A 288358-nucleotide genomic window follows, 5' to 3' on the forward strand; every position below is an offset into this window, starting at 1 on the left:
AATAATCTACCCCAATATTTGAGATTACAATTACGGTTAAATCGTCGATAGACATTGGCAATATAATTTGTAAAAAATTTTAAGCAAGCAGTATATTACATATTATTTGATAATTTAAATTTATTTTGTGTGCTCTCGCTGCGTTTTAGGTCAGAAATTCTGTCTTCAAATATTAAATGTAATCTTATAGCAAGTCTTTCCCAAAACCAATTTGATATAGTAATGGATAATATGACCAGGAATTTGTGTGTGGACTACATTGGTCATACTACATATTACATGAGGTATACCTAATTACTTTAACAAGATATGTAACCCATTTTGATAACTGTTATATTATTGATGATGATGATTATGATCGCTGAACAATGAACTCTGACCTGACCCAATCGGTACCCATTGAAACGTGATCTTTGATCTAATCGGTGCTCATTGAATGGGGATCAAGCATTCAATGAACGGTGATTTATGACCTGATCGGTGCTCAATGAATAATGGTGATCGTGATCAGATCGTTGCTCAATGACAGCTGATAAGTGATGGTGGTGATTATTTGTCAGTGTTATGTACCCTAACACCCTAACCAGTGTTATGCACCCAGTGTTATCTACCCTAATATTTGTTGTGTATTTGAGATTACAATAATGGTTAAATTGTCGATAGATATTGCCAATAAATTTTGTAAAAGTAAGCAGTGTATTATATATTAGTTGATAATTTAAAATTATTTTATGTACTCTCGCCGCTTATTAGGTCTGCATATCAAATTTCGTCATCATATATTAAATGTAATATAGCAAGTCTTTCCCAAAACCAATTTGATATAATAATGGATAATATGACCAGGAATTTGTGTGTGGAATACATTGGTCATACTACATGTTACATGAGGTGTACCCTAATTATTTTAACAAGATGTGTAACCCATTTTGATAACTGTTATATTATTGATGATGATGATTATGATCGCTGAACAATGAACTCTGACCTGACCCAATCGGTACCCATTGAAACGTGATCTGTGATCTAATCGGTGCTCATTGAATGGGGATCAAGCATTCAATGAACGGTGATTTATGACCTGACCGGTGCTCAATGAATAATGGTGATCGTGATCCGATCGTTGTTCAATGACAGCTGATAAGTGATGGTGGTGATTATTTGTCAATGTTAAGTTAATGTACTAAATAATGTACCCTAATATTTGTTGTGTATTTGAGATTACAATAATGGTTAAATTGTCGATAGAAATTGCCAATAAAATTTGTAAATTAGTTGATGATAAAAAATTATTTTACATGCTCTCGTCGCTTTTTAGGTCTGCATATCAAATTTGTCATCCAATTTTAAATGTAATCTTATAGCAAGTCTTTCCCAAAACCCATTTGATATAATAATGGATAATTTGAACAGGAATTTGCATGTGGACTATATTGGTCATACTGCTATTTTAAATGAGGGGTACCTAATTATTTTAACAAAATTTGTTTCCGATTTAAATAACTGTTGTATAATGTTTGACTTTTTAGTAAGCGGTATGTTATATTTTATTTGATAATTTAAATTAATTCTATGAATAAATTTACTTCAAACAACTGTTCAAATACACATACAATTGGGAGTGAACAGATGCTATAAGTATGCAAGATATATGACTAACACTGTAGTAGTGGTAAGAATAATATTCTGCTTTTTATAGATTTTCTTTAAACATTAAGGGACTTTAGTAAACTAAACAATATGACTTCGTGCCCAACTTTCTCATCTCGACTCTTAGTGAACCAAAAGTAATCAAAGAATGTTATTGAGAAAATCTATTAATTCTCTGTGAAATTTTAAAAAATCTTAGGGAATTTCACGTATGGAATTAATAATAACTGTTCTTACCTTTATATTTTTCCAGATATTGATTTTTATGAAAATTTACTAATTAATTAAATTTTTTATGTACCTGGGCATTTTATTTTAATCTCTGTTGGTGCATCACTTCTGTCTGAAAAATATACAAATAAAAACTTACTATAATTAAAAAACAATAGATTAATGTTAAAGCCTGACTGAAAATTATGATGTTAATTGTATTTTAATCCTAGCAATTTTCAAGAAAATTAGAATTTATGACTAAAGTATATATTTTATAAAGAATAATAATCTGCCGATTGGTGTGTTCTCAATCCAATATTTATAGGCACCCAATATGGTACAAAGCTAAAATTGATGTTTACGTTGCCACTGATTGTAATAATTACAAAAATTAAAAAAATATTAAGTTTTTTCAATAGGAAAAGAGCAGTAAACATTTTTCCAAAATTCTTACTTTAAATTTATGACTAGTGAAACGATAATACCTTCAAATGTAAAGGGTATACCCACACTCAACAGGTAGAAATAAAGTGGGAGGAGAGGTTTCAATGAAGTGTTGCACCTAAAATATTCACAAACAAATGTTTCCTCGGGTATCTTTAGCCGCAGTAGTAGAGTAAAGCAGTTCAGACAATTTTGATGCAATAAATTAAATATTAATTTATTGCATAGATATTATATTTATTAATAATATAAAATATAGTATATTTCCTCCTCTATGAATCATGAGACCTTGCCGTTGGTGAGGGGGCTTGAGTGCTCAGGGATACAGAGTAGCTGGACCGAAGGTGCAACCATATCGGAGAGGTATCTGTTGAGAGCCAGACTAAGGAATGATTCCTGAAAGAAGGCAGCAGCTCTTTCAGTAGTTGTTAGGGATGTGAGTCAGGACGACATAAACGGCCGTATCAACATCACTCAGTCTTCTGAGTACTGCGCAGCTGAAAGCAATGGAAAACTACAGCTGCTTTTTTTCCAAGAAAATGTGGCTCTCTGCATTTTCACATAGCAATAATGGAGGCGCCTTCCTTGGTAAAATATTCCGGAGGTAAAATAGTCCCCCGTTCGGATCTCCGGGTGGGGACTACTAAGGAAGGGGTCATCAGAAAATTAAAAAATAACACTCTACGAGTCGGAGCGTGGAATGTTAGAAGCTTGAAAAAGGTTGGTAGGCTAGAAAATTTAAAAAGGGAAATGGGTAGGACAAATGTGGATATAGTAGGAATTAGTGAGGTTCGGTGGGAAGAGGAAGGCGACTTTTGGTCAGGTGATTTTAGAGTAATTAACTCAGCGTCAAATAATGGGCAGGCAGGAGTAGGTTTCGTGATGAACAAGAAGATAGGGAGGAGAGTGGAGTATTTCAAAACGCATAGCGATAGAATCATTGTAATAAGGATAAAATCAAAACCTAAACCGATAACGATTGTTAACGTCTATATGCCTACAAGCGCCCATGATGATGATGAGGTAGAGTGTGTATACGAAGAGATTGATGAAGCAATTAAACACGTAAAAGGAGATGAAAATTTAATAATAGTTGGAGATTGGAATGCAAGCATTGGAAAAGGCAAGGAAGGAAATATAGTGGGTGAATACGGGCTGGGCAAAAGGAATGAAAGAGGGGACCGACTTATAGAATTTTGCACGAAGTATAAATTAGTAATTGCCAACACCCAATTTAAAAATCATAATAGAAGAATATATTCTTGGAAAAAGCCAGGCAATACTGGAAGGTATCAGATAGATTATATCATGGTTAAGCAAAGATTTAGAAATCAACTCGTTGACTGCAAAACTTACCCTGGAGCAGACATTGATAGCGGCCATAATTTGGTGATAATGAAATGTAGATTGGGGTTTAAAAACCTGAAGAAAAGGTGTCAGATGAATCGGTGGAATTTAGAGAAGATTGAGGAAGAGGAGGTAAAGAAGATTTTTGAGGAGGACATCGCAAGAGGTCTGAGTAAAAAAGATAAGGTAGAAAATGTAGAAGAAGAATGGGAGAATGTTAAAAAGGAAATTCTTAAATCAGCAGAAGCAAACTTAGGCGGAATAAAGAGAACCGGTAGAAAACCTTGGGTTTCAGACGATATATTGCAGCTGATGGATGAACGTAGAAAATATAAGAATGCTAGTGATGAAGAAAGTAAAAGGAACTATTGGAAATTAAGAAATGCTATAAACAGGAAGTGCAAACTGGTGAAAGAAGAGTGGATTAAAGAAAAGTGTTCAGAAGTGGAAAGAAAAATGAACATTGGTAAAATAGACGGAGCATACAGGAAAGTTAAGGAAAATTTTGGGGTACATAAATTAAAATCTAATAATGTGTTAAACAAAGATGGTACACCAATATATAATACGAAAGGTAAAGTCGATAGATGGGTGGAATATATTGAAGAGTTATACGGAGGAAATGAATTAGAAAATGGTGTTATAGAGGAAGAAGAGGAAGTTGAGGAGGATGAAATGGGAGAAACAATACTGAGATCTGAATTTAAGAGAGCATTAAAAGATTTAAATGGCAGAAAGGCTCCTGGAATAGACGGAATACCTGTAGAATTACTGCGCAGTGCAGGTGAGGAAGCGATTGATAGATTATACAAACTGGTGTGTAATATTTATGATAATGGGGAATTACCATCAGACTTCAAAAAAAGTGTTATAGTTATGATACCAAAGAAAGCAGGGGCAGATAAATGTGAAGAATACAGAACAATTAGTTTAACTAGTCATGCATCAAAAATCTTAACTAGAATTTTATACAGAAGAATTGAGAGGAGAGTGGAAGAAGTGTTAGGAGAAGACCAATTTGGAAGGACCAAGGGAGTCCGACAAGGATGTTCCCTATCTCCGTTACTTTTTAATCTTTACATGGAACTAGCAGTTAATGATGTTAAAGAACAATTTAGATTCGGAGTAACAGTACAAGGTGAAAAGATAAAGATGCTACGATTTGCTGATGATATAGTAATTCTAGCCGAGAGTAAAAAGGATTTAGAAGAAACAATGAACGGCATAGATGAAGTCCTACGCAAAAACTATCGCATGAAAATAAACAAGAACAAAACAAAAGTAATGAAATGTAGTAGAAATAACAAAGATGGACCGCTGAATGTGAAAATAGGAGGAAAAAAGATTATGGAGGTAGAAGAATTTTGTTATTTGGGAAGTAAAATTACTAAAGATGGACGAAGCAGGAGCGATATAAAATGCCGAATAGCACAAGCTAAACGAGCCTTCAGTAAGAAATATAATTTGTTTACATCAAAAATTAATTTAAATGTCAGGAAAAGATTTTTGAAAGTGTATGTTTGGAGTGTCGCTTTATATAGAAGTGAAACTTGGACGATCGGAGTATATGAGAAGAAAAGATTAGAAGCTTTTGAAATGTGGTGCTATAGGAGAATGTTAAAAATCAGATGGGTGGATAAAGTGACAAATGAAGAGGTATTGCGGCAAATAGATGAAGAAAGAAGCATTTGGAAAAATATAGTTAAAAGAAGAGGCAGACTTATAGGCCACATACTAAGGCATCCTGGAATAGTCGCTTTAATATTGGAAGGACAGGTAGAAGGGAAAAATTGTGTAGGCAGGCCACGTTTGGAGTATGTAAAACAAATTGTTGGGGATGTAGGATGTAGAGGGTATACTGAAATGAAACGACTAGCACTAGATAGGGAATCTTGGAGAGCTGCATCAAACCAGTCAAATGACTGAAGACAAAAAAAAAAAAAAATAGTATATTTATTAATACGCCAATAAAAAATAATTCCACATCAGTAATAACGACTGGTCTTATCTATAAATAAAAAAAAAGCTGACTTTCCCAAGGGAGAAAAAATACCTTGAATTATTCTCAGCAGGGCCTTGTTGTGATCACTACAACCCAAAATTAAATTTAAATACAATTGGACCCCACAAAAATTCATAGTCTCACGCAACTGGTAATTTTACCCTTCCTAAAACTAATAAAATGATGGTGAAAATTATAATGAAACGGGAAATATTGGCAATGCTTTATCCTGATTATTTCTAAAATCAAATGAATGCATCTCCAACAATACTCATGCGCATACTCTATTAGTATAAATATTAAAACCATTATAAGTATGTCATCATTAAATCATGTAAAAAATTAGCAATTACAAAAGCAAAATTAATTTAACAAAATCTCAAGGATAAGCAAAATTGAAAAAAAATATATATATAACAAATAAATTGGACTAATATGTGTTTAAAGTGTATCAGTGGTGATTCATTCCACTGATAACTTAACAATTTTTTTTTGCCCACACACTCACACACACAATGCAGTCTATGAAACCATGCCTTAAGAAGGAAAAATCTTTTTCTGGTTTCCACCGTTGCTGACAGAACACAAAATTATATAATTGTTGACGGTAAAATCTACCTTCTATCATAAATATGGAATTGATTTTTCAAAGCTGTTATTCTGAAATGTTATTAAATAAATAATAAGAGTTCTTACCTTTAACGTTATTCCAGATGTTGATTCTTTTTTATGATCATTTACTAATTACTTAAATTCTTTATATACCTGGGCATGTTATTTTAATCTCTGTTGGTGCATCACTTCTGTCTGGAAAATATAAAAATAAAAATTTACTATAATTAAAAAACAATAGAACAATGTTAAAGCATGAAGGAAAATTATGATGTTAATTATATTTTAAACTTAACAATTTTCAATAAAATTAGAGTTTACAACTAAAGTATGTACTAATAAACAATAATAATCTGCCGATTGGTGTGTTCTCAATCCACTATTTATAGGCACCCAATATGATATAAAATATGAATATGATATAAAATTGATGTTTACATTCCACCTGATCGTAATGGTTACAAAAATTAAAAAAAAAATATTGAGTTTTTTCAATAGGAAAAGAGTTGTATACGTTTTTCCAAAACTCTTTATTTATCAATTAGTCTGAATAATTCAAAATTAATTTTTATTTATTTATTATAATTGAAATACTAATTGCAATATAGTTAATCAGAATGTATTTGCTTTAAAAAATTAGTCTAAAAAAAATTCTTGAAAATTACATAGCCATTTATTTACAAAAATGATTGTTTACATCAGATTGTAAAAATTTGAAAAACTTAATCTTTTCCTTACATTTAAAAAAAAAAAAAGTAATTCACTTGTTATTCAAGTTGAATTAATTTAAAAATATCAGCTGGTTTGAGAGAGTTGAGCTTAGAAAAGATTCACATATTTCCACCATAGATGGTTTGAAAATAATGATAATATAAAAATCACAAACAATTGGTATTGATAAAAAAAAACAGTAATTATATAATTATAAAAGTACAAAAAGATTACAAATCTGGAATTAATAGTTTATTTTTGTAAACTTTCCTAAAGGCGATAAAACTTCCTAACTGTCAATAATAGACACTAAACATACTCAAAATTTTAATTTTTGAGAGGAATTTCCGAACCCTTTGAAACAAAATCTATAGTGAGGCAACGTGATGGTCTCTTCACTAATATTGTTCAACTGCACTCTGGAAAAGTTTACTGAGAAATAGAATAGGATAATACAAATACTTAATAAAAATGGGGCACAACATCTATATGTTTAAATGTAAACATTTTAGCATCTGCTGATGATTTGGTAACTTTGGCAATAGACATTAAAGAATTCAAGAATTAGAAAAATGTGCAAACAAAATCAAGCTGCAAATTTCATATAATTGATTCCAATAATAAAAGTAGAATCCAAACCATGAAAATTTCAGAATAAGAATCAATCAAATAGGTACAAAAATTTAAACATTTAGGTGAAATAATTATGCTGAGTGTTTTTAAAAAGAAGAAGTAAAAGCCAGACACAAAAAATGAAAGTGGCTTTCAAAAAAATAAAAAATTCTTATTCAAAAACCCATAATTAAGACACTAAGAAACATAGTTTTAGAGAAGTGTTGTGTGGTATGTAAGGTCTACAAAATTTTTAAGGAAAAATCTAGTACAGTTAAAAAAATAATTTTAAGAAAACTCTACGGTCTAAACTCAAGGATAATTCTTATAAATTAAGCAAATTAGAAGAAATTTACAGAAATTTTGAAATGTTATAATTTAGAAAAAGAACTCAAACTTTATAGTTACTTAAATTGAATGGATGATACTAAATTAACAATTTTTTTTATAAAAGGAAATCCTAAATAATTATGTTTAATGTTTTTAAACTAGTCTGTTTCAGATTAATAAAAATCTTTCTTCCAAATGTCTTATGCAGCTAATTAATTAATTTATTAACAGCACATAACAATTCACAAAAATACAATATATATATATATATTTTACCTCATTCCTACAAGAAGAAGCAGATTTAAAATGGAGCTTCAAAAGTCTTTTGCAAGAAAAATTTTATCAATTTGAATATAATTTAATAACATATGTATTATTTCTTTTTTTTTGTTATGCTGTTAAATGAATAAATATATACTGAACTATGCTTTTCACATTTGTATGACAAATTTGAGTTTATTAATAAAAAATTTTGAAGGTGTAATTTAAATCATTTGTCTCAGGTAGTAAATGTTTACGTGTTTCTTTATGTACAAATGTTAAACACTTTAAGCAAACCATTAAAATAGACAGCTAGAATGGAGAAATCATTAATTAGCTACTTAATATTCAGCAGGAATAACCAATATGCAACTGATCATTTTGAATAAAATCTTTAATTTTGTGATTAGAACTGATAACAAGAAAATAATGCAAAGTAACTTAGTTGATGAACACAAAAAAAATAATATTAAAACAGTAAAAAAAGTTTCCAAAAATTTAGGTCTAAATTACAGTTTGGTTCAAATTAACTATAAATGTTAACGTCATAATCACTTATATTTTTAATTTACCTAGTATACCTCTTTATTTATCACAATTTATCAAGTACACCTCTACAAATACTTAATGTGTAAAGCCGCCTTCAAAAACTCACTTTAATATTATATACAGTAATTCAACAAAATTAATTAAATGCCATTACTTACATTTTTCATCCACTTATTTAGAACAGATTAAATATGTATAAATCATTACACACTTTTAGTACGTGGAGCAAGGGTAAAAAATGTTATTTCACTATTCACAGAAACCAATCAGTAGATCTATAAAATAATTTTTCGTAGTAAGCATTGGCGACCTAAACCAACAGACAAACCGACGCCACTAAATTACTTAAATAACAGCTACTAACGTAGCGTTTGAAAGGACGCTATCTTTGCATCAATATTAAACCAATCCTTTACTGCCGACATTTTGATTTTTAAAGTCTACGCGGGAAACAAGTCAATTGTAAATCTTTTGAATGTAACGTTAACTAAATGTATTAAAACCAATATTATTTTGTAACTTATAAAACACCAAATAAAAAATAAAAAATAAATTAAAATACTATCTATATTTATAATATATTATTAATTCACACGAATTCATAATTTTTTTTTTTAATACACTTCTTAATTTAAGTAAAGGAAGCAATGTGTTCGTGAAAAATTTCGGTTTTCAGATTTAAGCGGAAATATCCATTTTAACCATCTTTGAATTCATTTTGACTACTTTCGGCGTGAAGTCAGTATGTACGTTTGTATCTCGCATAATTCAAAACTGATTAGCCGTATCATGATGAAAGTAACAAGATGTAGCATTGCGCACAGTATTCGGCGCGCATGCGTATACGCTCGTCCCAAAATCTCATTTCTACCGGGTTATTTGAACATATAAGTAAGGGATTTTGGGACAAAAGTTTTTAGTTGTACAAAAATTTTGCAAAATTTTAAATACATGATAATGATTAAACGAGCTAACAATCGAATATTTATGAATGATTATTCACTTTCAATATGAATTAGTATTATTTGGTACTGATAAAGTTGTAATATTATTAAAAATAATAAAAATATTATCGCAAAACAATTTTTAAAAGAAATTGCTTTTAATAATCTAATTTACACGGGAAAATGAGATATTACTTATTTTTTTTACGGATACCAAAATGAATATTACTTTATAATACTGAAATAAAAATAAAATAAAAAGTTGTTGTTTAGTGAAAAATAATTTTATATTCAATAAACATATTTTTCTAATGAGTCAAATGAAATGCAAGGGATTTTCTAGGTAAACCATTTTAAACCACGTGCAATAAAGACAACAATTACAAAAGGGTCGGTTTTGGTTTTTATGTTAATAAAAACTATTTTATTTTCTGTTTCATATAAAATGTTTCCATTATATTTTCATTTTGAATTAAAATAATTAAAGTTAATTATTTTCTGAACCGCTTTGTATCTAATAGTACATTAATAATTAATTCAAGGTAAATTGTTTATTAAGAAAAATTATTAGAAATTATTATATTGTTAAGAAATAAACGAAATTAATCATTCAGATCATAATTCTCGACTCCAAATACAATCAATTAAATTTTATATAAAATAAACAAAAAAGCCTACACTCCACATTTATTTAGAAGTGCGTGCACACGCACACGTGAGTACGGCACTTCCTATTTATAAATATTAGAGTAAAAATCCACATTTCGACGCCAATTTTCATATACGTCAATAAATTTTATTCTTTTATGTTTCAAAAGTTTGTTTATTTTTGATAATTCTGCCTTTAATCACATTGATGTCTTGCTTCTGTTTGTGCGCCAACCGCATAAACGAATTTAAACATCATGGCGGGAAAAGGATTTTGGGACGAGCCACTGCGCAACGCTGGATAGAATTTAAAATTCCTTAGTCTGGCTCTCAACAGATACCTCTCCAATATGGTTGCAGCTATTCTGTATCACTGAGCACTCAAGCCCCCTCACCAACGGCAAGGTCTCATAATTCAGAGAGTAGGAGGAGTAAACCAGTATCACAAAGTAAAAAATATTATTTGCTTACATCAGTAACCACTTAACAGCCATAATAAAAAAATAAATAAATGCATTGTCAGACGATCAGCTCTGTGAATCTGACAACGTTGATTTTGTTGTCCTTGGATGGGATTGCAAGAAAATAAACAGTAATATAAAATTCAACTAACATGTTTTCAAACACTTGCTGAAGATCACATATTGCTCGATGAAAACCGGCATACACACTACCTAAATTAGTTTCACGTACAAACTGCTGACACATCATAATTTGTAATAACAAATGATGTGATGTGAAATGGTATGCTGAAGATGGGTCATCTGAATGATGCTGAAGATGGCAGCTGAAGATAGCATCTTCAGCATCAACTGGTAACAAACGAAGTGTCCCTGGGGCACTGTTTTTGGAGGTGCAATTGTGTGCTATTATATAATATCTCTCCAGACAATTTTATGATTTTTAAAATCCAAACTGGGTATTGTAACTATGTTGAAGGCTAACTTTTGCATACTACAGGTACAATCTCGATTTAAGAGCTCATGAATTTTTCGTCACCAATTGTGTATGCATCCACATTAGTTACTATTATTCTATCTTTTGTAATTTAGTTTCTTTTTCAGGTTTCTGTACAGCCTGAATACTATAATTTTTATTTACCGGTATTACTCTCACAACCATGAAGATAATGTACACTGTAGAATCCAGGGAGTGGAGCTCTCTGGGTAGATGGGAATAGCTACTGAAGCAAGCTTTGCGGCCACAGGGTAGGCCTCATAGCCCCAGGAAGCTCGAGGAGCCCCTGAGTTGGCTCTGGGATTTGCCTGGGCTGAACTGAGCCTCAAGGGTCCAGGTTCTGGCTAAATGGCTAGTTACTTTATACTTTACATACTCATATAATTAAATATAAGCTGTTTTTTCTTTTAATATGGACTCATTTTAAATTCTCTGGTTTTCTTTTTCAGTTGGATCGACTTATTTTTCCCTGAATTATAACTTCAAAAAGCTTTTTACTGTTCAGATATTATCTATTAAAGATTATGTTTATTAACAGAAATAACAGAAGAAGTAAAAGTAATACTGATTATCAGTATTCTTTATGCCTGATTTAGTTAAAATGAATGAGTGTCAACTGCAGACCACAGTTATTTCAGCTGGAACTTGTCATTCGTACATTTTGAAAATCTATTCACAAAAAAAATGTCTCTAGAATAAACAAAATAACCTAGGAAAATGACTCTGAATATCCTAGGTAACATCCTAGGAAAATGGGCTGCAAAATTATGCAGTCTGACAATTTTGTGCTTGTTTTTTCTTCCTTTACTAATTGTGAATTTAAAATAATTAATTATTATTTCTATTTTTAGTAACACAAGTGCAAAATCTTAAGATTATATCATTTTACGATCCACTTAAACAATTTTACCTGTTACAGATGAAATTGTTTAAGTGAATCTAAACACATGTAAGTAAAAATGTTTGTCGATTAATCTGAACAAATAATTCTGTTCATAATAAGAGGCTTAATTTAAATTTAATAAAACAAATATCTATTATAGTATTAGGGGCTATTAATGATAAGAAGTTAGAAGGCTGTTCTTTTGGATTTTCAAAGTTAATTATTTAGTAGAAGGTGTTATTGAGTACACATATACCAAATTTTATTAAATTATTCCAATCATTCTTAAGATATAAATTTTTATTGAAAAAAAAAAATTGTAGAAAGAGGGAAAATTAAGTGATTTGGATTATTTTTCCACATGAACTTTTTTAAATTTTGATGTGAATCAGTCCCTTAAATTTTTCTGATACCACCCACAACACTCTTCATAAAAGAATAACTGTTTATGCATGAAATAAAAGTAAGACAAATTTATGAAGATGCTAAATATATCAAATAAATACAGAATACCAATTTAGGTCCACAAAAATTCATCTGGTTTCAATAGCGAAGAACTAAAATGTTGGCTTGACTTTGCATATCAATCTAGGCAGATAATGTTTTAATTATATTATGACAATTTTATTATATTACATAGCAATATGATAATAATAATTAATAGTGTAATGATTACATATTTGAATAAATGCAACACAAAAAATATACTACTTTTCTTTTGCTTTTTACCATTCTGAATGGGAAGTTTTCTAAATAAAATAAGTGAAATTTGATTGCTTTCTTGTGCTGTGAGTAGATGTCAAAAATGTAAAGTTGAATGGAGCATTTTTTTTTGATTGGCCAACTTTACTTTTTTGACATCCACTCACAGAACAGTCAATCAAAAATTAACCAATCAATTCTCACTTTTTTTTCGGAAGCTGTTAGTTCGTGGAACTCATGGAAAACGTGGAATGTGGAAAAGGCAAGGAAGGAAATATAGTGGGTGAATACGGGCTGGGCAAAAGGAATGAAAGAGGAGATTAACTTATAGAGTCTATCAAAGACTCTATCTAAAATTATACTTTGTTGCCCCAAAATATAATTTAGTAATTGCAAACACCCAATTTAAAAATCATAATAGAAGAATATACACTTGGAAAAAGCCAGGCGATACTGCAAGGTATCAGAAAGATTATATCATGGTTAAGCAAAGATTAAGAAATCAACTCGTTAACTGCAAAACTTACCCTAGAGCAGACATTGATAGTGACCATAATTTGGTGATAATGAAATGTAGATTGGGGTTAAAAAACCTGTAGAAAAGGTGTCAGATGAATCGGTGGAATTTAGAAAAGCTTGAGGAAGAGGAAGTAAAGAAGATTTCAAGGATGACATCGCAAGAGGTCGTAGAGAAAAAAGTTAAAGTAGAAAATGTAGAAGAAGAATGGGAGAATGTTGAAAAGGAAATTCTTAAATCAGCAGAAGTGAACTTAGGCAGAACAAATAGAACTGGTAGAAAACCTTGGGTTTCAGACGATATATTGCAGCTGATGGATGAACATAGAAAATATAAGAATGCTAGTGATGAAGAAAGTAAAAGAAACTATCGGAAATTAAGAAATACTATAAACAGGAAGTGAAAACTAGCGAAAGAAGAGTGGATTAAAGAAAAGTGTTCAGAAGTGGAAAGAGAAATGAACATTGGTAAAATAGACAGAGCATACAGGAAATTTAAGGAAAATTTTGGGGTACATTAATTAAAATCTAATAATGTGTTAAACAAAAATGGTACACCGATTTATAATACGATAGGTAAGTCAATAGGTGGGTGGAATATATTGAAGAGTTATATGGAGGAAATGAATTAGAAAATGGTGTTATAGAGGAAGTTGATGATGAAATGGGAGAAACAATACTGAGACCTGAAGTTAAGAGAGCATCAAAAGATTTGAATGGCAGAAAGGCTCCTGAAATAGACGGAATAACTGTAGAATTACTGCGCAGTGCAGGTGAGGAAGTGACTAATAGATTATACAAACTGGTGTGTAATATTTATGAAAAAGGGGAAGTTGTGTCAGACTTCAAAAAAAGTGTTGTAGTCATGATACTAAAGAAAGCAGGGACAGATAAATGTGAATACAGAACAATTAATTTAACTAGTCATGCATAAAAAATTTTAACTAGAATTCTATACAGAAGAAGTGAGAGGAGAGTGGAAGAAGTATTAGGAGAACACCAATTTGGTTTTAGAAAAAGTATAGGGACAAGGGAAGCAATTTTAAGGCTCAGTTTAATAGTAGAAGGAAGATTAAAGAAAAACAAACCAACATACTTGGCATTTTAAAAAAATTAGGGTTCAAATACAGAGATAGAAGACAAATTGCTATCATTTACATGAACCAAACAGCAACAGTAATAACTGAAGAACATAAGAAAGAAGTCGTAATAAGAAAGGGAGTCTGACAAGGATGTTCCCTATCCCCATTACTTTTTAATCTTTACATGGAACTAGCAGTTAATGATGTTAAAGAACAATTTAGATTCGGAGTAACAGTAAAAGGTGAAAAGAAAAAGATGCTACGATTTTCTGTTTTCTAAACTATAACTTAAATTAAAACTTTTTTTTAAACTATAACAGAAAGTGGCTTCTTCAAAACAAAAAAAATATAGTACATTTAATAACTAATTCAGGGTTGTATCTTACTGTGACAATGTCTTATCTGTTCAAGCAGCGTCTTCATGAAAAGAATTCACATTAACTGAAGCCAATTAAGTAACAGAACCACCTATGACCTCACCCATTTATGTTCCATTTACTTCTGCTGGATTATGTAATTCTATGATAGTTTATGATAAAACCATCATGATGTATCATTTATAAATATTATATTCAATCAAAAAGCGAAATTAACACAATAAAAAACAGTAGTTTTGCCTGAAGTCTTATACTGTTCGAAAGGCCTACGGAATTTCTTAGGAAAAAATAATAAAAGTTGTAAATATACAAATATGTAAATAGAGCAAATAACACACTTTTAGGCAGTAAAATAAGATAAGAAATCCAGAAAGAAAAACAACAGAAAGTTTAGAAATTGAATTACAATGTTACAAATTAAAGTTGATGATTTTGTACCTAACTAAAAAAAATTGGTTTAAAATATTCGTTCTCAAAGTGGGTAATAATGCTCCCTTGTAAGCACTGGAGGCAATCTGGGGGCTTACAGAAAATTGGGGGTGTTCAGGCAGTCTACAAAGGCGATGACCGATTAAAAAAAAGGCAAAAATTATGTTTTCCTGATATTTCAAACTAAATACCTACCTACTACACTAGTAGAAAAAATTTTCAATTGAAGGCTTTGTTTAAATATTGTATTGTTATCACTATTTAATTATTGTTAATATGCTATCACTATTGTTATATAACTATACACAATTAAAATTTTTCTGAAAGCAATTTTAATAAAAATACTTCTAAATATGATTAAATATGTGTTTTCATTGCTCATTTAAAATGTTAAGTTTCAACTCAGAAATAAGATATGCCACATTTAAAAACTAATTGCAATTTGTTTTTAAGAGAGTATCTTAAAAACACTAATTGCAATTATTATTTTTAATAGATGGTAAGTTTAAAAATATTGGGGGCACTAGAAAAGTTTTGATTTTCAATATGGGCGGTGGGTGAAAATTTTGAGAATCAATGGTTTAAAAACACATTACTATAAGATTACTACACCATATAAAGGAAGAATCATGAATATTTTCACTGTACAAATGGGCTAGCCAGGGGTTTGTTAAGACCTTCATCATTTGGCCACTAGCATTTTACTTTATAATCTTCAATTTCCAGGATCTTACTCTGCACAATGTTGTGGAATAATCAAACTGTAAGGAGTTGTAGTAGGGTATCATCTTACCCAAACCTCCCACCCACTGCTGAGTTGGTTATAATTTAGTAACGAAAAGAATGATCTAGTATAAAAAATATGACAAGATATAATGTTAAGAATTAATTAACATGTAATACTAATTAAACACACTGAGATCAAAAGATAAGTAGAATTTTGGAGAAGTTTTTAAACATAACTTTAGCTTATTATCACAAATAAAAATACATTTTGAATTGTTTTGTAAAAGAGAAAAATTAAAATTTGTTTTAAATCAATTTAAGAAAATTATTTTCCTTGCAGAAAAACTGATTCATTAACTTCTTCCATTTTCCTTTAAAAATCTGAATTCTAGTTTTAATTCTCTAAATACATTTGTTTTTCATTTACTTTTAATTGAGTCCATGTTAGGTTTAAAGTTTGATTACCAGTATCAGATTAATGAAAGAAACTCTTTCTTCCAAAATGCCTTATGCATCTAATTATTATGTCATTCCTATTTACTCCAGGAAGGTGCCAATAATTAGCTACACATGACTTGGGAGAAAAATTACATTAATCTGAAACTCAATTATTAATAATTTTAGTTTTATGTCATTTTTTGTCATGCTGTTCAATGAATAAATCCACTATGCATTTCGCAATAGCATTATTACAAATTTGAGTTTATAAACAAAAGTTTTTGAGGCTTACAATATCATTAGTGTGAGGAAGTAAATGTTTAATCAAACCATTGGAATAGATAGCTAGGATGGGTAAATCATTACTTTTTATTCAACAGCAATGTACCAGTATGCCTTAACAACATTGAAACTAATTAGCATGGAAATTAGAACTAACAAGCGTGAATAATAAAATGTAACTTTGTTCACGAGCACAAAAAATATTATAACATTAAAAAAGTTTCAGATAAGATACACAAATGTTAGGTCTAAATTAACTATAACCATAACATCCTAAAAATTACTCATAGTTTTAACACAATTAGTATAAAGTACAACTGTATATAATTAATGTAAAACGAGTTCAGAAACTCACATTCATATTATGTACAATTAAGAAAATTAACTATACGTCACTACTTACTTTTTTTAGTAGAGGACAAAGGTGCAAAATAGCATCATTTCATTATTCGCAGAAACCAATTGGTAGAACTATCAAAATAATTCTCTTAATAAGTATTCAAGTAAGATTATCTAGACTAAAAAATTAATCTACATCGTTAAATTGAATAATAATCGTTAAAGGTACCACTAGAAAAGACGCTACACAACCATGTCGGATGATGTATTAACGCGTTCTCACGTTGCTTACGAGATGTAAAAAACAACCTTAATCTGCCGACATTTTTGATGGGCATTTTAAAATCTACGCGGGAAACAGATCAGGTAAAAGTTATAAATGTATTATAAACAATATTATTCTGGAACTTATCAAAACCTAATAAAGAAGATAGATTAAATTAAAATACTATACTTACATTATTTATTCACACGAATATATTATTATTATTTTTTTTTATCCACTATCAGAGTTTAGATTACTATTACACTGATAAACATAATTTTTGTTTCCTAATGTTTGATACATGATTTTAAAATGTTTTTTGATGCTGAAAACTAATATTAACTCAGAATCTATCAGCCACATTGTTTTTTAAATTTTAATTTTAATTAAAGGATTTTTTTTCATTTTTCAACAAATAGTTGTAAGCATATTACAACTAATACTGGACAAAGAATTAAATCATATTATAGTCACACATTACTACATATATATACCTATGGTTTGATGTGAACCAAAGGATCATGTAACCAACTATTACTTCTGTTTAACAAGTGTGGAATTTCTAAAAAATCTAAATATACTGTAAAATAAGCTTCATTGCAATCTGCAATCAGGCCTGTACCTCACAGTGAAATTATTCCAGTTACTGAGCCACCTGTGAATGTATGTTTCGAAAGCAGTGATGAAGAACCAGGTTACACTGCAGAAGACAACAATAATATTGATTTGAGTTATCTTCCAATAAGCCACATCTTGTATCACAAGGTAAATTAAATGATTTGATTAGGGATTTAAATTTATCAAAAGATCAAGCTGAACTGTTAGGTTCAAGACTGCAAGGTTGGAATTTACTTTAAAAAAATACAAAAATTTTAGGTTTTGACTTTAGGCTATACTAAAACTATACTACTAAAAAATTTTAGGCTATATTAAGTACATGTGTTTTCTTTGCGAATGGGATAACCGAGCTACAGATAAACAATATGTTACCAAAGAGTGGAAGAAATGAGACAACTAAACTCCAAATGGAAAAAATATTATAACTTCCTCTTCATATCAAGCTAGGAGTCATGAAAAATTTTGTAAAAGCACTGAAGAAGGCTAGAACTGGATTTTTGTACATCAGGCAAAAATTTCCAAATGTAAGTGAAGGAAAATTTGTTGGTCCTCAAATAAGAGAGTCGGTTAAAGATGATGTATTTAAGTCTATATTAAATAATGTAGAAAGTGCAGCTTGGGCTTCATTTAAAGATATTTGCAAAAATTTTCTCGACAAACAAAAATTCAAGAATTACCACAATATTGTTAATCAACTTCTTACTTCATACAGAGCTATGGGATGTAATACGTCTTTGAAGATACATTTCCTCCATTCACATCTGGATTTTTTCCTGGACAACCTCGGAGATGTAAGTGACGAACACAGTGAATGTTTTCACAAAGACATTTAGGTGAAGGAAAGTATAAAGGGAAATGGAATACTAACATGCTAGCTGATTACTATTGGACATTAATCCAGGATGTGTCTGAGGCTATTTATACAAGAAAAAGCATCAGCGAAATTATTCTAACACAGGTATGGCCATGCAAAATTATAAATTTTACACAGTTTAACAAAATGTATTTATAACAAAGGTATTCATTATGTAATTTCACAGCCGATGGTATCTAATGACATAATGCGCTAGCATTTCACATCTTTTTACGAAGTAAAGGAAGTAAAAAATTACGGTTTTCAGATTTCAACAGAAATATCCATTTCCACCATCCCTGAATTCATTTTGATTAGTTTCGGCATGACATCTGTATGTACATATGTATATATCTCGCATAACTCGAAAACAGACATAGAATGATGAAATTTTGGATTAAGGACTGTTGTAACATCTAGTTGTGCACCTTGCCTTTTGATTGCAATAGACTGAACCAAGTGTCCAAAAAAAATCCCAAATTCCAAAGAAATTTGGATTTTTTCTTAACTGCAGTAATAAGTCCTCATTGAGAGTTTTTCAATGATATATCATTGGTACTTATTTTCATTGGTTCCAGAATTATACCTAAATAAAATTTTGATTAATGAAGTATGTGGATCTTATAGAGGAAGGCACATCGATCGGTTCAATCAGACTTCATCTCTCTTTTTTTTTAACTTTTTTTTGTAATTTTTTTAAAATTAAAAAAAAATATATTAATAATCTGTTAACCTCTGAATATAAAAAAAAATTATGATAAATAATTATTCAATAATAATAATAAAAAATATGAAAAAATATCAGAATTTATTAATGAAATAAAATTTTATGTACTTTCTATTAAAAAGAAAATATGTATATGTAATTTAATACAAGGAAATCATGTGTTGTCCACATCAGATTTTTTATATTATAACAATACTTTTAAAAACTATTTTCAATATAATTTATTTAAAAATGTATTTTTAATGTAATTAATTTTTTTTCACAAAAAATGTTTTAATTTTGCTTTGATTAGAACTGCATTATCTTAAATGAATTTCAATGGTTTTCTGAGAAAAATAAATTACGACTGTAAAAGGTAAACAGGTATACTACTATAACTGGCCTCTGTGGTAGCGTCTCTGCATTTCATCTGGAGGTCCCAGTTCGAATCCCGATCAGGCATGACATTTTCACACATGCTAAAATCATTCATCCATTCTTCTGAAGCAATACCTAACATGGTTAAAAAAAAAGTATGTTGCTTTCCAAGCTGTTAACTGCAACTTGTGAATGGAAATGATTTTACAGCCTAGGAACTCTTTATAACCGTATTTGAAAATATATAAAGTTTCATATCATAAGTAAATATCCTCAATGAATCGGGAGCTAAAAAAAAAATTAGATGTTCTGAAACTTTTTCAAAATTTTGTAATTCAAAAACAAATTTAAATTTCTCAGTGAACAAAACCTATCCATATTTAATTTATTTTGTAGTAAAAACATTACTTAAATGATGACAATCTCTCATCGTTTAAAACTCGTATATAATCGTGTATCTTAAACATACCTAATTCAAGGCGTTCTGAACGATTAAATAATACTTGGACAACCGCACATGGTTATTCATTCCAAAATTGCTATACCTATTTTGGAGAAACTATTTGAAAGTTATTTTGCACAAAATTTGTTTTTTTTTAACAATTTTTTTTTATAAATCTTATTGTGCGCAATATTTTATTAACCCTGCCCTTTGAAACTACTAAGTGCGATATTACACCCGAAAACAGTCTTTATTCTGTCATTGTATAGTCACTAAATTAGTGATTATTCAAATATTCCATTTTAACTAATACAATTGTTAAATTTTAAAACGCTAACCAGATTGATAAATAAATTACAGTGTTGATTCTTGTGTTAAAAAAAAAGTTTCAAAATAATGGTATGTTGCAAAAGGGCTTTGAATCCCAATCAGGTTCAATATTTTTACATCTTAAAAATTTATTTCATAATTAAAGAGAAAAAGATAACTGGATATTAATATGTTGTCAATTCAAATAGATTATGAATATTTGTTTTAATAATGCGTGATGACAATAAAAGTTCCTTGGTGCACTACCTGGCCAGCATCTCGTTGCTAGACATGGTTGTTATGTAACGCTTCCTCACTCCAACCAACTCTCTTTTTCTGTTTAGCCTCCATAACCACCATAGGCATTACTTCAGAGGATGATATGTATGAATGCAAGTGAAGTGTAGTCTTGTACAATCTCAGGTCGACCATTGCTGCGATGTGTGGTTAATTGAAATCCAACCACCAAAGAATACTACCGGCATCCATGATCTAGTATTCAAATCTGTATATATAAGTAACAAACTGCCTTTACTAGGATTTGAACCTTAGAACTCTTGACTTTGAAATCAGCTGACTTAAACCATCTACAAATGTTCAAGGTTAAGACAGTCTACCGCTGTAACATTGTTAGGTAACTTTAATGTGGCAGGTTTTGTACAGGAAAATCTAGGAAATGTTTCTTTTCTAAATGTTATCATACATATAAATGTTAAAAATGCTGCTGCTCACCTTACAAATTGTAAGGCGGTATTGTTTTCTACAGATTGTGATCTTTTACAATCAAGTAATTTGTTAAACTGTTGCGGTAATTCTCACAATTTAGGTTTTTCTAATCTTACAAATATTAGTATTAATATTGTTTATGGTGAAATTTTTCATAGTGATAAGTATAACTTACCTTCAGAGATAACGTTACCTAAAATTTTGAATTCTAATCTTATATCTGATCAATACATACCAGATTATAAAAAGATACATTTTTTAAGATTCAACATATAATAAATGTGGGTTTGATTGTAAATAATATTTATTTTTTACATCATCACATAAGTATGAAGCTTGTGTGTGGAACATGGAAATGGAATTTTATGGTGTATAAAAATGTCACGCCTGACTGGGATTTGATATTGATCATGATACAGAAATTTTTACTGAGGAATTGCGACTATGTATTAATAATATTGTTTACTGTCATGTACCAAAAGTACATATACAAAAAATATTTTCAAAGCGGTCCTCTAGTGAACATATTATAGCAATTATTAATAAAAAATAGTTCCTTAATCTTCAAAAACAATATAAATCTACTTTAAAATTAAATAAAAATAAAATTCTTTCAGTATGTGATAAGGTGGGTAAAATGAGGGTGTTGAAGTGGCAAGATAAACGAGATGTCTTGTGTTTGACAACAAAATTAGAATGCGTAAAAGTAGTACAGAAAGGAAAGAAGACAATGGTCCCAAACATTGTCAATGATTATATTTTTAGACAGAGTTGATAGGGTGTATGAAATGCTGAGCGTATACACACTTGAAAGAAAAAGATAAAAAGGGAGAATAAAAGCAGTTCTACCAACTTTTAAATTTATATAGACTATTTTCAACAACAATTGTATTAATTATACAAGGGCTTTTGGGTTATTCCTCCATCATCAGGGATTATTGATTAATTATGAATTTTATAGTTGTGAATATAAATTTTTATAATTAATTAAATCAAAGATAAAAATTAAAGTGATTATGTTCATAACTGTTATGAAATATACATTGAATCACTTAGCCAATCCAATGGTTATTAATTATTGTATAATTTGCTTAAATAGTATATTGTTATAAAATCTGATTTGTTCCTTTATTAGTTTATTATTACTCAGATATATATATGAAATTTCGCTAATATACTAGTGTTATGAAAATTATTGGTGTATTCCAATATTTCAGTAAATACATTTGGGTTGTAATTTTGTTCATTGGGTTGTAATGTTCCAGTTTTTAAAATTTTTCTATTAGCCTCATATTGTGAGGAACAGCCTGTATTTTAATGGAGTTGAATATAATACTGTGTATCTATTTATTTTAATGTTATTATTTTACAGCATTAGGACCATCATGTGGTCAAAGGTTATGTGAATGCGATCGTAAATTAGCTGAATGTCTTAGAAGGCTTCCATGTCCACGTAGTAAATTTGTTTGTACTTCTTCACCACGGAGATTGTTACAGAATATATTAATGTTATAGCACTGGTATAATTCGGTGAGTTCTGCAATTTACTATTATCAGTATTTATTGATAAACTAATTAGTACTGTGCATTTTAAGAATAGTTTTTTAAAAATTTATTTTGGTAGATATCATTTTTAGATTTACATGGAAGACTTACATTTTTATTCATGATTTACTTTCAAATTTACTTGAACATTTTCGCATATCCATGTGTATATTCATGCATTTGGAGTTACATGCATGTAACCATGTATATTTACATGTACATATATGTATATTGTGAATTTTATCCATTTTTTATTTCTTTGTACAAAGTAAAGGAAAAATGTAATTGTGAAAAATTTTGGTTTTCAGATTTCAATGGAAATAACCATTTTGACCATCCCTAAATCCATTTTGGCTAATTTAGCGTGACGTCTGTATATATGTTTGTATCTCCCATAACTCCAAAACGATTAGCTGTAGAATGTTGAAATTTTGTATTTAGGACTTGCAACATCTAGTTGTGCACCTCCCCTTTTGATTGCAATCAACTGAATCAAAAGCAACAACCAAAAATGTTCAAAAAATCCTAAAATCAAAAATATTTGGATTTTGGACTTTTTCTTAACTGCAGTAATAAGCCCTCATTGAGAGGTTTTCAACAATACATCATAAGTAGTACATATTTTCATTGGTTCCAGAGTTTAGCCAAATAAAATTTTAATTAATGAAATATTTGGATCTTACAAGGGGAAGGCACATTGGTTCGAATCCAACTTAATATACAAATATTTTTTAAACTTTTTTTTCTTTTAATTTTATTGATTCGTTAATAATTATTAACTTCTGATTATAAAAAAAATTTAACAATAAATAATAGTTCAATAATAACAATAAAAAAAAATATGAAAAAAAATCAGATGTTATTAGCAAAATAAAAGTTTCTGTACTATTCATTTTAATTAAAAAATTTTTCAATAGACGTTAATAATTAGTAAATCAATATTTTTAATTTAAAAAAAAAATAAAATAAAAATAAACGTATACGAAGTCGGATTCGAACATTGTGCACATGGTTACGGATTCAACACGTTCTCACTTACACTACATATCTACTTGAGCGATGTGAAACAAAATTAATATATAAAATAACATAAAATGGTGATATGGATACCACAAAAAATGTGATGTAATGTGATATCCACCACAATGAAATTGTGTAACTATCCACTTTATTAAAGAATTGGAAGATCATATCTCACTTTCAAATGAAATAAGTTTAAACAAGGAGCAGAAAAAAATGTGTATATGTAATTTAAAAGGCGTACTAGGAAGTCAAGTTTCTTGTCCATATCAGATTTTTTTGTTTTGTAGGGCATAAGTTAGGATTTCAACCAAATGGTGTTGTGTACGGTATGTGAAATGGCCTGTTTTCCAAAAAAATGTTTATTCTCTCCTTTAATGTAATCTGTGCAATAGCAGTGTTGTTTTTGGGAAGTTAGGCGATAACTTTTCAGATTGTTCATCATAACCCACCATGTTGGTCTGGTGGTGGATGCGTCTTCCCAAATCAGCTGATTTGGAAGTCGAGAGTTCCAGCGTTCAAGTTCTTGTAAAGGCAGTTACTTTTATACGGATTTGAATACTAGATTGTGGATACCGGTGTTCTTTGGTGATTGGATTTCAATTAAGCACACACCTCAGGAATGGTCAAACTGAGACTGTACAAGACTACACTTCATTTACACTCATACTTATTATCCTTATTCATCTTTTGAAGTAGTACCTGAACGGTAATTCCTGGAGGCTAACCAGAAAAAGAAAGGAAGTTGTTCATCATAAAAAAATAGTTGTGTGCATCTGGCATTATGTAACATAGTAGTACATAATACTCTAATAAAAAACTTCAATGGTATTAATTTTATTCTTTCTATTGATTTTATGCTGCTGTTTTAACTGCTTAATTTTCCCCATGTTTTCCATAACAATTGCTTGCATAAAAGAAGGAAAAAAATTGCTTTTGATAAAAAAAGTCTTCCTAATTTTTTTTGCATCTCAACATCTGAAATCTTAGTACAAGATTAATATCATTTTGATAATTTTTTATCTACTTTTTTGTATTATCACAAATACATTGAAGTAATCAAATATAATGTTTAAACTCCTGGAAAATGTGATAGATTGTATTTCTTCAACCTGATGTTTCTGCTATACCTTCTACATCTTAGGGAGTAGGATGTTGAAAATGAGATGTGTGAAAGGTAAAATCTCACATTTAACAAACTGGTTTCTGTAGATCACCAAAGTTAAAGTATGGTAGTTACAGTACCGTAAAATTCCATAAACAATTATATGCATTTTTAAAAAAAATTGATTTTTATTTATTTGTGTAACCCTTGGCTATATATCATATTGATTTTTAATTTTTCTATTTCATTTGGTAAGGAGTAGTATATCACAAAAATCGTAAATCAAGAAAATGTTTCAATCTTATGAAACTTGAATATATTTTCTAAATGATGCATCGTTTTCAATCTTTATGTCTTTGAACCGTTTGATTTGTTCAAATTTGCCAGAAAGCAAATTTTATCAACTAATGATTTCCATTCTAATTGCTTGAAACACTCCAATAGCCAATCATTACCTAACATAAGGATGCTTACTATTACATGTTGCTTTTATCAACTCAAGTTTCTGGAGAATTTTTTTTGAAGATATATAGAAAATTTTATAAATTCTCTCTTTTCCAGCACAAAATAAAAAATTCAAGTCAAAATTCTTACTTCTCAAGTACCACTCTTAGTGAGTGATCTAACTATTATGTAGTTCTGCCATTTGTTGATAGATAGTGTCACTTGTCTAAAACAAGAAACTTTTTAGATACACTGTGCCTATTTCAATTATTGTAATATTAAATTTGAGAATAGTGAGAAAATTTATTCAAAGTATTTTTCTTTATGGTATTACATCCTTCATAGCTCTGTCTATGTTTTATGCTTTTCTTTTTCTTTTCCTTTAAGTACTTGCTGTCTAAACTAGTGGTGGGAAATAAATATCATTGCTTACATATTATACGCTCTTCTGGTACAACTTGAGTTGATTTTACATCAGATACCTGATATAAAATCAGGTATCTGATTAATATTACTCAAAATTATTACTTTGTTTTGTTTTTATTTTTAATGATAATTAGTCACTTTTATTTGTTTCAGATAACACTTTAAAATTATTAATAATAAAAAAAATATTGACTATGATATTATATAATAATACATTGTGTGTTACTGATTTAAAAAAAATAGTTTTGTAGTAAACATATCATCAATGATACCACCTATCAAGTCATTTTAATTTTTAATCAAATAAGTTTTAGAAAATAAAGAAAAAAATTTCAGCCAATGGATGGATGATTATAAGCTAAAATGAACAAGCTGATAAACAGTGTATGGTTATTTGAATGTTTTACGAACTTTGTTAATAATGTGATGAATGCTTGTCCAAAAGGTTAGTATTTAATTAGATTAAATTAATTAATTAATTTAGTATTTAGTTAGTGAATTTTTTAATTATTTCTATTAATGCAATAAGAATGAATTATTAATCTTTAAATTGAAAATTGTTTCAGAATTTTATGTTTATTTACTGAAAACTTAAAATTGCTTTTATTTTCGACCTGATTTCAGTTTTTATTTTAACTTCTAAGAAAATAAGGGAGTATTGCATGGATTTTGTTATTGAAATTATTATATTATTTTAGGAGGGTTAATCTATACATTCCTGTATTTTTATGAAGTGCAAAATTTTGATGATATGAGTTTAATTTTAAGCAGCAGTGTATTATTTAGGCAGAGTTCTTGGTTAAGTTTATTTAGTTTGATTTTTACTCAGTTGCCATCATTGTTTCATCATGTTGAATACTCATAAAAATGAATACATCGAAGTGGTTATTTTCATTAAATGTATATGTTAATTGGCATATCAACTTAGAACTTTGCAACACATACCGATTTTGATTATGTTTTCTAAGAAAGTCCTTAGATTAAACTATGTTACATAAACAGGGTAAAATGATAAAATTGGTATACTGAAATTTTATCTAGTTTTATCACCCTTCATAATTTTCCTCAGTAGTTATTTCTGGAGCTTGGTATTCTCAGTTAGCATCCTAAGACCACTAACTAATATCTCCTGATTTATTTTGGCAATCATTAATCAAGTTTTTAATCTGCTTAGAGCCATTCTAGTATTACGTATCTTAGGTGGAGAGAGGTTCATGCTTTGCTTACTTTTGCTGACAAGGTTCAGGGGCAGCGGTTACTCAAATTCTTATGTAGAATAAAAAAAGAAAGCAGAATCAACAAAATATTAATAATTTTTATTACATTTAGTGGAGGAAATTAAAACAGGCAAAAAATTATCAGCTTGCATTACAGCTTGCCCAAGCGTACTGCCGGGTTAATTGTCTGCAGTAACTCAATTGTATATCAATAGATTTTTATGAATAAGGTGTACTTTTGTTCAAAATAAAATTTTGTAAAAGTAAAAATTTGATCAAACAAATAATTACAAAGCTATTGAAGATTAAAGAATTAAGATGGCGGCCATTTTGAAATCTTTGAAGTTGACGTTTTCAAAATTTTTTATTTTGTAGAACAAGACACTATTCTTAGATTTGCCAAATTTAATTGAAGTAGATTTTTTGCTCATTTTGGTGCTCAGAATCACTTCCTGAAGTTTGGAAAATATGTCCCAGTACACTCCATATATAATTATATGTTGCTTATATATAAACAATCAAACAATTGAAAAGATCACATCAATGCTTAAATTATATTTTATTTTGTAGAAATAATTGGTATTGCATTATCAATTTGTATTTAAAAATACCAGTTTTGCTCCAGTCTATATTTCATTTTGTAGAAATAATTGGTATAGTCTGCTTTATCAATTTTTATTTAAAAATACCAGTTTTGCTCCAGTCTTTTGGGTAGAAATTATTTTAAGAAAAATATTGTACTTCATCATTTGATATCACCAGAGATATTCCAATAAAATATATAACTTATAACAATGATCAAAGATATTAAGATGCAATTAATAAAAGTAGTTGTTATTTAATTTATAATAATGATTCTTTGATTATATTGTTAGATAAAACATTAAATATTACAACCTAAAAATTTATGTTCCATTATATCAATTATGTTACAATATAAGTAACATAATATGAACAATAGAAAGATCAATATTTTGGGAGGACCACTTGATAAAAAAGATTTTTGTTAGGAATTAATTATAATTTTTATCTGTGCATAAGCTTTAAGGTTAATACAGATAAAATTATTTTTTTTAATCTGCTTGTTAAATATTTACTAATTCTTTTCTGTGTTAGATATGGTTTGTCATCGTAGTTAGAAACTGTAAACATTTCTGTTATCCATAGGGTTTGTGTGAAACTATTCACAATGTTAAATTAGTTAATATATATTTCCCAATTTTTATGATACCGATCTGTGCTAATCAACTGCAAAATATTTCATGAGTTACTTGATGTAAGCGTAGTGGTAATTCACAGATCTGACTTTTTATAAGTAGTTTATTTTTGAAAGTAGTTAATGCAATCTGTGAAATTGTATCAGATTTTAGTGTTAGTTTTGGTTGTAGTAAGTTGATCATTGTTAGTCTACAAAATATTTGTAAATGGTTTCTGCAAAATGTTATTTAGACTGTTGTGTTGTCTCCTATTATGTAGCCATAATTTGTAGCCTATTTTGTAGCCATAACTGAATCTCAGAGGAACAATAATGAAGTGCTAAATCTTACTAATTTAAGTTTGTTTCTCAACTACTAATTGAAAATACAACTTTTCTACTAAAATTTTTATATAATTTTCTTCTTAATAAGAGAGGCTACAAGTATATATATTTGTTCTATATGGGTGGGAAGTCCCCCACCCATACTAAGACTAATAAATACAGCTTAATTGGGCTCTCTACTGCTGCCAATTCTCAATGTTGATATTGCTCAGTGCTGCTGGAAAAGGTGGGGAGGATAAGCCATGGTGGGGGTCATCCAATGTGTTCATTCATGGTGGGATGACCTTAGTAGTAGTTGACTGTGGAATGATGGCATATGCAGTATGTGCACTGTTGAAGAGCATTTATTAGGTTGTGTGTGGGTTCATGAACGTCCACACACTTGGAGAATATTATGAATAACTTCTTTGTGCATTTTGGGAAATCATCACCATCACAGCAAATGTTACTGACATAGGAGAAGAAGGCTTTTGCATTGGAAAGTGTTCTTGATGCACCACGTAATGGGATGTCGAGTACTTGAGCTGAGACATGTTGCTGTGGAGACATCGATTCAACAATCTCCGATGAAATCAATGCCCAGACGTTCTGGAGAATTAAGCATTACAAGATGGACAGTGCGAGACTGTATGCAGAAGGACTTAAAAGTTAAATGTTTTCATCCAGTTACAGTTAATGAATTGAGGGGCAATGGCCTTGATCAATGTGTTTATGCATGTTAGTTATTGACTGAATGCTTTCTGAGAGCAAATATTAAAAAGAACGTCATGTTCTCTGACAAGTTTGCGATTTATTGAAGCTCCCGTAACTGAAATGTTTATTCTGTGCAAAAGACAGTATTTTTATTATCATTTTATAAAAATAAACATTTTTTCATATATTTGAATTAACATGCTGAGGTGAAAAAATATTTATTATTGGATTTTTTTATTTATTTCTGTGCTTCTTAAATAAGCAAATAAAAAATTCTATTAGTTATTTAGATAAAAATGAATTATTGGCATGTTTTGAAAGATGTGATAGAACGAATGTTACTATAACGTCACTGTAATACTAGACTGAAACATCCTAGGGGAAAAGAGAACATTTTCATAAAGTGGCTCTTAAAAAAAAAAAAAAACAATATTTATGGCAACTAAACAAAGCTGTATTATTTAACCACTAGTCTTTAAATAAATTTATATTTGTAACTTTTACTTTGAATAATACAGAGTGAGCAACATAAAACTGAACCCATAACATAATCGCTGCAGAATCAGTAGGTTATGTTGGAATGAAATTTTATGATTGATACGCATAAATTAAATAAGAAAAACATAAAATATAATTTAAATGTTGCATTTATTTACCTTATTGTTACAAAAGATGTTCAAAATGACCACCCTGGACATCGATGCACTTTTGTCCTCAACTGATCATATTGAAAGTCGTCACACAAAATGTTGTCAATTGCATTGATTTCTCATTAATGTTCACCTTCAGTTCATTAATATTGTGAGGGATTAGATGCATAAACTTCCTTAGATTAGATGCAAAAATCACAAGTAGACCACTCTGGGGAACATAGAAGCTACCGTCCTCTGCTGACAGCTTGTTGTCTGTCTCCTTCAGTTGAAGCACAGTTGTAACACGATATGGTTTGAATCTTAATTCATGAAGAATATGACAAGATGTGTATTTAACACCAGGTTGTTGGGATAAATTGTGTAGAGTTTTTTTTGGCCTGGCAGTAATTCTCTTTTCAATATCAGCAATGGCCTGTGGAGTCCTAATGAAAGTTGCCCATTTCGTTTTGCATTTGAAACTGAACCTGTTGTACACCATTATTTAACTAAATCATGTATGCTATTCTTCGCTGGAATTCAGGCATTTGGAAATTTTTCTACATGTACTTGATGTGATTCTTCATACAACCCAGAACGAATGTAGGCCTCAACTGTAGCTATCCTCTCCTGGATTGAATAAGGTGTTTTACACAAACACAACTGCACTCACAATACTGCACCGCAACAAAATGTATACTACACTGACATGTAACCACCTGACAAACAGAAACAACAATTAGTAGTAACATATATGTACATCCACTAGTCATACTAGTTGTGTGAGAGTCTTTCATAAATAATGTTGGGTAGTGGTTTCACTATGCGTTCGGTTTTATGTTGCTCACTCTGTACAATTTAATATGTATATATCTTAAAAATATTATTCTTTTTTTACAGTTTATCAGCTCTATTTCAAGAAGCAGTATAACATATTTTGGACTGAATGTTGTTTATTTGATTAAACTTATTTAATGTTTTTAATGAGTAATGCACTGAAAATTAATTTTTAAATTTGATTCATATGTTGAAATTTACCATTTTAGTTTATTTTATTTTATATATAGTTTTAGAGAGAGGTTGTGAAGACTGATAGTTATATTAATTAATATAAGTTGATATCGATAGTAATATTATTAAATGTAAAGGATAGAATAACTGGATTCCTTATTCTGATTGAAGAATTGAATATTTTTCAGATCTATTACAAATTTTAATGGGTCTGTGGTAAGAAGAAAACTGCTGGTCCTTTGTTAAGAAGGTTGACTATGCTCCATATGTTTAATGTTATAATTTAAATCTTGTCAGCTACTACATCAGTCATTACATCATTACATCAGTCAAGTTATGCCTGCTTATGAGGGGGAGTACTGTAGCCATGGTTCCTTTCTAATAATTTTTATCTAGGCTTCTTATAGCAGCTGATTTTAGCACTGGATAGGCTAAATTAGAATTAAGTCTGTTAGTGTTACATAATATTAAACCTTATTTATGACAGAATCCTAATCCATTATTCAGCTACAATGCATACTAATGTTCATTGGTCAGGAGTTGGAAAAAATCAATCTGCTGTCTGTATTGCAATATCTGTTAGTGAATGAAAAAACAACAAATTTATCTATCTGTTTTATATGTAATTGTAAGTGTAATATTTCAAGGATACTTGATAATAATACAAAATTTTTATAACATGATATCATGTCAGAAATTATTTGCTATATAAGAATTATTCTTTCTTTATGGTGCTATTACTGCTTGCTTAAACCAAATGAGTACTGTCAGCTTATATGATCTATTTAGTACAAGTAATAATAGATCTCTGTTACTTTTGTTTTGTCAGTTCATTTTAATTCATTTTTCTTTGCAAGGAAATGTTTTGTGTGGATAGGAGGGATTTAAATGCTGAAATTTTTCAAAGGTTCTGCATGTAATATAGTTTTAGTGTTTTACTTTATCATAATGAATATGATTGAATAGAACATTTAAAAAATGTTTCAGTTTCGCTGGGGAACAAAAAATAATTTTTTTTTGTCTCTGGAAGAAAAATGTGTGATTTTGATATTATTCTTTCTTCTGAAATCAAATATGATATCGGTTTTTCCTCATCATGCAAGGTTTCCGAGAGCAGGTATTTATAATTTCAAACATTTTAATACTTTCTACATTCTTAACTACACAATATTCAAACATCTGACTCACTCAAAGTAAGAAGTTACGATTTTCTGCTATATTTTGCCTGTGGAGCAACCCTCTTGATAGTCCAACAATTATCGGCTAGCATATTAGGATTCCATTTGACCTGATACTTCAGGGCAAATACTTTTCCATAACTGAAATTTCCTAATGAAAGTGCTCCCCATACTAATTACTAACTGTACCAAGATTTTCCATGAAGAAATCTAGGTGCAAGTGCAGGAAGTGTACTTTTAAGGACATATTACAACCCAAATTTTTATAGATGTTATAAAATTGTTGACAATATCACGATAATTTTCCGCCTTTCAATTTCCCCAAAAACTCTGAGTAAAATTTTTGAATGCTTGCCAAGCTGGTTTCTCCAGTGGATTCAATAAATAGTTCCTCAAACTTTTCATCATGTATTAGTGATCGTATATGTGGACTCACAAATATTCCTTCTTTAATTTTTACATCACTAATTTTAGGAAACTTCTGTTTTAAGCATATGAAACCAGTAGTGTTGTCCATGGCCTTGACAAAATTCTTCATTAATCCTAATTTGATGTATAACAGAAGTAGATACACATTTTTAGGATTACACAATGGGTCATGTTTCACATTTTTCTGTTCAGCATTGAGCGATACACATTTAGACCATTCTTTTCTAATGAAATGGTTTTTTCTGTCCCTACTATCCCAATCACACAAAAAACAACAGTACTTTGTTTAACAAAGCTGCATACCAAGAATAAGTGCAATTACCTTCATATCACTACAAATATTCCATTCATACATTGCACATTGGCTTTTCCAATATAAATTAAAAGTTTTATATGTTTATTTTATACTAGCAGAGTGAGCCACAGGTACTGATAGGAATTTATTGCCATTATGCAGAAGCACAGCTTTTAAACTAACTTTCGAGGAATCAATGAACAAGTGCCATTCTGTTGGTTTATCTTCATTACAAAGTGTCTCCATAAGAGAAGAAATGTCGTTACAAAACACGAAGCCATTTTCTTCAAAAAACAGTCTTTAAATTCAAAATGATGATTACAATACATACATATCTTTGTACTCTTTTGAAGAAGATTCCATCCTTTTAGCCGGGAAGCAAGCATTTCAGACTGTTTTTTGGATAAATTTAAATCTTGTATGAGATTAAGATTTTCTTGAGTCAGTAAATGAGGCTCAGATAAACTGTCCTTTGTTCAAAAGTTGTGTTAACAGAATCTGTTTCTTTTTCTTCCTTGCTTCCATTAGACTCTGAGCTCTCTTTATTTATTGTCACACGTTCTGGAGGCAGCTCTTGGTATGGGCAGCTCTTCACAGTGTGGAACTGGTCTCATTACAGATTGCAAGTTAGGGTACACCACTGTATGTGTTAATTTTGAGTAACCTTTTTAATGTTTGTTAAGCAGAAATAACAGTCAGAAGAGTGATCTTTGGGTTCCCTCCAAATCACAGAGATAGAAAATGGTGTGTGGCGTGTGCCATTTTTCCATGCAGTGAGAAGCCTAGAACATGACAAAAAGCAGATATGTGGGGCCCAGGTCCTTGTTTGGTCCCTGACTTTACACCCAAAATAAAATTCATAACATTTTTTACTAAAGGAGTAAGGTTTCACCTTTGGGACTTGAGCATCACTTCACCACGTACATAAGAAAAATTGTTAGAATGATTTGAACAAACTCTAGGCATTTTGTAACTAAAGACTAATTAAAAGAAATAAAGTTATAAATATGCAATATACAATAATTCAGACACACAAAGCAGTTACAATGACGTGTTTACTGGTTCACTAATACCTTACAACTGGCATCGTTCTGATGAGTGTGCAACACTAGGTCACATTGTACATGTCTATACACATCTGAACCTGCACAACAGTAGCAACACTACCCTTTGCGTTAGCTCATTTGGTCCCATCATAATTACAATGCTCTAATAGCTTTTACTTTACAGTGGACAAATGGATGAAAAAACGTTTTAAAATATTTAAAAGAATTAAAATAATAAAAAAACTGTGGGTGATGGAGAAATTCTGAATACATATTTGAAAAATATAAAAAACTGCATTAAATACACCTATTGGTACTCGTGTGACACAAATCATATTGATCAGTGTTATTATTAATTAATCAACTCTCAACTCTACACTGCCAGTTAGTCAGTGGATTTCATTATAGATAGAGACTTTATTATAGCTAATTCTATTGCAAATAGATTTTGCAAAGTCTGTTGCGAGTGGTTTTTTTTATGCAGATAAGTTTTATATAGCTGAAACTTTGGTTAACAGTAATTTTATCACCATTATCTTCTCTATCCTGCAAAATTACCTCATGAACACATTTAAAATTATGAACAGAAGTAGATATTTACCCAACTTCTTAATGCTTGGGGAGCCATTACTGAATTTTTCATTAAAATCATGCTTAATTTAATTTCAATTATGCCTTCATAATTTCTTTATTTTTAAAGTATTAATATTATATGAAATGAACAGCATATGAATTTCAGCGGAACTCCTTTTGTCTATAGAAAACACTTCATGATCATGTTCCCTCAGGTCAACCATTTCTGAGATGTGTGGTTAATTGAAACCCAACCACCAACCACCGGTATCCACGATCTAGTGTTCAAGTCCGTATAAAAGTAACTGCCTTTAATAGAATTTGAATGTTAGAACTCTCGACTTCGAAATCAGCTGATTTACAAAGACGCGTTCACCACTGGTCTTTTTAACTGTGATTGTAGTAATGTTTTTCTGTAGTTTCACCTGATTTACGAAGTCAGAGTAAGTACATCGTGTATAATGTTTGTTACTTTCAACATTTAAAAACTAGCTAGGTCAGTAATTTACTAAATTTATAACAGTTATTTAGAATTCTTAGTTTATATTTTGAATAGGCCTATAAGAAATAAAGTTGATTAATGTTTTCTTATCGTAACTGCTTTCCAGGACGCTGGTTTATAGTTCACGCTATGAAAAAAATTACTTTTGTATCTTTTGCAATCCTACAGTATAATTATCCCTACAGTAGTATTTATCAATAACTTACATGGAATAATGTAGTACCACCAAAACTAAAAAACAAGTTCATAATTAATTTAGTTCAGTAGAAAAATAAACATCAAAAATTATTATTGCAAGGATAAAAATAATAATGATTATTTTATTTAGATTAGATTATTTTATTCTAATATGCGTTCGTGTAAAATACACACATTTTAGCCTTTTCTTAATCCTTATAAGACTTTACAAGGACAATAATTAGTTTTGAAATGTGTGAATTTTGGGCTGACGAATGTTTCAGTTTCTCCTTTATTAGGAGCCCATATTGTAGAGGATTGGAGTTTTGTTTCACAATTTGGTCTTGTTAACAGCAACAGCAGAAAAGATACCTCCTGCTGCAGCAGAATAGGAATGTGGTAAGCAGATCATTGCCTTAAAAAATTTTGTAAAATTTGAGATGATGTATCACCAACAGTATTTTTCATTTCAAAAGTAGTGTTCCAAAATTTCATAAATTCTTGATTCCTTTTCAATAACTCTGTGGACTTGGCTAACTCTCATTCCCCGCCTACATCATAACACTTTTTGCAATTACATTAGGGAAATGTACAGTTAATAGCATGATACTAACACTTCTTTTGCAATTTTCTGGAATCAGCACAGACATATTTCTTAAAAGGGGATTGAAAAAATCCACCCTCTTCAAAACTTGTTTGCAGAATCCAAAATAAAAGGATAGACACTTGACTTAAAATTCCTTATGGTTTTTTCAATTTATTCCATGTTCTTCAGCTGCTGTATAAGAGCCTCTATAGGCAGTATAAGAATCTCTATTGTCTGCAAGATTTAAGAGCAACTGATGAAACCTATATGAAGTCTCCTGATACACTTTAAGTTTAGGTGTGTTACAAGTGGTAGGAAAATGGCCACAAATAAAAAAATACACCTTTATGACAGGGTCTTGAAGAGAATTTAAAATTGACTGGGCTTGCTCTATTCCATCTTCAACACAAAAATTAAAATAAGACAGTAAAACATTCCACTGTTCTACAATCCTTTGAACTACATAATTTATAAACAACCATCATATTTCACCTAATTTAAGTTATGAGCTTTAATGTTGAATCACCTTAAATTCTTCTAATCTTTCTGGTTTCTTTAGAATAAAATTGGATATGTCACTATAGAGCTCTTCAACAGCATGTGGAAGGTATTTGCAGTACAAGCTTGTGAAGTCTACACACTAACGCTGTGCCAAATGCATCTAGATATATATATAAATGTTCATTCAACTCTTTAAGCTTATTCCTGTTTGCTGCCCCATCATTATAGAGGCATTATTCTCTGTGGAGTGGTAAATCCTAACAAGTTTGTAAGTGGTACTTCTAATTCTTCAATCTTTTGAACAAAGATGAACTACTGACTTGTCAGTGATGCTTAAGAATGAGTCTTCATTTTTGACTCATAGCAACAGCTAATGATTTTGTAAAAGAAATGTTTACTGATTTATCAGCAATCAAAGAGAAAGAGTTTTCTGATAAGATATCTCTAGCATCAACCGCTAAAGCATTATTTATTAAATATAAAGTATCAGTGCAACCACATTTAATATTTTAATTATTGCACTATCAGGAGCGATTGCTTTTATTATATTAATGATGGTAATGTACCCATTAATTCTAAAGGAAGATTATTCTCTGCAATTTTGCTTCAGTAACTTTATTATGTAATGAGGAAAAGATGCTGTTAATAGACTGGTGGCTACACTAAAGATGGTGATTTGTATATTCTACATTTGCTTTATACTAAGGGGTATTTGCAAGTATATGCATAAGGCTCTTGCTACTGTTAATTTCAATATTACAGTATTTATAGTACGGCATTTGTTTTTTATCATCACTAACTGTATAGTTTTTTCTGTGTTTTTTCATCCTGATAATTATACTGTATATGAATTTTTTAGACTTACACAATACAACACTTACCACTAAAAATAATTATTAATACTATAGAAGTATAGTAGTAGTCCATCACACTACATATGCAACCCAAACACAGAACAAAATGAACTGAGTTTGTGATCGTGATCATGAAACATTTTAAGTACACTGATTTCTCTGGCAGGGCATTCACACAATGATGATTAAAATTTACATGTTAGTCAAGTTGAAAGGTAATACATTTGCTAATTAAAGGTCTTTGCACTGGCTGTCAAGGTCTCAGTGACCACAGGTAGAGGTAGAGCATCTGACTGGCATTCACATAACTCATCATCAAGTGAATGGGAAAAGAGATAAATAGTAAGTATGGGCAATCTACCAATAAAGAAAATGGTAAGAGGGGCAGTAAAAGTTACTTCCAGGCAGCACGTGCTCATTCCACCCACAACTCATTGGTTTATAGTAATTTTGCCCAGGATGGAAACAGCAAAAGCATTTTTTGTTTTTTGTCATATTTAACTAAATTACTTCATAAAGTTAGAGGCCAAGAGGTCAAATAACTATATTTTTATCACTTTCCTTCTGCTTTGAAAGTTACTTAAGTAAAAGAGAGGGAGAAGTGATCTTTTTGTTCCAGCAAACACATATGCATACCAAAACTATTTTATCTGTGAAGACCTCTAGATGTAATAAATTATGTAATATTTACATTTCTATCAATAATGATTTTCTAACTTTAATCAGAATTCAAATAGATGTGATATCTTGATTACATGGTAGCTGAAGTGGAGGTTAGTTTGTACTTCTAAAATTCATTTTAACGAGATAATTTCTGCATATACTTTCTAAATATAATAATATTATAACAAATATTGTTATAACAATATTAAATTTCACACATAGCTTTTACTTTTTAAATAAGATTTTAATAAAATCAATGAGAAAGAAAAATAATAATATTGAAAAATATAGTACTATACAAAACTTTTTTATATTTGTAAAGTGTACATTGCAATATGTTCAACTTGTGAACAATAAGCAACCCCACATCGATTCAACAATCTCCGATGAAATCAATGCCCAGACGTTCTGGAGAATTAAGCATTACAAGATGGACAGTGCGAGACTGTATGCAGAAGGACTTAAAAGTTAAATGTTTTCATCCAGTTACAGTTAATGAATTGAGGGGCAATGGCCTTGATCAATGTGTTTATGCATGTTAGTTATTGACTGAATGCTTTCTGAGAGCAAATATTAAAAAGAACGTCATGATCTCTGACAAGTTTGCGATTTATTGAAGCTCCCGTAACTGAAATGTTTATTCTGTGCAAAAGACAGTATTTTTATTATCATTTTATAAAAATAAACATTTTTTCATATATTTGAATTAACATGCTGAGGTGAAAAAATATTTATTATTGGATTTTTTTTTTTATTTCTGTGCTTCTTAAATAAGCAAATAAAAAATTCTATTAGTTATTTAGATAAAAATGAATTATTGGCATGTTTTGAAAGATGTGATAGAACGAATGTTACTATAACGTCACTGTAATACTAGACTGAAACATCCTAGGGGAAAAGAGAACATTTTCATAAAGTGGCTCTTAAAAAAAAAAAAAAACAATATTTATGGCAACTAAACAAAGCTGTATTATTTAACCACTAGTCTTTAAATAAATTTATATTTGTAACTTTTACTTTGAATAATACAGAGTGAGCAACATAAAACTGAACCCATAACATAATCGCTGCAGAATCAGTAGGTTATGTTGGAATGAAATTTTATGATTGATACGCATAAATTAAATAAGAAAAACATAAAATATAATTTAAATGTTGCATTTATTTACCTTATTGTTACAAAAGATGTTCAAAATGACCACCCTGGACATCGATGCACTTTTGTCCTCAACTGATCATATTGAAAGTCGTCACACAAAATGTTGTCAATTGCATTGATTTCTCATTAATGTTCACCTTCAGTTCATTAATATTGTGAGGGATTAGATGCATAAACTTCCTTAGATTAGATGCAAAAATCACAAGTAGACCACTCTGGGGAACATAGAAGCTACCGTCCTCTGCTGACAGCTTGTTGTCTGTCTCCTTCAGTTGAAGCACAGTTGTAACACGATATGGTTTGAATCTTAATTCATGAAGAATATGACAAGATGTGTATTTAACACCAGGTTGTTGGGATAAATTGTGTAGAGTTTTTTTTGGCCTGGCAGTAATTCTCTTTTCAATATCAGCAATGGCCTGTGGAGTCCTAATGAAAGTTGCCCATTTCGTTTTGCATTTGAAACTGAACCTGTTGTACACCATTATTTAACTAAATCATGTATGCTATTCTTCACTGGAATTCAGGCATTTGGAAATTTTTCTACATGTACTTGATGTGATTCTTCATACAACCCAGAACGAATGTAGGCCTCAACTGTAGCTATCCTCTCCTGGATTGAATAAGGTGTTTTACACAAACACAACTGCACTCACAATACTGCACCGCAACAAAATGTATACTACACTGACATGTAACCACCTGACAAACAGAAACAACAATTAGTAGTAACATATATGTACATCCACTAGTCATACTAGTTGTGTGAGAGTCTTTCATAAATAATGTTGGGTAGTGGTTTCACTATGCGTTCGGTTTTATGTTGCTCACTCTGTACAATTTAATATGTATATATCTTAAAAATATTATTCTTTTTTTACAGTTTATCAGCTCTATTTCAAGAAGCAGTATAACATATTTTGGACTGAATGTTGTTTATTTGATTAAACTTATTTAATGTTTTTAATGAGTAATGCACTGAAAATTAATTTTTAAATTTGATTCATATGTTGAAATTTACCATTTTAGTTTATTTTATTTTATATATAGTTTTAGAGAGAGGTTGTGAAGACTGATAGTTATATTAATTAATATAAGTTGATATCGATAGTAATATTATTAAATGTAAAGGATAGAATAACTGGATTCCTTATTCTGATTGAAGAATTGAATATTTTTCAGATCTATTACAAATTTTAATGGGTCTGTGGTAAGAAGAAAACTGCTGGTCCTTTGTTAAGAAGGTTGACTATGCTCCATATGTTTAATGTTATAATTTAAATCTTGTCAGCTACTACATCAGTCATTACATCATTACATCAGTCAAGTTATGCCTGCTTATGAGGGGGAGTACTGTAGCCATGGTTCCTTTCTAATAATTTTTATCTAGGCTTCTTATAGCAGCTGATTTTAGCACTGGATAGGCTAAATTAGAATTAAGTCTGTTAGTGTTACATAATATTAAACCTTATTTATGACAGAATCCTAATCCATTATTCAGCTACAATGCATACTAATGTTCATTGGTCAGGAGTTGGAAAAAATCAATCTGCTGTCTGTATTGCAATATCTGTTAGTGAATGAAAAAACAACAAATTTATCTATCTGTTTTATATGTAATTGTAAGTGTAATATTTCAAGGATACTTGATAATAATACAAAATTTTTATAACATGATATCATGTCAGAAATTATTTGCTATATAAGAATTATTCTTTCTTTATGGTGCTATTACTGCTTGCTTAAACCAAATGAGTACTGTCAGCTTATATGATCTATTTAGTACAAGTAATAATAGATCTCTGTTACTTTTGTTTTGTCAGTTCATTTTAATTCATTTTTCTTTGCAAGGAAATGTTTTGTGTGGATAGGAGGGATTTAAATGCTGAAATTTTTCAAAGGTTCTGCATGTAATATAGTTTTAGTGTTTTACTTTATCATAATGAATATGATTGAATAGAACATTTAAAAAATGTTTCAGTTTCGCTGGGGAACAAAAAATAATTTTTTTTTTGTCTCTGGAAGAAAAATGTGTGATTTTGATATTATTCTTTCTTCTGAAATCAAATATGATATCGGTTTTTCCTCATCATGCAAGGTTTCCGAGAGCAGGTATTTATAATTTCAAACATTTTAATACTTTCTACATTCTTAACTACACAATATTCAAACATCTGACTCACTCAAAGTAAGAAGTTACGATTTTCTGCTATATTTTGCCTGTGGAGCAACCCTCTTGATAGTCCAACAATTATCGGCTAGCATATTAGGATTCCATTTGACCTGATACTTCAGGGCAAATACTTTTCCATAACTGAAATTTCCTAATGAAAGTGCTCCCCATACTAATTACTAACTGTACCAAGATTTTCCATGAAGAAATCTAGGTGCAAGTGCAGGAAGTGTACTTTTAAGGACATATTACAACCCAAATTTTTATAGATGTTATAAAATTGTTGACAATATCACGATAATTTTCCGCCTTTCAATTTCCCCAAAAACTCTGAGTAAAATTTTTGAATGCTTGCCAAGCTGGTTTCTCCAGTGGATTCAATAAATAGTTCCTCAAACTTTTCATCATGTATTAGTGATCGTATATGTGGACTCACAAATATTCCTTCTTTAATTTTTACATCACTAATTTTAGGAAACTTCTGTTTTAAGCATATGAAACCAGTAGTGTTGTCCATGGCCTTGACAAAATTCTTCATTAATCCTAATTTGATGTATAACAGAAGTAGATACACATTTTTAGGATTACACAATGGGTCATGTTTCACATTTTTCTGTTCAGCATTGAGCGATACACATTTAGACCATTCTTTTCTAATGAAATGGTTTTTTCTGTCCCTACTATCCCAATCACACAAAAAACAACAGTACTTTGTTTAACAAAGCTGCATACCAAGAATAAGTGCAATTACCTTCATATCACTACAAATATTCCATTCATACATTGCACATTGGCTTTTCCAATATAAATTAAAAGTTTTATATGTTTATTTTATACTAGCAGAGTGAGCCACAGGTACTGATAGGAATTTATTGCCATTATGCAGAAGCACAGCTTTTAAACTAACTTTCGAGGAATCAATGAACAAGTGCCATTCTGTTGGTTTATCTTCATTACAAAGTGTCTCCATAAGAGAAGAAATGTCGTTACAAAACACGAAGCCATTTTCTTCAAAAAACAGTCTTTAAATTCAAAATGATGATTACAATACATACATATCTTTGTACTCTTTTGAAGAAGATTCCATCCTTTTAGCCGGGAAGCAAGCATTTCAGACTGTTTTTTGGATAAATTTAAATCTTGTATGAGATTAAGATTTTCTTGAGTCAGTAAATGAGGCTCAGATAAACTGTCCTTTGTTCAAAAGTTGTGTTAACAGAATCTGTTTCTTTTTCTTCCTTGCTTCCATTAGACTCTGAGCTCTCTTTATTTATTGTCACACGTTCTGGAGGCAGCTCTTGGTATGGGCAGCTCTTCACAGTGTGGAACTGGTCTCATTACAGATTGCAAGTTAGGGTACACCACTGTATGTGTTAATTTTGAGTAACCTTTTTAATGTTTGTTAAGCAGAAATAACAGTCAGAAGAGTGATCTTTGGGTTCCCTCCAAATCACAGAGATAGAAAATGGTGTGTGGCGTGTGCCATTTTTCCATGCAGTGAGAAGCCTAGAACATGACAAAAAGCAGATATGTGGGGCCCAGGTCCTTGTTTGGTCCCTGACTTTACACCCAAAATAAAATTCATAACATTTTTTACTAAAGGAGTAAGGTTTCACCTTTGGGACTTGAGCATCACTTCACCACGTACATAAGAAAAATTGTTAGAATGATTTGAACAAACTCTAGGCATTTTGTAACTAAAGACTAATTAAAAGAAATAAAGTTATAAATATGCAATATACAATAATTCAGACACACAAAGCAGTTACAATGACGTGTTTACTGGTTCACTAATACCTTACAACTGGCATCGTTCTGATGAGTGTGCAACACTAGGTCACATTGTACATGTCTATACACATCTGAACCTGCACAACAGTAGCAACACTACCCTTTGCGTTAGCTCATTTGGTCCCATCATAATTACAATGCTCTAATAGCTTTTACTTTACAGTGGACAAATGGATGAAAAAACGTTTTAAAATATTTAAAAGAATTAAAATAATAAAAAAACTGTGGGTGGTGGAGAAATTCTGAATACATATTTGAAAAATATAAAAAACTGCATTAAATACACCTATTGGTACTCGTGCGACACAAATCATATTGATCAGTGTTATTATTAATTAATCAACTCTCAACTCTACACTGCCAGTTAGTCAGTGGATTTCATTATAGATAGAGACTTTATTATAGCTAATTCTATTGCAAATAGATTTTGCAAAGTCTGTTGCGAGTGGTTTTTTTTATGCAGATAAGTTTTATATAGCTGAAACTTTGGTTAACAGTAATTTTATCACCATTATCTTCTCTATCCTGCAAAATTACCTCATGAACACATTTAAAATTATGAACAGAAGTAGATATTTACCCAACTTCTTAATGCTTGGGGAGCCATTACTGAATTTTTCATTAAAATCATGCTTAATTTAATTTCAATTATGCCTTCATAATTTCTTTATTTTTAAAGTATTAATATTATATGAAATGAACAGCATATGAATTTCAGCGGAACTCCTTTTGTCTATAGAAAACACTTCATGATCATGTTCCCTCAGGTCGACCATTTCTGAGATGTGTGGTTAATTGAAACCCAACCACCAACCACCGGTATCCACGATCTAGTGTTCAAGTCCGTATAAAAGTAACTGCCTTTAATAGAATTTGAATGTTAGAACTCTCGACTTCGAAATCAGCTGATTTACAAAGACGCGTTCACCACTGGTCTTTTTAACTGTGATTGTAGTAATGTTTTTCTGTAGTTTCACCTGATTTACGAAGTCAGAGTAAGTACATCGTGTATAATGTTTGTTACTTTCAACATTTAAAAACTAGCTAGGTCAGTAATTTACTAAATTTATAACAGTTATTTAGAATTCTTAGTTTATATTTTGAATAGGCCTATAAGAAATAAAGTTGATTAATGTTTTCTTATCGTAACTGCTTTCCAGGACGCTGGTTTATAGTTCACGCTATGAAAAAAATTACTTTTGTATCTTTTGCAATCCTACAGTATAATTATCCCTACAGTAGTATTTATCAATAACTTACATGGAATAATGTAGTACCACCAAAACTAAAAAACAAGTTCATAATTAATTTAGTTCAGTAGAAAAATAAACATCAAAAATTATTATTGCAAGGATAAAAATAATAATGATTATTTTATTTAGATTAGATTATTTTATTCTAATATGCGTTCGTGTAAAATACACACATTTTAGCCTTTTCTTAATCCTTATAAGACTTTACAAGGACAATAATTAGTTTTGAAATGTGTGAATTTTGGGCTGACGAATGTTTCAGTTTCTCCTTTATTAGGAGCCCATATTGTAGAGGATTGGAGTTTTGTTTCACAATTTGGTCTTGTTAACAGCAACAGCAGAAAAGATACCTCCTGCTGCAGCAGAATAGGAATGTGGTAAGCAGATCATTGCCTTAAAAAATTTTGTAAAATTTGAGATGATGTATCACCAACAGTATTTTTCATTTCAAAAGTAGTGTTCCAAAATTTCATAAATTCTTGATTCCTTTTCAATAACTCTGTGGACTTGGCTAACTCTCATTCCCCGCCTACATCATAACACTTTTTGCAATTACATTAGGGAAATGTACAGTTAATAGCATGATACTAACACTTCTTTTGCAATTTTCTGGAATCAGCACAGACATATTTCTTAAAAGGGGATTGAAAAAATCCACCCTCTTCAAAACTTGTTTGCAGAATCCAAAATAAAAGGATAGACACTTGACTTAAAATTCCTTATGGTTTTTTCAATTTATTCCATGTTCTTCAGCTGCTGTATAAGAGCCTCTATAGGCAGTATAAGAATCTCTATTGTCTGCAAGATTTAAGAGCAACTGATGAAACCTATATGAAGTCTCCTGATACACTTTAAGTTTAGGTGTGTTACAAGTGGTAGGAAAATGGCCACAAATAAAAAAATACACCTTTATGACAGGGTCTTGAAGAGAATTTAAAATTGACTGGGCTTGCTCTATTCCATCTTCAACACAAAAATTAAAATAAGACAGTAAAACATTCCACTGTTCTACAATCCTTTGAACTACATAATTTATAAACAACCATCATATTTCACCTAATTTAAGTTATGAGCTTTAATGTTGAATCACCTTAAATTCTTCTAATCTTTCTGGTTTCTTTAGAATAAAATTGGATATGTCACTATAGAGCTCTTCAACAGCATGTGGAAGGTATTTGCAGTACAAGCTTGTGAAGTCTACACACTAACGCTGTGCCAAATGCATCTAGATATATATATAAATGTTCATTCAACTCTTTAAGCTTATTCCTGTTTGCTGCCCCATCATTATAGAGGCATTATTCTCTGTGGAGTGGTAAATCCTAACAAGTTTGTAAGTGGTACTTCTAATTCTTCAATCTTTTGAACAAAGATGAACTACTGACTTGTCAGTGATGCTTAAGAATGAGTCTTCATTTTTGACTCATAGCAACAGCTAATGATTTTGTAAAAGAAATGTTTACTGATTTATCAGCAATCAAAGAGAAAGAGTTTTCTGATAAGATATCTCTAGCATCAACCGCTAAAGCATTATTTATTAAATATAAAGTATCAGTGCAACCACATTTAATATTTTAATTATTGCACTATCAGGAGCGATTGCTTTTATTATATTAATGATGGTAATGTACCCATTAATTCTAAAGGAAGATTATTCTCTGCAATTTTGCTTCAGTAACTTTATTATGTAATGAGGAAAAGATGCTGTTAATAGACTGGTGGCTACACTAAAGATGGTGATTTGTATATTCTACATTTGCTTTATACTAAGGGGTATTTGCAAGTATATGCATAAGGCTCTTGCTACTGTTAATTTCAATATTACAGTATTTATAGTACGGCATTTGTTTTTTATCATCACTAACTGTATAGTTTTTTCTGTGTTTTTTCATCCTGATAATTATACTGTATATGAATTTTTTAGACTTACACAATACAACACTTACCACTAAAAATAATTATTAATACTATAGAAGTATAGTAGTAGTCCATCACACTACATATGCAACCCAAACACAGAACAAAATGAACTGAGTTTGTGATCGTGATCATGAAACATTTTAAGTACACTGATTTCTCTGGCAGGGCATTCACACAATGATGATTAAAATTTACATGTTAGTCAAGTTGAAAGGTAATACATTTGCTAATTAAAGGTCTTTGCACTGGCTGTCAAGGTCTCAGTGACCACAGGTAGAGGTAGAGCATCTGACTGGCATTCACATAACTCATCATCAAGTGAATGGGAAAAGAGATAAATAGTAAGTATGGGCAATCTACCAATAAAGAAAGTGGTAAGAGGGGCAGTAAAAGTTACTTCCAGGCAGCACGTGCTCATTCCACCCACAACTCATTGGTTTATAGTAATTTTGCCCAGGATGGAAACAGCAAAAGCATTTTTTGTTTTTTGTCATATTTAACTAAATTACTTCATAAAGTTAGAGGCCAAGAGGTCAAATAACTATATTTTTATCACTTTCCTTCTGCTTTGAAAGTTACTTAAGTAAAAGAGAGGGAGAAGTGATCTTTTTGTTCCAGCAAACACATATGCATACCAAAACTATTTTATCTGTGAAGACCTCTAGATGTAATAAATTATGTAATATTTACATTTCTATCAATAATGATTTTCTAACTTTAATCAGAATTCAAATAGATGTGATATCTTGATTACATGGTAGCTGAAGTGGAGGTTAGTTTGTACTTCTAAAATTCATTTTAACGAGATAATTTCTGCATATACTTTCTAAATATAATAATATTATAACAAATATTGTTATAACAATATTAAATTTCACACATAGCTTTTACTTTTTAAATAAGATTTTAATAAAATCAATGAGAAAGAAAAATAATAATATTGAAAAATATAGTACTATACAAAACTTTTTTATATTTGTAAAGTGTACATTGCAATATGTTCAACTTGTGAACAATAAGCAACCCCTATGGCCCAATTATATGAGGATGATATAAGTGACAAGCAAATGAAATGTAGTCTCGTACCAGACCCAGACCTACCAATCCTGAAATGTGTAGTTAATTGAACCCCAACCACCAAAGTACACCGGTTTTACTAAGATTAAATAGCTTTTACTAAGATTCTAATCGCAGAACCCTCAACTTCAAAAATCAGCTGTTGCAACAACTTAACCACAAGACCAGTCAGGTGTAATACAAAAATATAATGATAAAATTAAATCTAAGTAATTTTAAATTATTATATTACAGTATGCATCTAAGCTAATTTCTGGCTTATTATGCAACTACTAGTAAGGAAACAATGTTTCCATATACTACCGCAGGTAGAGGTTACGTCCCACTTAGTACCAATAAAGAAGCAGCTGGCTATTTAAGGATACTACCACCGTGGCACAATAAATGGGGATCTTGTTGGAAATTATATTGCCCACATAACTGTTTGTGAGTGATACAATTTTCATGGTTCCTATCTCTTCAAGGAAGTAGGCAGTGCAAGAGAAGAAGCAGATTGAAGTAGTTAAAAGTCTTACCCAAGACCAATTAATTAGATCAATGTCAAATATAATTTGCAAATAACAAAACATAATATACTTATAAAATTAAAACCTATAGTATTATATAATATGATTCATAACCCTTTTCACTACCCAATTTCACCCTTGGTATCCCTTCATTCTAATATCATTCATTACTAACTCGTAAGTACAAAAAAAAACCTGACTGTAAGAAAATATACCATTAAATTGGATATTTGATTCTATGAGATCAACCCATCACTAGAATTGAAAACTTTTTTAATTTTTTTAAGAGGAGGTAATATAGGCTATATCATTAATGTAAATTTTACATTTTTAGAAGTATTTACGATACCTTTTTGATTCAAAAACAAAGTTATTTAACTCATAATTTTCACTTTTTACTGACTTTTGTATAGTTAAATAACTTTAAACAAAACTTTTTTAATTTACCCAATTTTTCTGTTTTTGCTATAAAAAAATAATGAACAAATTTTTCTGTTGTGTAATTAATAGCTACAAAGAGCACATTTAAAACATTCTAATAAGGTTCTAGCATAAATTTCATCATCCTAGCTCAACAAGTTTTTGAGAAAATTATACTTAAGAATTAAAGAATAAGAATTTTCAGAAATAGAACTGCATGAAGTAGTCCCTTACTAATTCTTGCTCTGTCAGTTTCTTCGAAGATATTTAGTGCACTATGACCAGGTTAAAATACTAAGTGTTTATTTAAACATAATTTCCTAAGCAACTTCATTGAAAGACAAGACAGCACCATATACTTCAACTTTGAATGCATAAAATCCAATGAAAACATTTTGGGAAGTCTGTTTCAGATGACTATAAAAAGATTCCATGGGATTTTGGGTAATTACATGTAAATATTTCCATAACAGGTTTCTATCTGATAGGCTTTCAAAGATTGATTTGATAACTTGAGCTACATCTGGTGGTAAAGAATGTTTATGAGTACACTGCTCACCTGTGATTTTGCATCTATTGAATTTGCACCAGAAATTTTTCCCCAACAGGAATTTTTGGGCGGTCTTTGATAAATGTATATTTTATGAAAAACATTTCTTCTCATTTTCTAAACTGTTTAGGTTTCATCAAATAGCAAGACAAGACCAAAATAATTCTGCAAGCTGTTTATTTCCCTATCAGTCAATCTTCCAGTACCAAATAGGAATTTACATCAAGTTTTTTCCTTTGTAATCTTCAAGTACCTAAACGAAGGCTTTGCAATCACTATCACCCAGGTACTTTGAATTATTATTACTATTACTCGCAGATCATCAAATATGAAGTTGCTACACCTGCAACTTCCTCCAGAATAGTTCATCCTAAAGCAGTACTTTCCACTTTTTCTTGAGCATTTTTTAAATTTTCAATCATATGGCAGTATTTTCTAAGTATTTCAACATCTATAACCTTATCTGTGTCAACACTGGTAGTATTTATTGAAAATTAACTTTTTATTAAGTAAAATTTTTAACAGAATTAATAATTCATAAATTTCAAATGACATCAAGAACAAGTTCTGGTACAAAAGAGAAAAAGGTAAGGGGAAAGACAAATTAAAGAGAGTTTATCAGTTGAAGATAAATTGGATTTGATTTTAAGCAAATCTGATAACATTGAAAATGAAATTTTAACTGAAACACGAAAAAAAGATTACCAATTGATAATATTGAAATGATACTTCCATAAATTCAAAAATGGAATAACATGATTATAATATATTTCTCTAATAAACTGTTGAAAATAAATGATGAAAATTTGAAGTTAAATAAAATTTGTCAAAAATTTAAAATACTAAAAATAATAATATAAACCAGTACTTGAGAAAATATAATTGGGATCCCTTTGAGGAAACCTGAGCATATTTTTGATATTTTGAATAGAATATCACCTGTAATTGGGTTTCAGTTAAATGAAGTAATGATTGACAATTATCACACAATTTTTTAAAGAAATTCTGAAACTTGCAGACTACCTCTATTGAATTGTCAAATTTAATTGCTTTTGAACTAAAGTTGAGATCCTAAAGTAAAATTGTTAAACTTTCAATATTAGTTGGGAGAATTAATATGATATAACTTTGTTTACATGAATGAATCTATGTCTACTGAAAATTGGAGGCTTCAAGGTGGCCAGCTAAATCTATAGAGAAAAGTTTTGCTCCACAATGGGAAAATTTATGGTACTGTTAAATAAATAATATGTCTGCAGTTAAAGTTATAATCATCCTTATAATCATCTTCAGACTTAAATCCTTAAAGCCATGTACTGAAATACATATGTAATAATTAAATACATATTGTTAATGATAATTGGAATACAAGTTAAATCATAAATGTAGTGAAATAAGACTCTTAAAGGGGACTGCTGAGTTACTAAAATTACTTGTTTTTCAATTCCATTTCTGCTTGTGTATTATATAGAAACAGTCAATTACTTAATTATATAAATTAAATTACAGTACTTACTCAATTTTTTTTACTATATTTTAAGTTAAGCATTTTCACTTTGTATTCTATTGTATACCACCAGTAATTAATGAAGAGTTAACCTACGATTTGTTTAGGAGCTTCATACGAGTAGTGTCTCTCTGGATAGATAGATTGATGATTTTTTTCTTTTTAGTTATGGGAATGTGTGTGTGATAAGAGTGTATGAATGCGTGCGTGAGAGAGTTGTTTTGTCTGTACTTAATTGACAAGGAGATATTAGTGATATCTATGGGTGTGTGTGAAAAAATATGTTTGTTGTACATGTTATGCAAATTCATTTTTACTGGTTACTGGTTAGATGTGCATTTTTGAAGAATTTTGATACTTTTTTGTGTTTGGTAAGCAGCTGGAAGATTAAACAAGATATTGTCTTTCTATCTGAAACATGCATGAAATCAGTTGATGAGATGAGGCTTCTTTATATAGAATAATGGATTACATAATTTTTTGTGTGTAGTAATTTTTCTAAAGCTACTGGGCTTATTGTGTTTGCATCTGTTATGGAGGGTTTTATTTGTATGACAATAGATTGTATACTGGATACAGATGTTATTCTTTAGGAATATATTTAGTTTAGTTTTTACACTCTTAGTGTTTATGGCTGGAATAAGCAAAATTAGACTTGAAATTTGACCTTCACCTTCTTCTTCCTACAATTCCAACACGCGATACCTTATTAATGGTTAATATTAACATAAATATTAATGAAAGAATGGATAATAATGATTAACAATATCTACAAATACTCACTATGAATGAGTACAGCTCCTTAGTTAATTTTTATACTAGTTTTTTTTCTGGCGAAAAATGTTTTACCATTATCATCGCTCGGATACTAGAGTTACTGATAATAAGCTAACCTGTATTTATCACATTTTTTATAAATCAAGTTTATATAAACAAAATATTTATAATGTTGTTATTCTGACATTTTAATGGTCATAGGGCTGTTGCCATGCTATTTCTAAGGACAGAACTCAAAATAATTTTGTTAAGGATTTTAAAGAGGTTCTGGATTATGATAAATTAAGGTCATATTTATATGAACATGATTGCAGTAAAATTCTTGATAATGATGTTGATTTTCAGTTTTAATAACTTTTTTATATTTTATTACAGTATATTAATTAATCAAAATCTGTTATTTTAATTTATGCCATGGACAACAGTTGGGCTGTTGTCCATGGCATACAATTTCTCAGATGGACTGTATAAGAAAGGGTGTAAAAATCCTCACAGCCACAAAATTATACTGAACACATTAAATTAAAAAAAAGATAGATGTGTGGATTATGGCAGCTAAAATTTAATATTTTAAAAATATTTATTACCTACTAAGAATCAGTGAAAAATTATAAACCCCTATACTGGTATGCCTACTATTAAAAATAAAATTTGTAAATGGTAATGTTGATTCTGATGAGAATGAAATTGTGAATATTTTTAATGGATATGGTTCTTGGAGCTATTCTATTTATAATATTTATTAATGACCTATTTTTACATAAATGTTATGGTAAAGCTATATGTTTTGCAGATGATACTGCTCTAGTATATTCATCAAAAAAACTTTTTAGATTTCTGACTTATCTGGAAAATTCAGGCTTATGGTTTTATGTCAATATATTAGCTCTTAATGCTTTAAAATCCCAATATCTAATTTTTATGTTTGCTTCCAGCTTATTAGCTCCATTAATATACGGTAATGGTAATTGTGCTCATACTCAATTACAATGCAACTGAGTCATCTCAGGTGAATTTTATTAAATACTTAAGGTTGATGGTAGATGACAAATTTTCATGGAATTTGCATATACAAAGTGAAAAGATATTAGTTTATATGCATTAAAAAATTTTATCATATAAAAAATATTTTTCCAATAGTGTCCTTCAACAAATCTACTTTTACTACTTTATTCAAAATTAAATTATGGATAGCACTGCTGGGTATCAACTGAAGAAAAAGAGAGATGAGATTACGACAGCTAAAAAACAATATTTTAAAAATATGAAGGAATTACCTGCCAAGAATCTGTGGAGAATTATAAATCAGTGAACTGGTATGTCTGCTATCAAAAATAAACTATCTGTAATATGTGTATATGGTAAAGTTGTTTCTGATGAAAGTGAAATTGCTAATAATTTTATGGTTTCTGACTTTTATGGTTAAAAGATTTCTGGCTTATTTCTTGATATTCATAAATCAACAGATACAGTTAAACATTTGCTTGTATTAGATAAAATGTATAGTGCAGACATTAAAGGTTTAGCTTTAAAATGTTTTGCATATTATCTGGAGGGCCGAAGTAACTGCATATTTGTGCGCGATTGTTAGCAATATCCTGTAGGTGAACTGTGGAGTCTCCTCAGGAATCAGTTCTTAAGCATATTCTATTCATAATGTTTATTAATGATTTGTTTTCGCATATATTTTATGGTAAAGCTTAATAGATTCATTAATAACCAAAATGTTGATTGCAATCATATTAAATTTTAATTGTATTAAATGGTATCTTTATTGACACCAACCTGATACAAATGTAAAGATAGACTGAAGAAAATAGTGCATATGTGTTGTTAAGTGTATTAAGGGTTTTTTATTTTAATTTTTTATTTATTAAATTGTTGATCTGATACTCTTACCTATATGGTCAAGCTTTAGCTTTGTGGGTAGTAAACTACTAGACCTACTCACTGGGTTATACTTCATGGGTTTCTTGTGTTTTTCATGTATGTATTATGAATTGATGCAGTTGAAAATAAATAAATTTATTGTTATTACTATTGTCTATTTTATTCGCGAGGAACTAATGAAATCAGTTATGAAACTGTACTTACATTCTTTAAGTTTGACATAACCTACAAATATCACCTCAACTTATATTTAAACAAGCACAGTGTCATATAACACTTCACATACTAACTTTCTCTTTTTCATTTATTCCTCGATCACCTGCAGGTTTTTTAAATATATAATTGGATTTTCGGTGTCTTTTTTTGTAGTTAGCCATAAAAACAAAATAAACAAATAACTCATAATTTATAGACAACCACAGCCAGTGTTTACTGGATATTGCCGTAATAATTCTAGCAAGAGTATGAAATACTATTTTAGTATAGTTTATTATTCAAAAAGAATTTTTACTAAAATACTAGGCAAGTAAATGCTCGCGCAAGGTAATATTTCGGGAACAAAGATTCAGAAAATTTAGTGTCTAAGTTATTACATCTATTTTATGTGGTACCTGAATATTTATAATTGAATTAGGAAAAAATGAAAATCAAAACAAATTACCAAACTTTGACTACGACTTCCTCTTTGAAGTAAAAGATAAATTTGAACCGATAGATATTGGTAATCGAAGCTGCAAAAGACTTAAAAATTTTATCGTATAAAAACTATTTTTCCAATAGTGTCCTTCAACAAACTACTTTCTTCAAAATTAAATTATGGGTAGGAATGCTATCCATAATCTTAAGTCTGTTTTAAGCTGCTAAAGCTGTAGACTTCTTACTGAGCAGTATTTTTTGTTTTTAATGTAAACCTCTATTCACAGGATAAACTTACTCTCGTTTTTTTGAGATGCGTTTTACTCTCAGAAAAATAAAAGTACCACATCGACGAGGGAGATTCAGAGCCGTCTTGCCCCAACAAGTCTCTCCCTCCTGCTTCCTTAATTTGCAAAAATCAGATTGCATTAATAAAACTTTTTTTTCCAAAATATTATCTGCCTTAAAATAACTAAAAATTATGTAGTGGGAAGTTCATATGTTAATCTTAGTGGATATTATCCTCTAAAGAGAATCAACTTCATTTAAAGAAGGCAAAGTCCTGTAAGGACATCAGACAGGATTTCTGAGATCTGTAGCAAAAGAAACAAACCTGAAAATCTCTTCTAATTAATATTTTACATCCAGTGATCATTTCTAATTTGATACTTACCGCTTAACACCATAAACCTGAAGAATACACGTGCACTAGCTGCTTTAAGAAAACTTTAATTACAGTCAAATTTGTTTATTAAATAGATATAAAATGTATATGTCATTTCTTAAACAAAATTGGACCGTGTGGTCACTGATCTCTATATAACTGGATAGGGGATCCTTATGGCGTAAAATACAATAAAATGTTCAATATTGACCCCACAAGTTTAGTTGGTCTATGATGAACGCTTCTTCGAAAATCAGCAGATTTCGAAGTCGAGAGTTCCAACGTTCTAGTAAAGGTAGTAGTTGCTTTTATACGGAGTTGAATACTAGATCGTGGGTACCAGTGTGCTTTGGTGGTTTTTATTCCCCAAGACCACCGATGATGGTTCACCAGTTACGCATTGCGATTCTCAATGGTTGCATGGCCTCTAACCTCCCGGGACCCCACAGGATCCGGTGAATCCGTGCCCTATGGGGGTCGCTCACCCAGTAGGCCGGGACTCGATCTTTCCTTTGCGCCATATCTCAAACCAGATCCCCTCCAAGAAGCAAGGAGGGAATCTGGCCGGGTCTCCGGTCTTTTCAATTTTCCCCTAACTCAACGGTCAATCATCGAGAGCGGCCCACCTCAGCGAACCGCCCTCTCATAAGCAGGGCTGCCTTGTATTTCCCTACCTCCAGTAACTGTCCCCATACCACTCCCTAGCGTCACTCCCCTTGACTTGTATTATTCTGGTTACCATACAGGCTACGTTATCCCATTCATGTTTTCCTTTTAGCATGTACTGCAGCGTGTTTTCCGGATGCAATTGACTTATTCCAAATCAGTGTCTAATCTCGTCCCATCTATTACATCAGTATATCGATATAGTCACATATGCGGACACAATTCATATTGCAGCTCTCCTCTGCAGAGCAGATATCTTATTTAAGTTCTTCTTATCAAAGGCCTCGCCCCACGTATAAAATAACTGTCATTGCAATTGACAAAATCAGTCTCCTTTTCGATGAACATGGACCTGCTTAGTATGTGGTAATGAGCCTGCTTAGCTTACCAATCACAGCCTCGGGACGCTGCGTTACCTTGCTCAAGTGCTCCGTATGTAGCCTACGATCTGCAACGATACGCATAGATATTTAATACATCTAGATATGAGGATTATCATGCCACCTACTCTGACTCCTATTTCTCAGATTCTTCTCCTGCCTGTTAAGGCGACTGCCGGTGACTTATTAGGCGCTAATGTCAGTCCTTTTTCTTCAAGCCACATTTGTATACTATCGACCGCGACTGCTGCACAATCCTCCACTTCTTGTTCGTCGGCATAAGCTATCTGTTCGGCGTCCCCTTCAAACTCCAGTCTCAATACTCCGTCAAAGGTCCAAGAATAGACCCTTGTGGAACCCCCCGAATATCTCTACCGGAATTTCGCCCTCCTCGGTAAATACATGTATTTTACTCTGGAGTAGATAAGAGTAAAATAATTCTTATGCCCCTCAAATAATTACTAATATTCCTTTCTCGTAATTCTTCATTGATTACAGAGAGAGCCGAAAGCTTTCCTGACGTCTAGCAGGACCACTAAGGAATCCTCCTTTGACGCCAGGTGCTCAGTATGCAGACCAGTTAGAATTAAAACGCATCAAACGTGGACCTCCCCTTCACAAAACCGTATTGTCTAGGGAACAATCCCCCGTCATTTCTAACTCCGCCAATTCACGATCAACAATGTCTTTTAAATAGTTTACTGATCGTGTTTAATAGACAGATAGGTCGATACGTGACTCCTTCCATCTCTGTATCCCTCTTCTTCAGTACCAGAAACAGTCGTGCCAATTCTCAACACACCGGAAACGAGAGCCCTCTAGGGCCTGATTAAAGGCGTCTAACACAATCCAGGGGTATCTGGCCACCATTTCCTTGACTAATTTACCTGGAACCAAATCTGGTCCTGGACTCTTGTTGGGGTGTAATGTCACCGCAGCATTCTTGAGCTCCCCGATCGTGAACCTCGCGTTGTATTAAATTGTCATCTCTCTCCATTCTGACTCAACTACTGGGAAGAGTTCCTCTACAACTCGCAACGCTACCTCACTAGAAAGAGGGAGGCTGATCTTCCAAATCGGTCCATGACCAGTTTGTAAGCATCCCCCAGGGGTTTACTTCAAGGTCTTCCAGCAGTTCATGCCATGCTCTGACCTTGGCGTCCTTTATTGCCTTTGTTAATGCCTTCCTGACACGGCAGTAATCTTCTCTTAGCCCCTCGTCAACCCTACCGTTCCTTTTAGTATCTTGCTGCAGCCTCCTCCTCGAGGCAAGAATTGCAGCTCTCCTTTCGGCTATGACAGAGGACCACCAATAGACTCTACGCTTACTCGGACCTTCCCTTAGCCTAACATGTCTGCATACATTTTCTACGTATTCAGACAATCTTTCTGGCGTGATCAGAACATACTCGATACCTCGTCTACGACATCTGTTGTCACTGTCTGTAGGTTTCTAAAGTGAAACTAACTAGTCCAGGCCGGACGTGCCCAACGGTAAAGATGATGCGTGGTGGTCCGTGACAAATTCTTCTTGTCACACTAGTCAACCACACATCTCAGAAATGGTCGACCTGAGACCGTACTTCACTTAAAACTCGTATATATCATCCTCTGAAGTAATACCTGACGGTAATTCCCCGATGATAAACAGGAAAAAAGTGTTCAATATTGAAGCATACTCTAGCGCCGCGGAATGAGCTGCTGGGAAATAAATAAAACCATTGTAGGCATACGCGACTATAATAATGATGGTAGGATGCGTACTTTACTTAAGTCAGATAACCAAAAGAACAGTCATTTTTGCAACACAAGCAGAAATTTACGGACAGTTATAGAAAATTTATATAGAGATCAGTGTTCAAAATACAAAATCAGAACACTTCTACTGCATCGGTTGAAAACGTGGTTTTATACCTATATTACATCTGCGCAACCAACAATTCATTTTAGTTAGTTCTACCACTCATTTAGTGTTCAAATTTTACCAATTCCAATACACGAGATCCCCTATCCAATTTTATAGAGATCAGTGCGAGTGGTTTACAGTAGTGATCATATACGGGGGTTTGGCTGGGGAAGAATATCACCGGACCAAGAGAAGCCTCAGGGAGGAAATCCGGAAGGCCTGGGATCGCTTGATATAGGATCTGATTAACAAACCGTGGGGGAGGGCTTATCAAATCGTCATGAAAAGGTTTGGTAAGCGACTCCCTCTACTTTCCAAGGATCAAACGACGAGAGCGGTATCAACCCTCTTCCCAGTCATGGATCTGGATTGGGTGAAGCGCGATTCTCAGACCTTCGGAAGAGGATCTGTGGACTGCGGCCCTGGTAATTACAGGACAGAAGAGCCCCGGGACCGGACGAAGTTCCTGGCATTACCGTTAACAACCTGGTGAGTCACCACGCCTGGGTAGTATTAGAGCTCATGAACAAGGTGTTGACGAATCGGACTTTCCCTCAAAATTAGAAGGAGGCTAGACTGGTTCTGCTCCCGAAACCGGTTACTGAACATCAGTAAGAAAGGTACAGACCAGTCTGTCTTCTAAACGAGCTGGCGAAGCTTTACGAGAGGCTGACTGTGAACCGAATATGGGAAGAAATTGGCTAGAGGAGGACTCTCAAAGGAAAGCGACCGTTGACTCTATTCGTTACGTTGTGGACTGGACCAAGACTTTGGGGCAGGCACCTGGCGAAACGCATTTTATAGTGTTCCCTGGAAGGGATCAGGAGCAGGGGCCTGAGTGAATATATGGTGGCGATAGCTAACAACTATCTCCACGATCGGAGTATCATCGCCTATACAGAAGAGGTGATGCGTTTCGTCACTAAGTGTGGGGTTCCACAAGGGTCGGTGCTAGGTCCACTCTTGTGTTATATGATATACGACGACCTCCTGAAGATGGAGCTTCAAGACTGGGCAGAGGTGGTCACGTATGCCAACGATCTGGCGCTACTACTTGCTAGCCGCACGGAAAGGCAGGTGGAAAACACCGCCAATATTGCAATAACATGAATCAGTGTCTGGCTACGGAGGAAAGGAATGAAACTTGCTCCAAGGAAGACGGTAGCTATTGTGGGACGCGTGGACTTCAAACTATAGCAATCGAGGTTGACGGGGTTAGGGTGGTGGAGTGCAAGGTATCTAGGTAGATAGATCAGGGCTCTTCACCACCCATCTCCGGGAGATGAAAACTAAATGTGAAGCAGTTATTGCCACATTAGGTCGACTGATGGCAGTGCGGGCAGGCTCTTAGCCCAGCAAAACAAGACTGATTACGACAGCTGCGCGGTCAACACTTACGTATGCAGTTCCGGTCTGGGTGGACGCACAAGATTTTAAATGAAATGTGGACTGGGCAGCGATTAAGGTGACTGCTGCATATCGGGGGATGCGGTGCAAGTGATTGCGGGCATCCCTCCGATCTCGAGGTGCAAGACAGCGGCACGAATCGCAGGGTCTTTGGGATGCCTCGCGAAAAGGTGCTTGGACTCAACGGTTGATCCCCCTGGATTCAGAGGAAGCATGGAGAGGTTTCCCACTTACTCAGTTTCTTTCGTGGCACGGGAAGTATGGGACCTATCTTTTCAAGTTCAAGCGGCGAACTCTTCATATTGTGTTAACTTTGGATAGCTGGACACCCCAGAGCACAAGATTTACCGTTTTGAAAAGTGGGCGAGTAGCCGACTACAAGGACTGGATTGGCTGATGCCAGAGAACACGGTCGGCCATATGCTTTAGGAACAACACCATGGGAGGAAGAGGTGTCCAGACTGGTCACGTGCATCCTAAAGACCAAGCTGGAATGGGGCCGACTGAAAGAACAAGCGGACAATATTGGCGGTGAGGCTCCGGTGACGCAATCATTGTTACAGTTACTACCATTTCGTGTTTAATGTTTATTTTATGTTAGTTTAAGATATAATTGTGTGTTTTCAAGATATGTCAAGTGGCCGTTGTGGTTATGACTGTTGTTTTGTACAGTTAATTAAACCCATCGTGGTAACTTCGTGCTGGGCCAAACCACGGATATTTTTGTTCTTTTCTTTTTAAACGTACTACATTGCTGTAATTGTGTATTTTTTCATATGCGTTTCCTTATCAATCAATTTTTTTTTGTATCTATGTATCTCACCTTACCGTAGTTACCTTACCTTAGTTTTCATACACGGTTCTCCTTTTTTCTGCCTGGATCTAATGGATAGAAAGGCTGTTAGTGTTCTCCTTGTATATATTTTTCGTTGTCGTGTCCTCCACTCGAGATCGGTCTTTCTATGAACAATAGATTACCCAAGCAAGAGTCCTTTTGGGGTTCGCAATTAAGTAGCGATAGATTTTTGATTTTTTTGTACATGATGATTTTTGTATATGTGTGTTTTATTTTGTTCTATATGTCAGGTTAGATATGTATATAGAGGTGTTGAACACGGGCCGTGTTTTATTTACCTCCAAATTAATTAACGTTTTAGTATATAAACTGTTTATAAGGGACTTGTTGGCCTTTCTGTCTGTTTTTCATTTAGTATATCAATGACGCAAGTCGTTCTGATTCTTTGATATGTGAGCATTTGTTGCTCAGGGATCTTTCTTTATTAAAAAATATATCTAGTCGTAGGTGCTGTTACTTTTTTGTTCAATTTTTATATGTCTGTTCTTACCTTTTAGGATGTAAGGTCCATAATGACGAGTTAGCATTCCAGTAAGGTGACACCTAACAATACTGGGAGTACGTCACGGGGTTATTGCATAGAAAATAAGTATATTTAAAAAAAAAGACTGGCGAAAAAAACGAGATCGCCAGGCATCGAATCGTGGACTAGAGAGGTAGCCTCAATGCTGAGGCCGTTTTAGTCACCCACACGCAAGAGTGGTTGGATTGGGGCTCCGATGAAGCATTGAGGACCCTCAAGGTATGCGAGGTGGGCGCGTGATTCAGAGGGGGTATGCGTGGGGTGCATACCCGGACCCTGATTAGGATATAAGGACGGGAAAAGTAGCGTTCCTGGGGAGAGGTGTCGTGGCGACCAGACGTGGTGGTCATGATGTCTCAATGAACCAGGAGGGACCCCCACCTACAGTACAGCGTTTTAAGCTGCAAGCACAGGGTGGGTTATCTACAACCACATCACTCAGGGCTGACCGAGGCAGCGTCTTCTAGGCAATTACCGATTGCCCCTGAGTATTTAAAAATGGCCTGAAAAATATAAAAAAAGGTACGATTCAGGACACCAAAATGAGAAAAAAGTTCTTATCTGGGATCAAGTATTCAACTGTGATTTAAGATCTGATCAGTGCTAAAAAAACAACTGATTAGTAATGGTGGTGACATTTATTGTTATGTTAATCTACTAAAAAGATTGTTGTGTATTTGAGATTACACTAATGGTTAAATCATTGATAGACATTGGCAATATAATTTGTAAAAATGTTTAAGCAAGGAGTTTATTATATTGTCACCACCATGCTAAAGTAACGAATGTGAAAAATTGCATTTTCTAGATTTGTCAGTTTATGACTAATCTAAACGTCCTGCATGTTGTGCTAAATTATCCATTCTCTTTTAGGAAGCCTAGTTTAAACCTTTTCACTTTTATGAATATGCATTCTTATTCAAAATTTAACATTGAAGTTGTTTAACTCTCCTGAAAAGTTAAGTTTTTCACATTTGTTACTTTAGCATGGTGGGGACAATATATTATTTGATAATGTATATTTAGTGTGTTCTCACAGCTTTTTGCAAAACACAAATCAAATTTTGTCATCAAATATTAATATTTTGTCAGTGTTATGTTAATGTACCAAATCTAAACTAACATTTGTTGTGCGTTTGATATTACAATAATTGTTAAATCGTTTATACACATTGCCAATAAAATTTGCAAAAATGTTTGACTTAACAAGCAGTGTAATATTATATATTATTTGATACTGTAAAATTATTTTATGTGCCCTCGTCGCTTTTTAAGTCCACAAATTAAATTTTGTCATGAAATATTAAATGTAAATTATTTGTCAGTGTTATGTTAATGTTCTAAATAATCTACCCTAATATTTGTTGTGTATTTGAGATTACAATTATGGTCGATAGACATTGGCAATATAATTTGTAAAAGTTTTTAAGCAAGCAGTATCAGTATATTACATATAATATGATAATTTAAATTTATTTTGTGTGCTTTTGCCACGTTTTAGGTCAGAAATTCAAATTTTGTCTTCAAATATTAAATGTAATCTTATAGCAAGCCTTTCCCAAAACCAATTTGATATAGTAATGGATAATATGACCAGGAATTTGTGTGTGGACTACATTGCTCATACTACATATTACATGAGGTATACCTAATTACTTTAACAAGATATGTAACCCATTTTGATAACTGTTATATTATTGATGATGATGATTATGATCGCTGAACAATGAACTCTGACCTGACCCAATCGGTACCCATTGAAACGTGATCTTTGATCTAATCGGTGCTCATTGAATGCGGATCAAGCATTCAATGAACGGTGATTTATGACCTGATCGGTGCTCAATGAATAATGGTGATCGTCATCAGATCGTTGCTCAATGACAGCTGATAAGTGATGGTGGTGATTATTTGTCAGTGTTATGTACCCTAATACCCTATCCTGTGTTATGTACCCTAATACCTTATCCAGTGTTATCTACCCTAATATTTGTTGTGTATTTGAGATTACAATAATGGTTAAATTGTCGATAGATATTGCCAATAAAATTTGTAAAAGTAAGCAGTCAGTGTATTATATATTAGTTGATAATGTAAAATTATTTTATGTGCTCTCGCCGCTTATTAGGTCTGCATATCAAATTTCGTCATCATATATTAAATGTAATATAGCAAGTCTTTCCCAAAACCAATTTGATATAGTAATGGATAATATGACCAGGAATTTGTGTGTGTACTACATTGGTCATACTACATATTACATGAGGTGTACCCTAATTATTTTAACAAGATGTGTAACCCATTTTGATAACTGTTATATTATTGATGATGATGATTATGATCGCTGAACAATGACTCTGACCTGACCCAATCGGTACTCATTGAAACGTGATCTGTGATCTAATCGGTGCTCATTGAATGGGGATCAAGCATTCAATGAACGGTGATTTATGACCTGATATCGGTGCTCAATGAATAATGGTGATCGTGATCAGATCGTTGTCAATGACAGCTGATTAGTGATGGTGGTGATTATTTGTCAGTGTTATGTTAATGTACTAAATAATCTACCCCAATATTTGAGATTACAATTACGGTTAAATCGTCGATAGACATTGGCAATATAATTTGTAAAAAATTTTAAGCAAGCAGTATATTACATATTATTTGATAATTTAAATTTATTTTGTGTGCTCTCGCTGCGTTTTAGGTCAGAAATTCTGTCTTCAAATATTAAATGTAATCTTATAGCAAGTCTTTCCCAAAACCAATTTGATATAGTAATGGATAATATGACCAGGAATTTGTGTGTGGACTACATTGGTCATACTACATATTACATGAGGTATACCTAATTACTTTAACAAGATATGTAACCCATTTTGATAACTGTTATATTATTGATGATGATGATTATGATCGCTGAACAATGAACTCTGACCTGACCCAATCGGTACCCATTGAAACGTGATCTTTGATCTAATCGGTGCTCATTGAATGGGGATCAAGCATTCAATGAACGGTGATTTATGACCTGATCGGTGCTCAATGAATAATGGTGATCGTGATCAGATCGTTGCTCAATGACAGCTGATAAGTGATGGTGGTGATTATTTGTCAGTGTTATGTACCCTAATACCCTATCCTGTGTTATGTACCCTAATACCCTATCCAGTGTTATGTACCCAGTGTTATCTACCCTAATATTTGTTGTGTATTTGAGATTACAATAATGGTTAAATTGTCGATAGATATTGCCAATAAAATTTGTAAAAGTAAGCAGTCAGTGTATTATATATTAGTTGATAATGTAAAATTATTTTGTGCTCTCGCCGCTTATTAGGTCTGCATATCAAATTTTGTCATCATATATTAAATGTAATATAGCAAGTCTTTCCCAAAACCAATTTGATATAGTAATGGATAATATGACCAGGAATTTGTGTGTGTACTACATTGGTCATACTACATATTACATGCGGTGTACCCTAATTATTTTAACAAGATGTGTAACCCATTTTGATAACTGTTATATTATTGATGATGATGATTATGATCGCTGAACAATGACTCTGACCTGACCCAATCGGTACTCATTGAAACTTGATCTGTGATCTAATCGGTGCTCATTAAATGGGGATCAAGCATTCAATGAACGGTGATTTATGACCTGATATCAGTGCTCAATGAATAATGGTGATCGTGATCAGATCGTTGTCAATGACAGCTGATTAGTGATGGTGGTGATTATTTGTCAGTGTTATGTTAATGTACTAAATAATCTACCCCAATATTTGAGATTACAATTACGGTTAAATCGTCGATAGACATTGGCAATATAATTTGTAAAAAATTTTAAGCAAGCAGTATATTACATATTATTTGATAATTTAAATTTATTTTGTGTGCTCTCGCTGCGTTTTAGGTCAGAAATTCTGTCTTCAAATATTAAATGTAATCTTATAGCAAGTCTTTCCCAAAACCAATTTGATATAGTAATGGATAATATGACCAGGAATTTGTGTGTGGACTACATTGGTCATACTACATATTACATGAGGTATACCTAATTACTTTAACAAGATATGTAACCCATTTTGATAACTGTTATATTATTGATGATGATGATTATGATCGCTGAACAATGAACTCTGACCTGACCCAATCGGTACCCATTGAAACGTGATCTTTGATCTAATCGGTGCTCATTGAATGGGGATCAAGCATTCAATGAACGGTGATTTATGACCTGATCGGTGCTCAATGAATAATGGTGATCGTGATCAGATCGTTGCTCAATGACAGCTGATAAGTGATGGTGGTGATTATTTGTCAGTGTTATGTACCCTAACACCCTAACCAGTGTTATGCACCCAGTGTTATCTACCCTAATATTTGTTGTGTATTTGAGATTACAATAATGGTTAAATTGTCGATAGATATTGCCAATAAATTTTGTAAAAGTAAGCAGTGTATTATATATTAGTTGATAATTTAAAATTATTTTATGTACTCTCGCCGCTTATTAGGTCTGCATATCAAATTTCGTCATCATATATTAAATGTAATATAGCAAGTCTTTCCCAAAACCAATTTGATATAATAATGGATAATATGACCAGGAATTTGTGTGTGGAATACATTGGTCATACTACATGTTACATGAGGTGTACCCTAATTATTTTAACAAGATGTGTAACCCATTTTGATAACTGTTATATTATTGATGATGATGATTATGATCGCTGAACAATGAACTCTGACCTGACCCAATCGGTACCCATTGAAACGTGATCTGTGATCTAATCGGTGCTCATTGAATGGGGATCAAGCATTCAATGAACGGTGATTTATGACCTGACCGGTGCTCAATGAATAATGGTGATCGTGATCCGATCGTTGTTCAATGACAGCTGATAAGTGATGGTGGTGATTATTTGTCAATGTTAAGTTAATGTACTAAATAATGTACCCTAATATTTGTTGTGTATTTGAGATTACAATAATGGTTAAATTGTCGATAGAAATTGCCAATAAAATTTGTAAATTAGTTGATGATAAAAAATTATTTTACATGCTCTCGTCGCTTTTTAGGTCTGCATATCAAATTTGTCATCCAATTTTAAATGTAATCTTATAGCAAGTCTTTCCCAAAACTCATTTGATATAATAATGGATAATTTGAACAGGAATTTGCATGTGGACTATATTGGTCATACTGCTATTTTAAATGAGGGGTACCTAATTATTTTAATTATTTTAGTAAGCGGTATGTTATATTTTATTTGATAATTTAAATTAATTCTATGAATAAATTTACTTCAAACAACTGTTCAAATACACATACAATTGGGAGTGAACAGATGCTATAAGTATGCAAGATATATGACTAACACTGTAGTAGTGGTAAGAATAATATTCTGCTTTTTATAGATTTTCTTTAAACTTTAAGGGACTTTAGTAAACTAAACAATATGACTTCGTGCCCAACTTTCTCATCTCGACTCTTAGTGAACCAAAAGTAATCAAAGAATGTTATTGAGAAAATCTATTAATTCTCTGTGAAATTTTAAAAAATCTTAGGGAATTTCACGTATGGAATTAATAATAACTGTTCTTACCTTTATATTTTTCCAGATATTGATTTTTATGAAAATTTACTAATTAATTAAATTTTTTATGTACCTGGGCATTTTATTTTAATCTCTGTTGGTGCATCACTTCTGTCTGAAAAATATACAAATAAAAACTTACTATAATTAAAAAACAATAGAACAATGTTAAAGCCTGACTGAAAATTATGATGTTAATTGTATTTTAATCCTAGCAATTTTCAAGAAAATTAGAATTTATGACTAAAGTATATATTTTATAAAGAATAATAATCTGCCGATTGGTGTGTTCTCAATCCAATATTTATAGGCACCCAATATGGTACAAAGCTAAAATTGATGTTTACGTTGCCACTGATTGTAATAATTACAAAAATTAAAAAAATATTAAGTTTTTTCAATAGGAAAAGAGCAGTAAACATTTTTCCAAAATTCTTACTTTAAATTTATGACTAGTGAAACGATAATACCTTCAAATGTAAAGGGTATACCCACACTCAACAGGTAGAAATAAAGTGGGAGGAGAGGTTTCAATGAAGTGTTGCACCTAAAATATTCACAAACAAAAGTTTCCTCGGGTATCTTCAGCCGCAGTACTAGAGTAAAGCAGTTCAGACAATTTTGATGCAATAAATTAAATATTAATTTATTGCATAGATATTATATTTATTAATAATATAAAATATAGTATATTTCCTCCTCTATGAATCATGAGACCTTGCCGTTGGTGAGGGGGCTTGAGTGCTCAGGGATACAGAGTAGCTGGACCGAAGGTGCAACCATATCGGAGAGGTATCTGTTGAGAGCCAGACTAAGGAATGATTCCTGAAAGAGGGCAGCAGCTCTTTCAGTAGTTGTTAGGGGCGTGAGTCAGGACGACTTAAACGGCCGTATCAACATCACTCAGTCCTCTGAGTACTGCGCAGCTGAAAGCAATGGAAAACTACAGCTGCTTTTTTTTCAAGAAAATGTGGCTCTCTGCATTTTCACATAGCAATAATGGAGGCGCCTTCCTTGGTAAAATATTCCGGAGGTAAAATAGTCCCCCGTTCGGATCTCCGGGTGGGGACTACTAAGGAAGGGGTCATCAGAAAATTAAAAAATAACACTCTACGAGTCGGAGCGTGGAATGTTAGAAGCTTGAAAAAGGTTGGTAGGCTAGAAAATTTAAAAAGGGAAATGGGTAGGACAAATGTGGATATAGTAGGAATTAGTGAGGTTCGGTGGGAAGAGGAAGGCGACTTTTGGTCAGGTGATTTTAGAGTAATTAACTCAGCGTCAAATAATGGGCAGGCAGGAGTAGGTTTCGTGATGAACAAGAAGATAGGGAGGAGAGTGGAGTATTTCAAAACGCATAGCGATAGAATCATTGTAATAAGGATAAAATCAAAACCTAAACCGATAACGATTGTTAACGTCTATATGCCTACAAGCGCCCATGATGATGATGAGGTAGAGTGTGTATACGAAGAGATTGATGAAGCAATTAAACACGTAAAAGGAGATGAAAATTTAATAATAGTTGGAGATTGGAATGCAAGCATTGGAAAAGGCAAGGAAGGAAATATAGTGGGTGAATACGGGCTGGGCAAAAGGAATGAAAGAGGGGACCGACTTATAGAATTTTGCACGAAGTATAAATTAGTAATTGCCAACACCCAATTTAAAAATCATAATAGAAGAATATATTCTTGGAAAAAGCCAGGCAATACTGGAAGGTATCAGATAGATTATATCATGGTTAAGCAAAGATTTAGAAATACACTCGTTGACTGCAAAACTTACCCTGGAGCAGACATTGATAGCGGCCATAATTTGGTGATAATGAAATGTAGATTGGGGTTTAAAAACCTGAAGAAAAGGTGTCAGATGAATCGGTGGAATTTAGAGAAGCTTGAGGAAGAGGAGGTAAAGAAGATTTTTGAGGAGGACATCGCAAGAGGTCTGAGTAAAAAAGATAAGGTAGAAAATGTAGAAGAAGAATGGGAGAATGTTAAAAAGGAAATTCTTAAATCAGCAGAAGCAAACTTAGGCGGAATAAAGAGAACCGGTAGAAAACCTTGGGTTTCAGACGATATATTGCAGCTGATGGATGAACGTAGAAAATATAAGAATGCTAGTGATGAAGAAAGTAAAAGGAACTATTGGAAATTAAGAAATGCTATAAACAGGAAGTGCAAACTGGTGAAAGAAGAGTGGATTAAAGAAAAGTGTTCAGAAGTGGAAAGAGAAATGAACATTGGTAAAATAGACGGAGCATACAGGAAAGTTAAGGAAAATTTTGGGGTACATAAATTAAAATCTAATAATGTGTTAAACAAAGTGTCGATAGATGGGTGGAATATATTGAAGAGTTATACGGAGGAAATGAATTAGAAAATGGTGTTATAGAGGAAGAAGAGGAAGTTGAGGAGGATGAAATGGGAGAAACAATACTGAGATCTGAATTTAAGAGAGCATTAAAAGATTTAAATGGCAGAAAGGCTCCTGGAATAGACGGAATACCTGTAGAATTACTGCGCAGTGCAGGTGAGGAAGCGATTGATAGATTATACAAACTGGTGTGTAATATTTATGATAATGGGGAATTTCCATCAGACTTCAAAAAAAGTGTTATAGTTATGATACCAAAGAAAGCAGGGGCAGATAAATGTGAAGAATACAGAACAATTAGTTTAACTAGTCATGCATCAAAAATCTTAACTAGAATTTTATACAGAAGAATTGAGAGGAGAGTGGAAGAAGTGTTAGGAGAAGACCAATTTGGAAGGACCAAGGGAGTCCGACAAGGATGTTCCCTATCTCCGTTACTTTTTAATCTTTACATGGAACTAGCAGTTAATGATGTTAAAGAACAATTTAGATTCGGAGTAACAGTACAAGGTGAAAAGATAAAGATGCTACGATTTGCTGATGATATAGTAATTCTAGCCGAGAGTAAAAAGGATTTAGAAGAAACAATGAACGGCATAGATGAAGTCCTACGCAAAAACTATCGCATGAAAATAAACAAGAACAAAACAAAAGTAATGAAATGTAGTAGAAATAACAAAGATGGACCGCTGAATGTGAAAATAGGAGGAAAAAAGATTATGGAGGTAGAAGAATTTTGTTATTTGGGAAGTAAAATTACTAAAGATGGACGAAGCAGGAGCGATATAAAATGCCGAATAGCACAAGCTAAACGAGCCTTCAGTAAGAAATATAATTTGTTTACATCAAAAATTAATTTAAATGTCAGGAAAAGATTTTTGAAAGTGTATGTTTGGAGTGTCGCTTTATATAGAAGTGAAACTTGGACGATCGGAGTATATGAGAAGAAAAGATTAGAAGCTTTTGAAATGTGGTGCTATAGGAGAATGTTAAAAATCAGATGGGTGGATAAAGTGACAAATGAAGAGGTATTGCGGCAAATAGATGAAGAAAGAAGCATTTGGAAAAATATAGTTAAAAGAAGAGGCAGACTTATAGGCCACATACTAAGGCATCCTGGAATAGTCGCTTTAATATTGGAAGGACAGGTAGAAGGGAAAAATTGTGTAGGCAGGCCACGTTTGGAGTATGTAAAACAAATTGTTGGGGATGTAGGATGTAGAGGGTATACTGAAATGAAACGACTAGCACTAGATAGGGAATCTTGGAGAGCTGCATCAAACCAGACAAATGACTGAAGACAAAAAAAAAAAAAAATAGTATATTTATTAATACGCCAATAAAAAATAATTCCACATCAGTAATAACGACTGGTCTTATCTATAAATAAAAAAAAAGCTGACTTTCCCAAGGGAGAAAAAATACCTTGAATTATTCTCAGCAGGGCCTTGTTGTGATCACTACAACCCAAAATTAAATTTAAATACAATTGGACCCCACAAAAATTCATAGTCTCACGCAACTGGTAATTTTACCCTTCCTAAAACTAATAAAATGATGGTGAAAATTATAATGAAACGGGAAATATTGGCAATGCTTTATCCTGATTATTTCTAAAATCAAATGAATGCATCTCCAACAATACTCATGCGCATACTCTATTAGTATAAATATTAAAACCATTATAAGTATGTCATCATTAAATCATGTAAAAAATTAGCAATTACAAAAGCAAAATTAATTTAACAAAATCTCAAGGATAAGCAAAATTGAAAAAAAATATATATATAACAAATAAATTGGACTAATATGTGTTTAAAGTGTATCAGTGGTGATTCATTCCACTGATAACTTAACAATTTTTTTTTGCCCACACACTCACACACACAATGCAGTCTATGAAACCATGCCTTAAGAAGGAAAAATCTTTTTCTGGTTTCCACCGTTGCTGACAGAACACAAAATTATATAATTGTTGACGGTAAAATCTACCTTCTATCATAAATATGGAATTGATTTTTCAAAGCTGTTATTCTGAAATGTTATTAAATAAATAATAAGAGTTCTTACCTTTAACGTTATTCCAGATGTTGATTCTTTTTTATGATCATTTACTAATTACTTAAATTCTTTATATACCTGGGCATGTTATTTTAATCTCTGTTGGTGCATCACTTCTGTCTGGAAAATATAAAAATAAAAATTTACTATAATTAAAAAACAATAGAACAATGTTAAAGCATGAAGGAAAATTATGATGTTAATTATATTTTAAACTTAACAATTTTCAATAAAATTAGAGTTTACAACTAAAGTATGTACTAATAAACAATAATAATCTGCCGATTGGTGTGTTCTCAATCCACTATTTATAGGCACCCAATATGATATAAAATATGAATATGATATAAAATTGATGTTTACATTCCACCTGATCGTAATGGTTACAAAAATTAAAAAAAAAAATATTGAGTTTTTTCAATAGGAAAAGAGTTGTATATGTTTTTCCAAAACTCTTTATTTATCAATTAGTCTGAATAATTCAAAATTAATTTTTATTTATTTATTATAATTGAAATACTAATTGCAATATAGTTAATCAGAATGTATTTGCTTTAAAAAATTAGTCTAAAAAAAATTCTTGAAAATTACATAGCCATTTATTTACAAAAATGATTGTTTACATCAGATTGTAAAAATTTGAAAAACTTAATCTTTTCCTTACATTAAAAAAAAAAAAAGTAATTCACTTGTTATTCAAGTTGAATTAATTTAAAAATATTAGCTGGTTTGAGAGAGTTGAGCTTAGAAAAGATTCACATATTTCCACCATAGATGGTTTGAAAATAATAATATAAAAATCACAAACAATTGGTATTGATAAAAAAAAACAGTAATTATATAATTATAAAAGTACAAAAAGATTACAAATCTGGAATTAATAGTTTATTTTTGTAAACTTTCCTAAAGGCGATAAAACTTCCTAACTGTCAATAATAGACACTAAACATACTCAAAATTTTAATTTTTGAGAGGAATTTCCGAACCCTTTGAAACAAAATCTATAGTGAGGCAACGTGATGGTCTCTTCACTAATATTGTTCAACTGCACTCTGGAAAAGTTTACTGAGAAATAGAATAGGATAATACAAATACTTAATAAAAATGGGGCACAACATCTATATGTTTAAATGTAAACATTTTAGCATCTGCTGATGATTTGGTAACTTTGGCAATAGACATTAAAGAATTCAAGAATTAGAAAAATGTGCAAACAAAATCAAGCTGCAAATTTCATATAATTGATTCCAATAATAAAAGTAGAATCCAAACCATGAAAATTTCAGAATAAGAATCAATCAAATAGGTACAAAAATTTAAACATTTAGGTGAAATAATTATGCTGAGTGTTTTTAAAAAGAAGAAGTAAAAGCCAGACACAAAAAATGAAAGTGGCTTTCAAAAAAATAAAAAATTCTTATTCAAAAACCCATAATTAAGACACTAAGAAACATAGTTTTAGAGAAGTGTTGTGTGGTATGTAAGGTCTACAAAATTTTTAAGGAAAAATCTAGTACAGTTAAAAAAATAATTTTAAGAAAACTCTACGGTCTAAACTCAAGGATAATTCTTATAAATTAAGCAAATTAGAAGAAATTTACAGAAATTTTGAAATGTTATAATTTAGAAAAAGAACTCAAACTTTATAGTTACTTAAATTGAATGGATGATACTAAATTAACAATTTTTTTTATAAAAGGAAATCCTAAATAATTATGTTTAATGTTTTTAAACTAGTCTGTTTCAGATTAATAAAAATCTTTCTTCCAAATGTCTTATGCAGCTAATTAATTAATTTATTAACAGCACATAACAATTCACAAAAATACAATATATATATATTTTACCTCATTCCTACAAGAAGAAGCAGATTTAAAATGGAGCTTCAAAAGTCTTTTGCAAGAAAAATTTTATCAATTTGAATATAATTTAATAACATATGTATTATTTCTTTTTTTTTGTTATGCTGTTAAATGAATAAATATATACTGAACTATGCTTTTCACATTTGTATAACAAATTTGAGTTTATTAATAAAAAATTTTGAAGGTGTAATTTAAATCATTTGTCTCAGGTAGTAAATGTTTACGTGTTTCTTTATGTACAAATGTTAAACACTTTAAGCAAACCATTAAAATAGACAGCTAGAATGGAGAAATCATTAATTAGCTACTTAATATTCAGCAGGAATAACCAATATGCAACTGATCATTTTGAATAAAATCTTTAATTTTGTGATTAGAACTGATAACAAGAAAATAATGCAAAGTAACTTAGTTGATGAACACAAAAAAAATAATATTAAAACAGTAAAAAAAGTTTCCAAAAATTTAGGTCTAAATTACAGTTTGGTTCAAATTAACTATAAATGTTAACGTCATAATCACTTATATTTTTAATTTACCTAGTATACCTCTTTATCACAATTTATCAAGTACACCTCTACAAATACTTAATGTGTAAAGCCGCCTTCAAAAACTCACTTTAATATTATATACAGTAATTCAACAAAATTAATTAAATGCCATTACTTACATTTTTCATCCACTTATTTAGAACAGATTAAATATGTATAAATCATTACACACTTTTAGTACGTGGAGCAAGGGTAAAAAATGTTATTTCACTATTCACAGAAACCAATCAGTAGATCTATAAAATAATTTTTCGTAGTAAGCATTGGCGACCTAAACCAACAGACAAACCGACGCCACTAAATTACTTAAATAACAGCTACTAACGTAGCGTTTGAAAGGACGCTATCTTTGCATCAATATTAAACCAATCCTTTACTGCCGACATTTTGATTTTTAAAGTCTACGCGGGAAACAAGTCAATTGTAAATCTTTTGAATGTAACGTTAACTAAATGTATTAAAACCAATATTATTTTGTAACTTATAAAACACCAAATAAAAAATAAAAAATAAATTAAAATACTATCTATATTTATAATATATTATTAATTCACCCGAATTCATAATTTTTTTTTTTAATACACTTCTTAATTTAAGTAAAGGAAGCAATGTGTTCGTGAAAAATTTCGGTTTTCAGATTTAAGCGGAAATATCCATTTTAACCATCTTTGAATTCATTTTGACTACTTTCGGCGTGAAGTCAGTATGTACGTTTGTATCTCGCATAATTCAAAACTGATTAGCCGTATCATGATGAAAGTAACAAGGTGTAGCATTGCGCACAGTATTCGGCGCGCATGCGTATACGCTCGTCCCAAAATCTCATTTCTACCGGGTTATTTGAACATATAAGTAAGGGATTTTGGGACAAAAGTTTTTAGTTGTACAAAAATTTTGCAAAATTTTAAATACATGATAATGATTAAACGAGCTAACAATCGAATATTTATGAATGATTATTCACTTTCAATATGAATTAGTATTATTTGGTACTGATAAAGTTGTAATATTATTAAAAATAATAAAAATATTATCGCAAAACAATTTTTAAAAGAAATTGCTTTTAATAATCTAATTTACACGGGAAAATGAGATATTACTTATTTTTTTTTACGGATACCAAAATGAATATTACTTTATAATACTGAAATAAAAATAAAATAAAAAGTTGTTGTTTAGTGAAAAATAATTTTATATTCAATAAACATATTTTTCTAATGAGTCAAATGAAATGCAAGGGATTTTCTAGGTAAACCATTTTAAACCACGTGCAATAAAGACAACAATTACAAAAGGGTCGGTTTTGGTTTTTATGTTAATAAAAACTATTTTATTTTCTGTTTCATATAAAATGTTTCCATTATATTTTCATTTTGAATTAAAATAATTAAAGTTAATTATTTTCTGAACCGCTTTGTATCTAATAGTACATTAATAATTAATTCAAGGTAAATTGTTTATTAAGAAAAATTATTAGAAATTATTATATTGTTAAGAAATAAACGAAATTAATCATTCAGATCATAATTCTCGACTCCAAATACAATCAATTAAATTTTATATAAAATAAACAAAAAAGCCTACACTCCACATTTATTTAGAAGTGCGTGCACACGCACACGTGAGTACGGCACTTCCTATTTATAAATATTAGAGTAAAAATCCACATTTCGACGCCAATTTTCATATACGTCAATAAATTTTATTCTTTTATGTTTCAAAAGTTTGTTTATTTTTGATAATTCTGCCTTTAATCACATTGATGTCTTGCTTCTGTTTGTGCGCCAACCGCATAAACGAATTTAAACATCATGGCGGGAAAAGGATTTTGGGACGAGCCACTGCGCAACGCTGGATAGAATTTAAAATTCCTTAGTCTGGCTCTCAACAGATACCTCTCCAATATGGTTGCAGCTATTCTGTATCACTGAGCACTCAAGCCCCCTCACCAACGGCAAGGTCTCATAATTCAGAGAGTAGGAGGAGTAAACCAGTATCACAAAGTAAAAAATATTATTTGCTTACATCAGTAACCACTTAACAGCCATAATAAAAAAATAAATAAATGCATTGTCAGACGATCAGCTCTGTGAATCTGACAACGTTGATTTTGTTGTCCTTGGATGGGATTGCAAGAAAATAAACAGTAATATAAAATTCAACTAACATGTTTTCAAACACTTGCTGAAGATCACATATTGCTCGATGAAAACCGGCATACACACTACCTAAATTAGTTTCACGTACAAACTGCTGACACATCATAATTTGTAATAACAAATGATGTGATGTGAAATGGTATGCTGAAGATGGGTCATCTGAATGATGCTGAAGATGGCAGCTGAAGATAGCATCTTCAGCATCAACTGGTAACAAACGAAGTGTCCCTGGGGCACTGTTTTTGGAGGTGCAATTGTGTGCTATTATATAATATCTCTCCAGACAATTTTATGATTTTTAAAATCCAAACTGGGTATTGTAACTATGTTGAAGGCTAACTTTTGCATACTACAGGTACAATCTCGATTTAAGAGCTCATGAATTTTTCGTCACCAATTGTGTATGCATCCACATTAGTTACTATTATTCTATCTTTTGTAATTTAGTTTCTTTTTCAGGTTTCTGTACAGCCTGAATACTATAATTTTTATTTACCGGTATTACTCTCACAACCATGAAGATAATGTACACTGTAGAATCCAGGGAGTGGAGCTCTCTGGGTAGATGGGAATAGCTACTGAAGCAAGCTTTGCGGCCACAGGGTAGGCCTCATAGCCCCAGGAAGCTCGAGGAGCCCCTGAGTTGGCTCTGGGATTTGCCTGGGCTGAACTGAGCCTCAAGGGTCCAGGTTCTGGCTAAATGGCTAGTTACTTTATACTTTACATACTCATATAATTAAATATAAGCTGTTTTTTCTTTTAATATGGACTCATTTTAAATTCTCTGGTTTTCTTTTTCAGTTGGATCGACTTATTTTTCCCTGAATTATAACTTCAAAAAGCTTTTTACTGTTCAGATATTATCTATTAAAGATTATGTTTATTAACAGAAATAACAGAAGAAGTAAAAGTAATACTGATTATCAGTATTCTTTATGCCTGATTTAGTTAAAATGAATGAGTGTCAACTGCAGACCACAGTTATTTCAGCTGGAACTTGTCATTCGTACATTTTGAAAATCTATTCACAAAAAAAAATGTCTCTAGAATAAACAAAATAACCTAGGAAAATGACTCTGAATATCCTAGGTAACATCCTAGGAAAATGGGCTGCAAAATTATGCAGTCTGACAATTTTGTGCTTGTTTTTTCTTCCTTTACTAATTGTGAATTTAAAATAATTAATTATTATTTCTATTTTTAGTAACACAAGTGCAAAATCTTAAGATTATATCATTTTACGATCCACTTAAACAATTTTACCTGTTACAGATGAAATTGTTTAAGTGAATCTAAACACATGTAAGTAAAAATGTTTGTCGATTAATCTGAACAAATAATTCTGTTCATAATAAGAGGCTTAATTTAAATTTAATAAAACAAATATCTATTATAGTATTAGGGGCTATTAATGATAAGAAGTTAGAAGGCTGTTCTTTTGGATTTTCAAAGTTAATTATTTAGTAGAAGGTGTTATTGAGTACACATATACCAAATTTTATTAAATTATTCCAATCATTCTTAAGATATAAATTTTTATTGAAAAAAAAAAAATTGTAGAAAGAGGGAAAATTAAGTGATTTGGATTATTTTTCCACATGAACTTTTTTAAATTTTGATGTGAATCAGTCCCTTAAATTTTTCTGATACCACCCACAACACTCTTCATAAAAGAATAACTGTTTATACATGAAATAAAAGTAAGACAAATTTATGAAGATGCTAAATATATCAAATAAATACAGAATACCAATTTAGGTCCACAAAAATTCATCTGGTTTCAATAGCGAAGAACTAAAATGTTGGCTTGACTTTGCATATCAATCTAGGCAGATAATGTTTTAATTATATTATGACAATTTTATTATATTACATAGCAATATGATAATAATAATTAATAGTGTAATGATTACATATTTGAATAAATGCAACACAAAAAATATACTACTTTTCTTTTGCTTTTTACCATTCTGAATGGGAAGTTTTCTAAATAAAATAAGTGAAATTTGATTGCTTTCTTGTGCTGTGAGTAGATGTCAAAAATGTAAAGTTGAATGGAGCATTTTTTTTGATTGGCCAACTTTACTTTTTTGACATCCACTCACAGAACAGTCAATCAAAAATTAACCAATCAATTCTCACTTTTTTTTCGGAAGCTGTTAGTTCGTGGAACTCATGGAAAACGTGGAATGTGGAAAAGGCAAGGAAGGAAATATAGTGGGTGAATACGGGCTGGGCAAAAGGAATGAAAGAGGAGATTAACTTATAGAGTCTATCAAAGACTCTATCTAAAATTATACTTTGTTGCCCCAAAATATAATTTAGTAATTGCAAACACCCAATTTAAAAATCATAATAGAAGAATATACACTTGGAAAAAGCCAGGCAATACTGCAAGGTATCAGAAAGATTATATCATGGTTAAGCAAAGATTAAGAAATCAACTCGTTAACTGCAAAACTTACCCTAGAGCAGACATTGATAGTGACCATAATTTGGTGATAATGAAATGTAGATTGGGGTTAAAAAACCTGTAGAAAAGGTGTCAGATGAATCGGTGGAATTTAGAAAAGCTTGAGGAAGAGGAAGTAAAGAAGATTTCAAGGATGACATCGCAAGAGGTCGTAGAGAAAAAAGTTAAAGTAGAAAATGTAGAAGAAGAATGGGAGAATGTTGAAAAGGAAATTCTTAAATCAGCAGAAGTGAACTTAGGCAGAACAAATAGAACTGGTAGAAAACCTTGGGTTTCAGACGATATATTGCAGCTGATGGATGAACATAGAAAATATAAGAATGCTAGTGATGAAGAAAGTAAAAGAAACTATCGGCAATTAAGAAATACTATAAACAGGAAGTGAAAACTAGCGAAAGAAGAGTGGATTAAAGAAAAGTGTTCAGAAGTGGAAAGAGAAATGAACATTGGTAAAATAGACAGAGCATACAGGAAATTTAAGGAAAATTTTGGGGTACATTAATTAAAATCTAATAATGTGTTAAACAAAAATGGTACACCGATTTATAATACGATAGGTAAGTCAATAGGTGGGTGGAATATATTGAAGAGTTATATGGAGGAAATGAATTAGAAAATGGTGTTATAGAGGTAGTTGATGATGAAATGGGAGAAACAATACTGAGACCTGAAGTTAAGAGAGCATCAAAAGATTTGAATGGCAGAAAGGCTCCTGGAATAGACGGAATAACTGTAGAATTACTGCGCAGTGCAGGTGAGGAAGTGACTAATAGATTATACAAACTGGTGTGTAATATTTATGAAAAAGGGGAAGTTGTGTCAGACTTCAAAAAAAGTGTTGTAGTCATGATACCAAAGAAAGCAGGGACAGATAAATGAGAATACAGAACAATTAATTTAACTAGTCATGCATAAAAAATCTTAACTAGAATTCTATACAGAAGAAGTGAGAGGAGAGTGGAAGAAGTATTAGGAGAACACCAATTTGGTTTTAGAAAAAGTATAGGGACAAGGGAAGCAATTTTAAGGCTCAGTTTAATAGTAGAAGGAAGATTAAAGAAAAACAAACCAACATACTTGGCATTTTAAAAAAATTAGGGTTCAAATACAGAGATAGAAGACAAATTTCTATCATTTACATGAACCAAACAGCAACAGTAATAACTGAAGAACATAAGAAAGAAGTCGTAATAAGAAAGGGAGTCCGACAAGGATGTTCCCTATCCCCATTACTTTTTAATCTTTACATGGAACTAGCAGTTAATGATGTTAAAGAACAATTTAGATTCGGAGTAACAGTAAAAGGTGAAAAGAAAAAGATGCTACGATTTGCTGTTTTTTAAACTATAACTTAAATTAAAACTTTTTTTTAAACTATAACAGAAAGTGGCTTCTTCAAAACAAAAAAAATATAGTACATTTAATAACTAATTCAGAGTTGTATCTTACTGTGACAATGTCTTATCTGTTCAAGCAGCGTCTTCATGAAAAGAATTCACATTAACTGAAGCCAATTAAGTAACAGAACCACCTATGACCTCACCCATTTATGTTCCATTTACTTCTGCTGGATTATGTAATTCTATGATAGTTTATGATAAAACCATCATGATGTATCATTTATAAATATTATATTCAATCAAAAAGCGAAATTAACACAATAAAAAACAGTAGTTTTGTCTGAAGTCTTATACTGTTCGAAAGGCCTACGGAATTTCTTAGGAAAAAATAATAAAAGTTGTAAATATACAAATATGTAAATAGAGCAAATAACACACTTTTAGGCAGTAAAATAAGATAAGAAATCCAGAAAGAAAAACAACAGAAAGTTTAGAAATTGAATTACAATGTTACAAATTAAAGTTGATGATTTTGTACCTAACTAAAAAAAATTGGTTTAAAATATTCGTTCTCAAAGTGGGTAATAATGCTCCCTTGTAAGCACTGGAGGCAATCTGGGGGCTTACAGAAAATTGGGGGTGTTCAGGCAGTCTACAAAGGCGATGACCGATTAAAAAAAAGGCAAAAATTATGTTTTCCTGATATTTCAAACTAAATACCTACCTACTACACTAGTAGAAAAATTGTTCAATTGAAGGCTTTGTTTAAATATTGTATTGTTATCACTATTTAATTATTGTTAATATGCTATCACTATTGATGTATAACTATACACAATTAAAATTTTTCTGAAAGCAATTTTAATAAAAATACTTCTAAATATGATTAAATATGTGTTTTCATTGCTCATTTAAAATGTTAAGTTTCAACTCAGAAATAAGATATGCCACATTTAAAAACTAATTGCAATTTGTTTTTAAGAGAGTATCTTAAAAACACCAATTGCAATTATTATTTTTAATAGATGGTAAGTTTAAAAATATTGGGGGCACTAGAAAAGTTTTGATTTTCAATATGGGCGGTGGGTGAAAATTTTGAGAATCAATGGTTTAAAAACACATTACTATAAGATTACTACACCATATAAAGGAAGAATCATGAATATTTTCACTGTACAAATGGGCTAGCCAGGGGTTTGTTAAGACCTTCATCATTTGAACACTAGCATTTTACTTTATAATCTTCAATTTCCAGGATCTTACTCTGCACAATGTTGTGGAATAATCAAACTGTAAGGAGTTGTAGTAGGGTATCATCTTACCCAAACCTCCCACCCACTGCTGAGTTGGTTATAATTTAGTAACGAAAAGAATGATCTAGTATAAAAAATATGACAAGATATAATGTTAAGAATTAATTAACATGTAATACTAATTAAACACACTGAGATCAAAAGATAAGTAGAATTTTGGAGAAGTTTTTAAACATAACTTTAGCTTATTATCACAAATAAAAATACATTTTGAATTGTTTTGTAAAAGAGAAAAATTAAAATTTGTTTTAAATCAATTTAAGAAAATTATTTTCCTTGCAGAAAAACTGATTCATTAACTTCTTCCATTTTCCTTTAAAAATCTGAATTCTAGTTTTAATTCTCTAAATACATTTATTTTTCATTTACTTTTAATTGAGTCCATGTTAGGTTTAAAGTTTGATTACCAGTATCAGATTAATGAAAGAAACTCTTTCTTCCAAAATGCCTTATGCATCTAATTATTATGTCATTCCTATTTACTCCAGGAAGGTGCCAATAATTAGCTACACATGACTTGGGAGAAAAATTACATTAATCTGAAACTCAATTATTAATAATTTTAGTTTTATGTCATTTTTTGTCATGCTGTTCAATGAATAAATCCACTATGCATTTCGCAATAGCATTATTACAAATTTGAGTTTATAAACAAAAGTTTTTGAGGCTTACATTATCATTAGTGTGAGGAAGTAAATGTTTAATCAAACCATTGGAATAGATAGCTAGGATGGGTAAATCATTACTTTTTATTCAACAGCAATGTACCAGTATGCCTTAACAACATTGAAACTAATTAGCATGGAAATTAGAACTAACAAGCGTGAATAATAAAATGTAACTTTGTTCACGAGCACAAAAAATATTATAACATTAAAAAAAGTTTCAGATAAGATACACAAATGTTAGGTCTAAATTAACTATAACCATAACATCCTAAAAATTACTCATAGTTTTAACACAATTAGTATAAAGTACAACTGTATATAATTAATGTAAAACGAGTTCAGAAACTCACATTCATATTATGTACAATTAAGAAAATTAACTATATGTCACTACTTACTTTTTTTAGTAGAGGACAAAGGTGCAAAATAGCATCATTTCATTATTCGCAGAAACCAATTGGTAGAACTATCAAAATAATTCTCTTAATAAGTATTCAAGTAAGATTATCTAGACTAAAAAATTAATCTACATCGTTAAATTGAATAATAATCGTTAAAGGTACCACTAGAAAAGACGCTACACAACCATGTCGGATGATGTATTAACGCGTTCTCACGTTGCTTACGAGATGTAAAAAACAACCTTAATCTGCCGACATTTTTGATGGGCATTTTAAAATCTACGCGGGAAACAGATCAGGTAAAAGTTATAAATGTATTATAAACAATATTATTCTGGAACTTATCAAAACCTAATAAAGAAGATAGATTAAATTAAAATACTATACTTACATTATTTATTCACACGAATATATTATTATTATTTTTTTTTATCCACTATCAGAGTTTAGATTACTATTACACTGATAAACATAATTTTTGTTTCCTAATGTTTGATACATGATTTTAAAATGTTTTTTGATGCTGAAAACTAATATTAACTCAGAATCTATCAGCCACATTGTTTTTTAAATTTTAATTTTAATTAAAGGATTTTTTCATTTTTCAACAAATAGTTGTAAGCATATTACAACTAATACTGGACAAAGAATTAAATCATATCATAGTCACACATTACTACATATATATACCTATGGTTTGATGTGAACCAAAGGATCATGTAACCAACTATTACTTCTGTTTAACAAGTGTGGAATTTCTAAAAAATCTAAATATACTGTAAAATAAGCTTCATTGCAATCTGCAATCAGGCCTGTACCTCACAGTGAAATTATTCCAGTTACTGAGCCACCTGTGAATGTATGTTTCGAAAGCAGTGATGAAGAACCAGGTTACACTGCAGAAGACAACAATAATATTGATTTGAGTTATCTTCCAATAAGCCACATCTTGTATCACAAGGTAAATTAAATGATTTGATTAGGGATTTAAATTTATCAAAAGATCAAGCTGAACTGTTAGGATCAAGACTGCAAGGTTGGAATTTACTTTAAAAAAATACAAAAATTTTAGGTTTTGATTTTAGACTATACTAAAACTATACTACTAAAAAATTTTAGGCTATATTAAGTACATGTGTTTTCTTTGCGAATGGGATAACCGAGCTACAGATAAACAATATGTTACCAAAGAGTGGAAGAAATGAGACAACTAAACTCCAAATGGAAACAATATTATAACCTCCTCTTCATATCAAGCTAGGAGTCATGAAAAATTTTGTAAAAGCACTGAAGAAGGCTAGAACTGGATTTTTGTACATCAGGCAAAAATTTCCAAATGCAAGTGAAGGAAAATTTGTTGGTCCTCAAATAAGAGAGTCGGTTAAAGATGATGTATTTAAGTCTATATTAAATAATGTAGAAAGTGCAGCTTGGGCTTCATTTAAAGATATTTGCAAAAATTTTCTCGACAAACAAAAATTCAAGAATTACCACAATATTGTTAATCAACTTCTTACTTCATACAGAGCTATGGGATGTAATACGTCTTTGAAGATACATTTCCTCCATTCACATCTGGATTTTTTCCTGGACAACCTCGGAGATGTAAGTGACGAACACAGTGAATGTTTTCACAAAGACATTTAGGTGAAGGAAAGTATAAAGGGAAATGGAATACTAACATGCTAGCTGATTACTATTGGACATTAATCCAGGATGTGTCTGAGGCTATTTATACAAGAAAAAGCATCAGCGAAATTATTCTAACACAGGTATGGCCATGCAAAATTATAAATTTTACACAGTTTAACAAAATGTATTTATAACAAAGGTATTCATTATGTAATTTCACAGCCGATGGTATCTAATGACATAATGAGCTAGCATTTCACATCTTTTTACGAAGTAAAGGAAGTAAAAAATTACGGTTTTCAGATTTCAACAGAAATATCCATTTCCACCATCCCTGAATTCATTTTGATTAGTTTCGGCATGACATCTGTATGTACATATGTATATATCTCGCATAACTCGAAAACAGACATAGAATGATGAAATTTTGGATTAAGGACTGTTGTAACATCTAGTTGTGCACCTTGCCTTTTGATTGCAATAGACTGAACCAAGTGTCCAAAAAAAATCCCAAATTCCAAAGAAATTTGGATTTTTTCTTAACTGCAGTAATAAGTCCTCATTGAGATTTTTTCAATGATATATCATTGGTACTTATTTTCATTGGTTCCAGAGTTATACCTAAATAAAATTTTGATTAATGAAGTATGTGGATCTTATAAAGGAAGGCACATCGATCGGTTCAATCAGACTTCATCTCTCTTTTTTTTTAACTTTTTTTTATAATTTTTTTAAAATTAAAAAAAAATATATTAATAATCTGTTAACCTCTGAATATAAAAAAAAATTATGATAAATAATTATTCAATAATAATAATAATAAAAAATATGAAAAAATATCAGAATTTATTAATGAAATAAAATTTTATGTACTTTCTATTAAAAAGAAAATATGTATATGTAATTTAATACAAGGAAATCATGTGTTGTCCACATCAGATTTTTTATATTATAACAATACTTTTAAAAACTATTTTCAATATAATTTATTTAAAAATGTATTTTTAATGTAATTAATTTTTTTTCACAAAAAATGTTTTAATTTTGCTTTGATTAGAACTGCATTATCTTAAATGAATTTCAATGGTTTTCTGAGAAAAATAAATTACGACTATAAAAGGTAAACAGGTATACTACTATAACTGGCCTCTGTGGTAGCGTCTCTGCATTTCATCTGGAGGTCCCAGTTCGAATCCCGATCAGGCATGACATTTTCACACATGCTAAAATCATTCATCCATTCTTCTGAAGCAATACCTAACATGGTTAAAAAAAAAGTATGTTGCTTTCCAAGCTGTTAACTGCAACTTGTGAATGGAAATGATTTTACAGCCTAGGAACTCTTTATAACCGTATTTGAAAATATATAAAGTTTCATATCATAAGTAAATATCCTCAATGAATCGGGAGCTAAAAAAAAAATTAGATGTTCTGAAACTTTTTCAAAATTTTGTAATTCAAAAACAAATTTAAATTTCTCAGTGAACAAAACCTATCCATATTTAATTTATTTTGTAGTAAAAACATTACTTAAATGATGACAATCTCTCATCGTTTAAAACTCGTATATAATCGTGTATCTTAAACATACCTAATTCAAGGCGTTCTGAATGATTAAATAATACTTGGACAACCGCACATGGTTATTCATTCCAAAATTGCTATACCTATTTTGGAGAAACTATTTGAAAGTTATTTTGCACAAAATTTGTTTTTTTTTAACAATTTTTTTTTATAAATCTTATTGTGCGCAATATTTTATTAACCCTGCCCTTTGAAACTACTAAGTGCGATATTACACCCGAAAACAGTCTTTATTCTGTCATTGTATAGTCACTAAATTAGTGATTATTCAAATATTCCATTTTAACTAATACAATTGTTAAATTTTAAAATCAGATTGATAAATAAATTACAGTGTTGATTCTTGTGTTAAAAAAAAGAAGTTTCAAAATAAAGGTATGTTGCAAAAGGGCTTTGAATCCCAATCAGGTTCAATATTTTTACATCTTAAAAATTTATTTCATAATTAAAGAGAAAAAGATAACTGGATATTAATATGTTGTCAATTCAAATAGATTATGAATATTTGTTTTAGTAATGCGGGATGACAATAAAAGTTCCTTGGTGCACTACCTGGCCAGCATCTCGTTGCTAGACATGGTTGTTATGTAACGCTTCCTCACTCCAACCAACTCTCTTTTTCTGTTTAGCCTCCATAACCACCATAGGCATTACTTCAGAGGATGATATGTATGAATGCAAGTGAAGTGTAGTCTTGTACAATCTCAGGTCGACCATTGCTGCGATGTGTGGTTAATTGAAATCCAACCACCAAAGAATACTACCGGCATCCATGATCTAGTATTCAAATCTGTATATATAAGTAACAAACTGCCTTTACTAGGATTTGAACCTTAGAACTCTTGACTTTGAAATCAGCTGACTTAAACCATCTACAAATGTTCAAGGTTAAGACAGTCTACCGCTGTAACATTGTTAGGTAACTTTAATGTGGCAGGTTTTGTACAGGAAAATCTAGGAAATGTTTCTTTTCTAAATGTTATCATACATATAAATGTTAAAAATGCTGCTGCTCACCTTACAAATTGTAAGGCGGTATTGTTTTCTACAGATTGTGATCTTTTACAATCAAGTAATTTGTTAAACTGTTGCGGTAATTCTCACAATTTAGGTTTTTCTAATCTTACAAATATTAGTATTAATATTGTTTATGGTGAAATTTTTCATAGTGATAAGTATAACTTACCTTCAGAGATAACGTTACCCAAAATTTTGAATTCTAATCTTATATCTGATCAATACATACCAGATTATAAAAAGATACATTTTTTAAGATTCAACATATAATAAATGTGGGTTTGATTGTAAATAATATTTATTTTTTACATCATCACATAAGTATGAAGCTTGTGTGTGGAACATGGAAATGGAATTTTATGGTGTATAAAAATGTCACGCCTGACTGGGATTTGATATTGATCATGATACAGAAATTTTTGCTGAGGAATTGCGACTATGTATTAATAATATTGTTTACTGTCATGTACCAAAAGTACATATACAAAAAATATTTTCAAAGCGGTCCTCTAGTGAACATATTATAGCAATTATTAATAAAAAATAGTTCCTTAATCTTCAAAAACAATATAAATCTACTTTAAAATTAAATAAAAATAAAATTCTTTCAGTATGTGATAAGGTGGGTAAAATGAGGGTGTTGAAGTGGCAAGATAAACGAGATGTCTTGTGTTTGACAACAAAATTAGAATGCGTAAAAGTAGTACAGAAAGGAAAGAAGACAATGGTCCCAAACATTGTCAATGATTATATTTTTAGACAGAGTTGATAGGGTGTATGAAATGCTGAGCATATACACACTTGAAAGAAAAAGATAAAAAGGGAGAATAAAAGCAGTTCTACCAACTTTTAAATTTATATAGACTATTTTCAACAACAATTGTATTAATTATACAAGGGCTTTTGGGTTATTCCTCCATCATCAGGGATTATTGATTAATTATGAATTTTATAGTTGTGAATATAAATTTTTATAATTAATTAAATCAAAGATAAAAATTAAAGTGATTATGTTCATAACTGTTATGAAATATACATTGAATCACTTAGCCAATCCAATGGTTATTAATTATTGTATAATTTGCTTAAATAGTATATTGTTATAAAATCTGATTTGTTCCTTTATTAGTTTATTATTACTCAGATATATATATGAAATTTCGCTAATATACTAGTGTTATGAAAATTATTGGTGTATTCCAATATTTCAGTAAATACATTTGGGTTGTAATTTTGTCCATTGGGTTGTAATGTTCCAGTTTTTAAAATTTTTCTATTAGCCTCATATTGTGAGGAACAGCCTGTATTTTAATGGAGTTGAATATAATACTGTGTATCTATTTATTTTAATGTTATTATTTTACAGCATTAGGACCATCATGTGGTCAAAGGTTATGTGAATGCGATCGTAAATTAGCTGAATGTCTTAGAAGGCTTCCATGTCCACGTAGTAAATTTGTTTGTACTTCTTCACCACGGAGATTGTTACAGAATATATTAATGTTATAGCACTGGTATAATTCGGTGAGTTCTGCAATTTACTATTATCAGTATTTATTGATAAACTAATTAGTACTGTGCATTTTAAGAATAGTTTTTTAAAAATTTATTTTGGTAGATATCATTTTTAGATTTACATGGAAGACTTACATTTTTATTCATGATTTACTTTCAAATTTACTTGAACATTTTCGCATATCCATGTGTATATTCATGCATTTGGAGTTACATGCATGTAACCATGTATATTTACATGTACATATATGTATATTGTGAATTTTATCCATTTTTTATTTCTTTGTACAAAGTAAAGGAAAAATGTAATTGTGAAAAATTTTGGTTTTCAGATTTCAATGGAAATAACCATTTTGACCATCCCTAAATCCATTTTGGCTAATTTAGCGTGACGTCTGTATATATGTTTGTATCTCCCATAACTCCAAAACGATTAGCTGTAGAATGTTGAAATTTTGTATTTAGGACTTGCAACATCTAGTTGTGCACCTCCCCTTTTGATTGCAATCAACTGAATCAAAAGCAACAACCAAAAATGTTCAAAAAATCCTAAAATCAAAAATATTTGGATTTTGGACTTTTTCTTAACTGCAGTAATAAGCCCTCATTGAGAGGTTTTCAACAATACATCATAAGTAGTACATATTTTCATTGGTTCCAGAGTTTAGCCAAATAAAATTTTAATTAATGAAATATTTGGATCTTACAAGGGGAAGGCACATTGGTTCGAATCCAACTTAATATACAAATATTTTTTAAACTTTTTTTTCTTTTAATTTTATTGATTCGTTAATAATTATTAACTTCTGATTATAAAAAAAATTTAACAATAAATAATAGTTCAATAATAACAATAAAAAAAAATATGAAAAAAAATCAGATGTTATTAGCAAAATAAAAGTTTCTGTACTATTCATTTTAATTAAAAAATTTTTCAATAGACGTTAATAATTAGTAAATCAATATTTTTAATTTAAAAAAAAAATAAAATAAAAATAAACGTATACGAAGTCGGATTCGAACATTGTGCACATGGTTACGGATTCAACACGTTCTCACTTACACTACATATCTACTTGAGCGATGTGAAACAAAATTAATATATAAAATAACATAAAATGGTGATATGGATACCACAAAAAATGTGATGTAATGTGATATCCACCACAGTGAAATTGTGTAACTATCCACTTTATTAAAGAATTGGAAGATCATATCTCACTTTCAAATGAAATAAGTTTAAACAAGGAGCAGAAAAAAATGTGTATATGTAATTTAAAAGGCGTACTAGGAAGTCAAGTTTCTTGTCCATATCAGATTTTTTTGTTTTGTAGGGCATAAGTTAGGATTTCAACCAAATGGTGTTGTGTACGGTATGTAAAATGGCCTGTTTTCCAAAAAAATGTTTATTCTCTCCTTTAATGTAATCTGTGCAATAGCAGTGTTGTTTTTGGGAAGTTAGGCGATAACTTTTCAGATTGTTCATCATAACCCACCATGTTGGTCTGGTGGTGGATGCGTCTTCCCAAATCAGCTGATTTGGAAGTCGAGAGTTCCAGCGTTCAAGTTCTTGTAAAGGCAGTTACTTTTATACGGATTTGAATACTAGATTGTGGATACCGGTGTTCTTTGGTGATTGGATTTCAATTAAGCACACACCTCAGGAATGGTCAAACTGAGACTGTACAAGACTACACTTCATTTACACTCATACTTATTATCCTTATTCATCTTTTGAAGTAGTACCTGAACGGTAATTCCCGGAGGCTAACCAGAAAAAGAAAGGAAGTTGTTCATCATAAAAAAATAGTTGTGTGCATCTGGCATTATGTAACATAGTAGTACATAATACTCTAATAAAAAACTTCAATGGTATTAATTTTATTCTTTCTATTGATTTTATGCTGCTGTTTTAACTGCTTAATTTTCCCCATGTTTTCCATAACAATTGCTTGCATAAAAGAAGGAAAAAAATTGCTTTTGATAAAAAAAGTCTTCCTAATTTTTTTTTGCATCTCAACATCTGAAATCTTAGTACAAGATTAATATCATTTTGATAATTTTTTATCTACTTTTTTGTATTATCACAAATACATTGAAGTAATCAAATATAATGTTTAAACTCCTGGAAAATGTGATAGATTGTATTTCTTCAACCTGATGTTTCTGCTATACCTTCTACATCTTAGGGAGTAGGATGTTGAAAATGAGATGTGTGAAAGGTAAAATCTCACATTTAACAAACTGGTTTCTGTAGATCACCAAAGTTAAAGTATGGTAGTTACAGTACCGTAAAATTCCATAAACAATTATATGCATTTTTTAAAAAAATTGATTTTTATTTATTTGTGTAACCCTTGGCTATATATCATATTGATTTTTAATTTTTCTATTTCATTTGGTAAGGAGTAGTATATCACAAAAATCGTAAATCAAGAAAATGTTTCAATCTTATGAAACTTGAATATATTTTCTAAATGATGCATCGTTTTCAATCTTTATGTCTTTGAACCGTTTGATTTGTTCAAATTTGCCAGAAAGCAAATTTTATCAACTAATGATTTCCATTCTAATTGCTTGAAACACTCCAATAGCCAATCATTACCTAACATAAGGATGCTTACTATTACATGTTGCTTTTATCAACTCAAGTTTCTGGAGAATTTTTTTTGAAGATATATAGAAAATTTTATAAATTCTCTCTTTTCCAGCACAAAATAAAAAATTCAAGTCAAAATTCTTACTTCTCAAGTACCACTCTTAGTGAGTGATCTAACTATTATGTAGTTCTGCCATTTGTTGATAGATAGTGTCACTTGTCTAAAACAAGAAACTTTTTAGATACACTGTGCCTATTTCAATTATTGTAATATTAAATTTGAGAATAGTGAGAAAATTTATTCAAAGTATTTTTCTTTATGGTATTACATCCTTCATAGCTCTGTCTATGTTTTATGCTTTTCTTTTTCTTTTCCTTTAAGTACTTGCTGTCTAAACTAGTGGTGGGAAATAAATATCATTGCTTACATATTATACGCTCTTCTGGTACAACTTGAGTTGATTTTACATCAGATACCTGATATAAAATCAGGTATCTGATTAATATTACTCAAAATTATTACTTTGTTTTGTTTTTATTTTTAATGATAATTAGTCACTTTTATTTGTTTCAGATAACACTTTAAAATTATTAATAATAAAAAAAATATTGACTATGATATTATATAATAATACATTGTGTGTTACTGATTTAAAAAAAATAGTTTTGTAGTAAACATATCATCAATGATACCACCTATCAAGTCATTTTAATTTTTAATCAAATAAGTTTTAGAAAATAAAGAAAAAAATTTCAGCCAATGGATGGATGATTATAAGCTAAAATGAACAAGCTGATAAACAGTGTATGGTTATTTGAATGTTTTACGAACTTTGTTAATAATGTGATGAATGCTTGTCCAAAAGGTTAGTATTTAATTAGATTAAATTAATTAATTAATTTAGTATTTAGTTAGTGAATTTTTTAATTATTTCTATTAATGCAATAAGAATGAATTATTAATCTTTAAATTGAAAATTGTTTCAGAATTTTATGTTTATTTACTGAAAACTTAAAATTGCTTTTATTTTCGACCTGATTTCAGTTTTTATTTTAACTTCTAAGAAAATAAGGGAGTATTGCATGGATTTTGTTATTGAAATTATTATATTATTTTAGGAGGGTTAATCTATACATTCCTGTATTTTTATGAAGTGCAAAATTTTGATGATATGAGTTTAATTTTAAGCAGCAGTGTATTATTTAGGCAGAGTTCTTGGTTAAGTTTATTTAGTTTGATTTTTACTCAGTTGCCATCATTGTTTCATCATGTTGAATACTCATAAAAATGAATACATCGAAGTGGTTATTTTCATTAAATGTATATGTTAATTGGCATATCAACTTAGAACTTTGCAACACATACCGATTTTGATTATGTTTTCTAAGAAAGTCCTTAGATTAAACTATGTTACATAAACAGGGTAAAATGATAAAATTGGTATACTGAAATTTTATCTAGTTTTATCACCCTTCATAATTTTCCTCAGTAGTTATTTCTGGAGCTTGGTATTCTCAGTTAGCATCCTAAGACCACTAACTAATATCTCCTGATTTATTTTGGCAATCATTAATCAAGTTTTTAATCTGCTTAGAGCCATTCTAGTATTACGTATCTTAGGTGGAGAGAGGTTCATGCTTTGCTTACTTTTGCTGACAAGGTTCAGGGGCAGCGGTTACTCAAATTCTTATGTAGAATAAAAAAAGAAAGCAGAATCAACAAAATATTAATAATTTTTATTACATTTAGTGGAGGAAATTAAAACAGGCAAAAAATTATCAGCTTGCATTACAGCTTGCCCAAGCGTACTGCCGGGTTAATTGTCTGCAGTAACTCAATTGTATATCAATCGATTTTTATGAATAAGGTGTACTTTTGTTCAAAATAAAATTTTGTAAAAGTAAAAATTTGATCAAACAAATAATTACAAAGCTATTGAAGATTAAAGAATTAAGATGGCGGCCATTTTGAAATCTTTGAAGTTGACGTTTTCAAAATTTTTTATTTTGTAGAACAAGACACTATTCTTAGATTTGCCAAATTTAATTGAAGTAGATTTTTTGCTCATTTTGGTGCTCAGAATCACTTCCTGAAGTTTGGAAAATATGTCCCAGTACACTCCATATATAATTATATGTTGCTTATATATAAACAATCAAACAATTGAAAAGATCACATCAATGCTTAAATTATATTTTATTTTGTAGAAATAATTGGTATTGCATTATCAATTTGTATTTAAAAATACCAGTTTTGCTCCAGTCTATATTTCATTTTGTAGAAATAATTGGTATAGTCTGCTTTATCAATTTTTATTTAAAAATACCAGTTTTGCTCCAGTCTTTTGGGTAGAAATTATTTTAAGAAAAATATTGTACTTCATCATTTGATATCACCAGAGATATTCCAATAAAATATATAACTTATAACAATGATCAAAGATATTAAGATGCAATTAATAAAAGTAGTTGTTATTTAATTTATAATAATGATTCTTTGATTATATTGTTAGATAAAACATTAAATATTACAACCTAAAAATTTATGTTCCATTATATCAATTATGTTACAATATAAGTAACATAATATGAACAATAGAAAGATCAATATTTTGGGAGGACCACTTGATAAAAAAGATTTTTGTTAGGAATTAATTATAATTTTTATCTGTGCATAAGCTTTAAGGTTAATACAGATAAAATTATTTTTTTTAATCTGCTTGTTAAATATTTACTACTTCTTTTCTGTGTTAGATATGGTTTGTCATCGTAGTTAGAAACTGTAAACATTTCTGTTATCCATAGGGTTTGTGTGAAACTATTCACAATGTTAAATTAGTTAATATATATTTCCCAATTTTTATGATACCGATCTGTGCTAATCAACTGCAAAATATTTCATGAGTTACTTGATGTAAGCGTAGTGGTAATTCACAGATCTGACTTTTTATAAGTAGTTTATTTTTGAAAGTAGTTAATGCAATCTGTGAAATTGTATCAGATTTTAGTGTTAGTTTTGGTTGTAGTAAGTTGATCATTGTTAGTCTACAAAATATTTGTAAATGGTTTCTGCAAAATGTTATTTAGACTGTTGTGTTGTCTCCTATTATGTAGCCATAATTTGTAGCCTATTTTGTAGCCATAACTGAATCTCAGAGGAACAATAATGAAGTGCTAAATCTTACTAATTTAAGTTTGTTTCTCAACTACTAATTGAAAATACAACTTTTCTACTAAAATTTTTATATAATTTTCTTCTTAATAAGAGAGGCTACAAGTATATATATTTGTTCTATATGGGTGGGAAGTCCCCCACCCATACTAAGACTAATAAATACAGCTTAATTGGGCTCTCTACTGCTGCCAATTCTCAATGTTGATATTGCTCAGTGCTGCTGGAAAAGGTGGGGAGGATAAGCCATGGTGGGGGTCATCCAATGTGTTCATTCATGGTGGGATGACCTTAGTAGTAGTTGACTGTGGAATGATGGCATATAATGAGTATGTGCACTGTTGAAGAGCATTTATTAGGTTGTGTGTGGGTTCATGAACGTCCACACACTTGGAGAATATTATGAATAACTTCTTTGTGCATTTTGGGAAATCATCACCATCACAGCAAATGTTACTGACATAGGAGAAGAAGGCTTTTGCATTGGAAAGTGTTCTTGATGCACCACGTAATGGGATGTCAAGTACTTGAGCTGAGACATGTTGCTGTGGAGACATCGATTCAACAATCTCCGATGAAATCAATGCCCAGACGTTCTGGAGAATTAAGCATTACAAGATGGACAGTGCGAGACTGTATGCAGAAGGACTTAAAAGTTAAATGTTTTCATCCAGTTACAGTTAATGAATTGAGGGGCAATGGCCTTGATCAATGTGTTTATGCATGTTAGTTATTGACTGAATGCTTTCTGAGAGCAAATATTAAAAAGAACGTCATGTTCTCTGACAAGTTTGCGATTTATTGAAGCTCCCGTAACTGAAATGTTTATTCTGTGCAAAAGACAGTATTTTTATTATCATTTTATAAAAATAAACATTTTTTCATATATTTGAATTAACATGCTGAGGTGAAAAAATATTTATTATTGGATTTTTTTTTTTTATTTCTGTGCTTCTTAAATAAGCAAATAAAAAATTCTATTAGTTATTTAGATAAAAATGAATTATTGGCATGTTTTGAAAGATGTGATAGAACGAATGTTACTATAACGTCACTGTAATACTAGACTGAAACATCCTAGGGGAAAAGAGAACATTTTCATAAAGTGGCTCTTAAAAAAAAAAAAAAACAATATTTATGGCAACTAAACAAAGCTGTATTATTTAACCACTAGTCTTTAAATAAATTTATATTTGTAACTTTTACTTTGAATAATACAGAGTGAGCAACATAAAACTGAACCCATAACATAATCGCTGCAGAATCAGTAGGTTATGTTGGAATGAAATTTTATGATTGATACGCATAAATTAAATAAGAAAAACATAAAATATAATTTAAATGTTGCATTTATTTACCTTATTGTTACAAAAGATGTTCAAAATGACCACCCTGGACATCGATGCACTTTTGTCCTCAACTGATCATATTGAAAGTCGTCACACAAAATGTTGTCAATTGCATTGATTTCTCATTAATGTTCACCTTCAGTTCATTAATATTGTGAGGGATTAGATGCATAAACTTCCTTAGATTAGATGCAAAAATCACAAGTAGACCACTCTGGGGAACATAGAAGCTACCGTCCTCTGCTGACAGCTTGTTGTCTGTCTCCTTCAGTTGAAGCACAGTTGTAACACGATATGGTTTGAATCTTAATTCATGAAGAATATGACAAGATGTGTATTTAACACCAGGTTGTTGGGATAAATTGTGTAGAGTTTTTTTTGGCCTGGCAGTAATTCTCTTTTCAATATCAGCAATGGCCTGTGGAGTCCTAATGAAAGTTGCCCATTTCGTTTTGCATTTGAAACTGAACCTGTTGTACACCATTACTTAACTAAATCATGTATGCTATTCTTCGCTGGAATTCAGGCATTTGGAAATTTTTCTACATGTACTTGATGTGATTCTTCATACAACCCAGAACGAATGTAGGCCTCAACTGTAGCTATCCTCTCCTGGATTGAATAAGGTGTTTTACACAAACACAACTGCACTCACAATACTGCACCGCAACAAAATGTATACTACACTGACATGTAACCACCTGACAAACAGAAACAACAATTAGTAGTAACGTATATGTACATCCACTAGTCATACTAGTTGTGTGAGAGTCTTTCATAAATAATGTTGGGTAGTGGTTTCACTATGCGTTCGGTTTTATGTTGCTCACTCTGTACAATTTAATATGTATATATCTTAAAAATATTATTCTTTTTTTACAGTTTATCAGCTCTATTTCAAGAAGCAGTATAACATATTTTGGACTGAATGTTGTTTATTTGATTAAACTTATTTAATGTTTTTAATGAGTAATGCACTGAAAATTAATTTTTAAATTTGATTCATATGTTGAAATTTACCATTTTAGTTTATTTTATTTTATATATAGTTTTAGAGAGAGGTTGTGAAGACTGATAGTTATATTAATTAATATAAGTTGATATCGATAGTAATATTATTAAATGTAAAGGATAGAATAACTGGATTCCTTATTCTGATTGAAGAATTGAATATTTTTCAGATCTATTACAAATTTTAATGGGTCTGTGGTAAGAAGAAAACTGCTGGTCCTTTGTTAAGAAGGTTGACTATGCTCCATATGTTTAATGTTATAATTTAAATCTTGTCAGCTACTACATCAGTCATTACATCATTACATCAGTCAAGTTATGCCTGCTTATGAGGGGGAGTACTGTAGCCATGGTTCCTTTCTAATAATTTTTATCTAGGCTTCTTATAGCAGCTGATTTTAGCACTGGATAGGCTAAATTAGAATTAAGTCTGTTAGTGTTACATAATATTAAACCTTATTTATGACAGAATCCTAATCCATTATTCAGCTACAATGCATACTAATGTTCATTGGTCAGGAGTTGGAAAAAATCAATCTGCTGTCTGTATTGCAATATCTGTTAGTGAATGAAAAAACAACAAATTTATCTATCTGTTTTATATGTAATTGTAAGTGTAATATTTCAAGGATACTTGATAATAATACAAAATTTTTATAACATGATATCATGTCAGAAATTATTTGCTATATAAGAATTATTCTTTCTTTATGGTGCTATTACTGCTTGCTTAAACCAAATGAGTACTGTCAGCTTATATGATCTATTTAGTACAAGTAATAATAGATCTCTGTTACTTTTGTTTTGTCAGTTCATTTTAATTCATTTTTCTTTGCAAGGAAATGTTTTGTGTGGATAGGAGGGATTTAAATGCTGAAATTTTTCAAAGGTTCTGCATGTAATATAGTTTTAGTGTTTTACTTTATCATAATGAATATGATTGAATAGAACATTTAAAAAATGTTTCAGTTTCGCTGGGGAACAAAAAATAATTTTTTTTTTGTCTCTGGAAGAAAAATGTGTGATTTTGATATTATTCTTTCTTCTGAAATCAAATATGATATCGGTTTTTCCTCATCATGCAAGGTTTCCGAGAGCAGGTATTTATAATTTCAAACATTTTAATACTTTCTACATTCTTAACTACACAATATTCAAACATCTGACTCACTCAAAGTAAGAAGTTACGATTTTCTGCTATATTTTGCCTGTGGAGCAACCCTCTTGATAGTCCAACAATTATCGGCTAGCATATTAGGATTCCATTTGACCTGATACTTCAGGGCAAATACTTTTCCATAACTGAAATTTCCTAATGAAAGTGCTCCCCATACTAATTACTAACTGTACCAAGATTTTCCATGAAGAAATCTAGGTGCAAGTGCAGGAAGTGTACTTTTAAGGACATATTACAACCCAAATTTTTATAGATGTTATAAAATTGTTGACAATATCACGATAATTTTCCGCCTTTCAATTTCCCCAAAAACTCTGAGTAAAATTTTTGAATGCTTGCCAAGCTGGTTTCTCCAGTGGATTCAATAAATAGTTCCTCAAACTTTTCATCATGTATTAGTGATCGTATATGTGGACTCACAAATATTCCTTCTTTAATTTTTACATCACTAATTTTAGGAAACTTCTGTTTTAAGCATATGAAACCAGTAGTGTTGTCCATGGCCTTGACAAAATTCTTCATTAATCCTAATTTGATGTATAACAGAAGTAGATACACATTTTTAGGATTACACAATGGGTCATGTTTCACATTTTTCTGTTCAGCATTGAGCGATACACATTTAGACCATTCTTTTCTAATGAAATGGTTTTTTCTGTCCCTACTATCCCAATCACACAAAAAACAACAGTACTTTGTTTAACAAAGCTGCATACCAAGAATAAGTGCAATTACCTTCATATCACTACAAATATTCCATTCATACATTGCACATTGGCTTTTCCAATATAAATTAAAAGTTTTATATGTTTATTTTATACTAGCAGAGTGAGCCACAGGTACTGATAGGAATTTATTGCCATTATGCAGAAGCACAGCTTTTAAACTAACTTTCGAGGAATCAATGAACAAGTGCCATTCTGTTGGTTTATCTTCATTACAAAGTGTCTCCATAAGAGAAGAAATGTCGTTACAAAACACGAAGCCATTTTCTTCAAAAAACAGTCTTTAAATTCAAAATGATGATTACAATACATACATATCTTTGTACTCTTTTGAAGAAGATTCCATCCTTTTAGCCGGGAAGCAAGCATTTCAGACTGTTTTTTGGATAAATTTAAATCTTGTATGAGATTAAGATTTTCTTGAGTCAGTAAATGAGGCTCAGATAAACTGTCCTTTGTTCAAAAGTTGTGTTAACAGAATCTGTTTCTTTTTCTTCCTTGCTTCCATTAGACTCTGAGCTCTCTTTATTTATTGTCACACGTTCTGGAGGCAGCTCTTGGTATGGGCAGCTCTTCACAGTGTGGAACTGGTCTCATTACAGATTGCAAGTTAGGGTACACCACTGTATGTGTTAATTTTGAGTAACCTTTTTAATGTTTGTTAAGCAGAAATAACAGTCAGAAGAGTGATCTTTGGGTTCCCTCCAAATCACAGAGATAGAAAATGGTGTGTGGCGTGTGCCATTTTTCCATGCAGTGAGAAGCCTAGAACATGACAAAAAACAGATATGTGGGGCCCAGGTCCTTGTTTGGTCCCTGACTTTACACCCAAAATAAAATTCATAACATTTTTTACTAAAGGAGTAAGGTTTCACCTTTGGGACTTGAGCATCACTTCACCACGTACATAAGAAAAATTGTTAGAATGATTTGAACAAACTCTAGGCATTTTGTAACTAAAGACTAATTAAAAGAAATAAAGTTATAAATATGCAATATACAATAATTCAGACACACAAAGCAGTTACAATGACGTGTTTACTGGTTCACTAATACCTTACAACTGGCATCGTTCTGATGAGTGTGCAACACTAGGTCACATTGTACATGTCTATACACATCTGAACCTGCACAACAGTAGCAACACTACCCTTTGCGTTAGCTCATTTGGTCCCATCATAATTACAATGCTCTAATAGCTTCTACTTTACAGTGGACAAATGGATGAAAAAACGTTTTAAAATATTTAAAAGAATTAAAATAATAAAAAAACTGTGGGTGATGGAGAAATTCTGAATACATATTTGAAAAATATAAAAAACTGCATTAAATACACCTATTGGTACTCGTGCGACACAAATCATATTGATCAGTGTTATTATTAATTAATCAACTCTCAACTCTACACTGCCAGTTAGTCAGTGGATTTCATTATAGATAGAGACTTTATTATAGCTAATTCTATTGCAAATAGATTTTGCAAAGTCTGTTGCGAGTGGTTTTTTTTATGCAGATAAGTTTTATATAGCTGAAACTTTGGTTAACAGTAATTTTATCACCATTATCTTCTCTATCCTGCAAAATTACCTCATGAACACATTTAAAATTATGAACAGAAGTAGATATTTACCCAACTTCTTAATGCTTGGGGAGCCATTACTGAATTTTTCATTAAAATCATGCTTAATTTAATTTCAATTATGCCTTCATAATTTCTTTATTTTTAAAGTATTAATATTATATGAAATGAACAGCATATGAATTTCAGCGGAACTCCTTTTGTCTATAGAAAACACTTCATGATCATGTTCCCTCAGGTCGACCATTTCTGAGATGTGTGGTTAATTGAAACCCAACCACCAACCACCGGTATCCACGATCTAGTGTTCAAGTCCGTATAAAAGTAACTGCCTTTAATAGAATTTGAATGTTAGAACTCTCGACTTCGAAATCAGCTGATTTACAAAGACGCGTTCACCACTGGTCTTTTTAACTGTGATTGTAGTAATGTTTTACTGTAGTTTCACCTGATTTACGAAGTCAGAGTAAGTACATCGTGTATAATGTTTGTTACTTTCAACATTTAAAAACTAGCTAGGTCAGTAATTTACTAAATTTATAACAGTTATTTAGAATTCTTAGTTTATTTTTTGAATAGGCCTATAAGAAATAAAGTTGATTAATGTTTTCTTATCGTAACTGCTTTCCAGGACGCTGGTTTATAGTTCACGCTATGAAAAAAATTACTTTTGTATCTTTTGCAATCCTACAGTATAATTATCCCTACAGTAGTATTTATCAATAACTTACATGGAATAATGTAGTACCACCAAAACTAAAAAACAATTTCATAATTAATTTAGTTCAGTAGAAAAATAAACATCAAAAATTATTATTGCAAGGATAAAAATAATAATGATTATTTTATTTAGATTAGATTATTTTATTCTAATATGCGTTCGTGTAAAATACACACATTTTAGCCTTTTCTTAATCCTTATAAGACTTTACAAGGACAATAATTAGTTTTGAAATGTGTGAATTTTGGGCTGACGAATGTTTCAGTTTCTCCTTTATTAGGAGCCCATATTGTAGAGGATTGGAGTTTTGTTTCACAATTTGGTCTTGTTAACAGCAACAGCAGAAAAGATACCTCCTGCTGCAGCAGAATAGGAATGTGGTAAGCAGATCATTGCCTTAAAAAATTTTGTAAAATTTGAGATGATGTATCACCAACAGTATTTTTCATTTCAAAAGTAGTGTTCCAAAATTTCATAAATTCTTGATTCCTTTTCAATAACTCTGTGGACTTGGCTAACTCTCATTCCCCGCCTACATCAAAACACTTTTTGCAATTACATTAGGGAAATGTACAGTTAATAGCATGATACTAACACTTCTTTTGCAATTTTCTGGAATCAGCACAGACATATTTCTTAAAAGGGGATTGAAAAAATCCACCCTCTTCAAAACTTGTTTGCAGAATCCAAAATAAAAGGATAGACACTTGACTTAAAATTCCTTATGGTTTTTTCAATTTATTCCATGTTCTTCAGCTGCTGTATAAGAGCCTCTATAGGCAGTATAAGAATCTCTATTGTCTGCAAGATTTAAGAGCAACTGATGAAACCTATATGAAGTCTCCTGATACACTTTAAGTTTAGGTGTGTTACAAGTGGTAGGAAAATGGCCACAAATAAAAAAATACACCTTTATGACAGGGTCTTGAAGAGAATTTAAAATTGACTGGGCTTGCTCTATTCCATCTTCAACACAAAAATTAAAATAAGACAGTAAAACATTCCACTGTTCTACAATCCTTTGAACTACATAATTTATAAACAACCATCATATTTCACCTAATTTAAGTTATGAGCTTTAATGTTGAATCACCTTAAATTCTTCTAATCTTTCTGGTTTCTTTAGAATAAAATTGGATATGTCACTATAGAGCTCTTCAACAGCATGTGGAAGGTATTTGCAGTACAAGCTTGTGAAGTCTACACACTAACGCTGTGCCAAATGCATCTAGATATATATATAAATGTTCATTCAACTCTTTAAGCTTATTCCTGTTTGCTGCCCCATCATTATAGAGGCATTATTCTCTGTGGAGTGGTAAATCCTAACAAGTTTGTAAGTGGTACTTCTAATTCTTCAATCTTTTGAACAAAGATGAACTACTGACTTGTCAGTGATGCTTAAGAATGAGTCTTCATTTTTGACTCATAGCAACAGCTAATGATTTTGTAAAAGAAATGTTTACTGATTTATCAGCAATCAAAGAGAAAGAGTTTTCTGATAAGATATCTCTAGCATCAACCGCTAAAGCATTATTTATTAAATATAAAGTATCAGTGCAACCACATTTAATATTTTAATTATTGCACTATCAGGAGCGATTGCTTTAATTATATTAATGATGGTAATGTACCCATTAATTCTAAAGGAAGATTATTCTCTGCAATTTTGCTTCAGTAACTTTATTATGTAATGAGGAAAAGATGCTGTTAATAGACTGGTGGCTACACTAAAGATGGTGATTTGTATATTCTACATTTGCTTTATACTAAGGGGTATTTGCAAGTATATGCATAAGGCTCTTGCTACTGTTAATTTCAATATTACAGTATTTATAGTACGGCATTTGTTTTTTATCATCACTAACTGTATAGTTTTTTCTGTGTTTTTTCATCCTGATAATTATACTGTATATGAATTTTTTAGACTTACACAATACAACACTTACCACTAAAAATAATTATTAATACTATAGAAGTATAGTAGTAGTCCATCACACTACATATGCAACCCAAACACAGAACAAAATGAACTGAGTTTGTGATCGTGATCATGAAACATTTTAAGTACACTGATTTCTCTGGCAGGGCATTCACACAATGATGATTAAAATTTACATGTTAGTCAAGTTGAAAGGTAATACATTTGCTAATTAAAGGTCTTTGCACTGGCTGTCAAGGTCTCAGTGACCACAGGTAGAGGTAGAGCATCTGACTGGCATTCACATAACTCATCATCAAGTGAATGGGAAAAGAGATAAATAGTAAGTATGGGCAATCTACCAATAAAGAAAGTGGTAAGAGGGGCAGTAAAAGTTACTTCCAGGCAGCACGTGCTCATTCCACCCACAACTCATTGGTTTATAGTAATTTTGCCCAGGATGGAAACAGCAAAAGCATTTTTTGTTTTTTGTCATATTTAACTAAATTACTTCATAAAGTTAGAGGCCAAGAGGTCAAATAACTATATTTTTATCACTTTCCTTCTGCTTTGAAAGTTACTTAAGTAAAAGAGAGGGAGAAGTGATCTTTTTGTTCCAGCAAACACATATGCATACCAAAACTATTTTATCTGTGAAGACCTCTAGATGTAATAAATTATGTAATATTTACATTTCTATCAATAATGATTTTCTAACTTTAATCAGAATTCAAATAGATGTGATATCTTGATTACATGGTAGCTGAAGTGGAGGTTAGTTTGTACTTCTAAAATTCATTTTAACGAGATAATTTCTGCATATACTTTCTAAATATAATAATATTATAACAAATATTGTTATAACAATATTAAATTTCACACATAGCTTTTACTTTTTAAATAAGATTTTAATAAAATCAATGAGAAAGAAAAATAATAATATTGAAAAATATAGTACTATACAAAACTTTTTTATATTTGTAAAGTGTACATTGCAATATGTTCAACTTGTGAACAATAAGCAACCCCTATGGCCCAATTATATGAGGATGATATAAGTGACAAGCAAATGAAATGTAGTCTCGTACCAGACCCAGACCTACCAATCCTGAAATGTGTAGTTAATTGAACCCCAACCACCAAAGTACACCGGTTTTACTAAGATTAAATAGCTTTTACTAAGATTCTAATCGCAGAACCCTCAACTTCAAAAATCAGCTGTTGCAACAACTTAACCACAAGACCAGTCAGGTGTAATACAAAAATATAATGATAAAATTAAATCTAAGTAATTTTAAATTATTATATTACAGTATGCATCTAAGCTAATTTCTGGCTTATTATGCAACTACTAGTAAGGAAACAATGTTTCCATATACTACCGCAGGTAGAGGTTACGTCCCACTTAGTACCAATAAAGAAGCAGCTGGCTATTTAAGGATACTACCACCGTGGCACAATAAATGGGGATCTTGTTGGAAATTATATTGCCCACATAACTGTTTGTGAGTGATACAATTTTCATGGTTCCTATCTCTTCAAGGAAGTAGGCAGTGCAAGAGAAGAAGCAGATTGAAGTAGTTAAAAGTCTTACCCAAGACCAATTAATTAGATCAATGTCAAATATAATTTGCAAATAACAAAACATAATATACTTATAAAATTAAAACCTATAGTATTATATAATATGATTCATAACCCTTTTCACTACCCAATTTCACCCTTGGTATCCCTTCATTCTAATATCATTCATTACTAACTCGTAAGTACAAAAAAAAACCTGACTGTAAGAAAATATACCATTAAATTGGATATTTGATTCTATGAGATCAACCCATCACTAGAATTGAAAACTTTTTTAATTTTTTTAAGAGGAGGTAATATAGGCTATATCATTAATGTAAATTTTACATTTTTAGAAGTATTTACGATACCTTTTTGATTCAAAAACAAAGTTATTTAACTCATAATTTTCACTTTTTACTGACTTTTGTATAGTTAAATAACTTTAAACAAAACTTTTTTAATTTACCCAATTTTTCTGTTTTTGCTATAAAAAAATAATGAACAAATTTTTCTGTTGTGTAATTAATAGCTACAAAGAGCACATTTAAAACATTCTAATAAGGTTCTAGCATAAATTTCATCATCCTAGCTCAACAAGTTTTTGAGAAAATTATACTTAAGAATTAAAGAATAAGAATTTTCAGAAATAGAACTGCATGAAGTAGTCCCTTACTAATTCTTGCTCTGTCAGTTTCTTCGAAGATATTTAGTGCACTATGACCAGGTTAAAATACTAAGTGTTTATTTAAACATAATTTCCTAAGCAACTTCATTGAAAGACAAGACAGCACCATATACTTCAACTTTGAATGCATAAAATCCAATGAAAACATTTTGGGAAGTCTGTTTCAGATGACTATAAAAAGATTCCATGGGATTTTGGGTAATTACATGTAAATATTTCCATAACAGGTTTCTATCTGATAGGCTTTCAAAGATTGATTTGATAACTTGAGCTACATCTGGTGGTAAAGAATGTTTATGAGTACACTGCTCACCTGTGATTTTGCATCTATTGAATTTGCACCAGAAATTTTTCCCCAACAGGAATTTTTGGGCGGTCTTTGATAAATGTATATTTTATGAAAAACATTTCTTCTCATTTTCTAAACTGTTTAGGTTTCATCAAATAGCAAGACAAGACCAAAATAATTCTGCAAGCTGTTTATTTCCCTATCAGTCAATCTTCCAGTACCAAATAGGAATTTACATCAAGTTTTTTCCTTTGTAATCTTCAAGTACCTAAACGAAGGCTTTGCAATCACTATCACCCAGGTACTTTGAATTATTATTACTATTACTCGCAGATCATCAAATATGAAGTTGCTACACCTGCAACTTCCTCCAGAATAGTTCATCCTAAAGCAGTACTTTCCACTTTTTCTTGAGCATTTTTTAAATTTTCAATCATATGGCAGTATTTTCTAAGTATTTCAACATCTATAACCTTATCTGTGTCAACACTGGTAGTATTTATTGAAAATTAACTTTTTATTAAGTAAAATTTTTAACAGAATTAATAATTCATAAATTTCAAATGACATCAAGAACAAGTTCTGGTACAAAAGAGAAAAAGGTAAGGGGAAAGACAAATTAAAGAGAGTTTATCAGTTGAAGATAAATTGGATTTGATTTTAAGCAAATCTGATAACATTGAAAATGAAATTTTAACTGAAACACGAAAAAAAGATTACCAATTGATAATATTGAAATGATACTTCCATAAATTCAAAAATGGAATAACATGATTATAATATATTTCTCTAATAAACTGTTGAAAATAAATGATGAAAATTTGAAGTTAAATAAAATTTGTCAAAAATTTAAAATACTAAAAATAATAATATAAACCAGTACTTGAGAAAATATAATTGGGATCCCTTTGAGGAAACCTGAGCATATTTTTGATATTTTGAATAGAATATCACCTGTAATTGGGTTTCAGTTAAATGAAGTAATGATTGACAATTATCACACAATTTTTTAAAGAAATTCTGAAACTTGCAGACTACCTCTATTGAATTGTCAAATTTAATTGCTTTTGAACTAAAGTTGAGATCCTAAAGTAAAATTGTTAAACTTTCAATATTAGTTGGGAGAATTAATATGATATAACTTTGTTTACATGAATGAATCTATGTCTACTGAAAATTGGAGGCTTCAAGGTGGCCAGCTAAATCTATAGAGAAAAGTTTTGCTCCACAATGGGAAAATTTATGGTACTGTTAAATAAATAATATGTCTGCAGTTAAAGTTATAATCATCCTTATAATCATCTTCAGACTTAAATCCTTAAAGCCATGTACTGAAATACATATGTAATAATTAAATACATATTGTTAATGATAATTGGAATACAAGTTAAATCATAAATGTAGTGAAATAAGACTCTTAAAGGGGACTGCTGAGTTACTAAAATTACTTGTTTTTCAATTCCATTTCTGCTTGTGTATTATATAGAAACAGTCAATTACTTAATTATATAAATTAAATTACAGTACTTACTCAATTTTTTTTACTATATTTTAAGTTAAGCATTTTCACTTTGTATTCTATTGTATACCACCAGTAATTAATGAAGAGTTAACCTACGATTTGTTTAGGAGCTTCATACGAGTAGTGTCTCTCTGGATAGATAGATTGATGATTTTTTTCTTTTTAGTTATGGGAATGTGTGTGTGATAAGAGTGTATGAATGCGTGCGTGAGAGAGTTGTTTTGTCTGTACTTAATTGACAAGGAGATATTAGTGATATCTATGGGTGTGTGTGAAAAAATATGTTTGTTGTACATGTTATGCAAATTCATTTTTACTGGTTACTGGTTAGATGTGCATTTTTGAAGAATTTTGATACTTTTTTGTGTTTGGTAAGCAGCTGGAAGATTAAACAAGATATTGTCTTTCTATCTGAAACATGCATGAAATCAGTTGATGAGATGAGGCTTCTTTATATAGAATAATGGATTACATAATTTTTTGTGTGTAGTAATTTTTCTAAAGCTACTGGGCTTATTGTGTTTGCATCTGTTATGGAGGGTTTTATTTGTATGACAATAGATTGTATACTGGATACAGATGTTATTCTTTAGGAATATATTTAGTTTAGTTTTTACACTCTTAGTGTTTATGGCTGGAATAAGCAAAATTAGACTTGAAATTTGACCTTCACCTTCTTCTTCCTACAATTCCAACACGCGATACCTTATTAATGGTTAATATTAACATAAATATTAATGAAAGAATGGATAATAATGATTAACAATATCTACAAATACTCACTATGAATGAGTACAGCTCCTTAGTTAATTTTTATACTAGTTTTTTTTCTGGCGAAAAATGTTTTACCATTATCATCGCTCGGATACTAGAGTTACTGATAATAAGCTAACCTGTATTTATCACATTTTTTATAAATCAAGTTTATATAAACAAAATATTTATAATGTTGTTATTCTGACATTTTAATGGTCATAGGGCTGTTGCCATGCTATTTCTAAGGACAGAACTCAAAATAATTTTGTTAAGGATTTTAAAGAGGTTCTGGATTATGATAAATTAAGGTCATATTTATATGAACATGATTGCAGTAAAATTCTTGATAATGATGTTGATTTTCAGTTTTAATAACTTTTTTATATTTTATTACAGTATATTAATTAATCAAAATCTGTTATTTTAATTTATGCCATGGACAACAGTTGGGCTGTTGTCCATGGCATACAATTTCTCAGATGGACTGTATAAGAAAGGGTGTAAAAATCCTCACAGCCACAAAATTATACTGAACACATTAAATTAAAAAAAAAGATAGATGTGTGGATTATGGCAGCTAAAATTTAATATTTTAAAAATATTTATTACCTACTAAGAATCAGTGAAAAATTATAAACCCCTATACTGGTATGCCTACTATTAAAAATAAAATTTGTAAATGGTAATGTTGATTCTGATGAGAATGAAATTGTGAATATTTTTAATGGATATGGTTCTTGGAGCTATTCTATTTATAATATTTATTAATGACCTATTTTTACATAAATGTTATGGTAAAGCTATATGTTTTGCAGATGATACTGCTCTAGTATATTCATCAAAAAAACTTTTTAGATTTCTGACTTATCTGGAAAATTCAGGCTTATGGTTTTATGTCAATATATTAGCTCTTAATGCTTTAAAATCCCAATATCTAATTTTTATGTTTGCTTCCAGCTTATTAGCTCCATTAATATACGGTAATGGTAATTGTGCTCATACTCAATTACAATGCAACTAAGTCATCTCAGGTGAATTTTATTAAATACTTAAGGTTGATGGTAGATGACAAATTTTCATGGAATTTGCATATACAAAGTGAAAAGATATTAGTTTATATGCATTAAAAAATTTTATCATATAAAAAATATTTTTCCAATAGTGTCCTTCAACAAATCTACTTTTACTACTTTATTCAAAATTAAATTATGGATAGCACTGCTGGGTATCAACTGAAGAAAAAGAGAGATGAGATTACGACAGCTAAAAAACAATATTTTAAAAATATGAAGGAATTACCTGCCAAGAATCTGTGGAGAATTATAAATCAGTGAACTGGTATGTCTGCTATCAAAAATAAACTATCTGTAATATGTGTATATGGTAAGATGAAAGTGAAATTGCTAATAATTTTATGGTTTCTGACTTTTATGGTTAAAAGATTTCTGGCTTATTTCTTGATATTCATAAATCAACAGATACAGTTAAACATTTGCTTGTATTAGATAAAATGTATAGTGCAGACATTAAAGGTTTAGCTTTAAAATGTTTTGCATATTATCTGGAGGGCCGAAGTAACTGCATATTTGTGTGCGATTGTTAGCAATATCCTGTAGGTGAACTGTGGAGTCTCCTCAGGAATCAGTTCTTAAGCATATTCTATTCATAATGTTTATTAATGATTTGTTTTCGCATATATTTTATGGTAAAGCTTAATAGATTCATTAATAACCAAAATGTTGATTGCAATCATATTAAATTTTAATTGTATTAAATGGTATCTTTATTGACACCAACCTGATACAAATGTAAAGATAGACTGAAGAAAATAGTGCATATGTGTTGTTAAGTGTATTAAGGGTTTTTTATTTTAATTTTTTATTTATTAAATTGTTGATCTGATACTCTTACCTATATGGTCAAGCTTTAGCTTTGTGGGTAGTAAACTACTAGACCTACTCACTGGGTTATACTTCATGGGTTTCTTGTGTTTTTCATGTATGTATTATGAATTGATGCAGTTGAAAATAAATAAATTTATTGTTATTACTATTGTCTATTTTATTCGCGAGGAACTAATGAAATCAGTTATGAAACTGTACTTACATTCTTTAAGTTTGACATAACCTACAAATATCACCTCAACTTATATTTAAACAAGCACAGTGTCATATAACACTTCACATACTAACTTTCTCTTTTTCATTTATTCCTCGATCACCTGCAGGTTTTTTAAATATATAATTGGATTTTCGGTGTCTTTTTTTGTAGTTAGCCATAAAAACAAAATAAACAAATAACTCATAATTTATAGACAACCACAGCCAGTGTTTACTGGATATTGCCGTAATAATTCTAGCAAGAGTATGAAATACTATTTTAGTATAGTTTATTATTCAAAAAGAATTTTTACTAAAATACTAGGCAAGTAAATGCTCGCGCAAGGTAATATTTCGGGAACAAAGATTCAGAAAATTTAGTGTCTAAGTTATTACATCTATTTTATGTGGTACCTGAATATTTATAATTGAATTAGGAAAAAATGAAAATCAAAACAAATTACCAAACTTTGACTACGACTTCCTCTTTGAAGTAAAAGATAAATTTGAACCGATAGATATTGGTAATCGAAGCTGCAAAAGACTTAAAAATTTTATCGTATAAAAACTATTTTTCCAATAGTGTCCTTCAACACACTACTTTCTTCAAAATTAAATTATGGGTAGGAATGCTATCCATAATCTTAAGTCTGTTTTAAGCTGCTAAAGCTGTAGACTTCTTACTGAGCAGTATTTTTTGTTTTTAATGTAAACCTCTATTCACAGGATAAACTTACTCTCGTTTTTTTGAGATGCGTTTTACTCTCAGAAAAATAAAAGTACCACATCGACGAGGGAGATTCAGAGCCGTCTTGCCCCAACAAGTCTCTCCCTCCTGCTTCCTTAATTTGCAAAAATCAGATTGCATTAATAAAACTTTTTTTTCCAAAATATTATCTGCCTTAAAATAACTAAAAATTATGTAGTGGGAAGTTCATATGTTAATCTTAGTGGATATTATCCTCTAAAGAGAATCAACTTCATTTAAAGAAGGCAAAGTCCTGTAAGGACATCAGACAGGATTTCTGAGATCTGTAGCAAAAGAAACAAACCTGAAAATCTCTTCTAATTAATATTTTACATCCAGTGATCATTTCTAATTTGATACTTACCGCTTAACACCATAAACCTGAAGAATACACGTGCACTAGCTGCTTTAAGAAAACTTTAATTACAGTCAAATTTGTTTATTAAATAGATATAAAATGTATATGTCATTTCTTAAACAAAATTGGACCGTGTGGTCACTGATCTCTATATAACTGGATAGGGGATCCTTATGGCGTAAAATACAATAAAATGTTCAATATTGACCCCACAAGTTTAGTTGGTCTATGATGAACGCTTCTTCAAAAATCAGCAGATTTCGAAGTCGAGAGTTCCAACGTTCTAGTAAAGGTAGTAGTTACTTTTATACGGAGTTGAATACTAGATCGTGGGTACCAGTGTGCTTTGGTGGTTTTTATTCCCCAAGACCACCGATGATGGTTCACCAGTTACGCATTGCGATTCTCAATGGTTGCATGGCCTCTAACCTCCCGGGACCCCACAGGATCCGGTGAATCCGTGCCCTATGGGGGTCGCTCACCCAGTAGGCCGGGACTCGATCTTTCCTTTGCGCCATATCTCAAACCAGATCCCCTCCAAGAAGCAAGGAGGGAATCTGGCCGGGTCTCCGGTCTTTTCAATTTTCCCCTAACTCAACGGTCAATCATCGAGAGCGGCCCACCTCAGCGAACCGCCCTCTCATAAGCAGGGCTGCCTTGTATTTCCCTACCTCCAGTAACTGTCCCCATACCACTCCCTAGCGTCACTCCCCTTGACTTGTATTATTCTGATTACCATACAGGCTACGTTATCCCATTCATGTTTTCCTTTTAGCATGTACTGCAGCGTGTTTTCCGGATGCAATTGACTTATTCCAAATCAGTGTCTAATCTCGTCCCATCTATTACATCAGTATATCGATATAGTCACATATGCGGACACAATTCATATTGCAGCTCTCCTCTGCAGAGCAGATATCTTATTTAAGTTCTTCTTATCAAAGGCCTCGCCCCACGTATAAAATAACTGTCATTGCAATTGACAAAATCAGTCTCCTTTTCGATGAACATGGACCTGCTTAGTATGTGGTAATGAGCCTGCTTAGCTTACCAATCACAGCCTCGGGACGCTGCGTTACCTTGCTCAAGTGCTCCGTATGTAGCCTACGATCTGCAACGATACGCATAGATATTTAATACATCTAGATATGAGGATTATCATGCCACCTACTCTGACTCCTATTTCTCCGATTCTTCTCCTGCCTGTTAAGGCGACTGCCGGTGACTTATTAGGCGCTAATGTCAGTCCTTTTTCTTCAAGCCACATTTGTATACTATCGACCGCGACTGCTGCACAATCCTCCACTTCTTGTTCGTCGGCATAAGCTATCTGTTCGGCGTCCCCTTCAAACTCCAGTCTCAATACTCCGTCAAAGGTCCAAGAATAGACCCTTGTGGAACCCCCCGAATATCTCTACCGAAATTTCGCCCTCCTCGGTAAATACATGTATTTTACTCTGGAGTAGATAAGAGTAAAATAATTCTTATGCCCCTCAAATAATTACTAATATTCCTTTCTCGTAATTCTTCATTGATTACAGAGAGAGCCGAAAGCTTTCCTGACGTCTAGCAGGACCACTAAGGAATCCTCCTTTGACGCCAGGTGCTCAGTATGCAGACCAGTTAGAATTAAAACGCATCAAACGTGGACCTCCCCTTCACAAAACCGTATTGTCTAGGGAACAATCCCCCGTCATTTCTAACTCCGCCAATTCACGATCAACAATGTCTTTTAAATAGTTTACTGATCGTGTTTAATAGACAGATAGGTCGATACGTGACTCCTTCCATCTCTGTATCCCTCTTCTTCAGTACCAGAAACAGTCGTGCCAATTCTCAACACACCGGAAACGAGAGCCCTCTAGGGCCTGATTAAAGGCGTCTAACACAATCCAGGGGTATCTGGCCACCATTTCCTTGACTAATTTACCTGGAACCAAATCTGGTCCTGGACTCTTGTTGGGGTGTAATGTCACCGCAGCATTCTTGAGCTCCCCGATCGTGAACCTCGCGTTGTATTAAATTGTCATCTCTCTCCATTCTGACTCAACTACTGGGAAGAGTTCCTCTACAACTCGCAACGCTACCTCACTAGAAAGAGGGAGGCTGATCTTCCAAATCGGTCCATGACCAGTTTGTAAGCATCCCCCAGGGGTTTACTTCAAGGTCTTCCAGCAGTTCATGCCATGCTCTGACCTTGGCGTCCTTTATTGCCTTTGTTAATGCCTTCCTGACACGGCAGTAATCTTCTCTTAGCCCCTCGTCAACCCTACCGTTCCTTTTAGTATCTTGCTGCAGCCTCCTCCTCGAGGCAAGAATTGCAGCTCTCCTTTCGGCTATGACAGAGGACCACCAATAGACTCTACGCTTACTCGGACCTTCCCTTAGCCTAACATGTCTGCATACATTTTCTACGTATTCAGACAATCTTTCTGGCGTGATCAGAACATACTCGATACCTCGTCTACGACATCTGTTGTCACTGTCTGTAGGTTTCTAAAGTGAAACTAACTAGTCCAGGCCGGACGTGCCCAACGGTAAAGATGATGCGTGGTGGTCCGTGACAAATTCTTCTTGTCACACTAGTCAACCACACATCTCAGAAATGGTCGACCTGAGACTGTACTTCACTTAAAACTCGTATATATCATCCTCTGAAGTAATACCTGACGGTAATTCCCCGATGATAAACAGGAAAAAAGTGTTCAATATTGAAGCATACTCTAGCGCCGCGGAATGAGCTGCTGGGAAATAAATAAAACCATTGTAGGCATACGCGACTATAATAATGATGGTAGGATGCGTACTTTACTTAAGTCAGATAACCAAAAGAACGGTCATTTTTGCAACACAAGCAGAAATTTACGGACAGTTATAGAAAATTTATATAGAGATCAGTGTTCAAAATACAAAATCAGAACACTTCTACTGCATCGGTTGAAAACGTGGTTTTATACCTATATTACATCTGCGCAAGCAACAATTCATTTTAGTTAGTTCTACCACTCATTTAGTGTTCAAATTTTACCAATTCCAATACACGAGATCCCCTATCCAATTTTATAGAGATCAGTGCGAGTGGTTTACAGTAGTGATCATATACGGGGGTTTGGCTGGGGAAGAATATCACCGGACCAAGAGAAGCCTCAGGGAGGAAATCCGGAAGGCCTGGGATCGCTTGATATAGGATCTGTTTAACAAACCGTGGGGGAGGGCTTATCAAATCGTCATGAAAAGGTTTGGTAAGCGACTCCCTCTCCTTTCCAAGGATCAAACGACGAGAGCGGTATCAACCCTCTTCCCAGTCATGGATCTGGATTGGGTGAAGCGCGATTCTCAGACCTTCGGAAGAGGATCTGTGGACTGCGGCCCTGGTAATTACAGGACAGAAGAGCCCCGGGACCGGACGAAGTTCCTGGCATTACCGTTAACAACCTGGTGAGTCACCACGCCTGGGTAGTATTAGAGCTCATGAACAAGGTGTTGACGAATCGGACTTTCCCTCAAAATTAGAAGGAGGCTAGACTGGTTCTGCTCCCGAAACCGGTTACTGAACATCAGTAAGAAAGGTACAGACCAGTCTGTCTTCTAAACGAGCTGGCGAAGCTTTACGAGAGGCTGACTGTGAACCGAATATGGAAAGAAATTGGCTAGAGGAGGACTCTCAAAGGAAAGCGACCGTTGACTCTATTCGTTACGTTGTGGACTGGACCAAGACTTTGGGGCAGGCACCTGGCGAAACGCATTTTATAGTGTTCCCTGGAAGGGATCAGGAGCAGGGGCCTGAGTGAATATCTGGTGGCGATAGCTAACAACTATCTCCACGATCGGAGTATCATCGCCTATACAGAAGAGGTGATGCGTTTCGTCACTAAGTGTGGGGTTCCACAAGGGTCGGTGCTAGGTCCACTCTTGTGTTATATGATATACGACGACCTCCTGAAGATGGAGCTTCAAGACTGGGCAGAGGTGGTCACGTATGCCAACGATCTGGCACTACTACTTGCTAGCCGCACGGAAAGGCAGGTGGAAAACACCGCCAATATTGCAATAACATGAATCAGTGTCTGGCTACGGAGGAAAGGAATGAAACTTGCTCCAAGGAAGACGGTAGCTATTGTGGGACGCGTGGACTTCAAACTATAGCAATCGAGGTTGACGGGGTTAGGGTGGTGGAGTGCAAGGTATCTAGGTAGATAGATCAGGGCTCTTCACCACCCATCTCCGGGAGATGAAAACTAAATGTGAAGCAGTTATTGCCACATTAGGTCGACTGATGGCAGTGCGGGCAGGCTCTTAGCCCAGCAAAACAAGACTGATTACGACAGCTGCGCGGTCAACACTTACGTATGCAGTTCCGGTCTGGGTGGACGCACAAGATTTTAAATGAAATGTGGACTGGGCAGCGATTAAGGTGACTGCTGCATATCGGGGGATGCGGTGCAAGTGATTGCGGGCATCCCTCCGATCTCGAGGTGCAAGACAGCGGCACGAATCGCAGGGTCTTTGGGATGCCTCGCGAAAAGGTGCTTGGACTCAACGGTTGATCCCCCTGGATTCAGAGGAAGCATGGAGAGGTTTCCCACTTACTCAGTTTCTTTCGTGGCACGGGAAGTATGGGACCTATCTTTTCAAGTTCAAGCGGCGAACTCTTCATATTGTGTTAACTTTGGATAGCTGGACACCCCAGAGCACAAGATTTACCGTTTTGAAAAGTGGGCGAGTAGCCGACTACAAGGACTGGATTGGCTGATGCCAGAGAACACGGTCGGCCATATGCTTTAGGAACAACACCATGGGAGGAAGAGGTGTCCAGACTGGTCACGTGCATCCTAAAGACCAAGCTGGAATGGGGCCGACTGAAAGAACAAGCGGACAATATTGGCGGTGAGGCTCCGGTGACGCAATCATTGTTACAGTTACTACCATTTCGTGTTTAATGTTTATTTTATGTTAGTTTAAGATATAATTGTGTGTTTTCAAGATATGTCAAGTGGCCGTTGTGGTTATGACTGTTGTTTTGTACAGTTAATTAAACCCATCGTGGTAACTTCGTGCTGGGCCAAACCACGGATATTTTTGTTCTTTTCTTTTTAAACGTACTACATTGCTGTAATTGTGTATTTTTTCATATGCGTTTCCTTATCAATCAATTTTTTTTTGTATCTATGTATCTCACCTTACCTTAGTTTTCATACACGGTTCTCCTTTTTTCTGCCTGGATCTAATGGATAGAAAGGCTGTTAGTGTTCTCCTTGTATATATTTTTCGTTGTCGTGTCCTCCACTCGAGATCGGTCTTTCTATGAACAATAGATTACCCAAGCAAGAGTCCTTTTGGGGTTCGCAATTAAGTAGTGATAGATTTTTGATTTTTTTGTACATGATGATTTTTGTATATGTGTGTTTTATTTTGTTCTATATGTCAGGTTAGATATGTATATAGAGGTGTTGAACACGGGCCGTGTTTTATTTACCTCCAAATTAATTAACGTTTTAGTATATAAACTGTTTATAAGGGACTTGTTGGCCTTTCTGTCTGTTTTTCATTTAGTATATCAATGACGCAAGTCGTTCTGATTCTTTGATATGTGAGCATTTGTTGCTCAGGGATCTTTCTTTATTAAAAAATATATCTAGTCGTAGGTGCTGTTACTTTTTTGTTCAATTTTTATATGTCTGTTCTTACCTTTTAGGATGTAAGGTCCATAATGACGAGTTAGCATTCCAGTAAGGTGACACCTAACAATACTGGGAGTACGTCACGGGGTTATTGCATAGAAAATAAGTATATTTAAAAAAAAAGACTGGCGAAAAAAACGAGATCGCCAGGCATCGAATCGTGGACTAGAGAGGTAGCCTCAATGCTGAGGCCGTTTTAGTCACCCACACGCAAGAGTGGTTGGATTGGGGCTCCGATGAAGCATTGAGGACCCTCAAGGTATGCGAGGTGGGCGCGTGATTCAGAGGGGGTATGCGTGGGGTGCATACCCGGACCCTGATTAGGATATAAGGACGGGAAAAGTAGCGTTCCTGGGGAGAGGTGTCGTGGCGACCAGACGTGGTGGTCATGATGTCTCAATGAACCAGGAGGGACCCCCACCTACAGTACAGCGTTTTAAGCTGCAAGCACAGGGTGGGTTATCTACAACCACATCACTCAGGGCTGACCGAGGCAGCGTCTTCTAGGCAATTACCGATTGCCCCTGAGTATTTAAAAATGGCCTGAAAAATATAAAAAAAGGTACGATTCAGGACACCAAAATGAGAAAAAAGTTCTTATCTGGGATCAAGTATTCAACTGTGATTTAAGATCTGATCAGTGCTAAAAAAACAACTGATTAGTAATGGTGGTGACATTTATTGTTATGTTAATCTACTAAAAAGATTGTTGTGTATTTGAGATTACACTAATGGTTAAATCATTGATAGACATTGGCAATATAATTTGTAAAAATGTTTAAGCAAGGAGTTTATTATATTGTCACCACCATGCTAAAGTAACGAATGTGAAAAATTGCATTTTCTAGATTTGTCAGTTTATGACTAATCTAAACGTCCTGCATGTTGTGCTAAATTATCCATTCTCTTTTAGGAAGCCTAGTTTAAACCTTTTCACTTTTATGAATATGCATTCTTATTCAAAATTTAACATTGAAGTTGTTTAACTCTCCTGAAAAGTTAAGTTTTTCACATTTGTTACTTTAGCATGGTGGGGACAATATATTATTTGATAATGTATATTTAGTGTGTTCTCACAGCTTTTTGCAAAACACAAATCAAATTTTGTCATCAAATATTAATATTTTGTCAGTGTTATGTTAATGTACCAAATCTAAACTAACATTTGTTGTGCGTTTGATATTACAATAATTGTTAAATCGTTTATACACATTGCCAATAAAATTTGCAAAAATGTTTGACTTAACAAGCAGTGTAATATTATATATTAATTGATACTGTAAAATTATTTTATGTGCCCTCGTCGCTTTTTAAGTCCACAAATTAAATTTTGTCATCAAATATTAAATGTAAATTATTTGTCAGTGTTATGTTAATGTTCTAAATAATCTACCCTAATATTTGTTGTGTATTTGAGATTACAATTATGGTCGATAGACATTAGCAATATAATTTGTAAAAGTTTTTAAGCAAGCAGTATCAGTATATTACATATAATTTGATAATTTAAATTTATTTTGTGTGCTTTTGCCACGTTTTAGGTCAGAAATTCAAATTTTGTCTTCAAATATTAAATGTAATCTTATAGCAAGCCTTTCCCAAAACCAATTTGATATAGTAATGGATAATATGACCAGGAATTTGTGTGTGGACTACATTGGTCATACTACATATTACATGAGGTATACCTAATTACTTTAACAAGATATGTAACCCATTTTGATAACTGTTATATTATTGATGATGATGATTATGATCGCTGAACAATGAACTCTGACCTGACCCAATCGGTACCCATTGAAACATGATCTTTGATCTAATCGGTGCTCATTGAATGGGGATCAAGCATTCAATGAACGGTGATTTATGACCTGATCGGTGCTCAATGAATAATGGTGATCGTGATCAGATCGTTGCTCAATGACAGCTGATAAGTGATGGTGGTGATTATTTGTCAGTGTTATGTACCCTAATACCCTATCCTGTGTTATGTACCCTAATACCTTATCCAGTGTTATGTACCCAGTGTTATCTACCCTAATATTTGTTGTGTATTTGAGATTACAATAATGGTTAAATTGTCGATAGATATTGCCAATAAAATTTGTAAAAGTAAGCAGTCAGTGTATTATATATTAGTTGATAATGTAAAATTATTTTATGTGCTCTCGCCGCTTATTAGGTCTGCATATCAAATTTCGTCATCATATATTAAATGTAATATAGCAAGTCTTTCCCAAAACCAATTTGATATAGTAATGGATAATATGACCAGGAATTTGTGTGTGTACTACATTGGTCATACTACATATTACATGAGGTGTACCCTAATTATTTTAACAAGATGTGTAACCCATTTTGATAACTGTTATATTATTGATGATGATGATTATGATCGCTGAACAATGACTCTGACCTGACCCAATCGGTACTCATTGAAACGTGATCTGTGATCTAATCGGTGCTCATTGAATGGGGATCAAGCATTCAATGAACGGTGATTTATGACCTGATATCGGTGCTCAATGAATAATGGTGATCGTGATCAGATCGTTGTCAATGACAGCTGATTAGTGATGGTGGTGATTATTTGTCAGTGTTATGTTAATGTACTAAATAATCTACCCCAATATTTGAGATTACAATTACGGTTAAATCGTCGATAGACATTGGCAATATAATTTGTAAAAAATTTTAAGCAAGCAGTATATTAGATATTATTTGATAATTTAAATTTATTTTGTGTGCTCTCGCTGCGTTTTAGGTCAGAAATTCTGTCTTCAAATATTAAATGTAATCTTATAGCAAGTCTTTCCCAAAACCAATTTGATATAGTAATGGATAATATGACCAGGAATTTGTGTGTGGACTACATTGGTCATACTACATATTACATGAGGTATACCTAATTACTTTAACAAGATATGTAACCCATTTTGATAACTGTTATATTATTGATGATGATGATTATGATCGCTGAACAATGAACTCTGACCTGACCCAATCGGTACCCATTGAAACGTGATCTTTGATCTAATCGGTGCTCATTGAATGGGGATCAAGCATTCAATGAACGGTGATTTATGACCTGATCGGTGCTCAATGAATAATGGTGATCGTGATCAGATCGTTGCTCAATGACAGCTGATAAGTGATGGTGGTGATTATTTGTCAGTGTTATGTACCCTAACACCCTAACCAGTGTTATGCACCCAGTGTTATCTACCCTAAAATATTTGTTGTGTATTTGAGATTACAATAATGGTTAAATTGTCGATAGATATTGCCAATAAATTTTGTAAAAGTAAGCAGTGTATTATATATTAGTTGATAATTTAAAATTATTTTATGTACTCTCGCCGCTTATTAGGTCTGCATATCAAATTTCGTCATCATATATTAAATGTAATATAGCAAGTCTTTCCCAAAACCAATTTGATATAATAATGGATAATATGACCAGGAATTTGTGTGTGGAATACATTGGTCATACTACATGTTACATGAGGTGTACCCTAATTATTTTAACAAGATGTGTAACCCATTTTGATAACTGTTATATTATTGATGATGATGATTATGATCGCTGAACAATGAACTCTGACCTGACCCAATCGGTACCCATTGAAACGTGATCTGTGATCTAATCGGTGCTCATTGAATGGGGATCAAGCATTCAATGAACGGTGATTTATGACCTGACCGGTGCTCAATGAATAATGGTGATCGTGATCCGATCGTTGTTCAATGACAGCTGATAGGTGATGGTGGTGATTATTTGTCAATGTTAAGTTAATGTACTAAATAATGTACCCTAATATTTGTTGTGTATTTGAGATTACAATAATGGTTAAATTGTCGATAGAAATTGCCAATAAAATTTGTAAATTAGTTGATGATAAAAAATTATTTTACATGCTCTCGTCGCTTTTTAGGTCTGCATATCAAATTTGTCATCCAATTTTAAATGTAATCTTATAGCAAGTCTTTCCCAAAACCCATTTGATATAATAATGGATAATTTGAACAGGAATTTGCATGTGGACTATATTGGTCATACTGCTATTTTAAATGAGGGGTACCTAATTATTTTAACAAAATTTGTTTCCGATTTAAATAACTGTTGTATAATGTTTGACTTTTTAGTAAGCGGTATGTTATATTTTATTTGATAATTTAAATTAATTCTATGAATAAATTTACTTCAAACAACTGTTCAAATACACATACAATTGGGAGTGAACAGATGCTATAAGTATGCAAGATATATGACTAACACTGTAGTAGTGGTAAGAATAATATTCTGCTTTTTATAGATTTTCTTTAAACTTTAAGGGACTTTCAAATGTAAACTAAACAATATGACTTCGTGCCCAACTTTCTCATCTCGACTCTTAGTGAACCAAAAGTAATCAAAGAATTTTATTGAGAAAATCTATTAATTCTCTGTGAAATTTTAAAAAATCTTAGGGAATTTCACGTATGGAATTAATAATAACTGTTCTTACCTTTATATTTTTCCAGATATTGATTTTTATGAAAATTTACTAATTAATTAAATTTTTTATGTACCTGGGCATTTTATTTTAATCTCTGTTGGTGCATCACTTCTGTCTGAAAAATATACAAATAAAAACTTACTATAATTAAAAAACAATAGAACAATGTTAAAGCCTGACTGAAAATTATGATGTTAATTGTATTTTAATCCTAGCAATTTTCAAGAAAATTAGAATTTATGACTAAAGTATATATTTTATAAAGAATAATAATCTGCCGATTGGTGTGTTCTCAATCCAATATTTATAGGCACCCAATATGGTACAAAGCTAAAATTGATGTTTACGTTGCCACTGATTGTAATAATTACAAAAATTAAAAAAATATTAAGTTTTTTCAATAGGAAAAGAGCAGTAAACATTTTTCCAAAATTCTTACTTTAAATTTATGACTAGTGAAACGATAATACCTTCAAATGTAAAGGGTATACCCACACTCAACAGGTAGAAATAAAGTGGGAGGAGAGGTTTCAATGAAGTGTTGCACCTAAAATATTCACAAACAAAAGTTTCCTCGGGTATCTTCAGCCGCAGTACTAGAGTAAAGCAGTTCAGACAATTTTGATGCAATAAATTAAATATTAATTTATTGCATAGATATTATATTTATTAATAATATAAAATATAGTATATTTCCTCCTCTATGAATCATGAGACCTTGCCGTTGGTGAGGGGGCTTGAGTGCTCAGGGATACAGAGTAGCTGGACCGAAGGTGCAACCATATCGGAGAGGTATCTGTTGAGAGCCAGACTAAGGAATGATTCCTGAAAGAGGGCAGCAGCTCTTTCAGTAGTTGTTAGGGGCGTGAGTCAGGACGACTTAAACGGCCGTATCAACATCACTCAGTCCTCTGAGTACTGCGCAGCTGAAAGCAATGGAAAACTACAGCTGCTTTTTTTTCAAGAAAATGTGGCTCTCTGCATTTTCACATAGCAATAATGGAGGCGCCTTCCTTGGTAAAATATTCCGGAGGTAAAATAGTCCCCCGTTCGGATCTCCGGGTGGGGACTACTAAGGAAGGGGTCATCAGAAAATTAAAAAATAACACTCTACGAGTCGGAGCGTGGAATGTTAGAAGCTTGAAAAAGGTTGGTAGGCTAGAAAATTTAAAAAGGGAAATGGGTAGGACAAATGTGGATATAGTAGGAATTAGTGAGGTTCGGTGGGAAGAGGAAGGCGACTTTTGGTCAGGTGATTTTAGAGTAATTAACTCAGCGTCAAATAATGGGCAGGCAGGAGTAGGTTTCGTGATAAACAAGAAGATAGGGAGGAGAGTGGAGTATTTCAAAACGCATAGCGATAGAATCATTGTAATAAGGATAAAATCAAAACCTAAACCGATAACGATTGTTAACGTCTATATGCCTACAAGCGCCCATGATGATGATGAGGTAGAGTGTGTATACGAAGAGATTGATGAAGCAATTAAACAGGTAAAAGGAGATGAAAATTTAATAATAGTTGGAGATTGGAATGCAAGCATTGGAAAAGGCAAGGAAGGAAATATAGTGGGTGAATACGGGCTGGGCAAAAGGAATGAAAGAGGGGACCGACTTATAGAATTTTGCACGAAGTATAAATTAGTAATTGCCAACACCCAATTTAAAAATCATAATAGAAGAATATATTCTTGGAAAAAGCCAGGCAATACTGGAAGGTATCAGATAGATTATATCATGGTTAAGCAAAGATTTAGAAATACACTCGTTGACTGCAAAACTTACCCTGGAGCAGACATTGATAGCGGCCATAATTTGGTGATAATGAAATGTAGATTGGGGTTTAAAAACCTGAAGAAAAGGTGTCAGATGAATCGGTGGAATTTAGAGAAGCTTGAGGAAGAGGAGGTAAAGAAGATTTTTGAGGAGGACATCGCAAGAGGTCTGAGTAAAAAAGATAAGGTAGAAAATGTAGAAGAAGAATGGGAGAATGTTAAAAAGGAAATTCTTAAATCAGCAGAAGCAAACTTAGGCGGAATAAAGAGAACCGGTAGAAAACCTTGGGTTTCAGACGATATATTGCAGCTGATGGATGAACGTAGAAAATATAAGAATGCTAGTGATGAAGAAAGTAAAAGGAACTATTGGAAATTAAGAAATGCTATAAACAGGAAGTGCAAACTGGTGAAAGAAGAGTGGATTAAAGAAAAGTGTTCAGAAGTGGAAAGAGAAATGAACATTGGTAAAATAGACGGAGCATACAGGAAAGTTAAGGAAAATTTTGGGGTACATAAATTAAAATCTAATAATGTGTTAAACAAAGATGGTACACCAATATATAATACGAAAGGTAAAGTCGATAGATGGGTGGAATATATTGAAGAGTTATACGGAGGAAATGAATTAGAAAATGGTGTTATAGAGGAAGAAGAGGAAGTTGAGGAGGATGAAATGGGAGAAACAATACTGAGATCTGAATTTAAGAGAGCATTAAAAGATTTAAATGGCAGAAAGGCTCCTGGAATAGACGGAATACCTGTAGAATTACTGCGCAGTGCAGGTGAGGAAGCGATTGATAGATTATACAAACTGGTGTGTAATATTTATGATAATGGGGAATTTCCATCAGACTTCAAAAAAAGTGTTATAGTTATGATACCAAAGAAAGCAGGGGCAGATAAATGTGAAGAATACAGAACAATTAGTTTAACTAGTCATGCATCAAAAATCTTAACTAGAATTTTATACAGAAGAATTGAGAGGAGAGTGGAAGAAGTGTTAGGAGAAGACCAATTTGGAAGGACCAAGGGAGTCCGACAAGGATGTTCCCTATCTCCGTTACTTTTTAATCTTTACATGGAACTAGCAGTTAATGATGTTAAAGAACAATTTAGATTCGGAGTAACAGTACAAGGTGAAAAGATAAAGATGCTACGATTTGCTGATGATATAGTAATTCTAGCCGAGAGTAAAAAGGATTTAGAAGAAACAATGAACGGCATAGATGAAGTCCTACGCAAAAACTATCGCATGAAAATAAACAAGAACAAAACAAAAGTAATGAAATGTAGTAGAAATAACAAAGATGGACCGCTGAATGTGAAAATAGGAGGAAAAAAGATTATGGAGGTAGAAGAATTTTGTTATTTGGGAAGTAAAATTACTAAAGATGGACGAAGCAGGAGCGATATAAAATGCCGAATAGCACAAGCTAAACGAGCCTTCAGTATGAAATATAATTTGTTTACATCAAAAATTAATTTAAATGTCAGGAAAAGATTTTTGAAAGTGTATGTTTGGAGTGTCGCTTTATATAGAAGTGAAACTTGGACGATCGGAGTATATGAGAAGAAAAGATTAGAAGCTTTTGAAATGTGGTGCTATAGGAGAATGTTAAAAATCAGATGGGTGGATAAAGTGACAAATGAAGAGGTATTGCGGCAAATAGATGAAGAAAGAAGCATTTGGAAAAATATAGTTAAAAGAAGAGGCAGACTTATAGGCCACATACTAAGGCATCCTGGAATAGTCGCTTTAATATTGGAAGGACAGGTAGAAGGGAAAAATTGTGTAGGCAGGCCACGTTTGGAGTATGTAAAACAAATTGTTGGGGATGTAGGATGTAGAGGGTATACTGAAATGAAACGACTAGCACTAGATAGGGAATCTTGGAGAGCTGCATCAAACCAGTCAAATGACTGAAGGCAAAAAAAAAAAAAATAGTATATTTATTAATACGCCAATAAAAAATAATTCCACATCAGTAATAACGACTGGTCTTATCTATAAATAAAAAAAAAGCTGACTTTCCCAAGGGAGAAAAAATACCTTGAATTATTCTCAGCAGGGCCTTGTTGTGATCACTACAACCCAAAATTAAATTTAAATACAATTGGACCCCACAAAAATTCATAGTCTCACGCAACTGGTAATTTTACCCTTCCTAAAACTAATAAAATGATGGTGAAAATTATAATGAAACGGGAAATATTGGCAATGCTTTATCCTGATTATTTCTAAAATCAAATGAATGCATCTCCAACAATACTCATGCGCATACTCTATTAGTATAAATATTAAAACCATTATAAGTATGTCATCATTAAATCATGTAAAAAATTAGCAATTACAAAAGCAAAATTAATTTAACAAAATCTCAAGGATAAGCAAAATTGAAAAAAAATATATATATAACAAATAAATTGGACTAATATGTGTTTAAAGTGTATCAGTGGTGATTCATTCCACTGATAACTTAACAATTTTTTTTTGCCCACACACTCACACACACAATGCAGTCTATGAAACCATGCCTTAAGAAGGAAAAATCTTTTTCTGGTTTCCACCGTTGCTGACAGAACACAAAATTATATAATTGTTGACGGTAAAATCTACCTTCTATCATAAATATGGAATTGATTTTTCAAAGCTGTTATTCTGAAATGTTATTAAATAAATAATAAGACTTCTTACCTTTAACGTTATTCCAGATGTTGATTCTTTTTTATGATCATTTACTAATTACTTAAATTCTTTATATACCTGGGCATGTTATTTTAATCTCTGTTGGTGCATCACTTCTGTCTGGAAAATATAAAAATAAAAATTTACTATAATTAAAAAACAATAGAACAATGTTAAAGCATGAAGGAAAATTATGATGTTAATTATATTTTAAACTTAACAATTTTCAATAAAATTAGAGTTTACAACTAAAGTATGTACTAATAAACAATAATAATCTGCCGATTGGTGTGTTCTCAATCCACTATTTATAGGCACCCAATATGATATAAAATATGAATATGATATAAAATTGATGTTTACATTCCACCTGATCGTAATGGTTACAAAAATTAAAAAAAAAAATATTGAGTTTTTTCAATAGGAAAAGAGTTGTATATGTTTTTCCAAAACTCTTTATTTATCAATTAGTCTGAATAATTCAAAATTAATTTTTATTTATTTATTATAATTGAAATACTAATTGCAATATAGTTAATCAGAATGTATTTGCTTTAAAAAATTAGTCTAAAAAAAATTCTTGAAAATTACATAGCCATTTATTTACAAAAATGATTGTTTACATCAGATTGTAAAAATTTGAAAAACTTAATCTTTTCCTTACATTTAAAAAAAAAAAAAGTAATTCACTTGTTATTCAAGTTGAATTAATTTAAAAATATCAGCTGGTTTGAGAGAGTTGAGCTTAGAAAAGATTCACATATTTCCACCATAGATGGTTTGAAAATAATGATAATATAAAAATCACAAACAATTGGTATTGATAAAAAAAAAACAGTAATTATATAATTATAAAAGTACAAAAAGATTACAAATCTGGAATTAATAGTTTATTTTTGTAAACTTTCCTAAAGGCGATAAAACTTCCTAACTGTCAATAATAGACACTAAACATACTCAAAATTTTAATTTTTGAGAGGAATTTCCGAACCCTTTGAAACAAAATCTATAGTGAGGCAACGTGATGGTCTCTTCACTAATATTGTTCAACTGCACTCTGGAAAAGTTTACTGAGAAATAGAATAGGATAATACAAATACTTAATAAAAATGGGGCACAACATCTATATGTTTAAATGTAAACATTTTAGCATCTGCTGATGATTTGGTAACTTTGGCAATAGACATTAAAGAATTCAAGAATTAGAAAAATGTGCAAACAAAATCAAGCTGCAAATTTCATATAATTGATTCCAATAATAAAAGTAGAATCCAAACCATGAAAATTTCAGAATAAGAATCAATCAAATAGGTACAAAAATTTAAACATTTAGGTGAAATAATTATGCTGAGTGTTTTTAAAAAGAAGAAGTAAAAGCCAGACACAAAAAATGAAAGTGGCTTTCAAAAAAATAAAAAATTCTTATTCAAAAACCCATAATTAAGACACTAAGAAACATAGTTTTAGAGAAGTGTTGTGTGGTATGTAAGGTCTACAAAATTTTTAAGGAAAAATCTAGTACAGTTAAAAAAATAATTTTAAGAAAACTCTACGGTCTAAACTCAAGGATAATTCTTATAAATTAAGCAAATTAGAAGAAATTTACAGAAATTTTGAAATGTTATAATTTAGAAAAAGAACTCAAACTTTATAGTTACTTAAATTGAATGGATGATACTAAATTAACAATTTTTTTTTATAAAAGGAAATCCTAAATAATTATGTTTAATGTTTTTAAACTAGTCTGTTTCAGATTAATAAAAATCTTTCTTCCAAATGTCTTATGCAGCTAATTAATTAATTTATTAACAGCACATAACAATTCACAAAAATACAATATATATATATTTTACCTCATTCCTACAAGAAGAAGCAGATTTAAAATGGAGCTTCAAAAGTCTTTTGCAAGAAAAATTTTATCAATTTGAATATAATTTAATAACATATGTATTATTTCTTTTTTTTTGTTATGCTGTTAAATGAATAAATATATACTGAACTATGCTTTTCACATTTGTATAACAAATTTGAGTTTATTAATAAAAAATTTTGAAGGTGTAATTTAAATCATTTGTCTCAGGTAGTAAATGTTTACGTGTTTCTTTATGTACAAATGTTAAACACTTTAAGCAAACCATTAAAATAGACAGCTAGAATGGAGAAATCATTAATTAGCTACTTAATATTCAGCAGGAATAACCAATATGCAACTGATCATTTTGAATAAAATCTTTAATTTTGTGATTAGAACTGATAACAAGAAAATAATGCAAAGTAACTTAGTTGATGAACACAAAAAAAAATAATATTAAAACAGTAAAAAAAGTTTCCAAAAATTTAGGTCTAAATTACAGTTTGGTTCAAATTAACTATAAATGTTAACGTCATAATCACTTATATTTTTAATTTACCTAGTATACCTCTTTATTTATCACAATTTATCAAGTACACCTCTACAAATACTTAATGTGTAAAGCCGCCTTCAAAAACTCACTTTAATATTATATACAGTAATTCAACAAAATTAATTAAATGCCATTACTTACATTTTTCATCCACTTATTTAGAACAGATTAAATATGTATAAATCATTACACACTTATAGTACGTGGAGCAAGGGTAAAAAATGTTATTTCACTATTCACAGAAACCAATCAGTAGATCTATAAAATAATTTTTCGTAGTAAGCATTGGCGACCTAAACCAACAGACAAACCGACGCCACTAAATTACTTAAATAACAGCTACTAACGTAGCGTTTGAAAGGACGCTATCTTTGCATCAATATTAAACCAATCCTTTACTGCCGACATTTTGATTTTTAAAGTCTACGCGGGAAACAAGTCAATTGTAAATCTTTTGAATGTAACGTTAACTAAATGTATTAAAACCAATATTATTTTGTAACTTATAAAACACCAAATAAAAAATAAAAAATAAATTAAAATACTATCTATATTTATAATATATTATTAATTCACACGAATTCATAATTTTTTTTTTTAATACACTTCTTAATTTAAGTAAAGGAAGCAATGTGTTCGTGAAAAATTTCGGTTTTCAGATTTAAGCGGAAATATCCATTTTAACCATCTTTGAATTCATTTTGACTACTTTCGGCGTGAAGTCAGTATGTACGTTTGTATCTCGCATAATTCAAAACTGATTAGCCGTATCATGATGAAAGTAACAAGGTGTAGCATTGCGCACAGTATTCGGCGCGCATGCGTATACGCTCGTCCCAAAATCTCATTTCTACCGGGTTATTTGAACATATAAGTAAGGGATTTTGGGACAAAAGTTTTTAGTTGTACAAAAATTTTGCAAAATTTTAAATACATGATAATGATTAAACGAGCTAACAATCGAATATTTATGAATGATTATTCACTTTCAATATGAATTAGTATTATTTGGTACTGATAAAGTTGTAATATTATTAAAAATAATAAAAATATTATCGCAAAACAATTTTTAAAAGAAATTGCTTTTAATAATCTAATTTACACGGGAAAATGAGATATTACTTATTTTTTTTACGGATACCAAAATGAATATTACTTTATAATACTGAAATAAAAATAAAATAAAAAGTTGTTGTTTAGTGAAAAATAATTTTATATTCAATAAACATATTTTTCTAATGAGTCAAATGAAATGCAAGGGATTTTCTAGGTAAACCATTTTAAACCACGTGCAATAAAGACAACAATTACAAAAGGGTCGGTTTTGGTTTTTATGTTAATAAAAACTATTTTATTTTCTGTTTCATATAAAATGTTTCCATTATATTTTCATTTTGAATTAAAATAATTAAAGTTAATTATTTTCTGAACCGCTTTGTATCTAATAGTACATTAATAATTAATTCAAGGTAAATTGTTTATTAAGAAAAATTATTAGAAATTATTATATTGTTAAGAAATAAACGAAATTAATCATTCAGATCATAATTCTCGACTCCAAATACAATCAATTAAATTTTATATAAAATAAACAAAAAAGCCTACACTCCACATTTATTTAGAAGTGCGTGCACACGCACACGTGAGTACGGCACTTCCTATTTATAAATATTAGAGTAAAAATCCACATTTCGACGCCAATTTTCATATACGTCAATAAATTTTATTCTTTTATGTTTCAAAAGTTTGTTTATTTTTGATAATTCTGCCTTTAATCACATTGATGTCTTGCTTCTGTTTGTGCGCCAACCGCATAAACGAATTTAAACATCATGGCGGGAAAAGGATTTTGGGACGAGCCACTGCGCAACGCTGGATAGAATTTAAAATTCCTTAGTCTGGCTCTCAACAGATACCTCTCCAATATGGTTGCAGCTATTCTGTATCACTGAGCACTCAAGCCCCCTCACCAACGGCAAGGTCTCATAATTCAGAGAGTAGGAGGAGTAAACCAGTATCACAAAGTAAAAAATATTATTTGCTTACATCAGTAACCACTTAACAGCCATAATAAAAAAATAAATAAATGCATTGTCAGACGATCAGCTCTGTGAATCTGACAACGTTGATTTTGTTGTCCTTGGATGGGATTGCAAGAAAATAAACAGTAATATAAAATTCAACTAACATGTTTTCAAACACTTGCTGAAGATCACATATTGCTCGATGAAAACCGGCATACACACTACCTAAATTAGTTTCACGTACAAACTGCTGACACATCATAATTTGTAATAACAAATGATGTGATGTGAAATGGTATGCTGAAGATGGGTCATCTGAATGATGCTGAAGATGGCAGCTGAAGATAGCATCTTCAGCATCAACTGGTAACAAACGAAGTGTCCCTGGGGCACTGTTTTTGGAGGTGCAATTGTGTGCTATTATATAATATCTCTCCAGACAATTTTATGATTTTTAAAATCCAAACTGGGTATTGTAACTATGTTGAAGGCTAACTTTTGCATACTACAGGTACAATCTCGATTTAAGAGCTCATGAATTTTTCGTCACCAATTGTGTATGCATCCACATTAGTTACTATTATTCTATCTTTTGTAATTTAGTTTCTTTTTCAGGTTTCTGTACAGCCTGAATACTATAATTTTTATTTACCGGTATTACTCTCACAACCATGAAGATAATGTACACTGTAGAATCCAGGGAGTGGAGCTCTCTGGGTAGATGGGAATAGCTACTGAAGCAAGCTTTGCGGCCACAGGGTAGGCCTCATAGCCCCAGGAAGCTCGAGGAGCCCCTGAGTTGGCTCTGGGATTTGCCTGGGCTGAACTGAGCCTCAAGGGTCCAGGTTCTGGCTAAATGGCTAGTTACTTTATACTTTACATACTCATATAATTAAATATAAGCTGTTTTTTCTTTTAATATGGACTCATTTTAAATTCTCTGGTTTTCTTTTTCAGTTGGATCGACTTATTTTTCCCTGAATTATAACTTCAAAAAGCTTTTTACTGTTCAGATATTATCTATTAAAGATTATGTTTATTAACAGAAATAACAGAAGAAGTAAAAGTAATACTGATTATCAGTATTCTTTATGCCTGATTTAGTTAAAATGAATGAGTGTCAACTGCAGACCACAGTTATTTCAGCTGGAACTTGTCATTCGTACATTTTGAAAATCTATTCACAAAAAAAAATGTCTCTAGAATAAACAAAATAACCTAGGAAAATGACTCTGAATATCCTAGGTAACATCCTAGGAAAATGGGCTGCAAAATTATGCAGTCTGACAATTTTGTGCTTGTTTTTTCTTCCTTTACTAATTGTGAATTTAAAATAATTAATTATTATTTCTATTTTTAGTAACACAAGTGCAAAATCTTAAGATTATATCATTTTACGATCCACTTAAACAATTTTACCTGTTACAGATGAAATTGTTTAAGTGAATCTAAACACATGTAAGTAAAAATGTTTGTCGATTAATCTGAACAAATAATTCTGTTCATAATAAGAGGCTTAATTTAAATTTAATAAAACAAATATCTATTATAGTATTAGGGGCTATTAATGATAAGAAGTTAGAAGGCTGTTCTTTTGGATTTTCAAAGTTAATTATTTAGTAGAAGGTGTTATTGAGTACACATATACCAAATTTTATTAAATTATTCCAATCATTCTTAAGATATAAATTTTTATTGAAAAAAAAAAAATTGTAGAAAGAGGGAAAATTAAGTGATTTGGATTATTTTTCCACATGAACTTTTTTAAATTTTGATGTGAATCAGTCCCTTAAATTTTTCTGATACCACCCACAACACTCTTCATAAAAGAATAACTGTTTATACATGAAATAAAAGTAAGACAAATTTATGAAGATGCTAAATATATCAAATAAATACAGAATACCAATTTAGGTCCACAAAAATTCATCTGGTTTCAATAGCGAAGAACTAAAATGTTGGCTTGACTTTGCATATCAATCTAGGCAGATAATGTTTTAATTATATTATGACAATTTTATTATATTACATAGCAATATGATAATAATAATTAATAGTGTAATGATTACATATTTGAATAAATGCAACACAAAAAATATACTACTTTTCTTTTGCTTTTTACCATTCTGAATGGGAAGTTTTCTAAATAAAATAAGTGAAATTTGATTGCTTTCTTGTGCTGTGAGTAGATGTCAAAAATGTAAAGTTGAATGGAGCATTTTTTTTGATTGGCCAACTTTACTTTTTTGACATCCACTCACAGAACAGTCAATCAAAAATTAACCAATCAATTCTCACTTTTTTTTCGGAAGCTGTTAGTTCGTGGAACTCATGGAAAACGTGGAATGTGGAAAAGGCAAGGAAGGAAATATAGTGGGTGAATACGGGCTGGGCAAAAGGAATGAAAGAGGAGATTAACTTATAGAGTCTATCAAAGACTCTATCTAAAATTATACTTTGTTGCCCCAAAATATAATTTAGTAATTGCAAACACCCAATTTAAAAATCATAATAGAAGAATATACACTTGGAAAAAGCCAGGCGATACTGCAAGGTATCAGAAAGATTATATCATGGTTAAGCAAAGATTAAGAAATCAACTCGTTAACTGCAAAACTTACCCTAGAGCAGACATTGATAGTGACCATAATTTGGTGATAATGAAATGTAGATTGGGGTTAAAAAACCTGTAGAAAAGGTGTCAGATGAATCGGTGGAATTTAGAAAAGCTTGAGGAAGAGGAAGTAAAGAAGATTTCAAGGATGACATCGCAAGAGGTCGTAGAGAAAAAAGTTAAAGTAGAAAATGTAGAAGAAGAATGGGAGAATGTTGAAAAGGAAATTCTTAAATCAGCAGAAGTGAACTTAGGCAGAACAAATAGAACTGGTAGAAAACCTTGGGTTTCAGACGATATATTGCAGCTGATGGATGAACATAGAAAATATAAGAATGCTAGTGATGAAGAAAGTAAAAGAAACTATCGGCAATTAAGAAATACTATAAACAGGAAGTGAAAACTAGCGAAAGAAGAGTGGATTAAAGAAAAGTGTTCAGAAGTGGAAAGAGAAATGAACATTGGTAAAATAGACAGAGCATACAGGAAATTTAAGGAAAATTTTGGGGTACATTAATTAAAATCTAATAATGTGTTAAACAAAAATGGTACACCGATTTATAATACGATAGGTAAGTCAATAGGTGGGTGGAATATATTGAAGAGTTATATGGAGGAAATGAATTAGAAAATGGTGTTATAGAGGTAGTTGATGATGAAATGGGAGAAACAATACTGAGACCTGAAGTTAAGAGAGCATCAAAAGATTTGAATGGCAGAAAGGCTCCTGGAATAGACGGAATAACTGTAGAATTACTGCGCAGTGCAGGTGAGGAAGTGACTAATAGATTATACAAACTGGTGTGTAATATTTATGAAAAAGGGGAAGTTGTGTCAGACTTCAAAAAAAGTGTTGTAGTCATGATACCAAAGAAAGCAGGGACAGATAAATGAGAATACAGAACAATTAATTTAACTAGTCATGCATAAAAAATCTTAACTAGAATTCTATACAGAAGAAGTGAGAGGAGAGTGGAAGAAGTATTAGGAGAACACCAATTTGGTTTTAGAAAAAGTATAGGGACAAGGGAAGCAATTTTAAGGCTCAGTTTAATAGTAGAAGGAAGATTAAAGAAAAACAAACCAACATACTTGGCATTTTAAAAAAATTAGGGTTCAAATACAGAGATAGAAGACAAATTTCTATCATTTACATGAACCAAACAGCAACAGTAATAACTGAAGAACATAAGAAAGAAGTCGTAATAAGAAAGGGAGTCCGACAAGGATGTTCCCTATCCCCATTACTTTTTAATCTTTACATGGAACTAGCAGTTAATGATGTTAAAGAACAATTTAGATTCGGAGTAACAGTAAAAGGTGAAAAGAAAAAGATGCTACGATTTGCTGTTTTTTAAACTATAACTTAAATTAAAACTTTTTTTTAAACTATAACAGAAAGTGGCTTCTTCAAAACAAAAAAAATATAGTACATTTAATAACTAATTCAGAGTTGTATCTTACTGTGACAATGTCTTATCTGTTCAAGCAGCGTCTTCATGAAAAGAATTCACATTAACTGAAGCCAATTAAGTAACAGAACCACCTATGACCTCACCCATTTATGTTCCATTTACTTCTGCTGGATTATGTAATTCTATGATAGTTTATGATAAAACCATCATGATGTATCATTTATAAATATTATATTCAATCAAAAAGCGAAATTAACACAATAAAAAACAGTAGTTTTGCCTGAAGTCTTATACTGTTCGAAAGGCCTACGGAATTTCTTAGGAAAAAATAATAAAAGTTGTAAATATACAAATATGTAAATAGAGCAAATAACACACTTTTAGGCAGTAAAATAAGATAAGAAATCCAGAAAGAAAAACAACAGAAAGTTTAGAAATTGAATTACAATGTTACAAATTAAAGTTGATGATTTTGTACCTAACTAAAAAAAATTGGTTTAAAATATTCGTTCTCAAAGTGGGTAATAATGCTCCCTTGTAAGCACTGGAGGCAATCTGGGGGCTTACAGAAAATTGGGGGTGTTCAGGCAGTCTACAAAGGCGATGACCGATTAAAAAAAAGGCAAAAATTATGTTTTCCTGATATTTCAAACTAAATACCTACCTACTACACTAGTAGAAAAAATTTTCAATTGAAGGCTTTGTTTAAATATTGTATTGTTATCACTATTTAATTATTGTTAATATGCTATCACTATTGTTATATAACTATACACAATTAAAATTTTTCTGAAAGCAATTTTAATAAAAATACTTCTAAATATGATTAAATATGTGTTTTCATTGTTCATTTAAAATGTTAAGTTTCAACTCAGAAATAAGATATGCCACATTTAAAAACTAATTGCAATTTGTTTTTAAGAGAGTATCTTAAAAACACCAATTGCAATTATTATTTTTAATAGATGGTAAGTTTAAAAATATTGGGGGCACTAGAAAAGTTTTGATTTTCAATATGGGCGGTGGGTGAAAATTTTGAGAATCAATGGTTTAAAAACACATTAATATAAGATTACTACACCATATAAAGGAAGAATCATGAATATTTTCACTGTACAAATGGGCTAGCCAGGGGTTTGTTAAGACCTTCATCATTTGGCCACTAGCATTTTACTTTATAATCTTCAATTTCCAGGATCTTACTCTGCACAATGTTGTGGAATAATCAAACTGTAAGGAGTTGTAGTAGGGTATCATCTTACCCAAACCTCCCACCCACTGCTGAGTTGGTTATAATTTAGTAACGAAAAGAATGATCTAGTATAAAAAATATGACAAGATATAATGTTAAGAATTAATTAACATGTAATACTAATTAAACACACTGAGATCAAAAGATAAGTAGAATTTTGGAGAAGTTTTTAAACATAACTTTAGCTTATTATCACAAATAAAAATACATTTTGTATTGTTTTGTAAAAGAGAAAAATTAAAATTTGTTTTAAATCAATTTAAGAAAATTATTTTCCTTGCAGAAAAACTGATTCATTAACTTCTTCCATTTTCCTTTAAAAATCTGAATTCTAGTTTTAATTCTCTAAATACATTTGTTTTTCATTTACTTTTAATTGAGTCCATGTTAGGTTTAAAGTTTGATTACCAGTATCAGATTAATGAAAGAAACTCTTTCTTCCAAAATGCCTTATGCAGGTAATTATTATGTCATTCCTATTTACTCCAGGAAGGTGCCAATAATTAGCTACACATGACTTGGGAGAAAAATTACATTAATCTGAAACTCAATTATTAATAATTTTAGTTTTATGTCATTTTTTGTCATGCTGTTCAATGAATAAATCCACTATGCATTTCGCAATAGCATTATTACAAATTTGAGTTTATAAACAAAAGTTTTTGAGGCTTACATTATCATTAGTGTGAGGAAGTAAATGTTTAATCAAACCATTGGAATAGATAGCTAGGATGGGTAAATCATTACTTTTTATTCAACAGCAATGTACCAGTATGCCTTAACAACATTGAAACTAATTAGCATGGAAATTAGAACTAACAAGCATGAATAATAAAATGTAACTTTGTTCACGAGCACAAAAAATATTATAACATTAAAAAAGTTTCAGATAAGATACACAAATGTTAGGTCTAAATTAACTATAACCATAACATCCTAAAAATTACTCATAGTTTTAACACAATTAGTATAAAGTACAACTGTATATAATTAATGTAAAACGAGTTCAGAAACTCACATTCATATTATGTACAATTAAGAAAATTAACTATATGTCACTACTTGCTTTTTTTAGTAGAGGACAAAGGTGCAAAATAGCATCATTTCATTATTCGCAGAAACCAATTGGTAGAACTATCAAAATAATTCTCTTAATAAGTATTCAAGTAAGATTATCTAGACTAAAAAATTAATCTACATCGTTAAATTGAATAATAATCGTTAAAGGTACCACTAGAAAAGACGCTACACAACCATGTCGGATGATGTATTAACGTGTTCTCACATTGCTTACGAGATGTAAAAAACAACCTTAATCTGCCGACATTTTTGATGGGCATTTTAAAATCTACGCGGGAAACAGATCAGGTAAAAGTTATAAATGTATTATAAACAATATTATTCTGGAACTTATCAAAACCTAATAAAGAAGATAGATTAAATTAAAATACTATACTTACATTATTTATTCACACGAATATATTATTTTTTTTTTTTTTTTTATCCACTATCAGAGTTTAGATTACTATTACACTGATAAACATAATTTTTGTTTCCTAATGTTTGATACATGATTTTAAAATGTTTTTTGATGCTGAAAACTAACTCAGAATCTATCAGCCACATTGTTTTTTAAATTTTAATTTTAATTAAAGGATTTTTTTTCATTTTTCAACAAATAGTTGTAAGCATATTACAACTAATACTGGACAAAGAATTAAATCATATCATAGTCACACATTACTACATATATACACCTATGGTTTGATGTGAACCAAAGGATCATGTAACCAACTATTACTTTTGTTTAACAAGTGTGGAATTTCTAAAAAATCTAAATATACTGTAAAATAAGCTTCATTGCAATCTGCAATCAGGCCTGTACCTCACAGTGAAATTATTCCAGTTACTGAGCCACCTGTGAATGTATGTTTCGAAAGCGTGATGAAGAACCAGGTTACACTGCAGAAGACAACAATAATATTGATTTGAGTTATCTTCCAATAAGCCACATCTTGTATCACAAGGTAAATTAAATGATTTGATTAGGGATTTAAATTTATCAAAAGATCAAGCTGAACTGTTAGGATCAAGACTGCAAGGTTGGAATTTACTTTAAAAAAATACAAAAATTTTAGGTTTTGACTTTAGGCTATACTAAAACTATACTACTAAAAAATTTTAGGCTATATTAAGTACATGTGTTTTCTTTGCGAATGGGATAACCGAGCTACAGATAAACAATATGTTACCAAAGAGTGGAAGAAATGAGACAACTAAACTCCAAATGGAAAAAATATTATAACTTCCTCTTCATATCAAGCTAGGAGTCATGAAAAATTTTGTAAAAGCACTGAAGAAGGCTAGAACTGGATCTTTGTACATCAGGCAAAAATTTCCAAATGTAAGTGAAGGAAAATTTGTTGGTCCTCAAATAAGAGAGTCGGTTAAAGATGATGTATTTAAGTCTATATTAAATAATGTAGAAAGTGCAGCTTGGGCTTCATTTAAAGATATTTGCAAAAATTTTCTCGACAAACAAAAATTCAAGAATTACCACAATATTGTTAATCAACTTCTTACTTCATACAGAGCTATGGGATGTAATACGTCTTTGAAGATACATTTCCTCCATTCACATCTGGATTTTTTCCTGGACAACCTCGGAGATGTAAGTGACGAACACAGTGAATGTTTTCACAAAGACATTTAGGTGAAGGAAAGTATAAAGGGAAATGGAATACTAACATGCTAGCTGATTACTATTGGACATTAATCCAGGATGTGTCTGAGGCTATTTATACAAGAAAAAGCATCAGCGAAATTATTCTAACACAGGTATGGCCATGCAAAATTATAAATTTTACACAGTTTAACAGAATGTATTTATAACAAAGGTATTCATTATGTAATTTCACAGCCGATGGTATCTAATGACATAATGCGCTAGCATTTCACATCTTTTTACGAAGTAAAGGAAGTAAAAAATTACGGTTTTCAGATTTCAACAGAAATATCCATTTCCACCATCCCTGAATTCATTTTGATTAGTTTCGGCATGACATCTGTATGTACATATGTATATATCTCGCATAACTCGAAAACAGACATAGAATGATGAAATTTTGGATTAAGGACTGTTGTAACATCTAGTTGTGCACCTTGCCTTTTGATTGCAATAGACTGAACCAAGTGTCCAAAAAAAATCCCAAATTCCAAAGAAATTTGGATTTTTTCTTAACTGCAGTAATAAGTCCTCATTGAGAGTTTTTCAATGATATATCATTGGTACTTATTTTCATTGGTTCCAGAGTTATACCTAAATAAAATTTTGATTAATGAAGTATGTGGATCTTATAGAGGAAGGCACATCGATCGGTTCAATCAGACTTCATCTCTCTTTTTTTTTAACTTTTTTTTGTAATTTTTTTAAAATTAAAAAAAAAATATATTAATAATCTGTTAACCTCTGAATATAAAAATAAATTATGATAAATAATTATTCAATAATAATAATAAAAAATATGAAAAAATATCAGAATTTATTAATGAAATAAAATTTTATGTACTTTCTATTAAAAAAAAAATATGTATATGTAATTTAATACAAGGAAATCATGTGTTGTCCACATCAGATTTTTTATATTATAACAATACTTTTAAAAACTATTTTCAATATAATTTATTTAAAAATGTATTTTTAATGTAATTAATTTTTTTTCACAAAAAATGTTTTAATTTTGCTTTGATTAGAACTGCATTATCTTAAATGAATTTCAATGGTTTTCTGAGAAAAATAAATTACGACTATAAAAGGTAAACAGGTATACTACTAACTGGCCTCTGTGGTAGCGTCTCTGCATTTCATCTGGAGGTCCCAGTTCGAATCCCGATCAGGCATGACATTTTCACACATGCTAAAATCATTCATCCATTCTTCTGAAGCAATACCTAACATGGTTAAAAAAAAAGTATGTTGCTTTCCAAGCTGTTAACTGCAACTTGTGAATGGAAATGATTTTACAGCCTAGGAACTCTTTATAACCGTATTTGAAAATATATAAAGTTTCATATCATAAGTAAATATCCTCAATGAATCGGGAGCTAAAAAAAAAATTAGATGTTCTGAAACTTTTTCAAAATTTTGTAATTCAAAAACAAATTTAAATTTCTCAGTGAACAAAACCTATCCATATTTAATTTATTTTGTAGTAAAAACATTACTTAAATGATGACAATCTCTCATCGTTTAAAACTCGTATATAATCGTGTATCTTAAACATACCTAATTCAAGGCGTTCTGAACGATTAAATAATACTTGGACAACCGCACATGGTTATTCATTCCAAAATTGCTATACCTATTTTGGAGAAACTATTTGAAAGTTATTTTGCACAAAATTTGTTTTTTTTTAACAATTTTTTTTTATAAATCTTATTGTGCGCAATATTTTATTAACCCTGCCCTTTGAAACTACTAAGTGCGATATTACACCCGAAAACAGTCTTTATTCTGTCATTGTATAGTCACTAAATTAGTGATTATTCAAATATTCCATTTTAACTAATACAATTGTTAAATTTTAAAACGCTAACCAGATTGATAAATAAATTACAGTGTTGATTCTTGTGTTAAAAAAAAAAGTTTCAAAATAATGGTATGTTGCAAAAGGGCTTTGAATCCCAATCAGGTTCAATATTTTTACATCTTAAAAATTTATTTCATAATTAAAGAGAAAAAGATAACTGGATATTAATATGTTGTCAATTCAAATAGATTATGAATATTTGTTTTAGTAATGCGTGATGACAATAAAAGTTCCTTGGTGCACTACCTGGCCAGCATCTCGTTGCTAGACATGGTTGTTATGTAACGCTTCCTCACTCCAACCAACTCTCTTTTTCTGTTTAGCCTCCATAACCACCATAGGCATTACTTCAGAGGATGATATGTATGAATGCAAGTGAAGTGTAGTCTTGTACAATCTCAGGTCGACCATTGCTGCGATGTGTGGTTAATTGAAATCCAACCACCAAAGAATACTACCGGCATCCATGATCTAGTATTCAAATCTGTATATATAAGTAACAAACTGCCTTTACTAGGATTTGAACCTTAGAACTCTTGACTTTGAAATCAGCTGACTTAAACCATCTACAAATGTTCAAGGTTAAGACAGTCTACCGCTGTAACATTGTTAGGTAACTTTAATGTGGCAGGTTTTGTACAGGAAAATCTAGGAAATGTTTCTTTTCTAAATGTTATCATACATATAAATGTTAAAAATGCTGCTGCTCACCTTACAAATTGTAAGGCGGTATTGTTTTCTACAGATTGTGATCTTTTACAATCAAGTAATTTGTTAAACTGTTGCGGTAATTCTCACAATTTAGGTTTTTCTAATCTTACAAATATTAGTATTAATATTGTTTATGGTGAAATTTTTCATAGTGATAAGTATAACTTACCTTCAGAGATAACGTTACCTAAAATTTTGAATTCTAATCTTATATCTGATCAATACATACCAGATTATAAAAAGATACATTTTTTAAGATTCAACATATAATAAATGTGGGTTTGATTGTAAATAATATTTATTTTTTACATCATCACATAAGTATGAAGCTTGTGTGTGGAACATGGAAATGGAATTTTATGGTGTATAAAAATGTCACGCCTGACTGGGATTTGATATTGATCATGATACAGAAATTTTTACTGAGGAATTGCGACTATGTATTAATAATATTGTTTACTGTCATGTACCAAAAGTACATATACAAAAAATATTTTCAAAGCGGTCCTCTAGTGAACATATTATAGCAATTATTAATAAAAAATAGTTCCTTAATCTTCAAAAACAATATAAATCTACTTTAAAATTAAATAAAAATAAAATTCTTTCAGTATGTGATAAGGTGGGTAAAATGAGGGTGTTGAAGTGGCAAGATAAACGAGATGTCTTGTGTTTGACAACAAAATTAGAATGCGTAAAAGTAGTACAGAAAGGAAAGAAGACAATGGTCCCAAACATTGTCAATGATTATATTTTTAGACAGAGTTGATAGGGTGTATGAAATGCTGAGCGTATACACACTTGAAAGAAAAAGATAAAAAGGGAGAATAAAAGCAGTTCTACCAACTTTTAAATTTATATAGACTATTTTCAACAACAATTGTATTAATTATACAAGGGCTTTTGGGTTATTCCTCCATCATCAGGGATTATTGATTAATTATGAATTTTATAGTTGTGAATATAAATTTTTATAATTAATTAAATCAAAGATAAAAATTAAAGTGATTATGTTCATAACTGTTATGAAATATACATTGAATCACTTAGCCAATCCAATGGTTATTAATTATTGTATAATTTGCTTAAATAGTATATTGTTATAAAATCTGATTTGTTCCTTTATTAGTTTATTATTACTCAGATATATATATGAAATTTCGCTAATATACTAGTGTTATGAAAATTATTGGTGTATTCCAATATTTCAGTAAATACATTTGGGTTGTAATTTTGTCCATTGGGTTGTAATGTTCCAGTTTTTAAAATTTTTCTATTAGCCTCATATTGTGAGGAACAGCCTGTATTTTAATGGAGTTGAATATAATACTGTGTATCTATTTATTTTAATGTTATTATTTTACAGCATTAGGACCATCATGTGGTCAAAGGTTATGTGAATGCGATCGTAAATTAGCTGAATGTCTTAGAAGGCTTCCATGTCCACGTAGTAAATTTGTTTGTACTTCTTCACCACGGAGATTGTTACAGAATATATTAATGTTATAGCACTGGTATAATTCGGTGAGTTCTGCAATTTACTATTATCAGTATTTATTGATAAACTAATTAGTACTGTGCATTTTAAGAATAGTTTTTTAAAAATTTATTTTGGTAGATATCATTTTTAGATTTACATGGAAGACTTACATTTTTATTCATGATTTACTTTCAAATTTACTTGAACATTTTCGCATATCCATGTGTATATTCATGCATTTGGAGTTACATGCATGTAACCATGTATATTTACATGTACATATATGTATATTGTGAATTTTATCCATTTTTTATTTCTTTGTACAAAGTAAAGGAAAAATGTAATTGTGAAAAATTTTGGTTTTCAGATTTCAATGGAAATAACCATTTTGACCATCCCTAAATCCATTTTGGCTAATTTAGCGTGACGTCTGTATATATGTTTGTATCTCCCATAACTCCAAAACGATTAGCTGTAGAATGTTGAAATTTTGTATTTAGGACTTGCAACATCTAGTTGTGCACCTCCCCTTTTGATTGCAATCAACTGAATCAAAAGCAACAACCAAAAATGTTCAAAAAATCCTAAAATCAAAAATATTTGGATTTTGGACTTTTTCTTAACTGCAGTAATAAGCCCTCATTGAGAGGTTTTCAACAATACATCATAAGTAGTACATATTTTCATTGGTTCCAGAGTTTAGCCAAATAAAATTTTAATTAATGAAATATTTGGATCTTACAAGGGGAAGGCACATTGGTTCGAATCCAACTTAATATACAAATATTTTTTAAACTTTTTTTTCTTTTAATTTTATTGATTCGTTAATAATTATTAACTTCTGATTATAAAAAAAATTTAACAATAAATAATAGTTCAATAATAACAATAAAAAAAAATATGAAAAAAAATCAGATGTTATTAGCAAAATAAAAGTTTCTGTACTATTCATTTTAATTAAAAAATTTTTCAATAGACGTTAATAATTAGTAAATCAATATTTTTAATTTAAAAAAAAAATAAAATAAAAATAAACGTATACGAAGTCGGATTCGAACATTGTGCACATGGTTACGGATTCAACACGTTCTCACTTACACTACATATCTACTTGAGCGATGTGAAACAAAATTAATATATAAAATAACATAAAATGGTGATATGGATACCACAAAAAATGTGATGTAATGTGATATCCACCACAGTGAAATTGTGTAACTATCCACTTTATTAAAGAATTGGAAGATCATATCTCACTTTCAAATGAAATAAGTTTAAACAAGGAGCAGAAAAAAATGTGTATATGTAATTTAAAAGGCGTACTAGGAAGTCAAGTTTCTTGTCCATATCAGATTTTTTTGTTTTGTAGGGCATAAGTTAGGATTTCAACCAAATGGTGTTGTGTACGGTATGTAAAATGGCCTGTTTTCCAAAAAAATGTTTATTCTCTCCTTTAATGTAATCTGTGCAATAGCAGTGTTGTTTTTGGGAAGTTAGGCGATAACTTTTCAGATTGTTCATCATAACCCACCATGTTGGTCTGGTGGTGGATGCGTCTTCCCAAATCAGCTGATTTGGAAGTCGAGAGTTCCAGCGTTCAAGTTCTTGTAAAGGCAGTTACTTTTATACGGATTTGAATACTAGATTGTGGATACCGGTGTTCTTTGGTGATTGGATTTCAATTAAGCACACACCTCAGGAATGGTCAAACTGAGACTGTACAAGACTACACTTCATTTACACTCATACTTATTATCCTTATTCATCTTTTGAAGTAGTACCTGAACGGTAATTCCCGGAGGCTAACCAGAAAAAGAAAGGAAGTTGTTCATCATAAAAAAATAGTTGTGTGCATCTGGCATTATGTAACATAGTAGTACATAATACTCTAATAAAAAACTTCAATGGTATTAATTTTATTCTTTCTATTGATTTTATGCTGCTGTTTTAACTGCTTAATTTTCCCCATGTTTTCCATAACAATTGCTTGCATAAAAGAAGGAAAAAAATTGCTTTTGATAAAAAAAGTCTTCCTAATTTTTTTTTGCATCTCAACATCTGAAATCTTAGTACAAGATTAATATCATTTTGATAATTTTTTATCTACTTTTTTGTATTATCACAAATACATTGAAGTAATCAAATATAATGTTTAAACTCCTGGAAAATGTGATAGATTGTATTTCTTCAACCTGATGTTTCTGCTATACCTTCTACATCTTAGGGAGTAGGATGTTGAAAATGAGATGTGTGAAAGGTAAAATCTCACATTTAACAAACTGGTTTCTGTAGATCACCAAAGTTAAAGTATGGTAGTTACAGTACCGTAAAATTCCATAAACAATTATATGCATTTTTTAAAAAAATTGATTTTTATTTATTTGTGTAACCCTTGGCTATATATCATATTGATTTTTAATTTTTCTATTTCATTTGGTAAGGAGTAGTATATCACAAAAATCGTAAATCAAGAAAATGTTTCAATCTTATGAAACTTGAATATATTTTCTAAATGATGCATCGTTTTCAATCTTTATGTCTTTGAACCGTTTGATTTGTTCAAATTTGCCAGAAAGCAAATTTTATCAACTAATGATTTCCATTCTAATTGCTTGAAACACTCCAATAGCCAATCATTACCTAACATAAGGATGCTTACTATTACATGTTGCTTTTATCAACTCAAGTTTCTGGAGAATTTTTTTTGAAGATATATAGAAAATTTCATAAATTCTCTCTTTTCCAGCACAAAATAAAAAATTCAAGTCAAAATTCTTACTTCTCAAGTACCACTCTTAGTGAGTGATCTAACTATTATGTAGTTCTGCCATTTGTTGATAGATAGTGTCACTTGTCTAAAACAAGAAACTTTTTAGATACACTGTGCCTATTTCAATTATTGTAATATTAAATTTGAGAATAGTGAGAAAATTTATTCAAAGTATTTTTCTTTATGGTATTACATCCTTCATAGCTCTGTCTATGTTTTATGCTTTTCTTTTTCTTTTCCTTTAAGTACTTGCTGTCTAAACTAGTGGTGGGAAATAAATATCATTGCTTACATATTATACGCTCTTCTGGTACAACTTGAGTTGATTTTACATCAGATACCTGATATAAAATCAGGTATCTGATTAATATTACTCAAAATTATTACTTTGTTTTGTTTTTATTTTTAATGATAATTAGTCACTTTTATTTGTTTCAGATAACACTTTAAAGTTATTAATAATAAAAAAAAATATTGACTATGATATTATATAATAATACATTGTGTGTTACTGATTTAAAAAAAATAGTTTTGTAGTAAACATATCATCAATGATACCACCTATCAAGTCATTTTAATTTTTAATCAAATAAGTTTTAGAAAATAAAGAAAAAAATTTCAGCCAATGGATGGATGATTATAAGCTAAAATGAACAAGCTGATAAACAGTGTATGGTTATTTGAATGTTTTACGAACTTTGTTAATAATGTGATGAATGCTTGTCCAAAAGGTTAGTATTTAATTAGATTAAATTAATTAATTAATTTAGTATTTAGTTAGTGAATTTTTTAATTATTTCTATTAATGCAATAAGAATGAATTATTAATCTTTAAATTGAAAATTGTTTCAGAATTTTATGTTTATTTACTGAAAACTTAAAATTGCTTTTATTTTCGACCTGATTTCAGTTTTTATTTTAACTTCTAAGAAAATAAGGGAGTATTGCATGGATTTTGTTATTGAAATTATTATATTATTTTAGGAGGGTTAATCTATACATTCCTGTATTTTTATGAAGTGCAAAATTTTGATGATATGAGTTTAATTTTAAGCAGCAGTGTATTATTTAGGCAGAGTTCTTGGTTAAGTTTATTTAGTTTGATTTTTACTCAGTTGCCATCATTGTTTCATCATGTTGAATACTCATAAAAATGAATACATCGAAGTGGTTATTTTCATTAAATGTATATGTTAATTGGCATATCAACTTAGAACTTTGCAACACATACCGATTTTGATTATGTTTTCTAAGAAAGTCCTTAGATTAAACTATGTTACATAAACAGGGTAAAATGATAAAATTGGTATACTGAAATTTTATCTAGTTTTATCACCCTTCATAATTTTCCTCAGTAGTTATTTCTGGAGCTTGGTATTCTCAGTTAGCATCCTAAGACCACTAACTAATATCTCCTGATTTATTTTGGCAATCATTAATCAAGTTTTTAATCTGCTTAGAGCCATTCTAGTATTACGTATCTTAGGTGGAGAGAGGTTCATGCTTTGCTTACTTTTGCTGACAAGGTTCAGGGGCAGCGGTTACTCAAATTCTTATGTAGAATAAAAAAAGAAAGCAGAATCAACAAAATATTAATAATTTTTATTACATTTAGTGGAGGAAATTAAAACAGGCAAAAAATTATCAGCTTGCATTACAGCTTGCCCAAGCGTACTGCCGGGTTAATTGTCTGCAGTAACTCAATTGTATATCAATAGATTTTTATGAATAAGGTGTACTTTTGTTCAAAATAAAATTTTGTAAAAGTAAAAATTTGATCAAACAAATAATTACAAAGCTATTGAAGATTAAAGAATTAAGATGGCGGCCATTTTGAAATCTTTGAAGTTGACGTTTTCAAAATTTTTTATTTTGTAGAACAAGACACTATTCTTAGATTTGCCAAATTTAATTGAAGTAGATTTTTTGCTCATTTTGGTGCTCAGAATCACTTCCTGAAGTTTGGAAAATATGTCCCAGTACACTCCATATATAATTATATGTTGCTTATATATAAACAATCAAACAATTGAAAAGATCACATCAATGCTTAAATTATATTTTATTTTGTAGAAATAATTGGTATTGCATTATCAATTTGTATTTAAAAATACCAGTTTTGCTCCAGTCTATATTTCATTTTGTAGAAATAATTGGTATAGTCTGCTTTATCAATTTTTATTTAAAAATACCAGTTTTGCTCCAGTCTTTTGGGTAGAAATTATTTTAAGAAAAATATTGTACTTCATCATTTGATATCACCAGAGATATTCCAATAAAATATATAACTTATAACAATGATCAAAGATATTAAGATGCAATTAATAAAAGTAGTTGTTATTTAATTTATAATAATGATTCTTTGATTATATTGTTAGATAAAACATTAAATATTACAACCTAAAAATTTATGTTCCATTATATCAATTATGTTACAATATAAGTAACATAATATGAACAATAGAAAGATCAATATTTTGGGAGGACCACTTGATAAAAAAGATTTTTGTTAGGAATTAATTATAATTTTTATCTGTGCATAAGCTTTAAGGTTAATACAGATAAAATTATTTTTTTTAATCTGCTTGTTAAATATTTACTAATTCTTTTCTGTGTTAGATATGGTTTGTCATCGTAGTTAGAAACTGTAAACATTTCTGTTATCCATAGGGTTTGTGTGAAACTATTCACAATGTTAAATTAGTTAATATATATTTCCCAATTTTTATGATACCGATCTGTGCTAATCAACTGCAAAATATTTCATGAGTTACTTGATGTAAGCGTAGTGGTAATTCACAGATCTGACTTTTTATAAGTAGTTTATTTTTGAAAGTAGTTAATGCAATCTGTGAAATTGTATCAGATTTTAGTGTTAGTTTTGGTTGTAGTAAGTTGATCATTGTTAGTCTACAAAATATTTGTAAATGGTTTCTGCAAAATGTTATTTAGACTGTTGTGTTGTCTCCTATTATGTAGCCATAATTTGTAGCCTATTTTGTAGCCATAACTGAATCTCAGAGGAACAATAATGAAGTGCTAAATCTTACTAATTTAAGTTTGTTTCTCAACTACTAATTGAAAATACAACTTTTCTACTAAAATTTTTATATAATTTTCTTCTTAATAAGAGAGGCTACAAGTATATATATTTGTTCTATATGGGTGGGAAGTCCCCCACCCATACTAAGACTAATAAATACAGCTTAATTGGGCTCTCTACTGCTGCCAATTCTCAATGTTGATATTGCTCAGTGCTGCTGGAAAAGGTGGGGAGGATAAGCCATGGTGGGGGTCATCCAATGTGTTCATTCATGGTGGGATGACCTTAGTAGTAGTTGACTGTGGAATGATGGCATATAATGAGTATGTGCACTGTTGAAGAGCATTTATTAGGTTGTGTGTGGGTTCATGAACGTCCACACACTTGGAGAATATTATGAATAACTTCTTTGTGCATTTTGGGAAATCATCACCATCACAGCAAATGTTACTGACATAGGAGAAGAAGGCTTTTGCATTGGAAAGTGTTCTTGATGCACCACGTAATGGGATGTCGAGTACTTGAGCTGAGACATGTTGCTGTGGAGACATCGATTCAACAATCTCCGATGAAATCAATGCCCAGACGTTCTGGAGAATTAAGCATTACAAGATGGACAGTGCGAGACTGTATGCAGAAGGACTTAAAAGTTAAATGTTTTCATCCAGTTACAGTTAATGAATTGAGGGGCAATGGCCTTGATCAATGTGTTTATGCATGTTAGTTATTGACTGAATGCTTTCTGAGAGCAAATATTAAAAAGAACGTCATGTTCTCTGACAAGTTTGCGATTTATTGAAGCTCCCGTAACTGAAATGTTTATTCTGTGCAAAAGACAGTATTTTTATTATCATTTTATAAAAATAAACATTTTTTCATATATTTGAATTAACATGCTGAGGTGAAAAAATATTTATTATTGGATTTTTTTTTTTTATTTCTGTGCTTCTTAAATAAGCAAATAAAAAATTCTATTAGTTATTTAGATAAAAATGAATTATTGGCATGTTTTGAAAGATGTGATAGAACGAATGTTACTATAACGTCACTGTAATACTAGACTGAAACATCCTAGGGGAAAAGAGAACATTTTCATAAAGTGGCTCTTAAAAAAAAAAAAAAACAATATTTATGGCAACTAAACAAAGCTGTATTATTTAACCACTAGTCTTTAAATAAATTTATATTTGTAACTTTTACTTTGAATAATACAGAGTGAGCAACATAAAACTGAACCCATAACATAATCGCTGCAGAATCAGTAGGTTATGTTGGAATGAAATTTTATGATTGATACGCATAAATTAAATAAGAAAAACATAAAATATAATTTAAATGTTGCATTTATTTACCTTATTGTTACAAAAGATGTTCAAAATGACCACCCTGGACATCGATGCACTTTTGTCCTCAACTGATCATATTGAAAGTCGTCACACAAAATGTTGTCAATTGCATTGATTTCTCATTAATGTTCACCTTCAGTTCATTAATATTGTGAGGGATTAGATGCATAAACTTCCTTAGATTAGATGCAAAAATCACAAGTAGACCACTCTGGGGAACATAGAAGCTACCGTCCTCTGCTGACAGCTTGTTGTCTGTCTCCTTCAGTTGAAGCACAGTTGTAACACGATATGGTTTGAATCTTAATTCATGAAGAATATGACAAGATGTGTATTTAACACCAGGTTGTTGGGATAAATTGTGTAGAGTTTTTTTTGGCCTGGCAGTAATTCTCTTTTCAATATCAGCAATGGCCTGTGGAGTCCTAATGAAAGTTGCCCATTTTGTTTTGCATTTGAAACTGAACCTGTTGTACACCATTATTTAACTAAATCATGTATGCTATTCTTCGCTGGAATTCAGGCATTTGGAAATTTTTCTACATGTACTTGATGTGATTCTTCATACAACCCAGAACGAATGTAGGCCTCAACTGTAGCTATCCTCTCCTGGATTGAATAAGGTGTTTTACACAAACACAACTGCACTCACAATACTGCACCGCAACAAAATGTATACTACACTGACATGTAACCACCTGACAAACAGAAACAACAATTAGTAGTAACATATATGTACATCCACTAGTCATACTAGTTGTGTGAGAGTCTTTCATAAATAATGTTGGGTAGTGGTTTCACTATGCGTTCGGTTTTATGTTGCTCACTCTGTACAATTTAATATGTATATATCTTAAAAATATTATTCTTTTTTTACAGTTTATCAGCTCTATTTCAAGAAGCAGTATAACATATTTTGGACTGAATGTTGTTTATTTGATTAAACTTATTTAATGTTTTTAATGAGTAATGCACTGAAAATTAATTTTTAAATTTGATTCATATGTTGAAATTTACCATTTTAGTTTATTTTATTTTATATATAGTTTTAGAGAGAGGTTGTGAAGACTGATAGTTATATTAATTAATATAAGTTGATATCGATAGTAATATTATTAAATGTAAAGGATAGAATAACTGGATTCCTTATTCTGATTGAAGAATTGAATATTTTTCAGATCTATTACAAATTTTAATGGGTCTGTGGTAAGAAGAAAACTGCTGGTCCTTTGTTAAGAAGGTTGACTATGCTCCATATGTTTAATGTTATAATTTAAATCTTGTCAGCTACTACATCAGTCATTACATCATTACATCAGTCAAGTTATGCCTGCTTATGAGGGGGAGTACTGTAGCCATGGTTCCTTTCTAATAATTTTTATCTAGGCTTCTTATAGCAGCTGATTTTAGCACTGGATAGGCTAAATTAGAATTAAGTCTGTTAGTGTTACATAATATTAAACCTTATTTATGACAGAATCCTAATCCATTATTCAGCTACAATGCATACTAATGTTCATTGGTCAGGAGTTGGAAAAAATCAATCTGCTGTCTGTATTGCAATATCTGTTAGTGAATGAAAAAACAACAAATTTATCTATCTGTTTTATATGTAATTGTAAGTGTAATATTTCAAGGATACTTGATAATAATACAAAATTTTTATAACATGATATCATGTCAGAAATTATTTGCTATATAAGAATTATTCTTTCTTTATGGTGCTATTACTGCTTGCTTAAACCAAATGAGTACTGTCAGCTTATATGATCTATTTAGTACAAGTAATAATAGATCTCTGTTACTTTTGTTTTGTCAGTTCATTTTAATTCATTTTTCTTTGCAAGGAAATGTTTTGTGTGGATAGGAGGGATTTAAATGCTGAAATTTTTCAAAGGTTCTGCATGTAATATAGTTTTAGTGTTTTACTTTATCATAATGAATATGATTGAATAGAACATTTAAAAAATGTTTCAGTTTCGCTGGGGAACAAAAAATAATTTTTTTTTTGTCTCTGGAAGAAAAATGTGTGATTTTGATATTATTCTTTCTTCTGAAATCAAATATGATATCGGTTTTTCCTCATCATGCAAGGTTTCCGAGAGCAGGTATTTATAATTTCAAACATTTTAATACTTTCTACATTCTTAACTACACAATATTCAAACATCTGACTCACTCAAAGTAAGAAGTTACGATTTTCTGCTATATTTTGCCTGTGGAGCAACCCTCTTGATAGTCCAACAATTATCGGCTAGCATATTAGGATTCCATTTGACCTGATACTTCAGGGCAAATACTTTTCCATAACTGAAATTTCCTAATGAAAGTGCTCCCCATACTAATTACTAACTGTACCAAGATTTTCCATGAAGAAATCTAGGTGCAAGTGCAGGAAGTGTACTTTTAAGGACATATTACAACCCAAATTTTTATAGATGTTATAAAATTGTTGACAATATCACGATAATTTTCCGCCTTTCAATTTCCCCAAAAACTCTGAGTAAAATTTTTGAATGCTTGCCAAGCTGGTTTCTCCAGTGGATTCAATAAATAGTTCCTCAAACTTTTCATCATGTATTAGTGATCGTATATGTGGACTCACAAATATTCCTTCTTTAATTTTTACATCACTAATTTTAGGAAACTTCTGTTTTAAGCATATGAAACCAGTAGTGTTGTCCATGGCCTTGACAAAATTCTTCATTAATCCTAATTTGATGTATAACAGAAGTAGATACACATTTTTAGGATTACACAATGGGTCATGTTTCACATTTTTCTGTTCAGCATTGAGCGATACACATTTAGACCATTCTTTTCTAATGAAATGGTTTTTTCTGTCCCTACTATCCCAATCACACAAAAAACAACAGTACTTTGTTTAACAAAGCTGCATACCAAGAATAAGTGCAATTACCTTCATATCACTACAAATATTCCATTCATACATTGCACATTGGCTTTTCCAATATAAATTAAAAGTTTTATATGTTTATTTTATACTAGCAGAGTGAGCCACAGGTACTGATAGGAATTTATTGCCATTATGCAGAAGCACAGCTTTTAAACTAACTTTCGAGGAATCAATGAACAAGTGCCATTCTGTTGGTTTATCTTCATTACAAAGTGTCTCCATAAGAGAAGAAATGTCGTTACAAAACACGAAGCCATTTTCTTCAAAAAACAGTCTTTAAATTCAAAATGATGATTACAATACATACATATCTTTGTACTCTTTTGAAGAAGATTCCATCCTTTTAGCCGGGAAGCAAGCATTTCAGACTGTTTTTTGGATAAATTTAAATCTTGTATGAGATTAAGATTTTCTTGAGTCAGTAAATGAGGCTCAGATAAACTGTCCTTTGTTCAAAAGTTGTGTTAACAGAATCTGTTTCTTTTTCTTCCTTGCTTCCATTAGACTCTGAGCTCTCTTTATTTATTGTCACACGTTCTGGAGGCAGCTCTTGGTATGGGCAGCTCTTCACAGTGTGGAACTGGTCTCATTACAGATTGCAAGTTAGGGTACACCACTGTATGTGTTAATTTTGAGTAACCTTTTTAATGTTTGTTAAGCAGAAATAACAGTCAGAAGAGTGATCTTTGGGTTCCCTCCAAATCACAGAGATAGAAAATGGTGTGTGGCGTGTGCCATTTTTCCATGCAGTGAGAAGCCTAGAACATGACAAAAAACAGATATGTGGGGCCCAGGTCCTTGTTTGGTCCCTGACTTTACACCCAAAATAAAATTCATAACATTTTTTACTAAAGGAGTAAGGTTTCACCTTTGGGACTTGAGCATCACTTCACCACGTACATAAGAAAAATTGTTAGAATGATTTGAACAAACTCTAGGCATTTTGTAACTAAAGACTAATTAAAAGAAATAAAGTTATAAATATGCAATATACAATAATTCAGACACACAAAGCAGTTACAATGACGTGTTTACTGGTTCACTAATACCTTACAACTGGCATCGTTCTGATGAGTATGCAACACTAGGTCACATTGTACATGTCTATACACATCTGAACCTGCACAACAGTAGCAACACTACCCTTTGCGTTAGCTCATTTGGTCCCATCATAATTACAATGCTCTAATAGCTTCTACTTTACAGTGGACAAATGGATGAAAAAACGTTTTAAAATATTTAAAAGAATTAAAATAATAAAAAAACTGTGGGTGATGGAGAAATTCTGAATACATATTTGAAAAATATAAAAAACTGCATTAAATACACCTATTGGTACTCGTGTGACACAAATCATATTGATCAGTGTTATTATTAATTAATCAACTCTCAACTCTACACTGCCAGTTAGTCAGTGGATTTCATTATAGATAGAGACTTTATTATAGCTAATTCTATTGCAAATAGATTTTGCAAAGTCTGTTGCGAGTGGTTTTTTTTATGCAGATAAGTTTTATATAGCTGAAACTTTGGTTAACAGTAATTTTATCACCATTATCTTCTCTATCCTGCAAAATTACCTCATGAACACATTTAAAATTATGAACAGAAGTAGATATTTACCCAACTTCTTAATGCTTGGGGAGCCATTACTGAATTTTTCATTAAAATCATGCTTAATTTAATTTCAATTATGCCTTCATAATTTCTTTATTTTTAAAGTATTAATATTATATGAAATGAACAGCATATGAATTTCAGCGGAACTCCTTTTGTCTATAGAAAACACTTCATGATCATGTTCCCTCAGGTCGACCATTTCTGAGATGTGTGGTTAATTGAAACCCAACCACCAACCACCGGTATCCACGATCTAGTGTTCAAGTCCGTATAAAAGTAACTGCCTTTAATAGAATTTGAATGTTAGAACTCTCGACTTCGAAATCAGCTGATTTACAAAGACGCGTTCACCACTAGTCTTTTTAACTGTGATTGTAGTAATGTTTTTTCTGTAGTTTCACCTGATTTACGAAGTCAGAGTAAGTACATCGTGTATAATGTTTGTTACTTTCAACATTTAAAAACTAGCTAGGTCAGTAATTTACTAAATTTATAACAGTTATTTAGAATTCTTAGTTTATTTTTTGAATAGGCCTATAAGAAATAAAGTTGATTAATGTTTTCTTATCGTAACTGCTTTTCAGGACGCTGGTTTATAGTTCACGCTATGAAAAAAATTACTTTTGTATCTTTTGCAATCCTACAGTATAATTATCCCTACAGTAGTATTTATCAATAACTTACATGGAATAATGTAGTACCACCAAAACTAAAAAACAAGTTCATAATTAAGTTAGTTCAGTAGAAAAATAAACATCAAAAATTATTATTGCAAGGATAAAAATAATAATGATTATTTTATTTAGATTAGATTATTTTATTCTAATATGCGTTCGTGTAAAATACACACATTTTAGCCTTTTCTTAATCCTTATAAGACTTTACAAGGACAATAATTAGTTTTGAAATGTGTGAATTTTGGGCTGACGAATGTTTCAGTTTCTCCTTTATTAGGAGCCCATATTGTAGAGGATTGGAGTTTTGTTTCACAATTTGGTCTTGTTAACAGCAACAGCAGAAAAGATACCTCCTGCTGCAGCAGAATAGGAATGTGGTAAGCAGATCATTAAAAAAATTGCCTTAAAAAATTTTGTAAAATTTGAGATGATGTATCACCAACAGTATTTTTCATTTCAAAAGTAGTGTTCCAAAATTTCATAAATTCTTGATTCCTTTTCAATAACTCTGTGGACTTGGCTAACTCTCATTCCCCGCCTACATCATAACACTTTTTGCAATTACATTAGGGAAATGTACAGTTAATAGCATGATACTAACACTTCTTTTGCAATTTTCTGGAATCAGCACAGACATATTTCTTAAAAGGGGATTGAAAAAATCCACCCTCTTCAAAACTTGTTTGCAGAATCCAAAATAAAAGGATAGACACTTGACTTAAAATTCCTTATGGTTTTTTCAATTTATTCCATGTTCTTCAGCTGCTGTATAAGAGCCTCTATAGGCAGTATAAGAATCTCTATTGTCTGCAAGATGTAAGAGCAACTGATGAAACCTATATGAAGTCTCCTGATACACTTTAAGTTTAGGTGTGTTACAAGTGGTAGGAAAATGGCCACAAATAAAAAAATACACCTTTATGACAGGGTCTTGAAGAGAATTTAAAATTGACTGGGCTTGCTCTATTCCATCTTCAACACAAAAATTAAAATAAGACAGTAAAACATTCCACTGTTCTACAATCCTTTGAACTACATAATTTATAAACAACCATCATATTTCACCTAATTTAAGTTATGAGCTTTAATGTTGAATCACCTTAAATTCTTCTAATCTTTCTGGTTTCTTTAGAATAAAATTGGATATGTCACTATAGAGCTCTTCAACAGCATGTGGAAGGTATTTGCAGTACAAGCTTGTGAAGTCTACACACTAACGCTGTGCCAAATGCATCTAGATATATATATAAATGTTCATTCAACTCTTTAAGCTTATTCCTGTTTGCTGCCCCATCATTATAGAGGCATTATTCTCTGTGGAGTGGTAAATCCTAACAAGTTTGTAAGTGGTACTTCTAATTCTTCAATCTTTTGAACAAAGATGAACTACTGACTTGTCAGTGATGCTTAAGAATGAGTCTTCATTTTTGACTCATAGCAACAGCTAATGATTTTGTAAAAGAAATGTTTACTGATTTATCAGCAATCAAAGAGAAAGAGTTTTCTGATAAGATATCTCTAGCATCAACCGCTAAAGCATTATTTATTAAATATAAAGTATCAGTGCAACCACATTTAATATTTTAATTATTGCACTATCAGGAGCGATTGCTTTAATTATATTAATGATGGTAATGTACCCATTAATTCTAAAGGAAGATTATTCTCTGCAATTTTGCTTCAGTAACTTTATTATGTAATGAGGAAAAGATGCTGTTAATAGACTGGTGGCTACACTAAAGATGGTGATTTGTATATTCTACATTTGCTTTATACTAAGGGGTATTTGCAAGTATATGCATAAGGCTCTTGCTACTGTTAATTTCAATATTACAGTATTTATAGTACGGCATTTGTTTTTTATCATCACTAACTGTATAGTTTTTTCTGTGTTTTTTCATCCTGATAATTATACTGTATATGAATTTTTTAGACTTACACAATACAACACTTACCACTAAAAATAATTATTAATACTATAGAAGTATAGTAGTAGTCCATCACACTACATATGCAACCCAAACACAGAACAAAATGAACTGAGTTTGTGATCGTGATCATGAAACATTTTAAGTACACTGATTTCTCTGGCAGGGCATTCACACAATGATGATTAAAATTTACATGTTAGTCAAGCTGAAAGGTAATACATTTGCTAATTAAAGGTCTTTGCACTGGCTGTCAAGGTCTCAGTGACCACAGGTAGAGGTAGAGCATCTGACTGGCATTCACATAACTCATCATCAAGTGAATGGGAAAAGAGATAAATAGTAAGTATGGGCAATCTACCAATAAAGAAAGTGGTAAGAGGGGCAGTAAAAGTTACTTCCAGGCAGCACGTGCTCATTCCACCCACAACTCATTGGTTTATAGTAATTTTGCCCAGGATGGAAACAGCAAAAGCATTTTTTGTTTTTTGTCATATTTAACTAAATTACTTCATAAAGTTAGAGGCCAAGAGGTCAAATAACTATATTTTTATCACTTTCCTTCTGCTTTGAAAGTTACTTAAGTAAAAGAGAGGGAGAAGTGATCTTTTTGTTCCAGCAAACACATATGCATACCAAAACTATTTTATCTGTGAAGACCTCTAGATGTAATAAATTATGTAATATTTACATTTCTATCAATAATGATTTTCTAACTTTAATCAGAATTCAAATAGATGTGATATCTTGATTACATGGTAGCTGAAGTGGAGGTTAGTTTGTACTTCTAAAATTCATTTTAACGAGATAATTTCTGCATATACTTTCTAAATATAATAATATTATAACAAATATTGTTATAACAATATTAAATTTCACACATAGCTTTTACTTTTTAAATAAGATTTTAATAAAATCAATGAGAAAGAAAAATAATAATATTGAAAAATATAGTACTATACAAAACTTTTTTATATTTGTAAAGTGTACATTGCAATATGTTCAACTTGTGAACAATAAGCAACCCCACATCGATTCAACAATCTCCGATGAAATCAATGCCCAGACGTTCTGGAGAATTAAGCATTACAAGATGGACAGTGCGAGACTGTATGCAGAAGGACTTAAAAGTTAAATGTTTTCATCCAGTTACAGTTAATGAATTGAGGGGCAATGGCCTTGATCAATGTGTTTATGCATGTTAGTTATTGACTGAATGCTTTCTGAGAGCAAATATTAAAAAGAACGTCATGTTCTCTGACAAGTTTGCGATTTATTGAAGCTCCCGTAACTGAAATGTTTATTCTGTGCAAAAGACAGTATTTTTATTATCATTTTATAAAAATAAACATTTTTTCATATATTTGAATTAACATGCTGAGGTGAAAAAATATTTATTATTGGATTTTTTTTTTTATTTCTGTGCTTCTTAAATAAGCAAATAAAAAATTCTATTAGTTATTTAGATAAAAATGAATTATTGGCATGTTTTGAAAGATGTGATAGAACGAATGTTACTATAACGTCACTGTAATACTAGACTGAAACATCCTAGGGGAAAAGAGAACATTTTCATAAAGTGGCTCTTAAAAAAAAAAAAAAACAATATTTATGGCAACTAAACAAAGCTGTATTATTTAACCACTAGTCTTTAAATAAATTTATATTTGTAACTTTTACTTTGAATAATACAGAGTGAGCAACATAAAACTGAACCCATAACATAATCGCTGCAGAATCAGTAGGTTATGTTGGAATGAAATTTTATGATTGATACGCATAAATTAAATAAGAAAAACATAAAATATAATTTAAATGTTGCATTTATTTACCTTATTGTTACAAAAGATGTTCAAAATGACCACCCTGGACATCGATGCACTTTTGTCCTCAACTGATCATATTGAAAGTCGTCACACAAAATGTTGTCAATTGCATTGATTTCTCATTAATGTTCACCTTCAGTTCATTAATATTGTGAGGGATTAGATGCATAAACTTCCTTAGATTAGATGCAAAAATCACAAGTAGACCACTCTGGGGAACATAGAAGCTACCGTCCTCTGCTGACAGCTTGTTGTCTGTCTCCTTCAGTTGAAGCACAGTTGTAACACGATATGGTTTGAATCTTAATTCATGAAGAATATGACAAGATGTGTATTTAACACCAGGTTGTTGGGATAAATTGTGTAGAGTTTTTTTTGGCCTGGCAGTAATTCTCTTTTCAATATCAGCAATGGCCTGTGGAGTCCTAATGAAAGTTGCCCATTTCGTTTTGCATTTGAAACTGAACCTGTTGTACACCATTATTTAACTAAATCATGTATGCTATTCTTCGCTGGAATTCAGGCATTTGGAAATTTTTCTACATGTACTTGATGTGATTCTTCATACAACCCAGAACGAATGTAGGCCTCAACTGTAGCTATCCTCTCCTGGATTGAATAAGGTGTTTTACACAAACACAACTGCACTCACAATACTGCACCGCAACAAAATGTATACTACACTGACATGTAACCACCTGACAAACAGAAACAACAATTAGTAGTAACATATATGTACATCCACTAGTCATACTAGTTGTGTGAGAGTCTTTCATAAATAATGTTGGGTAGTGGTTTCACTATGCGTTCGGTTTTATGTTGCTCACTCTGTACAATTTAATATGTATATATCTTAAAAATATTATTCTTTTTTTACAGTTTATCAGCTCTATTTCAAGAAGCAGTATAACATATTTTGGACTGAATGTTGTTTATTTGATTAAACTTATTTAATGTTTTTAATGAGTAATGCACTGAAAATTAATTTTTAAATTTGATTCATATGTTGAAATTTACCATTTTAGTTTATTTTATTTTATATATAGTTTTAGAGAGAGGTTGTGAAGACTGATAGTTATATTAATTAATATAAGTTGATATCGATAGTAATATTATTAAATGTAAAGGATAGAATAACTGGATTCCTTATTCTGATTGAAGAATTGAATATTTTTCAGATCTATTACAAATTTTAATGGGTCTGTGGTAAGAAGAAAACTGCTGGTCCTTTGTTAAGAAGGTTGACTATGCTCCATATGTTTAATGTTATAATTTAAATCTTGTCAGCTACTACATCAGTCATTACATCATTACATCAGTCAAGTTATGCCTGCTTATGAGGGGGAGTACTGTAGCCATGGTTCCTTTCTAATAATTTTTATCTAGGCTTCTTATAGCAGCTGATTTTAGCACTGGATAGGCTAAATTAGAATTAAGTCTGTTAGTGTTACATAATATTAAACCTTATTTATGACAGAATCCTAATCCATTATTCAGCTACAATGCATACTAATGTTCATTGGTCAGGAGTTGGAAAAAATCAATCTGCTGTCTGTATTGCAATATCTGTTAGTGAATGAAAAAACAACAAATTTATCTATCTGTTTTATATGTAATTGTAAGTGTAATATTTCAAGGATACTTGATAATAATACAAAATTTTTATAACATGATATCATGTCAGAAATTATTTGCTATATAAGAATTATTCTTTCTTTATGGTGCTATTACTGCTTGCTTAAACCAAATGAGTACTGTCAGCTTATATGATCTATTTAGTACAAGTAATAATAGATCTCTGTTACTTTTGTTTTGTCAGTTCATTTTAATTCATTTTTCTTTGCAAGGAAATGTTTTGTGTGGATAGGAGGGATTTAAATGCTGAAATTTTTCAAAGGTTCTGCATGTAATATAGTTTTAGTGTTTTACTTTATCATAATGAATATGATTGAATAGAACATTTAAAAAATGTTTCAGTTTCGCTGGGGAACAAAAAATAATTTTTTTTTTTGTCTCTGGAAGAAAAATGTGTGATTTTGATATTATTCTTTCTTCTGAAATCAAATATGATATCGGTTTTTCCTCATCATGCAAGGTTTCCGAGAGCAGGTATTTATAATTTCAAACATTTTAATACTTTCTACATTCTTAACTACACAATATTCAAACATCTGACTCACTCAAAGTAAGAAGTTACGATTTTCTGCTATATTTTGCCTGTGGAGCAACCCTCTTGATAGTCCAACAATTATCGGCTAGCATATTAGGATTCCAACAGAAGTAGATATTTACCCAACTTCTTAATGCTTGGGGAGCCATTACTGAATTTTTCATTAAAATCATGCTTAATTTAATTTCAATTATGCCTTCATAATTTCTTTATTTTTAAAGTATTAATATTATATGAAATGAACAGCATATGAATTTCAGCGGAACTCCTTTTGTCTATAGAAAACACTTCATGATCATGTTCCCTCAGGTCGACCATTTCTGAGATGTGTGGTTAATTGAAACCCAACCACCAACCACCGGTATCCACGATCTAGTGTTCAAGTCCGTATAAAAGTAACTGCCTTTAATAGAATTTGAATGTTAGAACTCTCGACTTCGAAATCAGCTGATTTACAAAGACGCGTTCACCACTAGTCTTTTTAACTGTGATTGTAGTAATGTTTTTCTGTAGTTTCACCTGATTTACGAAGTCAGAGTAAGTACATCGTGTATAATGTTTGTTACTTTCAACATTTAAAAACTAGCTAGGTCAGTAATTTACTAAATTTATAACAGTTATTTAGAATTCTTAGTTTATTTTTTGAATAGGCCTATAAGAAATAAAGTTGATTAATGTTTTCTTATCGTAACTGCTTTTCAGGACGCTGGTTTATAGTTCACGCTATGAAAAAAATTACTTTTGTATCTTTTGCAATCCTACAGTATAATTATCCCTACAGTAGTATTTATCAATAACTTACATGGAATAATGTAGTACCACCAAAACTAAAAAACAAGTTCATAATTAAGTTAGTTCAGTAGAAAAATAAACATCAAAAATTATTATTGCAAGGATAAAAATAATAATGATTATTTTATTTAGATTAGATTATTTTATTCTAATATGCGTTCGTGTAAAATACACACATTTTAGCCTTTTCTTAATCCTTATAAGACTTTACAAGGACAATAATTAGTTTTGAAATGTGTGAATTTTGGGCTGACGAATGTTTCAGTTTCTCCTTTATTAGGAGCCCATATTGTAGAGGATTGGAGTTTTGTTTCACAATTTGGTCTTGTTAACAGCAACAGCAGAAAAGATACCTCCTGCTGCAGCAGAATAGGAATGTGGTAAGCAGATCATTAAAAAAATTGCCTTAAAAAATTTTGTAAAATTTGAGATGATGTATCACCAACAGTATTTTTCATTTCAAAAGTAGTGTTCCAAAATTTCATAAATTCTTGATTCCTTTTCAATAACTCTGTGGACTTGGCTAACTCTCATTCCCCGCCTACATCATAACACTTTTTGCAATTACATTAGGGAAATGTACAGTTAATAGCATGATACTAACACTTCTTTTGCAATTTTCTGGAATCAGCACAGACATATTTCTTAAAAGGGGATTGAAAAAATCCACCCTCTTCAAAACTTGTTTGCAGAATCCAAAATAAAAGGATAGACACTTGACTTAAAATTCCTTATGGTTTTTTCAATTTATTCCATGTTCTTCAGCTGCTGTATAAGAGCCTCTATAGGCAGTATAAGAATCTCTATTGTCTGCAAGATTTAAGAGCAACTGATGAAACCTATATGAAGTCTCCTGATACACTTTAAGTTTAGGTGTGTTACAAGTGGTAGGAAAATGGCCACAAATAAAAAAATACACCTTTATGACAGGGTCTTGAAGAGAATTTAAAATTGACTGGGCTTGCTCTATTCCATCTTCAACACAAAAATTAAAATAAGACAGTAAAACATTCCACTGTTCTACAATCCTTTGAACTACATAATTTATAAACAACCATCATATTTCACCTAATTTAAGTTATGAGCTTTAATGTTGAATCACCTTAAATTCTTCTAATCTTTCTGGTTTCTTTAGAATAAAATTGGATATGTCACTATAGAGCTCTTCAACAGCATGTGGAAGGTATTTGCAGTACAAGCTTGTGAAGTCTACACACTAACGCTGTGCCAAATGCATCTAGATATATATATAAATGTTCATTCAACTCTTTAAGCTTATTCCTGTTTGCTGCCCCATCATTATAGAGGCATTATTCTCTGTGGAGTGGTAAATCCTAACAAGTTTGTAAGTGGTACTTCTAATTCTTCAATCTTTTGAACAAAGATGAACTACTGACTTGTCAGTGATGCTTAAGAATGAGTCTTCATTTTTGACTCATAGCAACAGCTAATGATTTTGTAAAAGAAATGTTTACTGATTTATCAGCAATCAAAGAGAAAGAGTTTTCTGATAAGATATCTCTAGCATCAACCGCTAAAGCATTATTTATTAAATATAAAGTATCAGTGCAACCACATTTAATATTTTAATTATTGCACTATCAGGAGCGATTGCTTTAATTATATTAATGATGGTAATGTACCCATTAATTCTAAAGGAAGATTATTCTCTGCAATTTTGCTTCAGTAACTTTATTATGTAATGAGGAAAAGATGCTGTTAATAGACTGGTGGCTACACTAAAGATGGTGATTTGTATATTCTACATTTGCTTTATACTAAGGGGTATTTGCAAGTATATGCATAAGGCTCTTGCTACTGTTAATTTCAATATTACAGTATTTATAGTACGGCATTTGTTTTTTATCATCACTAACTGTATAGTTTTTTCTGTGTTTTTTCATCCTGATAATTATACTGTATATGAATTTTTTAGACTTACACAATACAACACTTACCACTAAAAATAATTATTAATACTATAGAAGTATAGTAGTAGTCCATCACACTACATATGCAACCCAAACACAGAACAAAATGAACTGAGTTTGTGATCGTGATCATGAAACATTTTAAGTACACTGATTTCTCTGGCAGGGCATTCACACAATGATGATTAAAATTTACATGTTAGTCAAGTTGAAAGGTAATACATTTGCTAATTAAAGGTCTTTGCACTGGCTGTCAAGGTCTCAGTGACCACAGGTAGAGGTAGAGCATCTGACTGGCATTCACATAACTCATCATCAAGTGAATGGGAAAAGAGATAAATAGTAAGTATGGGCAATCTACCAATAAAGAAAGTGGTAAGAGGGGCAGTAAAAGTTACTTCCAGGCAGCACGTGCTCATTCCACCCACAACTCATTGGTTTATAGTAATTTTGCCCAGGATGGAAACAGCAAAAGCATTTTTTGTTTTTTGTCATATTTAACTAAATTACTTCATAAAGTTAGAGGCCAAGAGGTCAAATAACTATATTTTTATCACTTTCCTTCTGCTTTGAAAGTTACTTAAGTAAAAGAGAGGGAGAAGTGATCTTTTTGTTCCAGCAAACACATATGCATACCAAAACTATTTTATCTGTGAAGACCTCTAGATGTAATAAATTATGTAATATTTACATTTCTATCAATAATGATTTTCTAACTTTAATCAGAATTCAAATAGATGTGATATCTTGATTACATGGTAGCTGAAGTGGAGGTTAGTTTGTACTTCTAAAATTCATTTTAACGAGATAATTTCTGCATATACTTTCTAAATATAATAATATTATAACAAATATTGTTATAACAATATTAAATTTCACACATAGCTTTTACTTTTTAAATAAGATTTTAATAAAATCAATGAGAAAGAAAAATAATAATATTGAAAAATATAGTACTATACAAAACTTTTTTATATTTGTAAAGTGTACATTGCAATATGTTCAACTTGTGAACAATAAGCAACCCCACATCGATTCAACAATCTCCGATGAAATCAATGCCCAGACGTTCTGGAGAATTAAGCATTACAAGATGGACAGTGCGAGACTGTATGCAGAAGGACTTAAAAGTTAAATGTTTTCATCCAGTTACAGTTAATGAATTGAGGGGCAATGGCCTTGATCAATGTGTTTATGCATGTTAGTTATTGACTGAATGCTTTCTGAGAGCAAATATTAAAAAGAACGTCATGTTCTCTGACAAGTTTGCGATTTATTGAAGCTCCCGTAACTGAAATGTTTATTCTGTGCAAAAGACAGTATTTTTATTATCATTTTATAAAAATAAACATTTTTTCATATATTTGAATTAACATGCTGAGGTGAAAAAATATTTATTATTGGATTTTTTTTTTTATTTCTGTGCTTCTTAAATAAGCAAATAAAAAATTCTATTAGTTATTTAGATAAAAATGAATTATTGGCATGTTTTGAAAGATGTGATAGAACGAATGTTACTATAACGTCACTGTAATACTAGACTGAAACATCCTAGGGGAAAAGAGAACATTTTCATAAAGTGGCTCTTAAAAAAAAAAAAAAACAATATTTATGGCAACTAAACAAAGCTGTATTATTTAACCACTAGTCTTTAAATAAATTTATATTTGTAACTTTTACTTTGAATAATACAGAGTGAGCAACATAAAACTGAACCCATAACATAATCGCTGCAGAATCAGTAGGTTATGTTGGAATGAAATTTTATGATTGATACGCATAAATTAAATAAGAAAAACATAAAATATAATTTAAATGTTGCATTTATTTACCTTATTGTTACAAAAGATGTTCAAAATGACCACCCTGGACATCGATGCACTTTTGTCCTCAACTGATCATATTGAAAGTCGTCACACAAAATGTTGTCAATTGCATTGATTTCTCATTAATGTTCACCTTCAGTTCATTAATATTGTGAGGGATTAGATGCATAAACTTCCTTAGATTAGATGCAAAAATCACAAGTAGACCACTCTGGGGAACATAGAAGCTACCGTCCTCTGCTGACAGCTTGTTGTCTGTCTCCTTCAGTTGAAGCACAGTTGTAACACGATATGGTTTGAATCTTAATTCATGAAGAATATGACAAGATGTGTATTTAACACCAGGTTGTTGGGATAAATTGTGTAGAGTTTTTTTTGGCCTGGCAGTAATTCTCTTTTCAATATCAGCAATGGCCTGTGGAGTCCTAATGAAAGTTGCCCATTTCGTTTTGCATTTGAAACTGAACCTGTTGTACACCATTATTTAACTAAATCATGTATGCTATTCTTCGCTGGAATTCAGGCATTTGGAAATTTTTCTACATGTACTTGATGTGATTCTTCATACAACCCAGAACGAATGTAGGCCTCAACTGTAGCTATCCTCTCCTGGATTGAATAAGGTGTTTTACACAAACACAACTGCACTCACAATACTGCACCGCAACAAAATGTATACTACACTGACATGTAACCACCTGACAAACAGAAACAACAATTAGTAGTAACATATATGTACATCCACTAGTCATACTAGTTGTGTGAGAGTCTTTCATAAATAATGTTGGGTAGTGGTTTCACTATGCGTTCGGTTTTATGTTGCTCACTCTGTACAATTTAATATGTATATATCTTAAAAATATTATTCTTTTTTTACAGTTTATCAGCTCTATTTCAAGAAGCAGTATAACATATTTTGGACTGAATGTTGTTTATTTGATTAAACTTATTTAATGTTTTTAATGAGTAATGCACTGAAAATTAATTTTTAAATTTGATTCATATGTTGAAATTTACCATTTTAGTTTATTTTATTTTATATATAGTTTTAGAGAGAGGTTGTGAAGACTGATAGTTATATTAATTAATATAAGTTGATATCGATAGTAATATTATTAAATGTAAAGGATAGAATAACTGGATTCCTTATTCTGATTGAAGAATTGAATATTTTTCAGATCTATTACAAATTTTAATGGGTCTGTGGTAAGAAGAAAACTGCTGGTCCTTTGTTAAGAAGGTTGACTATGCTCCATATGTTTAATGTTATAATTTAAATCTTGTCAGCTACTACATCAGTCATTACATCATTACATCAGTCAAGTTATGCCTGCTTATGAGGGGGAGTACTGTAGCCATGGTTCCTTTCTAATAATTTTTATCTAGGCTTCTTATAGCAGCTGATTTTAGCACTGGATAGGCTAAATTAGAATTAAGTCTGTTAGTGTTACATAATATTAAACCTTATTTATGACAGAATCCTAATCCATTATTCAGCTACAATGCATACTAATGTTCATTGGTCAGGAGTTGGAAAAAATCAATCTGCTGTCTGTATTGCAATATCTGTTAGTGAATGAAAAAACAACAAATTTATCTATCTGTTTTATATGTAATTGTAAGTGTAATATTTCAAGGATACTTGATAATAATACAAAATTTTTATAACATGATATCATGTCAGAAATTATTTGCTATATAAGAATTATTCTTTCTTTATGGTGCTATTACTGCTTGCTTAAACCAAATGAGTACTGTCAGCTTATATGATCTATTTAGTACAAGTAATAATAGATCTCTGTTACTTTTGTTTTGTCAGTTCATTTTAATTCATTTTTCTTTGCAAGGAAATGTTTTGTGTGGATAGGAGGGATTTAAATGCTGAAATTTTTCAAAGGTTCTGCATGTAATATAGTTTTAGTGTTTTACTTTATCATAATGAATATGATTGAATAGAACATTTAAAAAATGTTTCAGTTTCGCTGGGGAACAAAAAATAATTTTTTTTTTGTCTCTGGAAGAAAAATGTGTGATTTTGATATTATTCTTTCTTCTGAAATCAAATATGATATCGGTTTTTCCTCATCATGCAAGGTTTCCGAGAGCAGGTATTTATAATTTCAAACATTTTAATACTTTCTACATTCTTAACTACACAATATTCAAACATCTGACTCACTCAAAGTAAGAAGTTACGATTTTCTGCTATATTTTGCCTGTGGAGCAACCCTCTTGATAGTCCAACAATTATCGGCTAGCATATTAGGATTCCATTTGACCTGATACTTCAGGGCAAATACTTTTCCATAACTGAAATTTCCTAATGAAAGTGCTCCCCATACTAATTACTAACTGTACCAAGATTTTCCATGAAGAAATCTAGGTGCAAGTGCAGGAAGTGTACTTTTAAGGACATATTACAACCCAAATTTTTATAGATGTTATAAAATTGTTGACAATATCACGATAATTTTCCGCCTTTCAATTTCCCCAAAAACTCTGAGTAAAATTTTTGAATGCTTGCCAAGCTGGTTTCTCCAGTGGATTCAATAAATAGTTCCTCAAACTTTTCATCATGTATTAGTGATCGTATATGTGGACTCACAAATATTCCTTCTTTAATTTTTACATCACTAATTTTAGGAAACTTCTGTTTTAAGCATATGAAACCAGTAGTGTTGTCCATGGCCTTGACAAAATTCTTCATTAATCCTAATTTGATGTATAACAGAAGTAGATACACATTTTTAGGATTACACAATGGGTCATGTTTAACATTTTTCTGTTCAGCATTGAGCGATACACATTTAGACCATTCTTTTCTAATGAAATGGTTTTTTCTGTCCCTACTATCCCAATCACACAAAAAACAACAGTACTTTGTTTAACAAAGCTGCATACCAAGAATAAGTGCAATTACCTTCATATCACTACAAATATTCCATTCATACATTGCACATTGGCTTTTCCAATATAAATTAAAAGTTTTATATGTTTATTTTATACTAGCAGAGTGAGCCACAGGTACTGATAGGAATTTATTGCCATTATGCAGAAGCACAGCTTTTAAACTAACTTTCGAGGAATCAATGAACAAGTGCCATTCTGTTGGTTTATCTTCATTACAAAGTGTCTCCATAAGAGAAGAAATGTCGTTACAAAACACGAAGCCATTTTCTTCAAAAAACAGTCTTTAAATTCAAAATGATGATTACAATACATACATATCTTTGTACTCTTTTGAAGAAGATTCCATCCTTTTAGCCGGGAAGCAAGCATTTCAGACTGTTTTTTGGATAAATTTAAATCTTGTATGAGATTAAGATTTTCTTGAGTCAGTAAATGAGGCTCAGATAAACTGTCCTTTGTTCAAAAGTTGTGTTAACAGAATCTGTTTCTTTTTCTTCCTTGCTTCCATTAGACTCTGAGCTCTCTTTATTTATTGTCACACGTTCTGGAGGCAGCTCTTGGTATGGGCAGCTCTTCACAGTGTGGAACTGGTCTCATTACAGATTGCAAGTTAGGGTACACCACTGTATGTGTTAATTTTGAGTAACCTTTTTAATGTTTGTTAAGCAGAAATAACAGTCAGAAGAGTGATCTTTGGGTTCCCTCCAAATCACAGAGATAGAAAATGGTGTGTGGCGTGTGCCATTTTTCCATGCAGTGAGAAGCCTAGAACATGACAAAAAACAGATATGTGGGGCCCAGGTCCTTGTTTGGTCCCTGACTTTACACCCAAAATAAAATTCATAACATTTTTTACTAAAGGAGTAAGGTTTCACCTTTGGGACTTGAGCATCACTTCACCACGTACATAAGAAAAATTGTTAGAATGATTTGAACAAACTCTAGGCATTTTGTAACTAAAGACTAATTAAAAGAAATAAAGTTATAAATATGCAATATACAATAATTCAGACACACAAAGCAGTTACAATGACGTGTTTACTGGTTCACTAATACCTTACAACTGGCATCGTTCTGATGAGTGTGCAACACTAGGTCACATTGTACATGTCTATACACATCTGAACCTGCACAACAGTAGCAACACTACCCTTTGCGTTAGCTCATTTGGTCCCATCATAATTACAATGCTCTAATAGCTTCTACTTTACAGTGGACAAATGGATGAAAAAACGTTTTAAAATATTTAAAAGAATTAAAATAATAAAAAAACTGTGGGTGATGGAGAAATTCTGAATACATATTTGAAAAATATAAAAAACTGCATTAAATACACCTATTGGTACTCGTGTGACACAAATCATATTGATCAGTGTTATTATTAATTAATCAACTCTCAACTCTACACTGCCAGTTAGTCAGTGGATTTCATTATAGATAGAGACTTTATTATAGCTAATTCTATTGCAAATAGATTTTGCAAAGTCTGTTGCGAGTGGTTTTTTTTATGCAGATAAGTTTTATATAGCTGAAACTTTGGTTAACAGTAATTTTATCACCATTATCTTCTCTATCCTGCAAAATTACCTCATGAACACATTTAAAATTATAAACAGAAGTAGATATTTACCCAACTTCTTAATGCTTGGGGAGCCATTACTGAATTTTTCATTAAAATCATGCTTAATTTAATTTCAATTATGCCTTCATAATTTCTTTATTTTTAAAGTATTAATATTATATGAAATGAACAGCATATGAATTTCAGCGGAACTCCTTTTGTCTATAGAAAACACTTCATGATCATGTTCCCTCAGGTCGACCATTTCTGAGATGTGTGGTTAATTGAAACCCAACCACCAACCACCGGTATCCACGATCTAGTGTTCAAGTCCGTATAAAAGTAACTGCCTTTAATAGAATTTGAATGTTAGAACTCTCGACTTCGAAATCAGCTGATTTACAAAGACGCGTTCACCACTAGTCTTTTTAACTGTGATTGTAGTAATGTTTTTTCTGTAGTTTCACCTGATTTACGAAGTCAGAGTAAGTACATCGTGTATAATGTTTGTTACTTTCAACATTTAAAAACTAGCTAGGTCAGTAATTTACTAAATTTATAACAGTTATTTAGAATTCTTAGTTTATTTTTTGAATAGGCCTATAAGAAATAAAGTTGATTAATGTTTTCTTATCGTAACTGCTTTTCAGGACGCTGGTTTATAGTTCACGCTATGAAAAAAATTACTTTTGTATCTTTTGCAATCCTACAGTATAATTATCCCTACAGTAGTATTTATCAATAACTTACATGGAATAATGTAGTACCACCAAAACTAAAAAACAAGTTCATAATTAAGTTAGTTCAGTAGAAAAATAAACATCAAAAATTATTATTGCAAGGATAAAAATAATAATTATTATTTTATTTAGATTAGATTATTTTATTCTAATATGCGTTCGTGTAAAATACACACATTTTAGCCTTTTCTTAATCCTTATAAGACTTTACAAGGACAATAATTAGTTTTGAAATGTGTGAATTTTGGGCTGACGAATGTTTCAGTTTCTCCTTTATTAGGAGCCCATATTGTAGAGGATTGGAGTTTTGTTTCACAATTTGGTCTTGTTAACAGCAACAGCAGAAAAGATACCTCCTGCTGCAGCAGAATAGGAATGTGGTAAGCAGATCATTGCCTTAAAAAATTTTGTAAAATTTGAGATGATGTATCACCAACAGTATTTTTCATTTCAAAAGTAGTGTTCCAAAATTTCATAAATTCTTGATTCCTTTTCAATAACTCTGTGGACTTGGCTAACTCTCATTCCCCGCCTACATCATAACACTTTTTGCAATTACATTAGGGAAATGTACAGTTAATAGCATGATACTAACACTTCTTTTGCAATTTTCTGGAATCAGCACAGACATATTTCTTAAAAGGGGATTGAAAAAATCCACCCTCTTCAAAACTTGTTTGCAGAATCCAAAATAAAAGGATAGACACTTGACTTAAAATTCCTTATGGTTTTTTCAATTTATTCCATGTTCTTCAGCTGCTGTATAAGAGCCTCTATAGGCAGTATAAGAATCTCTATTGTCTGCAAGATTTAAGAGCAACTGATGAAACCTATATGAAGTCTCCTGATACACTTTAAGTTTAGGTGTGTTACAAGTGGTAGGAAAATGGCCACAAATAAAAAAATACACCTTTATGACAGGGTCTTGAAGAGAATTTAAAATTGACTGGGCTTGCTCTATTCCATCTTCAACACAAAAATTAAAATAAGACAGTAAAACATTCCACTGTTCTACAATCCTTTGAACTACATAATTTATAAACAACCATCATATTTCACCTAATTTAAGTTATGAGCTTTAATGTTGAATCACCTTAAATTCTTCTAATCTTTCTGGTTTCTTTAGAATAAAATTGGATATGTCACTATAGAGCTCTTCAACAGCATGTGGAAGGTATTTGCAGTACAAGCTTGTGAAGTCTACACACTAACGCTGTGCCAAATGCATCTAGATATATATATAAATGTTCATTCAACTCTTTAAGCTTATTCCTGTTTGCTGCCCCATCATTATAGAGGCATTATTCTCTGTGGAGTGGTAAATCCTAACAAGTTTGTAAGTGGTACTTCTAATTCTTCAATCTTTTGAACAAAGATGAACTACTGACTTGTCAGTGATGCTTAAGAATGAGTCTTCATTTTTGACTCATAGCAACAGCTAATGATTTTGTAAAAGAAATGTTTACTGATTTATCAGCAATCAAAGAGAAAGAGTTTTCTGATAAGATATCTCTAGCATCAACCGCTAAAGCATTATTTATTAAATATAAAGTATCAGTGCAACCACATTTAATATTTTAATTATTGCACTATCAGGAGCGATTGCTTTAATTATATTAATGATGGTAATGTACCCATTAATTCTAAAGGAAGATTATTCTCTGCAATTTTGCTTCAGTAACTTTATTATGTAATGAGGAAAAGATGCTGTTAATAGACTGGTGGCTACACTAAAGATGGTGATTTGTATATTCTACATTTGCTTTATACTAAGGGGTATTTGCAAGTATATGCATAAGGCTCTTGCTACTGTTAATTTCAATATTACAGTATTTATAGTACGGCATTTGTTTTTTATCATCACTAACTGTATAGTTTTTTCTGTGTTTTTTCATCCTGATAATTATACTGTATATGAATTTTTTAGACTTACACAATACAACACTTACCACTAAAAATAATTATTAATACTATAGAAGTATAGTAGTAGTCCATCACACTACATATGCAACCCAAACACAGAACAAAATGAACTGAGTTTGTGATCGTGATCATGAAACATTTTAAGTACACTGATTTCTCTGGCAGGGCATTCACACAATGATGATTAAAATTTACATGTTAGTCAAGCTGAAAGGTAATACATTTGCTAATTAAAGGTCTTTGCACTGGCTGTCAAGGTCTCAGTGACCACAGGTAGAGGTAGAGCATCTGACTGGCATTCACATAACTCATCATCAAGTGAATGGGAAAAGAGATAAATAGTAAGTATGGGCAATCTACCAATAAAGAAAGTGGTAAGAGGGGCAGTAAAAGTTACTTCCAGGCAGCACGTGCTCATTCCACCCACAACTCATTGGTTTATAGTAATTTTGCCCAGGATGGAAACAGCAAAAGCATTTTTTGTTTTTTGTCATATTTAACTAAATTACTTCATAAAGTTAGAGGCCAAGAGGTCAAATAACTATATTTTTATCACTTTCCTTCTGCTTTGAAAGTTACTTAAGTAAAAGAGAGGGAGAAGTGATCTTTTTGTTCCAGCAAACACATATGCATACCAAAACTATTTTATCTGTGAAGACCTCTAGATGTAATAAATTATGTAATATTTACATTTCTATCAATAATGATTTTCTAACTTTAATCAGAATTCAAATAGATGTGATATCTTGATTACATGGTAGCTGAAGTGGAGGTTAGTTTGTACTTCTAAAATTCATTTTAACGAGATAATTTCTGCATATACTTTCTAAATATAATAATATTATAACAAATATTGTTATAACAATATTAAATTTCACACATAGCTTTTACTTTTTAAATAAGATTTTAATAAAATCAATGAGAAAGAAAAATAATAATATTGAAAAATATAGTACTATACAAAACTTTTTTATATTTGTAAAGTGTACATTGCAATATGTTCAACTTGTGAACAATAAGCAACCCCACATCGATTCAACAATCTCCGATGAAATCAATGCCCAGACGTTCTGGAGAATTAAGCATTACAAGATGGACAGTGCGAGACTGTATGCAGAAGGACTTAAAAGTTAAATGTTTTCATCCAGTTACAGTTAATGAATTGAGGGGCAATGGCCTTGATCAATGTGTTTATGCATGTTAGTTATTGACTGAATGCTTTCTGAGAGCAAATATTAAAAAGAACGTCATGTTCTCTGACAAGTTTGCGATTTATTGAAGCTCCCGTAACTGAAATGTTTATTCTGTGCAAAAGACAGTATTTTTATTATCATTTTATAAAAATAAACATTTTTTCATATATTTGAATTAACATGCTGAGGTGAAAAAATATTTATTATTGGATTTTTTTTTTTATTTCTGTGCTTCTTAAATAAGCAAATAAAAAATTCTATTAGTTATTTAGATAAAAATGAATTATTGGCATGTTTTGAAAGATGTGATAGAACGAATGTTACTATAACGTCACTGTAATACTAGACTGAAACATCCTAGGGGAAAAGAGAACATTTTCATAAAGTGGCTCTTAAAAAAAAAAAAAAACAATATTTATGGCAACTAAACAAAGCTGTATTATTTAACCACTAGTCTTTAAATAAATTTATATTTGTAACTTTTACTTTGAATAATACAGAGTGAGCAACATAAAACTGAACCCATAACATAATCGCTGCAGAATCAGTAGGTTATGTTGGAATGAAATTTTATGATTGATACGCATAAATTAAATAAGAAAAACATAAAATATAATTTAAATGTTGCATTTATTTACCTTATTGTTACAAAAGATGTTCAAAATGACCACCCTGGACATCGATGCACTTTTGTCCTCAACTGATCATATTGAAAGTCGTCACACAAAATGTTGTCAATTGCATTGATTTCTCATTAATGTTCACCTTCAGTTCATTAATATTGTGAGGGATTAGATGCATAAACTTCCTTAGATTAGATGCAAAAATCACAAGTAGACCACTCTGGGGAACATAGAAGCTACCGTCCTCTGCTGACAGCTTGTTGTCTGTCTCCTTCAGTTGAAGCACAGTTGTAACACGATATGGTTTGAATCTTAATTCATGAAGAATATGACAAGATGTGTATTTAACACCAGGTTGTTGGGATAAATTGTGTAGAGTTTTTTTTGGCCTGGCAGTAATTCTCTTTTCAATATCAGCAATGGCCTGTGGAGTCCTAATGAAAGTTGCCCATTTCGTTTTGCATTTGAAACTGAACCTGTTGTACACCATTATTTAACTAAATCATGTATGCTATTCTTCGCTGGAATTCAGGCATTTGGAAATTTTTCTACATGTACTTGATGTGATTCTTCATACAACCCAGAACGAATGTAGGCCTCAACTGTAGCTATCCTCTCCTGGATTGAATAAGGTGTTTTACACAAACACAACTGCACTCACAATACTGCACCGCAACAAAATGTATACTACACTGACATGTAACCACCTGACAAACAGAAACAACAATTAGTAGTAACATATATGTACATCCACTAGTCATACTAGTTGTGTGAGAGTCTTTCATAAATAATGTTGGGTAGTGGTTTCACTATGCGTTCGGTTTTATGTTGCTCACTCTGTACAATTTAATATGTATATATCTTAAAAATATTATTCTTTTTTTACAGTTTATCAGCTCTATTTCAAGAAGCAGTATAACATATTTTGGACTGAATGTTGTTTATTTGATTAAACTTATTTAATGTTTTTAATGAGTAATGCACTGAAAATTAATTTTTAAATTTGATTCATATTTTGAAATTTACCATTTTAGTTTATTTTATTTTATATATAGTTTTAGAGAGAGGTTGTGAAGACTGATAGTTATATTAATTAATATAAGTTGATATCGATAGTAATATTATTAAATGTAAAGGATAGAATAACTGGATTCCTTATTCTGATTGAAGAATTGAATATTTTTCAGATCTATTACAAATTTTAATGGGTCTGTGGTAAGAAGAAAACTGCTGGTCCTTTGTTAAGAAGGTTGACTATGCTCCATATGTTTAATGTTATAATTTAAATCTTGTCAGCTACTACATCAGTCATTACATCATTACATCAGTCAAGTTATGCCTGCTTATGAGGGGGAGTACTGTAGCCATGGTTCCTTTCTAATAATTTTTATCTAGGCTTCTTATAGCAGCTGATTTTAGCACTGGATAGGCTAAATTAGAATTAAGTCTGTTAGTGTTACATAATATTAAACCTTATTTATGACAGAATCCTAATCCATTATTCAGCTACAATGCATACTAATGTTCATTGGTCAGGAGTTGGAAAAAATCAATCTGCTGTCTGTATTGCAATATCTGTTAGTGAATGAAAAAACAACAAATTTATCTATCTGTTTTATATGTAATTGTAAGTGTAATATTTCAAGGATACTTGATAATAATACAAAATTTTTATAACATGATATCATGTCAGAAATTATTTGCTATATAAGAATTATTCTTTCTTTATGGTGCTATTACTGCTTGCTTAAACCAAATGAGTACTGTCAGCTTATATGATCTATTTAGTACAAGTAATAATAGATCTCTGTTACTTTTGTTTTGTCAGTTCATTTTAATTCATTTTTCTTTGCAAGGAAATGTTTTGTGTGGATAGGAGGGATTTAAATGCTGAAATTTTTCAAAGGTTCTGCATGTAATATAGTTTTAGTGTTTTACTTTATCATAATGAATATGATTGAATAGAACATTTAAAAAATGTTTCAGTTTCGCTGGGGAACAAAAAATAATTTTTTTTTTGTCTCTGGAAGAAAAATGTGTGATTTTGATATTATTCTTTCTTCTGAAATCAAATATGATATCGGTTTTTCCTCATCATGCAAGGTTTCCGAGAGCAGGTATTTATAATTTCAAACATTTTAATACTTTCTACATTCTTAACTACACAATATTCAAACATCTGACTCACTCAAAGTAAGAAGTTACGATTTTCTGCTATATTTTGCCTGTGGAGCAACCCTCTTGATAGTCCAACAATTATCGGCTAGCATATTAGGATTCCATTTGACCTGATACTTCAGGGCAAATACTTTTCCATAACTGAAATTTCCTAATGAAAGTGCTCCCCATACTAATTACTAACTGTACCAAGATTTTCCATGAAGAAATCTAGGTGCAAGTGCAGGAAGTGTACTTTTAAGGACATATTACAACCCAAATTTTTATAGATGTTATAAAATTGTTGACAATATCACGATAATTTTCCGCCTTTCAATTTCCCCAAAAACTCTGAGTAAAATTTTTGAATGCTTGCCAAGCTGGTTTCTCCAGTGGATTCAATAAATAGTTCCTCAAACTTTTCATCATGTATTAGTGATCGTATATGTGGACTCACAAATATTCCTTCTTTAATTTTTACATCACTAATTTTAGGAAACTTCTGTTTTAAGCATATGAAACCAGTAGTGTTGTCCATGGCCTTGACAAAATTCTTCATTAATCCTAATTTGATGTATAACAGAAGTAGATACACATTTTTAGGATTACACAATGGGTCATGTTTAACATTTTTCTGTTCAGCATTGAGCGATACACATTTAGACCATTCTTTTCTAATGAAATGGTTTTTTCTGTCCCTACTATCCCAATCACACAAAAAACAACAGTACTTTGTTTAACAAAGCTGCATACCAAGAATAAGTGCAATTACCTTCATATCACTACAAATATTCCATTCATACATTGCACATTGGCTTTTCCAATATAAATTAAAAGTTTTATATGTTTATTTTATACTAGCAGAGTGAGCCACAGGTACTGATAGGAATTTATTGCCATTATGCAGAAGCACAGCTTTTAAACTAACTTTCGAGGAATCAATGAACAAGTGCCATTCTGTTGGTTTATCTTCATTACAAAGTGTCTCCATAAGAGAAGAAATGTCGTTACAAAACACGAAGCCATTTTCTTCAAAAAACAGTCTTTAAATTCAAAATGATGATTACAATACATACATATCTTTGTACTCTTTTGAAGAAGATTCCATCCTTTTAGCCGGGAAGCAAGCATTTCAGACTGTTTTTTGGATAAATTTAAATCTTGTATGAGATTAAGATTTTCTTGAGTCAGTAAATGAGGCTCAGATAAACTGTCCTTTGTTCAAAAGTTGTGTTAACAGAATCTGTTTCTTTTTCTTCCTTGCTTCCATTAGACTCTGAGCTCTCTTTATTTATTGTCACACGTTCTGGAGGCAGCTCTTGGTATGGGCAGCTCTTCACAGTGTGGAACTGGTCTCATTACAGATTGCAAGTTAGGGTACACCACTGTATGTGTTAATTTTGAGTAACCTTTTTAATGTTTGTTAAGCAGAAATAACAGTCAGAAGAGTGATCTTTGGGTTCCCTCCAAATCACAGAGATAGAAAATAGTGTGTGGCGTGTGCCATTTTTCCATGCAGTGAGAAGCCTAGAACATGACAAAAAACAGATATGTGGGGCCCAGGTCCTTGTTTGGTCCCTGACTTTACACCCAAAATAAAATTCATAACATTTTTTACTAAAGGAGTAAGGTTTCACCTTTGGGACTTGAGCATCACTTCACCACGTACATAAGAAAAATTGTTAGAATGATTTGAACAAACTCTAGGCATTTTGTAACTAAAGACTAATTAAAAGAAATAAAGTTATAAATATGCAATATACAATAATTCAGACACACAAAGCAGTTACAATGACGTGTTTACTGGTTCACTAATACCTTACAACTGGCATCGTTCTGATGAGTGTGCAACACTAGGTCACATTGTACATGTCTATACACATCTGAACCTGCACAACAGTAGCAACACTACCCTTTGCGTTAGCTCATTTGGTCCCATCATAATTACAATGCTCTAATAGCTTCTACTTTACAGTGGACAAATGGATGAAAAAACGTTTTAAAATATTTAAAAGAATTAAAATAATAAAAAAACTGTGGGTGATGGAGAAATTCTGAATACATATTTGAAAAATATAAAAAACTGCATTAAATACACCTATTGGTACTCGTGTGACACAAATCATATTGATCAGTGTTATTATTAATTAATCAACTCTCAACTCTACACTGCCAGTTAGTCAGTGGATTTCATTATAGATAGAGACTTTATTATAGCTAATTCTATTGCAAATAGATTTTGCAAAGTCTGTTGCGAGTGGTTTTTTTTATGCAGATAAGTTTTATATAGCTGAAACTTTGGTTAACAGTAATTTTATCACCATTATCTTCTCTATCCTGCAAAATTACCTCATGAACACATTTAAAATTATAAACAGAAGTAGATATTTACCCAACTTCTTAATGCTTGGGGAGCCATTACTGAATTTTTCATTAAAATCATGCTTAATTTAATTTCAATTATGCCTTCATAATTTCTTTATTTTTAAAGTATTAATATTATATGAAATGAACAGCATATGAATTTCAGCGGAACTCCTTTTGTCTATAGAAAACACTTCATGATCATGTTCCCTCAGGTCGACCATTTCTGAGATGTGTGGTTAATTGAAACCCAACCACCAACCACCGGTATCCACGATCTAGTGTTCAAGTCCGTATAAAAGTAACTGCCTTTAATAGAATTTGAATGTTAGAACTCTCGACTTCGAAATCAGCTGATTTACAAAGACGCGTTCACCACTAGTCTTTTTAACTGTGATTGTAGTAATGTTTTTTCTGTAGTTTCACCTGATTTACGAAGTCAGAGTAAGTACATCGTGTATAATGTTTGTTACTTTCAACATTTAAAAACTAGCTAGGTCAGTAATTTACTAAATTTATAACAGTTATTTAGAATTCTTAGTTTATTTTTTGAATAGGCCTATAAGAAATAAAGTTGATTAATGTTTTCTTATCGTAACTGCTTTTCAGGACGCTGGTTTATAGTTCACGCTATGAAAAAAATTACTTTTGTATCTTTTGCAATCCTACAGTATAATTATCCCTACAGTAGTATTTATCAATAACTTACATGGAATAATGTAGTACCACCAAAACTAAAAAACAAGTTCATAATTAAGTTAGTTCAGTAGAAAAATAAACATCAAAAATTATTATTGCAAGGATAAAAATAATAATGATTATTTTATTTAGATTAGATTATTTTATTCTAATATGCGTTCGTGTAAAATACACACATTTTAGCCTTTTCTTAATCCTTATAAGACTTTACAAGGACAATAATTAGTTTTGAAATGTGTGAATTTTGGGCTGACGAATGTTTCAGTTTCTCCTTTATTAGGAGCCCATATTGTAGAGGATTGGAGTTTTGTTTCACAATTTGGTCTTGTTAACAGCAACAGCAGAAAAGATACCTCCTGCTGCAGCAGAATAGGAATGTGGTAAGCAGATCATTGCCTTAAAAAATTTTGTAAAATTTGAGATGATGTATCACCAACAGTATTTTTCATTTCAAAAGTAGTGTTCCAAAATTTCATAAATTCTTGATTCCTTTTCAATAACTCTGTGGACTTGGCTAACTCTCATTCCCCGCCTACATCATAACACTTTTTGCAATTACATTAGGGAAATGTACAGTTAATAGCATGATACTAACACTTCTTTTGCAATTTTCTGGAATCAGCACAGACATATTTCTTAAAAGGGGATTGAAAAAATCCACCCTCTTCAAAACTTGTTTGCAGAATCCAAAATAAAAGGATAGACACTTGACTTAAAATTCCTTATGGTTTTTTCAATTTATTCCATGTTCTTCAGCTGCTGTATAAGAGCCTCTATAGGCAGTATAAGAATCTCTATTGTCTGCAAGATTTAAGAGCAACTGATGAAACCTATATGAAGTCTCCTGATACACTTTAAGTTTAGGTGTGTTACAAGTGGTAGGAAAATGGCCACAAATAAAAAAATACACCTTTATGACAGGGTCTTGAAGAGAATTTAAAATTGACTGGGCTTGCTCTATTCCATCTTCAACACAAAAATTAAAATAAGACAGTAAAACATTCCACTGTTCTACAATCCTTTGAACTACATAATTTATAAACAACCATCATATTTCACCTAATTTAAGTTATGAGCTTTAATGTTGAATCACCTTAAATTCTTCTAATCTTTCTGGTTTCTTTAGAATAAAATTGGATATGTCACTATAGAGCTCTTCAACAGCATGTGGAAGGTATTTGCAGTACAAGCTTGTGAAGTCTACACACTAACGCTGTGCCAAATGCATCTAGATATATATATAAATGTTCATTCAACTCTTTAAGCTTATTCCTGTTTGCTGCCCCATCATTATAGAGGCATTATTCTCTGTGGAGTGGTAAATCCTAACAAGTTTGTAAGTGGTACTTCTAATTCTTCAATCTTTTGAACAAAAATGAACTACTGACTTGTCAGTGATGCTTAAGAATGAGTCTTCATTTTTGACTCATAGCAACAGCTAATGATTTTGTAAAAGAAATGTTTACTGATTTATCAGCAATCAAAGAGAAAGAGTTTTCTGATAAGATATCTCTAGCATCAACCGCTAAAGCATTATTTATTAAATATAAAGTATCAGTGCAACCACATTTAATATTTTAATTATTGCACTATCAGGAGCGATTGCTTTAATTATATTAATGATGGTAATGTACCCATTAATTCTAAAGGAAGATTATTCTCTGCAATTTTGCTTCAGTAACTTTATTATGTAATGAGGAAAAGATGCTGTTAATAGACTGGTGGCTACACTAAAGATGGTGATTTGTATATTCTACATTTGCTTTATACTAAGGGGTATTTGCAAGTATATGCATAAGGCTCTTGCTACTGTTAATTTCAATATTACAGTATTTATAGTACGGCATTTGTTTTTTATCATCACTAACTGTATAGTTTTTTCTGTGTTTTTTCATCCTGATAATTATACTGTATATGAATTTTTTAGACTTACACAATACAACACTTACCACTAAAAATAATTATTAATACTATAGAAGTATAGTAGTAGTCCATCACACTACATATGCAACCCAAACACAGAACAAAATGAACTGAGTTTGTGATCGTGATCATGAAACATTTTAAGTACACTGATTTCTCTGGCAGGGCATTCACACAATGATGATTAAAATTTACATGTTAGTCAAGCTGAAAGGTAATACATTTGCTAATTAAAGGTCTTTGCACTGGCTGTCAAGGTCTCAGTGACCACAGGTAGAGGTAGAGCATCTGACTGGCATTCACATAACTCATCATCAAGTGAATGGGAAAAGAGATAAATAGTAAGTATGGGCAATCTACCAATAAAGAAAGTGGTAAGAGGGGCAGTAAAAGTTACTTCCAGGCAGCACGTGCTCATTCCACCCACAACTCATTGGTTTATAGTAATTTTGCCCAGGATGGAAACAGCAAAAGCATTTTTTGTTTTTTGTCATATTTAACTAAATTACTTCATAAAGTTAGAGGCCAAGAGGTCAAATAACTATATTTTTATCACTTTCCTTCTGCTTTGAAAGTTACTTAAGTAAAAGAGAGGGAGAAGTGATCTTTTTGTTCCAGCAAACACATATGCATACCAAAACTATTTTATCTGTGAAGACCTCTAGATGTAATAAATTATGTAATATTTACATTTCTATCAATAATGATTTTCTAACTTTAATCAGAATTCAAATAGATGTGATATCTTGATTACATGGTAGCTGAAGTGGAGGTTAGTTTGTACTTCTAAAATTCATTTTAACGAGATAATTTCTGCATATACTTTCTAAATATAATAATATTATAACAAATATTGTTATAACAATATTAAATTTCACACATAGCTTTTACTTTTTAAATAAGATTTTAATAAAATCAATGAGAAAGAAAAATAATAATATTGAAAAATATAGTACTATACAAAACTTTTTTATATTTGTAAAGTGTACATTGCAATATGTTCAACTTGTGAACAATAAGCAACCCCACATCGATTCAACAATCTCCGATGAAATCAATGCCCAGACGTTCTGGAGAATTAAGCATTACAAGATGGACAGTGCGAGACTGTATGCAGAAGGACTTAAAAGTTAAATGTTTTCATCCAGTTACAGTTAATGAATTGAGGGGCAATGGCCTTGATCAATGTGTTTATGCATGTTAGTTATTGACTGAATGCTTTCTGAGAGCAAATATTAAAAAGAACGTCATGTTCTCTGACAAGTTTGCGATTTATTGAAGCTCCCGTAACTGAAATGTTTATTCTGTGCAAAAGACAGTATTTTTATTATCATTTTATAAAAATAAACATTTTTTCATATATTTGAATTAACATGCTGAGGTGAAAAAATATTTATTATTGGATTTTTTTTTTTATTTCTGTGCTTCTTAAATAAGCAAATAAAAAATTCTATTAGTTATTTAGATAAAAATGAATTATTGGCATGTTTTGAGAGACGTGATAGAACGAATGTTACTATAACGTCACTGTAATACTAGACTGAAACATCCTAGGGGAAAAGAGAACATTTTCATAAAGTGGCTCTTAAAAAAAAAAAAAAACAATATTTATGGCAACTAAACAAAGCTGTATTATTTAACCACTAGTCTTTAAATAAATTTATATTTGTAACTTTTACTTTGAATAATACAGAGTGAGCAACATAAAACTGAACCCATAACATAATCGCTGCAGAATCAGTAGGTTATGTTGGAATGAAATTTTATGATTGATACGCATAAATTAAATAAGAAAAACATAAAATATAATTTAAATGTTGCATTTATTTACCTTATTGTTACAAAAGATGTTCAAAATGACCACCCTGGACATCGATGCACTTTTGTCCTCAACTGATCATATTGAAAGTCGTCACACAAAATGTTGTCAATTGCATTGATTTCTCATTAATGTTCACCTTCAGTTCATTAATATTGTGAGGGATTAGATGCATAAACTTCCTTAGATTAGATGCAAAAATCACAAGTAGACCACTCTGGGGAACATAGAAGCTACCGTCCTCTGCTGACAGCTTGTTGTCTGTCTCCTTCAGTTGAAGCACAGTTGTAACACGATATGGTTTGAATCTTAATTCATGAAGAATATGACAAGATGTGTATTTAACACCAGGTTGTTGGGATAAATTGTGTAGAGTTTTTTTTGGCCTGGCAGTAATTCTCTTTTCAATATCAGCAATGGCCTGTGGAGTCCTAATGAAAGTTGCCCATTTCGTTCTGCATTTGAAACTGAACCTGTTGTACACCATTATTTAACTAAATCATGTATGCTATTCTTCGCTGGAATTCAGGCATTTGGAAATTTTTCTACATGTACTTGATGTGATTCTTCATACAACCCAGAACGAATGTAGGCCTCAACTGTAGCTATCCTCTCCTGGATTGAATAAGGTGTTTTACACAAACACAACTGCACTCACAATACTGCACCGCAACAAAATGTATACTACACTGACATGTAACCACCTGACAAACAGAAACAACAATTAGTAGTAACATATATGTACATCCACTAGTCATACTAGTTGTGTGAGAGTCTTTCATAAATAATGTTGGGTAGTGGTTTCACTATGCGTTCGGTTTTATGTTGCTCACTCTGTACAATTTAATATGTATATATCTTAAAAATATTATTCTTTTTTTACAGTTTATCAGCTCTATTTCAAGAAGCAGTATAACATATTTTGGACTGAATGTTGTTTATTTGATTAAACTTATTTAATGTTTTTAATGAGTAATGCACTGAAAATTAATTTTTAAATTTGATTCATATGTTGAAATTTACCATTTTAGTTTATTTTATTTTATATATAGTTTTAGAGAGAGGTTGTGAAGACTGATAGTTATATTAATTAATATAAGTTGATATCGATAGTAATATTATTAAATGTAAAGGATAGAATAACTGGATTCCTTATTCTGATTGAAGAATTGAATATTTTTCAGATCTATTACAAATTTTAATGGGTCTGTGGTAAGAAGAAAACTGCTGGTCCTTTGTTAAGAAGGTTGACTATGCTCCATATGTTTAATGTTATAATTTAAATCTTGTCAGCTACTACATCAGTCATTACATCATTACATCAGTCAAGTTATGCCTGCTTATGAGGGGGAGTACTGTAGCCATGGTTCCTTTCTAATAATTTTTATCTAGGCTTCTTATAGCAGCTGATTTTAGCACTGGATAGGCTAAATTAGAATTAAGTCTGTTAGTGTTACATAATATTAAACCTTATTTATGACAGAATCCTAATCCATTATTCAGCTACAATGCATACTAATGTTCATTGGTCAGGAGTTGGAAAAAATCAATCTGCTGTCTGTATTGCAATATCTGTTAGTGAATGAAAAAACAACAAATTTATCTATCTGTTTTATATGTAATTGTAAGTGTAATATTTCAAGGATACTTGATAATAATACAAAATTTTTATAACATGATATCATGTCAGAAATTATTTGCTATATAAGAATTATTCTTTCTTTATGGTGCTATTACTGCTTGCTTAAACCAAATGAGTACTGTCAGCTTATATGATCTATTTAGTACAAGTAATAATAGATCTCTGTTACTTTTGTTTTGTCAGTTCATTTTAATTCATTTTTCTTTGCAAGGAAATGTTTTGTGTGGATAGGAGGGATTTAAATGCTGAAATTTTTCAAAGGTTCTGCATGTAATATAGTTTTAGTGTTTTACTTTATCATAATGAATATGATTGAATAGAACATTTAAAAAATGTTTCAGTTTCGCTGGGGAACAAAAAATAATTTTTTTTTTGTCTCTGGAAGAAAAATGTGTGATTTTGATATTATTCTTTCTTCTGAAATCAAATATGATATCGGTTTTTCCTCATCATGCAAGGTTTCCGAGAGCAGGTATTTATAATTTCAAACATTTTAATACTTTCTACATTCTTAACTACACAATATTCAAACATCTGACTCACTCAAAGTAAGAAGTTACGATTTTCTGCTATATTTTGCCTGTGGAGCAACCCTCTTGATAGTCCAACAATTATCGGCTAGCATATTAGGATTCCATTTGACCTGATACTTCAGGGCAAATACTTTTCCATAACTGAAATTTCCTAATGAAAGTGCTCCCCATACTAATTACTAACTGTACCAAGATTTTCCATGAAGAAATCTAGGTGCAAGTGCAGGAAGTGTACTTTTAAGGACATATTACAACCCAAATTTTTATAGATGTTATAAAATTGTTGACAATATCACGATAATTTTCCGCCTTTCAATTTCCCCAAAAACTCTGAGTAAAATTTTTGAATGCTTGCCAAGCTGGTTTCTCCAGTGGATTCAATAAATAGTTCCTCAAACTTTTCATCATGTATTAGTGATCGTATATGTGGACTCACAAATATTCCTTCTTTAATTTTTACATCACTAATTTTAGGAAACTTCTGTTTTAAGCATATGAAACCAGTAGTGTTGTCCATGGCCTTGACAAAATTCTTCATTAATCCTAATTTGATGTATAACAGAAGTAGATACACATTTTTAGGATTACACAATGGGTCATGTTTAACATTTTTCTGTTCAGCATTGAGCGATACACATTTAGACCATTCTTTTCTAATGAAATGGTTTTTTCTGTCCCTACTATCCCAATCACACAAAAAACAACAGTACTTTGTTTAACAAAGCTGCATACCAAGAATAAGTGCAATTACCTTCATATCACTACAAATATTCCATTCATACATTGCACATTGGCTTTTCCAATATAAATTAAAAGTTTTATATGTTTATTTTATACTAGCAGAGTGAGCCACAGGTACTGATAGGAATTTATTGCCATTATGCAGAAGCACAGCTTTTAAACTAACTTTCGAGGAATCAATGAACAAGTGCCATTCTGTTGGTTTATCTTCATTACAAAGTGTCTCCATAAGAGAAGAAATGTCGTTACAAAACACGAAGCCATTTTCTTCAAAAAACAGTCTTTAAATTCAAAATGATGATTACAATACATACATATCTTTGTACTCTTTTGAAGAAGATTCCATCCTTTTAGCCGGGAAGCAAGCATTTCAGACTGTTTTTTGGATAAATTTAAATCTTGTATGAGATTAAGATTTTCTTGAGTCAGTAAATGAGGCTCAGATAAACTGTCCTTTGTTCAAAAGTTGTGTTAACAGAATCTGTTTCTTTTTCTTCCTTGCTTCCATTAGACTCTGAGCTCTCTTTATTTATTGTCACACGTTCTGGAGGCAGCTCTTGGTATGGGCAGCTCTTCACAGTGTGGAACTGGTCTCATTACAGATTGCAAGTTAGGGTACACCACTGTATGTGTTAATTTTGAGTAACCTTTTTAATGTTTGTTAAGCAGAAATAACAGTCAGAAGAGTGATCTTTGGGTTCCCTCCAAATCACAGAGATAGAAAATGGTGTGTGGCGTGTGCCATTTTTCCATGCAGTGAGAAGCCTAGAACATGACAAAAAACAGATATGTGGGGCCCAGGTCCTTGTTTGGTCCCTGACTTTACACCCAAAATAAAATTCATAACATTTTTTACTAAAGGAGTAAGGTTTCACCTTTGGGACTTGAGCATCACTTCACCACGTACATAAGAAAAATTGTTAGAATGATTTGAACAAACTCTAGGCATTTTGTAACTAAAGACTAATTAAAAGAAATAAAGTTATAAATATGCAATATACAATAATTCAGACACACAAAGCAGTTACAATGACGTGTTTACTGGTTCACTAATACCTTACAACTGGCATCGTTCTGATGAGTGTGCAACACTAGGTCACATTGTACATGTCTATACACATCTGAACCTGCACAACAGTAGCAACACTACCCTTTGCGTTAGCTCATTTGGTCCCATCATAATTACAATGCTCTAATAGCTTCTACTTTACAGTGGACAAATGGATGAAAAAACGTTTTAAAATATTTAAAAGAATTAAAATAATAAAAAAACTGTGGGTGATGGAGAAATTCTGAATACATATTTGAAAAATATAAAAAACTGCATTAAATACACCTATTGGTACTCGTGTGACACAAATCATATTGATCAGTGTTATTATTAATTAATCAACTCTCAACTCTACACTGCCAGTTAGTCAGTGGATTTCATTATAGATAGAGACTTTATTATAGCTAATTCTATTGCAAATAGATTTTGCAAAGTCTGTTGCGAGTGGTTTTTTTTATGCAGATAAGTTTTATATAGCTGAAACTTTGGTTAACAGTAATTTTATCACCATTATCTTCTCTATCCTGCAAAATTACCTCATGAACACATTTAAAATTATGAACAGAAGTAGATATTTACCCAACTTCTTAATGCTTGGGGAGCCATTACTGAATTTTTCATTAAAATCATGCTTAATTTAATTTCAATTATGCCTTCATAATTTCTTTATTTTTAAAGTATTAATATTATATGAAATGAACAGCATATGAATTTCAGCGGAACTCCTTTTGTCTATAGAAAACACTTCATGATCATGTTCCCTCAGGTCGACCATTTCTGAGATGTGTGGTTAATTGAAACCCAACCACCAACCACCGGTATCCACGATCTAGTGTTCAAGTCCGTATAAAAGTAACTGCCTTTAATAGAATTTGAATGTTAGAACTCTCGACTTCGAAATCAGCTGATTTACAAAGACGCGTTCACCACTAGTCTTTTTAACTGTGATTGTAGTAATGTTTTTTCTGTAGTTTCACCTGATTTACGAAGTCAGAGTAAGTACATCGTGTATAATGTTTGTTACTTTCAACATTTAAAAACTAGCTAGGTCAGTAATTTACTAAATTTATAACAGTTATTTAGAATTCTTAGTTTATTTTTTGAATAGGCCTATAAGAAATAAAGTTGATTAATGTTTTCTTATCGTAACTGCTTTTCAGGACGCTGGTTTATAGTTCACGCTATGAAAAAAATTACTTTTGTATCTTTTGCAATCCTACAGTATAATTATCCCTACAGTAGTATTTATCAATAACTTACATGGAATAATGTAGTACCACCAAAACTAAAAAACAAGTTCATAATTAAGTTAGTTCAGTAGAAAAATAAACATCAAAAATTATTATTGCAAGGATAAAAATAATAATGATTATTTTATTTAGATTAGATTATTTTATTCTAATATGCGTTCGTGTAAAATACACACATTTTAGCCTTTTCTTAATCCTTATAAGACTTTACAAGGACAATAATTAGTTTTGAAATGTGTGAATTTTGGGCTGACGAATGTTTCAGTTTCTCCTTTATTAGGAGCCCATATTGTAGAGGATTGGAGTTTTGTTTCACAATTTGGTCTTGTTAACAGCAACAGCAGAAAAGATACCTCCTGCTGCAGCAGAATAGGAATGTGGTAAGCAGATCATTGCCTTAAAAAATTTTGTAAAATTTGAGATGATGTATCACCAACAGTATTTTTCATTTCAAAAGTAGTGTTCCAAAATTTCATAAATTCTTGATTCCTTTTCAATAACTCTGTGGACTTGGCTAACTCTCATTCCCCGCCTACATCATAACACTTTTTGCAATTACATTAGGGAAATGTACAGTTAATAGCATGATACTAACACTTCTTTTGCAATTTTCTGGAATCAGCACAGACATATTTCTTAAAAGGGGATTGAAAAAATCCACCCTCTTCAAAACTTGTTTGCAGAATCCAAAATAAAAGGATAGACACTTGACTTAAAATTCCTTATGGTTTTTTCAATTTATTCCATGTTCTTCAGCTGCTGTATAAGAGCCTCTATAGGCAGTATAAGAATCTCTATTGTCTGCAAGATTTAAGAGCAACTGATGAAACCTATATGAAGTCTCCTGATACACTTTAAGTTTAGGTGTGTTACAAGTGGTAGGAAAATGGCCACAAATAAAAAAATACACCTTTATGACAGGGTCTTGAAGAGAATTTAAAATTGACTGGGCTTGCTCTATTCCATCTTCAACACAAAAATTAAAATAAGACAGTAAAACATTCCACTGTTCTACAATCCTTTGAACTACATAATTTATAAACAACCATCATATTTCACCTAATTTAAGTTATGAGCTTTAATGTTGAATCACCTTAAATTCTTCTAATCTTTCTGGTTTCTTTAGAATAAAATTGGATATGTCACTATAGAGCTCTTCAACAGCATGTGGAAGGTATTTGCAGTACAAGCTTGTGAAGTCTACACACTAACGCTGTGCCAAATGCATCTAGATATATATATAAATGTTCATTCAACTCTTTAAGCTTATTCCTGTTTGCTGCCCCATCATTATAGAGGCATTATTCTCTGTGGAGTGGTAAATCCTAACAAGTTTGTAAGTGGTACTTCTAATTCTTCAATCTTTTGAACAAAGATGAACTACTGACTTGTCAGTGATGCTTAAGAATGAGTCTTCATTTTTGACTCATAGCAACAGCTAATGATTTTGTAAAAGAAATGTTTACTGATTTATCAGCAATCAAAGAGAAAGAGTTTTCTGATAAGATATCTCTAGCATCAACCGCTAAAGCATTATTTATTAAATATAAAGTATCAGTGCAACCACATTTAATATTTTAATTATTGCACTATCAGGAGCGATTGCTTTAATTATATTAATGATGGTAATGTACCCATTAATTCTAAAGGAAGATTATTCTCTGCAATTTTGCTTCAGTAACTTTATTATGTAATGAGGAAAAGATGCTGTTAATAGACTGGTGGCTACACTAAAGATGGTGATTTGTATATTCTACATTTGCTTTATACTAAGGGGTATTTGCAAGTATATGCATAAGGCTCTTGCTACTGTTAATTTCAATATTACAGTATTTATAGTACGGCATTTGTTTTTTATCATCACTAACTGTATAGTTTTTTCTGTGTTTTTTCATCCTGATAATTATACTGTATATGAATTTTTTAGACTTACACAATACAACACTTACCACTAAAAATAATTATTAATACTATAGAAGTATAGTAGTAGTCCATCACACTACATATGCAACCCAAACACAGAACAAAATGAACTGAGTTTGTGATCGTGATCATGAAACATTTTAAGTACACTGATTTCTCTGGCAGGGCATTCACACAATGATGATTAAAATTTACATGTTAGTCAAGCTGAAAGGTAATACATTTGCTAATTAAAGGTCTTTGCACTGGCTGTCAAGGTCTCAGTGACCACAGGTAGAGGTAGAGCATCTGACTGGCATTCACATAACTCATCATCAAGTGAATGGGAAAAGAGATAAATAGTAAGTATGGGCAATCTACCAATAAAGAAAGTGGTAAGAGGGGCAGTAAAAGTTACTTCCAGGCAGCACGTGCTCATTCCACCCACAACTCATTGGTTTATAGTAATTTTGCCCAGGATGGAAACAGCAAAAGCATTTTTTGTTTTTTGTCATATTTAACTAAATTACTTCATAAAGTTAGAGGCCAAGAGGTCAAATAACTATATTTTTATCACTTTCCTTCTGCTTTGAAAGTTACTTAAGTAAAAGAGAGGGAGAAGTGATCTTTTTGTTCCAGCAAACACATATGCATACCAAAACTATTTTATCTGTGAAGACCTCTAGATGTAATAAATTATGTAATATTTACATTTCTATCAATAATGATTTTCTAACTTTAATCAGAATTCAAATAGATGTGATATCTTGATTACATGGTAGCTGAAGTGGAGGTTAGTTTGTACTTCTAAAATTCATTTTAACGAGATAATTTCTGCATATACTTTCTAAATATAATAATATTATAACAAATATTGTTATAACAATATTAAATTTCACACATAGCTTTTACTTTTTAAATAAGATTTTAATAAAATCAATGAGAAAGAAAAATAATAATATTGAAAAATATAGTACTATACAAAACTTTTTTATATTTGTAAAGTGTACATTGCAATATGTTCAACTTGTGAACAATAAGCAACCCCACATCGATTCAACAATCTCCGATGAAATCAATGCCCAGACGTTCTGGAGAATTAAGCATTACAAGATGGACAGTGCGAGACTGTATGCAGAAGGACTTAAAAGTTAAATGTTTTCATCCAGTTACAGTTAATGAATTGAGGGGCAATGGCCTTGATCAATGTGTTTATGCATGTTAGTTATTGACTGAATGCTTTCTGAGAGCAAATATTAAAAAGAACGTCATGTTCTCTGACAAGTTTGCGATTTATTGAAGCTCCCGTAACTGAAATGTTTATTCTGTGCAAAAGACAGTATTTTTATTATCATTTTATAAAAATAAACATTTTTTCATATATTTGAATTAACATGCTGAGGTGAAAAAATATTTATTATTGGATTTTTTTTTTTATTTCTGTGCTTCTTAAATAAGCAAATAAAAAATTCTATTAGTTATTTAGATAAAAATGAATTATTGGCATGTTTTGAAAGATGTGATAGAACGAATGTTACTATAACGTCACTGTAATACTAGACTGAAACATCCTAGGGGAAAAGAGAACATTTTCATAAAGTGGCTCTTAAAAAAAAAAAAAAACAATATTTATGGCAACTAAACAAAGCTGTATTATTTAACCACTAGTCTTTAAATAAATTTATATTTGTAACTTTTACTTTGAATAATACAGAGTGAGCAACATAAAACTGAACCCATAACATAATCGCTGCAGAATCAGTAGGTTATGTTGGAATGAAATTTTATGATTGATACGCATAAATTAAATAAGAAAAACATAAAATATAATTTAAATGTTGCATTTATTTACCTTATTGTTACAAAAGATGTTCAAAATGACCACCCTGGACATCGATGCACTTTTGTCCTCAACTGATCATATTGAAAGTCGTCACACAAAATGTTGTCAATTGCATTGATTTCTCATTAATGTTCACCTTCAGTTCATTAATATTGTGAGGGATTAGATGCATAAACTTCCTTAGATTAGATGCAAAAATCACAAGTAGACCACTCTGGGGAACATAGAAGCTACCGTCCTCTGCTGACAGCTTGTTGTCTGTCTCCTTCAGTTGAAGCACAGTTGTAACACGATATGGTTTGAATCTTAATTCATGAAGAATATGACAAGATGTGTATTTAACACCAGGTTGTTGGGATAAATTGTGTAGAGTTTTTTTTGGCCTGGCAGTAATTCTCTTTTCAATATCAGCAATGGCCTGTGGAGTCCTAATGAAAGTTGCCCATTTCGTTTTGCATTTGAAACTGAACCTGTTGTACACCATTATTTAACTAAATCATGTATGCTATTCTTCGCTGGAATTCAGGCATTTGGAAATTTTTCTACATGTACTTGATGTGATTCTTCATACAACCCAGAACGAATGTAGGCCTCAACTGTAGCTATCCTCTCCTGGATTGAATAAGGTGTTTTACACAAACACAACTGCACTCACAATACTGCACCGCAACAAAATGTATACTACACTGACATGTAACCACCTGACAAACAGAAACAACAATTAGTAGTAACATATATGTACATCCACTAGTCATACTAGTTGTGTGAGAGTCTTTCATAAATAATGTTGGGTAGTGGTTTCACTATGCGTTCGGTTTTATGTTGCTCACTCTGTACAATTTAATATGTATATATCTTAAAAATATTATTCTTTTTTTACAGTTTATCAGCTCTATTTCAAGAAGCAGTATGACATATTTTGGACTGAATGTTGTTTATTTGATTAAACTTATTTAATGTTTTTAATGAGTAATGCACTGAAAATTAATTTTTAAATTTGATTCATATGTTGAAATTTACCATTTTAGTTTATTTTATTTTATATATAGTTTTAGAGAGAGGTTGTGAAGACTGATAGTTATATTAATTAATATAAGTTGATATCGATAGTAATATTATTAAATGTAAAGGATAGAATAACTGGATTCCTTATTCTGATTGAAGAATTGAATATTTTTCAGATCTATTACAAATTTTAATGGGTCTGTGGTAAGAAGAAAACTGCTGGTCCTTTGTTAAGAAGGTTGACTATGCTCCATATGTTTAATGTTATAATTTAAATCTTGTCAGCTACTACATCAGTCATTACATCATTACATCAGTCAAGTTATGCCTGCTTATGAGGGGGAGTACTGTAGCCATGGTTCCTTTCTAATAATTTTTATCTAGGCTTCTTATAGCAGCTGATTTTAGCACTGGATAGGCTAAATTAGAATTAAGTCTGTTAGTGTTACATAATATTAAACCTTATTTATGACAGAATCCTAATCCATTATTCAGCTACAATGCATACTAATGTTCATTGGTCAGGAGTTGGAAAAAATCAATCTGCTGTCTGTATTGCAATATCTGTTAGTGAATGAAAAAACAACAAATTTATCTATCTGTTTTATATGTAATTGTAAGTGTAATATTTCAAGGATACTTGATAATAATACAAAATTTTTATAACATGATATCATGTCAGAAATTATTTGCTATATAAGAATTATTCTTTCTTTATGGTGCTATTACTGCTTGCTTAAACCAAATGAGTACTGTCAGCTTATATGATCTATTTAGTACAAGTAATAATAGATCTCTGTTACTTTTGTTTTGTCAGTTCATTTTAATTCATTTTTCTTTGCAAGGAAATGTTTTGTGTGGATAGGAGGGATTTAAATGCTGAAATTTTTCAAAGGTTCTGCATGTAATATAGTTTTAGTGTTTTACTTTATCATAATGAATATGATTGAATAGAACATTTAAAAAATGTTTCAGTTTCGCTGGGGAACAAAAAATAATTTTTTTTTGTCTCTGGAAGAAAAATGTGTGATTTTGATATTATTCTTTCTTCTGAAATCAAATATGATATCGGTTTTTCCTCATCATGCAAGGTTTCCGAGAGCAGGTATTTATAATTTCAAACATTTTAATACTTTCTACATTCTTAACTACACAATATTCAAACATCTGACTCACTCAAAGTAAGAAGTTACGATTTTCTGCTATATTTTGCCTGTGGAGCAACCCTCTTGATAGTCCAACAATTATCGGCTAGCATATTAGGATTCCATTTGACCTGATACTTCAGGGCAAATACTTTTCCATAACTGAAATTTCCTAATGAAAGTGCTCCCCATACTAATTACTAACTGTACCAAGATTTTCCATGAAGAAATCTAGGTGCAAGTGCAGGAAGTGTACTTTTAAGGACATATTACAACCCAAATTTTTATAGATGTTATAAAATTGTTGACAATATCACGATAATTTTCCGCCTTTCAATTTCCCCAAAAACTCTGAGTAAAATTTTTGAATGCTTGCCAAGCTGGTTTCTCCAGTGGATTCAATAAATAGTTCCTCAAACTTTTCATCATGTATTAGTGATCGTATATGTGGACTCACAAATATTCCTTCTTTAATTTTTACATCACTAATTTTAGGAAACTTCTGTTTTAAGCATATGAAACCAGTAGTGTTGTCCATGGCCTTGACAAAATTCTTCATTAATCCTAATTTGATGTATAACAGAAGTAGATACACATTTTTAGGATTACACAATGGGTCATGTTTAACATTTTTCTGTTCAGCATTGAGCGATACACATTTAGACCATTCTTTTCTAATGAAATGGTTTTTTCTGTCCCTACTATCCCAATCACACAAAAAACAACAGTACTTTGTTTAACAAAGCTGCATACCAAGAATAAGTGCAATTACCTTCATATCACTACAAATATTCCATTCATACATTGCACATTGGCTTTTCCAATATAAATTAAAAGTTTTATATGTTTATTTTATACTAGCAGAGTGAGCCACAGGTACTGATAGGAATTTATTGCCATTATGCAGAAGCACAGCTTTTAAACTAACTTTCGAGGAATCAATGAACAAGTGCCATTCTGTTGGTTTATCTTCATTACAAAGTGTCTCCATAAGAGAAGAAATGTCGTTACAAAACACGAAGCCATTTTCTTCAAAAAACAGTCTTTAAATTCAAAATGATGATTACAATACATACATATCTTTGTACTCTTTTGAAGAAGATTCCATCCTTTTAGCCGGGAAGCAAGCATTTCAGACTGTTTTTTGGATAAATTTAAATCTTGTATGAGATTAAGATTTTCTTGAGTCAGTAAATGAGGCTCAGATAAACTGTCCTTTGTTCAAAAGTTGTGTTAACAGAATCTGTTTCTTTTTCTTCCTTGCTTCCATTAGACTCTGAGCTCTCTTTATTTATTGTCACACGTTCTGGAGGCAGCTCTTGGTATGGGCAGCTCTTCACAGTGTGGAACTGGTCTCATTACAGATTGCAAGTTAGGGTACACCACTGTATGTGTTAATTTTGAGTAACCTTTTTAATGTTTGTTAAGCAGAAATAACAGTCAGAAGAGTGATCTTTGGGTTCCCTCCAAATCACAGAGATAGAAAATGGTGTGTGGCGTGTGCCATTTTTCCATGCAGTGAGAAGCCTAGAACATGACAAAAAACAGATATGTGGGGCCCAGGTCCTTGTTTGGTCCCTGACTTTACACCCAAAATAAAATTCATAACATTTTTTACTAAAGGAGTAAGGTTTCACCTTTGGGACTTGAGCATCACTTCACCACGTACATAAGAAAAATTGTTAGAATGATTTGAACAAACTCTAGGCATTTTGTAACTAAAGACTAATTAAAAGAAATAAAGTTATAAATATGCAATATACAATAATTCAGACACACAAAGCAGTTACAATGACGTGTTTACTGGTTCACTAATACCTTACAACTGGCATCGTTCTGATGAGTGTGCAACACTAGGTCACATTGTACATGTCTATACACATCTGAACCTGCACAACAGTAGCAACACTACCCTTTGCGTTAGCTCATTTGGTCCCATCATAATTACAATGCTCTAATAGCTTCTACTTTACAGTGGACAAATGGATGAAAAAACGTTTTAAAATATTTAAAAGAATTAAAATAATAAAAAAACTGTGGGTGATGGAGAAATTCTGAATACATATTTGAAAAATATAAAAAACTGCATTAAATACACCTATTGGTACTCGTGTGACACAAATCATATTGATCAGTGTTATTATTAATTAATCAACTCTCAACTCTACACTGCCAGTTAGTCAGTGGATTTCATTATAGATAGAGACTTTATTATAGCTAATTCTATTGCAAATAGATTTTGCAAAGTCTGTTGCGAGTGGTTTTTTTTATGCAGATAAGTTTTATATAGCTGAAACTTTGGTTAACAGTAATTTTATCACCATTATCTTCTCTATCCTGCAAAATTACCTCATGAACACATTTAAAATTATGAACAGAAGTAGATATTTACCCAACTTCTTAATGCTTGGGGAGCCATTACTGAATTTTTCATTAAAATCATGCTTAATTTAATTTCAATTATGCCTTCATAATTTCTTTATTTTTAAAGTATTAATATTATATGAAATGAACAGCATATGAATTTCAGCGGAACTCCTTTTGTCTATAGAAAACACTTCATGATCATGTTCCCTCAGGTCGACCATTTCTGAGATGTGTGGTTAATTGAAACCCAACCACCAACCACCGGTATCCACGATCTAGTGTTCAAGTCCGTATAAAAGTAACTGCCTTTAATAGAATTTGAATGTTAGAACTCTCGACTTCGAAATCAGCTGATTTACAAAGACGCGTTCACCACTGGTCTTTTTAACTGTGATTGTAGTAATGTTTTTCTGTAGTTTCACCTGATTTACGAAGTCAGAGTAAGTACATCGTGTATAATGTTTGTTACTTTCAACATTTAAAAACTAGCTAGGTCAGTAATTTACTAAATTTATAACAGTTATTTAGAATTCTTAGTTTATTTTTTGAATAGGCCTATAAGAAATAAAGTTGATTAATGTTTTCCTATCGTAACTGCTTTCCAGGACGCTGGTTTATAGTTCACGCTATGAAAAAAATTACTTTTGTATCTTTTGCAATCCTACAGTATAATTATCCCTACAGTTGTATTTATCAATAACTTACATGGAATAATGTAGTACCACCAAAACTAAAAAACAAGTTCATAATTAATTTAGTTCAGTAGAAAAATAAACATCAAAAATTATTATTGCAAGGATAAAAATAATAATGATTATTTTATTTAGATTAGATTATTTTATTCTAATATGCGTTCGTGTAAAATACACACATTTTAGCCTTTTCTTAATCCTTATAAGACTTTACAAGGACAATAATTAGTTTTGAAATGTGTGAATTTTGGGCTGACGAATGTTTCAGTTTCTCCTTTATTAGGAGCCCATATTGTAGAGGATTGGAGTTTTGTTTCACAATTTGGTCTTGTTAACAGCAACAGCAGAAAAGATACCTCCTGCTGCAGCAGAATAGGAATGTGGTAAGCAGATCATTAAAAAAATTGCCTTAAAAAATTTTGTAAACTTTGAGATGATGTATCACCAACAGTATTTTTCATTTCAAAAGTAGTGTTCCAAAATTTCATAAATTCTTGATTCCTTTTCAATAACTCTGTGGACTTGGCTAACTCTCATTCCCCGCCTACATCATAACACTTTTTGCAATTACATTAGGGAAATGTACAGTTAATAGCATGATACTAACACTTCTTTTGCAATTTTCTGGAATCAGCACAGACATATTTCTTAAAAGGGGATTGAAAAAATCCACCCTCTTCAAAACTTGTTTGCAGAATCCAAAATAAAAGGATAGACACTTGACTTAAAATTCCTTATGGTTTTTTCAATTTATTCCATGTTCTTCAGCTGCTGTATAAGAGCCTCTATAGGCAGTATAAGAATCTCTATTGTCTGCAAGATTTAAGAGCAACTGATGAAACCTATATGAAGTCTCCTGATACACTTTAAGTTTAGGTGTGTTACAAGTGGTAGGAAAATGGCCACAAATAAAAAAATACACCTTTATGACAGGGTCTTGAAGAGAATTTAAAATTGACTGGGCTTGCTCTATTCCATCTTCAACACAAAAATTAAAATAAGACAGTAAAACATTCCACTGTTCTACAATCCTTTGAACTACATAATTTATAAACAACCATCATATTTCACCTAATTTAAGTTATGAGCTTTAATGTTGAATCACCTTAAATTCTTCTAATCTTTCTGGTTTCTTTAGAATAAAATTGGATATGTCACTATAGAGCTCTTCAACAGCATGTGGAAGGTATTTGCAGTACAAGCTTGTGAAGTCTACACACTAACGCTGTGCCAAATGCATCTAGATATATATATAAATGTTCATTCAACTCTTTAAGCTTATTCCTGTTTGCTGCCCCATCATTATAGAGGCATTATTCTCTGTGGAGTGGTAAATCCTAACAAGTTTGTAAGTGGTACTTCTAATTCTTCAATCTTTTGAACAAAGATAAACTACTGACTTGTCAGTGATGCTTAAGAATGAGTCTTCATTTTTGACTCATAGCAACAGCTAATGATTTTGTAAAAGAAATGTTTACTGATTTATCAGCAATCAAAGAGAAAGAGTTTTCTGATAAGATATCTCTAGCATCAACCGCTAAAGCATTATTTATTAAATATAAAGTATCAGTGCAACCACATTTAATATTTTAATTATTGCACTATCAGGAGCGATTGCTTTAATTATATTAATGATGGTAATGTACCCATTAATTCTAAAGGAAGATTATTCTCTGCAATTTTGCTTCAGTAACTTTATTATGTAATGAGGAAAAGATGCTGTTAATAGACTGGTGGCTACACTAAAGATGGTGATTTGTATATTCTACATTTGCTTTATACTAAGGGGTATTTGCAAGTATATGCATAAGGCTCTTGCTACTGTTAATTTCAATATTACAGTATTTATAGTACGGCATTTGTTTTTTATCATCACTAACTGTATAGTTTTTTCTGTGTTTTTTCATCCTGATAATTATACTGTATATGAATTTTTTAGACTTACACAATACAACACTTACCACTAAAAATAATTATTAATACTATAGAAGTATAGTAGTAGTCCATCACACTACATATGCAACCCAAACACAGAACAAAATGAACTGAGTTTGTGATCGTGATCATGAAACATTTTAAGTACACTGATTTCTCTGGCAGGGCATTCACACAATGATGATTAAAATTTACATGTTAGTCAAGTTGAAAGGTAATACATTTGCTAATTAAAGGTCTTTGCACTGGCTGTCAAGGTCTCAGTGACCACAGGTAGAGGTAGAGCATCTGACTGGCATTCACATAACTCATCATCAAGTGAATGGGAAAAGAGATAAATAGTAAGTATGGGCAATCTACCAATAAAGAAAGTGGTAAGAGGGGCAGTAAAAGTTACTTCCAGGCAGCACGTGCTCATTCCACCCACAACTCATTGGTTTATAGTAATTTTGCCCAGGATGGAAACAGCAAAAGCATTTTTTGTTTTTTGTCATATTTAACTAAATTACTTCATAAAGTTAGAGGCCAAGAGGTCAAATAACTATATTTTTATCACTTTCCTTCTGCTTTGAAAGTTACTTAAGTAAAAGAGAGGGAGAAGTGATCTTTTTGTTCCAGCAAACACATATGCATACCAAAACTATTTTATCTGTGAAGACCTCTAGATGTAATAAATTATGTAATATTTACATTTCTATCAATAATGATTTTCTAACTTTAATCAGAATTCAAATAGATGTGATATCTTGATTACATGGTAGCTGAAGTGGAGGTTAGTTTGTACTTCTAAAATTCATTTTAACGAGATAATTTCTGCATATACTTTCTAAATATAATAATATTATAACAAATATTGTTATAACAATATTAAATTTCACACATAGCTTTTACTTTTTAAATAAGATTTTAATAAAATCAATGAGAAAGAAAAATAATAATATTGAAAAATATAGTACTATACAAAACTTTTTTATATTTGTAAAGTGTACATTGCAATATGTTCAACTTGTGAACAATAAGCAACCCCTATGGCCCAATTATATGAGGATGATATAAGTGACAAGCAAATGAAATGTAGTCTCGTACCAGACCCAGACCTACCAATCCTGAAATGTGTAGTTAATTGAACCCCAACCACCAAAGTACACCGGATTTACTAAGATTAAATAGCTTTTACTAAGATTCTAATCGCAGAACCCTCAACTTCAAAAATCAGCTGTTGCAACAACTTAACCACAAGACCAGTCAGGTGTAATACAAAAATATAATGATAAAATTAAATCTAAGTAATTTTAAATTATATTATTATATTTTTTAATTATTATATTACAGTATGCATCTAAGCTAATTTCTGGCTTATTATGCAACTACTAGTAAGGAAACAATGTTTCCATATACTACCGCAGGTAGAGGTTACGTCCCACTTAGTACCAATAAAGAAGCAGCTGGCTATTTAAGGATACTACCACCGTGGCACAATAAATGGGGATCTTGTTGGAAATTATATTGCCCACATAACTGTTTGTGAGTGATACAATTTTCATGGTTCCTATCTCTTCAAGGAAGTAGGCAGTGCAAGAGAAGAAGCAGATTGAAGTAGTTAAAAGTCTTACCCAAGACCAATTAATTAGATCAATGTCAAATATAATTTGCAAATAACAAAACATAATATACTTATAAAATTAAAACCTATAGTATTATATAATATGATTCATAACCCTTTTCACTACCCAATTTCACCCTTGGTATCCCTTCATTCTAATATCATTCATTACTAACTCGTAAGTACAAAAAAAAACCTGACTGTAAGAAAATATACCATTAAATTGGATATTTGATTCTATGAGATCAACCCATCACTAGAATTGAAAACTTTTTTAATTTTTTTAAGAGGAGGTAATATAGGCTATATCATTAATGTAAATTTTACATTTTTAGAAGTATTTACGATACCTTTTTGATTCAAAAACAAAGTTATTTAACTCATAATTTTCACTTTTTACTGACTTTTGTATAGTTAAATAACTTTAAACAAAACTTTTTTAATTTACCCAATTTTTCTGTTTTTGCTATAAAAAAATAATGAACAAATTTTTCTGTTGTGTAATTAATAGCTACAAAGAGCACATTTAAAACATTCTAATAAGGTTCTAGCATAAATTTCATCATCCTAGCTCAACAAGTTTTTGAGAAAATTATACTTAAGAATTAAAGAATAAGAATTTTCAGAAATAGAACTGCATGAAGTAGTCCCTTACTAATTCTTGCTCTGTCAGTTTCTTCGAAGATATTTAGTGCACTATGACCAGGTTAAAATACTAAGTGTTTATTTAAACATAATTTCCTAAGCAACTTCATTGAAAGACAAGACAGCACCATATACTTCAACTTTGAATGCATAAAATCCAATGAAAACATTTTGGGAAGTCTGTTTCAGATGACTATAAAAAGATTCCATGGGATTTTGGGTAATTACATGTAAATATTTCCATAACAGGTTTCTATCTGATAGGCTTTCAAAGATTGATTTGATAACTTGAGCTACATCTGGTGGTAAAGAATGTTTATGAGTACACTGCTCACCTGTGATTTTGCATCTATTGAATTTGCACCAGAAATTTTTCCCCAACAGGAATTTTTGGGCGGTCTTTGATAAATGTATATTTTATGTAAAACATTTCTTCTCATTTTCTAAACTGTTTAGGTTTCATCAAATAGCAAGACAAGACCAAAATAATTCTGCAAGCTGTTTATTTCCCTATCAGTCAATCTTCCAGTACCAAATAGGAATTTACATCAAGTTTTTTCCTTTGTAATCTTCAAGTACCTAAACGAAGGCTTTGCAATCACTATCACCCAGGTACTTTGAATTATTATTACTATTACTCGCAGATCATCAAATATGAAGTTGCTACACCTGCAACTTCCTCCAGAATAGTTCATCCTAAAGCAGTACTTTCCACTTTTTCTTGAGCATTTTTTAAATTTTCAATCATATGGCAGTATTTTCTAAGTATTTCAACATCTATAACCTTATCTGTGTCAACACTGGTAGTATTTATTGAAAATTAACTTTTTATTAAGTAAAATTTTTAACAGAATTAATAATTCATAAATTTCAAATGACATCAAGAACAAGTTCTGGTACAAAAGAGAAAAAGGTAAGGGGAAAGACAAATTAAAGAGAGTTTATCAGTTGGAAGATAAATTGGATTTGATTTTAAGCAAATCTGATAACATTGAAAATGAAATTTTAACTGAAACACGAAAAAAAGATTATCAATTGATAATATTGAAATGATACTTCCATAAATTCAAAAATGGAATAACATGATTATAATATATTTCTCTAATAAACTGTTGAAAATAAATGATGAAAATTTGAAGTTAAATAAAATTTGTCAAAAATTTAAAATACTAAAAATAATAATATAAACCAGTACTTGAGAAAATATAATTGGGATCCCTTTGAGGAAACCTGAGCATATTTTTGATATTTTGAATAGAATATCACCTGTAATTGGGTTTCAGTTAAATGAAGTAATGATTGACAATTATCACACAATTTTTTAAAGAAATTCTGAAACTTGCAGACTACCTCTATTGAATTGTCAAATTTAATTGCTTTTGAACTAAAGTTGAGATCCTAAAGTAAAATTGTTAAACTTTCAATATTAGTTGGGAGAATTAATATGATATATCTTTGTTTACATGAATGAATCTATGTCTACTGAAAATTGGAGGCTTCAAGGTGGCCAGCTAAATCTATAGAGAAAAGTTTTGCTCCACAATGGGAAAATTTATGGTACTGTTAAATAAATAATATGTCTGCAGTTAAAGTTATAATCATCCTTATAATCATCTTCAGACTTAAATCCTTAAAGCCATGTACTGAAATACATATGTAATAATTAAATACATATTGTTAATGATAATTGGAATACAAGTTAAATCATAAATGTAGTGAAATAAGACTCTTAAAGGGGACTGCTGAGTTACTAAAATTACTTGTTTTTCAATTCCATTTCTGCTTGTGTATTATATAGAAACAGTCAATTACTTAATTATATAAATTAAATTACAGTACTTACTCAATTTTTTTTACTATATTTTAAGTTAAGCATTTTCACTTTGTATTCTATTGTATACCACCAGTAATAAATGAAGAGTTAACCTACGATTTGTTTAGGAGCTTCATACGAGTAGTGTCTTTCTCTGGATAGATAGATTGATGATTTTTTTCTTTTTAGTTATGGGAATGTGTGTGTGATAAGAGTGTATGAATGCGTGCGTGAGAGAGTTGTTTTGTCTGTACTTAATTGACAAGGAGATATTAGTGATATCTATGGGTGTGTGTGAAAAAATATGTTTGTTGTACATGTTATGCAAATTCATTTTTACTGGTTACTGGTTAGATGTGCATTTTTGAAGAATTTTGATACTTTTTTGTGTTTGGTAAGCAGCTGGAAGATTAAACAAGATATTGTCTTTCTATCTGAAACATGCATGAAATCAGTTGATGAGATGAGGCTTCTTTATATAGAATAATGGATTACATAATTTTTTGTGTGTAGTAATTTTTCTAAAGCTACTGGGCTTATTGTGTTTGCATCTGTTATGGAGGGTTTTATTTGTATGACAATAGATTGTATACTGGATACAGATGTTATTCTTTAGGAATATATTTAGTTTAGTTTTTACACTCTTAGTGTTTATGGCTGGAATAAGCAAAATTAGACTTGAAATTTGACCTTCACCTTCTTCTTCCTACAATTCCAACACGCGATACCTTATTAATGGTTAATATTAACATAAATATTAATGAAAGAATGGATAATAATAATTAACAATATCTACAAATACTCACTATGAATGAGTACAGCTCCTTAGTTAATTTTTATACTAGTTTTTTTTCTGGCGAAAAATGTTTTACCATTATCATCGCTCGGATACTAGAGTTACTGATAATAAGCTAACCTGTATTTATCACATTTTTTATAAATCAAGTTTATATAAACAAAATATTTATAATGTTGTTATTCTGACATTTTAATGGTCATAGGGCTGTTGCCATGCTATTTCTAAGGACAGAACTCAAAATAATTTTGTTAAGGATTTTAAAGAGATTATGATAAATTAAGGTCATATTTATATGAACATGATTGCAGTAAAATTCTTGATAATGATGTTGATTTTCAGTTTTAATAACTTTTTTATATTTTATTACAGTATATTAATTAATCAAAATCTGTTATTTTATTTTATGCCATGGACAACAGTTGGGCTGTTGTCCATGGCATACAATTTCTCAGATGGACTGTATAAGAAAGGGTGTAAAAATCCTCACAGCCACAAAATTATACTGAACACATTAAATTAAAAAAAAGATAGATGTGTGGATTATGGCAGCTAAAATTTAATATTTTAAAAATATTTATTACCTACTAAGAATCAGTGAAAAATTATAAACCCCTATACTGGTATGCCTACTATTAAAAATAAAATTTGTAAATGGTAATGTTGATTCTGATGAGAATGAAATTGTGAATATTTTTAATGGATATGGTTCTTGGAGCTATTCTATTTATAATATTTATTAATGACCTATTTTTACATAAATTTTATGGTAAAGCTATATGTTTTGCAGATGATACTGCTCTAGTATATTCATCTAAAAAACTTTTTAGATTTCTGACTTATCTGGAAAATTCAGGCTTATGGTTTTATGTCAATATATTAGCTCTTAATGCTTTAAAATCCCAATATCTAATTTTTATGTTTGCTTCCAGCTTATTAGCTCCATTAATATACGGTAATGGTAATTGTGCTCATACTCAATTACAATGCAACTGAGTCATCTCAGGTGAATTTTATTAAATACTTAAGGTTGATGGTAGATGACAAATTTTCATGGAATTTGCATATACAAAGTGAAAAGATATTAGTTTATATGCATTAAAAAATTTTATCATATAAAAAATATTTTTCCAATAGTGTCCTTCAACAAATCTACTTTTACTACTTTATTCAAAATTAAATTATGGATAGCACTGCTGGGTATCAACTGAAGAAAAAGAGAGATGAGATTACGACAGCTAAAAAACAATATTTTAAAAATATGAAGGAATTACCTGCCAAGAATCTGTGGAGAATTATAAATCAGTGAACTGGTATGTCTGCTATCAAAAATAAACTATCTGTAATATGTGTATATGGTAAGATGAAAGTGAAATTGCTAATAATTTTATGGTTTCTGACTTTTATGGTTAAAAGATTTCTGGCTTATTTCTTGATATTCATAAATCAACAGATACAGTTAAACATTTGCTTGTATTAGATAAAATGTATAGTGCAGACATTAAAGGTTTAGCTTTAAAATGTTTTGCATATTATCTGGAGGGCCGAAGTAACTGCATATTTGTGCGCGATTGTTAGCAATATCCTGTAGGTGAACTGTGGAGTCTCCTCAGGAATCAGTTCTTAAGCATATTCTATTCATAATGTTTATTAATGATTTGTTTTCGCATATATTTTATGGTAAAGCTTATTAGATTCATTAATAACCAAAATGTTGATTGCAATCATATTAAATTTTAATTGTATTAAATGGTATCTTTATTGACACCAACCTGATACAAATGTAAAGATAGACTGAAGAAAATAGTGCATATGTGTTGTTAAGTGTATTAAGGGTTTTTTATTTTAATTTTTTATTTATTAAATTGTTGATCTGATACTCTTACCTATATGGTCAAGCTTTAGCTTTGTGGGTAGTAAACTACTAGACCTACTCACTGGGTTATACTTCATGGGTTTCTTGTGTTTTTCATGTATGTATTATGAATTGATGCAGTTGAAAATAAATAAATTTATTGTTATTACTATTGTCTATTTTATTCGCGAGGAACTAATGAAATCAGTTATGAAACTGTACTTACATTCTTTAAGTTTGACATAACCTACAAATATCACCTCAACTTATATTTAAACAAGCACAGTGTCATATAACACTTCACATACTAACTTTCTCTTTTTCATTTATTCCTCGATCACCTGCAGGTTTTTTAAATATATAATTGGATTTTCGGTGTCTTTTTTTGTAGTTAGCCATAAAAACAAAATAAACAAATAACTCATAATTTATAGACAACCACAGCCAGTGTTTACTGGATATTGCCGTAATAATTCTAGCAAGAGTATGAAATACTATTTTAGTATAGTTTATTATTCAAAAAGAATTTTTACTAAAATACTAGGCAAGTAAATGCTCGCGCAAGGTAATATTTCGGGAACAAAGATTCAGAAAATTTAGTGTCTAAGTTATTACATCTATTTTATGTGGTACCTGAATATTTATAATTGAATTAGGAAAAAATGAAAATCAAAACAAATTACCAAACTTTGACTACGACTTCCTCTTTGAAGTAAAAGATAAATTTGAACCGATAGATATTGGTAATCGAAGCTGCAAAAGACTTAAAAATTTTATCGTATAAAAACTATTTTTCCAATAGTGTCCTTCAACAAACTACTTTCTTCAAAATTAAATTATGGGTATTAATGCTATCCATAATCTTAAGTCTGTTTTAAGCTGCTAAAGCTGTAGACTTCTTACTGAGCAGTATTTTTTGTTTTTAATGTAAACCTCTATATACAGGATAAACTTACTCTCGTTTTTTTGAGATGCGTTTTACTCTCAGAAAAATAAAAGTACCACATCGACGAGGGAGATTCAGAGCCGTCTTGCCCCAACAAGTCTCTCCCTCCTGCTTCCTTAATTTGCAAAAATCAGATTGCATTAATAAAACTTTTTTTTCCAAAATATTATCTGCCTTAAAATAACTAAAAATTATGTAGTGGGAAGTTCATATGTTAATCTTAGTGGATATTATCCTCTAAAGAGAATCAACTTCATTTAAAGAAGGCAAAGTCCTGTAAGGACATCAGACAGGATTTCTGAGATCTGTAGCAAAAGAAACAAACCTGAAAATCTCTTCTAATTAATATTTTACATCCAGTGATCATTTCTAATTTGATACTTACCGCTTAACACCATAAACCTGAAGAATACACGTGCACTAGCTGCTTTAAGAAAACTTTAATTACAGTCAAATTTGTTTATTAAATAGATATAAAATGTATATGTCATTTCTTAAACAAAATTGGACCGTGTGGTCACTGATCTCTATATAACTGGATAGGGGATCCTTATGGCGTAAAATACAATAAAATGTTCAATATTGACCCCACAAGTTTAGTTGGTCTATGATGAACGCTTCTTCGAAAATCAGCAGATTTCGAAGTCGAGAGTTCCAACGTTCTAGTAAAGGTAGTAGTTACTTTTATACGGAGTTGAATACTAGATCGTGGGTACCAGTGTGCTTTGGTGGTTTTTATTCCCCAAGACCACCGATGATGGTTCACCAGTTACGCATTGCGATTCTCAATGGTTGCATGGCCTCTAACCTCCCGGGACCCCACAGGATCCGGTGAATCCGTGCCCTATGGGGGTCGCTCACCCAGTAGGCCGGGACTCGATCTTTCCTTTGCGCCATATCTCAAACCAGATCCCCTCCAAGAAGCAAGGAGGGAATCTGGCCGGGTCTCCGGTCTTTTCAATTTTCCCCTAACTCAACGGTCAATCATCGAGAGCGGCCCACCTCAGCGAACCGCCCTCTCATAAGCAGGGCTCTTGTTGGGGTGTAATGTCACCGCAGCATTCTTGAGCTCCCCGATCGTGAACCTCGCGTTGTATTAAATTGTCATCTCTCTCCATTCTGACTCAACTACTGGGAAGAGTTCCTCTACAACTCGCAACGCCACCTCACTAGAAAGAGGGAGGCTGATCTTTCAAATCGGTCCATGACCAGTTTGTAAGCATCCCCCAGGGGTTTACTTCAAGGTCTTCCAGCAGTTCATGCCATGCTCTGACCTTGGCGTCCTTTATTGCCTTTGTTAATGCCTTCCTGACACGGCAGTAATCTTCTCTTAGCCCCTCGTCAACCCTACCGTTCCTTTTAGTATCTTGCTGCAGCCTCCTCCTCGAGGCAAGAATTGCAGCTCTCCTTTCGGCTATGACAGAGGACCACCAATAGACTCTACGCTTACTCGGACCTTCCCTTAGCCTAACATGTCTGCATACATTTTCTACGTATTCAGACAATCTTTCTGGCGTGATCAGAACATACTCGATACCTCGTCTACGACATCTGTTGTCACTGTCTGTAGGTTTCTAAAGTGAAACTAACTAGTCCAGGCCGGACGTGCCCAACGGTAAAGATGATGCGTGGTGGTCCGTGACAAATTCTTCTTGTCACACTAGTCAACCACACATCTCAGAAATGGTTGACCTGAGACTGTACTTCACTTAAAACTCGTATATATCATCCTCTGAAGTAATACCTGACGGTAATTCCCCGATGATAAACAGGAAAAAATTGTTCAATATTGAAGCATACTTTAGCGCCGCGGAATGAGCTGCTGGGAAATAAATAAAACCATTGTAGGCATACGCGACTATAATAATGATGGTAGGATGCGTACTTTACTTAAGTCAGATAACCAAAAGAACGGTCATTTTTGCAACACAAGCAGAAATTTACGGACAGTTATAGAAAATTTATATAGAGATCAGTGTTCAAAATACAAAATCAGAACACTTCTACTGCATCGGTTGAAAACGTGGTTTTATACCTATATTACATCTGCGCAAGCAACAATTCATTTTAGTGAGTTCTACCACTCATTTAGTGTTCAAATTTTACCAATTCCAATACACGAGATCCCCTATCCAATTTTATAGAGATCAGTGCGAGTGGTTTACAGTAGTGATCATATACGGGGGTTTGGCTGGGGAAGAATATCACCGGACCAAGAGAAGCCTCAGGGAGGAAATCCGGAAGGCCTGGGATCGCTTGATATAGGATCTGATTGACAAACCGTGGGGGAGGGCTTATCAAATCGTCATGAAAAGGTTTGGTAAGCGACTCCCTCTCCTTTCCAAGGATCAAACGACGAGAGCGGTATCAACCCTCTTCCCAGTCATGGATCTGGATTGGGTGAAGCGCGATTCTCAGACCTTCGGAAGAGGATCTGTGGACTGCGACCCTGGTAATTACAGGACAGAAGAGCCCCGGGACCGGACGAAGTTCCTGGCATTACCGTTAACAACCTGGTGAGTCACCACGCCTGGGTAGTATTAGAGCTCATGAACAAGGCGTTGACGAATCGGACTTTCCCTCAAAATTAGAAGGAGGCTAGACTGGTTCTGCTCCCGAAACCGGTTACTGAACATCAGTAAGAAAGGTACAGACCAGTCTGTCTTCTAAACGAGCTGGCGAAGCTTTACGAGAGGCTGACTGTGAACCGAATATGGGAAGAAATTGGCTAGAGGAGGACTCTCAAAGGAAAGCGACCGTTGACTCTATTCGTTACGTTGTGGACTGGACCAAGACTTTGGGGCAGGCACCTGGCGAAACGCATTTTATAGTGTTCCCTGGAAGGGATCAGGAGCAGGGGCCTGAGTGAATATCTGGTGGCGATAGCTAACAACTATCTCCACGATCGGAGTATCATCGCCTATACAGAAGAGGTGATGCGTTTCGTCACTAAGTGTGGGGTTCCACAAGGGTCGGTGCTAGGTCCACTCTTGTGTTATATGATATACGACGACCTCCTGAAGATGGAGCTTCAAGACTGGGCAGAGGTGGTCACGTATGCCAACGATCTGGCACTACTACTTGCTAGCCGCACGGAAAGGCAGGTGGAAAACACCGCCAATATTGCAATAACATGAATCAGTGTCTGGCTACGGAGGAAAGGAATGAAACTTGCTCCAAGGAAGACGGTAGCTATTGTGGGACGCGTGGACTTCAAACTATAGCAATCGAGGTTGACGGGGTTAGGGTGGTGGAGTGCAAGGTATCTAGGTAGATAGATCAGGGCTCTTCACCACCAATCTCCGGGAGATGAAAACTAAATGTGAAGCAGTTATTGCCACATTAGGTCGACTGATGGCAGTGCGGGCAGGCCCTTAGCCCAGCAAAACAAGACTGATTACGACAGCTGCGCAGTCAACACTTACGTATGCAGTTCCGGTCTGGGTGGACGCACAAGATTTTAAATGAAATGTGGACTGGGCAGCGATTAAGGTGACTGCTGCATATCGGGGGATGCGGTGCAAGTGATTGCGGGCATCCCTCCGATCTCGAGGTGCAGCAAGGTGGAAGACAGCGGCACGAATCGCAGGGTCTTTGGGATGCCTCGCGAAAAGGTGCTTGGACTCAACGGTTGATCCCCCTGGATTCAGAGGAAGCATGGAGAGGTTTCCCACTTACTCAGTTTCTTTCGTGGCACGGGAAGTATGGGACCTATCTTTTCAAGTTCAAGCGGCGAACTCTTCATATTGTGTTAACTTTGGATAGCTGGACACCCCAGAGCACAAAATTTACCGTTTTGAAAAGTGGGCGAGTAGCCGACTATAAGGACTGGATTGGCTGATGCCAGAGAACACGGTCGGCCATATGCTTTAGGAACAACACCATGGGAGGAAGAGGTGTCCAGACTGGTCACGTGCATCCTAAAGACCAAGCTGGAATGGGGCCGACTGAAAGAACAAGCGGACAATATTGGCGGTGAGGCAATCATTGTTACAGTTACTACCATTTCGTGTTTAATGTTTATTTTATGTTAGTTTAAGATATAATTGTGTGTTTTCAAGATATGTCAAGTGGCCGTTGTGGTTATGACTGTTGTTTTGTACAGTTAATTAAACCCATCGTGGTAACTTCGTGCTGGGCCAAACCACGGATATTTTTGTTCTTTTCTTTTTAAACGTACTACATTGCTGTAATTGTGTATTTTTTCATATGAGTTTCCTTATCAATCAATTTTTTTTTGTATCTATGTATCTCACCTTACCGTAGTTACCTTACCTTAGTTTTCATACACGGTTCTCCTTTTTTCTGCCTGGATCTAATGGATAGAAAGGCTGTTAGTGTTCTCCTTGTATATATTTTTCGTTGTCGTGTCCTCCACTCGAGATCGGTCTTTCTATGAACAATAGATTACCCAAGCAAGAGTCCTTTTGGGGTTCGCAATTAAGTAGTGATAGATTTTTGATTTTTTTGTACATGATGATTTTTGTATATGTGTGTTTTATTTTGTTCTATATGTCAGGTTAGATATGTATATAGAGGTGTTGAACACGGGCCGTGTTTTATTTACCTCCAAATTAATTAACGTTTTAGTATATAAACTGTTTATAAGGGACTTGTTGGCCTTTCTGTCTGTTTTTCATTTAGTATATCAATGACGCAAGTCGTTCTGATTCTTTGATATGTGAGCATTTGTTGCTCAGGGATCTTTCTTTATTAAAAAATATATCTAGTCGTAGGTGCTGTTACTTTTTTGTTCAATTTTTATATGTCTGTTCTTACCTTTTAGGATGTAAGGTCCATAATGACGAGTTAGCATTCCAGTAAGGTGACACCTAACAATACTGGGAGTACGTCACGGGGTTATTGCATAGAAAATAAGTATATTTAAAAAAAAAGACTGGCGAAAAAAACGAGATCGCCAGGCATCGAATCGTGGACTAGAGAGGTAGCCTCAATGCTGAGGCCGTTTTAGTCACCCACACGCAAGAGTGGTTGGATTGGGGCTCCGATGAAGCATTGAGGACCCTCAAGGTATGCGAGGTGGGCGCGTGATTCAGAGGGGGTATGCGTGGGGTGCATACCCGGACCCTGATTAGGATATAAGGACGGGAAAAGTAGCGTTCCTGGGGAGAGGTGTCGTGGCGACCAGACGTGGTGGTCATGATGTCTCAATGAACCAGGAGGGACCCCCACCTACAGTACAGCGTTTTAAGCTGCAAGCACAGGGTGGGTTATCTACAACCACATCACTCAGGGCTGACCGAGGCAGCGTCTTCTAGGCAATTACCGATTGCCCCTGAGTATTTAAAAATGGCCTGAAAAATATAAAAAAAGGTACGATTCAGGACACCAAAATGAGAAAAAAGTTAATATCTGGGATCAAGTATTCAACTGTGATTTAAGATCTGATCAGTGCTAAAAAAACAACTGATTAGTAATGGTGGTGACATTTATTGTTATGTTAATCTACTAAACAATCTACTAAAAAGATTGTTGTGTATTTGAGATTACACTAATGGTTAAATCATTGATAGACATTGGCAATATAATTTGTAAAAATGTTTAAGCAAGGAGTTTATTATATTGTCACCACCATGCTAAAGTAACGAATGTGAAAAATTGCATTTTCTAGATTTGTCAGTTTATGACTAATCTAAACGTCCTGCATGTTGTGCTAAATTATCCATTCTCTTTTAGGAAGCCTAGTTTAAACCTTTTCACTTTTATGAATATGCATTCTTATTCAAAATTTAACATTGAAGTTGTTTAACTCTCCTGAAAAGTTAAGTTTTTCACATTTGTTACTTTAGCATGGTGGGGACAATATATTATTTGATAATGTATATTTAGTGTGTTCTCACAGCTTTTTGCAAAACACAAATCAAATTTTGTCATCAAATATTAATATTTTGTCAGTGTTATGTTAATGTACCAAATCTAAACTAACATTTGTTGTGCGTTTGATATTACAATAATTGTTAAATCGTTTATAGACATTGCCAATAAAATTTGCAAAAATGTTTGACTTAACAAGCAGTGTAATATTATATATTATTTGATACTGTAAAATTATTTTATGTGCCCTCGTCGCTTTTTAAGTCCACAAATTAAATTTTGTCATCAAATATTAAATGTAAATTATTTGTCAGTGTTATGTTAATGTTCTAAATAATCTACCCTAATATTTGTTGTGTATTTGAGATTACAATTATGGTCGATAGACATTGGCAATATAATTTGTAAAAGTTTTTAAGCAAGCAGTATCAGTATATTACATATAATATGATAATTTAAATTTATTTTGTGTGCTTTTGCCACGTTTTAGGTCAAAAATTCAAATTTTGTCTTCAAATATTAAATGTAATCTTATAGCAAGCCTTTCCCAAAACCAATTTGATATAGTAATGGATAATATGACCAGGAATTTGTGTGTGGACTATATTGGTCATACTACATATTACATGAGGTATACCTAATTACTTTAACAAGATATGTAACCCATTTTGATAACTGTTATATTATTGATGATGATGATTATGATCGCTGAACAATGAACTCTGACCTGACCCAATCGGTACCCATTGAAACGTGATCTTTGATCTAATCGGTGCTCATTGAATGCGGATCAAGCATTCAATGAACGGTGATTTATGACCTGATCGGTGCTCAATGAATAATGGTGATCGTGATCAGATCGTTGCTCAATGACAGCTGATAAGTGATGGTGGTGATTATTTGTCAGTGTTATGTACCCTAATACCCTATCCTGTGTTATGTACCCTAATACCCTATCCAGTGTTATGTACCCAGTGTTATCTACCCTAATATTTGTTGTGTATTTGAGATTACAATAATGGTTAAATTGTCGATAGATATTGCCAATAAAATTTGTAAAAGTAAGCAGTCAGTGTATTATATATTAGTTGATAATGTAAAATTATTTTATGTGCTCTCGCCGCTTATTAGGTCTGCATATCAAATTTCGTCATCATATATTAAATGTAATATAGCAAGTCTTTCCCAAAACCAATTTGATATAGTAATGGATAATATGACCAGGAATTTGTGTGTGTACTACATTGGTCATACTACATATTACATGAGGTGTACCCTAATTATTTTAACAAGATGTGTAACCCATTTTGATAACTGTTATATTATTGATGATGATGATTATGATCGCTGAACAATGACTCTGACCTGACCCAATCGGTACTCATTGAAACGTGATCTGTGATCTAATCGGTGCTCATTGAATGGGGATCAAGCATTCAATGAACGGTGATTTATGACCTGATATCGGTGCTCAATGAATAATGGTGATCGTGATCAGATCGTTGTCAATGACAGCTGATTAGTGATGGTGGTGATTATTTGTCAGTGTTATGTTAATGTACTAAATAATCTACCCCAATATTTGAGATTACAATTACGGTTAAATCGTCGATAGACATTGGCAGTATAATTTGTAAAAATTTTAGGCAAGCAGTATATTACATATTATTTGATAATTTAAATTTATTTTGTGTGTTCTCGCTGCGTTTTAGGTCAGAAATTCTGTTCAAATATTAAATGTAATCTTATAGCAAGTCTTTCCCAAAACCAATTTGATATAGTAATGGATAATATGACCAGGAATTTGTGTGTGGACTATATTGGTCATACTACATATTACATGAGGTATACCTAATTACTTTAACAAGATATGTAACCCATTTTGATAACTGTTATATTATTGATGATGATGATTATGATCGCTGAACAATGAACTCTGACCTGACCCAATCGGTACCCATTGAAACGTGATCTTTGATCTAATCGGTGCTCATTGAATGGGGATCAAGCATTCAATGAACGGTGATTTATGACCTGATCGGTGCTCAATGAATAATGGTGATCGTCATCAGATCGTTGCTCAATGACAGCTGATAAGTGATGGTGGTGATTATTTGTCAGTGTTATGTACCCTAATACCCTATCCTGTGTTATGTACCCTAATACCCTATCCAGTGTTATGTACCCAGTGTTATCTACCCTAATATTTGTTGTGTATTTGAGATTACAATAATGGTTAAATTGTCGATAGATATTGCCAATAAAATTTGTAAAAGTAAGCAGTCAGTGTATTATATATTAGTTGATAATGTAACATTATTTTGTGCTCTCGCCGCTTATTAGGTCTGCATATCAAATTTCGTCATCATATATTAAATGTAATATAGCAAGTCTTTCCCAAAACCAATTTGATATAGTAATGGATAATATGACCAGGAATTTGTGTGTGTACTACATTGGTCATACTACATATTACATGAGGTGTACCCTAATTATTTTAACAAGATGTGTAACCCATTTTGATAACTGTTATATTATTGATGATGATGATTATGATCGCTGAACAATGACTCTGACCTGACCCAATCGGTACTCATTGAAACTTGATCTGTGATCTAATCGGTGCTCATTAAATGGGGATCAAGCATTCAATGAACGGTGATTTATGACCTGATATCAGTGCTCAATGAATAATGGTGATCGTGATCAGATCGTTGTCAATGACAGCTGATTAGTGATGGTGGTGATTATTTGTCAGTGTTATGTTAATGTACTAAATAATCTACCCCAATATTTGAGATTACAATTACGGTTAAATCGTCGATAGACATTGGCAATATAATTTGTAAAAAATTTTAAGCAAGCAGTATATTACATATTATTTGATAATTTAAATTTATTTTGTGTGCTCTCGCTGCGTTTTAGGTCAGAAATTCTGTCTTCAAATATTAAATGTAATCTTATAGCAAGTCTTTCCCAAAACCAATTTGATATAGTAATGGATAATATGACCAGGAATTTGTGTGTGGACTACATTGGTCATACTACATATTACATGAGGTATACCTAATTACTTTAACAAGATATGTAACCCATTTTGATAACTGTTATATTATTGATGATGATGATTATGATCGCTGAACAATGAACTCTGACCTGACCCAATCGGTACCCATTGAAACGTGATCTTTGATCTAATCGGTGCTCATTGAATGGGGATCAAGCATTCAATGAACGGTGATTTATGACCTGATCGGTGCTCAATGAATAATGGTGATCGTGATCAGATCGTTGCTCAATGACAGCTGATAAGTGATGGTGGTGATTATTTGTCAGTGTTATGTACCCTAATACCCCAACCAGTGTTATGCACCCAGTGTTATCTACCCTAATATTTGTTGTGTATTTGAGATTACAATAATGGTTAAATTGTCGATAGATATTGCCAATAAATTTTGTAAAAGTAAGCAGTGTATTATATATTAGTTGATAATGTAAAATTATTTTATGTGCTCTCGCCGCTTATTAGGTCTGCATATCAAATTTCGTCATCATATATTAAATGTAATATAGCAAGTCTTTCCCAAAACCAATTTGATATAATAATGGATAATATGACCAGGAATTTGTGTGTGGAATACATTGGTCATACTACATGTTACATGAGGTGTACCCTAATTATTTTAACAAGATGTGTAACCCATTTTGATAACTGTTATATTATTGATGATGATGATTATGATCGCTGAACAATGAACTCTGACCTGACCCAATCGGTACCCATTGAAACGTGATCTGTGATCTAATCGGTGCTCATTGAATGGGGATCAAGCATTCAATGAACGGTGATTTATGACCTGACCGGTGCTCAATGAATAATGGTGATCGTGATCCGATCGTTGTTCAATGACAGCTGATAAGTGATGGTGGTGATTATTTGTCAATGTTAAGTTAATGTACTAAATAATGTACCCTAATATTTGTTGTATATTTGAGATTACAATAATGGTTAAATTGTCGATAGAAATTGCCAATAAAATTTGTAAATTAGTTGATGATAAAAAATTATTTTACATGCTCTCGTCGCTTTTTAGGTCTGCATATCAAATTTGTCATCCAATTTTAAATGTAATCTTATAGCAAGTCTTTCCCAAAACCCATTTGATATAATAATGGATAATTTGACCAGGAATTTGCATGTGGACTATATTGGTCATACTGCTATTTTAAATGAGGGGTACCTAATTATTTTAACAAAATTTGTTTCCGATTTAAATAACTGTTGTATAATGTTTGACTTTTTAGTAAGCGGTATGTTATATTTTATTTGATAATTTAAATTAATTCTATGAATAAATTTACTTCAAACAACTGTTCAAATACACATACAATTGGGAGTGAACAGATGCTATAAGTATGCAAGATATATGACTAACACTGTAGTAGTGGTAAGAATAATATTCTGCTTTTTATAGATTTTCTTTAAACTTTAAGGGACTTTCAAATGTAAACTAAACAATATGACTTCGTGCCCAACTTTCTCATCTCGACTCTTAGTGAACCAAAAGTAATCAAAGAATTTTATTGAGAAAATCTATTAATTCTCTGTGAAATTTTAAAAAATCTTAGGGAATTTCACGTATGGAATTAATAATAACTGTTCTTACCTTTATATTTTTCCAGATATTGATTTTTATGAAAATTTACTAATTAATTAAATTTTTTATGTACCTGGGCATTTTATTTTAATCTCTGTTGGTGCATCACTTCTGTCTGAAAAATATACAAATAAAAACTTACTATAATTAAAAAACAATAGATTAATGTTAAAGCCTGACTGAAAATTATGATGTTAATTGTATTTTAATCCTAGCAATTTTCAAGAAAATTAGAATTTATGACTAAAGTATATATTTTATAAAGAATAATAATCTGCCGATTGGTGTGTTCTCAATCCAATATTTATAGGCACCCAATATGGTACAAAGCTAAAATTGATGTTTAAGTTGCCACTGATTGTAATAATTACAAAAATTAAAAAAATATTAAGTTTTTTCAATAGGAAAAGAGCAGTAAACATTTTTCCAAAATTCTTACTTTAAATTTATGACTAGTGAAACGATAATACCTTCAAATGTAAAGGGTATACCCACACTCAACAGGTAGAAATAAAGTGGGAGGAGAGGTTTCAATGAAGTGTTGCACCTAAAATATTCACAAACAAAAGTTTCCTCGGGTATCTTCAGCCGCAGTACTAGAGTAAAGCAGTTCAGACAATTTTGATGCAATAAATTAAATATTAATTTATTGCATAGATATTATATTTATTAATAATATAAAATATAGTATATTTCCTCCTCTATGAATCATGAGACCTTGCCGTTGGTGAGGGGGCTTGAGTGCTCAGGGATACAGAGTAGCTGGACCGAAGGTGCAACCATATCGGAGAGGTATCTGTTGAGAGCCAGACTAAGGAATGATTCCTGAAAGAGGGCAGCAGCTCTTTCAGTAGTTGTTAGGGGCGTGAGTCAGGACGACTTAAACGGCCGTATCAACATCACTCAGTCCTCTGAGTACTGCGCAGCTGAAAGCAATAGAAAACTACAGCTGCTTTTTTTTCAAGAAAATGTGGCTCTCTGCATTTTCACATAGCAATAATGGAGGCGCCTTCCTTGGTAAAATATTCCGGAGGTAAAATAGTCCCCCGTTCGGATCTCCGGGTGGGGACTACTAAGGAAGGGGTCATCAGAAAATTAAAAAATAACACTCTACGAGTCGGAGCGTGGAATGTTAGAAGCTTGAAAAAGGTTGGTAGGCTAGAAAATTTAAAAAGGGAAATGGGTAGGACAAATGTGGATATAGTAGGAATTAGTGAGGTTCGGTGGGAAGAGGAAGGCGACTTTTGGTCAGGTGATTTTAGAGTAATTAACTCAGCGTCAAATAATGGGCAGGCAGGAGTAGGTTTCGTGATGAACAAGAAGATAGGGAGGAGAGTGGAGTATTTCAAAACGCATAGCGATAGAATCATTGTAATAAGGATAAAATCAAAACCTAAACCGATAACGATTGTTAACGTCTATATGCCTACAAGCGCCCATGATGATGATGATGAGGTAGAGTGTGTATACGAAGAGATTGATGAAGCAATTAAACACGTAAAAGGAGATGAAAATTTAATAATAGTTGGAGATTGGAATGCAAGCATTGGAAAAGGCAAGGAAGGAAATATAGTGGGTGAATACGGGCTGGGCAAAAGGAATGAAAGAGGGGACCGACTTATAGAATTTTGCACGAAGTATAAATTAGTAATTGCCAACACCCAATTTAAAAATCATAATAGAAGAATATATTCTTGGAAAAAGCCAGGCAATACTGGAAGGTATCAGATAGATTATATCATGGTTAAGCAAAGATTTAGAAATCAACTCGTTGACTGCAAAACTTACCCTGGAGCAGACATTGATAGCGACCATAATTTGGTGATAATGAAATGTAGATTGGGGTTTAAAAACCTGAAGAAAAGGTGTCAGATGAATCGGTGGAATTTAGAGAAGCTTGATGAAGAGGAGGTAAAGAAGATTTTTGAGGAGGACATCGCAAGAGGTCTGAGTAAAAAAGATAAGGTAGAAAATGTAGAAGAAGAATGGGAGAATGTTAAAAAGGAAATTCTTAAATCAGCAGAAGCAAACTTAGGCGGAATAAAGAGAACCGGTAGAAAACCTTGGGTTTCAGACGATATATTGCAGCTGATGGTTGAACATAGAAAATATAAGAATGCTAGTGATGAAGAAAGTAAAAGGAACTATTGGAAATTAAGAAATGCTATAAACAGGAAGTGCAAACTGGTGAAAGAAGAGTGGATTAAAGAATGAAAGAGTGGATTAAGTGGAAAGAGAAATGAACATTGGTAAAATAGACGGAGCATACAGGAAAGTTAAGGAAAATTTTGGGGTACATAAATTAAAATCTAATAATGTGTTAAACAAAGATGGTACACCAATATATAATACGAAAGGTAAAGTCGATAGATGGGTGGAATATATTGAAGAGTTATACGGAGGAAATGAATTAGAAAATGGTGTTATAGAGGAAGAAGAGGAAGTTGAGGAGGATGAAATGGGAGAAACAATACTGAGATCTGAATTTAAGAGAGCATTAAACGATTTAAATGGCAGAAAGGCTCCTGGAATAGACGGAATACCTGTAGAATTACTGCGCAGTGCAGGTGAGGAAGCGATTGATAGATTATACAAACTGGTGTGTAATATTTATGATAATGGGGAATTTCCATCAGACTTCAAAAAAAGTGTTATAGTTATGATACCAAAGAAAGCAGGGGCAGATAAATGTGAAGAATACAGAACAATTAGTTTAACTAGTCATGCATCAAAAATCTTAACTAGAATTTTATACAGAAGAATTGAGAGGAGAGTGGAAGAAGTGTTAGGAGAAGACCAATTTGGAAGGACCAAGGGAGTCCGACAAGGATGTTCCCTATCTCCGTTACTTTTTAATCTTTACATGGAACTAGCAGTTAATGATGTTAAAGAACAATTTAGATTCGGAGTAACAGTACAAGGTGAAAAGATAAAGATGCTACGATTTGCTGATGATATAGTAATTCTAGCCGAGAGTAAAAAGGATTTAGAAGAAACAATGAACGGCATAGATGAAGTCCTACGCAAAAACTATCGCATGAAAATAAACAAGAACAAAACAAAAGTAATGAAATGTAGTAGAAATAACAAAGATGGACCGCTGAATGTGAAAATAGGAGGAAAAAAGATTATGGAGGTAGAAGAATTTTGTTATTTGGGAAGTAAAATTACTAAAGATGGACGAAGCAGGAGCGATATAAAATGCCGAATAGCACAAGCTAAATGAGCCTTCAGTAAGAAGTATAATTTGTTTACATCAAAAATTAATTTAAATGTCAGGAAAAGATTTTTGAAAGTGTATGTTTGGAGTGTCGCTTTATATGGAAGTGAAACTTGGACGATCGGAGTATATGAGAATGTTAAAAATCAGATGGGTGAATAAAGTGACAAATGAAGAGGTATTGCGGCAAATAGATGAAGAAAGAAGCATTTGGAAAAATATAGTTAAAAGAAGAGGCAGACATATAGGCCACATACTAAGGCATCCTGGAATAGTCGCTTTAATATTGGAAGGACAGGTAGAAGGGAAAAATTGTGTAGGCAGGCCACGTTTGGAGTATGTAAAACAAATTGTTGGGGATGTAGGATGTAGAGGGTATACTGAAATGAAACGACTAGCACTAGATAGGGAATCTTGGAGAGCTGCATCAAACCAGTCAAATGACTGAAGACAAAAAAAAAAAAAAAATAGTATATTTATTAATACGCCAATAAAAAATAATTCCACATCAGTAATAACGACTGGTCTTATCTATAAATAAAAAAAAAGCTGACTTTCCCAAGGGAGAAAAAATACCTTGAATTATTCTCAGCAGGGCCTTGTTGTGATCACTACAACCCAAAATTAAATTTAAATACAATTGGACCCCACAAAAATTCATAGTCTCACGCAACTGGTAATTTTACCCTTCCTAAAACTAATAAAATGATGGTGAAAATTATAATGAAACGGGAAATATTGGCAATGCTTTATCCAGATTATTTCTAAAATCAAATGAATGCATCTCCAACAATATTCATGCGCATACTCTATTAGTATAAATATTAAAACCATTATAAGTATGTCATCATTAAATCATGTAAAAAATTAGCAATTACAAAAGCAAAATTAATTTAACAAAATCTCAAGGATAAGCAAAATTGAAAAAAAATATATATATAACAAATAAATTGGACTAATATGTGTTTAAAGTGTATCAGTGGTGATTCATTCCACTGATAACTTAACAATTTTTTTTTGCCCACACACTCACACACACAATGCAGTCTATGAAACCATGCCTTAAGAAGGAAAAATCTTTTTCTGGTTTCCACCGTTGCTGACAGAACACAAAATTATATAATTGTTGACGGTAAAATCTACCTTCTATCATAAATATGGAATTGATTTTTCAAAGCTGTTATTCTGAAATGTTATTAAATAAATAATAAGAGTTCTTACCTTTAACGTTATTCCAGATGTTGATTCTTTTTTATGATCATTTACTAATTACTTAAATTCTTTATATACCTGGGCATGTTATTTTAATCTCTGTTGGTGCATCACTTCTGTCTGGAAAATATAAAAATAAAAATTTACTATAATTAAAAAACAATAGAACAATGTTAAAGCATGAAGGAAAATTATGATGTTAATTATATTTTAAACTTAACAATTTTCAATAAAATTAGAGTTTACAACTAAAGTATGTACTAATAAACAATAATAATCTGCCGATTGGTGTGTTCTCAATCCACTATTTATAGGCACCCAATATGATATAAAATATGAATATGATATAAAATTGATGTTTACATTCCACCTGATCGTAATGGTTACAAAAATTAAAAAAAAAAATATTGAGTTTTTTCAATAGGAAAAGAGTTGTATATGTTTTTCCAAAACACTTTATTTATCAATTAGTCTGAATAATTCAAAATTAATTTTTATTTATTTATTATAATTGAAATACTAATTGCAATATAGTTAATCAGAATGTATTTGCTTTAAAAAATTAGTCTAAAAAAAATTCTTGAAAATTACATAGCCATTTATTTACAAAAATGATTGTTTACATCAGATTGTAAAAATTTGAAAAACTTAATCTTTTCCTTACATTTAAAAAAAAAAAAAGTAATTCACTTGTTATTCAAGTTGAATTAATTTAAAAATATCAGCTGGTTTGAGAGAGTTGAGCTTAGAAAAGATTCACATATTTCCACCATAGATGGTTTGAAAATAATGATAATATAAAAATCACAAACAATTGGTATTGATAAAAAAAAACAGTAATTATATAATTATAAAAGTACAAAAAGATTACAAATCTGGAATTAATAGTTTATTTTTGTAAACTTTCCTAAAGGCGATAAAACTTCCTAACTGTCAATAATAGACACTAAACATACTCAAAATTTTAATTTTTGAGAGGAATTTCCGAACCCTTTGAAACAAAATCTATAGTGAGGCAACGTGATGGTCTCTTCACTAATATTGTTCAACTGCACTCTGGAAAAGTTTACTGAGAAATAGAATAGGATAATACAAATACTTAATAAAAATGGGGCACAACATCTATATGTTTAAATGTAAACATTTTAGCATCTGCTGATGATTTGGTAACTTTGGCAATAGACATTAAAGAATTCAAGAATTAGAAAAATGTGCAAACAAAATCAAGCTGCAAATTTCATATAATTGATTCCAATAATAAAAGTAGAATCCAAACCATGAAAATTTCAGAATAAGAATCAATCAAATAGGTACAAAAATTTAAACATTTAGGTGAAATAATTACGCTGAATGTTTTTAAAAAGAAGAAGTAAAAGCCAGACACAAAAAATGAAAGTGGCTTTCAAAAAAATAAAAAATTCTTATTCAAAAACCCATAATTAAGACACTAAGAAACATAGTTTTAGAGAAGTGTTGTGTGGTATGTAAGGTCTACAAAATTTTTAAGGAAAAATCTAGTACAGTTAAAAAAATAATTTTAAGAAAACTCTACGGTCTAAACTCAAGGATAATTCTTATAAATTAAGCAAATTAGAAGAAATTTACAGAAATTTTGAAATGTTATAATTTAGAAAAAGAACTCAAACTTTATAGTTACTTAAATTGAATGGATGATATAAATTAACAATTTTTTTTATAAAAGGAAATCCTAAATAATTATGTTTAATGTTTTTAAACTAGTCTGTTTCAGATTAATAAAAATCTTTCTTCCAAATGTCTTATGCAGCTAATTAATTAATTTATTAACAGCACATAACAATTCACAAAAATACAATATATATATATTTTACCTCATTCCTACAAGAAGAAGCAGATTTAAAATGGAGCTTCAAAAGTCTTTTGCAAGAAAAATTTTATCAATTTGAATATAATTTAATAACATATGTATTATTTCTTTTTTTTTGTTATGCTGTTAAATGAATAAATATATACTGTACTATGCTTTTCACATTTGTATAACAAATTTGAGTTTATTAATAAAAAATTTTGAAGGTGTAATTTAAATCATTTGTCTCAGGTAGTAAATGTTTACGTGTTTCTTTATGTACAAATGTTAAACACTTTAAGCAAACCATTAAAATAGACAGCTAGAATGGAGAAATCATTAATTAGCTACTTAATATTCAGCAGGAATAACCAATATGCAACTGATCATTTTGAATAAAATCTTTAATTTTGTGATTAGAACTGATAACAAGAAAATAATGCAAAGTAACTTAGTTGATGAACACAAAAAAAAATAATATTAAAACAGTAAAAAAAGTTTCCAAAAATTTAGGTCTAAATTACAGTTTGGTTCAAATTAACTATAAATGTTAACGTCATAATCACTTATATTTTTAATTTACCTAGTATACCTCTTTATTTATCACAATTTATCAAGTACACCTCTACAAATACTTAATGTGTAAAGCCGCCTTCAAAAACTCACTTTAATATTTTATACAGTAATTCAACAAAATTAATTAAATGCCATTACTTACATTTTTCATCCACTTATTTAGAACAGATTAAATATGTATAAATCATTACACACTTTTAGTACGTGGAGCAAGGGTAAAAAAATGTTATTTCACTATTCACAGAAACCAATCAGTAGATCTATAAAATAATTTTTCGTAGTAAGCATTGGCGACCTAAACCAACAGACAAACCGACGCCACTAAATTACTTAAATAACAGCTACTAACGTAGCGTTTGAAAGGACGCTATCTTTGCATCAATATTAAACCAATCCTTTACTGCCGACATTTTGATTTTTAAAGTCTACGCGGGAAACAAGTCAATTGTAAATCTTTTGAATGTAACGTTAACTAAATGTATTAAAACCAATATTATTTTGTAACTTATAAAACACCAAATAAAAAATAAAAAATAAATTAAAATACTATCTATATTTATAATATATTATTAATTCACACGAATTCATAATTTTTTTTTTTAATACACTTCTTAATTTAAGTAAAGGAAGCAATGTGTTCGTGAAAAATTTCGGTTTTCAGATTTAAGCGGAAATATCCATTTTAACCATCTTTGAATTCATTTTGACTACTTTCGGCGTGAAGTCAGTATGTACGTTTGTATCTCGCATAATTCAAAACTGATTAGCCGTATCATGATGAAAGTAACAAGGTGTAGCATTGCGCACAGTATTCGGCGCGCATGCGTATACGCTCGTCCCAAAATCTCATTTCTACCGGGTTATTTGAACATATAAGTAAGGGATTTTGGGACAAAAGTTTTTAGTTGTACAAAAATTTTGCAAAATTTTAAATACATGATAATGATTAAACGAGCTAACAATCGAATATTTATGAATGATTATTCACTTTCAATATGAATTAGTATTATTTGGTACTGATAAAGTTGTAATATTATTAAAAATAATAAAAAATTTTTTTTTTAATAATCCTTAATAAAAATAAATATTTTATACAAGTCTATTGATTCTTAAGAGTATTGAAATTGATTGTTAATTAAGATAAAATTCAAAATAATGAATGAAAAGTGCAACTGACACAAAGTGATCTTATGAAGTGCAACTGACACTTCGTGTCAGTGCAAACTGACATTCTTCGTGTAGCGTGTGTGGCTCTATGGTAACGACTCCTTTTTTTATTCGTGGGGTTCGGTATCGAATCACCGATAATTTTTTTTTTATGCTCATAAAATATTTTTTTTACTAATATTATTTTTCATTTATTATGTGAAACTATTTCATGCTGTTAAAATGGAAAATCAACTAAATGGGAGATAACTTATTTCAAAATTTTATAACTAAAGATCTGATATTATTTATTTTGGTCAATCTTCGGAATTGATGATTTTTTAGTTTAATTAAAAATATTATCGCAAAACAATTTTTAAAAGAAATTGCTTTTAATAATCTAATTTACACGGGAAAATGAGATATTACTTATTTTTTTTACGGATACCAAAATGAATATTACTTTATAATACTGAAATAAAAATAAAATAAAAAGTTGTTGTTTAGTGAAAAATAATTTTATATTCAATAAACATATTTTTCTAATGAGTCAAATGAAATGCAAGGGATTTTCTAGGTAAACCATTTTAAACCAGGTGCAATAAAGACAACAATTACAAAAGGGTCGGTTTTGGTTTTTATGTTAATAAAAACTATTTTATTTTCTGTTTCATATAAAATGTTTCCATTATATTTTCATTTTGAATTAAAATAATTAAAGTTAATTATTTTCTGAACCGCTTTGTATCTAATAGTACATTAATAATTAATTCAAGGTAAATTGTTTATTAAGAAAAATTATTAGAAATTATTATATTGTTAAGAAATAAACGAAATTAATCATTCAGATCATAATTCTCGACTCCAAATACAATCAATTAAATTTTATATAAAATAAACAAAAAAGCCTACACTCCACATTTATTTAGAAGTGCGTGCACACGCACACGTGAGTACGGCACTTCCTATTTATAAATATTAGAGTAAAAATCCACATTTCGACGCCAATTTTCATATACGTCAATAAATTTTATTCTTTTATGTTTCAAAAGTTTGTTTATTTTTGATAATTCTGCCTTTAATCACATTGATGTCTTGCTTCTGTTTGTGCGCCAACCGCATAAACGAATTTAAACATCATGGCGGGAAAAGGATTTTGGGACGAGCCACTGCGCAACGCTGGATAGAATTTAAAATTCCTTAGTCTGGCTCTCAACAGATACCTCTCCAATATGGTTGCAGCTATTCTGTATCACTGAGCACTCAAGCCCCCTCACCAACGGCAAGGTCTCATAATTCAGAGAGTAGGAGGAGTAAACCAGTATCACAAAGTAAAAAATATTATTTGCTTACATCAGTAACCACTTAACAGCCATAATAAAAAAATAAATAAATGCATTGTCAGACGATCAGCTCTGTGAATCTGACAACGTTGATTTTGTTGTCCTTGGATGGGATTGCAAGAAAATAAACAGTAATATAAAATTCAACTAACATGTTTTCAAACACTTGCTGAAGATCACATATTGCTCGATGAAAACCGGCATACACACTACCTAAATTAGTTTCACGTACAAACTGCTGACACATCATAATTTGTAATAACAAATGATGTGATGTGAAATGGTATGCTGAAGATGGGTCATCTGAATGATGCTGAAGATGGCAGCTGAAGATGGGTATGCGAGCACCTCGTAAGAGGTGCTCGCATACCCATCTTCAGCATCAACTGGTAACAAACGAAGTGTCCCTGGGGCACTGTTTTTGGAGGTGCAATTGTGTGCTATTATATAATATCTCTCCAGACAATTTTATGATTTTTAAAATCCAAACTGGATATTGTAACTATGTTGAAGGCTAACTTTTGCATACTACAGGTACAATCTCGATTTAAGAGCTCATGAATTTTTCGTCACCAATTGTGTATGCATCCACATTAGTTACTATTATTCTATCTTTTGTAATTTAGTTTCTTTTTCAGGTTTCTGTACAGCCTGAATACTATAATTTTTATTTACCGGTATTACTCTCACAACCATGAAGATAATGTACACTGTAGAATCCAGGGAGTGGAGCTCTCTGGGTAGATGGGAATAGCTACTGAAGCAAGCTTTGCGGCCACAGGGTAGGCCTCATAGCCCCAGGAAGCTCGAGGAGCCCCTGAGTTGGCTCTGGGATTTGCCTGGGCTGAACTGAGCCTCAAGGGTCCAGGTTCTGGCTAAATGGCTAGTTACTTTATACTTTACATGCTCATATAATTAAATATAAGCTGTTTTTTCTTTTAATATGGACTCATTTTAAATTCTCTGGTTTTCTTTTTCAGTTGGATCGACTTATTTTTCCCTGAATTATAACTTCAAAAAGCTTTTTACTGTTCAGATATTATCTATTAAAGATTATGTTTACTAACAGAAGTAACAGAAGAAGTAAAAGTAATACTGCTTATCTGTATTCTTTATGCCTGATTTAGTTAAAATGAATGAGTGTCAACTGCAGACCACAGTTATTTCAGCTGGAACTTGTCATTCGTACATTTTGAAAATCTATTCACAAAAAAAATGTCTCTAGAATAAACAAAATAACCTAGGAAAATGACTCTGAATATCCTAGGTAACATCCTAGGAAAATGGGCTGCAAAATTATGCAGTCTGACAATTTTGTGCTTGTTTTTTCTTCCTTTACTAATTGTGAATTTAAAATAATTAATTATTATTTCTATTTTTAGTAACACAAGTGCAAAATCTTAAGATTATATAATTTTATGATCCACTTAAACAATTTTACCTGTTACAGATGAAATTGTTTAAGTGAATCTAAACAAATGTAAGTAAAAATGTTTGTCGATTAATCTGAACAAATAATTCTGTTCATAATAAGAGGCTTAATTTAAATTTAATAAAACAAATATCTACTATAGTATTAGGGGCTATTAATGATAAGAAGTTAGAAGGCTGTTCTTTTGGATTTTCAAAGTTAATTATTTAGTAGAAGGTGTTATTGAGTACACATATACCAAATTTTATTAAATTATTCCAATCATTCTTAAGATATAAATTTTTATTGAAAAAAAAAATTGTAGAAAGAGGGAAAATTAAGTGATTTGGATTATTTTTCCACATGAACTTTTTTAAATTTTGATGTGAATCAGTCCCTTAAATTTTTCTGATACCACCCACAACACTCTTCATAAAAGAATAACTGTTTATACATGAAATAAAAGTAAGACAAATTTATGAAGCTGCTAAATATATCAAATAAATACAGAATACCAATTTAGAAGACAGAAATGCAAATAATTTAATCATAACTTTTTGAACACCTCAAACAATGATAAACATATTTCAGAGTTTATTAACTAAAGCGTACCATTAATTACAACCATTTTGGTTTTATTACTTTTGTAAAAGAAAATCTTACAATTCTGTTGAAAACAAATTGATGGAAAGATATTTTAAAGGCCAGTAATTTGTTAAAAATGGAAACAGAAGCGTAATAAGACATTATCATTATTCACTTTTAATGATAGTGATGATTATATTGTTTGTAATATACATGCACAGACATTTCATAATTAAGACTTTTAAAATTGTTATTTTATCATATCCTAAAATATTAATAGGAAGATGTTGATGAATTATTTTATATATAGTTTAATAGAATATAATTAATTAACTATGGTTTAGTGCAAATATTGTATTTTACTTGCTCTTGACAACATAAGGGCTACATAATGTTTATTAATAAACATTATATTATAGTAAAACTGTTTGCTGTCATATTTTTGTTTTTTTTGTGGTTGTTCTAGGACTAAGTAATATGAATTGTAACATTGATTGTATAATGGTGAGTTGCGATAATATGCTTCTGAAATAGTTAATTTTATTAGCTGATGTAAATAATTAAAATTAAAGAAAATGTAAGACATCCTTAACTAAAATAAAATGAAAAATTCAATAACATTATATAGAACGGTTAAAAAAAAGTTAGATAATTAATTATATATTGTGACTCTGACATTTAATTGACTTAAAATATATTAGTTTACTTTATTTTTGAAATAGGCTCACAGTTATACATTTAATGCTGTAAAATTATAAACACAATTCAGATAATAAATAGTGAGATTTTACAGACTAATAATAATTTTATAGACTATAAAATAACTGGTTAACTAATAAACAGCTCGTCTGGGATATTAAGCACTGAAAGAAGATTTGATCCAAAAGGTAATAATCATAAATAATCTAAAATGAATCAAATACAATAAATATGATTTTAAAACATAGCTTTATCAATGTAACTGAAGCAGTTAACCATATTTCTTCATGAAATCAGAAAAAGATATTAAGTATTTTTTATTTCAGTAGATGTCAGATACTTTATATCTAAATGTTTGTGAAACATTGTAAAAGGCTCTTATTATAAGTATTTATTTACTTTCTTTTATTTATTTTACTGAAGGAAATAAATAAAGGCCAAAAAGCAAATGAATTCAGTGTGAATATGAAAGATTCCATAAAAAAAAACAACAAAACACTAATCATCGGTTTAGTTAAGGAAGCCAAGGTTACCAACTTATCTTTTTCTTCATCTTACAAGAAATATAATAAAGATAAGAGACCCTGGAGAAAACTGAATAATGATTTAAGAAGAGCAACACAAAAAACACAGAAGAAATGGTTTTATGAGACCACTCACATGAAGAAAATTAAGAAAAAAACAGGATGGTATGAACTAATGTACAAAAAGGTAAAATAACATGGGATAAATGGAGAAAAGGTACAGACACTAAAGACAACAATCTCAATAAATATATATACACAAAAACACAACAATATCCAAAATGAATAGACATTAAAATCCGACATGCTGTTTGACCACAATCTAGATATATGTTTGCTTAACATAAAAAAATTGTCAGTAATAACATCAATTGAATCCAGGATGAAACAATGGCAGTATCAGTACTGAACATGACCACAGGAATAATTAAAAATATTACGTCAAAATTTTAAATCTCATCAAATTCTGTTCAAAAGTTTATGTTTTTAAAAAAAAAAGTTATCACTGTTAATTTTGCTACATTAACAAGATAAATATAAAATTAAATAATATTTTCTGCAGCAACTGTAACATTATATTCCTTTTTATTTTTCAAAACACATTAATGTATGTTTTAAAAAAGTTAAAAAAATATTTGTAAAAATATCATACTTAACAACAAAGGTATTTACATTTCTAAAATAAATAGCTACTTAATCACCAATTGGAAACACAGGCAAAATATTTTTTTATTATCAAAAACATAACTTTTATAAAACAAAAAACAGAAGTTCAATAAAACACTCATATCTGAAAGAAATAATAAATTGAAACTGTATCACATTTAAATAATAATATATAACAAAACATTAGTCCATAAAAGAATCAGCAACCCCCTATTCTATTTATTGGTACTTAAAAGTAAGCATTTTAATTTTGTATTTTTATAAAGAAATATATATATATATATATATATATATATATATAAATTTTATAGTTTAAATTTTAAGTTTAAACTTAAATAACAAGAATAAAAACATATCTGGCTAAGCTAAAAATAATCATTTTTAAATCTTTATAAGTGTGTAAATGACAAAACGTTTAGTTCTTAAATTTTCACAATCCTGCTAATAAATTAACGTTCATATAATTAACATTAATCTACATCCAAATAACATTATTTAATAGAGTATTATTTTTCTTAATGTAAAAGATTATTATTAGAAGTACTTACCTAGTTTTTCTGTAGAAGTCTTTACTAAACTGTTTACATTCATATAGAACACTACTTACACAAAACATACGCTACAGAATTTATTAGTTTTTAATTAAGCCTCTGTATTTATAATATAATTTATTGAATATGACAACGTTAATCGTTAATAAAACTGATACTAGATTAATAACTTATCAAAAACTTGCATGTATATTAGATAAGTTACAATATAACTTTTATTTTTGGTTATTACGCCGATATTAGAAGCAATTAATAAACATATGTAATTTTTCTTCAATGTAACAATACATATTTTGACACATGCAGTTACTTTGATAGATTGCAGCGAGAACCAGTGTGGGACGAAAGCAAAATCGGTCACACGTCAGCTTCCAAATAACAACAATACAACAATTATCAGCAATTACGCAATACACGCTTTTTCTGTAAACACAGTCGCTTTTACTTCACAGTCGCCTCACCAACAAAGTTACCGCACTTCCATTTTTTCTTCAACTCTATCATTATTTAAGATATCTTTTCAATTATTAATGTTAGGTTTTTTTTTACTATTACTTCCTTATTAATGTTGAATCATTTAATTTCAATTTTTGAGTTAATAGTTTTTTATATTGTATACTGTTAAACTATTTTCAATATATTTATTTAAAAATAATTTTTTAAATTTAATTAATAATCTTTTACAAAAAAAAAACAAGAATTTCTAATTGATAATTCGATTTAGTTTGCTTAAATCCTTATTTTAATCAGAATTGCACTATCTTAAATGAATTTCAAAGATTTTCTGAAAAAATAAATTATGACTACAAAAAAGTAAGCAGGTATACTCAACTACGTTACTTTCTAAGCTGTTAATTGCCACCTGAATGATATTAACTAACGATTAATGATTTTATAGTCCAGGTATTCTTTATAACCGTATTTAAAAATAAATAAAGTATCAAATCGTAATTAAATATGTCCCTAACCACCTCAGCATATCTACGCGGCTGCATCGGGGCCGGGACCGGTTTCTGAGCTACAGTTACTTCCTTATGCTTTGAGGCAATATTTTCGAAACTCTTCACGAGAGCTGTGAAAGCTGCTCGGAGGAATTCTAGACGAGGCAATAAGCTCCCCTTGGTAGCTGCACTGGTACTCTTGGGGTTTGCTAAATAGTAAATCAACCCATCTATTCCGTCAAAACATCATGGGCCAACGGGGCAGAGCTGACAGGACTGCCCCCGGTTTGTGAAAACTCTTCAGCGATTGGGTTCATACCCTTCCGGGTGATCACCCCTACATCCATTTCCGAACCAACATTATCTGAACCAGTGTTCGAGGAAGACGAAGGAAAAGTTCCAGCCCCCTCCTCCGGCTAGGCTTTTTACCTACCTCTCTAAAATCAGTCATGGTTGGAGATTCCCTTACCTAACAGTATACGAACAAAGTGCTCACTGTATTCCTTCTATCCAGACATGTTGGGCACAAGCCAACAAGCGTGACGACTACCCGCAGCGAGCCACGGGCAGCTGGAGACCTTCTGTATTCTCCTGTCACTCTTTACACCTGTTCGCCGCTGCTGGATCAAATATGTGAAATCAAAGATCAACACACAGTTACAGATTACGGCCCCCACTCTAAAGAGCGCGAGCAGGACTAAGGATAAAGGCTTTTTTGCTCATAACAGGGATTTACAACCAGATATCGTTGCCACTCTTTTTGCCGCGATGAGGCTCTTTTTTTTGTTGAGCACTTGGAATGATGGAAGCATGGCAGCTGGAATGGGACACCACGACTAAGGGAAGATCCTTATATAAGTTTATACAGGATCTGGGGGGATGGTATGCCTCGAGCTCGTTTTTAAGGGCAACGGGTGCCTAGGTTAGACCAACCACGCTAACTTGAATAAATGTCTGTTTCGATTCCGGCTGGCAGCTGATGAGCTGTGCGTCTGCGGGAAAGGTCCAGTCAAATGACTTGGACCTCTTGGGGGGGGGGGGGTCCCCAGAGACTGGGCCACCCTGGAACTTAGAGGCCAAGGCGAAAATTGGCCACTAAGAAGCGGCGAGTCAATGTGGGTGTATTGTCGGACCGTATGGGAGTTCCTAGATGCAGTTGCTTTGTTCAACCGGCATCCATAGTTTACTTAAGGGAAAGACTCTTACCGCATTGCCGAGGGAGGGACGCTAACCCTCTGGTATGGCTGAACACCAGCCAATTATTATGGCTATAAGCGCTATAAAATGGTGGACAGGTAGACTGGTCGCTAAGCTGTTCGAGGATCAGTTGCCGTTTGTGGCACAGACATTCGGTCTTATGCTTTAGGGCGACCGAATGGGGTGGTGGCGGGAGAAATGCCAAGCAAATATATATAGTCCTTTTTTTATACATTAATATATTTTATATTTTCTATATACTAAAGAATGTGCAACATTATGATTATATTAGAACGTGCCACGATTCTATAGCGTAATCAGATTTAAAGATAAAATATTTTTGAAAAATACGTGAGATAAAAATATTAACATATGCACATAAATGAATTAAAAAATTAACTAAGTATGAAGAACCACATAATCGATTGCTTACGTAAATATTACTTTCAAAGTATACGGTACTTGTTTTGATGGAAATATTTATTATTTTCGTTAAAATACGACGAAATTAAAAAAAAAAAAAAAAAAATTAACAGAAATTCTTTCATAGAAATCTCACTGAAGGGGAACATAGTTCGATATAATGTACTTCAAGCTACCTTGACTTAACTTTATTCCGTTTGTTATTTGCACACAATATATAAACTACCTGACATAGTAGTTATGAAATCTGTACAAATATTTCATTTTAACTATTACAATGTCAAATTTTAAAATACGTAAATTAATAAATCACAGTGTTGATTCTGTGTTTACAAAAATAAACAGTTTGAAAATAAAAACATGATTCGTATTTTTACATCCTAAAACCTCATTTCATAATTAAAGAGAAAAAAATAATTAGATATTAATATGATGTCAATCAAATTAATTAATTATTTAAGATGAATAGATTATGAATATTTGCTTTAGTAATGCGTGAAGACGATAACCGTTACTTGCCGCGCTGTCTGGCCTGCGTCTCTATGTTATGTAATGTTGTGTAACCCTTCCACACTCCATCATAGTATAAACGTTCAACGTTCAAGGTTAGACAGGCTACCACGTTAACACATCCCAGAATTGAGTTTGCTATTTTATAAAATAATTAAATAAAGTCAACAATATCAGATAAAACGTTCAACTTTTCGCTTTACGTTCGCGTTCACCGTCTGATTATTTTTATTTATTTATTTTTGAATTTGTTATCTTTATATGGAAATTAAAAAAGAGGATATTACAAAAAAAATCGCTAATTCAAAGAGTGGAACCCAATAGATTTAGTTTTTTTAATCTGGTTAAACTGTATATTTGTGAGCTGATGTCTTAAGTTGAGAATCGAACCCGAAACCTTCAACGTTTCAATCGGTTCTTTCCAACATATTAGTCAAACTTGTTTACCTAGATTCCGTATCTAATATTCACATGAATATAAGCAATCTGAGACAGAAGCATTACGCAAGTAATTATTTGTAGAGTCAATCCCGGGGCTTTAAGATCATGAATAGTGTTTTTTAAAGACGATACTCGGATAAGCATATTATACTGTGAACTGTCTCCAAGCTGAGAAAAAATCCGGACAAAATCGTTTGAGTAACCTTTTTTTAATAGCCAATATTCAAACAAGCATTAAACATATAAGCTAGTGTCCAAGCAGAGAATAGAACCCAAAACCTTCAGTACATCATTTGTTTTTTATATTACGAAGGTGACAAAATAGATTATAAAAATGAAAATGACACCCAACAAAATCTAATTACATGTCGCTTAATAGAATCTTTGGATTAAAGTGTTTTATTCATCGATAACCAAGTATTATTTAAAAACAAAGAATTATATTTTAAAAGATCTAAATAAAATTAAATTAGGCTTTACGTGTATACTAAAGTTCATTTATAAGTAGATTCGTGTACGTGTATGCATGCACGTACACACACATACATTTGATTTGAATATTGAATGTTGCTGAACTGTAAAATATGGAAGTCGGTTAGATATGATAACTTTGAACTTTAGAAATAATATTAATCATTACCTCCTTACGTACCATTCATGATTTTTGTAATCTATGTCATAAAAGATGCCCTATTTTTTAAATTCCTGATTAGATATTTAAAAAATAATAGTGATACTAAACAAAAATTATTTATGCGCTTGCAGGTCTGTATTGACATGTACGAAATGAGTTTGATTACATACATAACAGTTTGTTAGATATAATTAATTAAGTAAAAATGTCATTATAACGCTGGCTACATTATACGCTGGCTTTTAGTAATAGGTGCATTTATAAAAGATATTTTAATATTTTATGTAATTATAAGTTCGTCAAGTCTGATAAATAATAACAATATAGTAAAACTAATTTAATATTAGACAACCTATGCTGGATAGTGAGTAGTTAAAAAAAAAAAAAAAAAAAAAAAAAAAAATGGAATAATTTTTTCACATTACTTTAATGTTTAAAAGTACTCGTTAAAAGATGTCTATTGTTGGCGGTCGCGCCGTGGTGGGGAGAAGACAGGCAGTGTAAACAGAGATGGTGAGTTGTTAAAAAAAAAAATTAGATGGAATAATTTTTTCATTACTTAAATGTTTAAAAGTTCTAGTTAGAAGATGTCTGTTGTTGGCGGTCGCACCGTAGAGGGGGGAAGACAGGCGACAGGCAAACATATTGCGTGCAAACAGAGAAATAACTAATCAAGCCAGCAACTCTAGTACTGGACTATCGGGAAATTGTCGTTAGATAGATTGATTACGCATAAGCATTCAGTTAATGCCTCGAGTTAATATTCACTCTTTTTTAACGTAACCTAATCCAGTTGTTAACGTCATCCAGTTTATATCTTTTGTATGAGACGTCTGTTATTATTGACAAAGTGAGTTTTATTTTTTTAATTAATATTATTACGGAATACTATAACATCTTTGAAATAATAATTCCCATTTGTTTTATTTGTTATATTCAAATTATTTATTAGATTAAAAATGTTAGAACTCAGTTTAACTCATTTATTTTTACAAAATAAATTAATAATTATTTACTGTGTTTATCTGTTGACAATGTATCCAAATAGTTCTAAATAGTTGCGAACCAGAATAGCAAAAATAAACAAATAAAAATGAAATGAGTTATATGCTTGGCTATATAGGTTATTTGGCCATTAATTAACTAGGGAAGTAAAATTTATTGTATATAAATTTACTGATGTAAGCCAAGTGTATTTCATGTGTTAGAGAGAGGTTTTCAACATGAAATTTATCATATCTCATTTTAGATATATTAATTTTTAAGTCGGATCAGTAAATAAAATCACCAGTAACTACATTGAAGGTTGATTCGTTATTAGGAGGGACCCTAATCGGAATCATACAACGGGACCTTCTGTTTAACAGGCAAACATGCTTATGCCATCGAATGGATAAAAATCTTTAATTATAGCAATTTTATCACAAATTCCATGAATAATTTTTAAAGAAAAGTGGTGTATTTAAATTACAAAATAATTTATTGATATACAATGTTCACTTTTCGCAATCATAAATAAGCATAAAAATATTGTTACAGATAATTTTTTTTTTTTAATGTTTTCTATTCATTCGTTTAAATGAAAGAATGTGTTTTATTTGTGCTGAAAAGAGTAGTAACATTCCTAAATAATAACTTTATTCACCTCTGTAAAATTAACAGAACTAGATTTTTTTTGCTGCACAATACGAGTTTACAAGAGCCTCATTTTACTTCCCGATAACTTTTTAAAGAAATTACAAAACTATTTAATAGGCTCTTATTACTTTTTTTTTGTCTTCAGTCATTTGACTGGTTTGATGCAGCTCTCCAAGATTCCCTATCTAGTGCTAGTCGTTTCATTTCAGTATACCCTCTACATCCTACATCCCTAAACATTTGTTTTACATATTCCAAAAGTGGCCTGCCTACACAATTTTTTCTTTCTACCTGTCCTTCCAATATTAAAGCGACTATTCCAGGATGCCTTAGTATGTGGCCTATAAGTCTGTCTCTTCTTTTAACTATATTTTTCCAAATGCTTCTTTCTTCATCTATTTGCCGCAATACCTCTTCATTTGTCACTTTATCCACCCATCTGATTTTTAACATTCTCCTATAGCACCACATTTCAAAAGCTTCTAATCTTTTCTTCTCAGATACTCCGATCGTCCAAGTTTCACTTCCATATAAAGCGACACTCCAAACATACACTTTCAAAAATCTTTTCCTGACATTTAAATTAATTTTTGATGTAAACAAATTATATTTCTTACTGAAGGCTCGTTTAGCTTGTGCTATTCGGCATTTTATATCGCTCCTGCTTCGTCCATCTTTAGTAATTTTACTTCCCCTGGCACCATTACCTTCTTAATTCGGTATCAAGGTAAATCGCTACTACGCTGCGTTTGTCTTAGATTTGTATAGAATAGATCTTGCTAAGCTATCAATAATGACAATGTAAAAAAAAATATTTTTAATATTTGAGGTAAAATTTTGGTATTATTTATTTTTTTAAATTTAATAACCATTCAGTTTGTAATTTTATTATTGTTTATTAAAAAATTATAATTTTTCTAAAATATTTAAATTGATTTTATATAAGATTAATATACTTGATATTTATCGTTTAAGTAGAAGTGTTAAAAATTTTTAAAATCATACTTAATAACTTTCTGTTTATTTTAATTTGCATTTTATAGTTAATAAAATAATCACTGCTCTTATTAAACCGACCTCTCATTTAACCGGATTCACATGTTTCATTTATCCGTAAAATTTACTTGAATTATTGCATGTTTTACGTATTACTCGAATTAGACGAGAAATTTTCTTGTTAGAAAATTCAGAAATTAATTCTGAAATTAAATGTAATGCGAGGTAAATATTTATTTAAAAAAAACTTCGATTATTCGGACCTGCATACTTCAAACATTTTGACTTAAAAGCAATGACAAATCTTAAGAGAAGAAAATAAGAAGCTGAAAAAAAATGTTGTTGATTCTTGACTAACACGACTAAGTATGTATAACGAAGGTATTAGTAATGTAATTTCACAGCTAGCGGTAAATAATGACGTAATGCGCTAGTATCTCAGTTAATCGCTTTTATTTTTCTCGTTCATAGATTTGTTTCGTATGAAAACGACTAAATCTTACTGGGATTCAAACCCAAACTTTTCGTAGACGCTACCACTCTTTCCGCCTATGTGTTTCCTCAGTTTCATTCAGAAAATGTTATTATTCTGCTTTTTATTTGCGATAAGTATACATGTTTTCGTTATAAACTCATAACAAAAATAAAGCTAATTAGCTAGACCGTGAATTTAAATTATAAATTCCTTGACTGTCTGCTCACGAAAAGGCTTCAAGGCTATCAGCTGCAATATATCGTGTGAAACCCAATTTTACCGATTTTACTGTAAATGAATTAAACTTTCAAAACTAATAATCGTCTGCATCAATAATATTTTACGGGGCCTCGTACATATAATGTTTTTGGCATCTTATAAATTTTTTTTTTTTTTTGTCCAGTCATTTGACTGGTTTGATGCAGCTCTCAAATTCCCTATGTAGTGCTAGCCGTTTCATTTCAGTATACCCTCTACATCCTACATCCCTAACAATTTGTTTTACATATTCCAAACGTGGCCTGCCTACACAATTTTTCCCTTCTACCTGTCCTTCCAATATTAAAGCGACTATTCCAGTATGCCTTAGTATGTGGCCTATAAGTATGTCTCTTCTTTTAACTATATTTTTCCAAATGCTTCTTTCTTCATCTATTTGCTGCAATACCTCTTCATTTGTCACTTTATCCACCCTCTGATTTTTAAAATTCTCCTATAGCACAGCATTTCAAAAGCTTCTAATCTTTTCTTCTCAGATACTCCGATCGTCCAAGTTTCACTTCCATATAAAGCGACACTCCAAACGTACACTTTCAAAAATCTTTTCCTGACGTTTAAATTAATTTTTGATGTAAACAAATTATATTTCTTATTGAAGGCTCGTTTAGCTTGTGCTATTCGGCATTTTATATCGCTCCTGCTTCGTCCATCTTTAGTAATTCTACTTCCCAAATAACAAAATTCTTCTACCTCCGTAATCTTTTCTCCTCCTATTTTCACATTCAGCGGTCCATCTTTGTTATTTCTACTACATTTCATTACTTTTGTTTTGTTCTTGTTTATTTTCATGCGATAGTTCTTGCGTAGGACTTCATCTATGCCGTTCATTGTTTCTTCTAAATCCTTTTTACTCTCGGCTAGAATTACTATATCATCGGCAAATCGTAGCATCTTTATTTTTTCACCTTGTACTGTTACTCCGGATCTAAATTGTTCTTTAACATCATTAACTGCTAGTTCCATGTAAAGATTAAAAAGTAACGGAGATAGGGAACATCCTTGTCGGACTCCCTTTCTTATTACGGCTTCTTTCTTATGTTATTCAATTGTTACTGTTGCTGTTTGGTTCCTGTACATGTTAGCAATTGTTCTTCTACCTCTGTATTTGAACCCTAATTTTTTTAAAATGCTGAACATTTTATTCCAGTCTACGTTATCGAAAGCCTTTTCTAGGTCTATAAACGCCAAGTATGTCGGCTTGTTTTTCTTTAATCTTCCTTCTACTATTAATCTGAGGCGTAAAATTGCTTCCCTTGTGCCTATACTTTTCCTGAAACCAAATCGGTCTTCTCCTAACACTTCTTCCATTCTCCTCTCAATTCTTCTGTATAGAATTCTAGTTAAGATTTTTGATGCGTGACTAGTTAAACTAATTGTTCTGAATTCTTCACATTTATCTGCCCCTGCTTTCTTTGGTATCATGACAATAACACTTTTTTTGAAGTCTGACGGAAATTCCCCTTTTTCATAAATATTACACACCAGTTTGTATAATCTATCACCGCTTCCTCACCTGCACTGCCCAGTAATTCTACAGGTATTCCGTCTATTCCAGGAGCCATTCTGCCATTTAAATCTTTTAATGCTCTCTTAAATTCAGATCCCAGTATTGTTTCTCCCATTTCATCCTCCTCAACTTCCTCTTCTTCCTCTATAACACCATTTTTTAATTAATTTCCTCCGTATAACTCTTCAATATATTCCACCCATCTATCGACTTTACCTTTCGTATTATATATTGGTGTACCATCTTTGTTTAACACATTATTAGATTTTAATTTATGTACCCCAAAATTTTTCTTAACTTTCCTGTATGCTCCGTTTATTTTACCAATGTTCCAATGTACTAATTTAAATATATTGATTCAATAATTATTAACCTCCGATTGTAAACAATTGTTTATAACTTTTTTAACTATTTTTTTATTTTTATTTTTTATTTAAATATATTGATTTATTAATAACTAACAGATCCGACAATGCTTCACTATTACTAGATTTGAGTATATATATATATATATATAAAATGAGCACAATTGAAAGTTTGATAAAACATTAAGAAAATGAACATTACGGAACTTCATAAAATTTCACCTTTACCTTTTCACAGTTTCCTTCCATTCCCCAATTTATATTTCCCTTTTCCATTCCTCTTTCCCCTTCTTCCCGTTTTTAATTTCCCCCTCCCCTCTTTCTTCATTTTCCCGTTTTTCCTTTTCCCATTTTTGTTTTTCCATTTTCCCCTTCTTCCCTTTCCCCCCTCCCACGTGAATCGGTTCGGTAGCTTTTTAGTCTATAGCGGACACACATATCGGAAACATTGAAATGCAATCGTAAAGTATTTAGTATAGTGCGAGTTGCTTTTACGTCTAACAGATAGCGCTGTTTTTAAAAAAAAAACATATTTTTACCTATCACAGATGTGACATCTTAGGTATTTAAATAGTTTTACGGTCGAACTGAGAATGTACAAGACTACACTTCATTTACACTCATACATATCATCCTCATTCATCCTCTGAAGAATTATCTAAACGGTAGTTACCGGAGGCTAAACAGGAAAAAGAAAGGTATATAAATAGTAGGTATATAAAAACACGCGCGTATTCGAATTCAACGTTGTCTCAAAATTTCGAAGTAATCGGTGAAGAACTTTCGGAGTTTTAAGATTTTGAACAAACGAACGTTTATGTTTTTATTTATATAGATTATTAATCTCTGTAAAGCCAGTAATTTTTACTCGGATTTGAATACTAGATCGTGGATACCGGTGTTCTTTAGTGGTTGGGTTTCAATTAACCACACATCTCAGGAACGGTCGAACTGAGAATGTACAAGACTACACTTCATTTACACTCATACATATCATCCTCATTCATCCTCTGAAGTATTATCTAAACGGTAGTTACCGGAGGCTAAACAGAAAAAAGAGAGATTATTAATCTCTGATTGTATTAAAATGTGTATATGTAATTTAGTAGGCGTACAAGGAAGTCATGTAGTATCCGCATCAAATTTTCTTTTAAAAAGAATAATACGTACTTCTTAAGTCATCTTCTTTTCTTAGCCAGCCTCCGTGGCACGAGCGGTAGTGTCTCGGCTTTTCATCCGGAGGTCCCGAGTTCGAATCCCGGTCAGACATGGCATTTTCACACACGCTACAAATCATTCATCTCATCCTCTGAAGCAGTAACTAACGGTGGTCCCGGAGGTTAAACAAAACAAACAAGTCATTTCCTTTTAAACAACTGTCTTACGTAACCGTGTTTTATATTTAGTTTAACGTAAATGTTTATCTTGTACAGAATAATTTAATTATGTTTGTTTTTTATTTTATTTTACACCCCCCTTAACGTTTTTTTTTTTGTTGTAAATAATAAAATAAAGAACTATGATTATATAAGAAGTCTATGTATATAAGTTATTCGTTATTTTGAAAAACTTTGTTAACAAGGAAATTTAGGAGTTTTTTTTAATGTATTTTACCATCTTGGAACTTTAAAATTTAAATGATTAATTTAACGCTTGTTTTATTATGTACATGGAATAGATTTTTTTAGGTAAATGTTTATTTTTGTTTCTTCTCTTACAAATATTATTAAAAAAAGGTTTAAAACCACACACACTACGCGCATGTATATATATAATTAAATTTTATTTTTTTTTTTTACTTTGTAAAAATTGTACAGTTAAGAAAATATCAGTTATTGAGGTAATTAACTTTATTGATAAGATGGTACGCCTAAATATTAATTAATCTATCTTTACCTCGTCCACTTGTGAGCGTAACGTTTCTCGTTATACTTAAAATATCACAAAATTGGAACAAAGCACAACATAACGTAACCAACAAAGACGTTCTTACAACATAACCAAACATATTAAGAAAACAGAAAACAACTAACCGATATTTTGATTGCACTACAGCCCAAATATGTAGCATTTTATTAACAGAAAGAACGAGTTTTTTTCTGAGAAAAAAATTACAAACAGTGTGGAAAAAAACATTCGTTTAGGGTTTCTTATAACTTTTACTGGAGTCCTGATAAACGGACGTTGGCACTTAAAGTGTTAATAAATATATTTGGCTGCCCAAAATTATAATGTAAGCTAATAGATAAATATATTTTATTACTTTATTAGTAAAATTGAGCTTTTTATATGTTATCATTAATGAAATAAGTGCAACTTAGTCATGCTTGATACTCAACTTGTATGCATCAGCTTAGCCTATTTGTATTACGACCTCATAAATAAAAAATAAAAAAATACATTATAAATTCTATTTTAGTATATAAGGAAAAAACACAAATACTACATCAGTAAGCGAATTACATTTTAAAAACAAAAGATACTTTTGCAAAGTGGGTTTTTAATGAAGAGAAACGTTTTCCCGCGCGAGGGATTTACGTTTGTGTATATGTGACTTTATTAGGTCGTTCGCTAACCTCGTGGACTCTTCGAAACAGCTGATCATCGTACTGGTCAATCGGCTATTGTGTCAAGGACACAATAGCCCTCCCCCGTTCATTGCCTAAACATGGCAAGGAATGAGGGTGGGGATGGTGGCGACCGGAAAGTCACTTGGCGGGAGACTTCCCTACGTGGTTGGGATGTACTTCTCTGAGGCACAGCTTGTCTTTATACCTGTTCAGTTCACCCTTAAATACTTACGAACGGATTACCGAAATCGTTGTACGGATTGTGTGTTTTTGAATTACGTCCCGCAACGGTTAATAAATAGTATGCGATTTTATTTTTGTATTAGAAATGTTTTTTCTTATCATTTCGAAGAGAAAAATTAAACTACAAAGCAAGTTTTATTGTGTAAATAGGCTTCTAAGAAATAAGAATTAATAATAATTGAACTAAATTCATCTGGTTTCCCCTCTTTCCTCATACTGTGTTTCTGTTAGGAGTTAAGTAAGTATTTCTACGAGTAGCAAATTATATTTAGACTAAATCTATATCTTAAAAATTTCAGTATCACTAACTACGTACACCCTTTCAAAATTAATGATCGGAGAATATTTAAATTTTCAAAAACGATTCCTCATAGGTGAAATTATAAATAATGTGACGAGTGAGTAAGGTTACACAAAAATCTGATTTCAAGAACATACGTCTGTTTGCATCCGTTGTAAGATTTTCCGACGTCTCTAATAATCGAAATTCTAAGTATTCTCAAGGAACAGCAGCTTATTCTCAAGGAACGGCAATTGGTTTCCGTTGTTGATCTTTCCTCAGTTTTTTCTCAAAAAATATTTTATTTGATGTACGTCTTCTATTCCCTAGTTAATTCTTCCTTGAATTGAAAAAAAATCCCTTTTTAGATAATTTACTGTAACTAACATATATTTTTTTAAATTACCTAATCTTGAACTATTTACATATATATATCAAAATTATATATATATCAAATATCAAAAACTATTTATAAAGTATTACTAATTCCGTAATCAAATATGCCACTCACCTGCTTGTTAGGAGGGATATATGCCACTATCGCGTTGTATTTGTTCGTACAGATTCACACTTTTGTACTTCATGTAAGTTCATATAAATTTGAATCTATCATTGCCCTGTTTGTTTCGCACCCTCGATTGTTTTTCAGCGGCCGAAAGCGATAAAATCCTTTTTGGTATTTGGGTCCTTAATACTACCAATGAATTCTCAGAACGATTGACATGGCAGTTATTAAAATAATAATTCCTATTATATTTTCTGCTAAGTTCACTATATTTTCTGTGTTGAATACTGCTTACCTTTTCTTAGCTTTCTTCTTTTATCTTTTTTTGACGCGTTTCCGAAATACTTCATTTTTTTTTTTTTGTCTTCAGTCATTTGACTGGTTTGATGCAGCTCTCCAAGATTCCCTATCTAGTGCTAGTCGTTTCATTTCAGTATACCCTCTACATCCTACATCCCTAACAATTTGTTTTACATATTCCAAACGGGCCTGCCTACACAATTTTTCCCTTCTACCTGTCCTTCCAAAATTAAAGCGACTATTCCAGGATGCCTTAGTATGTGGCCTATAAGTCTGTCTCTTCTTTTAACTATATTTTTCCAAATGCTTCTTTCTCCATCTATTTGCCGCAGTACCTCCTCATTTGTCACTTTATCCACCCATCTGATTTTTAACATTCTCCTATAGCACCACATTTCAAAAGCTTCTAACCTTTTCTTCTCAGATACTCCAATTGTCCAAGTTTCACTTCCATATAAAGCGACACTCCAAACATACACTTTCAAAAATCTTTTCCTGACATTTAAATTAATTTTTGATGTAAACAACTTATATTTCTTACTGAAGGCTCGTTTAGCTTGTGCTATTCTGCATTTTATATCGCTCCTGCTTCGCCCATCTTTAGTAATTCTACTTCCCAAATAACAAAATTCTTCTACCTCCATAATCTTTTCTCCTCCTATTTTCACATTCAGTGGTCCATCTTTGTTATTTCTACTACATTTCATTACTTTTGTTTTGTTCTTGTTTATTTTCATGCGATAGTTCTTGCGTAGGACTTCATCTATGCCGTTCATTGTTCCTTCTAAATCTTTTTTAATCTCAGCTAGAATTACTATATTATCAGCATATTATCTTTTTACCTTGTACTGTTAATCCGTATCTAGATTATACTTTAACATCATTAACTGCTAGTTCTATGTAAAGATTAAAAAGTAACGTGGATAGGGAACATCCCTATTGGACTCCCGTTCTTATTATGGCTTCTTTCTTATGTTCTTCAATTGCTACTGTTGCTGTTTGGTTCCTGTACATGTTAGCAATTGTTCTTCTATCTCTGTATTTGAACCCTAATTTTTTTAAAATGCTGAACATTTTATTCCAGTCTACGTTATCGAATGCCTTTTCTAGGTCTATAAACGCCAAGTATGTTGGTTTGTTTTTCTTTAATCTTCCTTCTACTATTAATCTGAGGCCTAAAATTGCTTCCCTTGTCCCTATACTTTTCCTGAAACCAAATTGGTCTTCTCCTAACACTTCCTCCACTCTCCTCTCAATTCTTCTGTATAGAATTCTAGTTAAGATTTTTGATGCATGACTAGTTAAACTAATTGTTCTGTATTCTTCACATTTATCTGCCCCTGATTTCTTTGGTATCATTACTATAACACTTTTTTTGAAGTCTGACGGAAATTCCCCCTTTTCATAAATATTACACACCAGTTTGTATAATCTATCAATCGCCTCCTCCCCTGCACTGCGCAGTAATTCTACAGGTATTCCGTCTATTCCAGGAGCCTTTCTGCCATTTAAATCTTTTAATGCTCTCTTAAATTCAGATCTCAGTATTGTTTCTCCCATTTCATCCTCCTCAACTTCCTCTTCTTCCTCTATAAAACCATTTTCTAATTCATTTCCTCCGTATAACTCTTCAATATATTCCACCCATCTATCGACTTTACCTTTCGTATTATATATAGGTGTACCATCTTTGTTTAACACATTATTAGATTTTAATTTATGTACCTCAAAATTTTCCTTAACTTTCCTGTATGCTCCGAAAAATTTTACCAATCTTCATTTCTCTTTCCACTTCTGAACACTTTTCTTTAATCCACTCTTCTTTCGCCAGTTTGCACTTCCTGTTTATAGCATTTCTTAATTGCCGATAGTTCCTTTTACTTTCTTCATCATTAGCATTCTTATATTTTCTACGTTCATCCATCAGCTGCAATATATCGTCTGAAACGCAAGGTTTTCTACCAGTTCTCTTTATTCCGCCTAAGTTTGCTTCTGCTGATTTAAGAATTTCCTTTTTAACATTCTCCCATTCTTCTTCTACATTTTCTACCTTATCTTTTTTAGTCAGACCTCTTGCGATGTCCTCCTCAAAAATCTTCTTTACCTCCTCTTCCTCAAGCTTCTCTAAATTCCACCGATTCATCTGACACCTTTTCTTCAGGTTTTTAAACCCCAATCTACATTTCATTATCACCAAATTATGGTCGCTATCAATGTCTGCTCCAGGGTAAGTTTTGCAGTCCACGAGTTGATTTCTAAATCTTTGCTTAACCATGATATAATCTATCTGATACCTTGCAGTATCGCCTGGCTTTTTCCAAGTGTATATTCTTCTATTATGATTTTTAAATTGGGTGTTGGCAATTACTAAATTATACTTCGTGCAAAACTCTATAAGTCGGTCCCCTCTTTCATTCCTTTTGCCCAGCCCGTATTCACCCACTATATTTCCTTCCTTGTCTTTTCCAATGCTTGCATTCCAATCTCCAACTATTATTAAATTTTCATCTCCTTTTACGTGTTTAATTGCTTCATCAATCTCTTCGTATACACATTCTACCTCATCATCATCATGGGCGCTTGTAGGCATATAGACGTTAACAATCGTTGTCGGTTTAGGTTTTGAATTTATCCTTATTACAATGACTCTATCGCTATGCGTCTTGAAATACTCCACTCTCCTCCCTATTTTCTTGTTCATCACGAAACCTACTCCTGCCTGCCCATTATTGACGCTGAGTTAATTACTCTAAAGTCACCCGACCAAAAGTTGCCTTCCTCTTCCCACCGAACCTCACTAATTCCTACTATATCCACGTTTACCCTATCCATTTCCCTTTTTAAATTCTCTAGCCTACCAACCTTTTTTAAGCTTCTAACATTCCACGCTCCGACTCGTAGAATGTGTTTTTTTACTTTTCTGGTGACCCCTTCCTTATTAGTCCCCACCCGGAGATCCGAACGGGGGACTATTTTACCTCCGGAATATTTTACCAAGGAAGGCGCCTCCATTATTGCTTTTGAAAATGCAGAGCCACATTTTCTTGGAAAAAAAAAACAGCTGTAGTTTTCCATTGCTTTCAGCTGCGCAGTACTCAGAGGACTGAGTGATGCTGATATGGCCGTTTAAGTCATTGTGACTTACGCCCCTAACAACTACTGAAAGAGCTGCTGCCCTCTTTCAGGAATCATTCCTTAGTCTGGCTCTCAACAGATACCTCTCCGATATGGTTGCACCTTCGGTCCAGCTACTCTGTATCCCTGAGCACTCAAGCCCCCTCACCAACGGCAAGGTCTCATGATTCATAGAGGAGGATACTTCATTGTCAAAACTTAATTTTAAATTTCTGTTAATCTTTATATATCATTTAGTCAACGCCCCTTCTTATATTTGATGTCATGGCTTATCTTTATTTTCTGTTTAGCTTCCGGAACCACCATAAGGTATTACTTCTTCAGATGATGATATGCGTGAATATAAATGAAGTGTAATGTTGTACAATCTCAGGTCGATCATTACTAACACCACCAGGCTGGTCTAGTGGTGAACGCGTCTTCCCAAATCAGCTGATTTGGAAGTCGAGAGTTTCAGCGTTCAGTCCTAGTAAAGCCAGCTATTTTTACACGGATTTGAGTACTAGATCATGGATACCGGTGTTCTTTGGTGGTTGGGTTTCAATTAACCACACATCTCAGAAATGGTCGACCTGAGACTGTACAAGACTACACTTCATTTACACTCATACATATCATCCTCTGAAGTATTATCTAAACGGTAGTTACCGGAGGCTAAACAGGAAAAAGAAAAGAAAGGGTATAGTATTCAGCCTTGAATTATCAATCTTCCACATGCAGTTAGGGTTAACAATCTCTGCCAATCTAACACCTAAAATGCATTAGATAAACAATATAAAACATTTTCTGAAATGATCCAAAGATAGTGATCACAAATGACCCAGGCTAAATTACAGTTATATATTTCACACAGTTTGATATGACAGTGTTGAAAATATGGCAAAATATAATTTTTCTTGGTAAATAAGTAAATTTTGCATATTTATTCTCTTCAATTGATTAATTACTTTCATCATGAATATTAAATGTATTTTATTTCATGAGTATTATATATATTATTTGGGTATTTAATGAGAAGTGGCTACTTAATAGTGAAATGGCTTTCTCTTTTTGGGTTGTTAAAAGTAAATAGTTTCATAAGGGAAATAAGTTGTAGTGTTTTGAATTATTGATGTAAAGGCAACCTTTTGATTACTGTCATCATTGATTATTTTGTCTGATTTTCATTCAAATGTATCAAATTCATTTTTACATCTCTTGTCATGTATGTTTTCAATTTTTGCTTTTTGTTGAACCGGGTTGAAATTGTTGAATTTGATTGAGTAGCTTTACCTACAATAATGTGCTTTTTCATTCACACTTACTGGCTTTTCACTGCAACTATCAACATCATGTTTGATTATGGAATTTTCAGAATATTGATGTTTGACAACGATGAATTAAAACTGAAATAATAATTTGTTCACTGAAATAATAAATTTAGGTTTTTTTTTCATTTTGAATATTGTATAATTTTGTTTTTTCACATTTTTTTAACTTTTTTAGGGGCTGATGTCTTTTGGTTGAGCATATTCATTGGTTTCGGATTATCTTAATACATTATGATGTAAGGTAAAAGTAATACTTCATTTCTTTTGTGAATAGCAACATCTAATCTGATAAAATTCACATTCAAGTCTTTAGAAAAATTAACAATGTGTTTTTTTTACCATTTCCAGCAAATCCTTTTGCGTTTTGCTAACAGTGAATGTGACTTTTTCATGTTTTATTCCAAATACTAGTGATATGCCATAGTCAATGTACAAGTTTATTGTTGAAATGTTGGAAACTGAACTGTGGCCAATAACAGTTTCTTGATCATGATCCAATCATTTTCTATTTAAAGAATCATCAATGAAAACATTGCATTTTCCATCAAAATAACACAACATACCCGATGATGTTAGAATGTAAAATTTTTAAGTAATTTCTTAGAACGGAAGTTACAAGTACAACCTATCAACATGGTCATGTAATGCTAGTCTTTGAAATCTGCATGGTGTATTCTTTTTAAGGGTACAATTGAACAACAGTATGTGCATCTCCTCAGTTTTATGATTATTGTCAGTTAGATCTCTTTCATCTGGAAATAAACATTCAATTGTCAATTTGATTTGAGTGATATTTGTTTCTTTTGGAACTTTGATTTGCAATATTTTACATATTGTTGGTACATTTAAAAAACTGCAATTCTTTTGTTCTTATGACTTTAAAGAGTAGCTATAAGGAATTTTGGCAGGCAGGCTCTAACAAGTTCAATGTGGAACTTGGAGAAATAATATGGCACTATATATAACATATTGATAATTATCAAAATTACCAAGCAGCACCTAAAACTAAACAATTTAAATTAGTTTTAACAAATAAAAAGATTTAAAAAAAATATGCAGTGTTAATTGAGTATAATAATAATAATAAAAATAATGGCTGAAGCTAAGAAAAAATTATGTTTGTAGGTATGTCAGTTTGACTCAAGAGTGTGGTAGGGTTTTGAGCCCTATGTATTTTAAAAACATATTTATCGGTGATTCATGCATACATGATAAACCTTCCAAGATAAAAAACTTATAACAAACAATTAGTTTAGAAAAAATATGAGAAAAGCACGCTATTCAGTTGTTAAGAACATCTATTTAAAGTAACATTATTTTGGTATGTATTATTTTGTAATTGAATCCAAATGTAAAAAACAAATGGTTTAGAAGAAACACGAAAATGTAAGCTACTCAATCATTAAGAACAACATCTATTATTTAATATTTAAAACAATTTGCTTAACTTTAATCCCCTTTATTCATATTGGCCATTCATTCCGAAAGTGGAATGATTCAGGAATCATAAGAGGTGTTTAATATATTTACTCGGTTGTTTAAACGATTATTTTGTTTACTCTTTAATTTATTGTATATATAGTGAAAACAAAAACAAATGTAATAAAATGAGTTGACCTGGAAATGTAACCGTTCTTTATAATGATCCTGATCTGACTTCCACTTTCAGATCACTACATTGATTGGGGACTATGGTCATGGCTTATCGCAGATTATGTATAATAGAAAATGATTTTGGAATCGAACTTACACCACCATTATAACTGGTAATGTGGCAGCCAGGGTTGATGTGATAGCAGGTGTAAAGAGACCCTTCTCTACTCACTATACACTTTACTATGTAATGTTGAGAGTAACAAATAGTATTCAGTTTCTTTGTACATCATTTTTTTTTTTGGATTCAGAACAAACAATTGTTTTTTTGGGTCTTTTTTCAACAAAAAATGTTCTTTTTCTTTTGGAAGAGGATAAAGTATTATTTTTTCTGGTAGTAAATTGGAATTGATGTGATCTATTCATATTGAGTTAAGGTTTTCTAGACAAATTCTTCTGATTTTGGTTTGGTTATCATGCTTAGTAGTAATCCATAATGCAGATAGTGTGTTCAGATATTTTTTTGCTAGAATTAATGATTCATCTATTGTATTTATATTAAAATCACTGCAATTTTTCCCCTGATTTATTTCAATTTTCAAATATTCTTCTACTTTTTCAATAAATTCTATTATACTTCCTGATAGTGATCTATGTATTACTATTAAGTGATGTTTTTTTTTAAATCTTGATTATTTCAATTTCTATAGATTTTGCTTTTTATAGTTTTGGCTTTTGTATACCTTATATTCTCTTTTATAAATATTATAGTTCCATTTTCTTTTTAATGTTCTCTGTTTTGATATTTTATTATGTCCATTTACATTATAAATATTACTTTTAAATAAATTGACTTTGATAGACAAATTATGTCTTTTTCAATTCTCATTCTTTTTAATTGCATATTTAGTGTACACCAGTTTATATTAAGCTGTTTCTGTTTAATGAGGATTATATTTAGATTAGGCTTGTATTTATTATTTGTACTGTTGTATTTTCCAATTTGTATTATATATTTTTTCATTATTATTTATTAATATTTCATGATTTTGCATTTTCAGATTCATTTTTGTTTGAGTATGTAAATAAATTTTTATAGTGTTATATATACTTTTTGTTCAGTGAAGAAACATCAAAACCAGTACATATAAAATTGTGACTAAGCTTGGTCCTTTTCCGGTGAGTGGGTACCACTTTTTTCAAAAAGTAACAAAGTACCCATATTTTTTTTGTTTTTTAATAACCAAATTAACCTCAAAAAAAAATTTTTATTAACATAACCCAATAGCTCTTTAGGGTCACATTCCTTCTTATTGTGATTTTTAGCTCACTACCATAAACTTTCATTGCTTTGGGTATATGCATCTGTTTTTGGATCAACAAAGTTTTCACTATGGTTTTCTGCATCATGTTTGTAATTAGTCAAGGTTAGCGAGCAAAAAGAGTGTAGGATAAGTTTGGTTAGATTATATTTATAATTTCTCTACAAATGCCCACTGATTTGAAAGAATTCTGCCCGTATTGTACTTTCTTTTTGAAAATGAGGACTTGTCTATTTCTACTGTCATTTGTGTAATTAGATAATTCTTACCTTCTAAATCTTCTACACAATCAAATGCTTTTCATAAATCTGATATTATTTTAGTACCTGGTTCAATACATGCTACAACTGTAGACATTAATGTCTCCTTTGTTCTATCAGGAACAGCACGCATGAAACATTTTTTTGTTTCATGATAAATTTCTCTAAAAACCCGCTATTGTGGTAACATTCAATCTCTATTATATTTTCTTTTAGAAAACAGAGACTCATCAATACTACAATTGTTCCAGGTCCACCTAGTTTTGTAATAATTTAAAGGCACATATTTCAGTAATAAATATAACAATAATTATTTAAAAAAATGTTATTTGGTTATTGTTATATAAATGTAAAAATGTTTTTATTATTTTTAAAAACAAAAAGAAAAAGGTTGTACCCACTTACTGAAAAAGGTCCTTAAGCTTTTATTTGCTTTATATAAAAATTATATTTGGATTTAGTTGGATTTGGAGTTGGTTTTACTATATGTTCTTATCAGATGTATAGTTTTGATTTCCAGAAGAATCTTTTTTGTTGATTTGTAAAGTTTTTGATGCAAGTAAATCTTTGGTTTATATATACATATTTTTTTTGTCGATTCATTTCTATTACCTCTTTTTTGACTGAGATATGATCTATTGTTTCTCATAGTCCTGACCATTCAAAAAGGACTTTTCCTTGAAGAACTAAATGGATTACTTCCCAAAAGAATCTTTTTTATTGATTTGTGAAGCTTTCATGCATATAAATATTCTGAATGAGGCTAAGTCCACCAGATGAACCAATTAAGAAAGTAATTTTTTCAGAACCTCCTCTAAAGAGCCTTTGATGCTATTTTCTTCTCAAGTGATCTTACTTACCAAACCAGAGAGACCACTTAAAATAACGTAAGGGGTGACTGTTTCTCCTTTATCACATAATTTTAGATAATGAAGCAATTTTTAGGATGGAGAAGAAGATTTTATATTTTATATTTGACTGATTTTATATTTGACTCGGCGTTAATATTTATTTACAGAACATCAGGGAGGCCCAGGAAACCACCATGAATGGTGGAATAATGAGATTTGTGAAGTGATCAAAAAAAGAAAAAAACATACAATGCTTTCAAGAAATGTCCAACATTAAAAACTTTAGTTGCTTTTAAAAAATACAATGTTTGCAAAAAGGTGTAGAGATTAAAAAAAAAAGATTGCAACAATGTGTTGCAATCAACATATTAACAGAAATATGACTGCGGCAGACATTTGAAAGAAACTGAAGGCTTTCTGTGAGAATTCATACTTTAACCCAGGCCTGGCCCATGGCCAACAGAGGGCCCGTGTAATGAATTAATGCAGCCTGCGAAAAATTTTTCAATATTAGCTTTTTCATAAGCAATTGAATAATTGAAAATATAGAAATTTAAAAAACCTGCCAAGAAATATTTAGTAATCTTCAGTTCAAAATATATTTGTGAATAAACCTTTTCTTTAATGAATCTAAACAAAAGTACAACAAATTCCATAATAAAATTTTGTTTATTTGAATCGTTTTTGTTTTAATATTTTGTTTGGCCCATGAAAAAAGTTTTTTTTCTAATTCAGTCTGGAGGCAAAAACTGTTAGCCACACCTGCTTTAACCAAATACCTTGTCTTCAATCTGAAGACATACAGTAGATTCATCAAATGAAATTGCTGAACTACTAGCCAATCAATTTGAAGAATTCAGTAAAATGGTCAACTTTGACCTATGATTACCTATTCCAGACCAGCTGGAATACAGTATTGTGAGTAAGCAATTAAACATGAAGTTGCTTTGCCTAATACTTAAGCAAAAGATTTATAATTGAAAATTCAGTGTAAATCTGTGATGAAAATAACAAAACTATGTGACACTCTATATATTTGGCTTCTTACCTTTTCTTACTTAAACATCTACCTTATTTGCATATAATTGCAAGTTAATCATGTTAATATTACTGTTTTTGCTGTCAATGCAAAACAAATAGCCTTCAATAATGTTATTAAATGTTATCTTTCAGATAGGATTATTTTCAAGTAACTGGCCTTCTGTCAAATGCTAAAAAAAATGCAGTGCATTTTATTACAAGCTAATCATGGAAATGGTTCAAAATACTAATATTGCCTTTTGTTACAAAATCTAGGTATCTCATATTTTCAGATTTGAATATTTATAAAAGCTGACTTGGAAAAACATTTCTGAACCTTAAGATTATATACTGAATAAGTCTTATTTTTGTTGTTGAACTTACAATTCACAAGAGAATTGTTATGAGCTGTACTTCTGATGATTTATTATGCAAATTTATTTTGATTGATTGTATGATGTTATATTTGTTAAAACAATCGGGAATGAATGGAAAAATTTTTGTAACAGTTATTAATATCAATAATAGAACTTTTGGTATATGACATTTTAGATAATTAAAAATACTTTTTCTTAAATGTAATTTTAAAATGATAAAAAAATTATTTATTAATATCAAGAATGACAGATGTAATAATAATATTCATGTGAACTTTCATGTGACTACAATAATAAAAATATAACTCTCATTAATAGAGGAGTATTAAATGAAAAAATAACATAATGAACTTCTTATTTTTAATAAATTAGCTGAACGCATACAGAAAATTCAAGGTAATCAACAAATTTTTGTGATGAAATTTAGTTTTACGTGAGCTTTCAAACATGAAAAACTTTGAAAAATAAAATATAATAATATAATGAATAAAAATATTAGAGGTGTATATTATGAAAATTATGTTTAATTTTGTGAATAGTATTTTGTAAAATTGAGGAAGATGTAACTGTAAAAATGTAAAATAATCTCAAATTTTTGAGAAGTGTTAAATTATATTTTAGCCATTACAGATGACTGTGTACTGTCTATCATATAATTTGCTTTAATAATTTATAAATGCTTCATTTATTTTTCCAAAATTATAACACAAATAAAGGAATTATGATTATCTAAGACTGTGAATGGATATTCTTTCCAGATTTATTTCACTCATTGTTCTATTTGTTTGAGAAAATTTTATTAATTTCAAGAGATTGCAGTAAAACAATGTTAGGCCTTTCAACTACAAATCAAAATGTGCTTTAAGGACGTATAACAATAATAATTCATTGTGCTGTAACTGTCAGAATAGAAAAAAATTTCTAAAAATTATACAACTGAGCAAGCAATTTCAGGTAATGTTACTGCTATTCATGTTTATTTGCTATTCTTGAAATTTGTTATTCTTGTATATTTACTAATGACCTCATCTGCTTGTATATATGCATTCTACATATTTCCCAAGGATGTCTGATATGAGGTGTTAGATATCAGCTTATGTAATTTAAGGTGTCCCAGGGATTCGGGTACTATTTTATCTGCAGAATAATTTGGGTAAGATGATGTCATAATTTTTAATTAAAAGAAACTTTGAAAACAATGAAAGTACATCCACAGATATTTTGGATGTATTTTTTTTTTCTTCAGTCATACAGTACTCAAAACCAAATCAAAATTGAAAGAAAATAAAAATCCAAACTCAAAGAAAGTGTTATAAACATATTGTAAACTTTACATTTATATTATTTCACTTCCCAGATTATTGTAAATATGAATTTATTTATCAGATTAGAAATAAGTTAGTCAATATAAATGTTAACTTATGTTAACTACTGAAAAAAAAACTTCCTAATAAAAATAAGATTTAGTTAATAAACATCTGCAGCATGTATTAACAAAAAGTGATTGTTGATCGATATTTTGCTTTAGATCGTATTTTGGTTGTGATGGACCATAGTTTATTTACGTAGTGCATAGACTCCAGCCAACTAGTTCAAACTGAGTTGTTAATTGAAACCCAACCTTCAAAATACAACATTTACAGACTTTGAAGGTGAAATTCATGTTGAATTTGAATTTAACTCATCAAAATCAATCCATTTCTTATCCTTTCCGTTTGTTTCCTAAATCTGTTTAGTTTTTTAGGACTGAGGTAGAAGAATATTCATCCACAAAAATTTCATTCATGGTGTTGCTTTAAAGCTAGACCACAAAAAAAGACTTCAAAAAACAAACTGATCTTCTCATTTGCTGCAGTAAAGGTAGTATTCTGATTGTACCTCTACAGCTACTATGAATAGCATTATCTGCTATAAAAACCAATTTCATTATCATTTTCTTGTAGATAGTAGGCGTATGATTGAAATGACTATGAAACTAATAAATAAGTATTCTTTAAAACATAAGTTTCTTTTACACCCTATGTTACAACCAGTAAAAATTTATGAATAAATCACCCAAAGCAGCATAAGAAGGTAAAAAATAGTTTGTTTTTGTTTTGCATTGGTAATTAATTTTTTTGACCAGTTTGTTTAAGCAACATTATTTTGCTACTTATATATAGTAAAAGCTCTAAAAGTTTTTAATTAAGCATCATATGATTCTTTCTTCATAATGCCACAAATCAGTAATAAATTGTAAACTTTTCCGTATGAGATAAAAATGTTAGTAAATTTTTGAGATGAATATTTTTCAAGTATAAAAGTTTGTTTCATTTTTTAAGAATGTATCTGCAGCAGTAAGCTACTTCATCATGATGAATGAAGTTTACCTTCATCTTCTTTATTGACAAAATATATTTTGTTATACAATAGCATGCCTGCCAACTGAAGGAGATATTCATCATCACAAATTTAAATATATAAATTTTTATTTTATTTTAATTAAACATTTATATATTGTAATGATAAAAGATTTGATAAATAGCAAAATGTTTTTAACACTAATTATCCTAGATAGTTCATATACTAATATTTAATTTTACAATCTACACTGCAAAACAAAAAAAAAAAAAAAAAAAATGAATTGAATGGTGATTAAGTCATGTACATATTCATCATTTAGATCATTATTGTTATCAAATATAAACATCCCACCTCTTAAAGAAATATATTGAACTGGTATATCACCCTCATATATTTATCTAAATATTTTTTAATAATCTATGGATTAAAACTGATAATGAAGCTTGCATTATTTTCTTCATTTTTAGAACATGTAAATGTGTTGAGCTGTATGTAAAATAATCATAAATTAAAGCTATAATTATTGAACCAAATCTTGTAATGAAACCAACAGCAAACAGTTATGCACCCAAATACAAAAATGAAGAATATTAATAATATGTAATTTGAAAAATGTATCCTGGAAAAAAAAACACAAATAATAAAAATGTTATTGAGAATCATACAATTATGTATTATTATTACTAATATTTTTATTATTATTTTTTTACAAACAAATTGTCTCAACATTCACGCCCACAGGTATGCTTTAAAATACCTGGGACTGTAAAGGAGCTGGTTCAACCCATATCTAGTTCCCCATGTCCAGCCATCTCTGATCTCTGGGATCAGTCTGTAGGTCTATCTGCCATTTGTTGATTGATCCCATCTTTTGCCACCTGCAGAGACTTGTTAAACACTTTAATAGAATAATTCATATCTTTAATTTTTATCATTTCAAGAACTCTTAAAATGAGAACCAGTGATGACAAGTTACTTTTACAAAAGCATTCATATTTCACTGAATAGTACTCTACAGTGCACAGAAATAATATAGATTAACTGGAACTTAATCTCATAATAGTAGTATTGTATTAGTACAAAAGTACTTTCATTTTTTTTAATAATGATTATTTATCTTACAAAAAAGCTATTCAATTTTATTAAAAAAGTATAGTGATATCTTTAATCATCTGTATAAAAATCCATGTGTTATTTGTTATACATCAACCGAGGCACACTAAAGACAAATAAATCTGCCTCACTTTATTTGTAGATATTAAGAACCCTTTTGATAATGTCAAATGGAATGAGATATTCAAAATTGTGTTGGGGTATAGCTAACGAATAATATATACAATTTGTAGAAGGATAGTTGCTGTTATAATAGCAAGAGAAAATTTACAAGTTTTAATTTTGAAAGGAATTGGACATGAATACCTCAGCCTATGATTTTTCTTAACTTGTACATATAATTAATGAAAAAGCAAGTTTAATAAATATAGGTTAAAAATAAGGATTTAGCTAATGATATAGTTGTTCTAGTGGAAATAAAAAATTAATTAAAATAAATTCTGGTAGTATTTTGATACAAAATATAAGTAATGAAATATGACTGACATAAAGGTAGATGTTCAAAAATGTTGAAAAGAGGTGATATATCAGAATTATGAGAATTTTGTTATTTAAATGATAAAATCACAAAGGAATGGGAAAGTAAAGATGATATTAAAAACAGATTAGCACCAACTAAGAGAACCATTTATGCAGCAAATAAATCTGCTTGTACCAAATATAAATGTAGGGATTGGTCAGAAAGGAAAGAAAACTTTAAAATCATTTGTATAACAAGAAAATGATGCAGGTTCATAAAATACATGAACAAATTTAAAGAAGTTCAACTATACCAATTGTAAAATGGAGTATTAGATCGATAGGTTTAATGGTAATCTTTCCAAATTTGGTTAATGAGGTTGTGTAGAGTATAATAACGGTATGGGAAAATAGACAGTATAAATTCACTGATCAGTTTGGGAAAATTGATAACAGTTTAAAATAAAACATTAATAACTCATTCTCAGAGCAGTAGGTTTTTAGAAGTAGTATTATTTGAAAGTATAATAAAATTTGTTTAATGATATCACATGATGAAGAATATTTTTGAGATTAGCAGAGAAGAATAAAACAGAGAATACCATCTAGTGTAATGCCTAATAAAAAAATATTCAGAAAAACTAACCACTTTGCCCTTTTCTTTGCAGCTGGAATGGTTGACAAATTGTCTTTTAATAAGTATTGTCTTATTCCTCTTATATAATTATAAAAATATTCTTCCCAATTAATATCTTCAATATTAAATGGAAATATTTCTTTATCTTTTTGATCTAATGATTTCCACAAATCTTGAGTATTCTTGTTAGAAAAAATCCCATTGTCTTCTAGAGAAATGTGATACTAACTGTGAAAATTTGTCAACATTCTCTGATATTTTTAGCTGCCTGAAAGTATACCAACAAAAATAAAATGAATAACATGTTTAACTCAGTTTTTTTTTTCACTAAAAATATTCACCAAGACTGCTATAAATAAATACATGCATACACATTTAATAAACAATAAACATTGTATTTCTGATATTAACACAAATTTAGAAGTATTAGAAATTAATAAAGATTACATAAAATTAAATATATTAGAAAAATATTACATGTATAAATACAAACAAAATCTCAATTTGATAGCCATCGACAGTATTTGAGGGAGATGTTCTTATAAATACTGCAACATATAGCAGCAGGCATGGAAATTAATACACAATCATTATTTTAGTATTTTTATTACAGAATAACTTCAATCATGACTGAGGATGCAGGATCCATGAAGTACTTTAATGAAAAATTAAGGTAAGGTATGTTTTATCTCAATATACTGTACTAGGTGTTTTATTTAAAAAAAAATTAAATATAATTTTAACAATACAGCGGAATAATATGAATTTTAAAAAGAATAATTTCACTAAAGTAAATATAGATATTGGTATTTAATTAATTTTTTTGTTAATTTTTATTTTAGAACTGTTTCTAACTTAATGTTATAATTTAGCATTAGGAAAGTGTATGAAGATAAAAAAAATTGTAGGTACAAATTTTCTGGATTAAACACTTTGTCTACTCAGCAACTTTTTCAACTAATATCCTCATTTTCTGATTCTTTTATAAAACATTTATCAATAGAGTGTGATTAATTGAAACGTAAAAGTACATTTGTACATTTGAAAGTGAAAGTAAATAAGTGAAAGTACATTTCTACAGCACTAAAAGCAGGACTTACAGCAGTAAATGAGTGGAGTGATGTAATTACTGAAGGTCAAATATTTAGAAAGAAGTAATCTTTAAAATGTTATAGAAACTATTCAGGAAAGTTGAGCAATTCTTATACTTATCCTCTCTCCTTTTCTGTTTAGCTTCTGGAACAACCATAAGATATTACTTAAGAGGATTAATGAGGACGATGTGTATGAATATGAATGAAGTGTAGTCTTTTACAGTCTCAGGTCGACCACTCCTGAGAAGTGTGGTTAATTGAAACCCAACCACTAAAGAACACTGGTATCCATGATCTATATTCAAATCTGTATAAAAGTAACTAGGATTTGAACCTTAGAACTCTCAACTTCAAAATCAGCAGATTTGCGATGATGAGTTAATCACTAGACCAGCCTAGTGGGCTCTTACCCTGGGAAAATAAATGTTTCTTTACCTTCATATAAATAGTCTGTATCTATTTTTAAAAGTATAGGCTTTAATTAAAATTTTAAATTATAATTTCAACTCATTTCAACCGTTTTGTCCACCTCTATGATAGAGTGGTAACATTTGGCATGATCCCTTTTCTTAAGTGGATAATAGTAATACTTACAAAAGTGTAATCAAGGAATAAACTCTGGCCAGTCTTGGCTCTAGTTTCCTGTTATAAATTGTCATTAAAAACAAAAGCTTACCTTTTTTCTTTACCAAAGATTTGTGCAATTATATCTATCAGTAATGCTGGTAGATAATGGAGAAAGAACTTAAAAATGTTGAATTTAAATTTGTCCTTTACCAGGATGAGAATGGGAATTGTATAGGCAAAGATGGAAATTGACCACAATCTTTTGCCAAGTTTACACAAATTATCCCATGTCATTGGATTTTGTGTGCCTTAATTCGTTGGTGGATCTTTAATACTGTCCTTTTTTGTTCTGTAACAAATTTTTTAAAAGTTTTATGGGAACAATACAGGAAAAATAGTATAAGATCAGCTTATTTCAGTTTGAAAAATATCTCATTAGTATTACAGTAATTATATTTCCTCAAAATTCTAAACTTTTGAAGTTACAGGAAGTAGTAAACCTGCAGATTCAAACTACAGCTACAGCTACACAAATTCAACTAAGAAATATACTACAAATGGATTCTTATGCAATTTATAATGTAAACATAAACAGACTGCAGTAAACAACTGAACACCTTTTTCCTCATATTAAATTAAACTAAAGTTTAAAATTAAGTCATCTTACTCGAAAATTCACTAAGTTCCTGCTGAATATCCTATTTAGATTGTACAGGCAATGAAAGTGTACCTAATAGTAGATGAAGGATTAGGTAATTAAATAGCGTCTTTGTAAATACAAAATTTGTTAATGGTACATATGTAAAAAATCTTAATGTAAAATATTAAAGTTTCTGTTTTTCACAAGATTTTGTCATACTGTTCTGAATTCAGAAAGAAATTCATAAGTGCATTTTTACAGCAATGTTTATGGGCTTAATGATAATATTACTCCAAGTAAAAATATTTTACTGCAAACCTTGAAGAAAATCCTTAAAAATACAGCAACATTCTAAAGTAACTTTACTCTTATCTGAGAGCATTTTTTAGGTGATTTTTTAAAAATAAATATTAAAAGGGTTTTTTAATAAATATTTTTCAGTTTTTTAACATCCTATTGTGTTTTCTTTACTAAAGAGTTCCTAACCTAATATAATAATATGTTTAACAATCATACATTCACTCTTTCTCGGATTATGTTGCCTTATATAGATTATAAGAGAAGATCCAACAACAATCAATCAACAATTTTTATGTGTATACTACAATCAATTGTAATTGATAAGCACTTACTTCTGAAATGTGAGCTACTACAAAACTGAAGGAACAGAACTTCTGGAGCATTTCTCTACATGTAATTATTCTGATTTGGTAGGCCAGGTTGTAAGTCTTGCTAGGAACCTAGAATTGTGCTAAAGATTCAGGAGAATAGTAGTAAAAAAAAGCTTTTAGGCTGAAATCTGCTTCTCTCAAATTTAATGCAAAAAACAATCAATGACTAAAACTATTTTTATATATTGAGACTCCTTTAGAGAAGTGGTAGTTAAATTTAAAGTACATTTAACTTTATTTGTACCTTCGTTACCCATAAATTATGAACACTGGATTTTCATTACCACAAATTGCAAAAAAAATTTCAGCAAAAGTGCACATTAGATTTGAAAATATGTACTACCTGTTTATTATAATTAATAATTAAAGGTGAAATTAACCAAAAAAACAAATATAAATGTAAAAAGTACCATATTATATATAATAACACCAACATTTCTGGGTAAAACATAAAGTTTAACTTAAATGGTTGAACCCAAGAAAAGAATGAACACAATTAAAACAAGGTAAGTCAAGAGTATCATGCAGAAAAAAGACTGAAAATTAGATTTCCAAACTATAGTTAAAATAAATAAAGTTAGAGAAAATGTTAGACTTGAATAGACACAATTCAAATCTGATCTTTTGGCTAATTTTTTCCTGAGTGTATAACGAGATATTGTTATCAGCCCAAAATTACTATAGTAAATGATTACAAATTAACAATCAAAATTTACCTTAAAAATTGAACAGATATAAATTACCTATGCGATATTCTAAATGCAAATTGAAACAAAAATAAAAACAATATAAAGATTAACATGAAATAACGAATTGCTGTACGTTAAAAGTCATAAATAGAGTTAAAAGCCACACATTACAGTTAAAATCAAATATTTGAATTCAGATGTACAGCCTTAAGAAATTGTAAGACATTAATATTTTGGATATTAACTCCTAGTTTAAACTTGGGACACAATACAGCATAAAAGACATAGTCCACAAGGATGTGATATACTGTTAGTTGGCAGTCGCAACAAACATAGACTGGTGCATCGGTCTGATTCATGAGGTGTCCATGAGTAAGTTTAGTGTGCCCTATTCACATACCTCCTCTCAACTGTTGATCCTGCATGAGGAATTCTACGATGACATAGTGTTCTTAACTGGACAAAATTTATTGTTGATGGTAGCTTTTCATTCATTTTATCTCTCAAGAAAACAGGCAAGGCCATCAGAAACAACGCGATTAGTTGAAGTAGGCTACAAACTAGCCAATTTTGCTGCACTATCAACTTGCTCATTTCTTGAAATTCCAACATGTCTGGTGCTCCAGCAGAAGCTCACACTTGTGTTACGCTGTTTTATCTCAGATATGATAGAGTGAATCTCACAGACACCAACGTGTCTGGTAGCACTAATCGCCTGCAAGCCACTCATGGAATCTGAACAGATGACTACGTGTTATATGTTTGGTTAATTACACTTAAGGCTTTATTAATAGCATACAACTCTGCGATAAAAATGCTGACTATGCTGGGAAGGCCAAACACATGAGTATGTTCTATTGCCAACCACAGAAGCACAACCAACAGAATTATCGTGTTTAGATCCATCTGTATGAACTATAGCATCAGAATTCATGCTGTTTATAATATTATAAAACTTTTTGTAAGATAACCGGATGTGTGTAGTTTTTATATACAAAAACTAAAACAAAATTTACAGGAGAAGGCCGCTAAAGGAGGTAATAACATTGAATAACAGTAGTACTGGAGGTATCTGAAAATCTAGAGCTAAAAAAAGTGCTGAGCTCTGTTGCCTAGCGGAGCAGCATATCTTGGCTGTTTCTGAAGAAACAGAAAGAAGTTTCTGGACATGTGCCAAGTATGATATAGAAGTAGGGATGCTGAACTCAAGAATAGATTGATGCATGAGAATCTACCAGACGAAGATGACCAAAGTGTATGACTCATCATTCAATAAGCAGAGATTCAAGTTCTGCCTCAGTCAATCAATTATAGTTGCTTTGCTTCTTCGAGCACATCATCCACCACCCGTCATAGATATCTCGAGATGGTGGAAGGAACTTGGAAGCCTGGGAGGACAGAAATTGTGTATCAGTTAAAAAAAAATGTTAATACTGGTGATGAATCTTGGATATTTGAGTATGACCCTGAAACAAAATGCCACAGCAAGGAGTGGCACACTTCAAACTCACCACGTCCCAAAAAAGCAAAAATGAACAGATCAAAAATCAAAATCATGATAATTTGTTTCTTCGATAGTAATGGCATTGTCCATGAGGAGTTTTTGCCTACAGGACAAACTGTAAATCAATATATATTTACCATGAAATTCTTGAAAGACTGCAGAAAAGAGTTGCTTGCACGAGACCAGTTTTAATTTCTTAAAAATTAAAATTGGTTCAATTTATGATTAAAAATATTTTTTTGTATTATAATTTTTATTAAAATTTAAAACTCGCCTACAATTTAAATCCCATACTGAAGCAATTATTATGTTAGCTACCACATCAACAGGTATTATATCAGCTGTAACATTAGAATCAGATTCCATTATTCTTATAAATCCAGTTGAATATCCAACACCAACTCCAGAAGTGCCATACAAATTATCAATCCAACCTGGGACAGGTTCTTTACTTGAACCTGTGACTGAAAAATATAAAACAAAAACTAGTTACGGAAGTCAATTTTTTATTCAATAAACAGATTTTATTTTTTTCTTTATTCAATTTTTTTCAATAGTTGTTCGTAGACTAATTTAAATTAAATCCAGTTCCAGAGATAAAATATCTAAGTTATGGGCCATAAAAATTATAGTTTTAATTTAAACATAAAACTCTGTTAAGCATGTCAAATAACTTCAAAAGGACTATTTATCCACTATTTAAAGGCATAATAACCCACAATAAAGTTATGAATTATTTTCTTGTTCATTTCTAATCCAGCTGTATTCAATCATTGTGAAAATAATGTTACTTATAAAAATGAAAATTCTTAAAATATTAGGTTGTTGAGTAGATGTTCTGATTTTCAGAAGACTGATTTCTATTTGGCACAGTTTATTTGTAGTATAACTGATTCACTAAGCTTCTTCTATTAATAGTTTCTGTAATAAATTTAATATTGCCAATTTTTTAGATATTGGTTTTATATACAGAAATACTTCACTAACTAAGGCTCCAGTTGTCATTGTCTGCACAAATAAAAGTACATCATGCTTATATATAAAGTAAAAGCATGTGTAAACAAACAATTTTTTTTGTTTCAAGTTAACCATTACATAGAGAAACAAATTACTATACCATACACATAATAGCCTATAATATATACATAGTCAATGTTTGCTGACCATATCATAGAGAAATTAAATTAAATTAAAGTTATAGATCTACCAAAACTGGAAAACTTCCATAAATACACAAAACAAATGCTCAGATTTCAACACAAACAATATTAAGTATATATAAATTCATAGTGATAAAAGAAAGAAATGAACTGACATGTTTGAAATCTGACACATTTTTATCATTCTAAATATTTTTCTGCTTAACTAAAAAATACCACTCGTTCTTTTAAATAAAAATATCATTGAGTTACTGAAGATTGCCTTAATAACGTTCAAAATATTTGAAAGCATTTTTAAAAAATTTTCATTAATTTAGTTCAGATTGCCTTTAAAAGAATCGATAATTAAAAAAAACAATCTTTATTGCATACCACCACTGACAAACATAAAAAAAAAAAAACAGCTTTATATTAGGTACATTGTGAATATTTATTTAGATTTTGTATTCATAAAAAAAATTTTACTTTTATTGTCTTTTATAGTTACTATTAATAGGCCTATTATTTTCGATCAAATTTAAATACTACAATAAACTATATGGCACAGAGGTGTTTAATATTTGATAAAATTAAAACTGAATAAATATCCAATTCTATTTAAACACCACATTAAAAAGAAAAAAAAAACTATCTAAAACCATGTTGGTTCTGCTTAAAAAATCTGATGTATTTTATGTAAACAAGTAATGTATTTCTAGATTAATAATTTCTTCTTCCTAACAAAAGAATTGGTCCTCCTCTTTCTCTTTTGTTGAACATAATTTTTTACATGTTTATAACTACCCCTCAGATTTTTTTCTATACTTTTTAACAATTCTCTTTTACTTTTATTTCATTTATTCTTTTCTTGTGTTTTACTTTTCTGTTGTTTTAAAGCTAAGCTATGAGTAATTTTAAATTACTTAATTGTCTGCTAGTCATGATTAGGAGTTTCTTAGAATGCATCTCCTGAGTAATTCCTGTTTACTTCTACTCACTTAAAAGTAAGTTAGCTCAAGTTAGTTGTTCCCCCACAAGGTATTTTAAGCTCAACTCCATTTTTGTTTGTTCACATTACACATTTACTCTAAAAGCAACAATTACAAATTATTTTCTATAGTTTAAATACTTTCTATCAGTGAAATTTATTAGTAATATATGCTAATACGAAGAAAGGAAATAGCAATAATCTAAAAATTCTTAGCTTACTGCATCTTCTAATGCTGATTGGACTTCTTAAATTAGTAAGTTATACATTGGAGTGCTTATAACAGTAACTGAGCTGTTGTACTGATATTGAATTATTTAAGAATATTTGGGACATTTATCTTGATTTCCACTTTTCCTTAATATGTCAAAATTTTCCTTCATCACGTATACTGTAATTTTGTTTTATGATTTCTAATCTCAGGCCAATTGTTTTTGGACATTGAAAATAACTGAGCCCCAAATTATCAAAGATAAACAGTGATATATGTATTCAAACCCAAATAGTAGTAATTACTTCTTTAATTGGATTTGAACTTGGGTTCAGCAACGTACATAACAATTCTTAAACTATGATTCTAATCACTAATCTATGCAGCAGCAGATTTGATAAAAATAACTAGCTGCTGGTATTCTGAAGAAGACTGAGAATTTATTTTAATTTTATGTGCCTTATTAATTATTTTTTTATTAATTAATGTAGAAGGTTCCGGGAATAGAATACTTACTTATGCTGGGCCTTACAATAATAACAGGTAGCCCTTTACCATATTGTTTAATAAGACTTTCAGCAACCCTCTTAGTATATATGTATGTATTAGGACAATCCTTTAAAAATCTGAAAAAGCAAATTTAGTCTTTTATTAAGACACATTAAACACATTTCTTTAGAATATCAGTAACTGTTTGCAAGTATATGCCAACCACACATGAAAGCATATTCATTTATTCTAATTAAAAAATTACATCTTAAACATTTGGCCCCTACATATGTATCACATGCATTTTAAGCGTATCTATATTTCTTATAGCATTCACTTCATCAATAGTGATGGATGTAACTATTCAATTATTAAGTATTCATTCGTATACTGAATTCATAACAAAAAGAGCTTTTCAAAGAACTTTTTAATATGATCTTTCTGTGCCATGTCTATGTCGTGTCTATGTCTTTCATTTATCAACTACAAATGAATAAATATGACAATATATTTTTACAATTTAAAACATTCTCATAAAATAATCGTATCTGTATTCTTACTAGTCATTTTTCTGGTTTGGCCTTAGTTTTCCAACAGAAGGAAATTATTAAATCTATTCATTTTGAATAGATTTAATACAAAAGAAATAGAAAGTAATAATAAATAATGAAATTTAGTACATTATTTTAAGTTAAAGACATAATTGAATAAAATTACAGTATTATACTTGCTGAATCAGATTACTGAAATTATATAATGTATGGACATGAAGAGAAGTAGTAATTAAAAACATTAAAACTGGGCAGGCACACCAAATGTTTGTTGTTGATTGTGTATTTATCATAGTTTAATAAAAAAATTCTTGTTAACACCTTTATTATTAAGACTATTTTAATATAATAGTGTTAAACAGATTATTAAAGTATATAAAGCAATCACTAAAAAGTGAAATGTTATTAATATGAACTTTCTAAGGCATAGACATGCAGTTGGGTATCTTTGCAACACATGTCCATGATCATTATTATATATCAGTTTGGTTTAAGTAAACAAAATTTATAGCCTCTAAACTTACCGTAGATTTGAACTTTGTTGCTTAAGTTTTAATCATATTAACATTTCAAAGACGGCGCTAATATGTATGCCACATTCCACAGAAAATAGGACTATTGAGAGAATGAGACTGGCTGATACCATTGCAATAAAAGTAACTGAAGTAATTGATCCTGTTTATTGACCTATCATTGAAATAACTGAACTTCGACAAGAATCAAGACAGGAATGAATGTTATAAAAAGCTTATTTGAACTGCACAAAACCAAGGTCAGATTGTTTTTAGTACTGAATGAAACCAAAAAAATTAGTAGTTTTTCTTAATATTCGTAAAGAAAATAATGGAAAAGACATTAGAGAATGTTAAACAAAAAAAAGAAAACCTTGATTCCAATTCTTGAAAAGCAAAATCTCAAGCAACTGATAAAGAGAATTTAAATGTAGATTTAATAAAATCTTGTGATAACCATCTTGTTAATAATATTATCATAAATTCATCTGTCACCTCTGATCCTTCAGAAAATGTATTTTATATCAAAGATTTGGTTAAAAAACTTATTACCATTGAAATCTGAAATAGTAGTTGATGCTTGCACATCCTATTAAAAAAAAAACAAAAAACTTGTATTTTCCAAAAAAGAATGATGGGGTAAAGAGAATAAAGTCAAACAACATAAATATAAATAAAAAAATGTCTGATGCTTATCATAAAAAAAGCAAAATTTGCACAGAAATAAAAATATATGGAGAAGAAAGAAAAACAGTTAATTATGCAACAAGTATTGAAACAGTGAAGAAAAAGGCAAGCGTAAGAAAAACATAATAAAAAAATTTCTGATGAGATATTACCTGCTTATCAATATGAGCAACAAAGCTGAAATAAATACCAGTGATAGTGATGAATGTGATATAAATACCTATGAACTTTATTAATAATAATAGTTCTGACTAACCTAATTGTAAAAATTTTTGTGTTTGTAATTACATAATAGCTTTGTACGGTGGTTCAGAATTTCCTAGATTAGTTGTAAAGTATTAAAGATAATGAATATGAAGTAAATTCCATGAAACAAAGTGGAAAGATGCCTAATTTTTGGAAGTGGCCTACAAAACCAGACCAAATCTGATGTGACAAAGAACATGTAGTGAAAAGTATCTTCTCCAATACTGGAAAATGTTAGCGGAATTTAGAGTTTTTCTTAAATTGTGTTTAAATTTGTAGGCAAAATAGAATGATGAGAACTTTATATAGGATAATTAGAAGTTCAGAGATTATTAATTTTTTTGGCTAACTCAAATTAATCCGTTTCCATGTACAATATTATTCATTACCTGATAGTTATTGTTCATTCACTATTGATTTTGCACTTTCTAAATTTATGAACATTTATTGTTGTAATCTTATTCAAAAAATATTAAAATAGCTATTTTAATTTTTCAGTAATTTCTATAGAATATATTAGATATGTTTCTATAGAATATGTTACAGTACTATTTTTTCTAAATGACACTAAAGATTAAATTACTGAAAGTTAAAGCTATTCAAGCTTCTAAAATTTTCATTCTCTGGAGCATTCATCCTATTAAACTTGGCTTTTGATTATTGCACAGTCTTAATCATAGTTTTACAAATAAGGGTTCATCCTAATTAGTCTGGCAAAGAGAACATTCCAGTTATGTGAAAAAGTAACTAAACATAATTTAAGTAGTATCTTTCATCTTTGAAACATACAGAAAACAGCAAAATGAAGTTATGATTGTTATCCGTAATAGTTAAAAGTCATTATGAACTACTGAGCAATAATTGGAGAAAAGGAACAAGTACTCTTGCTCTTGAAGATAAGACTATAAGAAATCATTATTGCCATTTAAGTTGGTGCATACCTCCATCAACACATACACGAGTAACCTCAACAGAAAAACTCAGGGGTTTGTCAAACAAAATTGCAAGCCTTAATAACTTAATGTAGACTAGTCATTATAAAATATCATTTATGGAGACATGTAAGTGACTTGAAGTGATGATATTACCAAGGAGTTAGGGATAGCCCCCTTCTCCCTCTTTATCTCTCTAAATATTTTATATATATATATAAAACATGTACTGGGTGGCTGAGCAACTTACATCCCCCTCTAATTCTTTTTATGATTGAGATAATTGGTTTCAGTTTGTATTGTTCTTACTACTTGCACCAAAGACTTACTTCGTTGAAGTTATATATCATTCTTTTTAATTTTTGGGTGGTGGGGTTAAGGAAAAACTAAAAAATTTCAAACGGGACAACGGTCATTTGATATATCATTTTAAAGAGTTTGATAATATGAGATAAATTATTTAATTAAAACTAAATTCTGATTGCCCAAAATTCAGTTCCAGTCATCTCTATTATAAAAAAACATTAGAGGGGATGGGTGTAAAGTTACTTTTCAGCCACCAGTATATATGTTTTGTTTTATCCACATTTAAAGACAAATGATAATATTCAGCCCTTGCAGCTAATGAGACAATATCAATGCTTTATTTGAAGCATCAGAAATATTATTTAAGTAAAAATTATTACTTAATATAATTTATGAGTATAAACATATACATTACATTTATTACATATATATTTTTAACTTATTTAAATGAATATTATGAAGAACATAGTAAAGGCTTTAAAATAGTATTATTAGGAGAAAGTCATATGTCATTGATTCATAGCTAGATGGATATTATTAGGTATTTTTAATAATGCTGTTGCAATACTATGGTCCAGCCGGAATCCACATTGATATTCATGAAAGAAATTAAATGCAGATTTATACCTGTAATGGTCTAATTACACCTGCATATACTAGTTTGTCAATGGTTCATGTTCATTCTGTTATGGGCGACAGTATTCATAGCATCAGCAGGAATATTAAGAAATGTTATATTTAATGTTGTCATCATTTTTGTGATGGTTCCAAGTAGTATTGTACCCGATATAATGAACGCCACCCAGTTTTATAGATTAGTTTCTCAATTGGACTTAATTTGAATATATGATGTACACCTATGGCAATAGTACTCAATAAAAATGTCTTACTAAGGATAAAAGTTTATTTAAAAAAATTACTGCATTGTTATAAGATTTACAATAATTATTATTACATGGGTGTAAGTTGACCCAAATGCTGATCATCACGGCATTCTGTTATAATGATTAATTGTTTATCATCAAAGGGTGGTTCATAAACTTTTTCTTCAATTTTACTTAAAAGACAGTTTGAGTAAGCTGTAGATATATGTACAAATGCCTGTAACAGCAAAATTAATTATATTTATTAAATCCCTATTTATATGCACATAACACGTATAGTTTGAAATAAAATTAGATCATTGCTCATGAAAAAAACACTACTCATGATTATGAAAATTGTAATATGAAATGAATGGTAAATTAAAACTTTTTTAATGTTCTCTAAATATGATTCCTTTTTCACATTGTTTTTTTTATAATAATAATTGAATAATAATAGAATACATTAATGTATTTATTTATACTAATTGAACTTATTCAGCCATTATAATAATCTTCTGCTTCTCAAATTCCATGCCTGACTACTCCCTGTAAGTGCTTTACTTGCTATTTATTTTTTCAGTCTCAGCTACTTTTCATTCTCTCTAAATTTCTCTCTTCTTTCTCAGTGCAGTAATGACCATTTCCAAACCCTTATTAGTCTCCTATTCTTCAGCATGGTTTTATGAATCCACACTTACAAACTACATCTTTTTCAAGCTCAATTAAAATTTTACTAGTACAAATTAATTTTATTTTTAATTTCAAATCATTTAATTTTTATCTTGGATTCTCCATATTCAATTTCATAAAATTATTTCCTCATTCCTAACCTTCTCCTTTAGAGAATTAGTTTACCAGAACTCATGTCTATTGCACATTTGTTCTTTGTACTCTAAGAAACAGATTAAGTAACATTCATATTTAACGATTTTCTACATACTTGTACTTCTTGTACATCTTCTTAGATGTCTACTTCATTCCACAAATCTGAGTAAATATATGACAAACATTTACCTCTTCCTTTTTTCACTATATTGGTAATGTCAGTTTCATGTCTAATTTGAAATTAAGAGATGCAAAGATGAATTTGAGTTTTTTTGTTTTACCTGTTGATATTTGTAAATCTCTTTTATGCCATTCAAATTTAAACAAATCTGAAAGTCTGATTGATGGCTTCCCATAATTAACATAAAAGTAATATTTTATAAAATTATTTGAAATTATACATACAAAGTTAAACTGGTTATGTATTTATTTCCTTTATAGTGTGTAATGACTTGATAAAAAATGCATATATATGTCTATAATAAACACGTTTTTTGACAACCATTTTTTCAAAAAAACTATTCTGTTCTTGGTCTGTGAAACAGCGTAGTGCCATAGAGTTCAGTGGAACTCTACCTCTCTCTTTACCATTAAATACATTATATCCCTTGCATCATTTTAAATTAACAAAAAATTGAAAAAAATATTATATGATATTCAAAACACATTGTACCTTTAAGAAAGCACAGGAAACTTTATTAATGGTGTTCAAGAGGTGCAAGTCTTGATTTACTTGGCCACTGTGTGCCACTGCAGCAGTCATTTAACAGAAATTAAAATATTTCAATACTCAAACCATTCTTGCCAAAAAATGATTCTATAAATGGGAACTAAGATAAACTGAACATTGTGATAATTTGAGTGTTATTCCTTCTCTAGGCACTTTAAATTCCAAGGTTTTTTGTAATTTAACAAATTTATTAGTATTGTGATATAGAAACTTTTTTCTTTTTTACTACATTAACTTTGGCACAAGTAAATAAAAGAATTTCATCAGAGATCAGTTCTACTATTTCCTGGGGTCCTCCATTCACTTCAGTTTGAAAAAATATATATAAATATTGCATTATTAGTGTTGCTGTGTGATTTGGTAAAAATAAGTATCAGGATTCCCCTTTATTTAAAGTATTTAATAGACGCATTCAACTATATATTTTAATTTTTTTCGGTTTAACATAATCACACAGGACACTTGTAAAAAAAAAAAAAAAAAAAAAAAAAAAATTAAAAAATTATTTAAATTTGCAGGTCTTTATGGTAGAAACATTATTTTTTAATTTTAATTTCTGGCTTTATATAATAATTAAAATATTTACTGTTACATAATAATTATTATTACATAAAAGTTATATTAACCACATAAAAAAATAATTAAGTAGTTAACAACATTAATAATTAATTAGAAATAATACTAATAATATGTCTATTGGTGTATATAGCATTAATATTCCAACAGAAACTATAAATTATATTGCAATCATATAGTACTTTATAGAAAGGCAAAAAATATTCATTTAATTGTTGTATTGCCTTTTTTTGTAATGGATTTTTGCATAAGTAAGATTGATATTTACTGATTTTCTCATATTTTTCATATTATTTATACTTCACATTACAGATTGACCACTATTGATGATGTTCACATAGTTTGACCTTGTATTTCCTGGATTAGTTTTAAAATACACCTTAAATATTTAATTTTTAACTGACTTCATAAATCAAGCAGGTTCTCGGCCAAGCTCATGAGTTCGGATATTATTTGAGAAGTATTCCACAGATCATGATAAAGCTTTAGCAAATGAATGTACATTGTCAACATGCTCTATGGCAAGTAACAATTCATCTTTTTGAATCTTGGTCTCAGGCTGATCAATTCTAAAACTTACAAAAAAAAAAAAAAAATAAATAAATATTCCAAACACTTTCTTATTATATTCAATTTGTTTTATTACTTGTATTTATCACTACATTGTGGCAGTAATATAACTATTCAAACATTTGGAAAAGGGTTGCATAACTTTTCCAGCTATACCTTCGACAGATTTTTATTTCAAATATCTTGTATGGTTTTTAAATGTTATTTACTTAATTATGAATTATTTAGATTACAATTGTAAAAAAATGAAAATGTTCATTAAAAAGTTTTGAGTCCAATTTGTCCCTTTTGATCAAAGGACTTTTTTAACCATCAGAATTATGTAGCATTCAAAGTATAATTGAGAAAAAAATAAAAAAATTAGTAAAAAATGTTGGATTTTATTGATCTCCTTGACTGAATTTTTTTTGTCATCAAAATTACAATGTATTTATAGTATAAGTACTTAAAAAAAAAGGTTCCATTTGAATCCTTGCTGTCAGCTATCACATATGGAATCCATAACTTGAAAAATGAATAAAGCATGAGACATTACAAAAAAAAATTACTCCATGTTTTGGGTCCTATGGAACTTCTTTTTCAGAAAAGTTTCCATTTTGTCTACTAGATACTAGGTACGGTCGATTTTTCAACCCTGAAAATTAAAGTTTAAAAAGTTGTTATTTTAAGTACAGGTCTCATTTATCCTCCTTTTTGGGGGGCTTAAAAGTTTATTTGTTAGTCCTGATTTTTTGCTAACTTTAAAACTTTTTTACACAGAGGCTTATCAAATATTAATGTGATTTTTATATAAATTTTTAATATATAATTTTAATTAAAAATGTTATATTAAAATTAAAAAAATGTTAGATAGGAGGAGAATGAAGGAGAAACTGCGATTTTTCCGATATTTTTGTTTTAGTTTTACAAGTAGATTCCAAAAAAGTATAGCCAGCCCACAATTTTAAACACTCTGTATATATATATATATATATATATATATATATATATATAAAATATGTTAATATGCATACATAATCTTCCAAAAATTTCTATAACTTTTTTTATATTTTTTGGACTAAGGGAGTCTTAAAATGTTCACATTTGCACACTCATACTGACCCACAAAATTTTGGCCAATTGCTGTATTTTTTTGTTATAATCGTTTTTGTTATATAGCAACAGCCAAAAAAGTAAAACTAAAAGAATCTAATTTTAATTTTTATTTACAATATTACCTTTAAATATTTCATTTTATTTGATAAAATAAGCAAGTCTATTGTAGCAATAACATTAATAGATACTGCCTTTTAGATTTTTTTATCAAATCTAATTGTTGCAGCAGAATGAATAATTATAGTTACATTTTCTATAATCGCCTTTTGATTGCGGTTGAAAGGCTGAACATAGGTTTACTACAATCGCCATTAATAAAGGAAACTTTTTCTACTATAAGCGGATTCACTTTTGAAAAGATCTGTAAAAGATAAAAAACAAAACTGTAAAATATGTGTACATACATATTTTATCTTTGATAAAATAATCAAAATTTAACACATTAATTTAGTAAAAATAAATGGAAATACAACCATCTTGCATCTGATACTAAATTGATATACTTCTTTATGTTATGAAACAATTTTCTAATATGTGGAAGATGTACAAAATACTAGATATATAAACATTTAATTTTTTTCATCTTTAAATAAGAGAAAATGTGTTTCTTCCTTGGATAAGTTAAGTTTTTTTTTTTGTCTTTAGTCATTTGACTGGTTTGATGCAGCTCTCCAAGATTCCCTAGTGCTAGTCGTTTCATTTCAGTATATCCCCTACAACTTACATCCCTAACAATTTGTTTTACATATTCCAAACGTGGCCTGCCTACACAATTTTTTCCTTCTACCTGTCCTTCCAATATTAAAGCGACTATTCCAGAATGCCTTAGTATGTGGCCCATAAGTCTGTCTCTTTTTTTAGCTATATTTTCCAAATGCTTCTTTCTTCATCTATTTGTCGCAATACCTCTTCATTTGTCACTTTATCCACCCATCTGATTTTTAACATTCTCCTATAGCACCACATTTCAAAAGCTTCTAATCTTTTCTTCTCAGATACTCCGATTGTCCAAGCTTCACTTCCATATAAAGCGACACTCCAAACATATACTTTAAAAAATTTTTTCCTGACATTTAAATTAATTTTTGATGTAAACAAATTATATTTCTGACTGAAGGCTCATTTTGCGTGTGCTATTCGCTTGATGCATGAATAGTTAAGCTAATTGTTCTGTATTCTTCACATTTATCTGCTCCTGCTTTTTTTGGTATCATGACTATAACACTCCTTTTGAAGTTTGACGGAATTTCCCCTTTTTTATAAATATTACACACCTGTTTGTATAATCTATCAATTGCTTCCTCACCTGCACTGCACAGTAATTCTACAGGTATCCTGTCTATTCCAGGAGCCTTTCTTCCATTCAAATCTTTTAATGCTCTCTTAATATCAGATTTCAGTATTGTTTTTTCTTCTTTCATCCTCTTCAACTTCCTCATCTTCCTCTGTAACACCATTTTCTAATTAATTTCCTCCTTATAATTCTTCACTATACTCCACCCACCTATCGACTTTACCTTTCTTATTATAAATCGGTGTACCATCTTTGTTTAACACATTATTGGATTTTAATTTATGTACCCCAAATTTTTCCTTTACTTTCCTGTATGCTCCGACTATTTTACCAATGTTCATATCTCTTTCCACTTCTGAACACATTTCTTTAATTCACTCTTCTTTCGCTAGTTTGCACTTCCTGTTTATAGTATTTCTTTATTGTCGATAGTTCCATTTACTTTCTTCATCACTAGCATTTTTATGTTTTCTATGTTCATCCATCAGCTGCAATATATCGTCTGAAATCCAAGGTTTTCTACAAGTTCTCTTTGGTCCGCCTAAGTGCGCTTCTGCTGATTTAAGAATTTCCTTTTTAACATTCTCCAATTCTTCTTATACATTTTCTACCTTATCTTTTTTACTCAGACTTCTTGCGATGGCTTCCTCAAAAATCTTCTTTACCTCCTCTTCCTGAAGCTTCTCTAAATTGCACCGATTTATCTGACACCTTTTCTTCAGCTTTACTTTTAATTTTCAACGCCATCCACGATTCCTTTAGTAAGAGTGTTATAAGAATAGGAAATGCGAAAATGTTCAAAGCACTCAAAACACACATCACGTTTTAGTATCTCGCTTTACATTTAGCATTCAACGTCACCACACATTACCTTAGTAAAAGAGTTTTAATAATAGGGAAGCCGATAATAAAAAAACCAATGACAAAAGACATTAACTTTTCATTAAAACGCTTTATATAGCATACACGGCCATCCAATAATAACTTAGTAACAGTGTTATCAGAATCGAAAGCTCTTTAAACGAATGACAATTCAAATTCACGATTCAGTGTCTCGCATCACATTGAACATTGATCGCCATCGAATAGTAACCTATTAACACTGTTAACAGTAGATGAAAGCCGATAATATTTGAACAAATCACAACATGCATTCATTCCCCTTTCAGTATCTCGCTTTACATTGAACATTCATCGCCAACCAAAAGTACATTAGTGACACAGTTATCAGAATAGAAAGCCGATAATTTTTAAACGAATGACAACTCACATTCTCCTTTCAGTGTTTCGCGTCACATTGAACATTCATCGCAATCCAATAGTAACTTATTAACAGTGTTAACACAATATGAAAGCCGATAATATTTGAACAATTTTGAACAAAATATGAAAGTGACAACAGGCATTCACCTTTCAGTATCTCGTCTTACATTGAACATTCAATGCCATCCAATAGCATATTAATAACAGTGTTCTCAGAATACGAAAGCTGATAAAATTTAAAACCAATGACAACACACTTTCCGTCCTAGTTTCTCATCTTACATTGAACATTCATAGCCAACCAATAGTAACAGAGTTACAGTGTTATCAGAATACGAAAGCCGATAGTGTTTGAACTATTGACAACACAATTTCATCTTGGTATCCCGCTTTAGATTGAACTTTCATCGCTATCTAATAGGAAAGTAGTAAAAGTGCTTTCAGACAAGATTGCCGATAATATAAGAACATATGAAAACACACATTCAGATTTCTGTATCTCGCTTTACTTGATAAACTATTTTGTTCATAATTAATTAAGTTGTCAACAAGTACTGCTTAAAATTGTTACGTGTTCATAACCCACTTAACAGGAATATGCCGGTATAATTTTGTTTATTGGTTTTTTTAATGGAAATTCTGAAGCTGCTCAACGTGAATATAAGGAGAGATTACCTTGAAGGAGGATTCCAAATACAAAAACGTTTTCTTCGGTCTATCAGCATTTGCAAACGAAAGGGCCATTCCAATGTGTTAGTTTTCTGTTGAACGCCAAGTAAATCATTGTGTTAATGATGAACATCTTGTGATTCAGCATAGCCCAGGCACTAGTACAAAGCGAATTTCATGTCGCACCAGTTTGTCAAAAACAAAGTGTGGCGCTTGTTTCATTGGCTTCTAGATAACGCTGATTAGGTAAATTCAATTTTATTTACTGATGAAGCCACTTTTACAAGAAACGGAGCCTTTAATTATAAATAGTTATTTATGGAGCAAAGAGAATCCACATGGTACTGTGGAAACTAGTTTCCAACGTAGATTTCACATTAACGTTTCGTGTGGCATTATTTATAACAAAATTCTGGGACTATTTGTTTTCAATGAAAATTTTACAGGTGATGCATGTGTTCATTTCTTGGAAAATAATTTTCCTGCTCTTTTGGAGGATGTATGTTTACAAAGTAGATTGCAAATGACTTTCCAGCATGATGATGCAACGCCAAATTTTCTTTAGTAGCTAGTATTCACTTGAATGGCAATTTCTTAAACTGGATTGGACGTGATGGACGGATCGATTGACCACCACAATCACACCTGACTTAACCCCTCAACATTACTTCATTTGGGGCCATATGAAAACGATTGTATACTGACAAAAAGTTAATACTGAAGAAGAGTTACCCATTAAAATACAAAATGTTGTTGGAATTTATACGAAAAGATCCTGACATGATACAGAAAGCTACCAGAAATATTTTATGTCGGGCTGAGTTCTTTATACATTGTGACGGAGAGAATTTTGAATGTTTTATCCAATTTCCCAGCTCAAGTTACATGAGAAACCACCAACTTTACTCCTTAATTTGAGTCCCTAAAATTACAGTAAGGCTTCTTTTTATTAGAACTGAAATCCGGGTGAAATCTTTCTCTAGCCGTAACTCGAAAACAAAGCGTTTCCAGACCTATGTTTGTATGAACGCTTTTCATTATTTTCACCAGTAGAACATATTCTGAAATTTTCTCCGTTTCTTCTTGGAACATTCTGTTTATATACATACAAATATATATATATATATATATATATAGGTTAGTTTTGTAAATTTCCATTACATAATTTTAGTTTTAGTGTATGTAATACTGTAACCTACAGTATTTTGGATTGCATTTAAATAAAAAAAAATTATTTCTCCTTGTCTCGTCTTGTTTTTAAATCCGAGTGAAGTTCTGTGCATTTTTGCACGGCATCTTCAATTTTGCGGTTAAAGATTAAGCTTTTCTTCAAAGATGGATCAGCATCTATAAAAAACTGGGTAAGATCATGGAATAGTTTAATGCCTTTGGTAACCGTTTTCCAGGGATCATATCATCTATCATCACCTTCATACTCTACCTGCGCCATTAAATATTCCAGATGTTGTTCATTAAGTTCTTCTCATGTGTTTACGAGATTTCAATACCTGTGTCATCTACTTCATTGAACCCAATTTTCCCTAAATTAAGTCAATAAATATGTTATAAAAATGCTGCCATGTTATCATCGCCCAGATTAGAATAGTTTTATAAAGAAATAAAAGAAACTAGGACTAGTCTAAAAATTAAACAAAAAATTTACAACTAATATCACAGCTAAAATCTAAAATTTAACTAAAAATAAATAGAATTTAACAAAGTCTGAAAGGGTTATAAAGGGCCCCTTCTCAGATAACAGAAAGACTAAGAACTAACATAAAAATATAACTACAAAAAAAAAAATTGGAAAATGAAATAAAACTAAAAACTATCACTAAAAACTTACAACTAATATCACAGTCAGAAAATTAAAAATACAATAAATTCATTTAAAAGAAACAAAAATAATAAACACTATATAAAATTTACATAAACATAAATAGAATATAACAAAGTCCGAGAGGGGTGTAAAGGCCTCCCCCTTCTAGGATATCCCTTCTAGGATAACAGAATGAAAAGCTGACACGAAACCATAAAAATTAAAACAAAAACAAACACATTAAAATCTCTTCCAATACAAAACATATATGCAACAATATCAAATTTTATGTATAAAACTAACACGAAGCAAAAATAGAAACATCTGATATAAAATTTCATTATCATTGCCCAAGATTTGACGGATGTTACTGGTCAATTTAAATTTATGATGCAAGGCTGCATAATATATGCAATTCACGAGTATGTGGTGCACAGTCAAGTGACAGTTGCATCGTACGCATAGTGGTGTGTGTCCTGCTGACATGAGGTTCTTGTATGTGACTCTGGTATGTCTTAACTGCAATCGACAGAGGACTACTTCCTCTCAACGATTTTTTCTACATTAGGAGTCCAATGGCAACACAGAATATTTAATGTCCTGGAGTTTGTTTTTAACTGTAGCCGTCCAGTCACCTTGCCACTTTGCTCGAAGAGACTGTCAGAAATAGTAATGAGTGGTGAAGGAAGGTTGATTTCATGCCTCTTTAGCAGCAGAATCTGGATGTTCATTAATTGGAATCCCCATGTGGCTAGGGATTCAGCAGAAACTCACTTGTGTGTTGCGATGGATCAACTCAACAATTACGTTGTAAATTTTGATGACAATAGGATGTCTGGAATAAAAGTTTTCTAAGGCTTGGAGAGCACTACATGAGTCACTGCAAATAAGGATTTTTGGTACTCAGGGTTAATGATATTCAGAGCTTTATTTATAGCATATAGTTCAGCAGTAAACACACTCACAATACCAGGTAGACAAAAATATAAGTTCTATCATTGACAATAAACGTTCAATCAATGGTATCATTTTGTTTCGACCCATCTGTGTATACTACTGTGTTTGGGCTTCTCTTGGAGAGAATATAGTGAAACATTTGCTGGAAGACACTAGGTGGTGTTGATTATTTATTGTATATAGTAAAAATTAAAAATTAAATTTATAAGGTTGGTTCTCCATGGATGATATGAGCCTTGGAAAAATAGAAGGTGAGTCAACATTTATAAGGTGCAGTAGACATTGGATATGAACACCTACAAGTGCAGTACAACGTGGATGGTCCTCATACCTTGCTAAATTTGGATTCCTAAGGAACGAGTCAAAAGCCAGGTGATTTGAGATGGGTAAAATAAGATGCTAAAAGCTGGTCCCGTCTATCCCAAAGTGATGGCTCACCACAGTGAACAAGTAAGCTTATGACAGGGCTATATCTAAAGACACCTGTGGCAAGCCGAAGAAAAGCATGATGTACAGCATCCAGCATTTTTAGAACAGTATGGCGCACTGAAGAATAGGCGACACAACCATAATCTAAATGAGAACAAACTAAGGAATAATAAAAACATATTATACATGACCAATTGGTCCCCAACTGTTGTTGCTAAGAACTCGCAGCATATTTAAAAGTTTGGAACATTTTGTTTTTAATTCTTTGATGTGTTTGACCCATATAAGGCGACTATAAAAAAATAAACCTAAAAACCTGATATCAGGAGAGATAGTAATTAGCTTTCCGTAAAGAAAAACTTGTGAAATGGAAGGGTCCTGCAGCCGACAAAAAACTACACATTTTGTACTTTCAGGTGAAAAGGTGAAGACGGTAACCCTGGACCAAGTTTCAAGGCAAAATATAGTGTTCTGTAATAGTCTCTCTGCTGTGGCTGTTGAACAGGACGTAATATATATAGCAAAGTCATCAACAAATAATGAACATGAAACAGGTGGCTGCACACATTTAATACTATTGTTGATGGCTATGGAAAATAAGGTGGTACTTAAAACACTTCCTTGAGCACTCCATTCTCCAGGGTGATGCTACCCGATAAGGAACCTCCAACACAACACGGAAAGTTCGGTCATTTAAGACACTCCTGATAAATGCAAGCATACAGCCATTGACTCCCCATTTTGTAAGGGTGTTAAGAATAACACATCGCCCGGCCATGTCATACACCTTTTTGATATCAAAGAAGATAGCTACGAGGCGCTGGTGGAGTAGGAAAGCGTTTTGAATAGCTGCTTCCAGTAACACTAAATGGTCAGTGGAAGAACATCCTTGATGGAAACCGCATTGTTCTAGATATAGAAGGCCATGTCTTTCTAAGTACCATGTGAGACTGTGGTTCACTATTCTCTCCATAACTTTGCATAAAATGCTTGTCAAAGATATAGGGCAGTAGCTTGAGGGGCTTCGTTTTTCTTTACCAGGTTTAAGTATTGGTACTACAGTGGCTTCTGACCAGACCAAAGGGAAAACTTGTGAGGAGAATAGACTATTATAAATACACAGTAGGTGTTGTAGCGCCGAATTAGGAAGGTGTGAGAGCATACTGAGATGAATGTTGTCAGGTCCAGGGGAGGTGTCACATGAGTTTTCAAGTGTGTGTGACAACTCGTTGAATGAAAATAAAGCGTTTAATTTCCCGACCGAACCATCGTTTGGTCACCAACGTTAAACGATAGTACTCTCATCTGTAATTTGTACCTCTGAAATTCATTACTGGATGATGAGGTGAGGGACACAGAACGGAAACAATCTGCCAAAATACTTGTCACTGAAGGTGATGTAAGGAGTTCTCCTTCATGAATGAGTCTGAGAATGGATTGGTTTGGTGATCGTATCTACAGATTGTATGGATCTTTTTCCACACAGTAGATGTGGGAGTTATGTGTGGGATGATGTCCACGTTTCCTCCATGACTTCCTCCTAGCATCTAAGAATACCTGACGACATACCTTACGGTACAAATCTAAATATTCATTTGTGGTTAAATGAATACATAGATTTGTGGTTACATGAATTATCTGCGGTTAAATTTGGGCAGTGCTTGTCATCGATTGCCAATAGCATTTTGACAATCAGCATTCCACCAAGGAATGAAAAGACTTCACTTCATAATTAAATATAATGCTTTAATATTTGAATGAATAATACAAGATTATGTATAAGTGTATAAATGATTATGTTTAAATGCTTTTAACGATTCCATAAATGATTAAATGATATGTGTTAAAGAATATATTTTGTACACCGAGTCCATGAAGATTGATAGAAGAAGGCTGGAAGAAGATTGCTTGAATGTAGTGTGGAGCTTATATAGTGCGTATGGAACCAAGTGTATCGAAAAGGAGCTGTGTGAACTGTATGGACCCCAGTGTGAACTGATAAAAAGACCTTAAATGAATTTTTAATAACATGCACTCAGTCTGAACAATGTGTAGAGGTTTTACTAGCACTGGAATCACAATGTTCTTCTCTTCTACAGACAGTGTTATTCTTTTTGGCCACTCCCTTTTAACATAATAATTCATCCTGTCTTTGTTCTCCCAGTGGGATAAGAAACAACAAAATTTATTATACCCAAGTTATTAATCAAGTAAAAGTGCTGTCACTTTCATATCTCCAATATGCCACAAATGTTTCTCATACTGAATCATATCCAAGACAAGTTTTTCATATGACTCCTTCATGTGAACTCCATGAGCTAAAGGGATCGATGGGTTATTCTTTCCAATATGAAGCTTTAAAATAATGCTTTGATGAGTGTAAGAAAATGCCATTAAATGTGTATAAAAAGATGCCATTCACCAGGATGATGCATTCGTCCCAAAGCTTCTAGTGAAGATTCTACATCATAAGTAAATGAGATGTAAAGATTCTACATCAATAAACAATATACTGGAAGAATAAATGTTCAAATTCAGACTGCCTGCCACAGAAAGCACTTATTTTAATACTGTGTTATAAAATATTACATTCTTTTTAGTCAAGATGCAAGAATATATGCTACATTCTTGGATAAGTTTAGATTATGAATGAGATAATTTAATTCTGATTGATTGGTTCAAATTTTCTAAAATGTCTGGATCTCTCCATTGTTTATCATCTGATAAATTTGCAAACTTTCAATATCAGCAGCTTCATCTTCATTTAATTCCTGTGTTGGTGATACTAGAATTGGAAACTGTGAATTGTGAGGCACTGGTTATAGCAGAGAAAATATCAGAATATTTAACAGTAGTCTTAGCTATTTTCCCTGATATTTTCATTATTCAAAAATAGCAGTCTCTGAAATGATCCTTTGGTGTTCTACAAACTATTGGAATTGTAAATATTACGTGACAAGATCCATTCAACCACCAGTCAACAATGTTATACATGAAATGCAGAAATTATGAGAAACCTATCTATATTTAAATCTAAATCTATTTTTACCTATCAACTATTTTACCTGATCACCTATTTTACGCCAAAATATTGTTTGTATATGTTTTTTATCAGTGGATTTATATTTCTCCTCTGAGAGTTAATGTTGCTGTACCACAACTTTAGAAGGAACTGTCCAGATGGTTATTGTAACTGAGAGGCCTTTTTATTAAAACGTTTACTGCAGTACACTCACAAACTCATATTGTAAAACACTTTATCCCCATATTAATGTAGTTCATTCACTAACTTAAGAGGGAAAAATAATCACGAATTGGTAGGAAAAGTAGCTGCACCATTAAATGTTACACACATTAGAGATTGCACTTGACTGATGCAGTTCAGATTTTTCTTGGCCAGAATGATACACTGTTTATTGTTAACTGAATTACATCCATCACTGATTCACCAAAACAAAATTCATATGTGCTCTACAGTATGTGACTAATGGGTACATAATTACATTAAAAAAAATATGACATGAATCATATATGTTTCATTTGTAATCGTTTTAATTAATGTATAAATAATATGTGTAAATAACATATTTCCATTTACCAACAATTTTTTTTATAATGTATTATCCAAGCACTTTCAGAATCATTTCTCCATCATTAGGGATTATTTAAAATTATGAATTTGTATCTGTGCATATAGTGTTATATGTATGATTATAACGAAAATTAAAATTAAATAAAATTGTTATTTTCAGAACAGTCAGTCGTCAATAATATAATAATTTATACGCTAAGTAAAATAAAATGACATGCCAGTAGGTTGTTTACGATTGTTATGAGATATGAAATTAAATTTTGTTAATGTAATTGATAATATTAAAAATAATAAAAATTTAAATGACAAAAATAAACATTCCAATAAAAGCTACAACATTTACACACAATTAGTGTTACACACAACAAAACACTATTATTCATTAGTTTTATTTTGTTCCTTACATATATTTTATTTTTTATTTTGGTATATAAATTATTTATTAAGTTAATATCATATCCATTATTTAGGGCAATATGTTTAATGTTGTTTATTTCATTATTTAATTTTATATTATTTTGTTAATTATTTTATTGCTCTGTAAATTAATGAGTTAAAGGTTGCCATTTTTTGATTCCAAGGATGAAAAGAGTTGAAGTGTATTATGGTATTTTGTTTGGTTGGCTTTCTATATATATATCTATATCGATTTTATTATTAATAAAATTTTTGTTGAATTTTACACCTAAATAGTCAATGCTATTATTATTTTCCCTTTTAAAAGTAAATTTAATATCCTTATTTAACGAATTCATTTCTTCAATTATTATGTTTTCTTCATTATGAACTTGCTGATTATATATTATTAAAATGTCGTCTACATACCTTTTATATAAAATAATTTGATGTTTATTGATTATATTGGGTAGAAGTGTATTCTCTAGCTTATTCATAAATATATTAGTTAAGATAGTGGAGAGTGGAGATCTCATAATTAGACCCTTTTCTTGTTTATAATATTTATTATTAAATTTAAAATAGTTATATTTAATACATAATTCAAGTAAGTTTATTATTTCATGTATTATATTATTATCTATTTTTAATTTGTTTAGAGTATTATTAATTATATTTATGGTTTTATTAGTGCCAATATTTGTGTACATATCCTTTATATCTAGTGTTATAAACTTTGTTGTATTATTTATATTTATTAATTTGTATCTATTTTTTAAATTATATTTATTCTTAAATTGTAGGTGTTTTTTGGTGGTTGGGTTTCAATTAACAACACATCGACCTGAGACTGTACAAGACTACACTTTACTTACACTCATACATATCGTTCTCTTTCATCCTCTGAAGTAATACCTGACAGTGATTCCTGGAGGCTAAATAGGAAAAGAAAAGAAAAGAAAATGTAGAGCTTTTAGTATTGGTGCACTGGTATTAATTATTTTAAAAATTGTTTGGTGTATTCATCCTTGAACGTGTTTACTTTTTTTAATTTATTTTTTAATTTTGTTAGTTGGATCTTTTATTTCTTTAAATTTATTGTTTTCTATAAATTTGTTTGTTTTATTTATACATACATTATTATTAATGATAATGGGAGTGTTGGTTTTATCTGATTTGGCTATGAATGCATTATTTTTTAATTTATTTTATATACTTGTGTAAATGTTGTAGCTTTTTTTGGAATGTTTATTTTTGTCATTTAAATTTTTATTATTTTTAATATTATCAATTACATTAATAAAATTTAATTTCATATCTCATAACAATTGTAAACATCCTACTGACATGAAATTTTATTTTACTTAATGTATAAATTATTTTGATTATTGATAACTAACTGTTATGAAAATAACAATTTTAATTTCATTTTATTTTTAATTATAATAATATAACATTACACGCATGTATACAAATATAGTTTTAAATAGTTTTAAACAACATAGTTTTAAATAATCGCTGATGATGGAGAAATGACTGAAACCGCTTGAATAACACATAAAAAAAAAATTGTTGGTAGGTGGAAATATATTATTTATACATATTATATCAATACCAACAGTGCTAAATGTTAAGAAAGTTAAATCTAAACCATAATAATACTTTATTATTTTTCATAGCTATTTATAAACTCAAATAAATTATAGTTTATTTATTTATAAACTATAAGTAAATAAATTATTTAAGCATAAACTATTTGTTACAATAAATAAAATAAATAAACAAATAAATAAAATATTGCAATTGCACTGTTCATGCACATGTACTTGCTAGAAAATAGAAAGAGAAATTACAAAAATCTGATGTTGGTAGGGAAATTCTGACTTCAATTTTGGAATCAGCACCCAAAAATACATAAGATTCAACAAATATTAACCGTGTAATAAAATCATTGTTGACCAGTGATCTATTTTATTAACTACAACACATACAAATTATAATACTTTAATATTACTTTTTTAATTCTTACTATAAATTTGTTTATATTATTTTTCATAGTATTTCTAGACTTTAGTGTAAGGAACATTACTGAAGGATTAATTTCCTAATAACAGACTAAGAAAATATTCCACCAGCATGCAGTTATACTATTAATATGTAAAAAAATATAACATTAGAATAAATACTTCTACATCTTACTTTTAAGGAAAGGAACATTCAGGAAAAAAATGTTACTTTAAGAACTAAATAAAATTTATGTCAAATCTAATTTTCTACTTTTGAATGGGTTAAATTTTTTCTTTAATGTTGTCATAATTGTAATCATAATAGGCTATTTTTATCATCAAGAACTAATGCTATATGAAATGTAAGTTTTAAAAAATACATAAAAGAATCATCATAAATCAGACAATAATAAAAAAGATGGTATAACATGAGAAAATACAGCCACATATTGTTGTACATTTTATGTTACTTTACTTTATTAAACTTTATGGTTATTTGAAAAAAATTCCATGAAAAGAAATTTATTTGTGAATGTGTAAATTTAGTGTACATTCACATACATGTGTTTATACAGTGTTAATTAAACTGTAGGAACCCTTAAATGACTAGTCAACAGTGAAATATTAAAAAAATAAAATTTAGCAGATGTTCTTTCTTCAAAACAACCTGTATTTCATTATGTTGAATCCACCACATACTCTAACCCTTCACGGGGCTAACTAAGTAATTTTAAATGGAAACATACATTATATATCAAACAAACAATTTGATAGAAAAATCTTCAGGCTATGGACAACCTTTACCAAAATGGAGGTGATTTATTATTTTTGTAACTATCTGAAAATAAATTGTTCTGCAATATACCCCAGTAATGGTTCATAACAAAAAATTGGTGCTTATGAAGCTGGAGAGTTTGCTATATCTGATTTTATTTTGTTCATAGTGTTTCACTGTTGAACAGTTATTTTAGAGGTAAGTTATTTAAGAGAGTTGTTGTAGACTACTTTTAAAACTAGATGTAAAAAAACATTAAACAATCACCATTTTGATTAGCGTTGCTGTAACTGTTTTTGTAATGAAAATGTCTTTTTTTCAGTATCCTTTAAAATTCTACGTCACAACCCTACCCTTTTAAAATTTCTGTATTATTCCACCCTTGGGGATCCCTAGGTGCTTGAGATATGGTGGTCCTTACTGAAAAACAGATCATTCTGCGGTAACTTATATTTGTTGAATTTCATAATTTTTTCTATGTTTAACTGTTGAAAAAGTGGGTTTATTTAAGGGTTGTCATACATTATACTATGCATAAAGACGGTCCAAGGAGGTGTTAGCCAAACTTAAGGGAATGATTCTGGACATTAAAATAAACAAAAAAAACTCATGTAACAAATTCCCTATGTTGCTTCACTTTCCCACTATCCATCATTTTGTGTTTTTTCAATAAAGATTTACATCTTACATCAAGAATGGATTAAGAAGTGAAATTTGTTGTAAATGTTCCCAACAGTGTCTTTCACAAAATACATAAATTTTGAAAGTTTTTTTTTTAAATGTTAAAATGGTAACCATCAGCTTCTTTGATCAATTATAATTATACAAATATTAGTTTTATCGGATTACTTTTTTTTTAGATAAAAATGTTAAACCTTTTATTCTGAATAAAATGGAACATTTATTCAAATTCACTTGGTCTTTTCATCTATCTCATCTTCTTCATTGGAATACGTACATAAAGGACACCTAAGGTCAAAATGCTAATAAATAAAGAAGAAAATATTACAGTTAGTGATATATTAGTCTGGAAGTGTGTTTACCATATTTAGTATAAAAAACAGAATAAATTAGGCTTTTTATAGTCATAAGTTGAAATAAATAGCTAGAAACAAGTTTTATATTTATAAACATTATCAAAAAGAAAACGTTTTAGACAATCGTTTAAATTGTACTAATATTTAGTACAACTACTTGCGCGGACATAATTTTATAATATTGGTTTCACAAGTAGCTGTTGTTTCTTTAACTTCTTATTTTCTGATTTTGATCACCTCATTTATTGTAAAACCAAAATTTCCATAAATTGTAATACTTGGACTGTTATTTTTCTCTTCCAAAACTTTTATATGTTTCTTCCACACACTTATAGAATTTTATTTAATAATAAAATTGATATACGTAGGACCAGTGCGGTCCTATGTATATCAAAGGTAAAGGGGTTAACTAAAAAATCATATATCTGTTTAAAATAGCATGTAATGATGAAAACTCTTATAATAATTTGATTTCTTTAATTTTTAAGTGACAGAAATCATTCAATGTAAATTGTTCATTTCATTCATAAATGATTTTAATGTAGTTAAACTGAGTAAAGTTGTGAAGTACATTAACAGAGATATATCAGATTTAAATTTTTACTACTTAGGGAAGGGAACATGTTGATCTTGTCAATGCTCTTCCATCATTTGGCAGACTCAGATTCATCTTCATTCAGAATAAATTCAAAATTCCAGCTGACAGGCTAAAGTTGATATTAAAGAAATTGAGTTAACCTGTGTAGATATAATTCAAATGTTAAATTTAATGTAAACTTAATATTTACAAAATCTAATTGAATTCTTACATGGTACACCCTTTGTGGTACAATAATGCAAATACGTTTTACTAATGTCCTTAATGGATGAATTTAATATATTATAGAAGGGTCAAGTTTTTACCCTGAAGATCTACAATATTGTAACAGTTAGAAAAACTTCCAGTAATAGAAAGCGCTAGAATAATAAATAGAGAGAAAATGAACATAAATCGAAAACAGATTGAAAAATAAAAACCCAGAAAAAATAAAAACATTATTTTTAAAAAGAATTTGTATAATAATGTAGAAGGTTCAAACAATAGAAATCATTCCGCTTGAACGAACAAAAGGATTAATTGGCTGCTGTTACTATAGGTAAAACCCTATGCTCGAAAGTACAAATACTGCTTAGGAAAATCGAATATCAGTACATACAGTGGGTGAAAAATATAATTAGTTTGCAATAAATGCGAGGACAACGTGCGAGAACATTCAAAGGGCGTGTGCAGTAAAAATCGAGCGTACGAGCGAAGTAGTAATGAGTATTCCGTTTTGGGATAGTGTTCTTATAGGCAGTTAGGCGTGAGAAGCTATCCACCGGGTTGGTCTAGGGGTGAACGCGTCTTCCAAAATCAGCTGATTTGGAAGCCGAGAGTTCCAGCGTTCAAGTCCTAGTAAAGCCAGTTATTTTTACACGGATTTGAATACAAGATCGTGGATACCGGTGTTCTTTGGTGGTTGGGTTTCAATTAACCACACATCTCAGGAATGGTCGAATTAAGAATGTACAAGACTACACTTCGTTTACACTCATACATATCATCCTCTGAAGTATTATCTAAACGTTAGTTACCGGAGGCTAAACAGGAAAAAGAGAGAGGCGTGAGATGCTGTTCAGCGAGTTCGTTGGGAAAACAGGGAACAAGGTGACGCGTCATACATTGGTAAAAATGTATCTAATTTCCTTTTGTGAACATTAGTAGTAAATAACTTTCTTATTAGGTTGATTATTGAATTTTTAATTGCTATCTGTCATATTCAGTTGTTATATTTTAATTAATTATTTTAAGTCATTATAAAATAATAATTGTATTTGCAATTTCAGTTTGCTTATTTTGTACATAGTGTAAGTTATTTTAGAGTAAATATAGAAA

The 288358-nt window shown here is 31.0% G+C and overlaps 5 long non-coding RNA genes across 12 annotated transcripts; all 5 read right to left on the reverse strand.

Moving 5' to 3' along the window:
• Positions 1-1464: 1464 nt before the first annotated feature.
• Positions 1465-17311, reverse strand: LOC142324821 (uncharacterized). Its single transcript, XR_012756404.1, has 3 exons — positions 17119-17311; positions 6353-6463; positions 1465-1993 (listed from the first exon to the last, which is right to left on the reverse strand). It is a non-coding gene; the product is annotated as an uncharacterized LOC142324821 (long non-coding RNA).
• Positions 17312-29970: 12659 nt separating this feature from the next.
• On the reverse strand, positions 29971-107823 carry LOC142324820 (uncharacterized). 5 transcript variants are annotated; one of them, XR_012756403.1, is made up of 5 exons: positions 107589-107823; positions 93540-94231; positions 69902-70012; positions 38955-39646; positions 29971-30689 (listed from the first exon to the last, which is right to left on the reverse strand). It is a non-coding gene; the product is annotated as an uncharacterized LOC142324820 (long non-coding RNA). The 5 variants fall into 5 exon arrangements; XR_012756401.1 differs by lacking the exon at positions 29971-30689 and having other exon boundaries at positions 38928-39646; XR_012756399.1 differs by lacking the exons at positions 29971-30689; positions 38955-39646 and adding an exon at positions 65128-65573.
• Positions 107824-118449: 10626 nt separating this feature from the next.
• Positions 118450-126118, reverse strand: LOC142324825 (uncharacterized). Its single transcript, XR_012756408.1, has 3 exons — positions 125878-126118; positions 123341-123451; positions 118450-118982 (listed from the first exon to the last, which is right to left on the reverse strand). It is a non-coding gene; the product is annotated as an uncharacterized LOC142324825 (long non-coding RNA).
• A 20841-nt stretch (positions 126119-146959) lies between these two features.
• On the reverse strand, positions 146960-203860 carry LOC142324824 (uncharacterized). 3 transcript variants are annotated; one of them, XR_012756407.1, is made up of 7 exons: positions 203624-203860; positions 189551-190242; positions 180592-181283; positions 171633-172324; positions 162674-163365; positions 155955-156646; positions 146960-147678 (listed from the first exon to the last, which is right to left on the reverse strand). It is a non-coding gene; the product is annotated as an uncharacterized LOC142324824 (long non-coding RNA). The 3 variants fall into 3 exon arrangements; XR_012756406.1 differs by lacking the exon at positions 146960-147678 and having other exon boundaries at positions 155928-156646; positions 203710-203860; XR_012756405.1 differs by lacking the exon at positions 146960-147678 and having other exon boundaries at positions 155928-156646.
• Positions 203861-214369: 10509 nt separating this feature from the next.
• Positions 214370-228789, reverse strand: LOC142325847 (uncharacterized). 2 transcript variants are annotated; one of them, XR_012756605.1, is made up of 3 exons: positions 228592-228789; positions 219278-219388; positions 214370-214951 (listed from the first exon to the last, which is right to left on the reverse strand). It is a non-coding gene; the product is annotated as an uncharacterized LOC142325847 (long non-coding RNA). The 2 variants fall into 2 exon arrangements; XR_012756606.1 differs by lacking the exon at positions 228592-228789 and adding an exon at positions 221812-222000.
• Between the last annotated feature and the right edge of the window lie 59569 nt (positions 228790-288358).

This window comes from Lycorma delicatula, chromosome 5 (genome assembly GCF_047948215.1).
Source record: "Lycorma delicatula isolate Av1 chromosome 5, ASM4794821v1, whole genome shotgun sequence".
NCBI classification, from domain to species: Eukaryota; Metazoa; Arthropoda; class Insecta; order Hemiptera; family Fulgoridae; genus Lycorma; species Lycorma delicatula.